The sequence below is a fragment of the Bubalus bubalis genome, chromosome 17, assembly GCF_019923935.1.
Source record: "Bubalus bubalis isolate 160015118507 breed Murrah chromosome 17, NDDB_SH_1, whole genome shotgun sequence".
In the NCBI taxonomy this organism is placed as follows: domain Eukaryota; kingdom Metazoa; phylum Chordata; class Mammalia; order Artiodactyla; family Bovidae; genus Bubalus; species Bubalus bubalis.
This window is the reverse complement of record NC_059173.1, coordinates 2,529,136-2,731,768: the sequence shown is the minus strand read 5'-3', so window position 1 is coordinate 2,731,768 and position 202,633 is coordinate 2,529,136. Positions and strand designations below refer to the sequence as shown.

Sequence of the window (202,633 nt, the reverse complement as noted above, 5' to 3'; positions counted from 1 at the left end):
AATCTTAGCCACTGGACCACCAGGGAAGTCCCTTTCCCATGTACTTATTAATCAATCATTTCCACCGATATGGACTCATGAACATTTATTATTTATCCTTTGGGTATATGTGGTGTTCCTGCAAATCCCAGTCAGTAAAGAACCTGCCTGCAATGCTGGAGACCTGGGTTCAATTCCTGGGTCGGGAAGATCCCCTGGAGAAGGAAGTGGCAACCCACTTCAGTATTCTTGCTTGGAAAATCCCATGGACAGAAGAGCCTGGCGGGCTACAGTTTATAGGTTGCAAGAGTCGGACACGACTTAGCACTATCTTTTCTTTCTTTCTTTTTGTGTATGTACTTCTTTATTTATCTTATTGCTCAAATTGTTCTAGTTTTGGCCATTGGGAGCTTGTATCTATAGGATTTGACGTGAGTTTTTTTTGTTTTGGTTTTGTTTTCATAAAAATTAGGTAAACTGCATGTGTGTGTACATGCTAAGTTGCTTCAGTCGTGTCGGACTCTTTGCAACCCAGAGAATGGTAGCCTGCCAGGCTCCTCTGTCCATGGGATTCTCCAGGCAAGAATACTGGAGTGAGTTTCCATGCCCTCCTCCAGGGGATCTTCCTGACCCAGGGATCAAACCCACATCCTTTATGTCTCCTGCACTGGCAGGAGGATTCTTTACCACTAGCGTCACCTGGGAAGCCCTCCCTTTTAGTATCTATGCCTAATTCTGTATTGTTCATATACAGAATGGATTCTGCTGTTCCGCTACTGATGGACGTTGGATTGTTGCAGGTTTTTTTTTTTTTTTTTTTCAATGACAAACAATACTGCCATAAACATTATTGTACTTATTCAGAAATTATAAGAGGTTCCCCAAAGTGGAATGCAGGGTCAAAAGGCATGTATGTTTTAAATTTTGGTAAATACTGTCATTTTATTTCCCAAAAGGATTATCACAATTCACCTTTCAAGTAACAAGGAATGAGGGTGCTCCTTTTTTCCACATTCTTACTAGTCCTGGATGCCTTTTCTCTATTTTTATCAATAATGGGGAAAAAATGCTATCTCCTTATTTCTTTAGTTAGAATTCCTGTGGTCAGTAGACCCATAAACTGTTTTTCATATATTTACTGATTCTTAAGACATTCCTTTCTTCCATTAACAAACTGCTAGAGAAGGCAATGGCACCCCACTCCAGCACTCTTGCCTGGAAAATCCCATGGATGGAGGAGCCTGGTAGGCTGCAGTCCATGGGGTCCCTAGGAGTCGGACACGACTGAGCGACTTCACTTTCACTTTCATGCATTGGAGAAGGAAATGGCAACCCTCTCCAGTGTTCTTGCCTGGAGAATCCCAGGGACAGGGGAGCCTGGTGGGCTGCCGCCTATGGGGTCGCACAGAGTTGGACACGACTGAAGCGACTTAGCAGCAGCAGCAGCAGCAGCATAGTATCAATAAGAATGATAAAGCTTTGTTTTTCATATGTGTTGTAAATATTTTTTTTATCAGTTGGTTACTTATATTTGGCTTTGTTGTGGGTGTCTCCTGCAGTCCAAAAATATGTTGTTTTGTAGTTAAATTTGCCAGTCATTTCCTTTAAGGCCCTCGGGTTTGTCTTATTTTAGGAGGCTCCACTCACCCAAGTTTTTATAAATGCTTTCTTCACGTTCTCTTGATTGTGGTCATTTTTAAAAGATTTAATATCGTACCATTTCATGTAAAACATGACACTCTTACAATAATATAATTCCATTTACACCCCCAATATTGTCCTTTGTGCTATGATGGTCATATTCCATGTGTCTGTACACAACTCACAATACAATACTACTGATTTTGCTTTAAAAGTTGTCTTTTTAAGAAAATATAAAACCAAAATTTTCCAGTTTTACCGAGACGCAGTTAATGTGTAATTTAAAAGACAAATTAAAAACTATTTATCTACATCTTTGTCATTTCTAGCGCTCTTCGTCCTTTTGCTCATCAGAGTTCCATCTGGAGAATCTCCTTGAGCATTTCTTGTGGCTGGCAGTGAACTTCCCTTAACTTTCAATTATCTGAGCCCCTTTATTTCACTCTTTCTTTTTTTCCTAAACTTTAAACTTTTTATTTTGTAATCAGATACAGCTGATTAACAATGTTGCGGTAGTTTCAGGTGAACAGTGAAGGGACTCAGCCATGCATATGCGCGTATCCACTCTCCCCCAAGCCCCGCTCTCCTTTAGGCTGCCGCATGACACTGACACCCTGGCTTTCTTAGAATATTTTTACTGGATGGGATTCTGTTCTCTGTTGCAGAGAACAGGCTCTCTGTTTCAGCGCGTAAAGGGCCTCGCGCTGGTGTCCTCTCTCATCTGTTTCTGATGAGACAGGACTTGTCATTTGCACTGATTTCCTCCATATGTCTTTTTTCCTCTGGCTGCTGCTTGATTTTCTCTTTAGCCACGGTTTTCAGCACTTTGGATATGGTGTTCCTAGGTGTGTGTTTGTATTTATCCTACTTGAGGTTTGTTGAGCTTCTTGGATCCACGGGATTATGTTTTCTGCCAAACTTGGGAGATTTTGGCCCTTGTTTCCCTGCATGGTTTTTCTACCCTATTATCTCGCTGCTCCTTCTGGGCTACTGATGCACCGTTTGATGCACCGTTCGTGTTGTCTGGCAACCCACTCCCGTGTTCTTGTCTGGAGAATCCCAGGGACGGCGGAGCCTGGTGGGCTGCCGTCTATGGGGTCGCCCAGAGTTGGACACGACTGAAGTGACTTAGCAGCATGGAACACTAAGACTCTGTTCATTTTTCCCCCCTATTTATTTATCTTCGTTTCTCAATTTAGATAATTTTTGTTGATTTTTCAAGTTTGGTTTAGCTTTTCTTTGCACTTTAAAAATCTTTTGTTGACTTCATAAGGTGAGATTTTCATTTCAGATGTGGTGCTTACCTGTTCTATAAATCCCATTTGAAAAAATATCTCCCATGTCTCTGCTAAGATGTTTCCTCGTATGTCTGCTGCTTCCTTTAAATCCTTGAATATGTTTACAGTAGTCCTGTTAAATCCCTTCATGCTCATTCCAACGTCTAGGTCCTCTCCTGTAGATTTCTCTCTCCAGGGTATCTATCTCACTTTCCTTTGTCCTTGCGTGCAGGTTGTGTAGTGTGGTAGATATGAGTGATACGTTGTAGGGAGTCTGGATTTCGTTGCATTCAAGGGTTTTGAGTTTGGGTCGGGTAGGTAGTTAAATAACCAGGGTTCCCTGACCTGGGGTTGAACCTGTGTTCCCTGTATCGCAAGGCGGATTCTTAACCACTGGACCAATAATGGAAGTCCCACCAGATTTGGTTTTCAGTTGTGTTTGGGAGAGTCTTTTTTGGTTTTGTCTTTAGTCCTTGGGCATGACCTTTACTCTAGGGCTTAGTTCTTACTCCTAAAGCATGGCCTTTGGGGAGTCTCAACTGAATAACTCAGATATTGAGGATGTACATTCTGATTGGGTTTGAACTGCATGTTCCAATATTGAACAAACTTTGCTACCTCTATTCAGCTCTCAGCCCCAAGAAGTTGTCTCTGCTGAGCCTCACGGGGTCTCATTCTGTATACACACAGCCTGTAGGCCAGCTTTCCTCAGCAGAAGAATCAAGAGGAATTCCCACATAGACTGTTGCCTCCTTCCACCCCCTGCTGTGCTGCTCCCGTACCCTGGCCTGCAAATTCTTGCTGCATCAGTGGCCCCAAATACTGCCTTCTGACTTTTCAGCTCAGGAAAAGTCATTCCTTTGCTTGGGATCCCCTGCAGTTGGGAAATTGTCACCAGGTAAGAACCAGCAAACATGGGACTCATCTTGTCTACTTCCCTTTTCTCAAGGATCACAGTCTGCCTTGCCTGTTTCCAAAGCATGAAACCGATTGCCTCTGATTTTGTCCAGTCTGATACAGTTGTTGTTGAGGATCAAAGGATTAGTTCATCATCATTGGAAGTGGAAGTCCTACTTTCTCTGTCTTTTTGTAAACATCTTTTTAGAGGTATAATTGACATAATATGTTGTACCTAAGTGAAGTGTACAATTTTTAAATTATTTATTTATTCGTCTACCTTGGGTCTTTAGTTGCTGCATGTGGGATCTTAGTTCCCTGACCAGGGGTCGAATTTGCATCCCCTGAATTTTAAGGTGGATTCTTAGCCTCTGGACCATCAGGGGAGAACCTAGAATGTAAAACTATTGAGCTTTTATTTATGTATATTCCCATGGAACCATCACCACGATAAAGAAATAAAGATAATGAACATATCTATAACCCCCAAGTTTCCTCTTGTTCTTTAGAATTGAAGACATCTCAGCTTAAAACCATCTGAACCTGGTGCCTCCTAAAAATGATTGATACTTACTTTTACAAACTCGAAGCAGTTAATATACTAATCTATTTAGGTCTAGTCTTCTCTCCTGGGGAAATTGTAGTAATTTATTTTTTTTTGCAAGGAATGATGGTATTTCCCATAGATTTTCTAACTATTTGATGTGGAGTTATACAGAATAGCTTTTTGTAATCATTTTTAATTGCTTTTATTAGTGGTTATATGTCATTTCTGATTCACAGTTACTGTTTATTTATTATTTTTCTATCTTTTACCCATGTGTCAGACTTGCCAGGATATTTTTCCTTTCTATTTTATTGGGCCTTTCAGATCCTTTCAACTATTTTGACAAATTGTTATTTTGTTCATTTTCTATTTAAATTATTTTTAGAATTTTCTTTCTACTTTACGTGATTCTTGTACTAATTTTTAAAATTGAATATTTAACTCATTTATCTTTTTAAAAACAATTACAACCTTTAAAACTACACAATTTCCTGAGTACAGTTTTTGTAGTATTACCATGGTTTTGTATGACATGTTTTATTCATAAAGTTATACATAATTTGACATTTCACTATTTATTTAAGTATAGTTGATTTACAATATTATATTGGTTTCAGCTGTACAACATAGTGGTTCAATGTTTTAATAGAGTATATACTATATTTCTTTATTTTATTTAAAATTTTTAGTTTTGGTTACACTGTGTGGCTTGCAGAATCTTAGTTTCCCTATCTGGGACTGAACGCTGCCCCTGGCAGTGAAATCTCAGAGTCCTAACCATTGATCTTCCAGGGAATTCCCAATACTCCATTTAAATTTATTACAAAATAATGGCTCGGTTTTCCTGTGCTGTACAATATATTCTTGTTGCATACTTATTTTATACATAGTAGTTTATATCTCTTGATCCTGCACCTCTATCTTGTCCCTGAAATTTCACTTTTCAAAATTTATTTAGAAGTGTTTCTTAATTTCTAAGTGGTTACATTTCCCTCATATCTTTGTTGCTGATATTTAGTTTAATTAGATTCTGTTCAGAGAACACAACCTATGTAATCTCTACTACTTGGTTATTTAGAAGATTAAAAAATCCAGTTCAGTGGTTTTTAGTATATTCACAATGTTGTGCTGATATATCCACAGTCAAATTTGTTACATTTTCATTGCCTCAAAAAGAACCCCCTACTCATTGGCAGTCATCAATCCACCATTCCCATCCCACCCCCACGTCCTAGGCAGCCACTAATCTACTTTCTGTCTCCATAGATTTTCCTGTTCTGTATTTTTCAAATAAAATAAATCTTATAATAAATGGCCTTTTGTGACTGGCTTCTTTCACTCACTATAATGTTTTGAAGGCTTTGCCTATTGTAGCATGAATCAATACCTCATTCCTTATTAGCTGAATAATATTCCATTGGTCTTCCCTGGTGGCTCAGATGGTGAAGAATCCACCTGCAATGCAGGAGACTTGGGTTCAATCCTCAGGTCGGGAAGATCCCCTGGAGAAGGGAATGGCTACCCACTCCTGTATTCTGGCCTGGAGAATTCCATGGACAGAGGAGCCTGGTGGGCTACATACAGTCCATGGGGTCGCTAAGAGTTGGACATGACTGAGTGACTTTAACTCAATATTCCATTTTATGGATATACCACATTTTATTCATCCATCATCGGTTGATAGATATGTGGGTTATTTCCACTTTTTATTTTTAGTTCTACCAGTGTATTGCTACCAACTCATCTCCCTCCACCCTCATGCATGCAAGCTCAGTCATGTAACCCCATGGACTGCAGCCCATCAGGCTCCTCTGTCAATGGACTTTTCCAGGCAGGAATACTGGAGTGGGTTACCATTTCCTTCTCCAGACTATTTACCTATTATGAATAATGCTCTTTTCTTCTTACTTATCTGGCACATCTTTAACCATCTACATGTCTGTCTATTTTCATTATTTTATTTTTAACCTTTCTTTGTCAATTGTTAAAGTGTTTTTTTTTTAATAATAAGATCCAGTGAGATTTTTTTTTTTTAAGATCCAGCTAGATTTTTAAAAAAATCCAAATTTCTGCTTTTGAGAGGAGAATTCAGTCTTTTTATTGTATGAATAGATGTATTGGATGTTATTCCTTTCATTCTATTTTATGTTTATTATTTATGCTACTTTATTATTTCTTCTTTCTCTTTTTCATTACTTTGCTGCCTAATCATATTCTTTATCCTTCCTGTTATTTTAGAAGCTCTCCTATAATTTTTGATTCTACATTCTTACCTTCCCATTGCTGACATCATAATCAAATGTACATTTCTTTATTAACATACTACAGTTAAATATGACTAAGGCTTTGGAGGTACATGTATTTCTCCAACCTACCTCCATTTTGCTAAACTAGATTGACATTTATAGTCTAGGGTTTTAATAAGATTTCTCCTCAGTTCATTTCTTCTGTTTTGAGCATACTTACTTAGAACAAATAATACAAGTTTTTGGATATTTTTACAATTTTCTCAGAAGAAAACTAAGGGAGGAAAGTGAGTGTTCTTTTAGCAAGGTACTGTTTGCTCTTTTCCCCCAAATGACTGCCCGCCCTGACCATATTCACCGTCTCAGATGAGCAGGATGTATGCTGGTGTTCAGGAATAATTTCCTTTCTTGAGACACCCTTAGCCCATACACTTAATGGCACTTTCGAAGCCACAGTGCTTCCCCTGCCCTGCCTTTGCTCATCTGCCTGGAATGTTCCCTTTCTTTCATCTCCATCTCCATTTCCCTGGGCACGTCTCTTTCAAAGCCATTTTCTGACCCAAACCAGATGTAAGCACTTCCTTCTTTGAACCCCACAAGGTAGCTTGTTTATACCTCTTCTGACACTTGGCATTGCTCACTGGGTCTTGTATTAATGAGTTTGGGGTATTTTCATACTTTTACCCCTCTCCTGGGGGATAAAAGATATCGTATCTTTGCATCCCCAGTGCCTACCACAGTCCCTGGCTCATAATTCATACTGAACAGAAATGACTAGACTGTATTGTGCAAAATCAAGGAATCACCCACTTGAATGGCAGAAGAGGCAGACTTTTAGTGAAAACTTTTGTGTATTTTCTTGTTTTTTCTTTTTGCATTTAAGAGAGAACGTGTTTGTAGAGAAGAATTGTCTCCATCACGCTCTGTTGTTTTATTCAGTTGCTCAGTTGTGTCCAACTGTGACCCATGGACTGCAGCGCGCCAGGCTTCCCTGTCCTTCACTATCTCCTGGAGTTTGCTCAGACTGCCCTAGAGGCGCACATTCCCTTCTAAATGTAAGACACGCCACTCACTAGTGATACTAATACCCATCCTTCACGGAGGGCTTCCCATCCTCTGCTGTCACCGTATCTGGGAATTTTTTTAATTTTTTCTTTCTGTATCTGGGAATTTTGAAGCCAATTAAAAAAATGGTAACATGGATTTTTCATGTATCATTATCTTGTTATTTCTCCTGCCATCAACCAGACATAGATGTTTAGCTTACCTTACTATTGTGTCTGTAGATGAAGTATAAATGGTCATTTAGGGGAAAAGTTACATATCTTTTAAGCTTCTTCTTAAAAAATTTTCCCCCCTGTCTTGTTTTTATTTCCATTTTATTTTCCTGGTGTACAACCTGTATCCTTTGACTGTTAGAATTATTTACATTTGTTTAATAAATATGTTTCAAGTACTGCCTGTAGCTGTCCCCATGCTGGTGTTGCAGATTTATATCCTCACAGGCTCAGGGGTTGGTGGGGAGTCAGAGGAGTAAACAAGTAGAGTGATTGTTGCTCTGATGCGGTGAAAACCTGGGGCAGCCACTGGCGGCTGTCCACCCAGAGTCTTAAGCTTCAAGGAAAGCTTTTCAGAGACTGTAGGGCCTGGAAGACCATGAGGTTGAAGAAGAGTTATCCAGATGCAGGCGGTGCAAGGAAAGGGTGGGAGCAAAGTATACTGAGCAGAAACACAGTGCAGAGAACACCTGCACATTTGAAGAACTGCAGTTATTTCAAAATGCTTGGGGTGTCCTGTCAAGAGACAAAGCTTGTTCTGTCTTTCCTCTGTTTTATTCCTTTCTTTTTTTTTTTTAAGAAACACAGTGCCAAGGCACTAGTAGTTTAGCCCTAGGGCAAGAAGGCCTTCTGTTGTGATTGGTACCCAGCAGACCTCGGCTCACTATGGCTCTTAGAAGCTGAGCTTTAAGACCTGGCCGTGGCCTCCCCAGGGCTTCCCTCATAGCTCAGTCGGTAAAGAATCGGCCTGCAGTGCAGGTGACCCGGGTTCGATTCCTAGGTTGGGAAAATCCCATGGAGAAGGAAATGGCAATCCACTCCAGTATTCTTGCCTGGAGAATGGATAGAAAAGCCTGGCAGGCTACAGTCCATGGAGTCGCAAGAGTTGGACACGACTCAGCGACTAAAACACACACACACACACACACACACACACTTGGCCTCCCACCCTTGATACTTAAGCACAGGGACAGTGCCTTAGTCACTCTGCTCTGTCCTCAGACCTGGTACAGTGCCAAAAAGCAATAGGAGCTCAGTTACTATTTGTTGGATGAAGAAGACGGCCACCCAGGACCTGGGAGTGCTTCCCTGGTAGCTCAGTCGGTAAAGAAGCTGCCTGCAGCTCGGGAGACATGGGTTCGATTCCAGGGTTGGGAAGATCCCCTGGAGAAGGAAATTTCAACCCACTCCAGTATTCTTGCCTGGAAAATCCTATGGTCAGAGGAGCCTGGTGGGCTGCAGTGCATGGGATCACAAGAGTAGGACATGACTTAGTGACCAAACCACCACAGGACCTGACAGAGATCAATATTACCCTTCAGCACAATCCTGACAGTTGGGGCCCCCAAGGTGGGTCCTGGGGTGTCTTTGGTCAATGAAGTGGTTAACTTAGCTGCAGGCTTCCTATGACAGATTTGCTAAGGAGAACCTCTTCACAGAGCATCATGCCCTTGATATTGTCAGCCAATTAATTCCTTAAGTACTCTAAGTTAGCAAAGGCATGCTGATTTGATTTTATCTGTCTTTTAAGACTGATCTTTGATCATATCCCATTCCAGCTGGACTTCCTCTCCTCTCCTTCCCTCCTCCATTAGACGGTGCATGATCTAATTACCTCATCACCCCTTAATTTATTTATGAAAAGACTGAGGTTAAAGAAAAAAAAGAAAGAAACTTCTGAGTCCTTCGGGACTTTCTATAAAAGCTTTCCTTTCCCCATTCCTTCCCTTACACGGGATAAAACCTCCTTTTGCAACTCTGGCAAGTTGGAATTGTTCTTACTTAAAAATTTAGATAAATAAACTTCCCTCCCAGGGCTGAGTGGAGGCCAGCCTGCAGGTTAAGCCTGGCCTGCGGACTCCCAATGGATCAATCAATCTATCAACAAGAATTCCTTGATCTTGCAGGAAGCAGCTTTCAAAATCAGCACACAGCTTCTGGGCGTCCTGGCTTCCTCTGCACAAGACACTGGGGAAGAGGAGCCTTTTGAAATTTTAAATTTTATTATTATTACACAAATAATGCATGGATTCATTAATCTTTTTTAAAAAAATTGAACAACAGTAAGAGAAGGCAATGGCACTCCACTCCAGTACTCTTGCCTGGAAAATCCCATGGATGGAGGAGCCTGGTAGGCTGCAGTCCATGAGGTTGCTAAGAGTTGGACACGACTGAGCGACTTCACTTTCACTTTTCACTTTCATGCATTGGAGAAGGAAATGGCAACCCACTCCAGTGTTCTTGCCTGGAGAATCCCAGGGACGGGGGAGCTTGATGGGCTGCCGTCTCTGGGGTCGCACAGAGTCGGACACGACTGAAGTGACTTAGCAGCAGCAGCAGCAATGCAGAGTAAGAAGTGAAAGTCTTTCTCCACTTTTCCTTGCATCCATCCCGCTGTTTGAGATTGTATCCTTTAATTCAGACCATTTAACCATGTACAACTATATAAACATATGGAAGTGAGAGAAAGCTGTGCACCGAAGAATTGATGCTTTTGAACTGTGGTGGTGGAGAAGATTCCTGAGAGTCCCTTGGACTGCAAGGGGATCCAACCAGTCCATTCTAAAGGAGATCAGTCCTGGGTATTCTTTGGAAGGAATGATGCTAAAGCTGAAACTCCAATACTTTGGCCACCTCATGCGAAGAGTTCATTGGATAAGACTCTGACGCTGGGAGGGATTGGGGGCAGGAGGAGAAGGGGATGACAAGAGGATGAGATAGCTGGATGGCATCACTGGCTCGATGTTTGTGTTTGAGTGAACTCTAGGAGTTGGTGATGGACAGGGAGGCCTGGCGTGCTGCAATTCATGGGGTCGCAAAGAGTCGGACATGACTGAGTGACTGAACTGAACTGAAATTTAACATCTTTCCGTGTCCTATTTGTCTTTTCATCCTGTTCATGGGGTTCTCAAGGCAAGAATACTGAAGTGGTTTGCCATTCCCTTCTCCAGTGGACCACGTTTTGTCAGAACTCTCCACCATGACCTGTCCATCTTGGGTAGCCCTACATGGCATGGTCCTACAAGGCATGGCTCACAGTTTCATTGAGTTAGACAAGGCTGTGGTCCATGTGATAGATTGGTTAGTTTTTTGTGACTGTGGTTTTTTCAGTCTGTCTGCCCTCTGATGGAGAAAGATAAGAGGCTTATGGAAGCTTCCTGATGGGAGAGACTGACTGAGGGGGAAATTGGGTCTTGTTCTGATGGATGAAATGAGATGTGATGGTTGGATGGCATCACCTACTCAATGGACATGAGTTTAAATAAACTCCAGGAGTTGGTAGACAGGGAGGCCTGGCGTGCTTGCAGCCCAGGGGGTCACAAAGGGTGGGACACGACTGAGCAACTGAACTGAACTGAACTTTAACATAATTGGGATCACAACGTAGGTGCAGTCTTGCTACCATTTTTTTCTTGAAACACTATGTCCTGGACATCCTTTCAGTTAAGACCACACAGATCTACGTTTTAATGCCTGAAATAGTATTTCACAGCATGGAGGTACCGCTATTTAATTATCCTTAACACAGTTTAGAGTTTTTCAGTATTACAAGCAATGTTCCAAGGACCGGTTCTTTGGGAATTATCCAAGCATGCATTTACTGCAGGCTCACCATGTGCCACGCACTTTACTCGGGGTTGGGGGTTAAACAAAACAGACAGCTAAAAATAGTTTTGAGTGATGGAAAGGGGGTATTTTCTTTTTCCAAGAGGACAAGACAGGCCGAAGATCGGTCTCCACATCAACCCAGGAGGCCAAGCAGTCCCCCGGGTGTCTCCCCAGCAGTGAAAGGGGCCCCAGCACACGTCGGTGCTGGCGAGGAAGATGTGGGTGCCCTTTTCAGGAAAAAGGGTCTGATTGTTGCGGGTCAGCAGCGAGGAGTCGCTCCACATACACCACGCGCCGGGCGCTGGGCGCGGAGCCCTACGCGGAGCGCACGTCCGGCGGGGCGGGGCCGAGCGGCGCGCGACCCTCAGCGCGCTCGGGGAGGTAAGGACCGGGGCGGCCTCTCTGGCCCCCACTCCCGCGGGCTCTATGACACCGCACTGGCTCGCGGGACGGGGCGGGGCGGGCTGAGGAGGAGGAGGAAACCAATTCACGTTGTAAATCTCGCGGTGAGCCCCGCGCGGAACTCTCGTGAGAAACAGGAAATACCGCGCTTGCGCACTGCTGTAGCTCCTGGTGGTTGTGGCCGGTCTGCCGGCGACTGTGAGGCGGGGAACTGCTCCTGCGGAGGCCGTTGAGTCCCCCGCAACTCGCCACCATGAGCAGCACCCTAGCTAAGATCGCGGAGATCGAAGCCGAGGTAACGGACGCTCGAACGCTGCGTCCTAGCCTTCCTCTGAAGCGGCGTTGCTCCCGCCTGAGCTCCCGTCAGACGTGCCAGGCCCGGGGCCGCGTTGCCGGCCTCCCCTCAGCCTCGGCTCGCTCTTCTTGACTCCCCTCAGCCCGGGCCCGCGCTCCGTACTTTTGCACCTTACTTGGCGCCCCCTCCCAGCATTCGGCTTCTGTCTGAACTTTCAGTTTTCTCTTTTCTTTTCTGTGAGCAGCACGGAATCCTATCTCCTCACTTTAGCCCTGTCTTGCTCACAAACCTCAGTATCTCTCTTCGCACCCCTTCTTCCCTAGTCTCTGCTTTGGTGACCCCCTTTCCCAGAGTGTTGCTCCCGGGAATAGGATCTGGAAGTAAATTGTCACCTGTGGTAGGTTTGATTCCACCTGGATTGGTGTGTGGTTCTTCTGTCTGAAGGGCTCAGAGTTCTTTAAAATCGATTGGGGTACACGGGGTACAAGCCGCTGTAAAGGGTTCAGCAGTTGAGTTGTAGTCTAATCTGTGAACGCTGATTGTAATGATTTTGGTCGCATTTCTTCTCTGGGCCTCAGTTGTTTGCTCTGTAATGGGGCGAATTGACTGGGTGATGGAGAGAATGAATTTTTACTCTTTCAAAGTCTGACTTAAAATGGGTATAGTGACGTTAGTAGGACTTAGAAGAAAACATCCTTCTCAGAGCTGGGGGAGCATTCATTCTGGATGTTTTACCTTGTAGGAACTGCTTCTGATTTATGGCTGTGATTCCTCCCTAATAGATGGCTCGGACTCAGAAGAACAAGGCCACAGCACACCACCTAGGGTTGCTTAAGGCTCGTCTTGCTAAGCTTCGCAGGGAGCTCATTACTCCAAAAGGTGGTGGTGGTGGAGGACCAGGAGAAGGTTTGTGTTGCGGTTTCTCTTTTCCTTTTGTGTGTGTGTAATTTCTATGAAAGTAGTAAAGGCATATGGTAAAAACTAGTTTAGAAATGTCTATCAAAGTAGATTTATGTTTTCTAAGCTTAAATTCTTGAATTGTGTTTATTTTTATTCTATTGATTTCTGGGTTTGTGTGGGGTTTTTTTTTTTTTTGGCCATACAATGTTGCTTGTGGGATTTTAGTTCCCCTATCAGGGATTGACCTGGGCCTTGGCAGCGAAAGTGCAGAGTTGTAACCACTGGGCTGCCAGGGAATTCCCAATTCTGCTGATTTCAAAGGTTAATGAATGTTCTCTCTAAGTGAACTAGGGTTTTGTTTCTGTATATCCTGTCCTGATCCAAAATAGATTTATGTTGGCTCAGTGAAATATATAAATAAAGAGTCGACAAGATAAAGGAAGTTACTGCAAAGGGAAGTGAAGGTAGGAAGAATAAGTTGAAGCCAAGAGAAAGTTGGTATGAAAAGTAATGTCACAAGGTCTGTGCACTTCTAGAGAAGGGCCACAGATTTGGCTTTGAATTTGTTTGCAACTAATTGTAAGAAAAGAAAACTCTTGCTAGTCACACAGTTCCCAGGGTTTGTAGGGAAAAAAAAAAGTTTTTTAGATCAATTATTGTATAATATTTGGGCCCTAAATACTGTGTATAGGTATATAACAACAGTTAGAGGTATAAAGTTTTTCCATCAAACAATCCATTAAATACTGTGAATTGCCATGGGGGAATTTTGTGTGCTTGAGTTCTACCCTAGAGATAAAACTGTTAAAAGTTGGAGAAATAGGTTTTAGAGGGGTAGGCGACCAGAATGTAAAAGGAATTGCTTGAGTCTCAATGCTCCCAGGATAACATTCTTCTTTTTATGTTTATTGGTATTTTAGGATTTGATGTTGCCAAGACGGGTGATGCTCGAATTGGGTTTGTGGGTTTTCCGTCTGTGGGGAAGTCAACGCTGCTCAGTAACCTGGCAGGGGTATATTCCGAGGTGGCAGCCTACGAGTTCACCACCCTGACCACTGTGCCTGGTGTCATCAGATACAAAGGTGCTAAGATCCAGGTAAGTTAGGCCTGCAGGCCAAGAACTGGAAGAAGTCAGTTCTTCCATTCATTAAAAAAGAACTTATTTGGAACTTTCTGTATGCCAAGCCTCGTATTTGATCTACCAGAACCTCTTTGGCTAGCAGGGGAGACAGAGAAGACCAGTGCATACAAATAAAAATATCGTTTGTAAAAACACAGAGAAAGGAAGGACTCCTTTTTCTACCTGAGGATGGGGTGAGGGAAGGTCTGCTAAGACAGAAAAAGCTTTACATAGAAAGTGACAGTAAGATGGGTTTTGATGTTTATTAGAATTTTATCAGCTGGAGAATATAAAGGGCAATTTCAGACAGCTGTAATGGGAAACAGCCTGCATTTTGAGCTTAGCTGTGGATAGGAAGTAGTAGAAACTGAATTTGTAAAGGTAGATTGGAGCTGAATTATGAAGGATCTTATGTGCCTGTCAAGGAAGTTGAATTTTATCTTGTACATAGCTGGGAGCCATTAGAAACTTCTTAATAAAGAATAACATGATCAGACCCTTTTTAGAAGGTAATTCTTATCTGTGAGGCTTAATGAAGTTGTTGTCTTCAAAAGTTCTCAGATAGATGATAGATTTAGGGCTCCCTAATGAGGAGTCCACTTGGGTATGAAAGATATGCGTAAAATATGATGTAACACTTTCTTTTTGGCTCTGCAGCTAAGAAGGTAAGGTGCTGAATTTCATGACATTTGAATATAGGCTAGAGGGTCCCAAACCCTTAGTGTCTCAGTAGGTTCATACCCTCAGTGTCTTAGTAATTATTTCCTGACAACTTTTCTGTTTCTAGTAATTTTTTGTGGTGCTCCAGGCCAAGAGAAGTAACCTGTTCCTTTAATAGTTAGAGCCAAACAATTATTTATGATCTTATAGCTACATTTACTGTAGCTGTAAGTAAATAACAATGTTATTTACTAATGGGATATGGACACTGTTAGGTACCATGTAACTTCTCAGACTTTGGAGTCAGATTAAATACTGCCAGATTTGTTTCTTTTTCCACCCTTATTTTTGTGTGTTGCTTAATTTTTGCCATAGTAATATCTGAAAAATCCAACTTTCCAAAGATTTGGATCTGTTATTGTTGAAATCAGTGTAGTAGAATCTAATGGTGAAATTGTGAGCTTCTTGGATCTAGTAGGTTGATAGATACTGAGAATTGCTGTTTGTCTTGAAAATCAGAATGCCCCCAGTGCCTTGGCAGAACATTTAAAAACTCTTTAGTGTAGGCATTTGTTTTCCCTCTAAACAGTGAGTTACAGAGTGAGTTGTGAAGTGCATTTGTATTTCCTTATTACAGAGTCTGAAGTAAGGAGGGACCAGTGTCCTGGTGGTATTTTCAGTGACTTTTTCTTTCTGGTTAGGTTCCATTAGAACACATGCCTTTCTAGGACTCCATGCCAATGTATATAATAAGAATGAGGACACTTGGGCATATCTGGACCACTGCTTAATTTCATCGGGTTTCCAAATCTTATTGATAGTCAGTTTTGTCAGTTCAGAGAGTAACCTCTTTCCTGAAGAGATGTTATGGCACCTCTTGGTATAACCCCTCTCTTTTCTTGTCTTTTCTTCAAAACCTTTATTTATTTCAGTCTCTTTTGACCTTTTCAGGTTTTTTTCTTCCTTTTTTTCATGGTGCTTTCTTTTCCATCTGTGCCCTCTGCCTGTTTTTCCTTCCCTTTCAACTTTCTCCAGAAACCAAGTTAAGTAGGCATACTAGTAGGTGTGTTTAACTGGATTAAAATGATTGCCCTCAAAATGCTTTTTTAAAGGCTCTTTTGTGGCAGAGGATTCATTATCTGTGATTCTCTGGGGAATGGTATACAAAATTAGAACCATCTAATAATTATAAGGAGATTGATTTCTGGTTTTTGTTGTTGTTGCTGTTGTTAGGAAGATCTTTTTTAACAATAAAGGTGCCTAGAAATGGAATAGTACCTCGAGGTAATTAGTTACTGTGTCTGGAGATGTTCAAGTAGTAGCTGAACCACCAACTAACCAATTAACCAGTGATGTTAGAAGAAAACTGATGTTTCACATAGTCAGAGATTGGCCTGCAAAGTGGATGTACAGTGCTTTAAAAATTATGGGGCTTATGTTTCACCTTGCCAGAGTCCCTAGGACTCTTGTTGTCATATATATGTGTGTGTGTGTGTGTTGTGTATGTATATATATGAACATGCACATATATCTGCTTTAACTTCTAAGGGCATTCGAATTTAAAGTAGGTTAGCATACAGTTCTTAAAATCTACATTTATGTGATTTGAAGATATATTTTTTTCTTTTCTCAATTCTTAGTTGTAATCTGAAATTCATATATGTAAAGGATGGCCTGTTTTTATTGGGTGAAATTTAGTTGCCTCATTTTAATAGTTCAGTGTAATTTAAAATATTTAAATAGTTTAATGTAATTTTAAATATTTCCCTCTCAAGAAAAGCTTAAGTTAACTTGCTTTTATGTGTGTTGGGGCCTCAATAAATTTCTCTACCATGTTCACCTGCCACAGTTAGAAAGCTCTTGCTCTTTTTTTCTCAGTTTAATATTAAAGGAAATATTATTTTATTTATTGCACTGTGCCAGGTCTTAGTTGCAGAAGGCAGAATCTAGTTCCCTGACCAGGGATTGAACCTAGGCCCCCTGAATTATTGGGAGTGTAGTCTTTGCCCCTGGATCACCAGGGAGGTCCCCAGGCTTATCTTATATTTTTCCTGCCCCAGCCCTGCAATGAACCACTTCTGAAGGAGCTGTTCCTCCCTTTTGTTGGAGACAGGTACTTAGAAATCAAGATCTGGTATGCTCACTAGTCCCAGTTTTAGAGGAGGTGATGTTATTTATTATGTAGTGAGGAATAGGGAGGAGCTTTTGAGCAGGTTCTTGAATGGAAAAGTTGAACTCTAAACACCTCCCGAGTTTGTTCTTTTTCCTTGTGGTTTATTTAATGTGAAGTATATTTCTGTAATATCAGATATGCTGATATATAATATCAAAGGATAGTTGTTTTTTTTCCCTTTGGCCATGCTGCACAGCTTGTAGGATCTTAGTTTCTAGACCTGGGATGAAACCCAGGCCCTCGGCATTCAAAGTGGAGAGTCTTAACCACTAGACTGCAAGGGAATTCCCCAGCAAAGACTAGTTTTAAATGATGTTTTGATAAGCTGCAACTATATCCCTGTCTGTTCATGTAGATAATTCAGTATTGGCCATTCAGTACCATGGCCCTTGGTATTTTCAGGTTTTACATATGCTCGTAACAGACTCTTAAGAGCTTGTAACTGTAGTTTATGAATTTGAATCATGAGTGCTACAGATTTGGTTTTGATGTTCTTATCATTAGGTACATACACTGTGACTTATGTGAAGTTTTACTTTATTGCATTTCCCGGGCAATTGAGTGGTTATTTTCAACTGAAGACACATATCAGAGTCACCCTTGGAGCCTTTTGAAATACAGATCAGTATCTGAATCCTACTTTGGCTCTTGCAAAGTAGAATTTGCAGGGATAGGGCTTAAATATCTGCATTCTGAATTGTTTTATAGGCGATTCTTATGTGCTTGCTTAAGAATGGCTGCAGAAATTTTTGTGAATTGGAGGATTTGCAAAGGTCTCAGGATTTATCACTTGTGAATATCGTGATCCAGTTATTATCTATAGTAAAGAATTTGTGTGGAGGCTCAACTTTCTGGAAAGTGGGAAAATATTGAAAGATACTAAGGTAGAATTATGGATTTGTGTCCCCAAGATGTGGATTAAAATCTGATTTATTTGGACTGTGACTTTGGGCAAACCACTTAACCTCTCTGAACCTCAACTAATATCCTTATTCACAGACTTGCTAGGTATTTTGAGTGAGATAAAGTATGTAAGAAGCTTGCAGCTGGTATTTAGTAAAAGTAAGATTTACACATTCACTTACAAGGAAGGTTGGATTTAGATCTCCTGAATTTTGAATACTTAAATCATTCTGTTTAATCTGTTGAGATTTATAACCAACTTTTCCTTTTCTCTCCTTAATCTTGCAGCTTCTGGATCTCCCAGGTATCATTGAGGGTGCCAAGGATGGGAAAGGTAGAGGCCGTCAAGTCATTGCAGGTGAGTGTTCTGGGGCCACCGTCCTGGTATATCATCTCTTCACTGAGTGCTGTTCCTTTAGGGACTGTGGAGCTTGGAGTTGGCACCACAGTGAAGGGAGTAGTTTTACCTGACTTCTCACTGGAGCAAAATGTTGGAACTTGAAGGTATTCAGAGAACAGCCCAGACCCCCATTTGAAGGGAAAGGAAGGACAGGAGAAGTGAAGCGCTTTGATACAATGTTGCCCTGTTGTGACAGATTCAGAGCTAGACCTCAGGTTTCCTGACTCCCACTCATGCCTTTTCTTCTTTTTTTTTTTCATTTAAAGTAAAATTTTATACAAATTAAAAAAAAAATAAAGTAAAATGTTATAAAAGGCTAATCATAGGGGAATTCTTTGGTGGCCCAGTGGTTAGAGCTCCATGCTTTCACTGCTTAGGGAGTGGATTCAATCCTTGGTCAAGGACCACAAGCCACATGATGCAACCTTTAAAAAAAAAAAAAAAGACTAATCATAAATCGCACTAATCTGCTACTCCATCTGTTTTCATCTCTACTGTCATTCCCCATTGGCAAGTACTGTCAAGTCTTCAACTGTTTCTTCTACTTCATATTTTAAAATGTTATGCTTATATTACTGTTTCATGGTTAATTAATTTTAAATACCATCTATTGGTTTCATGTTATGGTAGGAAATTAGCTCTCTCGTACTCCATATCTCTTCTATTTTTTCAAATATATTTTCAAATATATTTTTTCAGGTTATAATTTTTAGTTAACTCATCAGTCATGGTTTATGTTATTATGTAATGACTGTGTAACTTATTCAGTGCTGAGATAAGTACTGTATTATGACTTGATTTCTTTAATCTTGAAATCTGCTTTTTAAATTTGTTTTTCATTGAGTTAATAATTGGTTCTTATTTTGTTTACTTTTCTGTTTGCTAATAGTTTTCAAATGCTCCAGTAGATCAAATGCCTATCAATCAGTATTTTTCTAGATATTTGAATACAGTGGCTATTGAGGACTTTGTGTGCCTGGTGCAATTGAGTTATGGAATTTTAAATTTTATCATTTTAATTTAAATTTGAATAGCCCCAGGTGGCTAGTGGAGTCTGTGTTGGACAGTGTAGCTCCAGATTTTTTATTTTTATAGATACATTTATTTATTTCTTGAAAGTGAAAGTGAAGTTGCTCAGTTGTGTCCGACTCTTTGCGACCCCATGGACTGTAGCCCACCAGGTTCCTCTGTCCATGGGATTTCCCAGGCAAAAATACTGGAGTGGGTTGCCATTTCCTTCTCCAGCTCCAGATTTTTTGCATGGCTGAGATTGTGTATGGGATCCCCTATTTCTTAGAGTTGTTGTCTTACCTTTTTTGGGTTATTTTCAGGTTTTGCTGAAGTACATTATTTAGAAACTTAACGAAAAAGAGTGAATGATAGGTAAATTGTTCTTGTTTTTTCATGTTTGAAAGTATTTTTATTCCACCCTTACATTAAAGTAATAATTTAGCTATTTATAGAATTATAGGTTTGAAGTCATTCATGGATGACTATTAGGAACTTGCTAAATGAAAAGAGTCGGGCACAAAAGACTACATTTTGTATGATTCCATTTATAGAAAATTCTTAAAAATGCAACTTAACCTATGGTGACAGAGCAGTGGGTGACTGGGAATTGAAAGGGAGAGATTGCAAAGGGGTACAAGGGAACTTTTGGAGATGATGGAAATGTTCTGAATCTCAGTTGCTATGGTGGTTACATAGGTGTATACATTTGTCATCAAATTGTATGCTTAACATGGGTACTATTTATTTTTTATAAATTATAGCTCAAGAAAGTTGACAAAAAAATAAGCGAACTGGATAACTTTATTCTTTTAAATCTTTCTTAACTTTTTCAGGGATTCAGGTTATTACCTGGTTTGTATCTTCATTCCAAATTATTTTTCTGCTAGTGTATCTAGAATGCTAGTATATCTAGATCTAGACACATCTCTCGATGCACTAACAGAAAACAAAGCATACATTGCAGAGTGACTCTGGCATAAATCTTTGGAAACCTTAACTTCATGTGTGTGTGTATATGTATGCGTGCTAAGTCACTTCAGTTGTGTCCGACTCTTTGTGACGCTATGGACTGTAGCCCGCTAGGCTCTTCTGTCCATAGGATTTTTCAGGCAAGAATACTGGAGTGGGTTGCCATTTCCTCCTTCAGGGGACCTTCCCTACCCAGGGATCGAACTTGGTCTCTTACATCTCCTGCATTTGCAGGTCTTTAATGATCTTTGAAAAAGATTTTTTTATTTTCAATTCTTCAGTGGCCAGAACGTGTAACTTGATCTTGATTGTTCTGGATGTCCTGAAACCCTTGGGACATAAGAAGATAATTGAAAATGAGCTGGAAGGCTTTGGCATTCGCTTGAACAGCAAACCCCCCAACATTGGCTTTAAGAAGAAGGATAAAGGAGGCATTAATCTCACAGCCACTGTAAGTGAAGAAAGTATATGGGGTAGGTTGTTGAAGGGACTGGGGTGGAGAGTGGATTGTGGTATGTGGACACTGACATTTGGAAATTGCTTGGCTTCTCCAGAGCTAATTGAAGTCCTACAATGACATTGTAATGACTGACAGAGTAGGACAAGAGTCCATCTCAGACTACTTTTGTGGCTTTATTTCCTCTTTGGGGTGGTATGGAACTAAAGCTTATGCTTGCATGAAGTAGATGGCTGCTTATATCATCTATTTTCATTTACTCAACACAGATTTATAGAGCACCTCCCATGGGCCACCATTGTTTAGGCTTTCAGTGGAAATGGAAGTTCAGTCAGTTCAGTCGCTCAGTCGTGTCCAACTCTTTGCGACCCCATGAATCACAGCATGCCAGGCCTCCCTGTCCATCACCAACTCCCGGAATCCACCCAAACCCATGTCCATTGAGTCGGTGATGCCATCCAGCCATCTCATCCTCTGTCGTCCCCTTCTCCTCCTGCCCTCAATCTTTCCCAGCATCAGGGTCTTCAAATGAGTCAGTTCTTCACATCAGGTCTCCAAAGTATTGGAGTTTCAGCTTGAGCATCAGTCCTTCCAATGAACACCCGGGACTGATCTCCTTTAGGATGGACTGGTTGGATCTCCTTGCAGTCCAAGGGACTCTCATGAGTCTTCACTAGACAGACCTTTGTTGGCAAAGTAATGTCTCTGCTTTTTAATATGTTGTCTAGGTTGGTCATAACTTTCCTTCCAAGGAGTAAGCGTCTTTTAATTTCATGGCTGCAATCACCATCTGCAGTGATTTTGGAGCCCAGAGAAATAAAGTCAGCCACTGTTTCCCATCCATTTGCCATGAAGTGATGGGACCGGATGTCATGATCTTCGTTTTCTGAATGTTGAGCTTTAAGCCAACTTTTTTACTCTCCTCTTTCACTTTCATCTAGAAGTTCTTTAGTTCTTCACTTTCTGCCATGAGGGTGGTGGTATCTGCATACCTGAGGTTATTGATATTTCTCCCGGCAATCTTGATTCCAGCTTGTGCTTCCTCCAGCCCAGCGTTTCTCATAATGTACTCTGCATATAAGTTAAATAAGCAGGGTGACAATATACAGCCTTGACGTACTCCTTTTCCTATTTGGAAATGGAAGAGGGGGCAAAAATTCCTGGCTTTATATTCGAATGGGTAAGTAGCAAACAAAATTAATGAGTGATTATAGTATATTATGAGTCTGAGTGCTACCTGCTGCACTATTACAGTATATTATGTTAGGGTAAACTAAGGACAGAAGTTAACTAGGGAAAGAGGATGGAGAGTGTTGGTGGAAGGGTTGTGGTTCTAAGTAGGTTGATCAGAGAAATCTTCACTGAGGTGACAAGAAGGAGTGAACCAAATGAATATCTTGAGGAAGGGCATTTCATGTAGAGGGAACATCCAAGTGCCAGACAGGTAGGGCTTGCCTTTGCTTGTTTGAAGACCAGCAGGATGAGCAAGTAGAAGAGTAGTAAGAAACGAAGTCATGGCATAGGGTCATACATACATTTACTTTGCAGAAGATGGTTGGGTTCCAGCCTGTGGAATAAAATTGATTCAGGTTTTAATGGAATCAGTCTGGCTGTTTGTTGAAAACAGACTGAAATGGGTTAAGAACAGACACACAGAACCCATTTAAGAGGTTATTACAATAATCTAGGCAAGAGGTGATTGTTTCTTAGATCAGAGTTGTAATAGTGGAGGAGATGTGGAGTAGTTATTGTGGAAAGATCTTGGAAATAGTTGGTGGGAATTACAGCTAAACTGGATGTGGGTTGTGAGAGAAAGAGGTGATGGTGAGTTTTTGTTATGAGCTAGAAAACGGACTCTCGTGACTAAAATGGTAGGGTTTAAGTGCAGAATAGATTTGGAAGGGAGGGGAAGATCAGATATTGAGTTTAAGATGCCAGTAACACTCAAGTTAGGTATCCAAATATTACTGTCAAATAGGCATTTGATCGGAGAAGGCAATGGCACCCCACTCCAGTACTCCTGCCTAGAAGATCCCATGGACGGAGGAGCCTGGTGGGCTGCAGTCCATGGGGTCGCTGAGGGTCAGTCATGACTGAGCGACTTGACTTGCACTTTTCACTTTCATGCATTGGAGAAGGAAATGGCAACCCACTCCAGCGTTCTTGCCTGGAGAATCCCAGGGACGGGGGAGCCTGGTGGGCTGCCGTCTATGGGGTCACACAGAGTCGGAAACGACTGAAGTGACTTAGCAGTAGCAGTAGGCATTTGATGAAAGATCTTGCTGCAGGTATAAATTTATTGGTTATCAATTTTAAAGCCATGAGCTTAGCTGAGATCACTTAGCTGAGGAAGGGAGTATAAATAGAAAAGAGTTCCAAGGATTGAGCTTTGTGATACCTTCTTCCACCCTCTCACAATGATTAGAGGCCAGGAGATGGGAAGAATCAGCAAATGAAACTTCTCAGTCAAGAAAGAAAATCAGAAAAGTTTAGAATCCTGAAAGCCAATTAAAGTGTTTCAGATTAGTTCCACCAAATGCTCCTTCTAAGTCATATAATTGAGGATTGAGAATTTCCTATAACATCTAATATTCTAGAGGTCCAAATTATTTGACTGGCATAGACTTAAGCTGTCCTGCCCCAAAGATCTTTCCTATTATCTTCTCATAATGTTTGAGTTGGAGCCTTCTTTCTGTATTTTTGCTATGGCTGCTGTAGTAAAGTACTATAGAGTGGGTGGTGTAAACAGCAGAAATATAATTCTCTTAATTCTGGAGCCTGGATATTTGACATCAAGATGTGAGCCGTACTGGTTTCTTCTGAGGCCTCTGTCTTTGGCTTATAAATGGCTGTCTTTTCCTGTGTTTTCATATGATCCTCCCTCTGTGTGTCTGTGTTCCAGTCTTGTAAGGGGGGACATGAGTCATATTGGATTAGGGCCCACCCATATGACATTTTAATTACCTCTTTAGATTTTAAGTATTTCCTACCCAAAGCCTGTCTTATCTAGGATAACGGTCTTTAGAAATAAATTTGCACTTTATCTAGAATTATCTGGGTATGTCAACAGATACTTTTAGGAGATTTTTTTTTTTTTTGCTCTCTGACCAGTTGTTGTCTTCTGTGCCCATTCAGTGCCCTCAGAGTGAGCTGGATGCTGAAACTGTGAAGAGCATTCTGGCTGAGTACAAAATCCATAATGCTGATGTGACTCTGCGTAGTGATGCCACAGCAGATGACCTCATTGATGTGGTGGAAGGAAACAGGTACTGACCAAATGGTGCCTGAGTTTGAATTTGAAGCCTTGTAAATGGAAGCAGCTTTGGATTGTGAATCTGGCAGACAGCAGTTCTAACTCCACTTGTGCTCTTATTAGTAATAGTGGGCCTTGCTTTCTTGATAAAATGAAGGGTTGTTCTTGATTGCTAACATCCTTCTTTGCTCTGAAGTTTGATGATTATCAAATTGCTTGTTTCAGTTACTTGCTATAAACTAGACTATCCCCTAAGCTCTGTGTTGTATGATGGTTCAAGAGAGTAGGTTCTCAGTCTGCTCGCACAGAATTAATCCATCTGAGAAATTCTATAGGCTGTTCTGCAGAACTTAGAGCAGACTGGGATGTATCTGTTCTCTAAGAGTACATAACTGAGATCTTACATAACATGAGACATTACTATTTGAAATTAAGTAATAATTGAAACTACTGTTAAGTTATTTCTGGCATTCTGAAGACAGACAAAAACTGGTGCTTTGAGTTACATGTTTTATAAGTGAGGCAACTGAAGCCTGCGAAGTTGTAGCTGGCCTAATTATTAGTAACCTTAGCTGCCCTATTGATTGGACACTTAGGATTGTGACATTGCTAGATGTTGTGTTTAAATTTTTTTTTTTAATTCTTGAAGTTATTATAGTATTAGAAGTGTTTTACATTCTTACAGTTCATAAAACAACTGGGAAATTAACTCTGAGATCGCCTAGGGACACATGTCTAGAAAGTGACAGAGCTGGGAATACATTCTGTGTGACTCTAAAGCTTATATTATTTACACTGCAGCATGCTTTCTCAGTAGTTAGTTGCATGACTAGGGACTGTGGCTTGAGTTCCGTTACTTCTTAACTGATAATTCACTTTTTGCATGTTCTACCTTATTTTGGTAGGAAACATTTTGTTTTTTTTGGCTGACTTTCTCATGATTCCAGTTTAGAGTCTCTGATTTTGAGTCCTGGGTGAGGGGCTGTTGAATCAGACTGACAGTCTTGTCCACAGCTCCAGACTAACATACTGTTTTTCTATTTCTGTAGAGTCTATATCCCCTGTATCTATGTGTTAAATAAGATTGATCAGATTTCCATTGAGGAGTTGGATATTATCTATAAGGTGCCTCACTGTGTACCCATCTCTGCCCATCACCGCTGGAATTTTGATGACCTGTTGGAAAAGATCTGGGACTATCTGAAACTAGTGAGGATGTAAGTCTTAGTGGAGAGGGTGTTATTACTGTAGGACTTACAGCAGACTGTCCAAAAATAATACCTGCTAGAGCTCATTAACATAATCTGTTTTTGGAGATAAAAATAAATTAATTCCTATCATCTGCAAGGCCATATTGAGGGCACCTTCTCCCTCAAGATAGAGGTTATCCATGTCTGGTCTCTGGGTTGATGGAGGGTTGAGTTGTGTTCACACATGAAGCATTCTAAGAAGTAAGCAGCCTCTGCTCCCTCTGTGTTCTAGTTACACCAAACCCAAGGGCCAGTTGCCCGATTATACGTCCCCAGTGGTGTTGCCTTACTCCAGGACCACAGTGGAGGATTTCTGCATGAAGATTCACAAAAATCTTATCAAAGAATTTAAATAGTAAGTATGATGGCATGTGGTGCCTTCTTTTCCCTGTGAGCTACTGATTCTTCTAATGAGTAATTCTTAGGATAGTGTTATAGAAATTCATTCAGTTCAGTCGCTCAGTTGTGTCTGACTCTTTGCGACCCCATGAATCGCAGCATGCCAGGCCTCCCTGTTATAGAAATTAGGCATCAGGAAATGCTTGCTTGGTTAGAACCTTGCAATGTCTTCTTAAATGCTAAATCAAAACAGAAAGTGACACCATGCCAACTTGGAGCAGGAAGAGCCCTAAACACCTTTTCAAGTTGGGAGGACTGACAATACAAATTGCTCTGAGGTTCTCTTGTTAATTCATTTTCCTCTTGGCAAACACAAAATGTTAATTCTTCCTGCCAGCATCATATTGGGCTTCACTGGGTACTGAGCCCCACCTAAACCTTTTGGATAAGCAAATACTCTCTTGATAGAGTTTTCCTAGTATGGCTAAGGAAGGATATCCTACGTTTCTTACCAGTAACCACTGATGGTTCATAGGCCCAATGAAAACTAGTATTCTGTAACTGACATTGCATTTGTAGGAATCAATTTCCAATCAGTTATTTCAGGGTATTTCTCTGTAACAAGTCTGTGCTTTCTCCTTTTATTTTTAAATTAGTCTTGTCATACTTCTCATTTGTATTTTTTTCCTTGACTTTCATAAATTGGCTCTGGAGCATGGGGAACCACATAACTTTCAAGTCTTCCATGTTTTATGTGAAGGCTCCAGTGTGCCACACTTCAGGGGAAGCTAAAGCCTTTGGGCTTTGACTGGGGATTGGGAACCTTGTCTGTTGCAGGCCTTTGACTCTTAAGAACTGGAATGCTAACTCTAAACAGAAAGTGACACCTAGGTAGCTAGAAGCTAGGTGATTATTTACACTGAATGTTCTTTTTTTCCTTCCATACAGTGCTCTGGTGTGGGGTCTGTCTGTGAAACACAATCCTCAAAAAGTGGGTAAAGACCATACGTTGGAGGACGAGGATGTCATTCAGATTGTGAAGAAGTGATGCCATCCCCTTCCCCATCTGCTGGGCCAACCCTAGCAGCTTTCTCCACGATCAAACACCTGACTCCAAGCCCCTCCTGGGTTTGACAGGCACTGGATCAGGATACAGGGAGGGAGATGGAAGTACCCTAATTGGAACTTCACTTGTCTTAACTTGGTGTCACCTTGTATGTTGAGCTGCATAAAGGACCTGGTAGGCCAGCTGCTATGTACAGTTCGTGTGTCATTGTCAGAATTTGTTTTGAGATGGATTGAATGAGGATGGTTATGTACAGTGAGGCAGCTGCAGAAGAGGTCCTTGGGAGCTTGGTCTTGAATGTGAAATGGATAAAAATATGACCGCAGCATTTCACCTGGTGGTTAGTCATGAGAATGCTTCCAACTGGATGTGGTCCTTTCAGTCCTTTCAAGGGGTCTTTCTCTAATGATACTGGAGAAAGGAAGGACTTGATGTAAGTTAAGTGATTATTCCCTGCAAGTCTAGCCCACTTGGGAGATGGTGGTTCAGTAAAATACTCCGGCCAGACACATCGGGCTTTGAGTGGCAAGCCCACCTTTAATTAGCTGTGGAACTCTGCATGAATTACTTGATCTCTGTGTCAGTTTTCTCATGTAACATGGAGATGGTAATAACACCTTCTAGAATGGAGATTCTTAGTATTAAGAGATGGTACTTGTAAAATGCTTATTAGCACAGTGTCTGATATGTAAGTACTTGGTGAATGTTGGCTGTTGTTTTCACTGGTTCCTCTCCTTTAGTTAGAGCACAGCTGTGTATCGGTGTTGGGCTGAGTATTGAGCTGAACTGTGCTGCCAGCTGCATGCCACTGTCTCCTTTGCCATAACCCAGCCCTTCTTGACTTCAGGACTTCCCATGGCAGTCCTGGCCCCAACCACATAACCTGGATGAAAGCATGGAGGTAGCCCAGTGCAAGTGAGGCAACCAGTCTGATCAGAGCAGGTTTGTGGGTACACCTGTGTGTTTGTATGGAGGTGGGAGGGAGGGTAGGTTATAAGAAGTAATGGGGTCAGGATTGCTAGAGAGGGTACTAAGGACATCATTAAAGGTTAATAAGGGAATTTAAAGGGGTTTTCTTGATAGTGGAAAATTGACTGGCAAAAATCTGTGTGTTGGAGTGATTAGTGAGAATTTGGGAGACAGAGGGTGTGGGCATACAGGAGGAGAGACCTAAACCTGGCAACTGGCCTGCTCTTTGCAGAGAGGAGTCAAAGATTATATAATTATGGATTGCATGGATGATAGAGAAGGGTGGTCCATGAGAAAGTCAGCAAGGGAAACAGATTTACAGGAAGACAGAGTTTGATTTTAGATGAGGTGAACTAGAGCTTCTAGCAGGTTGTGAGCAGTGAGGATGTGGGAGTATCCACATATTCAGCCTTTTCCAGGAGTTGTTTCTCTTGTTATCTTAGTGACAGTTGTTTCCCTCTCATATCTTCCTAGAGCTTGGGCTTAACACTGTCCCCACACCCAGGAGATAAGCCTCTCAGGCCTGGTATCCTAGTCACTTTGGAGGGTGTAGATCTTGATATCACTGGTACATTCATGATAGAGGTCTACTCTGGCTTTTCAGAGAGACACTGGCTTTCTGAGATATGGGATTTCCAGCAAGGTTTACTTTCCAGGCAGAGCTTATATTGGGTTTTGAGGAATCCTCAAATTCACTTTCATTGGGCAATGAAATGCCAGAATGTTGAGAAAGATGTTGAAATCTAGGTTCATTTCAAGGCTTCAGGATATGCTTTGAATGGGCTTTGCTTCCATCCTTCCACACCTTCCCCTTCCCCCATCAGTGGCCCCCTGGTGTTTGAGGAGAGCATTACCCTACCTCCTTTCTGAGCTCAGACTTGGGAGTTCTGGGAGAGGTACAGTTTTGTGTTTGGAATGCTGCCTGGGGTAGGGCCACCAAGGAGGGTTATTCCTACAGGGCAAAGCTTTCTCTTCCTGAACTCCATGACTAGGGTTGTCTGACTGTCACAACATGGCTTGAATTTCCATTTTTCTTTCTGAATGCCTTTAGCTGTGTTTCAGTTCAGTTCAGCTCATTTGTGTCTGACTCCTTGCAACCCCATGGACTGTAGCACGCCAGGCTTCCTTGTCCATCACCAACTCCTGCAGCCTACTCAAACTCAAGTCCATTGCGTTGGTGATGCCATCCAACCATCTCATCCTCTGTCATCCCCTTCTCCTCCCACCTTCAATCTTCCCCAGCATCAGGGTCTTTTCCAGTGAGTCGGTTCTTGTCATCAGGTGGCCAAAAGTATTAAGCTGTGTTTAATAGCAGACAATAACTTAACTGGCTGAAATGGAAGAAAACTTGGTCTCTCACATAAGTTGTCTGGAGCTCAGATGGGCTAGCTGGTGGGTCACTGAAGATCCAAATTCTTTCCATGATGCCATCCTGTTCACTGCTTTGCTGGGTAAATGGCTCCCTTCACAGTCGAAGAATATCTTTATAGCCTTGAGCTTTATACCAGTATCTAGAGGATGCTAAAGAGGGCTGAGTCTTAATTTTTGGTGAAGCCATTTCCCAGAAGCTGCATAGCCAATTCCTCTTTGTGTCTCATACCCATTCTTGAACCAGCTGTTAGTAAAGGGAGTAGAATATTGAAGAGCCTGTTTACTCCAGTATGTTATCTTCATTCCTGGAGTTTATCCCTTTCATTTATAGGCCAGTGGACCTGACTTTCTTTCTACCTTATAACAGGCTGTCTTAAAATCTCCTATAAGAAGACCTGGCTGTACTTTCCCATAAAAAAAAAAAATTTAGCTTTTTTTTTTTTCATTGTGCCTCATAGCACACAGGATCTTAGTTGCCTGACAAGGAATTGAACCCAGGGCCCCTGCACTGGGAGTGTAGAGTTTTAACCACTGGACCACCATGGAAGTTCCTGTCCTTTCCCATTTTCCCCCTTACTTCTCACTATTACTAATTTTCAAAGTACTGGTTGCTCAACTGCTTTCTTAGGGGTGGAGGCAATGTTCTTTCCTACCTGACCCCTCAACTTCCACGAAATTCTCTGTGGCCCTCTGCTGTTTTACTTTGAGGAGGCTTTGCACATCCTTCCAGCTTTGATTGCTTCTAAGCTTGTCTCATGCCTGCTAGACTCCCCAGAGTTGCTCCCTGTAAGAGGGCTTATTAGCTGAGACATCATGTCATCATGCTCTCCTTACTCCATAGCTGGCTCTTAGTTTCTGAAGACTGTATTCACTTCCTTTTTTGCCTCTACTTCCATTCACCAAAATAGCTTTAAGATCTATGCATTTAGCTTCTGCTGTGCTATTCTTAGCAACATTCCTTTATTTTCTTCTGATTCCATCTCACCAGCTACTGGCTTTGCCCTTTGCTTGGTGCCTACATTTGTTCATGTCTGTCGTATTCGCTTCTAGCCTAAAAAGGAATTTCTCACTAGCAGCTTCAAACCAACCCTCCCCACTTTACACCTAGGACTGTTGGTTCAATATGAAAGGAAGTGAAAGGACACACAAGATGGAATTGGATCCAGGTTTCTGTTCTGCCACTGTTGCTTGAGACTGTTTTCCAGATTTTTTGTTTATGAAACAAAGCATTTGTGAGAATTCTAAACAGGGCTTATTTCTGAAGTTGATTCACTCAGGTCCCACTGCAGGGAGGGAGGGGTGAAGCTGAAGTACTATGAAGAGGCAGACCTCATACTCAATCCATAAAGCCAGGTTTTGTTGAAAAGCGACTTGCTATTTGTTCTTGGAAGTATAGGGCAGGGTGGGCAGCTCCAGGTTTATAGGCTGCACCCCTAACTCTTAGGCTGTTTTTTTAACCTTTCAGTCAAAATCCAGTCATCTTGCTAACTTCACTTGTGCCGAATCAGAATGGTCTCATTATTTGAGCCTCTACTATGAAGTCAAACTAGAGTTGAGGGCCCTAAATGGATAAGAACTGAGAAATCGGCTGAGTTAAGTCGAGGAGCGTGAGATTTGTCACCTCAGATTGAGAGGAATAAAAAACCTTCAGTCAGGAAAGGGGACTCAAAGCCATCGTTATTCTGGTAGAATCCTTTTCCCCAGTGTTGTGCATGTAGTTACGGTACACAGAATAACGGAACGGAGGAGTAAGAACACAGAAGAAGTTAACACAGGCACCAGAGTCTTGAGGGAAGTTCTATATGGAAAAAATTCTGGAATGAATCAGAATACTAAGGCTCCATTTTTCCCTATTGGGGACTCTGACTTGGAGAACAGGAAGCCAACCGTTGACTTTTGCCCCAGTAAACGTGACAAAGGACCATATACCTGATTACCCAATAAATTATTTTCTCTAGTTGGGTTTTATAAATTACACATTATCACCTGATATTAGCCATAAGACTACCTATAGGGTCAGCTCAGTCTAAACTTGTCCATTGGGGTCATTAGGCTCAAGAAAGAGGGCCATGGCTTCCTCCTCCCAGTCAGAGTTCAGGTCCATGTCTTACAGAAAAAACTCAAGGTAATTTTCCTCAAGAACCTACTGAAGAGGCAGGGATTCAGGAAGAAGAAAACACAACAGTGGCATTCACTTCATTCACACACTTAGCATATGCAACTTTAATCAACCAAAAGAAAAAGCCCCAACTGTACAAGTGAAAAAAAAATCCAAAATGTTGACACAGGCTTACCTAATACCAGCTACTTTTATGTACAGCTGTATAATTTCAAAAAAGCTATCCTATATGTATGTACAAAAGTTGTTTATACACAGGTCTGTACATAAGGGTCTATACATTTATTTCCTTAGAACCCTTAAGGTGCCACCTCTTGGTGAAGACACCAACACTTCATTCACATATCTTACAAAAAAAGACTTTCTAGGACTGACACTACTTCATCCTGTATTCAAACCATGTAGACTCCACTGACTGGTTAAGTTCCTTCCATCATAACGCAGACGACACCAGATGCCTGGGTGCCCCTAAACAGCTTCACACAAGAATGCTACAAAGTAAAAGCCGTAAACCAACGTGAGATGAGGAAGCCGAGTCCTGACCAGGGTGCCGCCACAGGTCCAGGCTCTGGTGAGCGGGTGAGCCCCGCCTGCCCTGCTCACTGGCGGTACTCCAGTTCATCTACACTGATGACTTTGGTGGGCATGGAGGGCAGGGGCTGCTGTAGCACATCTGAGCCAAACCATTTGGCGAGGCCCACAGGGGAGCTGCTCCTCTGGCTGGGGCGGTGCTCGAGCTGGGAGTGCACATGCGGCAGGCCTGACCGGCTGGGCACATTCTGAGGAGTCGTCTGAACGCTGACAGCAGCTGCCTGGGAACCAGAGCCTGGAGGATGAAGAACTGTGGAGATACGAAGGAAGGTTCTCATTCAGAGCACAAGGAGGGGAAGTAGTTCTCCACTAGGCCGTGCTTCACTGTGCACGAAACTACGAATAGTTCTTAACAAGGTGATTAATTCTAGGCTTCTTTTGGAAACTCCTTTCCAAAATGCCAGAACAGTACCTTGGAAAGCTGAACTATTCAGAAGCCATTTGTACTGACAGTCCATCTTAGGTGACACACCCCCTACTCCCCATGACAAGCAGAAGCAACGACCCAAGCCAGGGAGAGTATCTACTCTCGGCACTCCCTATGCTGAATCTGTCAGAAGGATTCTCAGCCTCTTCTCCAAAGAGGCAAACATACCCCCCCCCCCCCAAAAAAAGCCAGGGTACACCTGGCTTTCCAACTGTCTTCACACGAATTCCCAATCCAATCTTGCTAGGATGTATTAGTAAATAGTGTCATTTTATCCCCTTCACTGGAAATTGGTTCAAAAACTCCTAATCCTTAGCTCATCTGGTCCTCTCCTGAACCTACCTGAGCGCTGCAGCTGCTGCTGCATCATTGCCAGATGCAGAGGTGTCCCAGGACGAGGGTTTAGGAGAGGGTGACTAGTGGCAGGTAAAGGGTAAAAGGGTTGACTCAGGATTGGGCCAGACAGTCCCTGTAAATGGGTCAGGTCCATCCCAGGGGGAAGCACACCTATTGGGCAGAAAGAAGAAACATCAGAAATAATGTACCTGAAAATTTTCAAGCTTGACTATACAGTTTTGCTGATCTGAAAGTTCCTTAAGAATGAAGACTGCTCAAGCTAGGTTCCTAATCTTTCAGTGGACTAAGGAATAGATCAGATTGGACCCAATGGAATCTTTCTAGGGATAAGACCCTCCAATGGTACAGCACTTCATCAGTTCTAGCAACTCATGCTAGAGTTAGAAACTCACCAGCTTGGAGCAAACTTGGAAGATGCTGTGGATGTACTCCCTGGGCCAGCATCCTTTGGACCAACCCCGGGTGAAGCTGGTGAGCGGGCCGAACGATGGGGACGTGGGGGACCAGGGGGACTTGGTGGACAGGGCGGAGAAAAGGTGTTCCTGGAACGGGGGATGCCAGGGTGGGTGTCTTCCTCCCCGTTGCTTTAGGTCGATAATCTTGTTCTTTGGTGTAACGGGTGGTCTGGGACAGTGGGGTGGAACAGGAAAACCGCTGCAGGGTTGACAATTTGGGATTTGTGGTGGGAGAAGAGTCCCGATCAGCACTGGGCACAGAGCTGGATGACAGGAGGTTCTCTGTAAGGATCCAGACAGAATGTTTTGGTATTCACAAACCTTTTTGTCCTCCTGATGAACCAGTAACTCATTTGTTAGAAAGCTCACAATCCTTATTTGATCCCCTCAACATATTTAGAGGACTGCATTGTGGGGCCCACTGTTTTGTCTTATGAACTGGCCTAGTCAAGGTCATGGGTAGTTAGGGACAGACCCTGGAGTAGATCCCAGGTTTTCCAGTCTTCCAACACCTTGCTGGAAGAGTTTATTTTTGCTACACTCTCAAAATCCAAAGACTCTGAAGTTGTAAATGAGATAACTTTAAAAAAATAAAAAGGATCCATCTTTGTTCTTCCCAATCCAAGAACAGCTATGGGCAAGCAAGCCTGGCATGTCAGGTCTGGTGGCCTGACTTGGTCGGGCACTTGGCTCCGTCCATAGTTAGGGCTGTGCTCTGGCTCTGTGTGGGAGCTGCTCCTGTCCTAGTCGGGTGCTTGGGATTAACTTGCTTTTCAGCCTAAGGGTAAAAGTGAGTAAACTTACGCAAATTCATCACAACAGAAAGCCTACAGAGCAATTATTGTCTGGGTGAAGGACTCTGAACTGCCTTTTAATAGGACCAACAGGATTTCCTTCCTTTCCCCAGAAGCTTTCTCAGAGGCAGAAAGCTCTTAGACCAATACCTAGACCTATGTAAACCTCACTTATTAGAATCTGTTTCACTATGTCCTTAATCTGAGCTGTGCAGCCCCTAAAAACCTCTTACATTTTCCACATATTTCTGAAAGCCTCACACACCTCCTATATGCGTCACTCACTGCACAGATCTTACTGGGTAATTAGTCTCCAGACTGGAGAGAACCTTTCAGAAATAAAACTGGTTGAACTTTTATTAATTTGCCAAATAAATGTACTCATAATTCAAGCCTAAATAAGGATCCTGAATGCTTGTTCTTCCTAATGCCAGCACTCAAGGCACTATTAGACTGGTCAGAATTTCAAGTGGCTAAGTGACTATGAGCTGGTCCACTCCTCCTGTTAGACCCAGAACTGAGGTCCGGAGCAGCAGGGGCCTTGCCCAAGGCTTTGCGCGCTGGCGCACACATTGCTGGTGCTCTACCACACACTCAACGGCTCTGAAGTACCTTCACTGGGCTTCTGGGTGTCCTCTTTACCGTCACCAAGAGCTGCTTTTCCAGAGGCTGGCTCCTCCTTGCTTTTCTCTTTGCTCTCATACATCTTACGAATCACTGAGGTAGGAGTGAAGGAAGGAGAAAGCTGTAGAGGAAAACAGTAGTCACACATTCTTTAATTGCCTCTCCCTAATCAAGTGGCCAAACTACTGAAGCTGAAGAGTCCCCTTTCACAGCACGTGGCAGAGGCCAACTCCAACGTTCTGGCCTCTAGCTGCTGGAAGAAGAGCATCAGGATGGGCTGAACAGGCAGCGTCCCCAATGTGCCATCCCTTACTCGCAGTTCACTTTAGTCAAAACCAAGACGCAGCTAGCACACAGCTAGTTAAAGCACAGAAAGTTCTACCTGCCTCTGCAGCCTCTGCTCCAGCCATTCCCCAGGTCAGAGTTAGGCTGGGAAGGGGGAAAAACATGGCCCGGAGAAAACCCTGCAAGAGCAGGCCCCCTCTCCTAAGCTGGGAAAGGACATTTCGGATGCAACCACAGAACCTAGACTTCTCTGTCCTCTTAATGTTTCCCACCCTAACTTGGCTACCAGAAAACTCAAGTAGCTTCCTGACGGTCTCCTCCGCACCAGCACTCACCATTTGGGGTCACTTGTTCCCACCTCTTTACCGCCCGTTTTTACACTGACGTTTTTACTGTGCATGCAACTTTTCTCATTAAACAACCCTGTATCCTTGATGACAGGAGACAGGGCATGAGTTAAGCACAGAAAAGCTCCTAGATCCTGCCTTCAAGGTGCTTGGTGCAAAGACCACTTGGGGTACAGAATAATAGTCTTTTACCCTCATCTTATCAGCCCTGAATAGGTGATAAAGGTCTGTGGGGTGAGTGAAACCTAAAAAAATAAATAATGCTGGTTCATGAGTCAGTTGTAAAGCTTGACTTGTCACTGCAAATGAGCAAGCCACTCTGTCCCAGCCTTAACTCTGAGACCTGAATCTAAATTTGTGGACTCACACCATGGTTTACTGGACTCCCCATGCTCTAGCTCCCATCACCCATCTTCCTCACCTCCCATCCTTCACGTTCATCCCTCTTCTGCTCCCCACTCCAGTGATCATTCATCGGAACATACCACACCACCCTGTATGCCCTGGCCCTGACTCTTCTGTCTGCTGGAACACACTTTCCCCAACATGGGGACTTCACTAGAACGTAGAATCCTAAGAGACTACATCCTGAAAGGGGAGGCCCTAATCAACAGGCAGGTGTAAACGTCTATTACATCACTGACTCCTGTGGAAGGCGCTCAAGGAGAATTTGGGGTACCTAGTGACGCAGGAGCAACCAAGCAGGGAGAAGCCTAGGAGTCATTCATAAGGGCAGAGGTCACTGACCATGCTTGTGATGGAGGCGGCTGGGGCAGGGGAAGAGGAATTCCCTCGGTGCACGGGTGCTGGTGACTTGGTCACTCGCTGTTGCCTGTAAACAAAAACCAGTTATCCGTGTGAGTCCCTAGCTGCTCAAACTCCAAGTTTAAACTGCATAAAACTCAAGGCCAGCCCAGGAAACATCCCATTTCCTTTCTTCAATTTCCCAAGCATTTAATAAGTGTCTAACATGCGCAAAACTATATGCCAAGTTCTGAGGAGAGACAAAAGCTTAATGACACATAGTCCTGGGTCTTGTAAGAGCTGTCATCTAATGAGGGAGATACTAATCTAGGGCAAACATGGCACGTCAAGGGTACCAGCAGAGTACAATGGGAAAGCGAGGGGCAGAGGGGACAGGTACAGGGATGTGGGAAGGTCTTGGGAATGTAGGGTTATCCAGGGCAGATGTGTAGTTTGTTGCTGACTATGCCAGTGAGGCAGGCTGGAGAGGGCCTGCATTCTGTAGGGCAGGCTGTGTTCTGGAGGGCAGGGAGCAGCACCAAGTACTACAGTCCCTGGCACAGAACTGAGGCTCTGAGAGACACCAGGTCAAGTCAGACAGGGCACCAAGACTGAGCTCCTTTCAGGACCCAGTCACCCGGAGCATTCCCTGCCACTCTGGGTCTGCACACAGGGCTGGCCCCGGGCCTCCCAAATAAAGTTTAAAAGAGCAGACTTCCTTCTCTCCCCAGACTTTCTACTTATTCTCTCTTGGAAGAAAACAGGAAAGAGTTGATGACCACATAGGCTGAGAGAAGAATGAATTACATGAGCTCACTGGCTAATCAAAGCTTCACTGCATTTCAGTGATGTCAGACCTTGTACTGCAAAGGCCAAAGCCTCAGGACAGTCAATGATTCTGAAGTTCACTGATCCATAAGCAGAAGGCAACCCTAAACTCCTGGCTGCCTTCCAGTCTGTATCAGGTAAGCCCCAGTGCTGCCACACTGAGAGCAAGTAAGACAGCGAGGGGAGAGAGTATTCTGAGTGACTAAGAGGTAAAAAAAAAAGGCAAGACAAGGAGAAACCGTGTCTGTTGGGGGCCACAACTGTACACAGAGTGTACAGGCAGGGAGGGCCTACCATCTGATCCAAAAATTGACACTGTCTTGGATCTACCTGCTGGTTTCAAGTAAGTCACATTTGAAAAACCTGTTTCTGTATCTGTCAAATGCAGTTCTTTACCCCATCTACCTCACAAGAGTTGTTGCCAAGAGCAAATTAAGTTGTGGATATCTAAAGTGCTTTGAAGGTCAACAAACTGCTATGCTGTAGAGAGAGGTCCAGTGAAGGGGCTCAGCAGAGCAGCTGTGAGCTCTCTGTACAGGCTGGAGGGCTCTCACAGGGCGGGCACATTTATGCAAGAGGACAGGGTGCTTACTAGTTCCAGTGCTTTCTGAAAGTGCCAACATATGACCAGATGAAGTAAGACACTGAGGCAGCATTTTTAATAATCACATCAAAACAAGTAAATTTCAAGTACCAAATACTATATGCGGTGGGAGTACTGTGTTTAAGGATGCCCACTTTGGTGATAAAACTAAAAATATGAAAGTGGTGACTACTTTTCTTTTAGAGACTGGACAGTGGTCACTTCTGGAGAAAGGGGTATTGGGACAAGGCACAGGGATGGCTTCTGGGGAGCTGACAAGGGAGTCTGCCTTACAATAAGCTATACATTTGCTTCATGCAGTTTTCTGCCTGTTTTATTTTACAATTAAAAAAAGGACAATATTGCTACTCTTTCTTCCCCAACTTATGGTTCATTTCATTTCACTGCCTGTTGAAACTGCTGGGGAGGTTGGGAGGAGAGTGAAGTCAGGAACTATTTGATCAACAAACCTGACTCAAGGGACAGTTTGATACTCAACAAGGAGCCTGAGGGTGAGGAAGCAAGGTGGAGTTTTACGTTCCATCATTTCGTAAGTATAACTGCAAATAAGTAGCTATGCCAGCTACATCTGTAAAAACGAATCCTTTAAATGAAGAGTATAAATTAAATTATATAGGATGAAAAGCCTATGCCCCTGCAACAGAATTCAAGTATACAATTTCCTCTACTGAACACTCGGTAGGTAAGACTTGTCACCATATGTTGTACAGTGTATCAGTGTGTACAACAGAAATAATACTGTGGATAACTCATTTGCAAATCTCAAGGGTAGGATTTGAAATTTACCTGTTTCTGAATCCATCTCTGGTTCTGTCCACCTGCGGTTTGCCAAAACCAGGCTGGTAGAAGTTTGCTGCCTGCACCGCGAGGTCATGTGGCACGGCCAGCCCCTCCAAAGCTGCCTGTTGCAATTCTAGCTGGCTCATCTGCTGGACAGATGTGGCAGAATGGGAGTTAGCAGAATGACAGCCAGTGCACCTTCTACAAAGGTCTCTCTTTGATCTTTCAGAAGAGGTATGTTTTAAGCAGCAGCCAAGAGAAACTAAGATACTGCAAACCTGCCTAAACTGTGCTGCCACCTACTGAACTGGATGTTAGTGATTTATGACTTTATATGATGCTATAACTTCACCAGTTTTCTAGCCTTCACTGAGCCTGAGTTACAGTTCAAAACCACTTCCAAGCATTACAGCCATTTAATTCTGTATCCCACAAGCAACAACAAGGGTGGAAAGCAAACAAGTCTGAGAAAAACTCAGCCAGACCTGTGCCGTGACTGGGCTCATGGGCTTGCGCATGCCTTGGAATGGATCTCCGAGAAGCTGCTGTGGTCCTGACGTGAAACCTGTTGGGAAGGTTACAGATTCAGGGCGTGTCAAGAGAGCACCTGTCCCTCAGAGGCATTATCTCTACTACATGATGTGCCTCGCTGAGCATCATCTCTTTCATGAAGGACTGATTTCCTGGGCTGATGATGTCACTCTTCTTCTGTGCCCCTACAGTGGGGACCTCACAGACCTCTATCCGAGCACTTAATGATTCAAGCTGCTGGGGTATCCATCGCCCACTAAGCTGTCTCTTCAGAGCCGAGACCTCTATCTGGGAGAGAAGAGCTTTTCTAGCCAGTGATCTGGCTCTCTGTAACCACACCAGCTGGTACCAAAGCAGACACCAGTGTTCTGAGATTCACACTGTTTCCATTAGATCTCCCTAACTGTGGAAAGATTACAAAAACTTTCTCTCACAATATAATTGGCAGGGGTCAGAACAGCCAGCAGCATAGAGTGGTCGAGGGTACAGGAACACAGATTCTGCACAACACTTTTGCTAACACAGCTTTCTGGAAGTGCTTCTCCCATTCATGTTCTGAATCAGCCGTAATACCTCACAGTTGGTTGTGTATAGCTTCATCAGGTTGGCAGAGAGCCACTAGTCTGACTTCTCCATGAAGGAAAAACCTAAGGAGCCAAATTAATTTTTTTCAGTTGAATTTCCCAAATAAGGAAGATGACTAAAGAGCTGGATCCAATTTAGTTCTCCAGAGAAAAAAATACAAAACTGTAACATAAACCTATTTATCCAGAAGGGCAGCTGGATAATTATCTTCCACTTGTGTCCTTACCACCCCCTGAAAAAAGCATAACAAATCAGCACGTTTCTTTTTAAACTCTTCAAGGGTACCAATGAAAAAGACTTTGCCAGTTTTAGGAGATGGGTATACCCTAGGGGAAGGAGAAGGGAAATGACAGATGGACACCTATGCACAAAAGCATTTACCAATCGGTGATGGTATTCTGGGACGAAGATAGTCTGCTGAGGCTGCTCTCGTCTGAAACGCCTGTGACAATGGAGGAGAGGGTGCTCTCTGGCCCAGTAATGACGTCGTAGGCTCCAAGCTCCCCATAAGGCCACTCAGGAGATTGGAAGAAGCAGGTCTCTGAACAGGTGGGCCCAGAAGTTCCTAAAGGCAGAAAAGTCAAATCCTTGTGAACAAACCTAGTTCTTTCTTCCTCCTAGTCAGAGGCTGTGGACTATGAATTTGGAAGCCAATGATGAATCTCCCTCCTGCTTCACTGAAGGACTTGGTACATGGACATGCAACGAATTTCTCTGAACGTTCAGCTACCAAGATTTCCTTTAAGTTAGTGCTATAAATATAGGTTAGATACTTTAAATTTCCACAGAAATTGCAAACCTGCAAACGGGAAACCAAGGCTTTACTCGATCATCTTTTTTACCCACCAACCCACCCCACATTTGTAGCTACAGAGAACTATGTCAGGCAGCAAAACCGTATCCTTCATTGCCAGGCAACACAGATCATTCTCTACGGCCCAAAGCTGGCCCACTACACAAAACCAGTTTGGAGGACTACTGTTCAGGACGCCAAGGCCTCGGTATAAGATTGTTAAGTACCTGCAAGATGTTCTTAGGGACAGGCTGGCCTGGAATCTCAGCAGGGGACATCAAATGGCTTTCAAGGGTTCGCTAAAAAAGTCAAAGGAAAACTGGTTTTAACCTTCTCACATACTTAACTTATAGATTAATTGGGGACCACAAGAAAACATTAAAAACTCCCCAGGGAGTTGGCACTTAGCAGCAGAATGATATCCAAATCACAGAAAACTTAGATCAACTTGTCCCACTTGTCGCACAGGTCCCAAAGATCTCGGAACAGGAAGAATTTTCACATGTACATGCAAAGTCCACTCAGAGACCCTAAGACAAGGTCTTTTCCTCTCTGGTAACCCTAAGTCCATTTCACTGTTTCTAACGTTGCGTCCAAAAGAAGGGAAAAAGAAAATGGCGAAGTGGGGGAATGCTTTAGTTTAGTAAGAAGCCACAAGTAGGAAATTTTGATAATTTACAGATTTTAATGTTCACGGCAACCTTTGCTATTATCTTTAACAAGATTTATAGATCATAGATGGTATCAAAAAAATGCGAGTTTGGCCAAAATCATCATATTTCAGAGTTTCATATTTTAGGAAATTTAAACTTTATTATTTTTAAGCAGCTATTCCAAAGTGGGTCTCCTATTCAGGGCGAAATTAAAATCTTCCACTTTCAATTCTTTTAATGCAGTAGCAGTTATATATACTTTGCATCCAACTTATATTACCTCTGGTGCTTCAGAAAACCCTTGTGTGTCCATTTAGCTCTGCTTGAAGTGCTTTCTCTGTCAAGTTTCCCTTCTACCAGCTGGAACTGTGAAGGTCCACAGCAGTGTCCTCAGGCATGACAAATAGCCCCAAATATGCAAGTGTTTCATTGTTGGTTTTGGAATTGGAATGGACTGTAAATGATTTTAATAAGATCTCCTCAAGAGTCATTTAATTCCAACTAACAAAAACAAACGCACAACTTTATACTAGATGGCTTGCTATATCTGGAGGATAGAGTCTACAACTTAATTTGGAATAGAGTTTAGACTGAACCGATATGTCCTCTTTTGGGGATAAACAATATGACTGAACCAAAATGGCTGGAGGCAGATCAGAAATAGTATACGCAACACACACAGCTGTAGTAACTAAAGGCTTGGAAGCAGTCCTTGACAAACAGCAACAGGCAAATTAAGCAGTATTTTGGGATAATGCCTGGTGCACTTCATAGATTATTTCCTTGTTGTTATTTTTCTAGATTGAGTTTGTGTTCCCCTTTGCCTAGCACCTTAAATTATATCATCCACTCCTTTATGCATCTGTTTGAGGCTCATTCCCTCAGCTGAAGCCAGATATATTTCAGAGCACTGAACCCCCAACATCAAGCAAGTTATCTTCACAGCTCAGGGTCAACTGTGTTAATATCAAACCCTAGAATCATATCTAAAACAAAATGTTCAAAAGCATCATCGGGTAAACAGTTGAACCCACCCCCACTCCCGCTCCCATTTCTTTACTAAAAGAAGCTATTTACAAGATTTGACCCACCCTGCTGTAGTCAGCACCTAATCACCAAGACAGAAGGTAACAAGAAAGCAGAGCAGCACTGTTTACAGCCAAGTGATCTGGTCCTCATTTGAGAGCATTTACATCTAATAGTTCCTTGCATGGAAATTATTTAAAGCAGCTTACAAGGAACATTCCCCTGTAACTGGCATGGTGTGGTCAGATACACAGGAATAACTCTACCTATCTGCGATGTCCCCTTCTGGAGGTAGAGAGTCAGGCAGGTAGGCCAGGAACAATGGTATCTCTGTTAGGATTTATCACTAACAGCTAGTCAGATTCAAAATATCAAAAATCAGCTGTTCTCCCTTGGTACCAGGCACAATGAAACACATGCTTCCCCCATGGTTAACCAGTAGTTCCCAGACAAGAAGGTGTCAAGAAAAACAGGCAAAACTCAATTTGGTAAATTTGCGATAACTTAGCAACTAGAATAAGTCTATTTTTTTTTAATTAATATTATTTGATTTACTGTTTCCCTTTCACTCTGTAATCATCAAGGGTTAGAATAGTAACACACAGACTGTGGCTGAGAGGCACCCTCTAAATGTGTTATGCGGAAGCTCAGTATGGGCTACACACCTGTATTTACTGACATACAATCACCTTGTAACCCAACTTCATGCCTAAAGGTGTTTTATAAGTTTGGAGTCACAGCTTTTTCTATTAGTAAATAAACAGAATGCAATTGTCTTGAAAAATCCATCTTAGATACTTTACAAATGCCATGTATATCTGTCAATTACCTAATCAAGAAAGCAAATAATCCCAGGTATCTGGGAGCAATTAGAAGTAGTGAAAAGATTTTACTATAAAAATATGGTAAAATTATTTTAACTTAAGTAGCTGAATAAGGGCTTCCCTGGTGGCTCAATGGTAAAGAATCCTCCAATGCAGGAGATGCAGGTTCCATCCCTGGGTAGGGAAGATCCCCGGGAGAAGGAATGGCAACCCACTGCAGTATTCTCGCTGGGAGATCCCATGGACAAAGGAGCCTGGCAGACTATAGTTCACGGGGTTGCAGAAAAGTCAGACACGACTTAGCGACTAAACAACAGCAAACAGCTGAAGAAACAGAAAACTCTCTCTAGAGTTCATCCCTAAAGGTATTTTTACACCGTTTTTTTTTAAGCACTAAGTTAAGATAAGCAAGTCATATCTGAATCTATCAGTCTCTCTACTGTCATGCACAATACATACAGATAAACCTGCTTTTTCAAGTAACAAACAGTACAGTGGTAATTGGAGAACACACAAAAGCATCGAGGATCAAGTGACTACTAAAGAATTTCCAACTTACTCAGAGTACCTTTTAAAAAATCCATTTATTGGATGGGAAGTGGAATAGAAAGAAAAGGAGAAAAGGCTGGGGTCTGTGCCAAATACTTACACTGACTTTAGGCTGAGAAGGCAAAGTCCCACTTGCCTTCATGGTGCTCACTAGCTTGTTGAACGCAGTCATATCTCCGTCTTTTTTGAGCTGTCGATTGCTGGCCACAGTACTCAGGGTCTCCTCTAAATGTTCTGCCATAAAGGGAGTCGAATTCTTCACTTGCTGGTCAACCTTCAAGCCCTTGAGCCCTGCTTCCACCTCCTCCACGGAAAGCACAACCCCTGAATGTGCTGAAAGGTTGAGAAAGTCTAGGTTCAGCCAAGCAAAGGAATATGTGGTAGGAACTCTCTTTGTACTCTGTGGTGGATAAGGTGAAAATGATTTATTTCACAGTTGAACTGAAGTCGTCAGGAAAGACTGATACCAAAAACAGACAAACTGAAGGCACCGAGATCCTGCAGGAGGATGTCTATTATAAAGAGTCTTCTGGAGACTCGTTATGAGGGACAGGAATCCCAGACAGCCCAACAAGAACAAGAGTGCTGCCTGCACGATGGTTATTCTAGCATCAAGGCTGCATGTTCAGGGCTTATAACCTAAGCAAGAACATGGCAAACCAGGGCAGAGGTGTGAGCAGCTGCCAAGTTATGCTCAGGAGGACTAAATATTCACTGGAGGGTTCTATTCAGGCTCCAGGTGAGCAGGACTTAGAAGAAAAGTTCTTGCCACAGAGTTCAGTAACCTGCTGATCTGGTAGATTCTCAAAAGAGGTGGTACTGTTTGATAAGTGTTTTTGAAGAACATTAAACAAAACCCACCATCTATTTGACTTTTGATGAAATAGCAGTCTGTTAGAACTGATTCTGCCTTAATTAAGACTGAACATCCAAATGTTTTAAATACCTAAAACAGACTCTAACAGACACTTACAGCTCTCTTTAAGCTTTTCTTTATTTGCAGAAAGGCTGGAAAGGAGAGGCTTTAAATCCACTTTGGCTTTCTGTAGCATTTCTAGAATATCCACTTTAGTTTCAGCATGGTCTTCTAATGGTATAGGAGCAAAATAATTCCCCGAGTTCTGTCCAGGAGAGAGGATGGCTTGTTCCAGACCTAACATGGCAAGTTAATGTATGTATAATTAATTGGTCCTCAAAAAAGCACAGAAACACATCTTCAACAATATAAAAATGACACAAATTGAAGGATATTTTTCAGTATCCAGAAACCCATGAATGCTAATGGACCCCTGACTAATAAGGATGAAATGAACCATATTAAGGAACGCTCAAGTCTATGTCCAGGACAGAATCTGAAGCAACTGTACCTGCAAGTCTCTCCAGTTCTTCATGAGGTGTTGACCCAAGGCTGCTGGATCGGCTTCCTGATCGGCTCGGGTTAGAGAACCACCTACTGAACCGACTGGCGGAGACTGAACCTTCTCCCAAAACATCTTCTATCATCTAAAGGGAGAAATGAAAGAAGCTAAGATAACAGTTTCCAGGTGAAAAGGACAAGAAGGTTCAAAATTTAAGGAAGGGTCACTTACTTTGAAACTTCCTTTGATGCTGCTGACCTGAAGGTAAACACCCTCAGAACTTAGGATTTTGAACATCTTTAACTTCTCTTCCCCTCCTGGATCGTTTCTGAGTAACCCAAACTTGGGCATAACCATGTATTCTCTAACCATATAAAGCAAAACCTCTTTGCCACAGAAAGTGTTCTGATTTTCTATCATTTGCCTCATTAGAAAATCCATGAATGTTCTAAGAGGGCACAGTTTCAAAATCAAAATCAGCACCAAAGTAAAGCATTCCGCTGCCAAGCTTGAGTGGCCTTTAACTAAGCATCAGGTGTGGAGAGCTGATGAAAGAAAACCCTTGCTTCAAACTTCAACACCCTCAAGGTTGAAATAAACACCGTGAAATCCAATGCTGCTAATTTCAGAACCCAAAAGCTAAAAAAGCAGAGCTCATATTTCCAAGTCAAAGTTTAAGAAGTGTCAAAATGTGAAAGACAGACTTTTAAATGATCTCTAAAATCTGTTTGAACTTCATGGAAAGTTTTAGGTGTTTGTTTTCTTTTAAATCTGACCCCCATAGTTTTTGGTTTAATAAGAGCAATTAAATGATGCATTATGATCAGAAATAATTTTTCAACAGTGTTTCGTAACAGTAATTTCTGTTACCAGTCCTTCTTGAAAACTAGATTTAAGCATTTTTTGGAAATAAATTTTCAGTTATACCCTATTATAAATCTAATTAAATACCCAAATTGATCTTTATGCAGTGTTCTGATCAATACTTAGAAAAGACAAGATAAAGCAAATATCAATCCAAAAATGAGGCCCATCCTTGACAATAAGGCATAAAAAGCAAACAGGTTTTTCCCCAAGACTTGTACATATATGTCAGAGTTAGGGACTTTGTTTTATCTGAAATCTAGAACTCGTACTTCTGTCTTCGCAGGTATTGTTCAGCAGATTCAATCACATTCCACTTGTAAACTCTCACACCTTGAATAATGCCGACTTTCAAGTGCACTAATTTGCAATCATTAAATTTTAAGATAAACATTATAAAGTGATGTTTCACTGTGAAAAATTGGGAACTGTACCCAAAACACAACCGCCTTGGTGAAAAATGGTTATTTTTAAAAGAAAAAGCTACAGCTATTTAAAATATTTTAATTTTGGAAAGAGTTTGAAATTTTACAAATAGGAAAAATAGCTTAGCACTGTACTTTGTTTTTATTTCCTCTGATCATACTGTATAGGAGAAAAGCCAGAAGATACACAGGAGGAACGTGAAAAAGTAAAGAAAGTGAATATAAAGTATCTGGATATTTTCTAAGGATTTGACAGTAAGTGTTGAGAAATTCATTTCCATACTTTGATCAGTGACCAACTTTGTTAGAGAAGCTTAGTTTTATTATAGCTAAAACATACGCAGAAACAAAGTCGCTTTTACTCATGTTTACTGGAAATGCCAATTTCAAGAACTAGAGCATTTTGAAGCCAAAAAGAATCCTAAGAGTCAATCTGGTCAGTCATTTTTACCATAGAGCCAGCTGGGATGCTCCAATGCTCAGCTGAATGCTGCTACATCCCACAGCCTCCTCTAATCAAGTCTTTGAGGAGGCTGTGAACTGCAGTCTGGTATGTTTCAACTGCTCCTTCTAGACATTTTTAAGGTAACCCATACGACTGCTAGTTTGGTCTGTCAGAGGTTGTTTAGACTGCTCATATCCTAGGATTCATATTATGCTGATACAGATACTGTGAAATATTTTTGCTGTTTGACAATTACTAGCTTTTACTGATCAATGCTTTTCTTACTTTCCACTTTCATTGAAACGTCTATATTTTTGTATTTGCTTCATTCTAGTTTGATTTTTCTTTGGATTTCTAATGAATGCATTTAAGGCTACCTGTTTTCTTCTTAGCATACTTTTGATTATACCACCAAGGTTTTTCTTTGTCTCATTCCTGTTCATCACTAAGTGATTTAGGATTTCTGTTTTGATTTCCTTTTCCTTCATTTGACATAGTTCTATGTACTTGTTGTGTGTCAGGCTCTGTGGTAAGAGGTGCAGATCTAAAATCAAATTATTTTTCATTATTCATTTGACTGAAATTATTTGCACATGTGATCCAAATTTTCATTTTGTACAGATTTTTGTGGCTGTCAGCTTCTAATGTATTGTAATGCTAGTAGATATAACTTACAAATATAGGTGCAATTCTGTTTATGCCAATTACTACCCAACATTTATGGGGCCTAAGTGCCAGGTACTATCTCAAACATTTTATATAATTTGTCTGTTGATATTCAAACATTATATTGCCCTTATTTTCTCCAACTGGTCATTTTCTGAGAATTATGAGTCTAGTTGTTTATACAGCACAAACAGAGCATCTCTTTTTACTGATCCCAGCTTTGCTTTTAAGCGAACCTATTGTAGAATATATACCTTAGTGAGTAAGTACCTCCATGAAAAACCTGGAGAGAATTCCTAGCCTAGGTTCCTATTCAGAATTAACCAAGTTTTGGTTGAGGGTGAGGCTAAAGGATAAGACGGTGCTCAGTTCCCATTCCTCCTGTTTATATTTTATAGGCAGTACAGTTGTGGGGAATTTGGAGTAAAGAACTCTTAACTCAAAGTACAAAAACTAGAATTCAGTTTCCACTACTTACTAGCTATGTGACTTCAGGCAAGTGATTTAAATCTCTCTGTGCCTGCTTCCTCATCTATGAAATGGGAACAGTTGTAATCTAACTTACAAGGTTTTTCTGGGGATTAAATGACCTATCAAATGTAGAGCCTAAAACAGCACAGCATGCAGGGTTACCTATCATTACAAGTTCAGCTTTGAATTCTCTGTCAAGGCACACAGGTAAGTTTCATGGATGCTCACAGTGGGAGCCAAGTACAGGCCTCTAAATTTTGACCTTTAGCTGTGAAAACTTTTTACAATAAGATTTCCATTGTCTTCTAAGAGAATGTAAAAAAAAAAAAAAAAAAGTCACTAAACACAGTTGGTGTAAAAATAAAAAATTACTGTCCCCTAAGAATTTGAAAAGACCACTCGGTTTTACATCAGGTAAATTAAACTCACATCTGGATGCAACCCTTCTGCTCACAGTGAGCCAGAGGACTACCAGTCAGCTCACTGTAAGCGAGGTATCAGACTAGGAGACTAACAGTTAAAACTGTGCTAGAACTTAAGAAGCAAAGCCAGGCAGCTGCCAGTTGGTTTACAGCCACCCTCCACCTGCTCCTGACCAGCACCGTGGACAAGTGTGGTCTTGGGCCAGGCTGGTCCACAATAAGTAAGTTCAGAGAGTTGCAGTAAATGCTTAGAAACTTTTGTAGCAATCTGGCATTGCTGTGATACTAAAGTATTGGTCCTCAGTGGATTGGAAACAAAATCTGGTCCTCACCATAGAGAATTTAAGCTCTACTGCCCTAGCACTCACCTGTGGCCCTATACCTGTGAGTGCTATGCAGTGTCTGCTCACCTGTTCTGGGTGGTCATCTTTTAGGCTTTGGGCAGCAGACAGATGACAAAGGAGACAGGACAGCGCTGCCTGCTTGGTCATGCCCAGTTTTGTCCACTCATGTAATAATCGACCAGGAAGCAGTTATAGTTGAGGAGTCGAGTAAGTTAAAGTCTGTGAACCAATAATTCTAAAGGACTGGCCAAACTTACTAGCTGTATTTCATGTCCTATAAACAATGTCTAAGATGTACAGATGCTCTTGGTCAAATGGCCTTAAAAATTCTATCTCATCAGTCCTATGCACTGTTTCAACAACTACAGAGTTCTGAGGGCATAGGTCACAATTTGTATTTTCTCTGAAAATTTGATGAGGCATTGCTAATCCCTAAGTGGTCAAAGGGGACGGGGCAAGGGCAGGGACGAAGTGCAGATTTGGGATATCTTATTATTTCTGTTTTAAAAGTCGAGTAAGATTAGACCTCAGCAGTTTAACAGCAACAGTGATGGTGTCCCACGTTCCTTTCCACAAAAGGTTTTCAGAACATCACATCACACAGGTACCAAACCAGCTATACCCGAGGAATGCAGATCCGTGTGGTACTGACCACCAGTTATAAAAATCCACCTCCACAGTAACTTTTTACAACAAACACTTAACTATTTAAAAATAGAAGCGATGTTCTTAAACATCTGAAGAATTCTTAGTCCAATGTTAACAGCCTGGAGAGTTAACTGGTACAGAATCCGCACTCAATCATTTCTACTTAGCCTCTCAAAACAAAGCCAACAAAAATTCAAATAATATGTAAGAATAAAAGTCAAAAAAACCTCCCAATCATCTAGCAAAACTTTTAAATAGAATCTTAAAGATTCAGGTCAAATTTAATCCCAATTGGCTTATCCAATTGTGATTAATTATAAGCATGCTGCTACACTCACCGAAGCCAAGCATGGCACCTTATCAAGGTTAAAGAATTCATTAAAGTCAAATTCTCCTGGGGACTGCTCGGGCAAGACGGCCTCCCTTGGCACTTCCTGATCAGCAGCAGGCTCCTGTTGGAGGATGACCTCCACCTCATCCTCTTCAGCCACTCCTCCATTGCACTCGACTATGCCTGAAAGCAAAACCAGACAAAGACAGTCTGATCAAGCACGCTGCTCCAGAGGTATTTGGTGGCCTCAGCACGATCACGAATGCAAAAGAGCCGCGGGTGACTTTAAAAGCAGACTTCCTGTACCGGTGCAGCGCTTGAAACGTATGGCTCCTACAGGAGCCAGGGCAGGAGAAAACCTGAGTACCAAGCCACAACACCAACTTGACTCAGCAAGGGCTATGGTCCCTCCTCTGCCCCGTCTTCAAATTGTCCATAATGCAGTAGATCTTCTTCTAATTTTTTTTTAAAAAGGGCAATCTTTGAGCATATCTTATAAGAATGGAACCAAGTTGACTTGGCTCTGCTTTCACCCATGCACCTGCATTAACACTTTAAGTCCGAGTAGCTACGTGAAACCTAGTCCAAGGGCAATTTTCACTTGCCTACTGACTGTAGTTCATCCTTCAAGGCAAAGTTCAAATGTCACCTTCACTGGGAAGTATGCCCTGCCTACCCAGTTTTACCCTACCACAAAATTAATCACTGCCTTCTCTGTAATGTTTGTGTTATCCCTCAGAGTACATATCACACTATATTAACAGTCTGATGAGACTCATCAGCTTTGCCTTACTGTGCAGTGCCTGGTACATGTAAAACACAGTTACGTCCAGATGTGAGGATGGGAAGATAAGGGAAGCTAACATCTTAGTTTTAGCCAGAGGATGGGGCATAAAGCAAAATCCTTCACATAAAAACAAACCCTTTTTTTTCTTTTAAAATAAGTGCACTGAGAGATACAGGAAACTCAACCTTTTAATCTGAAGGACAGAGCTCCCAAAGCCCTTCCCTACAAAAGCACCTGTGGAAGAGCTGCTTATGGTTTCAAGATCACAGCAGACACGAAGTCCTCCTAGGGGGAAAAAGAAGAGTGCCCATCCCCTCTCGAAAGGCCCCCACAGGCCTGCAGTCTTGTTATCACTCAGCCAGGATATTCTAGACTGAGAGAGGCTACATGTTAGCATCTGCTTTGGTTCCAACAACACTTCAGAAAGCTAGACAGCAAGGCAGGGGCTACAGCGACTGAAAGGCGGGGGGACCCGCTCACCCAGGTCTGATGCTGTCAGGCGGGGCGGCAGCAGTGGTCCTGCACGTGGCGCTCTGTGCTATGCTCGGGCGGCAGCACTGGCCTCTGCAGAGCTGCCCGCCCCCTCAGGGCCTGGGCCTTCTGAGGGCCTGGGCCTTCTGAGGGCGTAAGGCCCCAGTGAGGCGGCGTTTATGTGCCTCGGACAAGGCAGTGGGTCAGCACGCACTTACTGCCAGACAGCAGAGGCCGACTGACATTTAACTAAAACTACTACTTCAGTGGAGGTAGTGTCCTCATTTTATAGACAAAGAAACCAAACCCTAGAAAAGGCAAACAAGAGCCTAGTCAGTGCCAAGTCTGTGTTCTTTTCCACTACAGCAGTGCTTCTAACTCATCGGACCCACCGGAACCTGTGTGCCTACTTCACGATGAGAGCCAGCAGAGTCTGAAATTAGTTCAAATGCTCACAGAAAAGCTTTAATGATTCTCCTGTTCTCCTGTGTGGAGATGAGAACATCTCTTAACAGATGAATGGCTTTTGCAAGCTGCAAAAGTTCCCTGTGTGTAATCTTATGCCAGCTTGAGAGCAAACTGGGTCTAACAACTGAGAGTGGGTAGGAATATGCTCTAGCAGACAAACACAACTGGCCATTTATTATGATGGTCTTCAAAGCCAGGGACCCAGGAAAGATAATTAAAGGTTAAGTTTTATCATATTTTAGAAGGAACATATGCTTTTCTTTTTTTGGCCTTGCAGTGCAGCATGTGGGATTATCTTAGTTCCCTGACCAGGGATCAAACCCATGCCCCCTGCAGTGGAAGTGTGGAGGAGTCTTAACCACTGGGCAGCCAGGGAAGTACAGAATGAATACAGATTTTTCATTAGAGAGAACACAAATTAAAATTTTCTATCAATGGAGGGCTTTAACCATTTCCTCCTTCCAGATAATTTTTTTTCTGTTTATAAGTGCAATATATATTCAAACTTTCATTCATCACCATATATACAGTACCTAGCACTGGGCCCTCTATGCTAGGTGCTCCACACACACCGTGTTAAAACCACGCAGGCAAAGAACACACCTGTTTTGTTGACGGCTGTACGAGCACTGTGATGTGCCCGCAAGGAACTCGGCACACCGAGCTCAATGGAAAGCTAACACACACGTAAACGGGCTCAAAGGCACTCATCGGCCCTCCCTGCCTCTTCATTCTTGCAGCCAAGAGCCAACTACAGGACGTGTTCGTCTTAAAGACAGTCGGTGGGGCAATTAACCACTGCGGGTGACAGAGCCAGGAACCCTGGATTCTGCCTGAGGCTCTGCCATTAAACCCACGGGGCCGGGCCCCGCTGCGGCCTCTTTCCAGGCCTGCCTCTTTTTGCATCTGTGAGCTGAGGAGGTGACACTACTGATATATTTCGCTCCTTTTGGTTCCTTCCTTGTTGATACAGCAATGGCTGAAATTCATATTTCATCTTAGTTCAGAAAAAGACTGGCTTTTTCTCACCAGAAGCCTGATCTTTACAATTAGGTGAACAGATCACACTTGGTGGCGTTGCCTTCACCTAAATGAGACAAGACAAAAGCATCTCTCAAAGGCAGTTTAACCACCAAGTCTCTCAAGTTGCCCACTTGCCTCTTCACTGCTTCCTCCCAAGACCACCAGCCTGGTCACTGCCCTGAACACGACTATGAGCCCCACCCTGCAGCAGGCATTCCCTCATACTTCAGCCCTGGCTTCTTTAGTTTAGCCAGGGAGGTGCCTGAAAAAGTGAGTCTGGGAGAAGCCAAGTGACAGCTGACTAGGAAGGCCTATCACCACGGTGAGGGAGGTGTGCTCAGAAGCACAAGCATCTTGCTCAACTTCACTACTCACTTCCTCAATGTCCACCTATGGAGCCACCTATGTCTCCATTTGCTCTAAGATGGGTACAACAGTCTCTACCTCACAGGGTTGTTAGAAGTAGGATTATATAGACAAAATGCTTATCGCATGTCCAGTATACGTGGGCTCAATAAATGAGACCCCTATTATTTCTATCACATACTCTTACCTCTGGGGGGCCCTTTCGTGTACACAGTACTCTTACGGGGTGGGAAGACTGTTCTGTTTAGCCCTGCAGGCAGGACACAAGTTGAGGAGCCGTACGGCCTACACAGTGAACTCACGCACAGGAAGCAGCTTCACTGTTCAAAGCGTGCCACTTCTAACACTGCAGCCTACCTCTAAGTGTACAGTTAAGCCAACTATAAACATGTCTCATTTCACAACAGTGAGCTTTCCCTCCCAGAGGTCTTGCTGACCTTCCTTCACAGAGGCTGTTCGTCGCCGTGTTCTTTTTCTCCCCTTATGGTCTTCTTCCAGTATCTTATCATCAAAGCCAGTCAGCTCAATGGTTTCGGACTGACTCGTGGGTCCAGCTGAGAACCATTCTGGTTCTTCTTCTGTGTAGGAATCGTTTCTTCTACGCTCACCAAAGACACGCTTACTATCCACAAACTCCCTCTGGAAAAGTACACAATGCAAAATAAAAAGTAAGATTCTAGTCAAGGCATTTCTACCTCAGTCCAAGTCTTGATGAGTTAAGCGATGCTCGGTAGTGCGATGAAGATGCTCTGTGGTGGCCTGACGCTGCTCCCCACCCCAGCTCTTGGCTCGTCCCTCTGTACTAGGATGGGCCATGTTCACCCAGCATCACACAGTAAACTGGTATAAATGAAGTGCACACACAAGGTGCCAGAAGATCAAGGAGACAAACCCTGAAACGCTTGTCCTTGTAGTCCCTCTCGCGGTCTCTGTCTCTCAAGTCTCGCAGGTCCTTCTCGCTAAGACGGTGATCCTTCTCAAAGGTCCGAGCAGAGATGATCCTCCCGCTGCCAATCCTGCGTCCGCCAAGCAGGCGGAGCCCGTCGCCGTCTTTCTCCAGTGGGCTTCCTGAGCGCCGGGAGCTGACGGCCGCCGTCACGTGGCAGCCCCCTCCAAAGCTGCGTCTCTGTGGGCTGAGAACAACATCTAAGTCATCTTCCTTCACACGCTCTCGTGGATCTGCAAAGATGCCAGAAAGAGAGAGTCAGGTGAACCAGCAAGGGTAGTTCTCCTCCCTGGGAGGGGTGTGTGTCCGTGACTGGTGGCCACTGGGGTCCAGGGAAAGAGTCACCACTGGAACAGCCAGAGAGTTCACATATTTTTAACAAAGGGTGGGCCTTTTGCTTCATCTCTGGAGGGAGAAATGTACTTCATAATCAGTAACTTTCCATGATTAATCTCCACAGTCCTTTTAACTAAATTCTTTCATTTTTTTGGGTTGTACAGCATGGTATGCAGGATCTTAGTCCTGGTGTGTGTGTTCAGTTGCTCAGTGGTGGCCAACTCTTTGTGACCCCCTGGACCATAGCCTGCCAGGCTTCTCTTCCATGGGATTTCCCGGACCAGGGATCAAACATGCACCCCCTGCAGGGGAAACGCAGAGTGTTAACCACTGGACTGCCAGGGAAGTCCCTTGACTAAATTCTTATCTGTATAATTATTAGCAAATGTTTTGTCAATTAATAAACTATAGTAGGTGTCAGTATTTGAAACAGTAACTACTTTAAAAGTTAAAGTCTCTCTTCAACAAATAGTATTGAACAGCTGACTATCCATATGCCAAGAAAGCCTTATCTTCACATTGCTATCACATACAAAAATTAACTCAAAGTGGATCACAGATATAAATGTGACCCTTAAAACTACAAAGCTTCTAGAAGAAAATATGAAGGAAATCTATGACAGTGGCTTTGCACAATTTTCTTAGGCTTTGACACCAAGAGCACGATCTACTTTAATAAATGATAAACTGAGTTTGATCAAAATCGAGAACTTCTGCTCTTTTAAGGTTACTGTTCAGAGAAGACAAAAGCAAATCTACTCACCATGGCCACACAGGAGGGCTATGATTTTACTTGCCAGGTAATCATAAATGAACTGTTAAGTCAGTTTTCTGATAATGGTACTTTCTCCCAACGCCTAAAACTCTCACAGCTACGAATGAAGCCAGAAGCGAAGGGCACTGCCTCTGAAATCGCAGCTCCCACCTCTTGGAGACTGCTTACCTACTATCCTGCGCACCAGGGAAGGCCGGTCCGTGTCCAGCTCTTTCTTCAGGCTTTCCACCGGTGAGCTCCGCCCTGAAGCTGGGTAGAGGGAGGCGTGCCACTTCTCAGGGTCCCAGACACCATCACTGCAAGTCAAAGGGCACCATGGTTCAGCTCCTGTGCCACAAACTACGCAGGCAGTCTACCTTCTACTACTGCAGGTGACAGGTTAGGGAAACCCCTTTGCACTATAAAATTTCATGGTGGCCATCAGAATGGTTCCCTCTTTCAAAATAAAAACAACTAAAAAATTCTGCAGTACTTTGCTATTGTTCATGTAACAGCAACAGACTTGAAAAGCAGTGGTCTGAGAGTAAGTGTATCTACCCCTGTCCTATACAAACAAATGCTCCGTAAATATTGATTACTCAGTTTATTGAAGATTAGTACAGGGAGGAAAAAGCCCCTTAATCCTCTCACTAGAAGCAGATCCTGGAATGCTTGGTGTATATTCTTCCAGAATTTCTATGGACAGTCTTGGGTTTTCCCTTGAAGGTGCATCGTCTAGGTCTGACATTGTTACTCCCATGCTAATGATGGAGTGGCAGGTGGTGCCGTGTGCCGAGCAGAAGCTCTGGAGCCTAATGATCTGGTATGAAACTCAGCTCTGCCACCACTGACTGGGACCTCTGGACCCCTTACTGAGCTATGTCCTTTAGCCTTGTGCAAAAAGGACTTCCGCGCCCCCGGGTCAGACCAGGCTGTGCTGCACACTAGCACCACACCCTGCACTTGCCCTCCACAACCTGTGATGGTGGGCACGACAGGCTCTCAGGAGCATCTGTGCCTGGCGCAGGCCCACAGGCCAGGATGATGGCACGGTGTCTGACAGCACCTGACACACACGCTCGCCACACGGCAGGCAGCAGTGCAACGGCTCTTGAGTGAGTCAGTGACCTTCTGGGCCTCAAACTCCTTTAACAAAGGAGGTATTACCTCTCAAGGATCACCTGGAGTGTAAGAACCCAATAAATCTTAATTCTCTGAGAGAAAAGAAATAGCAGAATGAGAAGCCCTTCCTCTGTCTCTCCTTTTCATCATTATCAATATTATTAGGCACAATGTCTCCACTTCAGGATTAAAGTGAGTACGTGTGCCCGTGGTAACTTTATTTTATGCCAAGGAATAGCTGTAACAAGAAAATTCAACTTGAGGCATAAAAAACCCATTACAGCTTTAATGAAGGAAAAAAACACCAAAAACCAAAACTCAAGCTCATCTGAGACTCAGCAAAAAATACTAACCAGTTGGAAAAGCCATTATTCAAGGATCACCCTTACCAGGGGGTAAGAGGCGTGGAGTTCAGATTCAGCACCCCTATGAACGGTCCATATACAAAATTTAAAAAAAAGCATGTCCTATTTTACCAAACAATTAAACACTTTATATTCTTTAAAAAATGTGGGCCAATATGAAGTATTTACCTTGATATTTAAGTGACCGTAGAGTCTTAAGATAACCATAAGAAATGCAATGTAGGGTTATTGTAAGAGACTTTCAGACCATTGTAGCTATGGCCTTCTCAAACCAAAGCTTTCTACTTCTTTGCAGGGAGCCCAAGATGCAAAAGGGCTAATCTGATTGGCCTAATGGTTCTCCTGTTTGGTGGGGAGGGGGCTGATAAAAGGCTCAGAGTTCTGCTGATCATCCTACCCAAGGCCCTTGAAGAAGGACCCTCAAAAGCATGTGCAAAACATTGCTGGTAGAGAGAAAAGACCCTGGCTGGGACTCCTGTGCTCAAGTCAACCCTGCTTTGTGACCGTGTGCCTTGGACCAAGGCATATTCTAGTTTTAGTTTCAACACCAGTTAGTTGAAAGGGAACTGGTTCAGTTGTCCCTGGAGTTCCCTGCAGCTTCTATCTCTGAATTTTAGCTAATCAATCATGAAGCTGATGAAGAAGACAGTGCAGTGAGGTGCCACTTTTGTTCAGGCTTACTTGCAATGTATTCGTGTGGAAACCCAATGTCATTACCCCTGAAATCTCCCCACTTGTTAATTCTAGCTAAACAATACAACTCTTAATTTACCAAGTTTGGTATAACTTAGTAAATTATACCAGAAGAAGCTGACCCCCATAAATACCTGTCATATTTCTCAGAGAGGCACGAAGGCCTCTGTTTGGAATGAGGGCGTTCTTTAATATCCAAGAGCTCCTCCTAGAAAGAGAAATCATATGGTGATTTTGAACAATATTTCTTGGGTCACATACTTTCAACTTACTTTTGTTATCAGTAACTCAGTGTCTACGTTAAGCAGTTCACACAGTTCTTATTTATTTACACCCTGGCTTACTCCTGAAAGGACAAAGTCGGCTCAAGCTCCTCAATAGCCACTCAAGCGTAATTGGCAAATGATGTAAGTGATCAGTTTATTGCTAAAACACACTCTCTCATAAACTTCCATCCAATAATATACTCCACACACTGAACGCTGATAAGGCATGGTAGCTTCAGGCTTATATAAAACGTTCAGCTAACCTGACTAGTCTTAAATGCATCAGAATCCAACTTACAAGGGGACAGATTTTCTTTTTATTGAATAGTGAAATTGCAAGGGGAAAAAAGCATCCTAAACACCCATATACCATTTATCTGGTGTACATGTCCTTAACATTCACAATGCCTCTCCTTAACTATTTTGGTGCTCAAACTGAGAGCCTCTTCAAACTGGCTCCTGTATCCTTTTGACACACCCCATCATTTTAAATTTTTATTTATTTAAGCCGTGATGCCTGCCAAGCAGGATCTTAATTCCCCAACCAGGGATCAATCTGCAACCCGGGATCGATCTGCAACCCCTGCAGAAGCAGAGAGTCTTAACAACTGGACCACCACACAAGTCCCCCATTATTTTTTAAAAAGCACATTTTTACTTTCTGCATTACATGTACCCATCCTGTCCTAGAGTCAGCCATTTCTCTGAGAAATCCAAGTTCCTTTAAGTGAGAATGGTGTAAGAATTTGAGGTTTGGTAACTCGGTATCCTCACTTGCTTCCAGGTATGTTATATACCTGGAAAATGAGAAGAGAGAAGCTAAAGGCAAAGGAGAAGAGGAAAGATATACCCATCTGAATGCAGACTTCCAAAGAATAGCAAGGAGAGATAAGAAAACCTTCCTCAGTGGTCAATGCAAAGAAATAGAGAAAAACAATAGAATGGGAAAGACTAGAGATCTCTTCAAGAAAATTAGAGATACCAAGGGAACATTTCATGCAAAGATGGGCTCAATAAAGGACAGAAATGGTATGGACCTAACAGAAACAGAAGATATTAAGAAAAGGTGGCATGAATACACAGAAGAACTATACAAAAAAGATCTTCATGACCAAGATAACCACGATGGTGTGATCCCTCAGCAGAGCCAGACATCCTGGAGTCCAAAGTCAAGTGGGCCTTAGGAAGCATCACTATGAACAAAGCTAGGAGGTGATGGAATTCCAGAGTTATGGAATTCCTATGGAATAACTGAGTTATTTCAAGTCCTAAAGGATGATGCTGTTGAAGTGCTGCACTCAAATATGCCAGCAAATTTGGAAAATTCAGCAGTGGCCACGGGACTGGAAAAGATCAGTTTTCATTCTAATCCCAAAGAAAGGCAATGCCAAAGAATGTTCAAACTACTGCACAATTGCACTCATCTCATACTCTAACCAAGTAATGCTCAAAATTCTCCAAGCCAGGCTTCAATAGTATGTGAACCAAGAACTTCCAGATGTTCAAGCTGCATTTAGAAAAGGCAGAGGAATGAGAGATCAAATTGCCAACATCTGCTGGATCATAGAAAAAGCAAGGGAGTTCCAGAAAAACATCTACTTCTGCTTCACTGACCACGCCAAAGCCTTTGACTGTGTGGATCACAACAAAATTTGGAAAATTCTTAAAGAGATGGGAATATGAGACCACATTACTTGCCTCCTGAGAAATCTGTATGCAGGTCAAGAAGCAACAGTTAGAACTGGACAGGAACAACAGATTGGTTCCAAATTGGAAAAGAAGTACATCAAGGCTGTATACTGTCACCCTGCTTATTTAACTTATATGCAGGGTACATCATGTGAAATGCCAGGCTGGATGAAGCACAAGCTGGAATCAAGATTGCTGGAAGAAATATCAATAACCTGAGATATGCAGATGACACCACTCTTATGGCAGAAAGTGAAGAGGAACTGAAGAGCTTCTTGATGAAGGTGAAAAAGGGGAGTGAAAAAGCTTGCTTAAAATTCAACATTCAATAAAGTAAAATTATGGCATGTGGTCCCATCACTTCATGGCAAATAGATGAGGAAACAATGGAAACAGTGACAGACTTTATTTTCTTGGGCTTCAAAATCACTGCAGATGGTGATTGCAGTCATGAAATTAAAAGACGCTTGCTCCTTGGAAGAAAAGCTATGACCAACCTAGACAGCATATTAAAAAGCAGAGACATCAGTTTGCCAACAAAGGTCCATCCAGTCAAAGTTATGGTTTTTGCAGTAGTCATGTATGGATGTGAGAGATGGACCATAAATAAAGCTGAGTGCCAAAGAACTGATGCACTGTGGTGTTGAAGACTCTTGAGAGTCCCTTGGATGGCAAGAAGATCCAACCAGTCCATCCTAAAGGAAATCAGTCCTGAATATTCAGTGGAAGGACTGATGCGGAAGCTGAAGCTCCAGTACTTTGGCCATCTGATGCGAAGAACTGGCTCATTTGAAAAGACCCTGATGCTGGGAAAGATTGAAAGCTGGAGGAGAAGGGGACGACAAAGGATGCGATGGTTGGATGGCATCACCGACTTTATTGACATGAGTTTGAGTGAGCTCTGGGAGTTGATGATGGACAGGGAAGCCTGGTGTGCTACAGTCCACGAGGTTGCAAAGAGTCGGACATGACTGAGCAACTGAACTGATGTTATACACACACACGCACCTGCTCATATAGATGCATATACACAAAACCATTGCCGCCTTTTTATATAAACATTTTCAAGTAAACTAAAAATAGCAATTCCCAAACCTTCAGTACCAGTAAAATGTGACAACTGCTTGCAAAAAAGCACATACCACTGTGCCAGGGCCTCTCCAACACCCTTGTCACAGGCCTCACAACAGAACACTTGCTGCTTGTCTGATCAGCGCTTGCCCTGTCTTGGGGAGAACATGAAGGGGCAGAGTTACTCTCTTAGCCTTTAGGCACCACTGCATAGAAGCATGCCGTGAAATCACTCAGTGTCGTCACCACCTGAGGCACCTAGGTGTTTTCTCCATGATAGCAAAATGCCTGAGAATAAGAAGACATTTTACTTTTAATACCATGATATCATTCGGGCATTTACACTTATGATTCACTTATGAATTGTGTCTTATTAATTGGGTAGAAATACCTAGAAAAATTGGGAATGTTGAGATAAACAGAATCCCAAATATAAGAAAATGTCTAGAGGCTACTAAAAATTCTGAAAAAAACCGTCCAAGCACTGACATACCACCTGCAAACTGGCAGGAGCAATGGAGTCCAGTGGAGTCTGCGTGGTGAACGACGCCAGAAAGGCAGGAGTGACAGAACTTGGCGGTGAGGGAGGGGCAGGGTGGATGACCAACAGTAGTTATGATGACAGAAGATATAACAACACTGAATCCTAAGAACAGGAGGGCTTAAAACATTTTCCAGGAAGGACCTTGCAATATAGGAAATACTTATACATACACCGCAGGAAAAAAACACTGCAATTTTCTGCTATTTGAAGCAGCCCAAAGATGAGTACACACCCCTCACTTCACCATTCACAAATCCAATATTAAACTAAGAACCCCAGGATACTATTAAACCAAGGGCAATGTACTTCATCCTTAAATAGGTATATTCTCAATTCACAAAGTTTCTAAACAGTGTGGCTCTGAAATGTTTTAACTCCAAACAACAGGGAGCCCAAGTGATAGGTGTTCTCTATTATTACTATCGCTGTTTGCTGAAATGAGATACCATTTCATGTCTACCAGGACGACTGTTTAAAAGAAAAAAGAAAAGAAAATAGTATTGACAAGGATGTAGAGAAACTGGAAACTTCTATCATTGCTGATGGGAATGGAAAATTGTGCAGCTATTGTGGAAAATGGTGGCAGTTCCTCAAAAAGCTAAACACATGACCTAGCAATTCCCCCACTAGTTACATACCAAAGAGAACTGAAAAATTATAAACCTATACAACCCAATAGTGAGCAATAATACAGAATACGTTCTGATACAATATGAGCCTTGAAAACACTATGTTAAGTGAAAGAAGTCAGACACAAGAGGCCACATACTGTGGGATTCTCTCTACGCGCAACATTCAAACTGGGCATATCCATAGAGTGGGAAAGTAGGTTGATGGTTGCCAGGTGCTGGGGGAAGGGAACTTTGTGGGGTGACTGCTAGTGGGTAGAGTTTGTGTTTGTGGAGACAAAAACAATCTCAAATTAGATAGTAGTGATGGCTGTACACCTTTTTGAATTTACTAAAAACCACTAAATGGTACTTTTTTTTTTTTAATGTTTATTGGACACACCACATGTGGGATCTTAGTTCCCCAAACAGGGATCGAACCCATGCTCCCTCCATCGGGAGCTCAGTCTTAACCACTGGACCACCAGGAAAGTCCCTAAATGGTACATTTTAAAAGGGGTAATTTTATGTATGTGAATTCGGTCTCAAGAACAAAAAAAAATTTTTTTTTTTTTTAAGAACAAAAAAATTTTAAGCAAACTAAGAGGTTCAGTTACCAAAGGTTAATGTTTTACTCTCTGTTTTTACAGATTTATCACTCTAATTACAGATTAATAAACACAAACGACTCTCAGATACAGAAAAGAGGCTCAGATTGGTAAAAATGTTTTATGTTTCTCTCCCGTATTAGTCCAGTTTTCTCTGTTGACTATATGCTTGGCATGTACTAGGTGTGAACGCTCAAGGGACTGTACAAACTTGACAGGCATGTAAGAGCACGAACAGGAGTTACATGCACGAAGTTACGGGCACGAAGGTTGGTGCACGTGGGCACCAACCATGCCAGCAGCACCATCCGTGCCAGGGTATGCCTCTGACCAAATGCAATGGCCAAAACACAGTCCACCTGTCTACAGAGCATGAAGAGTCTTTTACTTTATTAATAGGCCAAGAACTGGGAAAACAAAACAATTCTTGGATTGTAATAATTGCTGGAAATAACATCTTTAAACATCTAGGTCAAACTATACACTGTTCTTGAGAGTAGGCCTTCTAAAACCAGTTTCACAGCAGCAAGGAAACCGCATATAAACAAATTTGTACAATTTCTGCAATAAGTGTTCATCTCCAATGGCGATCCAAAGACCTCCACTGGACCCTAAGAGGTTAAGAAGTAGAACTTTAAACCAATCACGTTTCTCAAAATGTGGCCCAAGGTCTACCCCAACATTTGGGGAAAAATGAGATCCTCCTCATGGAGTTTAGAGAGTTAAACCTGTTAACCTTCAGCAATGTCTCAGGTTGCTTAAGATGGTTTTCCATCCTAAGAGGATCCCCACGTAAGTGGGGAGGAGAGAAGCCATTAGCTAAGTCAACACAAAGTCTGCTCTTTCATAACTGTCCACAGAACACTTCCTGTGTGCCGAGCTTAGTGGCTAGCACAGGCAGATGACTGTTGTCCCTGGCCCAACTGCTCTCCAATCTCTCAAGAGACGTCTTCTTGAACTCGCCATTTCAGGAGTTCTTAACAGCAATTATTCCTGGAAAGGAATCTCTTTGGGATACTTTCAAAGAAAACCTTCAAGTTTGGCGAAAAGCAGACTACTTCAGAGTGCTCATTTTGAACTAAGTATGTTCCTTCGCTATGAGTACTTCAGGAGGGGATGGGAGATTACCCTTTTGTAGAGTTCTGATAACCTACAGAAACTTGCATCGTGGACAGATTTACTGAAACAACCATCTGGTCAAGAGAAGAGTTATTATCTGAGACCTTGCTTTTTTGCATAAGTGATTAAAACCTGACTGGGCAAGAATACGCTGCTAATTCCCTAAGAGTCCCACGCCCACAGAAGTGTAAACGTATTTTTTTAGGTTTAGCAGCCTTCCTTAAAGAAAACGTGTCAGGTTTTCCCAAACAATCTATTTGGGAACTACTAACATGGACACCCGCTTTCAGTGATCAGAATTAAAGTAGAAATCAAATGATAGAAGCCCAAAGCAATAGTTAAAGCCTTACACAGTTTCTGCAGAAATCCTATGCATTCTGTTGACCATCTGACATAGAATTTCACACAAGTCACTTAGAGAGGTGTTCTTTACTTCTGTGAGCTGAGTTTAATTCCTACGAGTAAGATGGCCAGGTTTTTTTTTGGGGGGGGGGCGGGGGCGGGGGCTGTGCATCAGGGATCCTAGTTTCCTAACCAGGGCTCAAATCCGTGCCCTTGGTTTTGGGATGAGGGGTTTCAACCTCTGGACTGCTAGGGAAGTCCCCAAAGCCCGATTTTTTTATGATTACTGTTTACATTTCTATTTCACTGTTAGTTGTCCAAGCACCCTGGAAATGACCCAGTACCTCACCTGTGTGCCTGCTCTTCCTGAAGAGGGCAGATGTCTCTGGAACAGCATTTGGGCTGGGTCCCCCTTTGACCTCCTCTCCTGGTCCCCACCCTCCACACGCCCATTAACTTTGGGCTTGGCCCATGAGGCTCTCAGATGGTTGCTGACTGACCTGATATCTCAATCTAGGAGTCACATGACTTTTCTGAAAGGCTTAGAAAGCTTTTAAAAATAGCAATGGGGTACTGGCATCCAGAGATGACAGCCAGGCAATGGTAAATGACCGACAGGGTGCGTGGGATGCACTTCCCCATCCCCCAATCATGAAGTTTGCTGAAGGGGCACCATTCAGAGCAGGTCAGGGTTCAAACTAGATCCTGTAGCATCCTGCAGGATGCAGCACTTGGATTCAACCCAAGCCTCTAATGGTGGCTGATTTGATGCACACACTTTCTTCTATTGAAAGAATTCATGTGAAGATAAGAAAATGGAAATAGGGAAAAAAATAGGAGAGCCTGCTTTTTCTGTTGATCTGGCCAATACAATAAAAATAAAACTTGGCTTTTAAACATGTTTATATAACTGATAAAAGCAATGTAAAACATGAAGTAAGCTGGTAAATAAGTACAGAAAGAAACTTACAAAAATCATTTTCAGGGTAGAAGCACTATATCTGCAATACTGCTTTATGGTTTCATATTAAAATGGAGATGGTTACTGTGACGTACAGAAAGCAAGCATGTGGATCTGAAGTTGGAATCTGAAGAAGCTACCGTTCAGTGCTTCCCCCTACCCTTATTATATCAGAAGCTGTTTCTAACACTTATTATGTGTCAGGCACTTTTCTAAGAACTTGACATGCATTTTCTCATTTATTCTCCACAAAATCCTATGGGGTAGACACTGTTCTATCTGCATTTCACAGAGGACAAGGATGAGAGTCAGAGAGCTGAGAATATGGCTGAAGGCAACACAGGTTAAGTGAGTGGCAGAGTGGGGATACCAAACCAGGCAGCGGGTTTTGGCGGCTCCCTGTTCTCTCCACTGATTCTCCCGGAGGATGAAGGAAGACACCCAAGCCCTCCCAGCAGCTCTGTCATCAGTGCTGGGTTTGTCTCCGTCCACTGAGACCACGAGGAGCCCTGAACAAACTGCCAGCTCCCTGCACAGGCTTCCCCTGGGCCAGCTCCTCTCAGAGAACCTTTCCTGAATCAAAGGCCCTGCCCACAGATGTCTATGTCCCAAGTTCCCATTGTGAAATGACTGGCTCCTTATCTAGCCAGAAGTTCCCACCACGAGCAAGGAGAGGATACCCAAGGGGGCAGGGGACTGTGAATCCTGACTTTTTCCAGATGATTCAGAATTGGAACAGGTAGGAAAGAGCACTACAAGACAGTGTCTGCGGTGGTATCAGTCAGCCCCCTCTAAGAACTTCCAGTTAGGTTTTCTGGACAGCAGAAACTTTAACATGGTATTGTGATTTTTTTGTACCATAAATCTGCCTTCCCCAATATAAACAAGCACCCCTATTTTTATGCTAGCTTAAAAGTTTGTAGCTTAGCGCCTCACTGAAATGCCACCTATTAACTCAATTTATGAGGCACCCATGAAGTTGTCGAACGAGATCTCAGTATAGTAAAGACTTGACTATCTGACTACTGATTTCAACCTAGACTTTAAATCAAACGGTATTCTCAAAGGCTTGACTTCAAGTCTCGCAACTGATTCTAAGATGGCCAGAATGATTACTCAAAGCAGTCCACTTCAGTTGCTTGTCTGTTTTCTTAATGATTTTCCCTGGCAGTCAGCACTTTCACTGCTGGGGCCCAGGTTCAATCCCTGGTTGGGAAACTAATATCCTGCAAGCCATGCAGCATGGCAAAACAAACATGCATATGCACACAGAAACAAACAGAACAAAACGCAAAACAAAGACATCAACGTGGCTGTAGCACCGTAACCAACTGCCCCTCAGCCACAGATCAGCATGGTTCCCTTTAAAGATCCTTACCCTGACAAAAGGGTGCCAGTTTATAACTAGTCAAGGCAATGAAGAGCACACAGGTAACTCAGATAATCCAACACTTATTTTTCAGGTGGTAGATTTAACATGCAGGCTTAACATTGGTCAGTATCAAGCTGAATATTCTAAGTGTCCTCTGCTTTTATTCCCTGTCCAACTGGCAGGTGACAGCATTCATTAAGGAGCCTGTGGCAAGCTACAGGAGCAAAAGAGGAATAGTACAAAGCGTGTAATACTCCGATCTAAGAGAATCAGTTTATTCACCTGAAGAAAAAAAAAAACCAAGGATCTGAACAGTGAGATAGTCCCAAGCATTTCTATTCTGTGTTTCAGGCAAAAGATGCTACCACTAACTGAAGAGCAGGTACTACATCTCAAGAACTGGTAAAAGAGGGCCTCTGAAGGAGGTAAGCAGCAGCTCAACGAGTCCCCATCTTTTTCCACTTGTAAGCCTCACTACCTCCTGTTTTCTAAACGAATGGTTCTCAAGCCTGAATCTGAGTCAGAATTCTCTGAATTGCTTGTTATTCAGCCAGACATGGCTGGCCCTACCTCTAGAGTTTGATTCAATGCCTATGAGATGGGGCCCGAGATTTTGTATTTCTAACAGTTTACCAGATGATACTAAACCATGGCTTCCCTGGTGGCTCAGATGGCAGAGAATCTGCCTATAATGCAGGAGACCTAGGTTCAACCCTTGGGTTGGGAAGATTCCCTGGAGAAGGAAATGGCTACCCACTCCATTATTCTTGCCTGGAGAATTCCATAGAGGAGCCTGACAGGCTAAAGTCCATGGGGTGGTAAAGAGTCAGACATGACTGAGCAGCTAACACTTTTGGTTTTCACTAAACGTTACTTCAAGCAACACACTTTGAGAACCATTGTCTAAAGCACTTTTAATCCATGACTTTTGATATGGGATCCCACTCTGTAACTTCCCAAAATCCTTAAACGTAATGCACTCACTAAAAAAAAAAAAAAAAAAGGCACCATTTAAATACTACCAAATCATAGCTTTTGATCTTAGGAAAATGCCAATCTAGCAAAATGGACCTCAGTAGGTTTACACATTAAGGGCTCAAAACCCTCAAAATAGCAAGTGATATAATAAGTCTACTTATAACCACCCAAATTAATAATCACTGAGGCTTAGGAGGAGGCCTGAAAATTCCCAGTGTGACTCTTACATGAGCTCCTGAGACATTCATGGAGGCACAGCAGACACTAACTGAACCCTGAGGAGTAACTATGCACCTGAGTCCCCTGACAACATCAACACATTTCAAGTTCCCCACGGAAGACGAGAGCCTTGTTACTCAAAGCATGGTCAGTGGGCCAGCAGAATGGGCCCCACCTGAGAGTTGGTTAAAAAGTCTCATTAAAAGAGTTGGTTAAAGAGAGGCAGAAACATCACTAAATGCTTTATTTATTCCAACAATTTGGTCCCAATAAGTAGATAGGGAGGAGGATGGCCAGGAGTAGAATCAACAGACCATTTACTATAGTGCTAAGAACACGGAACTGTTTTAAACTTCCTTCAAAAGAAAAAAGGCTTAGTTTGCCTCAAATCCCACATGAAATTACCAGAGTGTTGAGAAACATGTATATGGAAGCACTAACCTAACACCCCGACAATACCCAGTCGCGACCCTAAAACTGTGTGTGTGTGTGTGTGCTCAGTCCTGCCCGCCTCTCTGCAGCCCCATGGACCGCAAAGCCTGCCAGGCTCCTCTGCGCATGGAATTTTCCAGGTAAGAATACTGGACTGGGGTGCCATTTCCTACTCCAGGGATCAAACACGTGTCTCTTGTGTCTTCTGCAATGGCAGGCAGATGCTTTACCACCAGCGCCACCTGGAAGCCCCTGTAATTGTCATTAACTAAAAACCCTTAAATGAGCCATAAAGTACAACTATTTCTAACTAACCTGTGTAGAGACCGTTGAATCTAAATGGTCATGAACCGAAAAAATTTCTTTAAGGCACATTTATTTAACTGAGGCAGAAGTCTGAGGCTAGACTGCCAAATACAGGCAATACTGAGTTTCTTAATCTTTACTGTAGACACTGTAGGCATTCATAAGTTCTACACTAACAGAGATTAATAATATCTTCCTAAAAAACGACTTATTCATAAAGATGGATATGCATTAAAAAATGAAATAAACACCTTACCCTCTAATCAGGGTGTGAAAGTAATTCAACAGCCTCTATGCCTGGATTCTACAACATAATGTACCAGTCAGAACTTTTACTCAAAAAGAACTGGGAGACATGAATTCACATGAGTTTAAAAAAGCATTTTCCTTTCTTTTAATAAGCCTTTCTCCATTCAGATTTCACTTGTCAACATTTTAGGTAACAAGTTTAAGTTGTGAAATACTACTCAAGCACTCTCAGGTTTGAGACAAACTATATTTGGGAAAACCAAATCTGAATGAAGAAGTCACGTGCTTTCTATCGCTGCATATTCCTTTATGCCAAAACAGACTGGGTTAAGATAGAAACTGACCAAACACCTTTAACAAGTGAAAACACTCTTGTCCTCAAGTTTTTTTTTTTTTAATGCTAAAAATGAATGTTACTCCAATAACATTGGGTATTTTATCAAGTAGTTAAAGTGCCCAGTGTTATTGGAGTAATATTCATTTTTAGAGATAGCTAGTTAAAAGTAGCAGCATCACTGCACACACAAGCTGGTTAAAAGCAGCAGAATCAGTGCACACAGAAGGCCCAAGTTTAAAACACGAACCAGCCAGCATCCTGGGAAGCCTGGGACAACAACCACATTAGAGTCCTCGATTGGGCTCATACAAGGGAAGTAACAGATATAAGGCCCAACTGGGGCATAACCCTTCCCACCAACAGTCCCAAGCACATTTCAGGGAACTAGGAAAGAATTCAATGCTCTTGTCAACTGCTTCAGAAATGGTCAGTAGCCCACAAGACAGTGAAGCAATAGCTTCAATAAACACATGACCTTGAGGTGATTCCTCCGCCAACAACCTCAGGAAAAGCAGGTATCTAAAGCAGTTGAAATCACCTCAAGTCTTCAGCTAAGGGAAATATGATTAAAGTCTTACTGTCTTGAGTCCATATCCATTTTATAACAGCACGTAAAAAGAATTTAAAAATCTGGTTACCCTAGGCAAGCACACCAAAGAGTACTCCTGTGAGTTCACCTCTCAATGAAACATCAACAGAGGACACTGATGTCTGTGAGGCATCGCAGAGCTGCAATCCGTACTCTATGGCCTGTAAGTCAGTAGTAACGCACCAGTCGCACAGCTGTTACACAAAGTGTGCGCCAACACATTTGTTGCTCTTGTTTAGTTGCTAAGTCCTGTCCAACTCTTCGAGAGCCCATGGATGGTAGCCGGCCAGGCTCCTCTGTCCATGGGATTATCCAGGCAAGATTACTGGAGTGGGTTGCCATTTCCTTCTCCAGGGGATCTTTCCGACTCAGGGATCGAAACCTGGTCTCCTGTGTTGGCAGGCAGATTCTGTACCACTGAGTCACCAGGGAAGTGTCAACATATTCCGATCCACAAATTCACACAGGGAGGATCTGAGCCTTCAGTGGAAGCCTGCTGCTGCTGCTAAGTCACTTCAGTCATGTCCGACTCTGTGCGACCCCATAGACGGCAGCCCACTAGGCTCCCCGGTCCCTGGGATTCTCCAGGCAAGAACACTGGAGTGGGTTGCCATTTCCTTCTCCAATGCATGAAAGTGAAAAGTGAAAGTGAAGCCACTCAGTCGTGTCAGACCCTCAGCGACCCCATGGACTGCAGCCTTCCAAGCTCCTCCATCCATGGGATTTTCCAGGCAAGAGTACTGGAGTGGGGTGCCATTGCCATTCTCCTCAGTGGAAGCCTACTTAGGGGCAAATTTTAAAGTCTGGGTGTTTGTACTTTCAGAAAAAAAGTTCAAATTAATGTTTTACTAAATCTAGTTAATATTTAGTCCACATAGTCAGAATGAGACTACCTCTTTAAACAATACTAATGAAGTTTCTGCACAATGTTACTAATCTCCTCACCTATAAAGAAACACTATTTCATTAGTAACAAAGCCTACTTTTGTATAGCGATGGGGGGATCTGGAAGCGGGTTGCTTCTTCAGGTCGAGAAAAGCATCTCCATTTTCTGTTTCACCCACACTTCTATCCATGGCTCCTTGGTTGACAGTTTTTTGCACCTGGAAGAAATCAGCACAAAACTGTCACTGAGAACAATAAATTTTAAAGAGTCCTCACTGTTTAAGAAACTGAAATGATCTCGGACTCCCTTTAAAAAACCCTTTCTGTAAACCAGAACCCACTGGAAACAAAACCACTGGTACCTGGATATCTCTTATAGTAAAGAGCTCTAAGCATCAACAGGGTAAGGAAAGCAGAAGTGGAACGTGCCCAGATCAGGGGACAGCCTCTAAGCAGCTTTAATATAAAAAGAAACCAAGCCTGGTCGCTGCCACTCGTGAGGGCCGTCCGGCGGTAGTGGGGAAGTTTCCCGAAGTGGGGGCAGGTAGGAGACGGGCTGGGATCGGGGAAGTGGAGCAGTGGTAAAGTGCCTGTCACTTGCCAATGGACGGCGCCAGCTGCCCCTTGTTACCGGAGGCAGGGGACTGGGGACCGGGCCACAGCTCCCCTCGCCCGGCCCGCCGCACCTGTGGACATGTCAGGGGCGCCCGTGCCAAGGAAGGGGCGAGCGCCGGCTTCAGATACAAAACTCGGCTTCCCGGGGCCGCGACCCCAACCCCCGGCCTCTCGCGCAGGCCCTGGCCCAGCAGCCGCCTTCGGAGGAAGGGCGGGGACAGTACTCACTGAGGGGAGGCGGGCCAGAGGGAGCGGGAGGGCCGAATCCCCCAGCCCCGGTGCTCCGAGCTGGAGCCGGCGCAGGCCCGCCGCCGTCCGCCCCGGCCCGGCGGCTCGGGCCCGGCCAGCCGCCCCGCGGGCCTCCGGTCCCTGCCCGCCCCCCGCGCGCGCCTCGGCGCTCGCGCTCACGCACGCGACCCTGGGGCTCAGCGCGCCCGCGCCCCTTCTCTTCCCGCGGGCCCAGGCGCGCGGAGCCCCGGACCCCGCCGCTGCCGCCCGGCCCTTACTGGTTGCCTCGGCCGCCGCTCCCCTCCCCGCCGCCCGCGCCGGCCCGAGAGCTGCTCCGCGCGGCCTTCGCTCTCGCCCCCCCACCCGCCCGGGCTGTCTCCCTTCAGCCGCCGTAACCGCGGCCCAGCCCTCCGCCCCTCCTCCCCGGCCCCCTCCCCCTTAATAACTCCCTCCACGCACCCGGGCCCCAGCACCGCCTTCGCCGCCGCGCGCCCGGATGTGAGGTGTCCGCGGCGGTGCCGGCCGGAAAAGGGAAACACGGCGCCGCGCTCCCTGGGCGCCAGCCCCTGCGTGCGCCCGGCGGCGGGGAGGCGGAGGCCGGGAGGCGATGGCGGCGGCGGGTGGAGACCGGGCCCGGGGCCGGGAGAGCCCTCCCGGATGCGCGCAGGCAGTCGTCGCGGGCAGCCCCAGGGAGGACGCCGCGTTCCCACGCGCGCTTCGGGGCGGGGCGGCCGGGGAGGACGGGACGGGCGGAGCTTGGAGCCCACCGTCACCGCCCGGCGGCCGTCCGAGGAACGCAACTGGGGCCGGGAACTGGATCGGGGGGCCGCAACCTGGGAACGCGGCGGCTGCTGCGTTTGCACCATCCGTTCTCGGCGGAGAACCCTGGGGCTTCGGCAGCTGGATTCTGTGTTAGGCGAACCTGGGGGCTTGGAGCCTTCCGGAGTGTGTTCGAACCTCGACTTTTTTTTTTTTTTAACTGGTGGTGTGATGTTGGGCAAAGCTCTGACTGAGTTCCGCTCTTCTTACTGTAAATGATGTATGTGTATGAGGAATAAGAGAGATTACGCGTTGCTGTGTTAAAACTGCCACGGTTGCTTCTGAATGAGCTACGGGCGACTGACACATTCATTGAAATGTTCTTTCCCGCCCCGTAACCTTAATCTTTCCTTAGTCTGCACGGGAAGGGGAAGTGCAAGTGCTTTTGGCTGAAAATGAGATTGCAGATGTCAAGGGCTTAGTACGTAGTGCTGGAACCGGCAGACAGGGCCACAGAGAGGCAAAAATATCACTATGATTCCCCTCATCTGTGAGCAATGAGAGTAACTGCCGTGCTGGGAGGAAAGGTTTAACGGAGATCGCGTGTGAGCCTGGTCTGCAGGAATTTCACGAGCCCGTTTCTGCCTCGTGGGACCGTGAAATGATACGTGACTGTGGAGGGAAACGTAATTTTTCTCGTGGAAGGATAGCGAAATCTACTTATCTTTCAATGAACCTGCTTTCTTTAAGCTTCAGTTGCGAAATCAGCCCATTGGGCAGTGAGTGAGCTCTTGAGTTCCCGTCCTGAATCTTAGCAGAGAAAACAATTATGAAAACTTTTTATTTTTGTCTGTTATATTGGGTAAAATGTGTTTTTTTACAGTCTTCTATCCGCAAGCCACTATGGAGAAGTGGAGCAGGCCTTTTTTTTGAAGCTCTTAAATCCTGACCCTGACAGTGTGAAACCATAGTTACTTTACCTTTGGAACCTGTTTACTCATCTATCAAAAAGAAATAGCAGTACCTACTTTTCAGGCTTGTAGTGGGAATTAGAGATAACATTAAAAACACTCTTCTGGTTATCTTTTGCTGTTTAACAAACAATCCCAGAATTCAGTGGCTTAAACCAACATTTACTTTACACCAAATCTGCAATTTGGGGTGGTTCTAGCTGGGACAGCTGGTCTCTGCTCCCTTCGGCTTCAGCTGTAAGGTTGGGCACTGCTACTGCTGCTGCTAAGTCGCTTCAGTCGTATCCGACTCTCTGCGACCCCATAGACGGGAGCCCACCAGGCTCCCCGTCCCTGGGATTCTCCAGGCAAGAACACTGGAGTGGGTTGCCATTTCCTTCTCCAATGCATGCAAGTGAAAAGTGAAAGTGAAGTCGCTCAGTCGTATCAGACTCTTAGCGACCCCATGGACTGCAGCCTACCAGGCCCCTCCATCCATGGGATTTTCCAGGCAAGAGTACTGGAGTGGGTTGCCATTGCCTTCTCCGAGGTTGGGCACTAGGAACATCAAATGGCTCACTAACGTGGTTGACGGTTGGTGGTGGCTGTCAGCTGGAACCAATGAAGCTATTGGCTGTAACACTTAACACCTGGTCTCTTGCGTGGCATGAGCTCCCTCACACTGGTGGCTAGATTCCCAGAGCAAGTGTCCAGGTAGGAGAGAGCCAGACAGTTGTAAACTGTCTACCCTAGCTTCCAAGTCACTCATTGTATGTTCTGCCACATGCCAGTCTTTTTTTTTTTAAGATTTTTTGATGTGGACCATTTTTAAAGGCTTCATTGACTTTGTTACAGTATTGCTTCCCTTATATATATATGTGGTTTTTTTTTTTTTGTTTTGTTTTTGTTTTTTAGCCAAGAGGCATGTGAGATCTTAGCTCCACAACCAGGGATTGAACCACTAACCTCTGCACTGGAAGGCAAAGTAGTAACCACTGGACAACCAGAGACATCCCCACATCCCACATTCTAGTCTTTAGATAGGAGTCACTAAGCCAGGCCTGTATTTAAGGAAGAGGACTTAGACTACACCTTTATATAGGAAGAGTGTCACAGAATTTGCAGGCATATTACAAGTCATATATGAAATGTGCTCCAGGCATGGTAGCTATTATGCTAGAGGCCTGGTCCTCTGATCTATCCTAGCGAGAATGTACTCTTCCTCTGGGCTCTTCTTTAATGTATTGTAGAATCTTGTTCAATTTACTTTTTACTTCTCAGAGCCTTAATTTATCCTTATTAAAGGAGACAATTATTACCAAGGAATAAAGGCAATCATTTACTAAAGGAGAGCCATCTGTGAGCTCCTTTCACCTATCATGTAAAGCTGCTGCTGCTGCTGCTAAGTCGCTTTAGTCAGACTCTGTGAGACCCCATAGATGGCAGCCCACCAGGCTCCGCCATCCCTGGGATTCTCCAGGCAAGAACCCTGGAGGGGGTTGCCATTTCCTTCTCCAATGTGTGAAAGTGAAAAGTGAAAGTGAAGTCGCTCAGTTGTGTCCAACTAGTACCGACCCCATGGACTGCAGCCTACCAAGCTCGCCCTCCGTCCATGAGATTTTCTAGGCAAGAATACTGGAGTGGCTTGCCATTGCCTTCTCATGTAAAGCTGCTGCTGCTAAGTCGCTTCAGTCATGTCTGACTCTGTGCGACCCCATAGACCGAAGTCCACTAGGCTCCCCCGTCCCTGGGATTCTCCAGGCAAGAACACTGGAGTGGGTTGCCATTTCCTTCTCCAATGCATGAAAGTGAAAAGTCAAAGTGAAGTCGCTCAGACATGTCTGACTCCTAGCGACCCCATGGACTGCAGCCTACCAGGCCCCTCCATCCATGGGATTTTCCAGGCAAGAGTACTGGAGTGGGGTGCCATTGCCTTCTCCGCATGTAAAGCTAGATGCTTGCAAATCTTTGTTTCATTGTAGCTTTTGAATGTTATTCTCTTTGGCAGAAATGATAATTTGTAATTCCAAATGCCTCCTTTGCAACTAAAATGAATTTTCAAGTATCAGTATGGGAAATCCCTTTGAGAGAGTAAGAAAGAGATAAGTGATTTATTCTACTTATAGATTATTTGTAAAATCTTGGTTTAGGTTCAAATTCTTGTTTTATAGTCCGTTGGGGAAATGAGCAGTTCAAGAACAGCACAGAAGCAAATGGAAATTAGAAACCTAGAAATTTTGAGAGCAGCCTCAACTCATAAAGTTGGGATTACATCTCCACTGCTCTCCACCTTTCTAAATGGGCTTTTTCCTAATCAGCTTTTGTCTCCAAGGGTACTCCCTAGTTCCAAGAAAATAGGATTTGAACAGTTTCACAGCTGTGGCATCATGTACTCAAGGATTCAGTCCAGTTGCTCAGTCATGTCCGACTCTTTGCAACCCATGGGCACCCCACTCCAGTACTCTTGCCTGGAAAATCCCATGGACGGAGGAGCCTGGTAGGCTGCAGTCCATGGGGTCGCTAGGAGTCGGACACGACTGAGCGACTTCACTTTCACTTTTCACTTCATGCATTGGAGAAGGAAATGGCAACCCACTCCAGTGTTCTTGCCTGGAGAATCCCAGGGACGGGGGAGCCTGGTGGGCTTCCGTCTATGGGGTCGCACAGAGTCGGACATGACTGAAGTGACTTGCCTCCCTGTCAATCACCAACTCCTGGAGCCTACTCAAACTCATGTCCATTGAGTCGGTGATGCCATCCAACCATCTCATCCTCTGTCGTCCCCTTCTCCTCTCACCCTCAATCTTTTCCAGCATCAGGGTCTCTTCAAATGAGTCAGCTCTCTGCATCAGGTGGCCAAAGTATTGGAGTTTCAGCTTCAACATCAGTCCTTCCAATGAACATTCAGGACTGATTTCCTTTAGGATGGACTGGTTGGATCTCCTTGCAGGCCAAGGGACTCTCAAGAGTCTTCTCCAACACCACAGTTCAAAAGCATCAATTCTTCGGCGCTCAGCTTTCTTCACAGTCCAACTCTCACATCCATACATGACCGCTGGAAAAACCATAGCCTTGACTAGACGGACCTTTGTTGGCAAAGTAATGTCTCTGCTTTTGAATATGCTGTCTAGGTTGGTCATAGCTTTTCTTCCAAGGAGTAAGCGTCTTTTTATTTCATGGCTGCAGTTACCATTTGCAGTGATTTTGTAGTACTCGGGGACTACAAAGGCATTATTAAGGGACTTCTGTAAGACCATACAGCAAGTTATTTGCAGAGCCTAAACCCTTCCTGGAGAAGGCAGTGGCACCCCACTCCAGTATTCTTGCCTGGAAAATCCCATGGACAGAGGAGCCTGGTAGGCTGCAGTCCATGGGGTCACTAGGAGTCGGACACGACTGAGCGACTTCACTTTCACTTTTCACTTTCATGCATTAGAGAAGGAAATGGCAACCCACTCCTGTGTTCTTGCCTGGAGAATCCCAGGGACGGGGGAGGCTGGTGGGCTGCCATCCACTGGGTCGCACAGAGTTCGACATGACTGAAGCGACTTAGCAGCAGCAGCAGCAACAAACCCTTCCTGGCACCTTACATCTTTGACTTTATATATGCAAAGTACTTAAAGGAGTCTGACACCACCAAGTGCTGTTGCACTATCTCTTGTTATTCTGATTAATCCTTCCCAAGAGGACTAATTATTTTATTATAATTCAAATAGAAATGGCTTTAATTCCTTCATAAACCAGTCAAAACCAACGGTGGTAAATGCACATGAAAAAATATTAATAAATCATTTAAAAAGCATACTTACTGATTTATCTTCCTGGATGGTTGTAATTTGCATAAACATTTACATAAATATTAATACTTATAAAAGTACAGTAAGTAAATACTAGTTACCATGTTAATTAAGATTTTTGAACGTCACTAAATTATTTTAAAAAATACTTGGCTACATCAGATAAAAAGATTGTCCCGTGTCCCCCTAAAGTGGACCTTCTCCTTTTAAACACTTTTAATTACAAAAACTGACATAAGTAGAAACTAGAGCAAAAATGCAAATTACCTGTGATTCTAATCCCAAAGCACTCAACTTATTTTTCCTCATGTTTTTAACGTAAAATGTCTCGAGCATTTATATTCATAATGCTAGCCTTTGTTTTCCGCTCTCCACCAGGAATCTCAGGTGCTTTAAATGTTTTACAAAACACAGAAGGAAAGGATTCAAAAATGCCCTACCTTAATGACCTATAATGAAAAAGAATCTGAAAATATATACCTGAATCATTTCTCTGTACACCTGACACTATTAACACTGTACATAAACTATTCTTCAATTAAAAAATAATGCCCTACCTAACGTCTCCCATCCCCATGTTAAAAAGATAATGAGTGGGCCGAAATTTTAAAATTAACGGCTGTTTATGCGATACTAATAATTAATGCTTGTTAGTTACGTTTTAAAAGTAATGGTTAAGAGACGATATCAACCTGGGATAATCTCAATTCCCCGGCTGGGCAACCATGTGCCCTCACCCACGCAGTCCTCGCTGACAATCTCCCCACTGCACGCACGCGCGCTTCGGTACCGGCTCACTGTTCCCCGGGAACCGTGGAACAGTGCCGCCCATCACGCGCGAGGCCGGAGGTGGCTGAAGGACGACCTCGGTCCCCTCCCGCCGGCCTCCACGCAGGAGCCTCGCTCGTCTCTAGTGCCTGCCCCGCGAAGTGTAACTCGGGAATCCACTCAAAACAGGTTCAAACCAACATCGATATCGTAAAACAAGTGAAACAGCTTCCACCGCTCCTGTCCAAAAGCGGTAGAAAGCTGAGCTCTGAGAGAAGAAGCGAGCAAGCCACAGAAGCACCGAGGCCTCCGTGGGGCCGCCCAAAGCAGGTGCGTCTCTCCACGCAACTCATGGCTAACTCGCGTTTCGGATACAGAGAGGCGGCGTTGGCTGGTGGGGGTGGGCGCGTCCTCTGCCGCACTGAGGCTGCGCGAACTCCGGGTCCCGGGCGGGGCGTCCCTCACGCACGCAGTGTTGTCGTGGAGACGGGGGGCGGGGCCGGCGCGAGACTTGCGTCCTGAGGCGCGGGAAGCGAGGGGGTGGCGGGCACGGGCCGCGACGGCCCGAGGGTTTGGGGCCGTGTCTCCCGAGACTTCTCTGAGGCGGGAGGGCTCGGCCTCTGCGGCCGGAGCCCAGAGGCGAGGGCACGTCCCTCCGAGCCCGGTCGGTGACTACTCTGTGGGCGCGTCCGCTTCCTCCTCCTCTGGAAGTGCAGGTGATGCTGCCTCCCCGCAGGGCTGAAGTGGGAGAGGGTAGGTGAGTGGAAAGGGTGCGCAGGACGGCGCCCGGCGTCGTCGCTTCTCGCCCCGCGTCCTCCCCGCGCGTCAGGTGAACCCGGGCGGGTGCGTGTGCCGCGTCGGTGCCGGATTCATTGGCGCGCGCGAATTCGAATTCCCTGCTGTGTGGCCGAGCGAGCAGGGAGGGTTTGCAGAACTTAGGGGCCACACCAGAGCCCCGAGGGCCAATTGGGCGAACACCCGCAAGTGGGAGATTAGTGCTTGCTTTTTTTTTTTTTAGTTAAAATTAATTTACTTGTTTATTTTTGTTTGCACTGAGTCTTCGTTGCGGCGCTCGAGCTTTCTATGGTTGCCTGGTGGCATGCGGTATCTTAGTTCCCTGGCCAGGGATGGAACCCAGGCCCTCTGCATTGGGACGCCGATTCTTAACCACTGGACCACCAGGGAAGCCTCGTGGTGCTGTTTTTATTTGATGGGAGGCAGTTCAGGTTTATTGTTAACCTCTGGATTATAGTAAATATTTGTTGAGCGAATGGTGTTAGGTCCCTGTGTACCAGCCCCAGCTGTACCACTTAGTGATGATGTGGGCCCTTCATCTATAAAATGAAGATGGTTACCATCTGTTGAGGTGGTTGTGTTAAAGCAACTAGTTGATGAAAAGTGCTCAGTATTGATACTGTGCCTGGCACAGAGTACCCGCTCCATGAATGCTATTTTGACTCTAATCTAGACTTTCTAGGTGGCATGGTACCCACCTAAGTGCCATAGAAGCACAAGGCTTGGAGGTGTCATGGAAGGCTTCCTGGAAGAAGTAGTTGAAATTTATTCTGCAACTTGACATATAAATTTAGGTATTTCCTTGCTTTTCTTTAGCAAGATCGCTCATTTCTCAGTTATTGTTAGAAGCTGCAGAATACTGTAGAAACTTCTTTAAGTTACTCTTGGATTTGCATTTTTCAAATTAACATGTGTATTAAAAAATTAGTATTGGGACTTTCCTGGCAGTCCAGTGGTTAAGATTCTGAGTTTCCAATTTCCGGGGTGCAGGTTCCATCCTCCCTGGCCCAGGAACTAAGATCCCATATGCCGCCTGGCAGGGCCAAAAGAAAATTAATATTGAAAGCTTATATTAGAAAATAGTCTCCAGGCTGCAGTTCCAGTTTCCATTCTTGTGTTCATCCTCATGTTACTTGTAAATTGGAAGTAAATGACCTTATAGGTGATATTTTTTGATTTGTTAAATTTACACCTTGTGTCAACCATTATTCATGGGAAGTAAGTACTTAGCTCAGTTTTTCTTTCCTCATCCCATTAACGTGGTTATGTGGTAATTTGTTGTTAATAGTGTTTACGTTAAATAACAAATATTCACTGTTGAACCAAATGTATGTGCCTGCGCACGCCCTCAGTTGCTCAGTTGTATCTGACTCTTTGCAACTCCGTAGACTGGAGCTTGACAGGCTCCTCTGTCCGTGGAATTTTCCAGGCCAGAATACTGGAGTGAGTTGCCATTTCCTTCTCCAGGGGATCTTCCCAACTTAGGGATGCGACCCAAGTCTCCTGCGTTGGCAGGCGGGTTCTTTACCACTGGGCCATCTGGGAAGGCGCATGCTGAACCAAGTAGACTGCTGCAGCTCTTCCTCTCTTGTATATCCCATCATTTTTTCTGAGAATTAATGCTTGTCTTATTTTCTAATTTTCCTAGTATTCCATGCACAGATCACTAATTTTTGATTCATGAAGAATCTGCTTACTGAAAAGTGTGCATCAAGCCACTGGTTGAATTTTCAGCAAAAAAAGATTAAGCAGAGAATGGAGAGGAAGGTTGACTCCAGGTGAGTGATGAGACTTGACAAAAAAGATAACTGAAATTATGGCTTATTTAAAAGCTTGTAAATATTTTTTGTGTGAAAATAATAAATTCTTAAAATGTAGTTTTTTCCTAAAATCAGGAGTAGTGAGTAACAGTTTTTTGTTGATATTTTGGGTTTCTCATCTAGGCTATAGAGTATAATGCACATTTTGTACTTTATGTTACAGTCAGAATCCATTTTGGGTGTGTGGAGATATCCATCATTAAAATTCTTACTTTGAGCAGAAATAAGGATGATATTCCTGAGAAGTTATATTGAGGCTAGCTTTCTCCTTCTCCTCCTTTGGATCGTGGCTGCTTTCAGCCTGCACTAAGGTTCTTTTGATTGAAAATAAGAGACTTCAGTTCTGGCTAGCCAAGGAAAAAGGGAATTTACAAGAAAGAGACTACAATTTACTAACAAACCTCGGATTCACAGTGGTGACTTGCACCTGGCCCTTCATGAGTATCCTGCCCCTTAAGACAGAGGGATTGGTTCAGGGCTGGGCATGTGACTGCATGGGGCCAATCAGAGGTTTTCCTCTAAAGCTGGGACAGGCTTTGAAGAGTGAGACCCACCTGGTGCTGAGGTTATAGTGGCAGCTGCTGCAGTCTGCACGCTGCAAAGGCTGGGACCCTGTACGCAGGTCAGCACGCTGAGAGAAGCAGGAAGAGTTGGCAATTTGAGCTGCCAGTTCTAGTCTTAAGGCTCATGTTCAGACTTCGGAAGTATGTGAGCTAGGGACTTACCTCTTTGTGCTGGCTATCTTCAGTATAACCCAGGGCTTTCCACTGAATTTGACCAGTGAGGTCCTGGTAGAAGATAGTGAGGAGAGAGAGAGGAAAGTGAGGCCAGACTGTTTATCCCCTTGGCTCCCTCCCTGCAAGATGCCTTTTGGCTTCAGTCTTTCCTAGCATCATAGTCTTTACCAATGAGTTGGCTCTTTGCATGAGGTGGCCAAACTATTGGAGCTTCAGCATCAATTCTTCCAATGACTATTCAGGGTTGATTTCCTTTAAGATTGATTGGTTTGATTTCCTTGCAGTGCAAGGGATTCTTAAGAGTCTTTTCCAGCACCACAATTCAAAAGCATCAATTCGTTGGCACTCAGCCTTCTTTATGGTCCAGTACTCACATGCATACGTGACTGCTGGAAAAACCATAGCTTTGACTATACGGACCTTGGTTGGCAAAGTGATGTCTCTGCTTTTTAATACGCTGTCTGGGCTCGTCATAGCTTTCCTTCCAAGGAGCAAGCAACCTTGCATCCTAACTAACATACAGAAGGTTTTTGTTTATTTATTTGGCTATGCTGGGTCTTAGTTGCAGTATGTAGGATCCAAGTCCCTTACCAGGGATTGAACTCGGGCCCCCTGCATTGGTAGCACGGAGTCTTAGCCACTGAACCACCAGGGAAATCCCCATACAGAAGTTTCTTTCTTTCTTTCTTTTTTTTTTTTAAATAGAATCTACTAGGTCTTGGGCAAGGTGGAAGCCAGCGTAGCTGGAGAGACCTATTCAGTAGTGTTTGGTCCCTTCCTCCTGAGTAGTGCCATCTTTGTACTTCAGCCCCCATGTCCTGTACAGACTGTGTCTCAGCTCAAAATTCAGTTCTAGGAGAATGAATCTGGTTGGTCCAATGTAAGTCAAATTTCTCTCCCTGCTCTAATCAAGTTTTTCTTAGAGTAGGGTCATGGAGCTCCCAGCACAGCTGCTGAGGTCTTACCCCTGCTGATCCCACAGCTTTTGAGGATCCATCCTCAAAAGCTGAATCCATGCCCTGACAGTGTTTAGCAGTGATCGGTAGAGAGCTTGTCAGGCCTGCCTGCCTTTAGCTTCTGAAACAAATTAACCATGGCCTTAAATTGAAACTCTGTTTCCTCAAACACTCTGCAGCTTTAGGATGGGAAGCATTGATAGGAGAATGGATTCCCTAGGTATTCTGCCGTAAAGCAGTCTGAGATCCACCGTGTGAGTCCTGCAGGACTCCTTGACGTTCCTTTACTCTCCTTGAATGTCTACACTGCTCATACCTAGTATTCACACCAGCTCTTTCCAGTTCCCAACTCCCGACTAGTTTCTACTCATATTTCCAAACTCAGGTCCAGTATCATCTCGAGGAAGCCTCTTCCCATCCTGTTCCCCCTCCCCCCCAGTGTGGATTAGGCACCCAGTGTGGATGTTCCCATAACACACTAAGTTTACCTTTTTCGTGGCATTTAATGATTGGTATTCTCATTGTCCTCTTGATACACCATTAACTCTTGAGAAACTCTTAAGTGTCCAGTAAACTCTCTCTGAGTGAATAAAAAGTGTATGTGTATGTATGTGAATATACATGTATAGCATACACAGATATACATCTCTTTAGTATCTGAAGCCTTTGTGGATCTGTTGTTTCTGTTACCTTACGCGGAGTCGAGCTTCTTTGCATGCTGGACCCGGTACACACTACAGGACTGTCTCTAGGTTTATGAAGGTGCCTTCCTTCCTAAAGGGTTTGCATTTCCCTTTGTTATTCTCTTTGGTGCATTACTATTCCACAGTCGCCTTAAACCAGTTGTAAGGCTTATGATTCCCTGACCCTCTTAGAACCCAGAGTGTAAATTCTCATAAGGCTGTAGAACTTCTGATTCACCCACACCCTCAATTTAGAGAATGGTCCCTGAGTCTTTTGGAGATGGGCTTGTGCTTTCTAAACTGATGTACCTGTCAGCATGCCAATTACTTCCATTCATTTCAGTGCATGAAGTACCAGTTTATTTGTTTACAATGAGAAATAACTAGGGAAACCAGCAGTGTATGCCTACCTGCAGCCGGAAGCCATATTATATTCTGAAGTTTTCTTAGGAAGTTTGAAATCACAGTGTGGGAACATAGTTGATACATCACCTCCAGGATGAGTGCAGAGTATTCAATTCTGACTGTGTCACCCCTCCCTACTTAGAACTTTCCTGTGACTCTTGTTGCCTTTGGGCTCCAGTCCATGCTCATTTGCTTTGCCTTCAAGGCGTCTCCACAGACCATTTTCTAGCCTCATTTCTCACCACTCTATGCCTCATACTCTGTTTGCAGCTGTCCAGCTCTGTTAGTTTGGGTCAGGTTCAGGAAATCCAGAGTTGTTGTTATTGTTTAGTTGCTGAGTTGTGTCCAACTCTTTGCAACCCCATGGACTGTTGCCCACCAGGTTTCTCTGTCCATGGGATTCTCCAGGGAAGAATACTGGATCGGGTTGCCATTTCCTTCTCCAGGAGATCTTCCTGACCCAGGGATTGAACCTATGTCTCCTGCATTGGCAGGTTGATTCTTTACCCTGAGCCACCTGGGAAGCCCGAAATCCAAAGTAATGGATGCTAAATGAGATGGAAGTGATTTTCCTTTCACACATAGGAAGTCTGGAGGCAGGTGGTTACGATGATTATGTTCAGTAAGGTTGTTATGGACCCAGGACCTTCCCCCTGTCCGCACCGCCATCTCTGAGAGGTCCTCATCCTCCCGGTTCAAGCGCGCAGCCATTCCGAGCAGCAGGTAGGAGGAAGATAGGAAGACAGAGTGTGCATTGGCTGGCCCTTAAGGCAGATCGCAGGAACCTGTCACCTGATGAGCCCCTATACATCCTCTTAGAACTTAATTTTAGAAGGTAGAAGTAGGGGAGCCTCAGAAATGTAGCCCTTATACTGGGCAGCCATGTGTGCAGCCAAGTAGAGGATAAATACTGGGAGCGTGTCAGTGTCCTATGCTTGCTGTAAGCTGTCGATATTCTTGTTTTCTCATTGTAAGACATGAGAAACACACTGAATACACATTTGTCTTTGTAGCATATTAAAAAACTGAGAAATTACTTTGCTGACAAAGGTCCGCATAGTCAAAGCTATGGTTTTTCCAGTAGTCATGTATGGATTTGAGGGTTGGACCATAAAGAAGGCTGAGCATCGAAGAATTGCTGCTTTTGGTGATGTTGGAGAAGACTCTTGAGAGTCCCTTGGACTGCAAGGAGATCAAACCAGTCATTCCTAAAGGAAATCAACCCTGAATAGTCATTGGAAGGACTGATTCTGAAGCTCCAATACTTTGACCACTTGATGCGAAGAGCTGGCTCATTAGAAAAGACCCTGATGCTGGGAAAGACTGAAGGCAGGAGGAGAAAGGGGCCACAGAGGATGAGATGGTTGCATGGCATCACTGACTCAATGCACATGAGTTTGAGCAGCTCCAGGAGATATTGAAGGACAGGGAAGCCTGGCGTGCTGCAGTCCATGGGGTTGAAGAGTGTTGGACCTGACTGAGTGACTGAACAACAGCAATGACAGCAAGCCCCAGGCTGTACTGTGTTGCTGAGCGTGTTACAGTAGGTCCTTGATGCTGAGAGAATAAACGAACACTGCAGGGCGCACCTGCCAAGTAAATAGTTAAATGAATTGGTCAGGGCATGCCTTCCCCTGGGCACTGTTTTGTTTTTTAAATTTTTCTTAATTTTAAAAAAGTCGAAAAAAAAAAGTCAAAGTATAGTTGATTTGCAGTGTGTGTGTTTCAGGTGTACAGCAAAGTGATTAAGTTACACATATGTATATGTTCTTTTTCATATTCTTTTCCATTGGAGGTTATTACAAGATATTGAATATAGTTCCCTGTGCTATATACAGTTTGTCCTTGTTTATTTTATAGTAGTGTGTATCTGTTACTCCCAAACTCGCAATTTATCCATTTCACTTCTGGTAACACCAAGTTTTCTGTATTTGTGAATCTATTTCTGTTTTGTAAATAAGTTCATTTATATCATATTTTAGATTCCCCATGTGAGTGATATTGTATGATAATTTATCTGCCTCACTTCACTTAGTTTGAGAATCTCCAGGTTCATCCATGTTGCTGCAAATGGCATTATTTCATTTGATTTTATGACTAATTTTCCATTGTATATATATGTACCACATCTTGTCTATCTATTCATCTGTCGATCGCCATTTAGGCTTCTTTCATGTCTTGGCTATTGTAAATATTGCTGCTTTGACCATTGGGGTACATGTATCTTTTTGAATTAGAGTTTTTGTCTTTTCTCCTTGTCCCTTTTGAATGAACATTTTCAGATTCTGTCTCCTCACTTCTATTTTTCTGTGTTTCTTGGCTAATCATCATCCTCCCATTGACATTTTTTTAAAAAAAGCAATTGTATTCCTGTGTTCTGAATTAAACCAGGCTCCTCCCTGTTCCTCATGATTGTTGGGTTTCTGGTATTGTTTTTGAAGTGCCTTCTGTTTCATCTTTCTTTCCTTCTGCCTTTCCTTTGTTCCATAAGTGAACACATTTTATATGTCTACCTACTGTGAGTGCCTGGCAGTGTGTTAGGGGCTGAGTATATATTAGCAGATAAAAGTGGTTCCTTTCATCATGAGGCCTTGTGATAGGAAACAGGCATATATGTACGGAGACAAATCTGTGGCTTCAGTTTGTGATCTCTTCCTTTCAGTGTTAGAATAGCTTAGATTTCTGGGGCTACTTCACTTACCCCAGAGTTGGTATCCTTACGATCTTTAAACTTACAGAGCTGCAAATAGTTCATTGCTGCTTGACTCACTAGCTGGTGAGGGGGAGCCCAGAGTCTGATGAAAGGAGAGAACAGTGGGCAGGGATGACTTCAGGCGTGGGCCTCCCCGTCTGATGACCTGTTTGATGACGTAACAGGACTTCAAAAGCGCAGTGACCTAGCCCTTTTTCCATCAGTTTGCTGTTTCATAGGCTCTTAACATTTTTAGAGCATCTTTTATTTTTATAGTAAAAGGAGTGGGATGAAAGCCTCCTTTTAAAATTTTTTGTTAATGTTTTATTTTGAAATAATTTCAAATTTAGAGAAACATTGCAAGATTGGGACAAAGAACTATATATCTTTCTCATCCCAGGTTTTCCTGTTGACATTTTTACCACATTCATCTGCTCCTGTTTCTCTCCTCCCCCCATCTCTGTCGTCTGTCTGTCTCCTCTCAGTGTTTTCATGTCATTTGTAGACACGTGCAGAGGGGCAAAGCATTTTAGTCCCTGATGCACATGCTTCTGGCTGAACCCAAACACGGCCACGCTCTGCCTTCTTGTTTCAGCTCATCCTGTAGGTGAGGACCCTTTTCCAGTCTGTGTACTGCCATCTTTTCACAGTTTGTGCTTTCTGTTGACGGTTTTGCTGTTTGAAGTGGCCCCTAATCAGAGCACTGAAGTTCTGTCTAGTGTTCCTTGGTGCAGGAAGACTGTGATGTACCTTAGGAAGAAAATGTAGGGGACTTCTTTGGCGGTTCAGAGGTTAAGACTCCACCCTCTCAGTGCTGGGGGTGCGGGTTCAATCCCTGGTTGGGAAACTAAGATCCTGCATGCCTTGTTTGTTGTTGTCCATTTGCTCAGTCGTGTCTGACTCTTCGCGACCCTATGGACAGCAGCACGCCAGGCTTCCCTGTCTTTCACCATTTCCTTGAGTTTGCTCAAACTCATGTCCGTTGAATCGGTGATGCCATCCATCCATCTCATCCTCTTGTCGTCCCCTTCTCCTCCTGCCTTCAGTCTTTGCCAGGATCAGGGTCTTTGAGATGTGGCCTTGAGATCAGGCCTTGAGACGAGGCCAAAAATAAAAAAGAAAGTGTAGGCCTTCCTGGTGGCCCAGTGGTTAAGAATCTGCCTGCCAGTGCAGGGACGATGGATTCGATCCTAGTCTGGGAAGATTCCACGTGTCACGGGACGACTAAGCCCGTGCGCCCCAGCTACTGAGTCCACGCTCTAGAGCCTGTGCTCCATAACAAGAGAAACCCCTGCTAGGAGAAGCCTGTGCACTGCAATGAAGAGGAGCCACTGCTGGCTGCCACTAGAGAAAGCCCATGCACAGCAGTGAAGACCCAGCACAGCCGGAAATAACTTTTTTAAAAAGTGTATGTTAGATACACTTTGTCCAAGCATGACTTACAGGGCTGTTGGCTGTGAGTTCAATGTTAAAGACTCTCCATATGTATTAAGTATGGTGTCTTTAAACACAGGCACACAGAAAATAAGGCTCCGTATTGATTAGTTGATGATAATTTTTTGGCATGCAGGATCTTAGTTCCATTACCAGGGATCAAACCTATGCCCCCTGCAGTGGCAACATGGAGCCTTGAACACTAGACTGCCAGGGAAGTCCCGATGAGGATGCTTTTAAAGACTGGCAGGAAGCTAGCTATGTGTTCTCCTGTAGGGACAGTGGTTCAGTATATTCACTAGCTCAGTGCTTATGGTGGCTTTATAGAACTTACCACAAACAGTGAGAATCAAACTATGTGTTTCCTCCCTCCCCTGGGCCCTTTGTGAGTAAACTGAAGTCAGTTGTCCCAAAAATGATATTTACAGCAGAAAGAAAACAACAAAATGTAAGAAAAACTTCCGTTTTCATTTTGTCTTTTTAATATTTATTCATTTATTTGGCTCTGCTGGGTCTTAGTTGCAGCATGTGGAATCTAACTCCCTGACCAGGGTTTGAACCTGGGCCCCCTGCATTAGGAGCACAGTCTTAGCCACTGGACCACCAGGGAAGTCCCTCATTTTGTCTTTTTAGTCCCCTTTAATTTGGAAATATTTCTCAGTATTTCCTTATCTTCCATGACCTAACATTTTTGAAGAGTTTAGCTTACCTTTTATGCATATATTTGAATTTGTTCAGTGTTTCTTCATGATGAATTCAAGTTATGTATTTTTGGCAAGAATTTCACAGAAATGATGCTGTGTTCTCAGTACATCAATATCAGGAGATTTGGTCCTATTACCATTGATGTTAACTTTTATCACTTGGTATAGATGATATCTGTCAGGTTTCTCCACTATAAAGAAGTGAATAAGTGTTTTGTGGGGAGATATGTGGTGTTGGAGAAGACTCTTGAGAGTCCCTTGGACTGCAAGGAGATCCAACCAGTCCATTCTGAAGGAGATCAGCCCTGGGATTTCTTTGGGAGGACTGATGCTAAAGCTGAAACTCCAGTACTTTGGCCACCTGATGCGAAGAGTTGACTCATTGGAAAAGACTCTGATGCTGGGAGGGATTGGGGGCAGGAGGAGAAGGGGACGACAGAGGATGAGATGGCTGGATGGCATCACTGACTCGATGGACCTGAGTCTGAGTGAACTCCGGGAGTTGGTGATGGACAGGGAGGCCTGGCGTGCTGCGATTCATGGGGTCACAAAGAGTTGGACACGACTGAGCGACTGATCTGATCTGATGTTGAAACTACATTAATAGCCTATTTCTCATCAGCACCCACTTGTTTTTACATCCATTGATGATTCTTAGCTGAGTCAGTTATTCCTGTGATGGTTCTTAAGAGTTTATTAGTTGTATTCTACTGCAGAGTAGAGCTTCCCATTTTTTTTTCATCTATTTATTTACTCATTTACTTACTTCACTATGGATTTGTGGATTCCTGTTTTATTCAGTGGGTTTTAGTCTGTTACTGTCAAAATTGTCCCAGATTTGGCCAGTGGGAGCCCTTTTCGGCTGGTTCCTGTGTCCTTTCGACATTCTCCTGTCATTCTTTGAACATTTCTTTACTGATCCAGTAAGATAGTGCAGTTTGTCTTGTATTTTTCTTGTCTCAGGTCTGAAAGTCAGCCGTATTTCCAGGCACTGCTGCTTCCTCTTAGTAGGCAGTGACATTTTAGAAACAGTATTTGAGCTTTACGTTTGCTCATTGCTGGTGGGATGTTGTTGCCACCAGGTATTTCCTGCAGGCGGATCTCTGACATGTGTTTTTAAACATCATGCTGCTGCTGCTGCTGCTAAGTCGCTTCAGTCATGTCCGACTCTTGTGTGACCCCATAGACGGCAGCCCGCCAGGCTCCCCCATCCCTGGGATTCTCCAGGCAAGAACACTGGAGTGGGTTGCCATTTCGTTCTCCAATGCATGAAAGTGAAAAGTGAAAGTGAAGTCGCTCAGTCATGTCTGACTGTTTGCGACCCCATGGACTGCAGCCTTCCAGGCTCCTCCGTCCATGGGATTTTCCAGAATCATGAGTTCATACCAATAAGAAAATCTCCTAATGTTCCTAAAATGGGATTAAAAGTCATAAATTTAGTGTTTCGTCAAGGTGTGTAGTTTCACATTGATGTAAAAGTTGCATAACCTGGAAATCATTCCTAGTTGTTTCTGCATGAAGAAACCTGTTTCTAACTTGAAAATGATTCCCCTTGAATGACACGTTTAAAGAAGTATGTGTTAGGACTGAGGTCTCCAAGGTGCCCTGCAGCTCTGTAGCTTCTGCCTAGAGCTGATCTAGCAGTACCCACCTCCAGATGGGGTGGGCATTTCTTTTTTTTGTTTATTTTAATAATTTTTATTTATTTTTTGGCTGCACTGGGTCTTTGTTGATGCACACGAGCTTTTCTCTAGTTGCTGTGAGCGAGGGCTATTCTGTAATTGCGGTGCAAAGCCTTCTCATTGCAGTGGCCTCTCTTGTCGTGAAGCACGGGCTCTAGGGTGCTTGGGCTTCAGTAGTTGTGGCTCCTGGGCTTTAGAGCACAACAGACTTAGTTGCTCTGCAGCATGTGAGATCTTCCCGGACCAGGGACCGAACCCATGTCTCCTGCATTGGCAGGCGGATTCTTTACCACTGAGGCACCAGGGAAGCCTGGAGGGTGGGTGTTTTTGTCAGAGATTGGGCAGTTTATTGTCTTTGAAGTAGAGTTATTACCTTTCTGTCTCGATGAGCTTATCTTTTTAATTTCACTTGTATGTTTAAAGATATTTGCATCACGTGCAGAGATAATTTGGTTCTCTCCTTTTCTCCTCAAATTTGAGGTCTTTTAGGGACAGTGCAGTAAAGAAACCTTATTCTCCAAAGATACTGTCCACAAAGAAGCCCTCTGCATTCTCTGGGAGCCGGAGTGAGGTATCTAGGGCCAGTCACCCAGTGAAATACCATCCCTCGCAGGCCCGGACCCGAAGGGGCCGGCTAAGAGAACTGCGTGTCAGGTGAGCTTGCCAGGGGTTCCCTGCCTCAGGGACTTGGCCATTGTTCCCCCTTTTTGGTTAAAACAAGGGGGTGATTCTTATTCTCTTATCTCAGTTAATTGGAGACCGCAATGCCTGTTCGCCAGGACAGAATGTTCAGAATATTTAGGAATCTGCAAATGTAAAAGCCATCATTGAGTGTTTTCATTCATGGTCTCCACTTGTGCCCCACAATGTGTAAGCTATAAAGAGTCTTCCCAGAAAAAGTCTAAACGTGATCCAAGAAAATGATCATTTTCTGCTATTCTTGATTAGGTCTTTGAAAGGCCTCCTTTTGTTTATTCAGCAAAGAGTTATCAGGTGCCTGCCTGGCCAGGTGTGGTGTTAGATGCTGAGCGTATAAGGTGAATATGACGTTCCTAGTGTAAGAGCTCACGGAAGTGTAAAGTCAAGTGGGCTTGGCAGACAAGCCACAACAGTGAAGTGTGGTAAGTGCTGTGAGGAGGGCGGATGTGGTCCCCAGGCCCATGGGGCGAGAACAGTGCACCAGCCCGGCATTGCCAGCGATGACTTCCTGGAGAGGTGGAGTTTAGCTGAGTCCTGAAGGATAAGTAAGATTAAGGCAGATAAAGGGCAGGAGGAAGGAGAGTGTTCCAGGCTAAACCTGGAGGTTAACTGGCCAAGACACGCTCACTTTCCTGTGTGCTCCAGGTAGCGTGCTAGGGATACTATGAGCCGCGGTCCCTGCTCTCAGGCTCAGAGTGCAGAGGGAATGACGGGCACCCTGCGAGCGGTTTCCTGGGATTCTGCATTATAACATTACTCTGGGGGCTGGAGCAGGGCTGAGAGTACCAAGCTCCTTGCTCTGTTTGGTTGGGGAGAGCCCAGGAAAGCTTCACATAGGAGTGAGCATTGAAGATGAACCTTGTTGGGTAAGTGGGCATTTGCCAGGCCTTTGCCAGGTGTTTTGGGCAGGAAGAATGTGAACAAAAGCACTAGCGTATACTTCCTGTTCCTCAATTCTGAAGTCTTTATGGACAGATATATTAATAGTATTTTTTAAAAATAATCTGCTCAATTTTAGCTTTTAAAATCTGTCCCATCTTGTGCTATTTTTTTAAAATTTATATTAATGCAGAATAATTGGCTTTACAATATTGTGTTGGTTTCTGCCATATATCAACATGAATCAGCCACAGGTGTCCATATATCACCTCCCTCTTGAACTTCCCTACCGCCTCCCACCCCATCCCATCCCACCCCTCTAGGTTGTCACAGAGCCCCAGGCTGAGCTCCCTGCACCATACAGCAAATTCCCCTTTTTTCTGTCTGATGCAGGATTATCTATGATTCACCTTCGACTCACGCTAGCATCCCACCCCCGAGACCATTAAGTTTCCGTCTCCTTTCCAGAAATTTAATGATACAAACCAGATGGAGTTCTTAAATGTGTATGTCCTTTCTCTCCTTCTTTCAGATGCGTGGCCAGAAAGTACTTTCATTTGTGGATTCGAATGACTTTTGGAAGAGTGTTTCCCTCTAAAGCCAGGTAGTATTAGCTCAGAACACCAGACTTCCCCTGAGTTTCATCCTGGGTTTCTGTTTTGCACGAAGCCTGTGTATAACCTTCATCCTGGCGTGTGTTGCATTCCCTCTCTGCTCCTCCCTGGCCGCCAGGAGGGGAGGATGATAATGGTAGCCTAACACTTACTAGTCTGACTGAATGAATATTATAAAGGAATCACAAATAAACTAGGACAGCTAAGACCCTCTCGGGGAAGAAGTATTTGCCCTGGAGAAGCAAATGAGCTCTTTCAGGTCCCTGTTGAGACTAACAGATTGACTTGGTCTGGGGCAGAGCCTAGGGAAAAGTTGACGCTGTCAAGGGGCGTGAAATATAGTCAAGTGTAAGTCCCACAGCTTCAGTTTGTCTAGGCTGCCGCCTACTGCTGTGGGTGTTGGTCAAGATCACTGTGGCTGCAGTGCCCAGAGTGGACCACACGGGGGAGACACTGGGGTCAGGACACTGCAGGAGGGGCCAGTGTAGGGAATGTTTCACAGAACTGAGAACTAATGAGGATGTTGTTGTTGTTATTCTGTCGCTAAATCATGTCCAACTCTTTTCGACCTCGTGGACTGCAGCATACCAGGCTTCCCTGTCCTTCACTATCTCCCAGAGCTTGCTCAAACTCATGCCTGTTGTGTCGGTGATGCCATCCTTTGCATCTTGTCCTCTGTCGCCCCTCTCTCCTCCCACCTTCAATCTTTCCCAGTATCAGGGTCTTTTCTAACAAGTCAGCTCTTTGCTTCAGGTGGCCAAAGTATTGGAGCTTCAGCTTCCGCATGACTCCTTCCAGTGAACATTCAGGGTTGATTTCCTTTAGGATTGACTGGTTTGATCTCCTTGCTGTTCAAGGGACTCTCAAAAGTCTTCTCCAGCACCACAGTTCAAAAGCATCAATTCTTTGGCACTCAGTCTTCTTTATGGTCTGATTCTCACATCCATACATGACTACTGGAAAAACCATAGCTTTGACAAGACAGACCTTTTTGGCAAAGTGATGTCTCTGCTTTTTAATATGCTGTCTAGGTTTGTCATAGCTTTTTTCCCAAGGAGCAAGCGTCTTTTAATTTCATGGCTGCAGTCATCATCCACAGTGATTTTGGAGCCCAAGAAAATGAAGTCTGCCACTGTTTCCATTTTTTTCTCCATCTGTTTGCCTTGAAGTGATGGGACCGGATGCTCTAATCTTTTTTTGTTGTTGTTGAATTTTAAGTCAGCTTTTTCACTCTCCTTTTTCGCTTTCATCAAGAGGCTCTTTAGTTCCTCTTTGATTTCTGCCATTAGGGTGGGATCATCTGCATATCTGAGGTTCTTGATATTTCTCCCAGCCATCTTGATTTCAGCTTGTGATTCATCAGAGTACATCTATTTCACATGATGTACTCTGCATATAAATTAAATAAGCAGGGTGACAGTATACAGCCTTGTTGTATTCCTTTCCCAATTTTTTTTTTAGATTAAAAAAATTTATTTATTTTAATTGGAGGCTAATTGCTTTACAGTGTTGTGGTGGTTTTTGCCGTCGATTGACGTGAATCAGCCACGGGTGTACATGTGTCCCCCTGTCCTGAACCCTTCTCCCACCTCCCTCACTATTCCATCCCTCTGGGTTGTCCCAGCACACCAGCTTTGAGTGCCCTGCTTCCTGCATTGAACTTGGACTGGTCATCTATTTCACATATGATAATATACATATTTCAGTGCTATTCTCTCAAATCATCCCACCCTCGCCTTCTCCCACAGAGTCCAAATGTCTGTTCTTTACATCTGTGTCTCTTGGTGTCCTTCATATAGGGTTGTTGTTACCATCTTTCTAAATTCCATATATATGTGTTAATATACTATATTGGTGTTTTCCTTTCTGACTTACTTCACTTTGTATAATAGGCTCCAATTTCATCCACCTCATTAGAACTGACTCAAATGCATTCTTTTTTGTAGTTGAGTAATAGTCCATTGTGTATATGTACCACAGCTTTCTTATCCATTCGTCTGCTGATGGACATCTAGGTTGCTTCCATGTCCTGGCTATTGTAAACAGTGCTGCGATGAACATTGGGGTACACTGTCTCTTTCAATTCTGGTTTCCTCGGGTTGTATGCCCAGCAATGGGATTGCTGGGTCATAAGGCAGTGGCAACCCACTCCATTGTTCTTGCCTGGAGAATCCCAGGGACGGGGAGCCTGGTGGGCTGCCGTCTGTGGGGTCACACAGAGTCGGACACGACTGAAGCGACTGAGCAGCAGCAAGGCAGTTCTATTTCCAGTTTTTTAAGGAATCTCCACGCTGTTCTCCATAGTGGCTGTACTAGTTTGCAGTCCCACCAACAGTGTAAGAGGGTTCCTTTTTCTCCACACCCTCTCCAGCATTTACTGTTTGTAAACTTTTTGATGGCAGCCCTTCTGACTGGCGTGAGATGGTACCGCATTGTGGCTTTGATTTGCATTTGATAAGCAGTCAGTTGTTCCATGTAGGGTTCTAAATGTTACTTCTTGACCCACATTCAGGTTTCTCAGGAGGGAGGTAAGGTGGTCTGGTATTCCCATCTCTTTAAGAATGTTCAATAGTTTGTTGTGATCCACATAGTCAAAGGCTTTAGTATAGGCAATGAAGTAGGTGTTTTTCTGGTATTCTCTTGCTTTTTCTATGACCCATCGGATGTTGGCAGTTTGATCTCTGATTCTTCTGCCTTTCTAAATCCAGCTTGTACATCTAGAAGTTCTTGGTTCACTGTTGAAGTGAACTAGTGTTTACTTCAGTGAAATGAAGTGTACTGTTGAAGCCTAGCTTGAAGGATTTTGAGCATTACTTTGGTAACGTGTGAAATTAGTGCAATTGTACAGTAGTTAGAACATTCTTTGGCATTTGGGATTGGAATAAAAACTGACCTTTTCCAGTCCTATGGCCATTGCTGAGTTTTCCAAATTTGCTGGCATATTGAGTGCAGCACTTTCACAGCATCATCTTTTAGGATTTAAAATAGCTTAACTGGAATTCCATCACCTCCACTAGCTTTGTTCCTAGTAATGCTTCCTAAGACCCACTTGACTTCACACTCCAGGGTGTCTGGCTTAAGGTGAGTGATGGCACCATTCTGGTTATCCACGTCATTAAGACCTTTTTTGTAGAGTTCTTCTGTGTATTCTTGCCACCTCTTCTTAATATCCTCTGTTTCCGTTAGGTCCATGATGTTTCCTGTCCTTTATTGTGCCCATCTTTGCATGAAATGTTTCCTTGGTATCTCTAGTTTTCTTGAAGAGATCGCTAGTCTTTCCTGTTCTATAATGTGTTTTTAAAAGCTGGAATGTTACAGGTTCTCACCCCTTCCCCCTCTCCTTGCTATGCCTTCTCCTTTTTCTGACAGAGTAGCTTTCCTGATCTGGAAAACCAAGGTCTCTTGATTCAGAGTCTCTCAAACAAATTCAGCTTTTGTCTGTGTTCTCTGAAATCTTTTCCCTATATACCTGGTGGGAGGGCCTTGCTGTTCCCATCTTCTCCCCGGGTCTTTACCAGTGACGCTCCCAGGGTGGCCCCAGCTCCTCCCAGCCCTGGGGATAAGGCATAGTCCACCTCTTCTCCTCCTCCTTCCCTTGGACCTTGCCCTGCCCTTTACTGCCTGGGGAGCTCTTCAGCCTTCAAGGAAATCTTTTTTGTGTGTCTGTCTTTCTTGTTGCCACTGGGAGAACTAATCAGGCTTACACAGGAAGTCTTTTGTTTTTCTTTCTTTTTTTTTTAAACTCGGTTGAATATTTTATTTATCTTCCCTGTGTTAGCTTGGAATTTATGTACTCTTTCATTCTTCTTTTCCTGACTGCCCTAACAGATTTGTTTAACTTTTTCAGGTCTAATGTTAATTGGTTTTTTTACCCTCTCCCCAAACAAGGTTCCTTTGATCACTTTAATTCTGCCTGTCGGTGTCCCCATTTATGTGCCCTACTGTAAGGTATTTTAATTCAGTTTACATTTTAAAATCTTCAGAACAATATTTTTTTTCTTTTGGCCGCATCATGCAGCATGTGGGATTTTAGTTCCCCCAAACCAGGGATCAAAAAGTAGGTCTGCTTGTGATGAATCCTCTCACATTTTGTCTAAAAATGTTTTTACTTTGCTTTCATTTTTGAAAGATATCTCACTGGTTATAGGAAGTCTACGTTACCAGTTTTCTCCCCAGTTCTTTGAAGATACTCCATTGTCTCATGACTTGCATTTCCATGCTGTTGATCTTTTGAAGATTCAGTGTTTGTCTTATTTCTTGAAGATTTAATATGATATACCTGGGTGTGGATTTATTTTTTTTTTAAGTCTTTTAGCTCATTTTGAGATAGGTTATAGGTTTGGTTGGTGGTTTTCTTGTTTGTTTCCCTCCCCCCCTGTTTTGTGGCATGTCTTTCTGGAATAATTTTTTTGTCTGTTGTTGTTGTTCAGTTGCTCTGTCATGTCAGACCTGTGACACCATGGCCCACATAACTCCAGGCTTCCCTGTCCATCACCATCTCCTGGAGTTTGCTCAAACTCACGTCCATTGAGTCAATAATACCATCCAACCATCTCATCCTCTGTCCTCCCGCCTTCAATCTTTCCCATCATCAGGGTCTCTTCTAGTAAGTCATCTCTTCGCATCAGGTGGCCAAAGTACTGGAGCTTCCGCTTCAGTATCAGTCCTTTCAATGAAGATTCAGGGTTGATTTCCTTTAGGATTAACTGGTTTCATCTCCTTTCTTTCCAAGAGACTGTCAAGAATCTTTTGACCATAGGCCTGTTACTCTCCTTTTCTCCTACAGTAACTTTGTATAGAATTTGACCTCAGTTACTTTTCTGTTGCTCTTTTTTATGTGAAATTAATTTTTGTGGACTTTTACAGTGAAGTGAGCTTTAGTTAAGCTTCCTAATTGCACTCATCTCACACGCTAGTAAAGTAATGCTCAAAATTCTCCAAGCCAGGCTTCAGCAATGTGTGAACCGTGAACTTCCTGGTGTTCAAGCTGGTTTTAGAAAAGGCAGAGGAACCAGAGATCAAATTGCCAACATCCGCTGGATCATAGAAAAAGCAAGGGAGTTCCAGAAAAACATCTATTTCTGCTTTATTGACTATGCCAAAGCCTTTGACTGTGTGGATCACAATAAACTGTGGAAAATTCTGAAAGAGATGGGAATACCAGACCACCTGACCTGCCTCTTGAGAAATCTGTATGCAGGTCAGGAAGCAACAGTTAGAACTGGACATGGAACAACAGACTGGTTCCAAATAGGAAAAGGAGTTCCTCAAGGCTGTATATTGTCACCCTGTTTATTTAACTTATATGCAGAGTACATCATGAGAAACGCCAGACTGGAAGAAACACAAGCTAGAATCAAGATTGCCGGGAGAAATATCAATAACTTCAGATATGCAGATGACACCACCCTTATGGCAGAAAGTGAAGAGGAACTCAAAAGCCTCTTGATGAAAGTGAAAGTGGAGAGTGAAAAATTTGGCTTAAAGCTCAACATTCAGAAAACAAAGATCATGGCATCCGGTCCCACCACTTCATGGGAAATAGATGGGGAAACAGTGGAAACAGTGTCAGACTTTATTTTTTGGGGCTCCAAAATCACTACAGATGGTGACTGCAGCCATGAAATTAGAAGAGGCTTACTCCTTGGAAGGAAAGTTATGACCAACCTAGATAGCGTATTCAAAAGCAGAGACATTACTTTGCCAACAAAGGTTCGTCTAGTCAAGGCTATGGTTTTTCCTGTGGTCATGTATGGATGTGAGAGATGGACTGTGAAGAAGGCTGAGTGCCGAAGAATTGATGCTTTTGAACTGTGGTGTTGGAGAAGACTCTTGAGAGTCCCTTGGACTGCAAGGAGATCCAACCAGTCCATTCTGAAGGAGATCAGCCCTGGGATTTCTTTGGAGGCAATGATGCTGAAGCTGAAACTCCAGTACTTTGGCCACCTGATGCGAAGAGTTGACTCATTGGAAAAGACTCTGATGCTGGGAGGGATTGGGGGCATGAGGAGAAGGGAACGACAGAGGATGAGATGGCTGGATGGCATCACTGACTCGGTGGACATGAGTCTGAGTGAACTCCGGGAGTTGGTGATGGACAGGGAGGCCTGGTGTGCTGCGATTCATGGGGTCACAAAGAGTCGGACACGACTGAGCGACTGATCTGATCTGATCTGAATATCACAGAGCTCCCTCTTCTGTCCCTTTCGTGGTGTCCACAGGTGTAGAGGCTTGCTCCTCTTAACCACGCCTGATCTGATCCTCTGTTTCCTTGTCTCCTTGTCCTTTTTCTGCTCAGTATCTACTCTGCTCCCAGCAGTTCCTCCTCGGCACGAATCCCTGTCTGATTTTGAGGTCAGCTTGGTTTCGTACTGTAGGATCTGAGGTCAGCACCTTCAGCTCTCACGTGAGCCGTGATTTTGGAGAGCACAAAACTCCTCCGTGTTTCAGCTGCTGGTCACAAATTGTGCCTCCACATTTTGCAGTGACTACTCACTGGCTGATTTAGGTTCTCCTGTCCTCAGGCTCCTTAGATACCACCTTCATTGCTGCTTTCAATGATGAAAGCTCAGCTTCTTTGTACTCTGGTGCTGGATCAAATCTTGGACACAGAATTCCGGTGAAGCAGAAAAGGTTAGCTCTATTGCTTTGCCAGGCAGAGGGGAACACAGTGGGCTAATCCCACAAAACCAAGTGTCCCAACTTGGGGAAGACAGTGACAGGTTTTATAATAATTGTTCAAGGAGGGTGTGATCAGCTCGTGGACATTCTTCTGATGGCTTGGTGGTGCGGCAAGTAGGAGTCCACATCCTCAACCTTCAGGTCCAGCTGGTCTGGGGTCTGCATGCTGTGTATTAGTCATTAATTTCTTCCGCCTGAAGTGGGTTTTAATATCCACAGAGCAGCTCAGAGATGTGGGTCCTTTGATGGGGTAACAGGACCCTGCCGCAAGGCTGCTCTTTTCTCCTTGGTCTCCTATCCTCTCCCTTCCCTGATTAACGACTGCTTGAATCTGCCCATTGGAACCTGGGAAGATCATGGAGCTGAATGAAGGCTGTTTCCTGCGATCAAAGAAATGAAGGACACAAAGGCCTTGTGGCCAGGACCCCACTTTTCTTCTCTATGAATGGTGGTCCTTTGACTTGGGTGATTTGTCCTCACCTGCTTGCATTTTGGGTTTTTAGAGTTACCTTGTCACCTGGTTTTGTTGTAAGTTGATACATGAGTTTTTGGTTTTTCTGCATGGTTTCTATCTGTTTTATAAGGGTTCAGAGATTGAAAAACTATGTGGCTGCCTTCACGCTCTTCCCCAAATCCTTTTCCTGCTTAATTTTTTTATAACTTAAATTTGACTCATTTAACTAGAAACCTCTTCAAATAATATCTATTTATATACCAAGTATTGGGAGATGCTAATTGTGTTAGAAATGCATTTGACTCCAAGTTAGAGAAAGTCAGAAGATGGCTTATGCAAATCAGGATTTGGTTTTTCTCACAGCCTGGTTGGAAAAGATGCTGATGCTGAGAAAGATTGAAGGCTAAAGGAGAAGGGGGTGCAGAGGATGAGAGGGCTTGATGGCATCACCAACTCAATGGACGTGAATTTAAGCAAACTTCAGGAGACAGTGAAGGACAAGGAATCCTGGTGTGCTGCAGTCCATGGGGTTGCATAGAGTTGGACATGACTTAGTGACTGAACAACAGCTGTTGGGGATGTCATCAGAGACTCAGACTTTTAGATACTTTGCAGTTCACCATCCTGAGCATATTGGCCCTTTATCCTCAGAGATGACTGTTCTGGCTTTGCACAGAAAGAGCAAGGAAGGGTGGTATCAGCTAGACCTGTCTCTTTATCAGGAAGGCAAAACTTGCCTAAAACCCCCAGCTGCATTCTGCTTTTGTCTCATTGGCTAGAGCTCTGTCACGGGACTCTTTAGCTACAGAAGAGGCTGGAACAAAAACCTTCCCAGCCTTTCTAGTGGATGCTAGTGAGGAAGTAGAGGCTGGGCAGGGGGTATGGGGTATCTGCGACCCACATCTGCCTCTCTGCATCAGAGCATTCATGTTGCACTCTTGTTCCTTTCTTTGCACTTGAGTGGTGGCAGGGATTGAGGAAAGAATACTGGGCTGGGTTTTAGCAGACCCGAGTTTCGGTTCTTAACCAGACCCTAGATAATCACTTGATCTGGGATTAAGTTACAACTCTGGGCCTCTGTTTCTCAAATTGTAAAACTGAGAAAGTTTGTTCTCTAAGCATCTACCAGAATTATAATTCTGATACTGTGTTTTCATTGACTTTGAAATTTGTGATGGAGTGGGTATTTTCAACTTGCAAACTCTTTTTTAATCAAGTGGGTTATAACTTTGGGCAAGGTTGGGCGTATTGATCCCCCCCCTCCTTTTTTTGGTCTTTTCCCATATTGAATTATTTATTTCTCACTTTCAGGAACATTAGGAGAGAATGATATCACACCAGAAGTTTGAGAATAATGCCTTTATGTGCTTGGAGAATGTTTTGACTTCTATAAACCATAGTTGTTTTATGTTTTACTTGGCACCCCACTCCAGTACTCTTGCCTGGAAAATCCCATGGATGGAGGAGCCTGGTAGGCTGCAGTCCATGGGGTCGCAAAGAGTCGGACACGACTGAGCGACTTCCCTTTCACTTTTCACTTTCATGCATTGGAGAAGGAAATGGCAACCCACTCCAGTGTTCTTGCCTGGAGAATCCCAGGGACGGGGGAGCCTGGTGGGCTGCCGTTTATGGGGTCGCACAGAGTTGGACACGACTGAAGTGACTTAGCCACATTAATATATGGAACCAGAGTAACCACTGAATTAGTAAGGGCAAAAATAATATTGTATGGGTCCTTAGGTAAGGCCATCTTAGGTAGGAAGTAGTCACTTCTCTTTCTGAAGAGAAGATCTGAACAAAATTACTCAGCTAATTTGGGAAGTAGATAAAAACATCACTTCCATTTAGAGTATTTAGTTTATCAATATTTATTCCTCATTCTTAACTGAGGCCTTACATCCTATTTTCTTGAGAAAATAGAAGTAACAGAGGAGACCATCACTGCGTCTCCCCACGGCCAGCGTCTGTCGCCACGTGGCTTGCTTTCCCTACCATGAGGCAGATGAACTGTCCAGGTTCTCGTCTCTGGCAAGATCTTCTGGCGCTGCACTTTCCGGTGCTTACACCAGGCCACCACACTAGCAGTCCCCCCCCCCCTTTTCTGTATTAATTTTTCCCTCTTTACTGGATCATTTGCACCAGCATATAATGCTATTATTTTCCTATCCTGGAAAAAAAAAAATCTCTTTGATGCTGCTTCCTCCTGCAGCCAGTTCTCTGTCTCTTTGCTGCCCTTCAGCTCTCATCTCCTGAACATCTCCAGGCTCTATAGCACCTCTTTTGTAGGCTCAAATTTACCTCATGAGGCTTTTTGGTTTTCCACCTTGCCACCAAAACTGTTTTTACTTTTGTGAGGTCACTTTGTTGTTGTTCAGTCACTAAGTTGTGTCTGACTCTTTGCGACTGCAGCACGCCAGGCTCCCCTGTCCTCCCGGAGTTTGCTCAAACTCATGTCCATTGAGTTGGTGATGCTGCCTAACCATCTCATCCTCTGCTGTCTCTTCCTCCTGCCCTCAGTCTTTCTCTACATCAAGGTCTTTACCAATGAGTTGGCTCTTTGCGTCAGATGGCTAGAGTATTGGAGCTTCAGCATCTGTCCTTCCAATGACTATTCAAGGTTGATTTCCTTTAGGATTGATGGGTTTGATCTCCTTACAGTCCAAGGGACTCTCAAGAGTCTTCTCCAGCACCACAGTTAGAAAGCATTAATTCTTTGGCGTTCAGCCTCCTTTATGATCCAACTCACATCTGTACATGATGACTGGAAAAACCATAGCTTTGACTATATGGGCCTTGGTCGGCAAAGTTACATCTCTGCTTTTTAATACCCTGTCTATGTTTGTTATAGCTTTTCTTCCAGGAAGCAAGTGTCTTTTAATTTCATGGCTGCAGTCACTATCCACAGTGATTTTTTTAGCCCAAAAAAATAAAATCTGCCACTGCTTCCACTTTTTCTCCTTGTACTTACTATGAAGAAATGGGACTGGATGCCATGATTTTAGTTTTTTGAATGTTGAGTTTTAAGCCAGCTTTTTTACTGTCCTCTTTCACTTTCATCAAAGGCTCTTTAGTTCCTCTTGGCTTTCTGCCATAGGGATGGTGTCATCTGCATATCTGAGGTTATTGATATTTCTCCTGGCAATCTTGATTCCAGCTTGTGCTTCATCTAGGCTACTATTTTGCACGATGTGCTCTGCATATGTTAAATAGGCAGGGTGACAATATACAGCCTTGTTGTACTCCTTTCCCAGTTTTGAACCAGTCATTTTTTTCATGTCTGGTTCTACCTGTTGCTTCTTGACCTGAATACAGATTTCTCAGGAGGCATGTAAGGTGTTCTGGTATCCCATGTCTTTAAGACTTTTCCATAGTTTATTATGATGCACATAGTCATAGGCTTTAGTGTAGTTAGTAAAGTGGAAGTAGATGTTTTTCTGGAACTCTCTTGCTTTCTCCACGATCTGACGAATCTTGGCCATTTGACCTCTGCTTCCTCTGCTTCTTCAAAGCCCATCTGTACATTTGGAAGTTCTTGATTCGCACGTTGCTGAAACCTAGCTTGAAGGGTTTTGAGCGTAAACTTACTAGCATATGAAATGAGCACAATTTCATGGTAGTTTGAACATTTGTTGGCCTTGCCCTTCTTTGGAATTGGAATGGAAACTGACCTTTTTGAGTCCTGTGGCCACTGCTGAGTTTTCCAAATTTGCTGACATTTTGAGTACAGATTTTTAACAGCATCATCTTTTAGGATTTGAAATAGCTCAGCTGGAATTTCATCACCTCCACTAGCGTTGTTTGTAGTAATGCTTCCTAAGGCCCACCTCACACTCCAGGATGTCTGGCTCTAGGTGAGTGACCACACCATTGTGTTTATGTGGGTCATTAAGACCTTTTTTGTACAGTCCTTTTGTGTATTCTTGCCACCTCTTCTTAATCTCTTCTGCTTCTGTTAGATCCTTACTGATTATGTCCTTTATCATGCCCATCCTTGCATGAAATGTTCCCTTGATATCTCCAGTTTCTGTGAGGCTATCTCTAGTCTTTCCCATTCTATTATTTTCCTCTATTTCTTTGTCTCGTTCATTTCAGAAGAATTCACCATTGATTTTAGTAAGTTCACTACTTCTGCTAAAGTCAGTTGTGAATTTCCTCTCACTTGCCTCACCAGGGAGCTTTGGCCAGCCCACCATTCTCTCCTCTGAGAAGCCCGTTCTTCTGCCAGCTCCCACGTGGCCACCCTCTCACTCCTCCGCCTCTGCTCCTCCCACTCTCTTCTGCTGGTCCCTCCTCACCCAAGTCCCCCACCCCCAGTCCTTGCACTGCCTCTGTGTCTGCATCCCGCTCATGGCAGCCTCATCAAATCCCAGGTGATCCCCAGAGGTACGCACTCGCCCAGACCTCTCCCTTGAACTCTGGACTGCTGCCCGCGTGACACTGCTGCCTGCACCAGCTAGACGTCACGGCTCAGCGTGTCCATAGCCAGAGTCTGCATGTTTCTCACAGACCTCCCTGCTGAGTCTTCCCCTTTCCAGTAAAGGAAACACCCATCCTTCCAGAGACTCGGGTCAGAAACCTGGGAGTCCTCCCTGCTAGCTCTTACTCCCTCATACCCCAACTGTGGTACCAAATGCCAAAATTACGTTGATTCAGCCTTCAGAGTAGATGCAGACTCAAGCTCTTTTCAGCACCCCCAGTTGCCACCACGGTGGTTCAGGCCATCATCGTGTCTCCCTTGAATGACTCCAGGAGCCTCATCCCTGGTCTCCTGCTTCCAGTCTTGTCCTTAGTCAGTCTCTTTACACAGGCCAAGGGCTGTTTCCCATCCTATGGACAGTAAAAACCAGAGTCCTTACTGTGACTTACAGGCCAGTCACCTTTTTTTGTTTTAACTATTTGTGGATCTTTTCTTTTTTTCATTTCTGCCATCATAGTTTTAATTTCTAAGAGTTCTTTTTTTTGTTGTTGTTCTATGAATGTTCCTTCCACTGGAGAAGGGAATGGTAAATCACTTCAGTATTCTTGCCTTGAGAACCCCATGAACAGTATGAAAAGGCAAAATGGTAGGATACTGAAAGAGGAACTCCCCAGGTCAGTAGGTGCCCAATATGCTACTGGAGATCAGTGGAGAAATAACTCCAGAAAGAATGAAGGGATGGAGCCAAAACAAAAACAATACCCAGCTGTGGATGTAACTGGTGATAGAACCAAGGTCGGATGCTGTAAAGAACAGTATTGCATAGGAACCTGGAATGTCAGGTCCATGAATCAAGCAAATTGGAAGTGGTCAAACAAGAGATGGCAAGAGTGAATATAGACATTCTAGGAATCAGCAAACTAAAATGGACTGGAATGGGTGAATTTAACTCAGATGACCATTATATCTACTACTGCGGGCAGGAATCCCTCAGAAGAAATGGAGTAGCCATCATGGTCAACAAAAGAGTCTGAAATGCAGTGCTTGGATGCAATCTCAAAAACGACAGAATGATCTCTGTTCATTTCCAAGGCAAACCATTCAATATCACAGTAATCCAAGTCTATGCCCCGACCAGTAACGCTGAAGAAGCTGAAGTTGAATGGTTCTATGAAGACCTACAAGACCTTTTAGAACTAACACCCAAAAAAGATGTCCTTTTCATTATAGGGGACTGGAATGCAAAAGTAGGAAGTCAAGAAACACCTGGAGTAACAGGCAAATTTGGCCTTGCAATACGGAATGAAGCAGGGCAAAGACTAGTAGAGTTTTGCCAAGAAAATGCACTGGTCATAGCAAACACCCTCTTCCAACAACACAAGAGAAGACTCTACAAATGGACATCACCAGATGGTCAACACTGAAATCAGATTGATTATATTCTTTGCAGCCAAAGATGGAGAAGCTCTATATAGTCAACAAAAACAAGACCAGGAGCTGACTGTGGCTCAGATCATGAACTCCTTATTGCCAAATTCAGACTTAAATTGAAGAAAGTGGGGAAAACCACTAGACCATTCAGGTATGACCTAAATCAAATCCCTTATGATTAGACAGTGGAAGTGAGAAACAGATTTAAGGGCCTAGATCTGATAGATAGAGTGCCTGATGAACTATGGACTGAGGTTCGTGACATTGTACAGGAGACAGGGATCAAGACCTTCCTCATGGAAAAGAAATGCAAAAAAGCAAAATGGCTGTCTGGGGAGGCCTTACAAAGAGCTGTGAAAAGAAGAGAAGCGAAAAGCAAAGGAGAAAAGGAAAGATATAAGCATCTGAATGCAGAGTTCCAAAGAATAGCAAGAAGAGATAAGAAAGCCTTCCTCAGCGATCAGTGCAAAGAAATAGAGGAAAACAACAGAATGGGAAAGACGAGAGATCTCTTCAAGAAAATTAGAGATACCAAGGGAACATTTCATGCAAAGATGGGCTCAATAAAGGACAGAAATGATATGGACCTAACAGAAGCAGAAGATATTAAGAAGAGGTGGTAAGAATACACAGAAGAACTGTACAAAAAAGATCTTCATGACCCAGATAATCAAGATGGTGTGATCACTCATCTAGAGCCAGACATCCTGGAATGTGAAGTCAAGTGGGCCTTAGAAAGCATCACTACAAACAAAGCTAGTGGAGGTGATGGAATTCCAGTTGAGCTATTCCAAATCCTGAAAGATGATGCTGTGAAAGTGCTGCACTCAATATGCCAGCAAATTTGGAAAACTCAGCAGTGGCCACAGGACTGGAAAAGGTCAGTTTTCATTCCAATCCCAAAGAAAGGCAGTGCCAAAGAATGCTCAGACTACCGCACAATTGCACTCATCTCACATGCTAGTAAAGTAATGCTCAAAATTCTCTAAGCCAGGCTTCAGCAATACATGAACCATGAACTTCCTGATGTTCAAGCTGGTTTTAGAAAAGGCAGAGGAACCAGAGATCAAATTTCCATCATTTGCTGGATCATGGAAAAAGCAAGAGAGTTCCAGAAAAAACATCTATTTCTGCTTTATTGACTATGCCAAAGCCTTTGTGTGGATCACAATAAATTGTGGACAATTCTGAAAGAGATGGGCATACCAGACCACCTGACTTGCCCCTTGAGAAATATGTCTGCAGGTCAGGAAGCAACAGTTAGAACTGGACATGGAACAACAGACTGGTTCCAAATAGGAAAAGGAGTACGTCAAGGCTGTATATTGTCACCCTGCTTATTTAACTTACATGCAGAGTATATCATGAGAAACGCTGGACTGGAAGAAACACAAGCCGGCATCAAGATTGCCGGGAGAAATTCAATAACCTCAGATATGCAGATGACACCACCCTTATGGCAGAAAGTTAAGAGGAGCTAAAAAGCCTCTTGATGAAGGTGAAAGTGGAGAGTGAAAAAGTTGGCTTAAAGCTCAGCATTCAGAAAACGAAGATCATGGCATCTGGTCCCATCACTTCATGGCAAATAGATCGGGAAACAGTGTCAGACTTTATTTTTTGGGGCTCCAAAATCACTGCAGATGGTGACTGCAGCCATGAAATTAAAAGACGCTTACTCCTTGGAAGGAAAATTATGAGCAACCTAGATAGCATATTCAAAAGCAGAGACATTACTTTGCCAACAAAGGTCCATCTAGTCAAGGCTATGGTTTATCCTGTGGTCATGTATGGATGTGAGAGATGGACTGTGAAGAAGGCTGAGTGCCGAAGAATGGATGCTTTTGAACTGTGGTGTTGGAGAAGACTCTTGAGAGTCCCTTGGACTGCAAGGAGATCCAGCCAGTCCATTCTGGAGATCAGCCCTGGGATTTCTTTGGAGGCAATGATGCTGAAGCTGAAACTCCAGTACTTTGGCCACCTGATGCGAAGAGTTGACTCATTGGAAAAGACTGATGCTGGGAGGGATTGGGGGCATGAGGAGAAGGGGACGACAGACGATGAGATGGCTGGATGGCATCATTGACTCTATGGACTTGAGTCTGAGTGAACTCCAGGAGTTGGTGATGGACAGGGAGGCCTGGCATGCTGCAATTCATGGGGTCGCAAAGAGTCGGACACGGCTGAGCAATGTTTGTTCCTTTGAAAAGAAAAGGACTTCCTTGGTGGTCCACTGGTTAAGACTTCACCTTCCAATGTAGGAAATGTGGGTTTGATCCCTGGTCGGAGAGCTAAGATTCCACATGCCTTGCAGCCAAAAACCCAAAACATGAAATAGAAGCGATATGGTAGCAAATTCAAAAAATTCAAAAAATAATAATAATGACATCCTCGAGGCTTGTAACTTTTTGAGGTTAATATAGTGATTCGTTTTTAAGATTTTTTGCTCTCTCTTCTAAGCTGCTTTTTTGTGTGTGCCTTTGTTCACTGTCGCATGTGAGAGCCTTTCCTCAAACGTCGAGAGATCCTTTTATTGTCAGCCCACGTTTAAGAGTTAGGCGCTAAAACTCAAATTTAGAAGATAGATACATCTATTATATTTGTATGCATAGGGACTTGTAAACTGAGGGTTTCCCTTGAGGCTTTTGACAGTTTCACTGGGAGACCTCCATCTTTCAGTATCGGAAGGCTTTTTCCCTTAGGCTGATCAGCTTTCCCCAGAGGAGAGAATCCTCCAAACTCCTTCTGGGTTGAGGTGGAGTGGAGTGGAGGCGGCAGTTACAGACTTGGCGGCAGGCAGAGGAGGGGGAATGTGGGTCTCATTGTTCGGTATGTAGACTCTTGGTTTAGGACCATCTCTTGAGCTCTGCCTGGTTTTGGAGAGTCCAGTGCCACTCAGGTTCATTCTCTCCAGAGATGAGCTTGAGTCTCTGCCCGTGTGAATAATGGGGTCCAGGGGGATCCAGCCTCTTCTTACAGGCTTGCAGAACAATCCTGTGTTTTCATCCCAACCCAGGACTCTGCACTTCCTGATGCCGCTCATTCCCACCCCTTTCTTGGGTCTGTGCCACCATGCACTTGCCTCTTGCCCCCCCTGAAACTGAGTTCTCTCTCTCTGACCTGTTGATTCAGTTGCCACCCTCCTGCCTGCTTTCTGTCCTCTAAGATTTGTTGGCGTCTCTTGTTTAACATCGTTGTCTCTTTTCTCTTTCTTTGTGGGCTTACACCTTTTTAAAGTATTTGCTGTTATTTTAGTGAGGTTTTTGGAAAGAAAGGAAATAGATGGAGAGTCAATGGTAGAAGGAAGTACTTGTACAGAGGGGTGTGTTTCTTTTCCATTAAAAGTTATGGACAAAGCTGTTCAAAATTTTTTCAAACAAAAGAAATCTGTAATACAGGAAACACCAATCTCTTGTAATGCCTCCCTGAGAGAGAACTGCTAGTGACAGTTTGGTATTCTGGAGGTCTTTTCAGGATTTTAATATATATAATACAATAATTTATGTACACATATATACCTGCATATGGACATGTTTTTATGTATACATACATTCTGTACATATTTATTTGGTATGTATTATATTCTAACATGGGTACTGGAAATACAAAAATTACTAATAACTTTTTTTTTTAAGTTACACATATCATATTTTACCTACCATGAGGTGGTGGTGGTGGTTGTTCAGTCGCTCAGTCGTGTCCACCTCTTTGAGACCCCGTGGGCTGCTGCATGCCAGGCCAGGCTTCCCCGTCCTTCGGCATCTCCCAGGTTTGCTCAAACTCTTGTCCGTTGAGTTGATGATGCCATCCAACCATCTCATCCTTTGTTGCCCCCTTCTCTTCCTAGCCTCAAGCTTTGTTTTTTCATCCAGCAGGTTTTCTGGAGTACCTTCCATTTCAGTATCTTTAGTTCTATTTATAAAAAAATGACTATGCATCGTTGATTGAATTTGACATTGATTAGAATTTAAGATGTTGTCTTTTGATAGGTATTTGTGGTGATTTTCTCTTATTTATTATTATGAAAATAGTGAGGTGAATTTCTTTATTTTCTTTTTTTTCCATTCTTTTTCCATTTATGCTATTGCAGAATATTGAGCAGAGTTCCCTGTGCTGTACAATAGGTCATTGCTGATTATCTGCTTTAAATATAGCAGTGTGTACATGTCCACCCCAAACTCCCAGTCTATCCCTCCACCCCCTCCTTCCCTCCCTCCTGGTGACCTAAAGTTCATTCTCTAAGTTTGTGAGTCTTATTTCCGTTTTGTAGATAAATTCATTTGTATCATTTTTCAAAAGATTTTGCATATAAGTGATACCATAGGACATTTGTCTTTCTCTCTCTCTTCACTTAGTATGATGATCTCCAGGTCCATCCACATTGCCGCAAATGGCATTATATCATTTTTTTTTTATGGGCAAATAGTATTCCATTGTATGTGTGTACAGTATCTTCTTTATCAGTTTATCTGTTGATGGACTTTTAGGTTGCTTCCATGTTCTGGCTCTTGTTAATAGTGCTGCAGCGAACATTGGGAGTTTAATTTCTCTATGTATATTTTTGCCAGCCAGTTTTTTAAAACCTATAACTGAGTGAGGTAACCTGCAGAACCAGGGAAAGATTTGGAGTGACTGACAGGTCAGAGTTCCCGAGCAACCGGTCTTCTTGGGCGCGCTGTTAACATCAGCATGCTGTCACGGGCCCGCTGTTTTCTTAGCGGGTTTTCCCTTCTTCTTTTATCTTGCTTCTGTTTTGCTCTTGTCATAAAGCCCCTGGCCAGATTTCAGTTCAACTAATGCACTCTGTTCTGTTAAGTCCTAGGACTGCCCTTAGGCATTTGCTTATTTTACAACTTTTAATCTCCTGGGTATGTAAATGAGAAGTAGAGCTGCTCTCTTTTACTAATCAAATATTTTTCAGTCCTGTGAATGAAGAAAAATTGAGAATGTTAATTCTCAACTCACTGTATTTGAAAAGTCAGAGTTTTTTATTTTCACCTCTTGAATTGATAAGAACTAGAGTATAAAATTTTTTAGCTTTATTTCTAGTTTAAGTAGATCTAAGATTTTGACCTGAAAAAGTTAAATGTGTGTATTTCTAATCTATATTTTGGTGTTATCGAATAATGAGCCACAGTTTTCTGTGAGAAAGCAATGACCATAGGAAACAGTAATTTGGGAATAGATGTCAGCTCCAGCATCATCAGGTGTGTCTCTCTGATTTTTTATTTTTCACTGCTGTAGGCTTTACTATAAACAAAAAATTCTGCGAAAGGTCTTTGAAGAGTGGAAAGAAGAGTGGTGGGTTTCCCATCGAGAGTGGAAACTCCGTGTTCGAGCTGACTGTCACTACAGGTCAGATTTCATGTTATATTACTTTAATTTTACTGGTGAAGTGAAGTGAAAGTTCCTCAGTCGTGTCCAGCTCTTTGCGACCCCATGGACTATACAGTCCATGGAATTCTCCAGGCCAGAATACCGGAGTGGGTAGCCTTTCCCTTCTCCAGGGGATCTTCCCAACCCAGGGATCGAACCCAGGTCTCCCGCATTGCAGGCGGATTCTTTATCAGCTGAGCCACCCGGGAATTTTACTGGTACACATTATCAAATAATTACTTGTTGACATGATCCTAGATCAAAGGAAGATAAGTCTTTTTTTTTTTCTAGTTTTGTTGAAATATAATTGACATATATGAATTACTGTATGACTTTTAGGTGTACAGAATAGATATTTGACTTACATATTGTAAAATGATTGCCACAATAAATTTAGTTAACATTCATCATCTCATATAACTGCAATAAAAAACAATGAGGAAAAAATTTTCTCCTTGTGATGAGAACTTTCAGGATTTATTTTCTTAACAATTATCATATATTCTCTTAACAACTGTCATATCATAGCACAGCGGTGAGTGCGGTCGTCATGTTGTACCTTGTACCCCCAGAACTTATTAGTGTTATACCTGGAAGTTTGTACCTTTTGACCACTCCCCGAACCCCCATGCCTCTGGTAAACCACAAATCTGATCTTTTTCTCAGTTTTTTTTTTTTAAAGAATGCACATGTGAGATCAGTGTTTGTCTTTCTGTGACATACTTCTCTTAGCTTAATGCCTTCAAATTCCATCCATGTTGTCAAAAATGACAGGATTTCTTCTTTTATATATGTATGTGTGTGTGTGTGTGTGTGTGTGTATAGTTTTTGTGGAATTTCCTCATTTTTAAATGGCTGAATAGATTCCACTTTATGTATTTGGGTTGGCCAAAAAGCTCGTTCTGTTTTTTCTGTAATGAGCTTTTTGACCAGCCTAATGGATACAACTTCACCCATTCATCCATCTGTGGACTCTTAGTTTGTTGCCCTGTCTTGGCTTTTGTAAATAATGCTGCTATGAACATGGTCGTGCAGATATATTTTCAAGTTAGTGTTTTTGTTTGCTTTGGATATATTCCCAAAAGTGGGATTTCTGGATTGTCTGGTAGTTCTATTTTTAATTTTTTGAAGAGCCTGCATACTGTTTTCCTTAGTGGCTATTACCAATTTACAAATCGTACCAGCACACCGCAAGGTTCCCTTTTCCCTATATCTTCATAATCATTTATCTTTCTTTTTTAATCTCTTATTTTAGGGAGACCTAATTTCCTACTTTTTTTAAAATTAAGGTAAAATTGGTTTATAGCATGATATAAATTTCAGATGCACAGCATTATTATCCTATCTTGTCCTTTTGGTAATGGCCTAGAGGTGTGAGGTGATATCTCATTGTGATTTTGATTTGTATTTTCCTCATGATTAGTTATCTTTAAGTATCTTTTCATGTACCTGTTGGCTGTTTGTGTATCTACTTTGAGAAAATGTCTGTTTGAGTCATTTGCCCACTTTTATTTATTTTTGTTGAGAATTAGTATATTAAATGGAGAAGGCAATGGCACCCCACTCCAGTACTCTTGTCTGGAAAATCCCATGGATGGAGGAGCCTGGTAGGCTGCAGTCCATGGGGTTGCTAGGAGTTGGACACGACCCTTTCACTTTTCACTTTCACGCATTGGAGAAGGAAATGGCAACCCACTCCAGTGTTCTTGCCTGGAGAATCCCAGGGATGGGGGAGCCTGGTGGGCTTCCGTCTATGGGGTCACACAGAGTCGGACACGACTGAAGCGACTTAGCAGCAGCAGTATATTAAACACATGCGTTGCATTAATGCTCATTTAGAAAAAGAATGGTTAAAGGAAGTTGTATAATTTTTAGATTGGATAAAGATGAAAACATTGGGGATTCTGGAACAGTATTTACTTTCATTTAATACATATTCTTATTTTTCCTACCATAGGACTTTTGAGCACCCCAAGAGCTTAATTGTTGTTATCTATTTAAAAAAGTAACCTCACTTTTCAGTCTTTTATCTTTTACCTTTGACCACTTTTAAATTGGATTATTTGATTTTTTGCTATTGAGTTTATATATTTGGATATATATATTTATATATTTGGATATTAATCCCTTATCAGATATATGGGTTACAAATATTTTTTCCCATTTTGTAGGTTGTCTTTTTCACTTTATTGACTGTATTTTGCTGTGCATAAGCCTTTTGGTTTACTGTAGTCCTACTTGTTTATTTTTTATGTTGTTGCTTGTGCTTTAGGTATCATATCCAAAGAATCATTGCTAAGACCTATGTGAAGGAGCTTTTTTCTTGTGTTATGTTTTCTCCTGGGAATTCCTTGGTCTTGCATTTAAGTCTTTAATCCATTTCTATTTAATTTTTGTGAGTGGTGTTAGATAGGGGTCTAGTTTCATTCTTTTACATGTGACTATCCAATTTTCTCAGCACCCTTTATTGAAGAGACTGTGTTTTCCCCCATTGATTCTTGGCTCTGTTGTCAAGTATTAGTTGACTGTATGTATTTGAGTTGATCTGGGGGCCCTGGATTCTGTTCCATTGGTCTCTGTGTTTTTTATGCTATGACACTGTATGTGCTGTGCTTAGTTGCTCAGTTGTGTCTGACTCTTTGCAACCTCATGGGCTGTAGCCTGCCAGGATCCTCTGTCCAGGGGGATTCTCCAGGCAAGAATTCTGGAGTGAATTGCCATGGCCTCTTCCAGGGGATCTTCCCAACCCAGGGATCGAACCCGAATCTCCTGCATTGCAGATGGATTCTTTACTGTCTGAGCCACCAGGGAAGCCTATGACATTGTATACTACCGCTTTATGGTATAGCTTGAAAACAGAAGTGTGATGTCTCCTGCTTTGTTCTTCCTGAGGATAGCTTTGACTATTTGAGGTCTTTTGTAGTTCCACATAACTTTTAGGATTTTTTTTTCTACTTCTGTAAAAATGAGATTGAAATCTTGGTCGGGGTTGCATTGAATCTATAGATGACTTTTGGTAGTATTGACATTTTAACAATATTTTCCCAGTTCATGAACATGGACGACCTTTCTATTTATCTGTATCTGCTTTGATTTCTTTCATTAGTGTCTTGTAGCTTTCAGAGTAGAGACCTTTCACTTCCTTGGTTAAATTTATTTTTAAATATTTTGGTTTTTTTGATGCGATTATAAATGGGATTGATTTAGTTCTTTCTTTTTCAGATAATTTGTTGTTACTGTAGAGAAATGCTACTTATATTTTACATTAATTTTATATCCTATGGCTTTGCTGAGTTCATTGATTAGATCTAAAAGTTTTTTGGTTGAGTCTTTAGGAGTTTCCATATATAAAATCATGGCATCTGCAAATAGAGACAGTTTTACTTCTTCCTTTCCAATTCTGATGCCTTTTATTTCTTTTTCTGGCCCACTTCCTCTGGCTGGGACTTCCAGTACTATGTTGAGTAGGAGTGGTGAGAGTGGGGACCCTTGTCTTGTTCCTGATCTCAGAGGAAAAGCTTTCCACCTTTCTCCATTGAGTATGTGCTAGATGTGGGCTCATGATATGTGGCATTTATTATATTGAGATACTGATGATCTTATGGTTTTCTTTTTTCATTCTATTAATGTGGTGTGTCATATCGATTGAGTTTGTGGTGGTTGGACCATCCTTGTAAGGAGAAGAGTTTTGTATTGTTTTCTGTTTTTCTTCAAATTCTTTTTAGAGTAAGCAAGATCAGAGTCCAAAATTAAACCCAAGGTACAGTACTGTATGCATGTGAACTTATACACACAGAGGTAACCCTCTAATTCAGGTAACCATTATGTACTGATCATGTTAATGATTAGAATAGATTTTTCCTCACCAGCTCCCACTGCTGTGTAATTTCTAATTCTGTTTTCTAAACCAGTAGAGTTGCTTTAATTTATATTGCTTGGGAGGAAGTATATACCCAATATAGAACTTTAAGAAAACAGAAAAGAGGGACTCCCTGACAGTCCAGTGGTTAAGACTCCGTATTCCCAATTGCAAGGGTCATGGGTTTGGTCCCTGGTCAGGGAACTAAGATCCTCCATGCTGCACAACACAGCCAAATAAAATAAAGTTTAAATTTAAAAAAAAGAAAAGAGAAAAAACTATTTTTTAGTGATAGAAGAAACCCTTAATCCGTGACATTTGTATTCCCAGGGATGTGAAAAAGTAAAAATTGGAAATTCTATCACATACATATTTTCTATACCTTTTTTAAAAGTAAAAACTTAATATGTCTCACATACTGTATCTTTGGTATTTGTATTTGGTATTTGTATCAAATGGTATTCACTCGTAATCACGTCTTTAGGCTCTCTGGGGTAGGGTTTCTGATTTATGGATATTTCAGATAAAGTATAGATAATGTTTTTATTAGGGGTTTCCCTGGTGGTTCAGTTGGTGAAGAATCTGACTGCATTGTAGGAGACCCCAGTTCGATTCCTGTATCGGGAGGATCTGCTGGAGAAGGGATAGGCTACCCACTCCAGTATTCTTGGGCTTCCCTTGCGGCTTCAGCTGCTAAAGAATCTGCCTGCAATGCGGGAGAGCTGGGTTCCCCTGGAGAAGGGAAAGGCTACCCACTCCAGTATTCTGGCCAGGAGAATTCCATGGACTATATAGTCCATGGGGTCGCAAAAAGTCAGACACAACTGAGTGATTTTCACTTTCACTTTCACATAGACAATGTTGAATCATTCTAATAAGCTGGCAGAGTATGAAATCAAGTCTTAGGAAATGGGATAGTGAAGAGATGGAGGGACTGACAGTTCTGTGGATAATGTATGTGTTGAGGAGGAAAAGACAAAGGAGGACTCTGACCATGTTTTAAGTGCAAAGGAGAGCTGGTGTTTTCCGTGGTGTGGGTGAGTAAGAAATGACTGTCATTCCAAATCCTGCAGCTCTGTGGATGCTGAAGATGAAGTCACCCTCAGGTAATTCATGCCTTTTCCCCCTTAGTGATAACATGAGGTGCGGAGAACAACTCTCCGTCAAGGAGGACACATTTCACTGTGATTGTAGGAAATGAAGCTTTAGCTTAGGATATGTTGCTGTTTAGTTGTTCTTTATGACCCCATGGACTGTAGCCCTCCAGGCTCCTGTGTCCAAGGCATTTTCCAGGCAAGAATGTCGGAGTGGGTTGACATTCCCTTCTCTAGGGGGTCATCCCAACCCAGGGATTGAACCCACGTCTCCTGCTTGGCAGGTGGGTTCTTTACCTCTGAGCCACCAGGGAAGCCCAGCTTAGGATATGGATTGGTTTTTCTGTGTCAGAAGTGTTCTGTTAATTTTTCCTGTGTTCAGAATGGACTGGGTATGTCAGATTAAGAGTTGTTTTGTTTTAAAGAAACACTGCTTGCTTTTGTGGCTCCTCAGATATTACTTGTACAGCCTGATGTTCCAGACCTGGAAGACCTACGTGTATCAGCAACGGGAGATGAGGAGCAAGTACCTGAGAGCCGAGAATCATGGTGAGAAGAGGAAGTACATGCTAAAGAAAATGCCTCCATTTACTTGTTTTTGCCTTTTCCCCCCGCTGTATTAAGACTTTATTGGGAGTTCCCTGGTGTCTCATGATTAGGATTTGACATTTTGTCTGCTGTGGTCTGGGTTCAGTCCCTTGGTTGGGAAACTTGGGATGTTGAGTAGAGGTGGTGAGAGGAGTCATCCTTGCTGTATACTTGGTTAGTGGAAAAGCTTTTGAGTTCCTCACCATTAAGTATGGTATAGTCTTATTGTAGATATTCGTTATCAAGTTGAGGAAAACCCCTCCCTTTTCCTAGTTTACTGAGAGCCCAGATTTACTTTCAGAGAAGTTCTGTGAAGGACAAGTACGTTATCTTTGAGAGAGAATAACTCTGAGTCAAAGGGAAGAGTTGATTGACTCTCCTTCCTGTTTTCCCAGATGTGTGATTTCTCAGCAGGAGCTCCTGTGATCATATCCCCATGGTTTATCTCCATGCGGCATGGTTTGGGCACCTACAACTCACGTCAGCATGGTTTGTGTGAACAAATCATCAGGTTCCCACCCTGCTGGTGCAGCGTGCTGGCCGTGTGTCTCCCACAGCACATGGGGCTGCTGTCTGTCTTGCCACTGTGTGTCAGATCACACTGCTGGCTTCTTATCTTCTTGGTCCAGGTTGACCCTTAGTGATCTTGTGACAGTTCAGCTCTGGTTGGTATCTGGTTCCTCTGTGAGTTGAACTCAGAAACCCGTATGGGTAAATCTAAGGGAAAAACGCATATTGAATGATCATGTAACCTCCTGCTATTTCTTATAACCATGAACACCCTGTAGGCCCCTCAAACTCAGCAGGTCCCTTGGACGCCTTGTCCACTGCACCCTGTGTAGACCTGCTCTTCCTATAGCTAAGAGAGAAACCTCATTTAGGAATGGCTTCCCCATGCCCACAGCATTCAGCTATCTTCTCTTAGAGCACGGCTCCCTGAGCTGTTGCTTGCATTCTTCTTTGTCACTGCCTGATAGTAAATGTTATAAGGCCCTCTTCTTTCATCTTTTTTCATTTGTTTTCTCCTTTTCATAGATAATCTCATTTCAGTTCAGTTCAGTCGCTCAGTCATGTCCGACTCTTTGCGACCCCATGAACCGCAGCACACCAGGCCTCCCTGTTTGCAAATGTACCTCTAAAGGAGGCACCATTTTGCAGGTGAGGAACTTGTGTGGGGTTACTTAGCTAAGTGACAAGGACAGTACTCAGGCCCAGCTTGTCTTACTTAGCAGCCTATACTCTAAAACCGCAGTGCCATGCTGGTCCTTCTTGCCTGAGATGTGCTGATTCCGGAGGTCTGGGGTGAGCCCACGGAAAACTGTGAAGTGAAAGTCGCTCAGTTGTGTCTGCCTCTTTGCAACACCATGGACCTGTTGCCCACCAGGCTCACCTAGTCCATGGAATTCTCCGGGCAAGAATACTAGAGTGGTTTGCCATTCCCATCTCCAGGGGATCTTCCCGACCCAGGGATCGAACCTGGGTCTTCTGCTTTGCAGGCAGATTCTTTATCTTCTGAGCCACCAGGGAAGCCCAAGGAAGCTACATATTAAATTCTTTTTCATCTTTTGATGTGATTTGTCAGCAACTATGAAATACAAAGTAAAGCTATAGTCCTCCTGTCCACATTTTAGAGAATGTGCTGAAAATGTTTTACATATTTTTATTTTCTCCTTTATGTTCTTAAAAAACAAACTTCACCAGTAATGACTCTCACAGTGAAAATGGAATTTACTATAAAGGGAGGCCCGTGGACCTTTGCACTTCCTGTATGTAGTAAATTCTCTTTGCTCTGGGATCATTACTGGCCCTTTTTATTTTGTCTCACAAATAAATACAGATAGTATCCTTTCCTTTTTATCTTGCCTATTCTACTTTACAAATATTGTTTCAAAGAGCAAAAATTATAATATGACTTCTTTTTTAACCTTATATTGCTAAGTAGTTTCAGTTGTGTCTGACTCTTTGCGACCCCATGGACTGTAGCCCACCAGGCTCCTCTATCCATGGGGATACTCTAGGCAAGAATACCGGAGTGGGGTGCCATTTCCTACTCCATTAACCTTATATTAATGGAAATTTAAAAAATCCACAAAATGGAAAGATAGAATAATGAACTTCTGTGTACCCATCACCCAACTTCCAGTTGTTATCAACTCACTAGTCTTGTTACATCTGTATCCCCATTCACTTCCCTGCTTCCTTTGTTATTTCATGTGTAGATATTGAAGAGTATATAACTCTATAAAAAATAAGGACTTTTAGAGAGATCTGAACAGTGCAGTGCATTGGTTTTCCTTTAAATGTTTTGTAAATGTCATCACTTACATAACTGTTCTTTGCATCTTGCATCTTTATTAAGTTTGTAGAGCTTCACAACTTTTCCAGCAGAGGGCACTGGAAGACCGGAGGAATTTAGATACTCAGCGGAGGGACCCGTCTGAGGGCCTCTGAGCTTTTTTGTCTTAAGCCGGAGTAATCCACCTCTCCTAACCCCTTCTTGGAAATCTTTTTGGTGCATCTAGATGCAAAGCAAAATATGCGACGGGCCTGGAAGTCCTGGTTGGTCTACGTGGTTTTCCGTAGGACCAAACTTGAGATGCAGACCACTGCCCTGGAGTTCAGGCAGCGGAGTATCCTGTGGTGAGTGTGCTGCACGGCCCTACAGATCAGCAACATTCGTTTTTACCTCATCATTGCTTTATGCTGCTGGAAAGCCAGCATAAAAACCCACCTTAAAACAACATTTTGAATATAATTGATACGTAGTAAATATTTATTGGTACCTTGTTCAGCATTAAGATCAGGTTTTCACAAAATCATAAGTAACACTAATTGAGTATTTACTGTTAAGCCTTGTGTTAAGTTTCTGAGTATGTTAATTTTTTAACATACTCAGTAAAAGTAAAGTAAAAAAAAGTAAAGTGTCCCATTTACTCCTTACCATAAACTGTAAGATAAATACTGTTATTGCACAGATTAAGATACATGAGCTCAGGCAAATTACTCAACATTTCTACTGTGTGTGAGTCGTAATTAGCGAAACTAGGGCTCACCCACCCATCTTTCTGATGCCACAGCTCACACTTTTACCTGCTGCCCTGCACTACATCTCAGCAGCACCGTCCTCCATTGGAGAGACCACCTGAGTCAGTTCACTTTGAAAGCCAGAAGTGTGTAGCAGTGAGCTGCTTTATAAAGGTACTGATGCCTCTGTGCGCTGTTCCCAGCGGTTCTCTGGTGTCCCGAACGGCAGTGCACTGAAAGCTCAGTTCCTGGCCAAGAGAGCGGGGCCCTGTGTGTAGCGTGGGTAAGAGCAGAAGCCTTGCAGCTAGACTGACGTGGGTTCAAACCCCTCTTCTCACAAGTACGGGGTCATTTCACTTCTCCAGGCCTCACTTTCCTCACACCGTGAGGTGTCTTTTTCAGGTTGTCATGGGAAATACATAAGGTAGTATTTGTGAAGTATTAGCCTAGTGTCCAGACCATCAGTGGACCTAAAGAAGTAAATTAAAATGTTTCTTATTTAAACTTTATTCAGCAGATATTTGTAAATGCTTAGTAAGTACGTAGTTTCTCTAGAGTCTATGGAGGATATTTCTACATAATTTTATTTATTCAGTATCTGTTACAGGCTTAAAATGTTTCTGATTGAGTCCAGAGGTTACATTCAGGGAATTTATAATTTCTCTAAGTGCTTAAAAAGATAAGTAGTAATGCCTGATAGGTTGAGATTTTGAAGAGATACAGCTAAGCATGGCTTAAGTTAGGAGGAAGGAGATATTGGTGAGTTAGAGTGACCAGGGTAAAAACAGAAGTTGCAAATGCTCTTTTCCACATTACTGCTTTTCTGCAACAAATCAGAGAATAAGTAGGAAGGAACCCAAGGCTAGAATGAAACTTGGCAAGGACAGGAGGACGGGAAGGGATCCATCAAGACTGGAAATCTAAAAGCCATTATTGGGTGACTTCCCTGGGGGTCCAGTTGTTAAAACTGTGCTCTTCCACTGCTTAGGGGTGTGGGTTCAATCCCTGGTCAGGGAACCAAGATCCCACATGCTGCGTGGAGTGGCTATAAATAAATACTAGTAGTTTAGCAGTTTATCCTGTGGGATCTCCTGAAGTAGTTGGCAGTGATTTTTTTTTAAACCCACATTGGCCAAACAGAGCGTATCTAAATTGTTTAAGGCTGGGTCTGACCTTGTGTGCTATGTCACCTTGGTTGTGTCTGACTCTGTGTGACTCCATGGACTGTAGCCCTCCAGGCTCCTCTGTCCATGGGATTCTCCAGGCAAGAATACTGGAATGGGTCACCGTGCCCTCCCCCAGGGGGTCTGACCTTAGGGACCATCAGTTTCCAACCCTTAGCTGGCAGCTCTAGAACTGTTCCATGATTGCTTTTTCTGGCAGCAGATCTAATGGTGTTGGTCTTAGGGAGAGGGACCTGAGCTGGGGGTCTGAGGCCTAGCCCTCACTTCCCTGCTCTTTTGCTGACCGTGCTCTTGACTGGTCCCATCTTTGATTTGCTCTCTGGCAGGGTGTGGTGGAGTGCGTGGAGACGGCGACTGGGCCAGGTCCGCCTAGGCCGAGCCCTCCAGGCCACAGCCGTGAAGCACCGGGCCCAGAGCCTCCAGCTACAGGTGAGTCTGCAGACTCAGGCTTTGGGGTCTTCTGTGCATGTCGTCAGGTCCCCACCCACAGAGGACGCACCCACCTTCTGGCGTCGTGCTGCTGCCTCTGCTGGGCCCTTCATGTAGCTCCAGGGGCGGGAGGCACAAGCAGCGTGGAAGGCTGGACTCTTCAACAGAGAGGCTGCTGGAAGGAATACAGTAGATGTGATTTTTTTGTTGTTAATTTGTTTTTGGCTGCTCTGGGTCTTCGTTGCTCTGTGCGGGCTTTCTCTAGTTGTGGTGAGCGAAGGCTACTCTCTAGTTTCGGTGTGGTAGCTTCCATTGTTGCAGAGCACAGCTCTAGAGTGTGGGGGCTTCAGTATTTGTGGTGCATAAGTTTAGTCTCCCTGCGGCATGTGGAATCTTCCCAGACCACAGATCAAACCTGTGTCCCCGGCATTGGCAGGATTCTCTACCATTGAACCACCAGGGAAGCATGCCCCGCCCCAGTAACTTTTTATTAGACAACATTTTGCATCATCTCTGCAAGTATATGCAATATATGGAGATCGTGTGCAAACAGCGTAGGTCAGGGGTCAGCACACTCGGCCACAGATCAGGTTTGGCCAGCTGCTTGTTATAAAATTTTACTGGGATGCAGTTACACCTGTCCATTTATGTCTAAGCTGCTGTCAGGCTACAACGGCAGAATTGAGTAGTTGCAACAGAGACCACATGGTCTGCAAAGCCTAAAATAGTTACTATGTCACCCTTTAAAAGAAAAATTTGTTGACCTCTGAATTCACAAGGTCTTCTGAAGCAATAGGAAGGAAGTAGACTTAGTTGTTACCAATGATAATGTGGTAACAAGAACAGTAGGAGCAGTAATGGTGTTTTTGTGGTCTTACTGTCCTAAATGCTGGACTAAGGCCCTTACATGTGTTACCAGAATTTTCAAAATTATTTTTAAAAGCCCATATTATTACTTTGCCAACAAAGGTCCATCTACTCAAAGCTATGGTTTTTCCAGTAGTCATGTATGCATGTGAGTGTTGGACTATAAAGAAAGCTGTGCGCTGAAGAATTGATGCTTTTGAACTGTGGTGTTGGAGAAGACTCTTGAGAGTCCCTTGGACTGCAAGGAGATCAAGCCAGTCCTAAAGGAAATCAGTCCGAATATTCATTGGAAGAACTGATGCTAAACCTCCAATACTTTGCCACCTAATGTGAAGAACTGACTCCTTGGTAAAGACCTTGTTGCTAGGAAAGATTGAGGGCAGGAGGAGAAGGGGACGACAGAGGATGGGATGGTGGGATGGCATCACCAACTCGATGGACATGAGTTTGAGCAAACTCCAGGAGTTGGTGATGGACAGGGAAACCTGGCGTGCTGCAGCCCATGGGGTCGCAAAGAGTCGGACACGACTGAGCGACTGAACTGAACTGATTATTACAGGTTAAATAACTCCGATACCTGGCTCTGACCTTTGTCGTGCAGCTGGCAAAGGTCAGGGGCAGCATTTGAACCCAAGCAGCCTGAAAAATGCAGAGTCGTCCCTTGACCATCATGCTGCCTTATCCTCGTGGACTGGCGCTCTCAGGAGGGAGAGGGATCCAGGTGAAAAAGCTGAAGCACAGGAACGGAACGAGGCTGGTTTTCGTCACTGGGGGACTCGGGCTATGTGCGTGCTTGTCCCTCTCAGCCAGTCACTTTGAGAGCCTGCAGACTCATTCTGCTGGTGTCACTGTTGCTCAGCACGCTTTTAGAATTCCTTTTTGACTTTTGCCCTCGGAGCTTGCAACAGCGGCTTTGAATGACTATCTTCAGTGATAGGTTTTCATGATTTGAGGTTGGATTTAACTTATAAGACAAAAGTCATTCAGAATCCAATCCAGTGAAAAACATGAGCAATAAGAAAACACTGATATGGACCAAAAGCTTTGTGAGACTCTTAAGACAAATTTTATGCTGCGGATTATAAATAAAATCCTTGTGTCTGGTAAGTACTGTATGATTTACCAAGAACCTTAAGTCATTCCTCTCAATCCTCACATCTCTGAACTAGTCAGGACAGACATCATGACATATGTGAAATTATAAAAAATGAGGTTTAAGCATAAAAACATGAAATATGAAACACTTGTTAAAAATATTAACAGGAGTCTTCCCTGACTGTCTAATGGTTAAGATTTCACTTTTCAGTTCAGGTCCAATCCCTGGTCCAGGAGATAAGATCCCTCAGGCCTCCCAGCCAAAAATCCAAAACATAAAACTGAAGCAATATTATAACAAGTTCAATGAAGACTTTAAAAATGGCCCACAACAGAAAAATTAAAAAAAAAAAATTTAACATATCCATATCTCCAACATACAAATTTAAAAGCTGTTAGCATTTTTCCATCCTTGCCCCAGAATTTGATGTAATTTTAATGTAGTTAAATTCACATTTCAAGCCCTATCCATCCTTCCTTCTGCCACCTTTCCTTCTTAGAGATAACTCCACCCTGATGTTGAAATCCTTATTCTGTTATTTTCTTTTTCACTTGTAAAAGTGTATGTATACATGTACATAGAGAATAAATGTTCTGGCTTTGTGTTGTTAGGAAATTTATGAATGGCATCATACTTTACTTTGCAGCTTGCTGCTTTTTGTTTTTAATGCAGCAGTGTATTTTTGAGGTTTATTCAGGTTGATACAGAGATCTATTAACTGCATACATTCAGCCATTTTGCTGAGTAAGACTCAGTTTATCTGCTCACTGCTGCTAAACTGTTATTTCTTCCTGATTACTTTTTTTTTTTTTTTTTTTACAAAGTGTTGCAGAAAGCGTTCTTTTTTAAATGAGTTTACTTTTGGTTGAGCTGGGTCTTGGTTGCTGCTCGCAGGCCTCTCTAGTTGTGATGGGGGGCTACTCTTTCTGAGTTTCCACGCGTGTGCTTCTGACTGCAGTGGTTTTCTTGCTGTGGGCCCCGGGCTCCAGGGCGTGCGGGCTTCAGTAATCGCAGCATGTGGGGTCAGCAGTTGTAGCTTGCGGGTTTAGTTGCTATGTGGCATGTGGGATCTTCCCAGACCAAGGATCGAACCCGTATCTCCTGCGTTAGCAGGCAAATTCTTTACCATTGAGCCACCAGGGAAGCCGCCTCGGAGAGCATTCTTAAACACACATCCCTGTGTGAGAGTCTGAGAGTTTCTCGTTCCTGGAAGTGAAGCTGTTGGGTCTTTGGGTATCATCTCGTCATCCTTATCCAACATCACCCGTTTGCTCTCCACCGCTGTGCCAGTTTACATGCTAAAATTGTTGTTCTGGTTCCTTTGGGACTCATCAGCACTTTGCATTGCCAGACTGGGTCATTTTCACCAATGTGATATGTGTGAGGTAGTTCTTCATTGTTGCTTTAATTTACGTTTCACTGATGCCTAGTGAAGCCCAGTATCTTTTCTGATGCCTGATTGTCGTTGGGTTTCTGGTTTTGAGCTTGTTACCATCCCTCACTCCTTTTTTCTGTTGGGTTATTTAGCTTTTTCTGCTCTGTGCACATTGTCATAGATTCTGCTTACTAATCTTTTGAACTATTAGGTACACTAACTATTATGTATTTTCCTCTAGCCTATAGCTTGTTTACTTATATATTTTTTTGCTTTATTTATGGTGCCTTTTTTCATCCAAGTGTTTTCTTAAACTATGTATTTATTTTACTGTGATGCGGGTTCGTTGCTGCGTGGATTTTTCTCTAGTTGTGCTGAGTAGGGGCTCTTCTCCAGTTATGGTGCAAGGGCTTCTCATTGTGGCTTCTGTTGTTACAGAGCATGGGCTCTCGGGAGCATGGCCTTCAGCGGTTGTGGCTCCCAGGCTCGAGAGCACAGGCTTGGCAGTCATGGTGCACGGGCTTAGTTGCTCCATGGCACAGGGATCCTCCTGGATCCGGGATGAAACCTGCGTCTCCTGCACTGGCAGGTGGATTCTTTACCACGGAGCCACTAGGGAAGACCCCCATACAGGTGCTGGTAATTTCATTGTAGCCTACCTTATATTTTTATAAGTTGTGTGAGACAGGGTCTTAGTTTGTCATTTTCCTTATGGGTAATTAATTTCCGCAACACTCTTTACTGAGTAGTTCATCTTTTATCTTTTTTATACTGATCTTATTTGGAGAAGGAAATGGCAACCCACTCCAATATTCTTGCCTGGAGAATCCCAGGGACGGAGGAGCCTGGTGGGCTGCCGTCTATGGGGTCGCACAGAGTCGGACACGACTGAAGTGACTTAGCAGCATACTGATCTTATTAGTCCACTTCCATTTGGGGCAAGGTCCCATTTGTTCAAGGGTCTGTTCTGGGCTCTCTGGTCCATTGGTGTAGCTGTCTATCTCTAAGCCAGTATCACACTATTTTAATTATGATTTAATGAAGCAGGTAAGAAAGAACAAAGGTTCTCTCATCAGAATACCTGGGTGGAAATTCTGCTGCCATCACCTGTTAGCTTCCTGCCCTTTTTAAATGAGTTATCTAATCTCCTTATACCTTACCTTACTTATTTGTAAGTAAATAATAGTGTTGGCTTCCCAGCCCGGTGGTAAAGAATCAGCCTGCCAGTGCAGGAGATATAGGTTCAATCCCTGTGTCAGGAAGATCCCCTGGAGAGGAAATGGCAACCCACTCCAGTATCCTTGCCTGGAGAATCCCATGGACAGAGGAGCCTGGTGGGCTACAGTCCATGGCGTCGAAAAGAGTTGGACATGACTGAGCGACTGATCATGCATGCAAATAATAATGGTACGACCTCACAGGGCTGTTGAGGATTAAGTGTGATGAGGCATGTAGTATGGTTAGAATGATGCTTGGACTATGGAATCCTCAGTAAATGCTAACTGTTTATTACTACTACTGATCTTACTGTATAGCTCTTAAGTCTTCATATGTGGAAAGAGATCTTATTTACTCTTGTTCTTTTTCAAAATTGCCATGGCAGTTCTTCCTTACTCTTTTAGTATCAACTCATCAAGTTCCACAACAAAGCCTACTTGGATTTTTATTGCAATACACTGACTTTTCACACTAGATTGGAGAAAGTTGTTTATGATAGTCTCCCCACCTGTGAACTTGAGGTAGCTCATGATATATTGATAAGTGTGAGAGGGAGAGTAGGAAAGGTTAGGCTGTGGTGTAACGAGGCGGGCCGAGTAAGGCTGTGCCCGCAAAGGCTTTGCAGGCTCTTTTTCCAGGGGGAGGGGCAAGCTCCTGGCTTTGTGTCGAGAAGAGCTATGATCACACTTCCCTCGTAACAGGCTCCCTCTGGTTCATTGAGTGCTGCCTTTTGGGGAAGAAAGGGAAGAGAGAGTGTGTGTTTTCTTATATTTTCAAGAAGAAATAATGGAAATATAAACCAAAAAGGGAAGAGTTGTTACCTATGAGGGAAGGGAGGGAACATATAGGAACAAAATTTCAATGAATTTGCTCTGTTACACAGTTTTAAGTTTGGAACCATGTAAATATTTTATATAATTAAAAAAGAAAAGTAAATCAAGAAAAGAACCAAGCCCTAGGATTGTAGAACACACTGAAAACAAATATATCAAGTTTGTAGCAATGACTACAAAGAGAAAAGAATTACTTTAAAATACGATACTTTGACTGCTCATTCCTAGCTGGGAGTATTCTAAGGACACAGAGAACTAGGAGATCTAAAGTTGCATTCAGTGGTCTTATTGTTAGAAGCAGGTTTGGATTGTTGCCTTGAACTATTATAGCTACTTTGTAAGATAAAGCAAATAACCATGGCAGTGTCATTAAGAAGCAGATTTTCAGTATAAAAGGAAAGATTACAGGTATAAAATCAAAGAAACAAAAGCCCTATAATCTGAAATTAGAAATGCCAGTGTCAATATGGACCCATGATTTTTTTTTTTTTAACCTGAATTAGTGAAATTCTAACTATTGACTGAAAAGACTTAGAGGCAGTGGCAGTAATACAGCAGTTAGCATCCCCAGTGCCTAAGCTATTGTCTCGTATTTCCTTTTATTTGCCACTAAAAGGAACTGAGGTGTTTTTCGGGGAAATGACTGATTCCAGGAATAGAGCAGGAACTAGACATCAAGGCAATGGCACTCCACTCCAGTACTCTTGCCTGGAAAATCCCATGGATGGAGGAGCCTGGTAGGCTGCAGTCCATGGGGTCGCTAAGGGTCGAACATGACTAAGCGACTTCACTTTCACTTTTCACTTTCATTCATTGGAGAAGGAAATGGCAACCCACTCCAGTGTTCTTGCCTGGAGAATCCCAGGGACGGGGGAGCCTGGTGGGCTGCCATCTATGAGGTCGCACAGAGTTGGACACAGCTGAATCGACTTAGCAGCAGACATCGTAAGCCTAAGTCCTAGGAGATGGTGTGAAGGACTGTGAAGAAATAAAGAGCTTGATGGGCTTGTGTCCGCAGGCCTCCTTCAGGCTTAAGAACAATTTGAGCATCAAAAAGCGTAATGACTATAGTGGGTTGAAAATATACAAAGCATATAAAAATTCATGCATTCATTAGAGGAAAAAAGAGCTGATTGGTCACAATTTTGGGTTGTTAGAGCTTTAATTCTATTCTTTGGAAATTAATGAAGACCAAAGTCAAGCATTTATCCTGCCTTTCCTGTACAGACTAATCTCTGAGAAATGAGAGGGTTAATGAGAGAATAAGGCTTTTTTTGTTTTTTAATAGAATTCCAGTTAATAAACAAATGCAGGAGTATTAGAATTAGAAAATTGTTGTTTTTCCTCCCAGTGAGAAAATGGATCTGGGCAGTAGTCACCCAATGGAAAGACAACAGAGAAATATAAGGGAGGGGTCAGACTGATGCCATCTGAAACCACTGAACAGTCTTGGCACTGAACAGTCGCTAAAGCTACGGCAGCCTTCCATGCTGCCGTAACAGGAAGGAATCCGCAGCACTTGACACATGTCCCTGACTAAAATTTGAACACGACTCCAGTCAAGCCTAACGTGAATCTTATTATCAGTTCATGGGAAACACAGGAATCGGAGAGACAGTTTAAAGACACCAGGAGGAGACAGTTGGCCAAATCTAAGACGTGGAACAGTTTATAAGGTACGTGACCTGGTTTCTCCTTAACAGGTTAGCAGCATGAAGAGAAAAAAGGCAGAGAGGGAAATTGTCATAAGAATGGAGAGATTTAGGTACTTCCCTGGTGATCCAGTGGCTAAGACTCCAGGCTCCCAATGCAGGGACTCGATACCTGGTCAGGGAACTAGATCCTGCATGCTGCAATAAAGATTTTAAGGTTGGTGCAGCAGTAATTGTGGTTTTGGACCCTGAATTTTAAATCATTATACCTGGGCTCGTATACCTCTTTATTAATTAAAACAGGAACCATTACAGTCAACACATTTTTGCCAACAAGAAATTAGTTTGTTTTATAGCATAAAAATCCATGCCTCAGGATTTGATGAACTCTTGGAAAGCATTTTCTGTGTCCTCCTGGTTATGGAAGCATTTTCCCTGCAAAAGGTTGAGATGCTTGAAGAAGTGGTAGTTGATTGGCAAGAGGTCAGGTGAGTCTGGCGGATGAGGCAGAACTTAGGACCCGATTTGTTCAACTTTTGAAGCCTTGATCGTGTGGCGTGCTGAGAAGACCTGGACCCTTGCTGTTGACCAATGCCGGCTGCAGGCGGTGCAGTTTTCGGTGCATCTCGATTTGCTGAGTGTATTTCTCAGATGTGATGGTTTCACTGCGATTCAGAAAGCTTTAGTGGATCAGATAGGCAGCAGACCACCAAACAGTGACCATGACCCCTTTTCTGATGCAGGTTTGGCTTTGGGAAGTCCTGTGGAGCTGCTTCTCAGTCTAGGCACTGAGCTGGTCATCACCCGTTGTCATATAAAATCCATTTTTTGTCGCACATCACAATCCCTTTGAGAAGCGGTTCAATGTTGTTGCGTGGAATAAGAGAAGACAGCACTTCAAAATGACGAGTTTTTTGATTTTGGGTCAGCTCATGAGGCACCCACTTAATCGAGCCTTTTCACCTTTCCAGTTTGCTTCAAATGCCAAATAACTGATTTAGAATGGTTGATGTTGAGTTCTTTGCCAGCTTCTTGTATAGTGGTAAGAGATCAGCTTCGATGATCCTCTCACCTGCTGCTGCTAAGTTGCTTCAGTCGTGTCCAACTCTGTGCAACCCCATAGATGGCAGCCCACCAGGCTCCGCCATCCCTGGGATTCTCCAGGAAAGAGTACTGGAGTGGGTTGCCATTGCCTTCTCTGGATCCTCTCAGCTGGTTGTTGTCAGCTTCCAATGGCCAGCCACTGTGTTCCTCATGTTCAAGGCTCTTGGCACCTTTGCAAAACTTCTTGAACCACCACTTCTCTACATTCCTTAGCAGCTCCTGACCCAAATGCGTTGTTGATGTTGCAAGTTGTCTCCACTGCTTTGAGACCCATTTTGAACTTGAATAAGAAAACTGCTTGAATTTGTCTTTTGTCTAACAGCATTTCCATAGTCCAAAGTAAATATAAACAGCAAGTAATAGGTCATTAGGAAAAAAATAAAGCAAGAAATGCACATTAAAATGATATATAGCATAATCACATTTAAGAATGTATTCCAGTATCAAGTGGCAAAGTTCAACAATGGAAAACCACAATCACTTTGCACCAACCTAATAGAAGATCCTGAGTGCCACAGCTAAGACTTGGTGCAGCCAAATAAAAAATAGTTATTTAAAAATAAGTAGCAAAATGGAGAGATTTAACTTACAAAGCAGTCATAACTAATGAAAAAGGACCACTGGCTGCTGTGCTAAGAACAGACCACGGAAAATCAAGAGTAAAAGCAGGGAGGACAGTTAGGAAACGATTACAAAGTTCCAGGCGAGACTCTGGGCCAAGATGAGAGCAAGATGGTGTTGGATTCTGGATATGTTTTGAAGGAATTGCAAACAGGGTTTGCTGCTGGACAGTAAGGTGTGAACCCTCAGAGAAAAAGTCTGAGAGGACTCCCAGGTGCTTCGGCCTGAGTCACTGGACCAGTGGAGTTGCTGTTTACTGAGATAGGGAAGGTGAGGGGAGAGGCAGGTTTGTGGGGAGACGGGGAGGAGCTGCATCCTGGGCTCCGTAACTTTAGCTTGATGGGCCTTTCATGTGACCTTGAGGGACTGTCAGGGAGGAGCAGGGTGGGTATGTGTGGAGTGTTGAGTCCATACCAGAGGGAGTCCTCAGCACACAGGTTTCATTTGGAGCCACAAGATGGTGAAGGCACAGAGGGAGTGGGTGTAGCCAGTGGCACTGAGCCTGCCCAGTGAAGACACGGAAATCGGTGGTGGGAGAGGAGAGGCGGAGGCAAGGAGGCCCGGTGGGGACGGTGAGCTGTGTCAGACGCTTCTGGCAGGCAAGGACTGTGGTTTGGCCTTTGGATTGAACAACGTGGAGGTCATCGATGCCCTTGATAAGAGCAGTTTCAGTGAACCCAAGGAGGAGAGGATCTCCCTGCTTATTGGGGGAAGAGAAGTGAGAAAGTAGACAGCCCTTCTGAAGAGTTTGGAAAGGAAAGGAGAGCACTTGGGTGTTGGTGGGTGGCCGAGTGGTCTAGAGAGGGGTGTTGGGTGGTTGGTTTGAGGATCACTGATCTATTCGCTTCTGGAAGTATTTGTGTGACCATAAACTTTTAAAACTTTATTTATTTATGGACAAGTCTTCATTGCTGTACCCGAGCTCTCTCGTTGCCGTGCATGGGCTTCCCGCTGTGGTGGCTTCTCTTGTTGCAGAGCATGAGCCCTAGGCATGCGGGCCCAGGAACGGGCTTAGTTGCCCCGAGGCTTGTGGTAGCTCCTGAACCAGGGATCAAACCTTTGTCCCCTGCACTGGCAGGCAGATTCTTAATTACTGGACCAAGAGTGAAGTCTCGTGTCACACTAGTCTGCAGCTTTTTCCCTTAACTTTTTAATTTTGACAAGTACCAGATCACATAAAAGCTGGATACTGGCTTCTCTTCACCAGGTTAACCCATCCTTAGCATCTTCCCACGTTTGCTTTCTCAAGTGTATCAGTGTATTTCTTGTATTTGCTGAGTCGCTTTAAAGTTGCAGACATCAAGTTTAAGCCTGAGTGAAAGTGAAAGTCACTCAGTCGTGTCCAAGTCTTTGTGACCCCATGGACTCATACAGTTTATGGAATTCTGTAGGCCAGAATACTGGAGTGGGTAGCCTATCCCTTCTCCAGAGGATCTTCCTGACCCAGGAATAGAACCAGGGTCTCCTGCATTGCAGGTGAATTCTTTACCAACTGAGCTATCAGGGAAGCCCCCACCCTGAATACTTCAGCTCATATCTCCTAAAACAAGGATGTTTTCTTACGTAACCACATCCTCACTGTGTAATGTTGATATGATAATATCGAGACCACAGTTTGTATTGCAGCTGTATATTGTTGCTCTTTTAGTGTCAGATCCAGGGCCCAATCAAAGGTCACCCATTGCTTTTGGTTGTCACATCCCCAAAGGGAGAAATAACAGCACGTTTGAATGCTGATTTTAAAAATCTAGCAGAGAGTTAAAGTTGATGACACAGGAAGGGAATGGGGGTAATTGCCAGAGTGATAAACTTGAGAAGGTGAGAGAAGATGGAAGGTAGGGGTGACCTTTGTTGGGAGTGTGGAGAGAAGGCAGAGCCCCTGGGGGATGTGTGGGAGCTTGAGAAAATTATCTTTTGATTGCTTTTATTTTCTTGGCGAAATAGAAAAAATGGTATTCAGATGAGAGGAAGGAAGGGAGAAGGGATGTCACAGGTTTACAGAGGTATGAAGGTATAAAAGAAGATATCAAGTCATCTATGACAGTTTCCTTCAGAGTAGGGCAGGCGTATTGCTGGGTGTGCATGAAGACCTTCCCAAGGGTACCTGTAGATGGATAATCTTAAGGGAATCCATCCGCAGACCCTCGGTTTCTGTAGGTCCATGTCCTGGGGACTCACATGCTGAGAAAGGGCCTCGACCATAGGCTTCCTCCCCCTTTGGAAGAAAAGACAGAGCCTCACCTGTCCCAGATCTGAATTAATTATACCACCCCTTGGATTGTCCCAGCTTATTATTCCTCTTCTTGTTTTCCCCCCTCTTAATCGAGGAAAGAAGGGCTTTCTCTAGTTGTGCTGAGCAGGGGCCACTCCGCAGTTACAGCGCGTGGACTCGGTTCGGTGACTTCTCCTGTTGCAGAGCCTGGGCGCTCGGGCCTGTGGGCCTCTGGAGTTGCTGCACGCAGCCTTCAGCCCTTGGGGCTCCCGGGCTCGAGAGGACAGGGTCAGTGTTGGTGGTGCACAGGCTTGGTTGCCCTGAGGCGTGTGGAATCTTCCCCAGCCAGGGATCGAACTGTGTCTCCCGCATTGGCAGGTGGATTCTTTACCCCCGGACCTCCAGGGAAGTCCCAGAATGCCCTTCTCAAAGATCCTCTCACCCCACATCCCCATCACTTACGATCCTGCTTTGGAATCGCCACTTCCTCGTTCTCTGACTTCACCCTCTCCAGTGTGTGGGTTTCTCTTTTCCCTCACCTGTATTTCACCTCTGGTTTCCTGCCTCCCTTAATGGTTGTCTTTTTTCTGGTTTTCAGGCTTGGTCACGGTGGCAGGAGCAGCTCCTCTTTGTCCGGAGGGAGAGACGGAAGACGGTCTCCGCAGTGACACACCTTCAGCGTCGGCAGCAGTGGAGAGCCCTCAGGGCCTGGCTTGAGTACCTGCAGCTGCGCAGAGAGAAGAGGCTGCGGAACCGTGAGTCCTGGGCGCCAGGGGTAGAGGGAGGGTCACATGCCCACTCCGCCAGGGCTGGCCATGTATTTACTGGGGTGGTAACAGTTACAGCACAGATTTTGAAAGAAGAGATCGAGGAGGACAATAAAGCATCCTGAATTCACGCTTAAGTTATTTCCTTCTGTGTTTTTTTTTCAATATTTTATTCAATTTTTTTTTACTTTATTATTGTATTTTATTGAATGAAAGATTCTTTACATTCTGTAGAGCTTTACAGTTTTCAGAAGCTGCGCACACGTAATTTTGTATAATCCCATAACAAGCCCCCTCCCCGCTGGCAACCATTAGTTTGTTCTCCACACAGCCGAGTCTGCTTCTCTTTTTTCTTGATTCGCTAGTCTGTTGTGTTTTTAGATCCCACGCATAAGTGGCTTCGTACACTATTTGTTGTGTCTGACTTGTTTTTAAAGTGGCGTTTTGTGTCCTCTTCCCCTCAAGGGACCGGCGTTCTCCGGAAGGGGCTCCTTTTCAATGCATTTAATTCAGTAGGATTTTAATTATGCTATAAGCGCTGCAATTATTATGATTAGTATGATATGCACAGTTTTGTATCTTGCTTTTTTCCATACAACTAATCGATGCTTTCCTGTGTCTTTAAGTTACTTTTTATAAGATTTTTTCTTGTGTGTGTGTGTACCATTTTTAAAGTGGTTGAATTTGTTATGGTATTGCTTCTGTTTTAAGTTTTGGTTTTTTGGTCATGAGGCATGTGAGATCTTAGTTTCCTGACCAGGGATTGAACCTACATCCCCTGATTTGGAAAGGTGAAGTCTGTTTTTTTCTTTTTAACTTTTTATTTTATTATGGGGTATAGCCTAATGAACAACATTATGATAGTTTCAGATGGGAACTCAGCCATACATACACATGTGTCCATTCTCGGCCAAACTCGCCTCCCATCCAGGCTGCCATGTAACATTGAGCAGAGTTCCTTGTGTTATACAGTTATCCACTTAAAATGCAGTGGTGTGTACATATCCATCCCAGACTTCCTAACTATCCAGAAGACGAACTCGGAACCACTGGACCGCCAGGGAAATCCCGTAAAATTTTTTTTTTTTTTTTAATGACTGTGTTTTACAGGGGGCGCTTACCTTAATATACTTAGTCATTCTTCTATTAATAGATATTTGGGGGAATCTGTGGCAGTCCAGTGTTAGGACTCCATGCTGTCACTGCTGAGGGCGAGGACTTGATCCCTGGTTGGGGAACTAAAATCCCATAAGCTGTGTGGTGTGGCCAAAAAAAGAGAGAGAAAACAGATATTTGGGTTGTTTGTCCCTAGTTATGCAGACGCATGATTTATGATGTTGAGTTTTCTGAGCACTATCCTGAAGGTTTAGTTTTCCAACAGTAGGTCAGAAGTAACGACAAATTGGCCATGAAGGCCAGTACTTTTTGTCCTTCAGTTTCTCGAGCCCACACAGAAGTCCTGGCCGCAGGATTAGGCTCCCCTGCTTTCCCCAGGCCTCCCTGCAGGATTCCTAGCCTACCAGCACTGTCTCTTGGGAGAGCTGATGTGCCCACTTGAAAATAGTGATGAGGGACCCACTGTCTGGATGCCCAAGCCTGGAAGTTCAATGAAGGCATGAAGCTATTTAATGATGAGTTGCAGACTAATACATGCCTCCACCTAAGGCATTCTCATCCCAGGACCAGTGCCCTTCCCCTCTCTGGCCTTAAGCTCATCAGGCCATTAGCTAATTAGTCTTAAAAGGAGATGGAGCTGGCGGCCTGTATCAGCCTGGCTGACGGCTCACAGAAGCCTCTGCCAGCGTGTCGACCAAGTCGTGTGTCACTGACTTGTTCCTGAAGTCCCGAAATGCTGGTAAAGAGGCAGGAGTAAAATGGGGTTTTCTCTACAAACAGCCGTCCCCGTTCCTGCTCCTCGGTCACTAACCAGGAGCTTCAGTCCTTTGACAGAATCCTTTTCTCTTTCCTTGGAGAGCAGAACTGTAGCTAAGGAATCCATAGTAACCCTCCCCTATTCAAAACCCTTTTTTCCAACGTTCTCTGTGGAGCAGCAGCCTTAAATCCCAGCTGTGTGCCAGTGATGGGTTTCAGCCCATCCTAGAGATGCCTCAAGCTCGTGGCCCAGCCTTGACGGGGAAGCACTGAAGCTCCTTTCTCTGTTGCAGAGATGGCCGAGCAAGTCCAGCGTGCCACCCTGCTCCAGATGCACTTCTCTGCCTGGCGGCAGGCCTGGGCATGGAGGGAGAGCCTGCACGCCCACCACGCGCGGGTGGAGGGCCTGGCCAGGAGGACGCTGCTGCGGAGGGCCTTGACGCGCTGGAAACGCTGTATCCTTTGCATTCCTCAGGCCTGTCCTCTGGCCCAGCCAAGACAGGGAGAGCCCGGCAGCCTGTAAGACAGTCAGGAGACACGTGGGAAACGGTTACCCAGCAGTTTCGGACAGTCCTGAACTCTGGTCGGCTTGTTAAAAAAAAAATTTTTGTTCCATTCTGGGAATACTCACACAAAAGAGTGTGTATAACAAACATTTGTAGTTTAAAGAATAATAGTAAAATGAGCACAACTCAGTAGAACATCGCACACACCCCAGTCCGCTCCTCCCTGACTGTATTCCCTTTCCTCCCTCTCAGAAGCATTCCCACTGCCCTGATTTTGTTATCATTTCATCCTTTTCTTCCTGCCCATTAGATGGTGGAAGTAGCCATGCCGTTTCTGCTTCAGAAATTTGTTTCATTTCACTTCTGTTTCAGAAAGCCTTCTGTCCTTGGCGGCCATGTTGTTAGGATCCCAGCTTCCGTTCCTTGAGCTGCTGCTATGTGCAGACGTTGTGATTATCTCCTTAATCCTCATAGCAACCCGGTGGAGTGGGTGTCGCCATCTCCATCTCACAGATAAGGAAGCGGAGTCGGGGGTGCTAAGTGATTTTCAGTCTCATTGGCAGAGCCAGGCTTCTGACTCCAGTGCACTTTCTTAATCCCTCCCCGTGCTGCAGTCTGTGCCCAGGTTTGGGGTTTGGACTGCCCTGGATATTCACCCATGTTTGCGTTTGTTCACTGAACTCTTGTTTTAAACTCCTGCCCAAGTTCTTGAATACAGGGGAACCTAGAAACTTAACAGTAGCTCATTGTCAACTGGGGGGAAGTAGACATGAAAACCAGTCTGTGTAAATGTGGCCTGATAAGTACTATCATAAAGGTTTGTATTAAGTCCTGCTGGAGCTGCTGTGGAGACCTAGCTGAGGAGGTAATTGATGTTTGAGCTGAATTTAAGCCTTGCGGGTTGACACATTCTCCCGACAGGGGAATCGGGAGAGGCGGTTCAGGTGTAAGGAGTGGCATTTATGCAGGTGTGGATGAGGAAGGGCACCAGGGGTGGTGACCGGGGTCTGCACTGCATTGTGGGGTGTTAGGGGCAGGCAGATACAGGCTGGGGACTGGCTCGTGGGGCCCTTGTGTGGGTGGTCAGGAATCTGGGCTTCATCCCGGGATGCTGAGGATCCCCTGCAGGTTTTTGAGAAGCGATGCAGCAGATCTGTACTTTGGGAAGGACGAGGCTCAATGGTGGGAGTGAAGCTGGCACAGGGGACCCAGTCTGGTGCACGGCCCAGTGCTGGGGGTGGGGACAGAACACAGAGACAAGGAGGGGAGCAGATGGACTCGGCAGCTGAGAGATGGAGGGGTAGGAGGAGAAAAGGACTGAAAATAACTCCAAGGGTTTTAGCTTAGACATCTGACCGGATTGTGCTGCCAAAACAGAGAGTGCGGGAGTCTCAGGTTCTGCCGAGATTTTTAAATGTTTACTCTGACTGGTAGCAGTTTATCTCGACTATTTTTGCCCCTCATGAAGCAGGCATCAGAGGGGAGAAAGGCAGATAAATAACTCACATCGTGGTTCCCCTCAATCCTCTCTTCCCTGGGTCATCAGGTGAGATGAGGCAGACACCAGCCCTCCTGGCTCACCTGTCGTCACCTGCAGCTGGGACCCTTGGGACGGGTCACTGGGGTCGCACCAGGCTGGGGTGGGGCCTTGTCGAGACGAGAAGCCTTGACTCGGGCAGACATGCTGCTGTGCGCAGAGGAAGTTGAGTGGTGGAAGGCGGCGGGAGAACACTACAGGCGCGGCCTGCTGGTAAGGTCGCCGCGGCCGTGCTCGGGCATCCCTCCTTGGGGGGCCCGACCCTCGTCATGCTCTTTAAGTGCATCTGGTTGTGTGGTTGCCATTCGTCATGGAAGCCCCCTTCATTGTCTTGTCCTGATTTAATTTTGGATCCGAGATGGCGATGGTGTGGGGTCAGAAGGGTTGGGAGCTGCAGAGGAGCCTTAGAAGCGATCTAGTCCTGGGGTATCAACACTTCAGGCCCCCTCTTTAAATGGTGGAGGCCTAGTCTTGAAAATCAATCCAAGTTGAGGTGCGTGGATGAAGCCAGGTCTTAGAATAGTGTCCATTTTGCCGGCTGCTGTCCCCCACCCTCACCTCACGAGGTGGCCTCCAGACACTGTCAGGAGCCTCTGGGGGCCCACAGATCACTCTGTGAAAACCCCTAGGTGCTTCTTCTCTGTCTCAGAAAACTGAAAGCAAGCCTGTGGAGCATGGGCTCTGCTTAGTCACCCATGAAGCATTTTGGATGGAGCTGGAGCCAGGCCAGCATGTCTTGCCCCTGTCCCCCCACCTCAGTCACCAAAGATTACTTCTTTTCCTTCTGTTCTACTCTGCAAATATTTGCGGTTGTGTAAATATACAAGATTGCCAAGAGGAATAGCAACAACTGCAGATATACAGGTGATACCACCCTAATGACAGAAAGCAAAGAGTAACTGAAGAGCCTTTTGATGAAGGTGAGAGAAGAGGGTGAAAAAGCTGGCTTAAAACTCAACATTCAAAAAACGAATATCGTGGCATCTGATCCCATCACTTCATGGCAAATAGATGGGGAAACAATGGAAACAGTGACAGACTTTATTTGGGGGAGCTCCAAAATTGCTGTGGCTGGTGACTGCAGCCATGAAATTAAAAGTCACTTACTCCTTAAAAAAAAATCTTCAACTGAGATAACGTATTAAAGAAAAGAAATAACATATTAAGAAAAGCTGACAATCCGAGATAGCATATTAAAAAATAGAGACATCAATTTGCCAGCAAAGGTCCAGCTAGTCAAACCTATGGTTTTTCCAGTAGTCATGTACAGATATGACAGTTGGACCGTAAAGAAGGCTGAGTACCGAAGAATTGATACTTTCGAACTGTGGTGCTGGAGAAGACTCTTGAGAGTTCCTTGGACTGCAGGGAGCTCAAACCAGTCTATCCTAAAGGAAATCAGCCCTCAGTATTCATTGGAAGGACTAATGCTGAAGCTCGAATACTTTAGCCACATGATGCGAAGAACTGACTCATTGGAAAGACCCTGATGCTGAGAAAGATTGAAGGCAGGAGGAGAAGCTGGTGACAGAGGATGAGATGGTTGGATGGCATCAGTGACTCAGTGGACATGAGTTTGAGCAAACTGGGGGAGATAGTGAAGGGCAGGGAAGCCTGGTGTGCTGCAGTCATGGGGTCACAAAGAGTCGAACATGACTAAGCAACTGAATCAAGTATACACATTGACTCCACATGGTAAAAAAAAAAAAATAAACCCACCATAATCTGAAAGTCTGTCTCTTTTCTGAGAGGCAGTGGTGATATTTTGACCTTTGGTGTTTCTGTGTGGGTCACAGGGACTTCTCCTGATCAGAGGTGAGGGTGATTTGTTTTTGTGTGTGCAGTACCTATGGGCAACAGGGAGTGTTTATTAAGTGCCTACTGTGTGGGCTGCTTGCATCAGACTCCCAGTTGAATCTCAAAGCAGAGAAACACTGTCTGGGACCCGGGAGCGTCTGTGAACAGCCATGGCTGAGCTTCTCACCACCTTCTCCGGCATCGAGCTTACTGTTACAGGCTCACTGTTGACTGTGTCTGTTCTTTTCACAGCATCTTTGCTTTAAAGCCCTGAAAGACAACGTGACCCACGCCCGTCTCCAACGGATAAGAAGGAATCTTGCTCACCAACAGCATGATGTCATGGTGAGGCCCTCTTCTGTACCAAGGCACTTCTTCTGATGGCCCTTCTTTCTCTCTTTCTTTAACCTTTGTGCTTAGAGGTTTGTTCAGATCTTGAGACTCCAAAACCTTCAGGTCCATATTCTTCAGTGATCCATACCACAGGATAGAGAAACTTTTTTCTCTTATGTAATGCCGTTTTTTATCTGTTTGCTTAAGAAAAAAAATTGGTGGTTGAATCAGAGGTCAAGCACTGTGGATTCAGCCTTGACCTGGGGAATATAGTCTTAAGTCGTGCATTCCAGGGACTTTGGTACTGTTTGCACTGTGTGTCTGTCATCTTCAGTGGTTAATTTTCCTGAGGGTAACCAACATTCTACCTTGATTTGTCAATTGTGCTTCTGGGCATAGAAGGGGGTTTTCTAATTGTGAAAGTGTTCAAATGTACAGAAAAAATATAAAAAATAGTATAATAAACCTCAGTTTACTTTACCATTTAAGTTCAAAAGTTGTTAACAATTGCTTTTTTTTCCTGAGTCATTTCAAAGTAAATTACAGATGTTATGACACTTTACATGTAAACGCTTCAGTGCATCGCCCCCAGATGAGAGCATTTCGCTCTATATTATCATCCCGAACAAAACGAATAGTAATGCTCGAATATTAACCAGTGTGTGCTCACGCAGTCATGTCCAACTCTTTGCAACCCCTTGGACTATAGCCTGCCAGGCTCCTCTGTCCATGGGATTTTCCAGGCAAGAATACTGGAGTGGGTTGCCATTTCTATTCCAGGGGATCTTCCCGACCCAGGGGTGGAACCTGTACCTCTTGCATCGGCAGGATTCTTTACCACTAGTGCCACCTGAGAAGCCCAATATTAACCAATACCGAGCACATGTTGAAATTTCCATATTCAAATTCAGTTGCCCCAGACCCAAATGTGTTTATAGTTGTTTTTTACAAGCCAGGATTCAATTAAAAATTTATGACTTATTACATTGGGTTATGTCTCTTAAGACTCTAGTAAATCAATAAGCTTCCCCCACCCCCCATTTCTTTTGTTTAACATGTTTGTTTTTTAATTATGGTAAAACACACAAAACTTATCATCTTACCCATTAAGTGTACAGTTCAGTGGCATTAAGTACATTAACATCGCTGTGCAGCCACCATCCATCTCCAGAATCCTTTCATCTTGCGGAACCAAAACAGTAAATCCCAGTCTCCTCCACCTCCCCCAGCCCCTGGCAACCACTGCTCTCCTTCCTGTCTCTGTGGATTTGACTGTTCCAGGTACCTCATATTTATAGAACTTTGCCCTTTTGTGACTGGATCATTTCACTTAGCATAACGTATATATGTATTTTTAATGACATTGACTTTTTGAAAAGGAAGACCAGTTTTTTGTACAGTCTTCCTATTCTCCATTTTTCTGTTTACTTTTGATGTCATTTGATTTCCCTTTTTCCTATGTAGCTCTTGTGAACTGGAAATTAGATCTAAGGGCTTGACTAGACTGAAGTTAAATGTTCTTTGGCAAGACTACTTCGTAGACAGTGAGCTTCCTTCACCAAGGTAAAGAATCTACCTGCCAATGCAGGAGATGCAAGAGATCCAGGTTCAGTCCCTGCGTTGGGAAGATCTCCTGGAGTAAGAAATGGCAACCCACTCCAGTATTCTTCCCTGGGAAATCCCATGGACAGAGGAGCATGGTGGGCTAGGGTCCATGGGGTCACAAAAGATTCATAAGTAGTAATATGTAATAAGATCAGTTTTAATTTCTAAAATGGTGTTGGCCTCCTTGAGGCCCCGATTAGGAACAGCTTCTTCATTTTGATTTCCACAGATCTGATAGATTCAGCAGTTTGTTTTTTATGTTGGCCCAGAATAGTTCCATATAGTTTGACCATAATTATTTTTTAAGTCTGTTACATGTCAGGTGTTCCAAATTGAGGTAATTCCTGCATCTTTTGGAGTTACAGATTCACTACCTAATGGGTCAGGAGAGATCGTTTTGCATTAATGCACTTCCATTTCCTTCTTGTTTCACTTCAGCTGCTGCACAGGGTCTGGAACCTCTGGCAGTCGCGGCTCGAGCAGAGGGAGGAAAGAGAGCAGCTGCCCTTCCTGCGTGCTGCCTGGGACCACAGCAGGTAGGGACGTGGCCTGCAGGCTCCCCAGGGGCCCTCTGTGACTTGCTGCTGGTCTCTAGGAGTCATCACTCGCCCTTCCCCACGTTACTGTGCAGATTCGGAAAGGCCCTGCCATGGACCTGTGGTTCCTGCGCCTGCCTCTTCCGTTCGGTTGACGAGGTGGGAGGTGGGATGAGGAGCGCTTGTGCCGGTGCTCGGCCAGCAGCGCCTCAGGTCTCAGGCGTCGGTGACGTTCTGTCTTGGGATTCAGGCATCAGTAGTGTTACAGAGACGTCCCAGGCAGGTGCGTGTTTGTGGCTTGGTCTTGGAGGTTGTGAAGCATGTCCTCAGTTAAACATTCAGTTAGAGTAAGTAAATAAAAGCATCACATGTCTACAGGGAAAACTCAGAATGTATAGAAAAGAAGTAGAAAGTAAAAAGTAAAGGCTGCCTGGACGCCTTCCTTCAACGGCTTAGTCTTATTCTTCAGAGGGAACCACTGTTCACTTTTTTTTTTTTTTTGACTGCCCCTCGTGGCTTGTGGGATTTTTAATTCCCCCACCAGGGATTGAACCAGGGTCCTCAGCAGTGAGTGTGGAACCCTAACCACTGGATTGCCAGGGAATCCACTTTTCTAAAAAATTTTTTTATTACTTTTTATTCACTTTCTTGCTGCAAGACATGTTCAATAAACCTTCCCCCAAGAGTATAACTTAATTTGCATAGCTATGGGTCCAATTTTGGAGCACTTTTTGATGAGTCAGTGAGAATCCCAGTATTTAGCCGACTCATATCGGAGCTGCCAGGGTATATCACTATTATAAGTCCTGTTTTACAAAGCTGAGTGTGGTTCTCAATCTCAGAATTACTGTGAAGGCATGTCACAGACCAACATGGTCCTAAAAGACCCCAGAGTTTGGCCATAAAACCAGAAAGTTCAGCATATTGGGGGGATTTCATACATATTACCTAATTCCAAGTCCACTGTCCTTGGTGGTCCAATTTGGTTTACAAGAAAGCTGTTAAATTTTGGGGATCGGGCCACAGTCCAAAATTAGGGGTTGGTGGATTTCATGTCAGAAATCTGAAGTACCTGCACCCAGATTCACCTTCCTTAAAGTCAAAACAAAAGTTTAGAAGCCTGGAAGTGGGAGGGTGACTCCCTTGGTGTTGTGTTTCATTTCAGAATAACATTGCTTCGCAAGTGTTTCCAGCTGTGGTCACGGTCCACCCAGAAGAGGCGATCCCAGCAGGTACAGAGTTCCTCAGCTCATCGGGCTCCGCTGGCTCACGTTCTTGGATCTGCTGGTGTTGGAGAGATTCTTAGGGAAGGCCTGTGTCAGGAGGCCTGGTGTTCTGGTTTGGAGGCAAGGGCACTGTGAAAAGCTCAAGGTTCTGCCCCAGGACCCTCCAGGGGTGTCAAGGTCTGCATGACTCCCATCCCTGCCTCCATGTGCTTTGACAGCACAGCTGCTCTCTGAAGGCGATGAGCGTATAAGCCATTCTGTTCACATCTTGACTGTCCTCAGCCAGCCCTTCATCCTGTGGGACCTTCGGGAGATGCCAGGGAAAGTGGAGAGCCTGAGTCCCATATCCCAGAGCTAAACCACGTGAGACACAGGTGCCCGCGGTGGTGGGAGGAGGCAGGTGGAGAAAGACTTACCGAGCAACTGCTATGCCTGAGACCAAGCCAGGCCCTGAGAATGCAGCTATGATACAAAGCTATGGTACAGAGGGTTCCTGCTCTCACAGGGCTTGTAGTTCAGCCCCAGTGGGCCTCTAATGATGGCTGATCGCTGAACTGAGAAAGGTCGGTTTCCAGGCCACATCAGGCTCAGGGGAGTGTGTGTTCAATTGGTGATGTCTGCAGGGCCTCGCAGTAGGACATGGGCTGCTCAGCTCTTTGCTTGGCCTTCCCCCGGTGAAAATGGGCGGGACACAAACCAGGCTTCTCCTGGTTATTTTGCTGCTGCCCTCTCCACCTCCTCATCTATCTGCTGCTCGAGTCTGACACGTGGATCTAAGGAGTTTGGCTGGTTCCTTGGTTTGAACATCATACTGACTCCCTTGGGAGCTGGTCCTGTCTGCTCTTCTCCCTGTTCCTATTTCCACTCTGCCCTTCACAGCTGTGCACAGTCCAGCTGCCAGTCCTTCCTGGGTGTTCTCTGCCTGTTCCTTGTTTCCCAGTCTACCCACCGCCCTTTCAGCTCAGGTGTCAGCCCTGGTCCCTGCCCCCGTCCCACATGCAGCCTTCTCATCACCCGGCATTGGCGGCCCCCACCCCGTCCACCCCACCAGGCTCTAGGCTCCTTGAGCACAGAGCCTGCCCTGCCCCATTCATCTCCTGAACTGTTGGCCAAGGGCAGGCCCTGACTGTGTTTGGACGAGTGAGGGACACAGGTGAACAGACAGATGAGCTGCTGGTGACTGCTTCAGACTTTACCCCAAAGACCACCCCAGTGCTTGATGTTTGGGACTGATCAGGGCCTGGGTCGATTCTGCGTTACCTTTGCCTTCCACACCTGGAAAAGGCTTAGAATTGGTGCATTCTTTGACGTCCCTTTGGATTATTTGGCTGTTTTGGAAAGGACATTGCCACCTGGTCTCTCAAGGTCATTTAATGCAAGCACAACAGAATATGAAGAAAGAGCCCTTTTAGAAAAAGAACATGAGTCCCCAAGTTGAAAGGTTATGTTTATTCAAGGTGGAAAAGAAACAAAGGGTCTCATTGAATTTCTCCCTGAAAAAAGGGATCCCTCGACCCTGGGGCCCAGCACTGGAAGAAGGTCAAGGGTTGAGTCCTTATCTCTACAGGCCTCCAGCGCAGCCCACACAGTGGACGGTCTGAAAAATAGTAAGAGCCCTGCTCAGCTGTTGTGTTTTAAAAAACCTGTAGCTAACAATCTGAGTATTATTGCTTGGTTCAGATATCCAGGAACACATCAGTGCCTTTTATTTTAAGAAAAGATAAACATGTTATTTATTATGCGTTTCCTTCTATTTAAGAAGTGATATTACAAAGAATGGCGAGAATGTTTGCTTGTTGTTGAAGCTGGGTGAGAAGTCTGTGGGGATTTGTTTTATTATTGCTTCTACTCTTGTTTATACTTGAAAATGCCCATAAGCAATAGGTAGACATCACAGAAAATTTGAGAAGTGTACAAAGACATAAAAAAAGAGAAAAAACACCCATAATCCTGCCTCTAAGATGACATTTGGTGAGTAAACCTGATATTTTTTTTCCTCTGTGTGCGTAGGAGTGTGTGTACCCATATATTCACAAACACACACGTAGGCATGCTGTAAAATTTTCTATTGCTCTGTAAAAAAAAAAAATCACCCCAAACTCAGTGGATTAAAACAACCACCGCTTTATTATGTTTTAAGGATTCTGTGTGTCAAAAATAGAGAGGACATAGCAAGGATGACTGGTCTCTGCTCCGTGTTGCTGGGGCCTCTGCTGGTATGATTCTAGTGCAGGGGGTTGGAGTCATTTAGCTTAGTTTCCTCACTCACTTACCTGGTTCTGGAGCTGGAATGACTCAAAGACAGGGCTCCACTGGGACTGTTAACTAGAGAGCCTACGCACGGCCTTCCCCAGAGGCTCGGGCTTCCTTTCAGCATGGCGGCCCCTGGGTAGCAGACTTCCTGTGTTGCAGCTCAGGGCTCCCAGAGTGTTCCCACGAACAGGACAGGAGCTATGTGGCTCTTTATGACCCAGCCTTCAAGGTCACTTAGTGTCACTTTCACCATTGGTCAAAGTAGTCACTGTCCATCCAGATTCAAGGAAAGGAAGATCAAAGAGTTTGCAGTCTTGTTTTTTGGTTTTGTTTTATTTGTTGTTACTGTTTTTGGCTGAGGCATGGGGGTTTTAGTTCCCCAACCAGGGATGGAACCCGTGCCCCTCCCAGTGGTGGAAGCCCTAGCCACTGGACTGACAGGGAATTCCCTGCAGCCAGCCCTATCTTAAAAACTGCCACACATGTGTATGCTTCCCCACCGCCCCAAGATTTTGTATCATGGAGGCATATGTATCATTCTGTCAGTGGTACATCTTCCTACTGATATAGCCATAGAATAGCCATAGAATAGTAGTTGTTTTTGTCAATTGTTCAGCCGTGTCCAACTCTTTGTGACCCCATAGGCTGCAGCATACCAGGCTTCCTTGTCCTTCATTACCTCCTGGAGTTTGCCCAACCTCATGTCCATTGAGTCAGTGATGCCATCCAACCATCTCACCCTCTTGTCACACTCTTCTCCTGCCCTCAGTCTTTCCCAGCATCAGGGTCTTTTCCAATGAGTCAGCTCTTTGCAACAGGTGGCCCAAATATTGAAGCTTCAGCATCAGTCCTTCCAGTGAATATTGAGGGTTGATTTCCGTTAGGATTGACTGGTTTGATCTCTTTGCTGTCTAAGGGACTCACAAGAGTCTTCTCTAGCACCACAATTCAAAAGCATCAGTTCTTCGGCGCTCAGCCTTCTTTATGGTTCAACTCTCAGATCTGTACATGACTACTGGAAAAACCATAGCTTTGACTAGATGGACCTTCGTCAGCAAAGTGATGTTTCTGCTTTTTAATACTCTGTCTAGGTTTATCAAAAGTTTTCTTCCAAGGAGCAAGTATCTTTTAATTCCATGGCTGCTGTCACCATCCTCAGTGATTTTGGAGCCCAGGAGAATAAAGTCTGTCACTCTTCCCATTTTTTTCTCCATTTATTTGCCATGGAGTGTTGGGATCAGATGCCATGATCTTAGTTTTCTGAATGTTCTGAAGTTTAAGCCAGCTTAAAACTGGACAGAACAGTAGTTGCCTTTTTTTCTTCCTATTTTTTATTTAAATATACATGTTTTTAATTTTAATTTGTGTTGGCTTCTGCCATACAACAGTGCAAATCAGCCATAATCATACATACATCCCCCCTCCCCCTCCCCGATCACATCCCTCTAGGTCATCTCAGAGGGCCAGACAGGGCTCCCGTGCTACACAGCAGCTTCTCACCAGCTTTCCGTCTGACACCCGATAGTGTCCATATGCGGAAGCTACTTCTTCATTCTCCCACTTGCTCCCTCCCACACTGTGTCTACAAGCCCATTCTCCACATCTGTATCTCCAGTCCTTCCCTGCAGATAGTATCATTTTTTTAGAGTCCATATATATGCATACATATGTTTGTTTTTCTGATTCACTGCACTCTGTAACAGGCTCTGGGTTCATCCACCTCACTAGAACTGACTCATTCATTCTTTTTTATGGCTGAGTGATATTCTGATACATGTACCACAACCTCTTTTTCCATTCACCTGTTGATGGCCATTTAGGTTGTTTCCGTGTCCTGGCTGTTGTAAACTGTGCTGCTGTGAACATTGGTACATGTGTCCTTTTTGATTATAGTTTTCTCAGGGTATATGCCCAGTACTGGGGTTTCTGGGTCACATGGTAGATTTTACTGGTCCTGTAGTAGATTAAGTAGCCTTTTATAATTACATAAAAATTTAAAGACTCTGTATTTCAAAAAAGTATTATAAAATCAAAAGATACAGGGTGAAAACTAAAATTGATAACACACACGACAGAGGACTAATAAATTTAAGGTTCAAAAAACCCGTATATGTCACTGAGTTAAATGCTGACAGTCAGTAAACTGGGCAATGAGGATGAACACTTGGGCCATAGGAAAAAACGTTAGATAGATATACATACACACATATATGGGGTCAAATGTAGGGAGAGATGCTTAATTCACTTTTAATGAAAGGCAAAGTTTTCCACCTATTATTTCATTTTTCACCTGTCATGTTGGCAGAAATTGGAAGTCATGCTTTTCATTTTAAAAGGTGTTTGTATCGGAAGCAGTCCTCCCTTGAGAATGTGACCTGGAAAGACTTTTTTCGTTTTTAATGTAAAGTGCAAATGGTCATTCACAGTCTTCCCCTCAGCTGTTGCAGGCCAGAGCAGACGGCCACTTCCAGCAGAGAGCCCTGCCTGCAGCCTTCCAGACGTGGAGGAGACTCTGGCGGTGGCGTCAGCAGCAGCGAGCCCTCGAGGCCCAGGCAGCGTGCTTTCACAGGTACCCCGCGCGGCTCCTCTCCGGCCACGTGTCTCGGGTCCAGGTCTGCTGCTGCCCATGCAGCCCTTTGTTTCCTTTCTCAGCCTGTTGGCGCCGTTGGCCCGGGTTCTTCCTGGATTTTCAACAGTGTGGGCTCACTGAGCTCGTCTGCCCGGAAGAGACAGCCCGTGTTTCCCCTGGGGAAACATTTGCCCATCTGTGTACAAGTGCTTCGAGAACTGCCCTGGTTTTACATCCCTTCCCGCATCACGAGCCGCAGTGAGCTGCTTTAAAGCTGCCCATCAGCTTCCCAGATCAGGGTGTGGCTGGACGTCGCATCACCTTGGCCGGCTTTCTTGAGCATGATTTCCCTGAAATGCTTGGCTCCTCTTCTGCTAGACCATTCTTTTCCCTCTTGATGGATGGGGTCTTCATTGGGGTGCTTCTTTAGTTGTTGTAAGTGTGAGCTTAGTTTCCCCATGGCATGTGGGATCTTAGTTCCCCAACCAGGGATCAACCTGGGACCTTTGTCAACCCCAACCGGGGACCTGTGTCCCTCACATTGGAAGGCGGTCTCCTAGGCCACCAGGGAAGTCCCTCAACCTGACTTTTTGAAGCCTTGAAAATATTGTCAACCAAGTTAGGATGGACAGAACTCCATCCTTTTAGCTCCCGTGGGGGGCAGACTTGCCGAGAGCAGGTTTGCGCCACCCATTAGTGGAGTACCGTGAAGAGGTCATGAATGACTAACTGTCGGCCACAGAGGTGTAGGTGTGGTGCGAGGGGAGAACGGAACATACAGAAGCCCATTTGCCCATGACGACATCATCTCCACTAATAATTTCCTTCTCACAGCAGCCCGGAGAGAACAGGTTCAAAGTGGTGAATGACTCACCATGTAACAACAGCCAGTGTTTACATTCAGGTCTTCCTGATGCCAAAGTCCAGGTATTTGCTGCTGGATCAGGAGGAAGGTCTTTTTATGACTTGGTTCAGTCTAGTCACTCAGTTGTGTCCGACTCTGCAACCCCATGGACTGCAGCACGCCAGGCCTCCATGTCCATCAACAACTCCCGGAGTTCACCCAAACCCATGTCCATCGAGTTGGTGATGCCATCCAACCATTTCATCCTCTCTTGTCCCCTTCGCCTCCTGCCCTCAATCTTTCCCAGCATCAGGGTCTTTTCAAATGAATCAGCTCTTCGCATCAGGTAGCCAAAGTATTGGAGTTTCAGCTTCAACATCAGATCTTCCAGTGAATACCCAGGACTGGTCTCCTTTAGGATGGACTGGATGGATCTCCTTGCAGTCCAAGGGACTCTCAAGAGTCTTCTCCAACACCACAGTTCAAAAGCATCAATTCTTCGGCACTCAGCTTTCTTCACAGTCCAACTCTCACATCCATACATGACCACTGGAAAAACCGTAGCCTTGACTAGACGGACCTTTGTTGGCAAAGTAATGTCTCTGCTTTTTAGTATGCTGTCTAGGTTGGTCGTAACTGTCCAAGGAGTAAGCATCTTTTAATTTGATGGCTGCAGTCACCATCTGCGGTGGTTTTGGAGCCCTATGACCTGGTTGGAGAACAGTCCTAAAGAACAGGCCATCTGTGTCCTCAGAGTGTCAACACAGGTTCTTCCAGGGCTCAGAGCTGGTGCTGAGGGGTGTGCCCTGGGGAGGCTTGCTTTGCGGGTGGGGGAGAGTGGATGGTGGGATGAGGAGGGCTAGGCTGGGGGGCCGCCTGATCCTGCAGGTAGATCGCGGACAGGTGTTTGAGCAGGTGCGTGGAAGTAGTGACACTTTTGGATATTGCCCTGAGCACAGTGCGCATCACTTAGGGCAGACATGGGGAGGGACCAGCACTGGGAGAAGTTGGCATGCACTTGGCTTTGGAGGACATCGAACGCTGGTGTGAGAGGGTCAGCCAGAATCCTGGACTCCGTACACTAAGGTCAAGGAGGTGCTTTTAGTGGGTGGCCACGAAGCAAAGAGGCTGGCATGGGCTGGCACTTTTCTTTGCCCCCTCTGCTGCAGAGAGGGGCTTTGCCTTAGTTTCTGTACTGAGGTCTAATGTAAGAGGCATTCAACAAATGACTTCACTACCTACAACACAGGTTTCCTTTACAAATGAGCTGGTTCTGTTGCTTGCATGTTTGTATTTTGGGATGTCATGGGGACCAGAAATCGAGGGCACCTTCAAAGCAGCCCAGAGGAGCTCCTAAAAGGGATGTGGTTGGCGTCAGCCTTGGGCGAGTTGAGAACCATCACTTGAGACAAAAGTGTGGAGGGTGAATCAAGGTAGGGAGTCAGATGGAGGCTTGAAGGCTGGCGAAAAAGATCTAGACTTTACTTCTTTGGGTTTAGTTGGATCTTTTTAGAAAACTTAGTTTTTCAGGTTCCTGCCTTCCTAGTTCACGAGAAGGCAGAGTGATTGGGGAACCTGGCTTAGACGCCGACAGGCCTGACTGAGTGCAGACCCCACATTTCACGCTTGGCAGCTCTGTGACTCTGGGCAAGTCACTCAGTCTCTCTGAGCCCCAGTTTCCTCAAATGTAAAATGGAGATGAATTGATAATATCCCACAGGGTTGCCATGACCATTGAGTAGGATAATCCATCCCCTGGAACTGATTTGTGGCTCTTAAGGTAAATTGATGTCCATGGGTTTGGTTTCGAGTTTAGCAAATCAAAGTTCCAAAAAAAGAAAAAAAGCGTATGTTCTATCTTTCCATAATTCTTGGGGTACTTAAAATATTTCAGGAATATAAACTGAATTCGTGGTGGAATCTCATGAATTATGACTAAAAAGTTTATTAACCAGCCAGTGAAATATTATACTGAGAATGAGGCGACACCATTTGCCTTTTTTTTTTAATTGAGCTAAAATTTACATACAGTAAAAGGTATAGATGTTAAGCAAGTAGATTGAATTTTTACACATTGTGTCGCAGGATAACTAGCACCCCAGCTGAGATACAGAATGCTTCCATCATTCCGGAGAGTTCCTTCTTGCCGTTTTCCAGTCAGTTCCTACCCCAATGAGTAATCCCTGATCTTCGTTCTGCCCTTCTAGGTTCGTTTTTGTGTGCTTTTGAACTTTGCACAGTGGGATCATATAGTACCTGCTCTGTTGTGTCTTCGAGTCTTTTAAAGTTCAGCCTAATGTTTTTGAGATTGAGCCAGGTTATTGCATGTATCTATATCTGTTTTTAACTTGCTGAGTAGTATTCAATTGTATGTGTCTAAGACACTGTTTCAATCTGTTTTAACATGGGAGTTGTTTTCCAGTTTGAGGCCGTCGTACCCAAGGCTGCTGTGGACATTGTGTTTTAGTGGAGCACATTTTCACTTCTCTTGGGTCGATACCTTGAAGTACACTTCTGGGTCAGAGGGTGGGCATCTGCTTAATCTTGTAGGTGGCTATAGCATTTTCTGCTCACACCAGAAAACCTGAGGATTCTGGTTGCTCCAGCATCCTCACCAACATTAAAATGTTTTTTTTTTATTTATTTTTGGTTGTGCTAGGTCTTCGTTGCTTCGTGGGCTTTTCTCTACTTGTGGCGAGTGGAGACTGCTCTCTAGTTCCAGTGTGTGGGCTTCTTATTGCGGTGGCTTCTCGCTGCTGAACGCAGGCTCGAGGGCATGTGGGCTTCAGTAGCTGGGACTGAAGGGCTCTAAAGCACAGGCTCATTAGTTGCGGCGCATGGGCTTAGGTGCTCCACAGCATGTGGGATCTTCCCAAGTCAGGGCTCGAACTTGTGTCCCTTGCATTGCAAGGCAGATTCTCAACCACTGGACTACCAGGGAATCCCTAACATTTGCTCTCGAAGTCTTTTCAGCTTTGCCATTTCAGTGGGTATGTGGAGAGCTATTTCATTTTCCTGATGACTAATGATGTACAGCATTTCTTTAAAGCCTTATTGTTGTTGTTCATTTGCTAAGGCATGTCTGACTCTTTGTGACCCTGTGGACTGCAGCACGTCAGGCTTTACTGTCCTTCACTATCTCCTGGAGTTTGCTCAAACTCATGTCCATTGAGTTGGTGATGCACTCAGCCTTCTTTGTGGTCAAACTCTCACAACCTTAATGGCTGCTGGAAAAACCATGAAAGTCGCTCGGCCGTGTCCAACTATTTATGACCCCGTGGACTGACAGTCCATGGAATTCTCCAGACCAGAATACTGGAGTGGGTAGCCTTTCCTTTCTCCGGGGGATCTTCCCAACCCAGAGAGTGAACCCAGGTCTCCCACATTGGAGGCGGATTCTTTACCAGCTGAGCCACCAGGGAAGCCCAAGAATACTGGAGTGAGTAGCCTACCTTCTCCAGTGGATCTTCCCAACCCAGGAATTAAACCAGGGTCTTTACCAACTGAGCTGTCGGGGAAGCCCACAGCCTTGACTGATCAGACCTTTGTCGGCAAAGTGACGTCTCTTCCTTAAAGCTAATGAGCCAGAAACAGGACATGTGTAATGTGACCAAGTCAGATTGACTGCCAGGAAGGAGGGAGCTCTGGAGTGCTGCTCTCTGTACATGAGGGAAGGGAATTTGTAACCGAGGAGGCTCTAAGAGAAAGAGGGTTCCTTTTTGGATGGATTGCTGTTTCTGAGGCCAGATTGGGGCAGGTTGAGAGGTAGGGACTCACTTGGGAGCATTGCATCGTGAGTGTCCTCGGGAGTGAGTAGTCACAGCAGAGCTTGTCTGGGCATCACTGCTGAGGACAAGGGGGTCCTCGTGGTGTCTGACAGCTGCCGCTTCTCACCGAGGGAGAAGCAGGCTTGGCTTGTGGTTGGCTTCATCAAGTGTGGGAGTCCTCCAGACCTGATGCATGGTCGGGCTGCATTTACGCTTTTCAGTCTGAGCTGATTTTCATCCTTGGAATACCAGACAGGTTTTGATCTTTTGGCCTTTATCACATGCTCACTGACCACTTTATACCTTTTGGGAGGTGTCCGTTCAAGTCTTCCTCCTAGTTTTTAAGAGAATTGAATTGTGTGTCTTGTAAAAACTCTTACTGATTTGTAGAAGATTTTAAAAATATTTTCTGGATACCAGCTCTTTGTTGGACTACGGTATTGAAAATAACTCTCTTCCAGGATGTGGCTGGCTTTTTCATTTTCTATTTATTTTAACTGAGAGCAAAGTAGGTGATTATATATGTACTGACATGAATTAACAGTGTGTTTTGTTTTCATTTTTTTGTGAGCGGAAGTGTTTAATTTCAGTACGGTCCAATTCCTTGATTTTTTTTCCTTTGAAAATTTGTGATTTGGGGATTCCCAGAAATAATTTCCGGTCTCTGCCTCAGCTCAGTGAGATTGTCGTGCTCTCCTCAGCCTCCCTCCCCTGTCCCCAGTGTCCAGAAGGAGCCCCCCAGGCGAAATGGGGCTCACCTTGCACGTCCCCTGTCCCTCGAGGATCACACCTGCGGTGCCTGGAAACAGTAACTTCGTGCATCTTGTCCCAGTTTGTACCACGTGGATGGACTGGTTGCTGTGTCCTGGCAGGAAGTGGAGCTCTTTGTTCTGAGTGGTGTATCTGACAGGTTAAACGCCAGGGTCGCTGTCTCCCGTGCCCCAGCATCAGTCCTAATGGCTTTGCCAAGGCACAGCCCCTGCAGGCTGTTGACCAGTTGTCCCAGTGCTGCTTTTGCAGGTTTTGATGTCGGCTTCCCTGGTGGCTCAGACAGTAAAGCATCTGCCTACAATACGGGAGACCCGGGTTCGATCCCTGGGTTGGGAAGATCCTCTGGATCTGGCAACCCACTCCAGTACTCTTGCCTGGAAAATCCCACGAACTGAGGAGCCTGGTAGGCTCCAGTCTATGGGGTCGCAAAGAGTCGGACACGACTGGGCGACTTCACTCACTCACTCACTCACTCATGGTGTGCAGGTAGACCTGGGCAGAGGTGCAGACCATCTCTCTGTCCACTTCACCTGAAATACTTGTTTGAACTTCTTTTTCTTGGGGCCCAGCTCAGCTTTGGGTTTTCTAGCTTCTGTTTTTAACTGCTTGCCCTAAGGATGTGGGTAGCAGCAGCCTGGCTGCTCAGCAGGGACTGGAAGGGCTTTCTCTGAGCCCGTCGAGCGCTGTGGGTAATTCAGCATGGGGCACAGGAAGAAACAGGGTCTTCAGGCCTGAGTCGTCTTCACGCCGTGTGGGTGAGGCCGGAAACTGCGTGGAATGTGTGGGGTCATTTGGGGGGTTTGGCTTTTGTCTGCTTTCCTTGCTCCCCACCTGGGCTTATTTGGCTTTTAATATAAGAGAAAAAACCCAGTCATTTGGAACTTCTCATTCTTGTGGAGTTAAGTGCTCTCCTGTTATTCACTTGGGTTCTTTCAGGGAGATGTTAGAGAAGCAGGTGTTTGCCATCTGGTGTCAGAAGATGTCTCAGCATCGAGAACACCGCTTGGCAGAGAGGATGGTGAGTGGCTTCCCCGGGGCCCCCCAGGGAGGTGCTGGGACGCTCAGGGCCTGCTTCAGGTCTCCACCTGGCGCCTTGCCCCTGAGGACGCTGCTGGACACAGACCCATGCTGCAGGGCGACCCGCCTGCAGCCAGGCTTCACGAGGCCAGGGCAGGGCCTGGCATCTGTTTCCTTGTCTGTCAGTGGACTCTGCAGATGGTTTCTGGGCCCGCCCAGCTCTTGCATGTCCAGCTCTTCCGCCTTGGTCATCGTTCGTGGCCTGGACTTTTCCTGGCTTCTGTACCACCGCCTCTGTGACCCTTCCAATCTCTCCTGCTGCAGGCCGTGCTCCACGCAGAGCTGCACCTTCTGCAGAAGTCGTGGTCTATGTGGCGCCAGCAGGCAGCGGCACACTGCCTGGAGCAGCAGCAGCATGCACTGGCCTGTGCCCACCACCACCTCGGGCGGCTCAGGAAGGCCTTCTGTGTCTGGAGGGAGGGCGCCCGAGGGCTCAGAACAGAGTGAGTGGCCACTCGTGCCTTGGAAGCCCTTCCCTGCTCGGGGCAGCTTTGACTATAGTGGCAGACTGTTAGCTCTGAGCGTCTGCTGGTGGGGGTGGGGAGGTGGTCGTGTCAGCCTGGATTCTGGTCTTAAGTCCCGGAAATTCAACCTGAAACAGTCTAAGCAAAACCGGGGCTGCAGTGGGAGGCTCCAGGGGCGCTCATGGATCTTTGGGCTCAGGACCTTGGCTGGTCAGCAGGGCCTATGAACCTGAGGTCCTGCCCGTCAGCTCCATCCTGCTCACTGTTTGGGGCCACTTGAAGCGCCCATGGCCGGGGCAGGCTATGGCAGTTTCACCACACCCCGTAGTCAGGGACCAGGGCGGACAACCCCGTGTGCCCGGCAGGCGTCGTCCTGCCCTGGGTTCTCTCTTGATCTGCTTTGTGCTCCGAGGGTCTCTCACCTCTGGAACTCTGGCCACGTTGAATCTCCTCCTCAGTTACCCGTTCCCACATGAACACAGAGCCCTGTGAATTTGTCCACAAAAATTGGGCTGCATGAGTGCTGTTCTGGGTGGAACGCCCAAATCCTTTGGCAGCTGTTCCCAAAGGGTCTTGATTCCCCTGCATGTTTAAGACCCCCTGGGCAGGGTCCCGGCTGCAGTGGGGTGCCCCTCGAGAGGGCCTTCACAGGGTCTGGGCTGAGTGCCAGCTGTCTCCCTGCAGGAGGACGGGCACCATGCGGGCTGCACGGTTCCACGCGGCGTGGCTTCTGCGCCGGGCCTGGACCAGGTGGCGGGAGGTGAGGCCTTGGCACGGGCACTGCCCGCCTGGGGCTGTGGGTGGGTGGAGCCTCGTCAGGGTGACTCAGGGCGGACACACGGTCTCCTCCACGGCCCGCGGAAACCACCTTCCCCTGAGTGTGTGCGGGAGGCCAGGCGGCAGCTGGGGTGAGTGCCCAGCTGGTTTCATGAGATGACTGGGCATAGGTCCCCGCTGCAGCAGGTGCCAGGCTGTCCCTCCTGGACTCTCTGAGTCTAAAGTTCCTGGTCTGATGGTTCACAGACGTCCTCTTCAGGGCGAAAAATGTTCACACTGCTGCTGGTTCGCACTGACCCGCAGGAGGCGTTTGCCCCGTGTCATCCTCACAGCCCTCTAAGAGCTGCGTGTTTACAGAGGAGGATGCTGGGCTTGGGGTTAATAACCACTTTACCCGAGCTCCCCCAAACCAAGAGTGAGACCGAGGCCTGGCCGAGCCCCCCTCAGCGCTGGGCCCGCGGCGGCCGGCTCTCTCCTCCCCGCAGCGCCGGGCCCTGCGCGGTGCCGAGTGGCGGAAGCTGGCGCGCGCCGACCTGCACCACCAGCACAGCTTGCTGCACAGGGCGCTGCAGACCTGGGGGGTACGCGACGCCGCGGTCCCCCAGACCTCCTCGGCTGGCAGGGAGGGGCATTCGGAAGACTTTGTTCCCCTTCCTTGTTCCTCCCGCCTCTCCCGAGGTAGTAATTCCACAAGACTCAGAGCAAGTGCCCTGGCCAGTGGGTCTTACACCCCTGAGCTAGTTCCCTGTCCTTCCCCGGGGGCCAGGGGCCTGGGGGCTGGACTCACCAAGTGAGGGCATAGCTGGTCCTCTCCCTGTTGCCGGGTGGGCTCCTGGCCTCCCCCCACCCCCTGTGCTGCCTGCTCTGGGCATCACAGGCCCTGTACCCTTGCGGCTGCCCTAGAGTGACGAGCGCTGCGGCCCGGATCCTCCAGTCCTTCTGGTCATCTGCAGGTGTATCAGAGCCGGGTGCGGAGCGTGCTGCAGGAGGCGGCTGCCAGGGAGAGCCGGCACAAGAGGCGGCTGCTGCGGTGAGTCCGCACGTCCCTGGCACAGCCCAGGGACTGGGGAGCAGGCTGCAGACCCCGGCAGGTTGGGGGGACCCTGACCAGGGTCTGGCAGTCACGCCTGGCTGCCTCCTGCTGCTGAGAGCAAGGCTTCGGTGTTTCCAATGCTGGTGCTGTTCACTGGGGCCTCACGTGTCTTGAACCCACACTGTGTGCTGAGCGGGGCCTCTGGGAGGCACCTGCGCCATCTCCCGCATGTCTTGTTCATCTGAGTATCTTTCCCTGCCCCGTTCAGACCTGCGGGAAGTACCTTGTCACCTCTGCTCCCTCCCAGGCCCACCTCCTGCCCTCCCCCCACCCCCTGCTCTAGGCCTCTCCAGCCTCTGGGACCATCTGCATCGCACACGTGGGCTCACTCAGGCCCCTTGGCCCCGCTGTGTTCTTCCCCTGCCTCGGTCTGTTCAGCACCTGCTGTTCCAGGCTGTGCTGCCCTTCCTCAGTCTTCCGTCTGCACCTCTCTTACCGTGGATGCAGCACCTCTGTCGTTGTCACTGGGTCGCAGCCCTGTGTTCCCCGTGGCGCCTGAATGCACGAGGCCGTGGTGCCCGTGGTGCTCCCACAGCACCGCTCAGCCGCGTGCGGGGTGTGCAGTCAACGTAAATCATCCGCGCGACAGACACGCTCGGGTGTGGGGAGACCTCGATTCACGACCAAGCAGAAGAGCCTCACACTGTCCACCCCAGGTCACCCTGTCCCCCCGTGTGCCCGCAGGCGTGTGTTTCGTTGCTGGAGAGAGAACGCTATGGCCCAAGTGGACGAAGCAAAGAAGATGTCCCAGGCGGCAGCTCACTACAGGAGGACTCTGTGCTCCAAGGTGAGCCCTGTGGGCCAGCTGGCTGCCGGGGGGCTGGGGCCGCGTTCCTGCGAGGGGGCAGCCTGGAAGTGCCTCCAGAGGCATGAACTGAACGAGGAGCCCGGAACAAGAGACAGCGCCCTTCTGCACATACACAGCAGGGCCAGCTGGCAGGCTTGTGTACTCACTCTTTTTACTGAATTCTGAACCAACATCCGTAAAACAAAGGCAGGGCATATACTGACTGTGAACCAGCTCTCCCCAGAACCAGGGTTGCCCACACGCGTGGAACCTTCCCTTGGGACGCCACGCCTCTGTCTCCTTGTATCAGCACGGGATGTACAGCGGGGAGGCCTCCCTGACCCCTGCTGCTCTTTGGCCTTGCGGGATTCATGGCCTCGGGGGCTTCCTGGAAAGTGAGGTCACTGGTCACGGTTGGCAGGAATTGGTGCCCTGGCTCCACGTGCTGGGGGTGCATGGGAACAAGTCACGTCATGTGACAGGACGCACATGCCGTGGTGGAGGTGGTCCTCGACTCCGGGGCGTTTCAGAAGAAGGCAGTTTGCTGGGAGCCCAAGGCTGTCCTGGCAGCTCTGGGGCCTCCGTGGACAAACAGCAGTTCCACATGGTCAGGGTCCAGTCTGCTCTCGGGGAAGTTCACAGGCCGGCGTGAGCGCCCTGCTCTGGAAGGACGGTCGGGGCTCGGAGGGGAGGCGGCCTCTGGGGAGTGGAGTTCGTGACTGTGTGGCGAGCAGGCGGCAGGCACCCTCTGTCCTGTTACTGTGGTTTCACGTGTGCCTCACGTATGTCGCACGTGACATGAAGCTTCCACTTAACACATAGGATGGGAGCCAGAGTGAGCCTTGATGTCTGCACAGCACTGTGTGAAGTTCAGCTCCTCTGGGCCCATCGCCTGGGACACAGGGCTTCCTGCGAGGGGCCTGGGCAAGGTGGCCTGGGTCTGTGTGGACGGCGGGCACTTCCTGGAGCCCACATGAATGCTGTTCACTCCATGAGGAGCCACCCGCAGAGCCGGGTTGACCCCAGGAAATGGGGACGTGCCATGACCACACTCTTCTGCTTCTGCCCCTCAGGTCCTGCTTGAGTGGCGAGAGGCAGCATCTGTGCAGGTGTATTACCGAGAGCAGGCGGACGGGGCTGTCAGGGAGGCCCAGCTGGTGCTGAGTAGAGGTAAGTGGGGCCCGGAAGCTAGATGGTGATGGTTCAGTCATGTCTGACTCTTTGCGACCCCATGGACTGCAGCACGCCAGGCTTCCCTGTCCTTCACTGTCTCCCAGAGCTTGCTCAAACTCATGGTCATTGAGGCCATCCAACCATCTCATTCTCTGTCGTCCCCTTCTCCTGCCTGCAGTCTTTCCCAGCCTTTTCTGATAAGCTGGCTCTTCTCAACAGGTGACCAAAGTATTAAAGGTTTAGTTTCAGCATCAGTCCTTCCAATGAACATTCAGGGTTGATTTCCTTTAGGATTGACTGGTTTGATCTCTTTGTGTTCCAAGGGACTCTCAAGAGTCTTTTCCAACACAATTCAAAAGCATCAATTCTTTGGCACTCAGCCTTCTTTGTGGTCAAACTCTTCACATCCATACATGACTACTGGAAAAACCATAGCTTTGACTAGACGGACCTTTGTTGGCAAAGTGATGTCTCTACTTTTTAATACACTGTCTAGGTTTGTCATAGCTTTTCTTCCAAGGAGCAAGCATCTTTTAATTTCATGGCTGCAGTCACCATCCGCAGTGACTTTGGAGCCCAAGTAAATAAAGTGTGTCACTGTTTCTACTATTTGCCCATCTATTTGCCATGAAATGATGGTCCTGGATACCATAATCTTCTTTTTTTGAATGTTGAGTTTTAAGCCAGTTTTTTCACTCTCTTCTTTCACCTTCATCAAGAGTCTCTTTAGTTCGTCTTCACTTTCTGCCATAAGAGTGGTGTCATCTGCGTATCTGAAGTTATTGGCATTTCTCCTGGCAATCTTGATTCCAGCTTGTGCTTCATCCAGCCCAGCATTTCTCATGATGTACTCTGCATATAAGTTAAAAAGTAGGTGACAATATACAGCCTTAATGTACTCCTTTCCCAATTTTGAACCAGTCCATTGTTCCATGTCTGGTTCTAACTGTTGCTTCTTGACCTGCAAACAGGTTTCACAGGAGGCAGGTAAGGTTATCTGGTATTCCTATCTCTTTAAGGGTTTTCCACAGTTTGTTGTGATCCACACAATAAAAGGTTTTAGCATAGTCAGTGAAGCAGAAGTAGGTGTTTTTCTGGAACTCTCTTGCTTTTTCTATGATCCAGCAGATGTTGGCAATTTGATCTCTCCTTTCTCTGCCTTTTCTAAATCCAGCTTGAACATCTGGAAGTTCTCAGTTCACGTACTGTTGAAGCCTGACTTGGAGAATTTTGAGCATTACTTTGCTAGCGTGTGAAATGAGTGCAATTGTGCAGTAGTTTGAACATTCTTTGGCATTGTCCTTCTTTGGGATTGAAATGAAAACTGACCTTTTCCAGTCCTGTGGCCACTGCTGAGTTTTCTAAATTTGCTGGCATATTGAGTGCAGCACTTCAACAGCATCATCTTTTAGGATTTGAAATCGCTCAGCTGGAATTCTGTCACCTCCACTAGCTTTGTTCATAGTGATGCTTCCCAAGGCCCACGACTTCACATTCCAGGATGTCTGGCTCTAGATGAGTGATCACGCCATCATGGTTATCTGGGTCATTTTTTTTGGTATAGTTCTTCTGTGTATTCTTGCCACCTTTTCTTAATATCTTCTGCTTCTGTTAGGTCCATGCCATTTCTGTCCTTTATTGAGCCCATCTTTGCATGAAATGTTCCCTTGATATCTCTAATTTTCTTGAAGAGATCTGTAGTCTTTCCCATTCTGTTATTTTCCTCTATTTCTTTGCCTTGATCACTTTCTTATCTCTCCTTGCTATTCTTTGGAACTCTCCATTCAGATGGGTATATCTTTCCTTTTCTCCTTTGCCTTTTGTTTCCCTTCTTTTCTCAGCTATTTGTAAGGCCTCCTCGGACCATTTTGCCTTTTGCATTTCTTTTTCTTGGGGATGGTTTTGATTACTGTCTCCTGTACAGTGTTACGAACCTCTCTCCATAGTTCTTCAGGCACTCTGTCTGTCAGATCTGATCCCCTGAATCTATTGGTCACTTGCACTGTATAGTCGTAAGGGATTTAGTTTAGGTCATACCTAAATGGTCTAATGCTTTTCCCTACTTTTCTTCAATTTAAGTCTGAATTTGGCAATAAGGAGTTAGTTCATGATCTGAGCTACAGTCAGCTCCCGGTCTGTTCTTGCTGACTGTATAGAGCTTCTCAATCTTTGGCTGCAAAGAATATAATCAGTCTGATTTTGGTGTTGACTATCTGGTGAGGTCCATGTGGAGTCGTCTCTTATGTTGTTGGAAGCGGGTGTTTGTTGTGACCAGTACGTTCTCTTGGCAAAAGTCTGGAAGCTGAAGAGCGGCCTGTGAAGATTAAACTCAATGTGCTGGCAGGGCCGTGCTCCCTCCGAAGGCTTTGCAGTGATGGGGAGGTGGTCTCCTCCCCTGCCTCAGTTGGCTTCTGGTGGCTCCCGGCCACCCTTGCTGCACCTCAGGCTGTAGACATGTTGTCACTCCGGCCTTATCATTCCTCATGTCATCATACGTGTCTGTGTCTCTTCTTAAGAGACCAGTCATAACTGGGTTAAGGGCACACCTCACTCCAGACGTCAGTTGCTCCACACACCATTAGCTCAGGTTCTGGGGTGGATGTGACCTTGGGAGGAGTAAACTGTACATTCCAGTCCATCTTCACATCCTTTTCCCAGCTAATTGCCATTAATGAAAAGGCCCAGGCTTGAGATCTACAGAGAAGTAAAGACCTGGAGCTGGAATGGAGTCTTGGAGGCAGTTTGATGGGGACGTTCTGCTCGTGACAGTTGCTTGTCAGGTCGGGCCCTCCCTGTCAGGGTCCTGCTTCCTTGTCTGCTTGGGAAGCAGGGACTGTCCAGCTGGCCCCAGGCAGTCCCATGACCTGCCGTTCCAATGGCCTGGGGGGACCGCTGCTGGAGAGAGATGTGAAAACAGGGACCCTTGGGTCTGCAGGGGCACATCTGACACTCTGAGGAGACAGCTGCTGGTTAGAATGAAAGAGAAATGGTTTAAATCGGACCATAGAGAAAATGGATCAAGCTGTTAAATTGGCTTAATAGCATTTGCTCCGAGACAAAAGCTAATCCACCCAGGTTTGGTTCTGACTGGTTCTTGTGTTAATGAACACAGTTCCATGCTCTCCTGGATGGAATCTCAGGGTCCAGCACACTCCTCTGTGACCTCAGACTGCCCCTCACCCTAGAAACCAAGGCTAAATGTTTCTAGTCATTCCCAGGAAAGATACCATGTGCTCAGCCTGCCCCCAGTCTCTGCTGGGACGGAGCTTTGGCACCGGTGCTGCATGGCACCCAGTTTGGGTCAGGCGACCGCGGTGGGGAGGTGACTGGCACAGCTGAAGCTGCTTCCCTTGCGGGCCTGCCGGCAGCATCTTTCCTCAGATGGCTGGTGGCACATGGCTGGCCCTCGGCTTCTGTGTCCATGAGGGCTGGTGTGGGGTGCTGGGGCCTGTTGACGACATGCCGTGTTCTCAGCACGCAGCACGTGTGCAGGCCATACCCATGGGGCTGTTTCTTGGCATAAGTGAGCCTCTGAGTCTCAGGCACACCTTGGTGGTCCAGGGCTCGGCTGGGGCTGCAGGAGGACGGAGCAGGGGTCAGGGGTCGTGGGCACTCATGCCCATCAATGGCTGCGTGACTCAGGCAGGGCCTCCTCTCAGCCTCCGTGTGCCGGCTGAGTGTGGGAACGGTAGTACCTGCCCTGGAGGTAGTCGTGGGGGTCCAGTGAGGCTCACACATCCGTGTGTAAAGCAGGATCTGGGGAACAGCAGCACTTAGTGTGACACCTCCAGGCTAAAGGAAAAACTCCAAAAGGGAAAGCAGCACCAGAACAGAGTGCTTGGTCCCTCGAGAGAGTCTGGTGACAGACACGCATGGCGCAGCCCCGACCCACATGCTTGCAGAGCCCGGCTGTCAGAGGATGCGCTCAGCAGAGCCAGGCTTCGCCGTGCCTGGCTCGGGCTGCCTGGGCCGCTGAGCCTCGGTTTCCTCCCATTGCCTCAAGCCCAGCAGCTGCTTGCAGGCGGCTCTGCGGGGGTCTTGGCACACCTGCGGCTGCTGTGCACAGGCTTATGGCTCGGGTGGGGTGGGGGGGTTCCCGTCAGGGTGTGCACAGCCTCTGAAGGTGGCCAGAGCTGTCCTCACAGAGGACATGTCCACACGCAGTGGTCTCACCCAGGTTCTCCACCCTCTAAATTTCACTGTTGCCTACTGGTCCGTGAGGGCTTCCCAGGTGGGGCTAGTGGTAAAGAACCTGCCGGTGCTGGGACATAAGAGGCACAGGTTTGATCCCTGGGTTGGGAAGAACTGGAGGAGGCCTTGGAAACCCACTCCAGTGTTCTTGCCTGGAGAATCCCATGGACAGAGGAGCCTGGTGGGCTACAGTCCATGGGGTCGCAGAGTCAGACACGATGAAGCGAGTTAGCACGCACAGCACTAGGGGTCCACGTGTGTCCTCCACAAGAGCTGACTGACTCCAATGTGTCTCAGGCCGTCTCAGGACCTGGTTTCGGCTCTGGCGGGACCGAAGCCGGAGGGCTGCCCAGCAGAGGGTGCAGATGGAGCGGGCACTGCGGCATTGCTGCCGGAAGCTGCTGCAGGAGGCCCTGGCCCGGTGGAAGGCACACCATCAGGGCTGCGTCAGGAAGAGGGTGAGGCGGGGGGCAGCTCCACAAGCTTCTCAACGCGGCTGGGCTGTCTGGGCCAGGAAACCGCGTCCTGGCGAGGAAAGGTCTTTCCTGAAGCGCTCCCAGCAGCCAGTGTGGATGGTGGTGACCGGGGTCCTGTGGGTGCAAGGCTGCCTTTCTGGTTGGTGAGTGAAGGCTGGGGAAGCAACCTCAGGAGCCTGTTCCCCGGGTGGACAGTGGCTTTGCAGAGAACCCATTCAATCTGAACCACGCCTGTCAGCACTGGGTGAACTGCAGAGCTATCTGGACACCCCATCTGTGCAGGAGGCCCTTGGCTTCATCCAGGATGACTCCTGCTGGTGGGAGGAGATGCTGGTGGGCCTGGAGCCCACGACGCCCTTGGGGGCTCTGGGTGTGGGCACCTGCCGGCCCCAGGCACACGGCCCACAGCCCACTACGTGCTTTCTCCCCAGCTGTGGCAGAGGCAGGCCGCCCGACTCCGGGCCCAGACGCTCAGCCGGGCCTGCTTCCACCAGTGGAGACGACAGGTGGGCGCCCTGCAGAAGCCCCTCCCCGTCCTGCTCCCTCCCGGGCCTGCCTCCAGCTCGTGCTGGTGTCACCCTCCTCCCGGGGCTTCCCCATCCCCGCCAACCACTGCCCAGCACTGCCAGCTTCCTTCCCTGGGAACCTGTCTAAGGCCAAGTCCCTTCCTGCAGTTTCCTGTTGAAAACATGTCAGGGTACCATGTAGAAATTGATAGGAAACCCACTTTAGGTCTTCACTGAAGCTTTGCGGAGACACTGGGCAGACTGCGTCCTGTGTCCCACCTGGCGGCCCTTCAGGGGTCCGGTCCCTTTCCTCCCCGGAGCCTGGAGTCCTGCCCCTGGAGCTCCTGGACATTCTTTCCTGAGCAGCTTTCTCAATCCCCAGCCTCAGGGCAGGCAGGGCGGGACCCAGCTGGAGAGGGATCTGAGGGTGACTGGGGCTGTGCAGGGGGGCTCCCTGAAGGGGACACTGCCTTTGTGGCCCACAGCTGCTGGACAGGAGGCACGAGCGGCAGCGCACGGCACGGGCCCTGTGGTTCTGGGCCTTCTCCCTGCAGGCGAAGGTAACGGGCTCCCCGTCCCAGCAGAGGCCACAGCCAGCGGGAGGGGGCTCTTATGTCTCAGCAGGACGGCTGGGCCTTACTGCTCCTCTCCCTGGAGGCCTGGGCCGCCTGGCGGGGCTTCGTGCAGGAGGCGAGGAGGAAGAAGGAGCGGGAGGAGCAGGCGGTGCAGGTCTACCACCTGCAGCTCCTCAGGGAGGGCGTTGAGCGCCTCCTGCGCTTTGCAGCCGGCATGAAGGCCTTCCGGCAGCAGCTGCACGCCCAGCAGCAGGTGCAGGTGGGTCTGGGGTGTCCCCATCCCCCCAGCCCCGTGGGGCATGGGCGGCACAGCGCCGCCCTGACCGCAGGCCGTTTGCAGGCGGCCCACAGTCTCCACCGCGCAGTGCATCGCTGTGCCACGCTCTGGAAACAGAAGGCGCTGGGCCGGGGCAGGGAGCTGCAGTCCCCTGCGTCCACTGAGCCCAGCAGAAGAGTGACGTTTGAGCGTCCCCTTCTTAGCCACGTTGCCGCCGGGGCTGGCGATGCCCCCCTGGAGCCCAAAAGGCCACCAGCTCCTCGTGGGCTCTGGGGAGCTTTGGACGGCCTGGCATCAGCCCCTGGGGACCCCCAGCTCCTGGAGCTGTGAGTAGTCCGTCCCTCACCTCCTCCTCCTTGCTTCCTCCTGGGGCAGAGCTTGGACAGTATGGGAAGGATACTGGGCTCCGGGGTCACGGCCGAGCCACTGGGAGCCCCCTGTGCAGCAGAATCTTGCCCCCGCTCCTGTGGGGCCCTAACCGGGGGCTCAGCTGCTACTCCTCCCAGAAGGGCCCCCTGGCAGCCCCTCCTCACCAAGCCTGGTAGTCTCCCCACTTCTCCCGTCACAGCCAGGAGCGGGTGCCCTCTGGGACACGCTGGCCCTGCATGCTGTTCTGCTGCAGCCTGTGCCTGGCTCCCGTGAGATGTGTGGGTGGGGCGCCCACAGGCAGCAGGCTCCTGGAGTTGCTCGTCCAGGAAGGCAGCTGGGGCGAGGGCCTTCCTCACCCGGCCTCCAGTCTCCCCGAGAGATTTCAGGGGTCGGGCTGGATGACTGCACCCACAAGGTCCCAGGCCCTGGGCAGCCTGGAGAAACAGCCCGTTTCTTCCCAGCAATGCTGCCCGCTGGGCACGGAAGCAGCCACGACGCCCAAGCTTCCTGGTGGAGCCCTTGCAGAGCCAGGCGCCCCTGGGGTGTGGCCCCCTCAGCAGGCAGGGGTAGGTGCTGCAGTCCTGGGGCCTTGGGGCCTGGCTGCCTTCCTTCCCGCTCCTCTGGGGGCACTGCCTGACCAGCTCCCGCCGCTCTCCCACTTAGGTCCCAGGCCCTGTGGGAGTGCGGCCCACATCAGGTCCGGCCAGTGGGCCCCGCCTGGTCAGTGCTGGACCCAAGCAGCCCCCTGCCACGCGCCCCTGGCCTGAAGCTACCGCCCACAGCGCACCCCAGCCCAGAGCTGCTGCCCCCGTCCTCTTTTGCGCCACGTGGGGCCCAAGTACCTGTTTGGGTAAGACCCCTGGGGCGTGTTCTGGTCTGGCCTTTACTCCTGCTTTCTCGCATACTCGGTGCCATAGCCAAAGCTGTGCCCGCTGCCTTGGGAGACGTACCCAGTGTAGGGGCCACTGTCCTGGGGACACAGCAGGGAATGGCCCCCAAGGCCCATGCTCGTGACGCTTACACAGAGGTGGAGACCAAAGGAAACCCCACATGCAGACAGAGGTAGAGGCTGTGGACCCGGGAGGGCCATGCAGGCCCCAGGGAGAAGCTGCACTTTGGGTGAACGAGAGGCTGTGGACGCGGGTCCAGCAGAAGGTGCTGTGGCTGGGACACGGTGCGTGGACGCCATGGGAGGCAGAGCAGGCAGGGCTCGCTCTGATGGGTTTGGCGAGAGGAAGGGAAGGAATCCAGGATGGCTCCTGGGTTTCCAACCTGAACAACTAGGGGAATAATGAGTTCTTTTACTGTGAGAGGGAAGATGTGGCTGGGGACCCAGGTGACACATGAAGAGTGAGTCCTGAACCTGTCAGGTTTGAGATAAAGCAACAGATGGAGCCTGGCCTCCAGGAATGAGGTCAGGGCTGCAGATCAAAGTTGACAGTTCACAGCACAGGTTGGAGGTAACCCCCTGAGAACCGAAGGGGTGACAGGGAGGAGGGATTGTGACTCTGGGGCCTGTGACGTGAGAGTCAACGAGTTGGGACGGGTAAGTGAGGAGGCACGAGTGTGCCCTGGGCTGGCCCCGCAGGAGCTTGTGCCCGAAGGGCTGCAACCTGAGGGGGTGGGGAGAGGGTGGGAGCATTGCGTCCCTCCAGGGGCTGGTGTCACCAGGAGGAGGGAAGGAGGGCTGGAGCACCTTTCTCAGGGAAACGGTCGGTCGGTCGGTTGGTCTTTGCTGGAAGGGGTAAAAGCTTGGGCCAGCTGGCAGTGGCTGCTCCAGTGGTGGGGGCCCTCGGGCGGGGTTGGGTGCGGAAGTAAGAGGGCAAGGCCAGAGCAGGTGTGGGGAACCCTGGCTCCCCACCTTCCTCCCGCTTCCCTGGTCAGTGTTCATCTTTCCTTTACAGCTGCCAGCCCAGCCGGTGACGCGTGGGCTTCCATCCCAGGTCCGTTCGTCCCTGGCCGGTGTCCCCAGCTCCTGTCTGCTCCTTCCTGGGGACTTCAGGGGCACCAGGCCTGGGCCTGGCTCTGACCCTGCAGGTGTGTACCAGGGGCCTGTCAGTGCCTCGAGAGGGGGCACCCCTCCTGGCAGCTCGGCTCATCCTGGACTGAGCCAGGAGGCTGGCCGAAATCAAGCACATTCTCCTGTGGGCACTGGCCACAGCGACCTGGAGGCTGAGCTTGAGGGCATCCGGCAGCAGCTGCAGGACTACCAGACCACGAGGCAGAACCTCAGGTGAGACCACGGCACTCGTGTCACCCCAGCAAGGGGACCGACCGGGGCGCTGTGTCCCCGGGGACAGCCCCGCAGACAGGCAGAGCAGCTCCCCGCTCAGGTCCAGGGTGGTCTCACCTTCAGGGACCTGAGGGTGTAATGCTCAGGAAAAGCTGAGCAGAACTTTACACCCAGCTGTGCCCCTGGAAGCCGGTGATCTGCCTGGTACGTTGTCACTCATGCGGGATGGTGCCCTGTGTGTGCTCTGGTCCACAGCTAGCCTCCCCCATGCCCAGGCACCTCCACACGGGCAGCAGCCTTGATTGGAGGGAAGGGCTTGGGTCCCCCCAAGGCCTGCTCTGCACAGGCTGAGGATGGTGGGGGAGCCTCTCTGCCTCCGCCCATGGCAGCAGAAGCGGGTGTGCTTGTCTCCAGGCTGCAGGCTCTGCCTGGGTAAAGCCAGGCAGCAGTTGCCTTACGCCCTCAGGTCCTGCCAACGGCAAGCACACAGCCTGAGGCGGTGGCTAGAGCTGAGCAGGGAGGAGCCCCGGGCTGAGGACCAGGAAGCTGAGCAGCAGGTTGAGGAGGAGCTGCAGAAGGTGAGGCGCGGACGGCTGGGACGGCTCCTGGGCTGGGCTTCCTCTCAGCTGGTCCCCCGTCCCCCCAGGTGGAGGTGCAGATCCAGCAGCTGGCCCACGAGCTGCAGGCCCGGCGCCAGCCCGTCCACACCTGCATCGCTCGGGTCCAGGCCCTGCGGCGGGCTCTGTGCTAGTCACCACGTCCAGGAACAGAATGCAGAGCAGCAATGTTTTTTAGTTTATTTCAAAATGTTGCAATTAAATGAATCACTGTTCAGAAGTCTCCCACTTTTCATACAAAAATACTGTGCTACTGATACAGTTGAAAAAGTTCAAGTGGCTTCTCCTGCAGGAGAAATTCACAGCATCCCCAGGAAACATGAAACTTGGCCCCCCCCACGCCCCCCATCAGTGGCTCCCTCAGGATTTCGTACCTGTTAGTATCTGTTACTTGGGGACAGGTTTTCTAGGCACTGATACCCCCCTCCGTCACACACCAAAGACATCAACAAGGCTCCTTTGTTTCCAGTGTAAGCCCCTGATCAATAGCAGCAACTTCTGCGTATTTACACAGGCCTGGATGTAGGGAGGGGACACAAGCTCACCCCTGGTCTCAGCTGGGCCACCACTAGGGGGGTCGATAATAGATCCTACCAGCTCCGGAAGGTCACTCGCCAGGGCCTGCAAAGCACCGAGCCACCAAAGGCCACCCTTGGAAGCTGCTGACAGCGTCTCAGCAGGTGATGTGTTCAGCCACATGTGCAAAGAGAGAAGACAGCCTTTCCCAACAAGCAAGGTGGAGCAAACTCGGGGACAGAAAGCAGCTGTGTTACCGGCCCCGCTGTGGGGCCCACAGTCAGTGCCAGGAGGCACCTCACCCTGTGCAGGGGAAGCAGAGGCGGAGGCCAGAAAGCAGTGACAGGACGAGCAGCAAGAAGGTACCTTAACTACCGCGTATCTCAGAACGGAAATCGGGACCAACCGAATGCTCGGCCGGGAGGTCACAGAGCCAGTTTTTACGAGACGTTAAAAAGTCTCCAAGAGGGACTCCATCATCCTGGCCCATACTTTCTCTTCAGGTGGGAGAGGGGGTAACGGCGGTCTACGGCACGATGGGCTGACGACCTTGTCTGCACCCCAGAAGTAGGGACAGAAGTCACCCAGGTCCTGCCTGGTAAGACCCTACAGTCCCCTCCCTACACAGCCTCAGAGGTCCCCTTGAAAGGACCCTCAGCAGCTGCGGCCATGCAGGAGGCTCAGAGGGAGCCCAGAGCCTCCCCAAATCGGATCTTCTGTCCTGCCTGCAGCCTGAAGTTGAAGTCCTTGGGGGCCTCAAAGATGAGCACGATGGTGGAGCCCAAGTTGAACTCGCCCAGGTGCTCGCCTTTGCGCATGGGGATGCCCTCCTTGTTGGCATGCGTCACGAAGCTGAAGTCGTTGTAGGAGCCTTTGCTGTACCGGGGGCTGTTTGTGTGCAGGTCCTGGGAGGCGGGGACAGAGCATGTGGGCCGTGGACACACCCTGCCCCCCACCCTGCTCGGGAGGGGAAGTGGGGACAGCAGCTCAGGCCAGGGGCCAGGTCTGAGCTGAGAGCCCCTGACCTGCTGTGACCTGGGGCTGGAAGGAATGGAGGAGGCATGACCTGCCTGTTCACCTGTGCCCATCACACACAAGGGCTCCCCTTGGGTTTCCAGCAGAAGCAAGTGCCAAGCAGGGAGGTTAATTCCCTCCCCCTGCAGCCACCTCTAGACCGGGGTTGGGGACCCGCCTTCCTAGAAATCGCAGCCCCAGCAGCTCTAGCCGCACAGGAGACAGTGCGGGGAGCCCAGTATGGTCATGGGACCTGCTTACCCGGTCGAAGTAGATGCGGATGGAGCCCACGTTGGTGGCCCCCACGGCCGTCAGCGAGAAGAAGCCGTGTTTCCAGTCCCCAGTCAGGACCACCCGCTCGTTGTGGCAGAAGAGCTCCTTGATCCAGCGGGCCATGCCAGGGTTCACAGACATCAGGGAGCCTGTGGGACAGACATGTGTACTCCCAGCCCGGCCTGTCATTCCAGATGCAGAGCAGGCTGGACCCCAACCTGCACCCCCACACCCAGCTTTGCCCCCAACTCTGGAGCCCACAGCCTCTGACAGGAAGAAGCCGAGGCGCTCGTCCGAGGCCCCTGGGGGCAGCTGGGCCCGGCCTACCTGGGAAGTGGCGCCTGTGGGAGACGGTCCAGTCAGTAGGGGAGTGGAAGCAGTGGTAGTCCCCGGGGGCCAGGTAGATGACACAGTGGTAGAGCTCGTTCCCTTCGCGTGTGACCAGCTGGCTCCTGAAGGAGCTGTGGGGCGCAGCTGCGGGCAGACGTGGGGCAGCTGCTCAGAGCCCTCTGTGCCGCCTGGACGCCGGCTCCAGGGAGGCCTGAGCTGCAGGCAGAGGGTCTCCCGTCCACAGGCCTCCCTGCCCCTCCACCTGCTGGCGCCCAACACCGCGGGGCCAGGACCCACCTGGGGGGAAGGGCAGGTCCTCTGAGGGCGTGCGGGGGCCCAGGAACGACTCCAGCGAGTAGGTGACCCCCTTCACCTGCTCCACCTCACAGTTCTTCACCTGTCCGAAGTTGAGGATCTTCCCATCCGAGGGGCTGATCTGGAAGGGTCAGGAGAGGCTCGCTGCAGGGGAGGGTGTGGAGGACAGGGCCACGGCCCCCCTGGGGGTCCAGCCTGGAAGCAGTGCCCACCAGGCCCACTGTGCCCAAAGGCGCCGAGGCAGGAGGGGGGTCGGGCCTCACCACGCTGTGCAGGCCGCACACGGGCCGGGCCTGCGGCTTCAGCTTGCGCCGGAAGAACTCGCTGAGGTTGCGGTAGTGGTGCAGGTCCTCCACGGCGGCCTCCTTCATGTTCACCCCGAAAGTCCAGATGTACAGGCTGTAGACGGGCCTGCGCAGCCAGTGCGGCAGCTCCACTTGGTTGAGGCGGCCCCAGGCCCGCGACAGCAAGCGTGTTGGCACCGATTTGTACAAGGCCACCTGCAGGCCCCAAGGGCAGGTGAGTGTGCCACGCCGTGCACACAGCCCCAGGACCCCCCCACAAGGACCAGCTCTGAGTCTGAGGCCTGAGCAGCTGGGACCCTCGAGGGCTTTGTGACATGGTGGTTTCTCACCAGGAACCAGACTGAGCTTCCAAGTCTTTACACAGTACTGGCTGGGCCTCTGCACAGTGACGCACAAAGCTCAGGTATCACCTGTTTCCTGCAGCATTCCCACCCCGTTTCTTGGATGGGGACGGGCATACGAGGATCGGATGTGGTCACACACAGGCTGTGGTGGGCAGTGCTGCGAGCGTCCCAGACCAGCATGGGAGCAATTGGCTCTCGGTGCTCAGGCAAGTCCACACCCCAAAGTGCACGTGCTCAGCCTGCCCTGAGCATAGGGGCTTTTGGGCAGAAGTACTGGGCACTGACACCTATACTCCAAGGGCCTCGCAGTCCACACAGCCATCCCCACCCAAAGCTCCTCTAGGAGAGGGGACTCTGCACCTCAGTCAGACCCTCCAGCCCAAGCTCTTAAATCTCAGGTGCCACTGCCACTGTGGGACCTGCTTTAATTGGTGGCTGCTGCTTGCTGAACACTGCCAAGACACCAAGTCCCCAGGGTGCAAAAGCAATTCCACTCCCAACTTTAAACACCTCTAAAGAGGCACTGAGTTCGCAGCTCTTAGCACTCCCAGCCGATACCCACATGTGGGGGTGGCCCAGGGCTGCCCTATGACCCTAGGCCTAATGCCCAGTGCCCCATAGGTACCCTCAGCTTCCAAGCCTGGTGACACCCACTGGGCTGCCCAGGGCCCTCACCTGGCCCTGCTGGGGGCTCCTGGGTCCTCAAAGGCATCCCTACCCAAAGAGGCCACACAGGCTCTAGCGTGTATGAACTGCCCTCTGGCGTCCAGAAATTTGATTCTTCTCAAAATCACCTCTAAGCTTTTTTCTGCCTGAACACAGGAGATGGAACAGACACCATTTTCTGAATGCCCAATGTGGGTTCTTTCCAGAAACAGAGCACTTAAATGGCAGGAATGCAGGCAGAGAGAGCAGCCCGTGGATGATGGGCCTTTGCAGTCACCTGTCCACAGCCCACATGGCCACCGACCAGCCCAGCCCTCCACCAACTTGCCTTCCAACAACATCTGTTGAAGGGCTCAGGCCCCACAGCACCACCTCTGCCCAGATAACTGGGCACCCCCCTCCAGCCTGCGGCGGGGAGGCAGGGCCGGCAGCCCCTGCACACTTACCCTGCTCACAGGCCTCCATCCCACCCGGCTGAGGGGCCTGAGGGCGCCGAGGGGCAGGAGGTAGTAGAGGACCGTCAGGGGCCAGGAGCGCAGTTTCAGGGCAGGTTTGGACATGCAGCTCAGCTGTCCCAGCCTCCGCCTCAGGGCCAGCTGAGGGAAGTGCAACCTGCAGGGCACATGTCCACACATGGCCGAGGTCAGCAGAGGACCAGGGGGCCCACCCTTCCCATCCACCGCACCCTCGGCAAGCTTGCCTGCCTCTCCATGGATTTGGTGATGCTGGCCAGACCCCCTCACACCAACCGCACTCTGAGTCAGGGGCTGGGCTGCCTCTGTCAGCGCTCACCTCCCAGTCTCTCTACCTGCATGTCAGCTGAGACTGCTCAGAATAGCTTCTGAACCTGGCAAGGGCCCTGTCTTGGACCTTGGGGCCGAGCACCAAGGAGGCAGTGTAGACAGAGCCCACTGGGCGGTCCCCGCCTGCCTGAGGCCAGCTCTGTTCACATGGGCTTCAAGGAGAGCTAGGCTGAGCCCCCAAGCCTCTGGCAGCACAGGATCTGGGTAACTCTCTCCATGGACGAAGCCTCTTACTTCCTCATCTGATAAGAGATCAGGCCTGGTAAGATCACACATACACACGCAGGTGCTGAAGCACGCAGGTGCACACACATAAACCCCTCACGGCTACTGCTCCATCCCCGCTGTGGTCTTTCTACGTCAGCTCAGGTTCTCCACAACAATCCAGAGGGTGGTGGCGCAAGCTCCCTGCCAACCCTCAGGCCTGCTGGGGCCACACACACCTGACCCAGGCCCCCCCTTCCAATAAAGGTAGGTGGGCCTTCCCCTGACCCCACCAGCCCCAATTCGGTACAGTCAGCAAAGACTCAGCTTCAGGGGAGCCAGAGACCAGGGTAAGTTCTATCCTGAGTCATGACACTGAGGCCCAGGTCGCCGTGCCACAGACCCAGGACCTAGATGCTCTCAAGGCCCCAGTGTGGGCTTTAGACCACACTACCACCCGCGACGAGAATGTCCTGGAGTCTCGGTTTCGTCAAAAACACTACACTCAGCTGGAGCAGCAGGCTCCATCTGCGCCTGTGTGCTCTCAGAGCAGCTCGGTCCTCTGCCCCCAGCTGCTCAACAAACCAAGGAACAAAGGCAGCACAGCTGATAACGAAAGCAGAGAAGATGGAGAACAGCCGAAGGCCGGGCCCTGCAGCTCAGCGGTGGCCCTGAAGGTGCTGACTCTGCACTGCTCACCCGACCCTCTGCGATCATTCTCTCCCATCCCTTTAAAAAGGTCCACGAAATGGGCAGGGGCCAAGCCAAGCCAGACACATCACTCCTCTACCCCAGGTTCCTCCCGCCCACCCTGCTCTCTGCAGGAGTGAGGGGACCAATCCCAGAGAAGCTGCGCCCAAGCGGGGCGGGGGCGCAGCGTGGACACTGGACCACCAGCCCGCTGGCCCCCAGCAATACCTGAAGCGGGCTCTCCGACTCAGGCCCCCCGGAGTGGGCCCCTCTAGCCGCGGGAGCTGGTCCCCTAGCCCCCTGCTGCCGCCACCACCTCCACCGCGGAGCCGCTGGACGTGAACTCGGACCTTCCGGAGGTCGCGGCGGGGTACGGCGGGGTTAGGACGCGGCCGTGGGCATCTCACCATTTCGCCGCGCGGAGCTCGGGTCCTCGCCGCGCCTCTGACTGACACATGGTGGGCGGCGCGAGGAGGCGGGGCCGGCGCGCCTTTGTCTCTCCTCCTTCCTCCCTTCCCCCCGGGTCGGCGCTGTCACCACTCCTCGGCCCCAGAGGTGGCGGCTGGGGGGACTGCTCCCCGGCTCGGTCCGGTCTGAAGGCTCGGGGGCGCAGGTGAGAAGTCGGGGCTGTTGCAGAGACAGGCGCGGGTCACGGACCTGCTCGGCCCGCTGTGTTCCTGGCCACCTGCCCACTCCCAGCAGGGAGGGGACTCGGCGCCGCCGGGCCCAAGCGGGAATCTGAGCCCTGCGCTCCGGGCAGGCACCCAGCGTTGGCCCTGCCGCCCCTCCCTCACCAGGACCTGACCCATTTTTCCTTTCAGGTGACAAAGTAGCATCTGAGGGATGAGGGCGCGGCGCTGGGACCCGGCGTCTGGCCTGCTGTGGCTCTCCTCGCCGCCTCCACCCCTTCCTCATTAGAGGGGCAGCCGGGCGCCCTCGAGGAAGCCCGTCGCCCCGCCTTCCCCTCTCTCCGGGGAGGAGCGGCAGTGTGGAGCGAGGGCACCCGCCTGGCAGCTAGCGGGCAGGGGAGCAACATTCCCCAGCCCCGAGTCCATCTGCCCAGCACACTGCCGACCCGCGAGCCTGGCGGCATCTTTACAGGAAGACACACGGGGGCCTAGGGCTGCTCCCGCCCGGGCTACCGAGCAGGGCAGAGCAAGAGGCCCCAACTCGGACCAGCTGGACATCTGCCGCCCAGGGCAAACCCACCTCGCTGAAGGTGAAAGTCCAGCAACTGCCGGCTCCCTGGCTGTACGCGGCCATGGGGCTGGACCAGGCCGACTAAGGTTTGGATGTTCAACTGGATTTCTGCCCTATCTCAAACCAGGACGCCTGTCTCCCCAGGCCACCCTCCTGAGTGGCCAGAGGGTGCCCACCCAGACTTCCTCTGCCTGAGGGCCAGGCCCGAGCTGACATCCTGCCCACCTATGAGCAAGCCCGCTCAACCTGAGGCCCCAAACTTGCCTGCTGGCTCCCAAGAGAAGCAGGCCCAGTGGGGAGATGAGCAGTTGGGATTGAGCATGGAGCTAGGCTTCAGGACCAGGTTCACCAGCCGTGCCCCACCCCCCTCTAGAAAACTGGATTCATGGTGGCGGCTGGTGAAGTCTTGTGGGCCTGGATAGAAGCCAGACTTCCTTGGGGCAGATTTCCTCACTGTCCTCCTGGCGGGACCATGACCGATTCTGCATGTTGTCAGGCACATTCAGGAGCCCACAAACAAACCCAGCTCATTCCAAAACGTCAGGCCCTCAAAGCAGATCCCCGCGTGTGCCTTTGCACTGCATCCTCTCCCAGAGCCTCCAGCCCAGGGGCTCTGGGGGGACCAGCCCAAGGAGCTGCTATCCTGGAGTCACTCCAGAACTGCCCTGAGGAGCCCGAAGTCTGCATGCCTCAGTCCTGTCTCGTCCACTACTCTGCCGCCTCCTCTAAAATGGGACACTGAGACCAGGGTCAGATTTCTTCTAAATCACCATCGGTGCACCCCCAAAGGCCCCCAGGAAGCAGGCATGAGTTCAGCTGTCCCCCAAGAAATGGGCCAGCACCCTCAAGCACCAACCAGCTCGGAGCTGCACACTGGCGGGAATGGGTCCCTAGAGGTCCGCCCTTCTCACTCAGGGCGTTCCCACTTCGCAGTGCCCCTGCCCTCTGTGCCTACAGTGGCCTTTGGAGGCCAAGCCAGAGCCTTCTCTCCCTCTCTAGTTCCCTGAGTGCAACTTGGGGCACTCAGGCCTGAATGCGGACTCTGCAAGGAGGGCACCCTGAAGCAGAGAAGTACAGACAGCTTCCCTCTCTCCCTAGAGTCCCAAGGACACTCCGTGGGATGAGATGGGGCTGGGACCAGTAGGAGTTCAAAGTCATTGCGCAGCCTAAGAGCCAGCCATGCGGAACATGAGTACACAGAGTGGCTCTGGTGGGAGACAGGGACCATCTGGTGGCTATGAGCCTGGATGCCCCCGCCACCCTCACCCTGCAAGCTGGGAAAGGCAAGCCGCAGGTGCTGTCTGGGTCTCAGTCCCCTCATCTGAAAGGGGAAGGACCGTTCCTCCTGGTCACCTGTCTGGAGGCTCAGAAACCCCACGCCTCCATTCCCCCCAAAAGCTTAGCGCCGCCTCATCCCGCAGTCCTGGCTCCTGAGGCCCCCCTCCCTTTCAGACCCGCGCTCTGGGAGGACAAAAGTTTGCTCTCACAGGGAAGACGGAAGGAACAGGGCGGAGGAGGCAGTTGGGACAGAGGAGCCCCAACCCCAGGGCAGCAATGATGTGAGCAGGAAGGGCGGGCTCAAGAAGACCAAGTTGGAGGAGCTCACCTTTGTCAGGACGAGCTCTTCTGGGGTTCACAGAACCCTAGCAGTGCCGCAACATCCTCGCTCACCCCTCACATCCTGCACATGTCAGCCCAGGGCGGAGGGGGCGGAGGGTGTTCCGTGTGGAAAGCTCACTGGGTGCCAGACACCCGGCCTGAAGCCTCGGCAGGTGACCCCCAGTGCCCCCAAACCACGTGTCCCTGGCCTGACTTGCGGTGCACACACCTGCTCTGTGGGGTAGTCACAGGGCAGCTGTGTCCAGGTGGGGCCACTAACCATTCCTCCGCGAGTGCCAGGGCTAGAGGTGACAAAATGTCAGAAGTAGGGAACCAAGAAAATGGATTCTCCCTGAGAAATGGGTAAGCCATCTTGGGGAAGCCTCCGGTGAAAGAAGAGGAAGCAAAAAGAAAGGTCCAGATGCGCCTCTTTCAGGGGAGGTGCAGGGAGGAGGCAGGAGTCGTTCTTAGCTCCTCTCAAGGAAAGGAACCTTCTCCAGGGCAGTCCTTGGCACCAGCCGGGAGTGGGGTTCTGGGAAGGGTGGGTTTCACCCCCTCCGGCCCCGTGGTCCCGCTTCCCTCCCCCCAAATCCCAGCCCCCGGCAGCACTGAGGAAACTGGGCGCAGGGAAGACCCCAAGCAGCCTGGGTTTCCCTTTTCCCGGCTGTGGGGCGAAGAGATGCTACAAGACGCGGAGGAAGTGACCTCATCCGCCGGGCCCCGTGACCCACCGCGTGGGGCCAGGGAAGCCACAGCTCGGTGAGGACCGGGGAAGGGAGCGGGGTGCTCCTCAGATCCCCGGCGGGAAGGGGCGACCCACAGCCCAGGAGGCAAGGGCCTCCGCGCTCACTCACCCGCAGGTGGTCGGCCAGCTCGAGTCCGCGCCGCCCGCGCGACTGAACTCCCGGGAGGCGCCGCTCCACGGAAGCAGGGGGCGGGCGGGCGGGGGCCCGGCTGCAGCCACTCAGGCCGCCGGGGCGGGGGCAGGGGCCGGACACCAGGCTCGGCCGCGCCCGCCTCGGCCGGGGTCCCTTTAAGGGGCGGGGCAGAGGAGCGGCAGGAAGAGGAGACCGCGGCCCCCGCACGGTGCCTCCTCGCGGCCCCACACACGCCCCTCCCCGCCGCCGGGCCTCCTCGAGGTGCGGGCCTCAGCCTCCAGCCACCTTTTCTAGCCAGCCCTCAGAGCTGACAGAAGGCAGCGAAGCCCTCGCTCCTTCTCACACCCAACCCTGAGGACAAAGGCTGCTTCCCCCCCCTCCCAACCCCTCTTCAGGCAGATACACCCTGACACATAAACCCCCAGTGCAGACCAGCACAGGAGGCCCAGTGGGCAAGGTCCGCCCAGCCCTGCACGCAGGCTTCCTCGCAGGGATCAAGACCTGTGGGGTGATTCTCCTCCTATCTTCCTGCCCCACTGGATGGTGGGGCCCCAGCCTGCAGGCTTCAGCACCCTACCCACCATGCCCACCAAAAACACTTGGTCAACATGGATGGAATGAGCCAGTTTTCAGGGGCACACCACCACCACGACTCAGTCACAGAAAGCACGCAGTACCACCCCAGCATCTTCTGACCATGGGGAATTCACTTTCCAGAGCATTTAGAAGAAGAGCCTCTTCCTCTTCAGGAAGCCTTAGGGCTTGTGAGGAGATAGGCAGGGGAGCCAAGGCCGCCTGGAAGAAGGCGCAGTGGCACACACAGCCCACACACCTGCCGGCATCTGGATCCACCAACAAACCACAGCCTGGGGCATCTCAGCCGGGAGGAGGGAGAAGATGAAGGCTCCTCCCTCAGGGACGGCCCCCAACACCGACAGGGCGGAGCTGGGAGGCAGAAGGGGCGCATGGGCGTTCTCATTGAGTCTCCAGGCCCCTCTGAGCTTAGAGCGCCAACCAAACACCATTCACGATGGGATGACAAGGAGTTAAAGCACAGAAGATGCTGATACACAATCCTAACAAGAAAATTACAGACCCAGAAACCTGGGGAGACCATCCCAGCTTCCCCAAAGCCTGCAGTGCACCCAGACCCGACGGGGCGGGGCAGGGGGCGGGTGACAAACATGGCCCAAGAGCCCAGCTTTTCATCCTCCAAGGGCCCCGGAGCACTGTTGCTCTCCACCATGAAAGGACCAACTGGGCTGCTCCACGTGGACCTGAGCTCCTCTGGAATCATTCGCAACTCTCAGGCTGGTCGGTGCTTAGAAAACTCATAAACTAGCCCTGAGACCGGCCCTCCGGCCTTCTAACCTGCCCTCCACCACGCGCACCTCAGGAGGGAAATGCCTTCTGGACCATATTCCAGACAAAACTCAACATGGTTTCTGGGACTAACAAAACCCCTCGGCAGGTGCACTTTCCCCGAGTGAGGCCTCTCTGGGCAGCCACACTTGGGCCTTTATTTCCACCTTGCCTGGACTCCCCTGGGCGGGAGTGCCACCTAGCGCCACCGCAAGGTTCTGCAGGCCCCCAGCCACTCGGCCAGAGCACTGAGGACGGCGCCGGCCCCTCCCCACACCCTGAGCACTGTGCCCTGCTGGGCCAGGGGGCCAGGGAGTGGCAGGGAAGGGAGTGGTGGGGAAGGGAGTGGCAGGTGTCCTCCATTAGTTCTCACTGCCCGGGGCTAGTGGAGGCCCCTGAGGAAGAACAGTGATGGCCGGCGTCCCAAGGTTAGCACAGGGAGCCAGCGGCAGGTCATCAGCCTGGCAGGAGCCGGGACAAGCACGGAGCGCCCTCGGGTGACTTCTTGATCCAACGGCTTCTCACAGCCCTGCCAAATTCTCCCGTGGGGCTCTCCAGTGTTTCCCAGCAGTCCCACCAGCCCGATGACTTCTCTGCTGCCTGGAGAGCAAACAGGATGCAGAAGGTAAGGAAGCCCAGCAGAAAGCTCCCTCCTGGCCGGAGCCCAGCCTCATCCATTCCCTGCCCCCTCAGGGCTCCAGGCACAGGTGCCCCCCAGGCTAGGGGAGAGGAAGGGCTGGAGGCGCTGCCACAGCTCTGCTTCCCACCAACTGGACTGTCTGCCCATCTTAACATCCAGAGTTGTCTTCTCACCACCTATGAGGTAAGAAGCAGAATAGCACTTACTGAATACCCACCCCCTGCCGGCATGGGACCAGGTATTTATACCTGTGTCATTCTCATTTAAAAGCAGCTTGTTCACAGAGAGGAACAATAAAGAAGCTACAACAATTACTGGAAGTTTAAAAACATGTAAAACAAGCTCCACTCTGTCCAGGCTCATGGAGAGAAGGAGACGCCAAGAGCAGGTGGTGGGTGGGGGCGGGCCACGTGGGAGACCGACAGGCTGATCCGGCTTTCTTTCTTTTCACAGCTGGAATGCCGCACCTTCCTTTTAAAAATACTAAACTGAGCCGGAAACAAGGAAGCGACGTTAACACAGGGACCGCTCCCTGAACACCCCATGGCTAAGCTGAGACAACAAACTGCATCCTATGCTCAGATGTGGACTGAAGTGTCGAGGGATGAAGTTGCATTTCACAACGTCTGCAATGTTCTTTCACTGGCTTTGAGGGGAGTCCACAAATGCACGCAGAAATGAAGCAGATACAGCGAAACATTAATGTCCATCAATTCAGTGGTCTGTGTGGGTAACTCTTCTCTCAACTTTTCTGCCTTATTCAAATGCTCACAATAAAAAAACTGGAAGACTCTGTTTAAGCCACAGAAAAACTCTAAATTCTACTACTGGGGAGAAAAGCCCCAGACCAGGCTGGCACACGGTGCCTCTCCTGAGAACCCCTCTCTGTCCACACAGCAGCTCCTCGCCTGGTGGGAGAGGCAACTGCCAACCACCACCTTGCACCTCGGGCCCCATCTCCATGGAGTCAGCTCCTTGGTGCAGGAGGAGGACACGTGCCAGCTTCTGCCCCAAAGGCCACCCTTTCCACCCCGCCCACATGACCACACCTGTCCTCAGGCCCGGTCAGAAAGGGACACCTCAGAAGTGCCAGAACCTGGGGGTGGAGGCTTCTGCCACTAGATGCCACCCTGCGTGGGACAGGAGATCCTGGAGTGGGCACACCTATGTGCTCCCACCACACACCTGCCACCCATGTCACCTGCTGGCACACCTTTCAGCCTCTCGGTAAGAAGTACTTACGAAGGTCTGTTTCCCCTTTTGCACTTACGGAGACACAAGCAGGGCATATGTGAAATCACAGCCGCCACACAGACACAGACCGCATGACACTCTGGGCACGGGGCGGGGCGCCTTCCAGCCCCGGGCAGATCTGTCCCCTCAAAGCCACCTCTCCACAGAGGCCCGGGGTGACCGCCCTCCCCCTGGAGGCCAAACACCAGGCCTGAGCAGCCCAAAATGATCAGGCTCTTTGACCCTGAACCCAAAGCTTTCCCAGGAAGGACATCATGAGTTCCTGAAAAGGCACTTGGGGAAGAGTCTTCGCCTTGCCCAGCCACAGCTCTGGCTCTGAGGGCAGGTGTCTTGATCCAACTGGGGCCGCAGGAGGGTGGGCTCCTTAGTCCATGCCAACCAGACTGAAATGTTAAGCTGACAAGTACACTGAGCCAATACAGGCAGAGAATAAACACATTAGAAATGTCGATGGGGACTCACGCTCAGAGAAAAGCCAACGACAGAGCGTAATACAGCGCGAGTCTGGAGGCTCTTCATTCCCTCCCCTCCACCTGCTCAAGTCAGAACTCACCAGGCGTTTTCCACTCCCACCCCACATCCAACCCAGCAGTGCATCCTGTGCACTCTCCCCTCAAAACATACCCAGAATCGAATGTGCAGTCTACAAAATCCAATGACCTGGCGCAGCTAACAAGAAGCAAAGCAGACAGGTACCAGCAGAGCAGTCGCCAGGGGCGGAGGGAGGGACCCTGGGCTGGGGGTAGGAGGGGCAAGCTATTAGGCACAAAAGAAGCCACAGGAATATACTGTATGACGCGGAAATACAGTCAGCAGTTTATACTAACTGTAAATGGAGCATGACCTTAAAACTCGTGAATCACTGGACTGTACACCTGTAACTTACATTCTACGTTAATTACACTTTGATAAAAAAAAAACAGCATAGAGTGCCTTTCCCCTCCTCACTGCTCCCACTCTGATCCAGGCCCCACCTCTCCTGCTGGGATCCAGTCAGCGCCTCCCAACAGATCCCCTAACCTGTCCCCATGGCAGCCAGGACAGTTGGATCAGAACCCACATCACTCAGGGTGCGCTCAAAAGACAGGCATAGCTGGCGCCCTGGGTCCTCCCGCCCTCTGGTCCTCCAGCCACAGGGGCTCTTGTTCCCCATCAACAGCGACAAGCGCGCTCTGTCCAATCTGCCTGGACGGCTCTCCCCGCCTCTCAGATGCCCCGGGAGCCCACACGGCTCTGAGCGGGCCTGCCTTCCTTCCTTCCCTGGTCTTGCCCAGCCCAAGACACTGTGCCCTGTACCTGTCTGTGCTTCCTCTGCGGCGTTTCAACACCTCGACATGCCCATGTGTCCCTGTTTCTTGTCTGTCTTAGCCCCTAATAAGGGCAGCTCTCTGAGGATGGGAACTCCGGTTCTCTTCACTAGTGAACCCCCGTAGCTCAACAAGGCCTGGCACGTGAAGGAGCGCAAAGATTTGCTGTATGGAGTTAACACGAGAGGAATGATGTTTGTCTGCGATAACAGTTCCGCTAACATCCACTGTGGTTCACGTACGATGAGCCTATGCCTAATGGACAATGCCTACCACAGACGGCTACAAGAGGCTTAGATGCCAAACACAGCACAAACTCTGCAGGTGCCCAGACCCTTTCAGACAGCAACTCTACACCCAGTGCTCAGCCCGAGGACAGGCCTATGTGCAAAGACTTGCTCAACATTAATCACTGGTAAAAACCACCAGTGCACCAGAATCCACCACGGGAGCAGAGTCACTTAAAGTTCGTACTTACGTGCAGCCTGCAAAGTCATCATACTAGGTTGGTGCAAATGCAATTTCAGTTTTTGCATTGTTGAAATTTGCTGTTTGATACTGGAATACATTCTTAAATGAGGTTGTGTTACACAACATCTTAACGTGCATTTCTCGCTTTATGTTTTTTGTGCTAATGACTTATTGCCGTTTAGTTTACATTTATTTTGGACTATGGAAATGATGTTAGACAAAACGTAAATTTGAGCGATTTTCTTATTTGAGTTCAAAATGGATCTTAAAGCAGTGGAGAACACTCGCCGCAACAAAACGCATTTGGCCCAGAAACTGCTAACATACATACAGTGCAGTGGTGATTCAAAAAGTTTTGCAAAGGAGACGACAGCCTTGAAGATTAGGACTGTAATGGCCAGACACTGGAAGTTGACAACGACCAAGTGAGAGGATCATCGAAGCTGATCCCCTTATAACTACACGAGAAGTTGCCAAAGAACTCAACGTTGACCATTCTACAGTCGTTCGGCATTTGAAGCAAACTGGAAAGGTGAGAAAGCTGGATAAGTGGGTGCCTCATGAGCTGATCGAAAATTTAAAAAATTATTTTGAAGTGTCATCTTCTCTTATTCTAAGCAGCAACAACAAACCATTTCTCGATAGGATTGTGACATGCAACGAAAAGTGGATTTTATACGACAACCAGTGATAAGCAGCTCAGTGGTTGGACCAGGAAGCTCCAAAGCACCTTCCAAAGCCAAACTTGCACCGAAAAGAGTTATGGTCACTATTTGGTGGTCTGCTGCCCATCTGATCGACTACAGCTTTCTGACTCTCAGTGCTGAGAAATACGCTCAGCAAATCGATGAGATGCACCCAAACTGTAACGCCCACAGCTGGCACTGGTCAACAGAAAGGGCCCAATTCTTCTCCATGACAACGCCCGACCACATTTCGCACAACCAACGTTTCAAAAGTTGAATGAATTTGGCTAAAGTTTTGCCTCGTCTGCAATATTTACTGACCTCTTGAACATTCACTGACCTCTCACCAAACGCCACTTCTTCAATCATCTCAACAACTTTTTGCAAGGAAAACGTTCCCATAACCCGCAGGACGCAGAAAATGCTCTCCAAGAATTTATCAAATCCTGAAGCACAGATTTTTACACTACAGGAATAAATCAATTTATTTCTCATTGGCAAAATTGTGTTGATTGTAATGGTTCCTATTTTGATTAATAAAGATTGTGTTTGAATCTAATTATAATGATTTAAAATTCATGATCTGAAACCGCACTTACTTTTGCACCAACCTAAAGACACGAAATAGGAGCAGCTGCCCCTGGACGGCACAGGTACGAACTGCACAGGTGCACTTATAAGCAGTGTTCTCAATAAATACGCACTGCAGAACTATGCAAATGGAGAATACGGAGCCATGCACCCCAAGGGTGGCCTGTAAAGTTACATGCACATTTCTGACTGCTGCAGGGACAGAGGTTGGTGCCTCCAATTTCTACATTGTTCAAGGGTCAACTGTATATCTGTTTAAAAACAGAGATAGAAAGTGAATACACGAAAACTAAAGCCCACGATTACGCAACAAGTCATCTAGTGAGAAGGAGGGGGAATCAAAGAGTGTCCTCCCTGTTTTCCAACATTCTGTCAGAGCATTAACATCATCTCTGTCATTTACGAGAGAATGAGACTGGCTGACAGGCGGGGGCCGACACCACTCCACTGGGAAAGGACAGCCTTTTTTCAACCAGCAGTGCTGGGCACACCAGACATCCACGTGAATGAAGTCAGACACTTGCTTACACGACACAAAAGACAACTCCAAACGGATCAGAGACCTAAACATCAGACCTAAAGCCGTAAAATTCTTAGAAGAGAGACTTCCCTTGTGGTCCAACGGTTAAGACTCCATGCTCCCAATGCAGGGGGCTGGGGTTCGATGACACACGCGATGGGGCAACTCAGCCGTGCACACCCAGAGCCGGTGCTCCTCCACAAGACAGACCAGGATGAGCAGCCTGAGCGCCGCCCCACTCACCGCAATGGAGAGCCCGCACAGCCAACGACAGATTTACAGAGGAAGAGAGCTCCAGCAGGAGTGACTGCAGCCCAGCTCTTCCAGGCCTCTCGCTGCACCGGGCCGCTCTGCCCCCATGTCCCGTCACTGTCCAGAGCCCAGAGCTTATGAGCTAATTCAACCCTGTCCTCTTTACAGACAATCGTCTTTCAGGTACTGACTCACAGATGGCAGGAATTCCAGTTATACAAACAATGGATGCTAAAAAAAACCACTGACGTTGGTCTTTTGTGAATGAGGAAGCAGATTTCTTCCACACGCAGATTCTCTTGGGATTCCTTGAAAATGAGTGGGGATTTCCTGAAAGCAGGTGAGCAGGTCACAGGGTGGCTCAGCCTGACAGATGCTCAGGGTCAGAGGGAAGAAAGCATGAGTCTAACACTCCAGTGGGGTCATGGGTCACAGTCTCACAAGTACTTCACTAGTTGGAAGGAGAAGGATATGTTTATATAGGAAACCACCAACGACAAATACGCAGCGTTCAGCACACTTAAAAAGTGTTGACTAACATACTATACAATGACCCCTCACCAAAAGGAGTCTGGAGTATGTGACCCCAAAACAGAAAACTTGGAAAGCGATCTGTCTGAATCCACACAGCTACTAAGGCGCGCAGACAGAACCAGCCTTCAGGACTGGGACCCTGGCTGCCGGGGGCGGCCGGGCTGCATTAAAGATACGGGGAGGCTCACAGGGAAACCCACACACATCGCTCCAAATATCATCAAGTCTCTGCTTTCACAGGTCAGGGTCTACTGACAATGCAGGTATTTCATTTGTTAAATTAAGGGTGAAAAGAAACCAATTTTTAAACTCACACCTTTATACTCAATTTCAGCGTCGACGGAACGTCCACTAGGAGTCAGGAGTGATGCTGTGCTGCGGGAAGCCCAGGTGCGTTGAGTTCGTCAGGCGTCCCTTGACCGCAGCCGTCACTCTGTGACACCCAACTGCACCCCCACTTCCCGGCCCAAGAGCTTTTTGAGCAGTAATGGTAAAGAGACTGGACAGTTGCAGTCTGGCTCCTGGTGAGAACGTATCCACATCACACAAGTCCAACCCTTCTGGCCCGCCCTCAGACTGAGGAAGCATAACGGCCAGGACGCCAGCCCCAGGGGAAGGCATGAGCTCCCAAGATTTCAAGAGGCCTTGGGGAGACCAGGGCTGCGTCTGAAGACAGAGGGAAGCCTGACATGACTTCTACATCGCCCCAAACCCATTGGAGACATGAGCTCCAAGAAAGCACATTCCGCTTTCTCAGACGGCTTAACTTCGGGGTGATTTACAGAGGGACAGGAACTATGCTCCGGGAGGACGCAAGGCGGCTCCCCCGGTTCCTACCTCCCAGTGACCAGCAAGCTTGGGCGGGACGTCAAAGCCCAGCTTCTCCAGCTCTCGCTCCCGGTACTTCTCGTACTGCCGGTACCCTGCATACCCGCCACCCGTGGCGACCAGAATGGGCAGGGGGCGCAGCAGGGACAAGGTGCGGGCAGGGGCCGTGTGGACTTTCCTGGCATCTGTAAAAAAACAGGAAAACGTTGAGCCAGGAGAAGGGACAGCACTGAGTCATGCAAACCCAGCACCAACAGGAAGGCTGGGACAAGCCCTCAGGAAAGCTGACAGGACCCCAGAGATCTGACGAGCAGAAGCAGCCCTGAGTCACTGTGGAGACGCTGCTGCCTCCAGAGTCTACCTAGTCGGGGACTCACGCGTCTTCCCCGTGAAACAACGATGTACCTCGACTGCCGCCACAGCTACAGAGTTTAAGATGAAAACGTCAAAGGCAAAGAGATCAAGAAAGTATCCCAGGTTGCCCTGCTGGCTACCCACAGGGCCAGATGGGGACAGGCTCTCTGATCTCACTTTTATGACCCAGACCCAGTTCTGACTGAACACCAGTATTCTTTCAAAGGCAAAATCTCATAAGCTCTTACGATTCAACAATAAAAGACAAATAGCCCAATTTAAAAACATACTAAGGGCTTTCTTCATGGCTCAGTGGTAAAGAATCTGCTTGCCAATGCAGGAGACACAGGTTCTCCCCTGGTCTGGGAAGATCCCACATGCCAGGGAGCAACTAAGCATGTCCGTCACAACTGCTGAGCCTCTGCTCTAGAGCCTGAGAACCAAAACTCAAGCCTGCCAGCCCAGAGCCCGTGCTCCACAATGGAAGACGCCACCGCAGCGAGAAGCCCGTGCTCACCACAGCCAGAGAAAAGCTCACGCAGCAACAGACACCCGGCACAGCCAAAAATGAGTAAACCAAAAAATAAAATAAAAACATACTAAGGATATGAACAGATGTTTCTTCAATAGGAATGGCCAGTAAGTACGTGTAAAGATGCTCAACATGCATTATGGGTTGAATCATGTCCCCCCAAACCAGGTGGCTCCATGGTAAAGAATCCACCTGCCAATGTAGGAGCCACAAGAGACTTCAGTTCAATCCCTGGGTCGGGAAGATCCCCTAAAGTTGGAAGTGGCGACCCACTGCAGTGTTCTTGCCTGGGAAACCCCATGGACAGAGGAGCCTGTGGGCTACAGTCCAGGGGCCACAAAGTCGGAGACGACTTGGTGACTGAGCATGCACACACACAAAATTTATATGCTGAAGTCCCAACCCCAGCACCTCTGTCACCTTTCTCGGATAGGAGGTCTCTACAGAGGGAATCAGGTTAAAATAAGGTCCCCACAGTGGGCTCTAATAATATGACTCGTCCGCTTACATTAAGAGAAAACCTGGAGACAGACACGCATATGGGGAGAAGGCCATCTGAAGACAAGGGCAGCGAGGTGAAGGCAGCAAGTGAAGGAGACTGTGGCACAGTGAGAAGAGGGGTTTGGATTTTTTTGTTTTTCTTTTTTTCTGGCCATGCCGAGAGGTTCGTGGGGTTTTAGTTCCCAGAGAAGGGACTGAACCTGGGCCCTTAGCAGTGACAGCTTCAAGTCCTAACCATTGGACCGCCAGGGAATTCCCTGCTGTTTCTTTTTTTAATGAGCAAGTATGGATGCCATTAATCTCTTCCATCTTCTGATTATTCCTAAAGAACCCTTACTACTTAACAACTAGATAGTCTACCTCTGACCAGAAAAACTTGTCAGAAAGCAAGAAACAGTTTTTTTCCTCTTTCTGGATTGTCTGGTGAGGAGAGACCTGCTGTACGCAGCCTCGCGGCACTTAGCCAGCGGCGCAGGCTGGCGGGTCACACCCTCCTCGGCGCTTTGGCTACACCGGTCCTTGCTTCAGTTAAGGTCTCTTTCTCTACAGGCTTTCTTTACTCCTCTAACAGGAGGCAGTAAGCAGAGGGTGCCCTTCACTCCTGATGCCTCCCCGCTGTGTTTGTCACGTTATAAAAGCACAGTTTTTCTGCAGATCTGCGACATTCTGACTTCATTTCTGAGGCTCACCTCCATCCTTCAAGTGAGTCTTACATGTTCCCACACGCAAGTTCTACTTAAGTAACACCCAGATGTGCCCCTATTTAACTACCTTAATATTAAGCTTTTTGTTTTTATTCTCATTAACCATCTCATTTTATTCCCTAGGTATGATTACTCGGCAGTCAAAAACAGCTTTTGGTACAACAAAATAAAAAGGGTATCTAGATAATAAAAACAACACACATTTTTGTACAGATTTAAACAGCTGCTTAAAAGATCCAAAAAGTTCATAACCCAGTGCTGAGGTGGGTGTGGGGAACCGATGTACTCATGAGGCTTTTCTGCTCAGGAGTGTAAACTGGGACAACCCTCTCTGAAGAGCAATTTGGTCTAAATACCAAGTTATAAAATACACAAACCTTTTTAGTCAGCAATTCTAAGTCACCAAATTTATCCTGAGGATGCATAAAGATATGTTACTACAGAACTATCTATAATAGAAAAAGAGTTCAGTTCAGTTGCTCAGTCGTGTACAACTCTTTGCGACCCCATGAACCGCAGCACGCCAGAACTCCCTGTCCATCACCAACTCCCGGAGCTTACTCAAACTCATGTCCATTGAGTCGGTGATGCCATCTAACCATCTCATCCTCTATCGTCCCCTTCCCCTCCCGCCTTCAATCTTTCCCAGCATCAGGGTCTTTTCCAATGAGTCAGTTCTTCACATCAGGTGGCCAAAGTATTGGAATTTCAGCTTCAACATCAGTCCTTCCAATGAGTATTCAGGGTTGATTTCCTTTAGGATGGACTGGTTGGATCTCCTTGCATCCGAGGGACTCTCAAGAGTCTTCTCCAACACCACAGCTCAAAAGACTAGAAGCAACTTCAATGTCCAACACCAAACAGTACAGTCAAGCGACGGAACACCACACATGCACCCAGTAAAAATAATTGGATAACAGCAGCTAAAGCTTCAGTGGTACCTATGTGCCAGGTACTCGAAGCACCTCACAGGCACAATTCCATCTGATCCTAACGACAGCCCTGTGAAATAGGCACTGTGTTTGTGTGAATTTACTGATGAGTGAACTGAAGCCGAGAGGCCGGCGCCATCTCTAAGTGCTACTTGTGCTGTGCTTAGTCGCTCAGTCGTGTCCGACTCTTTGCAGCCCCACAGACTGCAGCCCGCCAGGCTCCTCTGTCCATGGAACTTTTCAGGCAAAAATACTGGAGTGAGTGCCATTTCCTTCTCCAGAGGGTCTTCCCCACCCAGGGATCTAACTCACATCTCTTGAGCCTCCTGAATTGGTAGGCAGATTCTTTACCACTGTGTCACCTGCGAAGTCCAATCTTTTGTAAGTAGTAAATTGCTACTTACTTGTGGAAAAGGTTCTCAGAGGTGGCTTCCTCAAGGACTGAAGGAAGTGGCTCAAGACAGCATCTTCACAGTAAGGATGCCTATAATCAAGCAAAAAGGAGTCGTTAAACATTTTTTTAATTAAAAAAAATTAGAGGATCAACTGCCAAAATTTGAATACAATCTATAGAGTCAATAATACTATTGCATCCGTTTAATCTACCCGTTTTGGCCACTGCACAGTACTGTCGTTTTGTAAGAAAATGTCCTTGTAGGAAAAGGGCTCAAATAGTTAAAGGAAAAGGGGCACCAAGTGTTTCAGAGAAAATATATACATATACACACTCACAAAAAGAGAAAAAGGAAGAGAAGGGAGAATGATAAAGCAGATACAGCTGAATAGGGGAATCAGAGCACAGGGTATTTGGAAATCCTCGGTACTATTTTCATATCTTTTCTGAAGTCTAAAACTTTTTCACAAAAGAATTACTCGTAAGACCATAATAAGCAGTCAAGCTGCACTTACACAAAAAGCATATGTTTCTTCACCACAAAAGAACAGCTGCACACAGCCTTGCAGCCTCTAACTCCTATTAATTAAAGAACCTAAGAAAGTGGCTGGAGCTTTAAATGCTTCCTTTCGGGCTGGGCCACGAGGCCTGCGGCTGACCCTGTGCCCAGCGGTGCAGGCACAGCGCTCCAGCCACAGCACCACCAGGCAATACCCTGAATTTTAAACTTTAAATGTTTACCCTGGGCAAAGAATGACGCACACAAACCAGGCTGAGCTACTCTAATCCACTTTGAGTCTGGAAGGCTCAACTTGTTTGGAATTTTTAAATTATTATTTGTGGCTATCTTGCCACAAAAGCTACTTTCACAGGGTAAAAGGGTTTTCAAGCATTCTGAGAAAAAAATATGACCATTTTCATGGCTTCAAGCTGTAAGGAAATGGTATTTTATTCTTTGTCGCTCTTCATTTCCTCTTTACCTAGGCAAATAGGACACATCCCCAGTGCAGTAAGTGACTGTGCGAGCAAGGAAAGCATTGATGAATTTTTAGTAAACAACCAGCTCTCTCCTTCAACAAAGAGCAAACAACCCACCTTCAATTCAGATAGCACTTCAGTTCTCCCAAATACTGACCTGAAATCTAAAGTAAAGAAACTACGTCCTTGTTAGTAAGGGTTTCTTTTTTTCCTTCGGAGTCTTTTATGAAAGTATAAATTTACTCTATTATAAATGTCTAAACTGCTATTTTTGTGGAAAATAGAATGGCATTTATGACTTTCATACAGTAATATTTACATTCATGGATTCTTAGTAGTTATGTCTTACATAAATATCCTGTGAACATTATCAGATTTAAACACCTTCATTTACTCCTGTGAAATTTCCTTAATGACACTCTCGCAGCATGGTGCTAACAGGGTGACTCTGATTCTCCTACAGGCCAGCAAGATCTGCATGCAGAACAAGTCTGGGACCTTGACCATCACCACCCCCTCAGAGGCCAGATGGACGGACAGCTACTGACACAAAGGAGGGAGTGTTGCAGTAGGTGAATGTCCTTTCAGAGTGCACAATGCTCATCTCTCAGACTGGACACTCCCACTGCAAAAGCAAGCGCCTGAGACTCTGCTTTCCCAGTGGAACTGGAGCCAGCGCTGTCCGTCCTGCCTGAAGGCTGCATTGTTGCGTGGCGCACACTGCTGCACTGTGCATTCCAGAACTGCTGCTGAGCCCCCAACTCAAAGAATGCTTGCAGGCTGTTGAATAAGGCTTTTTCTTCCCTCCCCTGGGGGCGGGGGGGCGTTGGTTAGGGGCTGTACAAGTGGGAGATCGTGGTTTATCCACTGTAACCCAATGCACAGCACCCAGGTAGCTGGTTTGCATTCAGATCTTCCCAAGAACAAAGTCAAGGTCTCGCCATCCACTGCTGCAGCCCTAGCTCCTGGAACAAGTGCCTGGATCATTCTTATTCTCATATAAACACCACACTTTTTCTGATCTTACAACACTGCCCACACCACTGCGGGCGCGCAGAAAGAGCAATGTTCGCTGCCATCACTTCCTCGCCTTCCTGTCTCTCTTAATCCCACTCAGCCAGGCTTTCGTCCCCAGCACATCGTCTCCTGCCAAGGTCACCTCTTCCACGCTGCCAACCCCTACTCACATTCCTTGGACCTCGTGTTATTTGACCTCTCAGCAGCGTTTGTCACAGGTGATCCCCTCCTTTTTTTTTTTCCTCCAACTGAGGTATAACTGAAATGTAACATTATATTAGTTTCAGGTGGAGGATATTATTCCCTATTTGTATATATTGAGGAAGGATCGCCACAATAAAACTAGTTAAACATCCCTCACATACGTATTTGCACATTTTTCTTGTGATGAGAAGCACTCTCTTAGCAACGTTCAAATACACAAGACAGTGCGAAGAGCTACAGCCCCCACACCGTGCCGTGCGTGCCTGGGACTCAGGCGGTTTTTAACTGGGAGTCTGTCTCTTTCAATGCCTGCCTTCACACCTTGCCCTTCTTGAAACACATAGAGCCTTTGGAACTCTGATTTTCCTCCTGTCTGGTCTCCCTAACTTCAAACAGCTGCCGTGCCCAAGGCTCAGACACCTGCTTTGTCTAGGCTGTCGCCCTAGAGATGTTCAGCCAGTCTAGTTTTAAACAGCCAGATGCAGAGGACTCTCCTCACTGCTACTTCAGAGACCTCCAGACCATATTTCAACCTGGCTACCCAACATCCTCACTTTGAATCACCTCAAACTGAGTTTGTCCAAAACAGAATTCCCAACCCTCCCTCACTCCCCTTCAACGGCTCCATCCCCCAGAGCTGTCCATCTGTGGCAGAGACTAGCCAGCCGGTTATTAAGCCCACTTCCTCTACCCAACAGATGAGATTTCCTGGAAGTGAGTTCTAACCACTGTGAGAACCATTCAGACTTCCCAGGTCCCCTCCTGGCCTGTTAGATGGAGACAAACATGCAGATCCTGGGCAGCCATGTGTTACGATGGCAAGAGACGGGCCCTCAAATCACGGTGCCCTCCCAATGAAAAGCAGCCTGGGCTTATATGATAGAGACAAAAACTTTCACTGTGTTAGTCACCAAGATGCTAGAATTTACCTGTTACCACAGCAACACTGCTATAATTAATACACCATCCCAGAAAAAAGGCACCACAACTCCCCCAGTGCACAGGCTGAAACCCCAGAACTCCTATGCAAATCCTTTCTTTCTCACTGTCCACATTCAATCCACTGACAAGGCGCAAAGCCCCCACTTTCAAAGTACACCCTCATCTGCCTACTTCTCTTCTGGCCTGAGGCGCTGGGTCTCTGCTGAAGAGCTGCACTAGCCTGGTCTCCCTGCTTGGCCTCCGTGTCCCATTCATCACAGAACATCCAGACTGACCTTTCCAAAACAGACCCTACATAAGTGGCCCTCTGAACCCCAGACCTCCTGCTACTTCCCCTCTCCTCACGCATCCACCCCCTTGCACACCCACGCCTCTGCATGTGCTGTCTGCTCCGGGGGGCACACCCCTCCAGCTCAGTCCCTCCTCACTCAATTCTCTGCTCAAATGCTTCCTCCTGACCACAAGCCCAAGAGTTCTCTCCCTGGAGCACTAACTCCTTAATTAACTTCCTTTATTTTTCTTCTCACTACCTGAAATGAACTGATTTTATATATATTCACGTATTTCTGTCTGTACTTGTCGACAAATACAGGGGTTTGTCTGTTTTCCCCCTGGACCTCAATCTCAACAGCGAGATTAAGCATCAGAGAAATGAACGGCTAGGTTCAATCACATGTACCTTCTGTATGGTGAACCCACGTGTACCTCCTGCAAGCAGGCAATTAAAGCCCACCATTAAGCACTTAAGTCTGACCCTGGGGCTCAGATCTCCATCCCGCCACTTGTTAACTAATTCTAAGCTTCAGTTTCTCCACCTCTAAAAACAGGATCCACCTCATTAGGAGTAAATGAGACAATCACATAAAACCTGAATCCCAGGCCCTGGTACCTAGCTACATATCACTCTTATCAAAAGTAACGCAAGTGAGGTTCAGCTGGCACACTGGGGTGGCCGCACCAACTGTGACCACTGTTCACCCTAACTGGTCTGTGTCCACACTGTCAGAGTTTTAAACTATTTTATGATATACTTATTATATTATTTTTGGCTGTGCTGGGTCTTTGCTGCTGCGAAGTTCTCCAGCTGTGGGGAGCGACAGCCACTCTCTGGCTGTGGTGCTCAAGCTTCCAGTTGCAGTGGCCCTCTCGCTGCAGAGCACAGGCTCTAAGACTCAGTAGTTTCGGCTCTCCGGGCTCCAGAGCACAAGCTCAACAGCAATGGCACGTGAGCTTAATTGCTCCACGGCATGTGGGATCTTCCCAGAACAGGGATCGAACCCTTGTCTCCTGCATTGGCAGGCAGATTCTTTACCACTGAGGCACCAGGGAAGCCCAGTTTGAAAATATTTTTAACATCACCTCTGGTGGTGACACGAACTATAGTCCTATGTCCCTCCTGCGTTTTAGAGCTGTGAAAGGCTCTCCTGAAAACGAACGGGCAGGTTTCTTAAGGCCTTATTCCATGTTCTATCTCATATTATTTAGCCGTATTCCCTCTCTCTTCTACTAAACTGTAAAGTTCTTTCAACGCAAGGCCTGTATCTTTTAATTCCTCTCTTTTCTCCTGCCCTCCCCCCTCCCCCCGATCCCTGGCACCGTAGTTGACAGTGGCAGGAATGCCATAAATACTCCTGAAGGAAGGTCTTGCACAACCACGCACCCCCTAGGCACTAGGTTCGTATGTGCCTGAACCAAAGAATCGTCCAGAGCACCCATAAAAAATACAGTGGCCACGGCCCCAACCTACACCTACTGAGCCTGAATTTGGCAGCATTGTGGGGATATACCTGGGAACCTCTTTTACTAATAAACACCCACTCCATTCTTTTATCAAATTTAGGAAACATGGCCCTAAATTATCACTTATAATTACTTTCTCTATTCTCTCACCTGTCACATATCACTCAGTTACTGGAAAACTCTGCAGTATGAGGCTTTCAAATATATGTCTCTCAAACAGACACTGCTTTACTTAAAAATCATGGAAATGTTATTTTTTAGGGTTTTTTTGCATCTCAATAGTTTCCATCTGGATATGTAACAGCTTTGAAAACTGAATTACTGTACCCAAATCCTCACCCCTCCTACCCAGTGGACCTAAATCCAGTTGTATCTACCTATACTGGTACTAAAGTTTCTACTTTTTTTCCTTTTTAAAAGATAGTGGGTGAAGTCATCTTCCTCACCATCGTTTCAAAAAAAAAACATGAGGGTCATTTTTTTAGTCTTTCCAACTTATGACACATTTTACTACTGACTCGTAAACAGCACACCTGGTAACAACATTAAAACCACAGAGACCCTCTTCTTTAAATCCTAACAGTTATCACCACACTGTGGAGCCCTCTCCTGAGAAGTTACACCACTTCTGAGTAGTTAATAATAGAAGAGGGAAGCTCTCCTAGCCAGGGCAATGGCATTTTCTGTTCCCTCTCTGCCCGAAACCAGTGTCTCTACTTCCCAAAATCACAGCGCAAGCCCTGGTCCACGCTGACAAAATGAAGCCAGTCCGAAACACAAAAGTTGCGGGTCTCGCAAATCTTAGCTCTTCGAAATGACACCGAGCGACACATTCTGAGTTACAGCAACCAACATTTTAATCCATTTCCCGAGAGTCCAAATGCTCCCATGCTAGCTCTTACATAAGCTACTTAGAATAATGAACGTCCTTACGGTGGGCAGCAGGGCAGCCTGAAGGAAAGGTCCCTGCGTGAGACACAGAGGTACCTGGGAAGGAGTCTCAGCTCTGCTGCTACCTGGCTGGGTGGAACTGAGCAAGTCCCTCCGTCTATCAGGGCCTCGACCTCGCCAAAAAGAAAGGGCTGGATTTATGACCCCTCTAACAATCTAAGAGTTGACAGTCACCAGGGTAACCGAGACCCTATTTCCATCATGGACTATTTTGAGATTACGGAATCCTACCCTCTCACTTCAGAGTCCAAGAATCCAAAGTGAAAGCCGCCCAACTCCAGCTCCAGTGCTCTTCCCACATCTCGGCACCCCTCCCAGCAATACAACTCCCAGAGAAAGAAGCGTCCAGCCCTGCCTCGGCTCTAGAGGCGGACACGCAGACCATTTCACCTGGTTTAGTGGGTGCTTTTTGTTTATATTTTTGGCTTTTTTTTTGTCCCTTGTGGAGTGAAAAGGACAAAGAGAGAGGTTTAGGCCAGATTCGGACTGTCCTAGGCGGAGGCAGTCGCACCTGCGCCCGAGCTCTAGGTGAAGGTGAGTGGCTCCGTCTCCACTCGAGCACTCCTCAGGGCGAGCCCGCGGCAGAGAAACGACTCCTCTCTCTAGACCCCTGTTTGGCTCGGGCCGTCCCTCGCCCCGAGGCAGGCTCCCCAAACAGTTGTACCTGTTCCGCCACGCGACCCCGGGCAGCCACCTCAGACACCCCTGCCCCACGGACGCCGCCATCTTGTCTCCTCCTTCTCGGCGGGACACGCCCCCCTGTTTTATACGCGGGTCGCACGCATGTGACGTAACGAGTCTCGAACTCTCGGGCCCAATGAAGAACGCAGAGCGTGTGGGGGGCGGGGCTATGTGTCTAAGCTCCTTCGCCCGCCCCTTTAGGCACCTGCAGAGCCGGGTCGGGTAGGTGAGCAAGGTGGCTGCGCCTACTGTGCTAAACCTGGACCTGGGCGCCGGGTTACCAGTTCTCCTTCCTCCCTCTGACGTGCGTTTCCGCATGTGCCCGGAAAATCTGACTCACCCAAGGTCTGAGAATGGATCAGTTGAGCTAAATTGCTCATTTTACGGGTGGGGAATCTGAAAGCGTCCACAGCTCAGCTGCCGTTGAGTAAGCGCTTCTTAAGTGCCAAGCTCTGTGCTAATGACTTAGCGTGCACGATGTCTCATTCTTCACTTCCCATCGCTGTACTATCAGGGAGTCCAGAGACCAGAGGTCTTGGATCACCTAGAAATGCAATTAGTCGTCGCACGAGGTAACTGATGTGACAGCGAGTGCTCCTGCAGTTTCTTGACCTTCAGGTTTAAGTGAAAATAGACTTAATAGCATCTGCCTTCGGCAGCTAGCTCTGAGAATTATTCTTATTTTAAAGATAGAGAAATCGGAGCTCAGGAAAGCTAACCACTAGAATGCTAAAGGGCATACTGCTATAAAAGAGAAAAGCTAGAATTTGAACATACATCTCCAGTTCCAAAACTCATGAACTAAACATTCTTCTTTTTAAGCCCTTTGCCTAGAATCTGGCTGAATATGGGTCCCCAAACTAAAGGAATATAGCTCCGCTTTTTCCTCCCTAAGCTGCTAATTGTACTTGTCTTCATCAGGCACTTGATATTTGCCTGGTACCTGCAATTATTGACATTTCTATATGATTGGTTATGCTCAATTAGGACATAACCAGGCCCTAAAGGTAGCCTAACAGGCATCGGATTTCCTATTGAAGAGGAGACATTTCCCTTTATGGTTTTCAAAAGTCTGAAGTAGGTGGGGAGTATAGAATGGATTTTACTATTCATTGAGAGTAGTAACTCAAAACCAGGGTGAAAAAAGAAGTGGGAGAGGGAGATTATTTCAAAATGAAGTGCATTTGTGGAAACTGAATATTCACATGGTGGCTCAGGTGGTAAAGAATCTGCCTGCAGTGCTGGAGACCTGGGTTCAATCCCTGGGTCAGGAAGATACCCTGGAGAAAGGAAATGGCTACCCACTCCAGTATTCTTGCCTGGAGAATTCCATGGAAAGAGGAGCCTGACGGGCTACAATCCATGGGGTTGCAAAGGGTCAGACACTACTGAGCGACTAACACTTACACCATATACAAAAATTAACTCAGAATGGATCAAAGACCTAAAGCTAAGAACTACATCTGTACAAAACTCTTAAAACAAGGGAAATTTTCATGACATTGAATTCAACAGTGATTTCTTAGATATTACACCAAAAGCATAGGCAACAACAAAATAACAAAAGTTGGATTTCATCAAAATTTAAGTTTTGTGCATCAAAGGACACTGTCAATAAATTGAAAAGACAACCCTGAGAATGGGAGAAAATATTTGCAAACAAACATATCTGATAAGGGTATGGTCTCCAGAATATATACAGAATTACTAAAACTCAACAACAACAACAACAAATAATCCAATTCAAAAATAGGCAAAGGACTTCAACAGACATTTCTCCAATGATAATATACCAAAGGCCAATAAAAGATGCTCAATGTTACTGATCATCAGGGAAATGCACATCACAAGCACAGTGAGATATCAACTTCACACCCATTAGAATGGCTATAATCAAAGAGAAAGGAAAATAACAAGTGTTGGCTAGGATTTTGAAAAATCAGAACACTTACGCATTGCTGGTAACAATGTAAAATGGTACAGCTGCTATGCAAAATGACTTGGTGGTTTCTCAAAAAGTTAAACACAGAATTATCATATGATCCAGCACCTGTGTGTGTGCTCACTCTGACTCTTTGCAACCCTATGGACTGTAGCCCACCAGGCTTCTCTGTCCATGGGGTTCTCCAGGCAAGAATACTGGAGTGGGTTGCCATTTCCTCCTCCAGGAGATCTTCCTGAGTTCTTTACCACTAGCACACCTGGGAAGCCCCAATCAAGCACCCAGGTATAATCGAAAAGAATGGAAGCAGAGACTCAGAAATTTGTACACCAATGTTCATAGTAACATTATTCACAATAGCCAAAAAAATGGTTCAATAGATGAATAAATAAAAATATGATATGTCTGTATAATAGAATATTATTCAGCTATAAAAACATGTATGAAGGGACTTCCCTAGTGGTCCAGTGGTTAAAAATCTTCCTTCCAACCCAGGGGTCATGGGTTCAATCCCTGGTTGGGGAACAAGGATCCCACATGCTATTGGGCAACTATTAATAAATCCACAGTCTGGAACCCCTGAACCCCCAAGCCACAACTAGAGAGAGAATCCCAGACACCGCTCGAAAGACCTCCTATGCTGGAAAAAAGATCTGTGAGCAGCAACTAAGACCCAATACAGCAAAATAAGTAAATATTAAAAAAAAAAAGTATGAAGTACTGATATATGCTACAACAGGAATAAACTTTGAAAACATTATGGTAAGTAAAATTAGCCAGTCACGAAAGGACACATATTGTTTAATTCCACTTATATGAAGTGCTTGCTGCTGTTTAGTTGCTCAGTTGTGTCCAACTGGTTTGCAACCCCATGGACTGCAGCCCACCAGACTCCTCTATCTGTGGGATGTTCCAGGCAAGAATACTAGAGTGGGTTGCCATTTCTTGAATGGGGGCTTCCAAGGTGGCGCTAGTGGTAAAGAATCCGCCTGCCAATTCAAGAGACCCCGGTTTGATCCTGGGTTGGGAAGATCGCTGGAAGAGGAAATGGAACCCACTCCAGTATCCTTGCCTGAAAAGTTCCATGGAAAGAGGAGCCTGGTGGGTTACAGTGCATGGGGTGGCAAAGAGTCAGACATCACTGAAGTGACTGAGCATGCAAGCAATAAATGATCTCCTTTTTGTCTGTATAGATTTCCCTATTTGGCATTTTCATATGAATGAAATCATATAATATATGTATTTGCATAACTGGTTTCTCTCACTTAGCATATTTTCATGGTTTGTCCATTTTATAACATGTACCAGTACCTCATTTTAATGATTGAATAGTATTCCATTATATAGATAGATTGCATTTCTTTATCCAATCATAGTTAATCATTTCTACCTTTTAGCAATTATGAAAAATACTGCTATAAACATTCATATATGGTTTACTGTATAGGCATATATTTTCATTTCTCTTCTGTATATACCTAGGAGTGGAACTGCTGAGTTGTATAGTTTAATTGGGCTTCCCCAGTGACTCAGCCGGGGCTCAGAAACAATATGGACCTCACAGAAGCAGAAGATATTAAGAAGAGGTGGCAAGAATACACAGAACTACACACACACAAAAGATCTTAATGACCCAGATAACCATGATGGTATGGTCACTCACTTAGAGACAGACATCTTGGAGTGCAAAGTCAAGTGGGCCTTAGAAAGCATTACTATGAACAAAGCTAGTGAAGGTGATGGAATTTCAGCTGAGCTAGTTCAAATCCTAACAGATGATGCTGTTGAAGTGCTGCACTCAATATGCCAGCAAATTTGGAAAACTCAGCAGTGGCCACAGGACTCAAAAAGCTCAGTTTTCATTCCAATCCCAAAGAACGGCAATGCCAAAGAATGTTCAAACTACCACACATTGCACTTATTTCACACGCTAGCAAAGTAATGCTCAAAATTCTCCAAGCCAGGCCTCAACAGTATGTGAACCGAGAACTTCCAGATGTTCAAGCTGCATTTAGAAAAGGCAGAGGAACCAGAGATCAAATTGCCAACATCTGTTGGATCACAGAAAAAGCAAGAGAATTCCAGACAAACATCTACTTCTGTTTCACTGACTATGCTAAAACCTTTGACTGTGTAGACCAAAACAAACTGGATAATTCTTAAAAAGATGGGAATACCAGACCACCTTACCTGCCTCCTGTGAAACCTGTATGCTGGTCAAAAAGCAGCAGTTAGAATCAGACATGGAACGACAGACTGGTTCAAAATTGTGAAAGAAGTACGTCAAGGCTGTATATTGTCACCCTGCTTATTTAACTTATATGCAGAGTACCTCATGCAAAAAGCCAGGCTGGACGAAGCACAAGCTGGAATCAAGATTTTTGGAGCATATCAATAACCTCAGATACGCAGATGACACCACCCTTAGGGCAGAAAGTGAAGAAGAACTAAAGAGCCTCTTGATGGTGAAAGAGGAGAGTGAAAAGCTGGCTTAAAACTGAACATTCAAAAAACGAAGATCATGGCATCTGGTCCCATCATTTCATGATAAATAGATGGGGAAATGATGGAAACAGTGACAGACTTTATTTTCTTGGGCTCCAAAATTACTGCAGATGGTGACTGCAGCCATGAAATTAAAAGACACTCCTTGGAGAAAAGCTATGACAAACATAGACAGCATATTAAAAAGCAGAGACATTACTTTGTCGACAGAAGTCCATCTAGTCAAAGCTATGGTTTTTCTAGTAGTCATGTATGGATGTGAGAATTGGACCATACAGAAGGCTGAATGCTGAAGAATTGATGCTTTTGCATTGTGGTGTGGAGAAGACTCTTGAGAGTCCCTTGGACTGCAAGGAGATCAAACCAGTCCATCCTAAAGGAAATCAATCCTGAATATTCATTAGAAGGACCGATGCTGAAGATGAAGCTTCAATACTTTGGCCACCTGATGCGAACAGCCAACTCATTAGAAAAGACCCTGATGCTGGGAAAGATTGAAGGCAGGAGAAGGGGGCGACAGAGGATAAGATGTTTGGATGGCATCACTGACTCAGTGGACATGAGTTTGACCAAGCTCCTGGAGATGGTGAAGGACAGGGAAGCCTGGTGTGTTGCAGTCCATGGGGTCGCAAAGAGTTGGACACGATTGTCAGAGAGTGTTCTGCCTATGTTTTCCTCTAGGAGTTTTACAGTTTCTGGTTTTACATTTAGATCTTTAATCCATTTTGAGTTTATTTTTGTGTATGGTGTTAGAAAGTGTTCTAATTTCATTCTTTTACATGTGGTTGACCAGTTTTCCCAGCACCACTTGTTAAAGAGTTTGTCTTTTCTCCATTGTATATTTTTGCCTCCTTTGTCAAAGATAAGGTGTCCAAAGGTACATGGATTCATCTCTAGCTCCATTAAAAAAAGGCATTTGGCTGCATCAGGTCTTAGTTGCAGTACACAGGATCTCCCGTCTTCATTGTGGCCTGCCCAGGCCCCATGTACAGTAAAAGACACGACCCTTCTCCTAGGACCCCACCTACTGTCACACCAGGTCCTGGTGGCAGTAAAAGGAGGAAAAAACACTGTAGTTGCTTGGGACAGACTTGAGGACCTTTACCATGGTCAGATGGAACCCTCTGCTCCAGATCCCCCTGGCTACTTCCCAGCAACCCTTTGACATGCACTGGACTAGAAGCTTCCAAATACTGTGTTGACAACGGTTTCCTCTGGTCAGGACAATTATACCGATTTCATGTGTTGTCAGATTTTGTTTCATCTCATTTTTCCTTTAAGTCGTCTCTGTAGAAACACATTGTATTGGTGAGTCCCTGGGTAAAATCCGAGGGGGGAGGAGTTTCCTGAGTCCAGGTAGAGATGCTTATCCTCCAGAATGAAGGCTGGCAAATGAGGTGTCACTTCCTGTTCTGTTAATCGAGTTTTATTGGAATACAGTCACCCCTATTTGTTCACATAGCATCTACAGCGGCTTTCCTGCTACAACCATAGAGCTGAGTAGCTGCAGTAAAGGCCATATGGCTTGCAAAGCCTGAGATAGCTACTGTCTGACCCTTCACAGAAAAAGTTGTCTAAAATCTTGTCTACAGCACCCTGCGTGGGGGGCCCTGTCCTGGCATCATCAGAGATGGGAGCTAGCCACAGCCTCCCAAAGAAAAATGTAAGAAGGGATTTGGATATAGTTCACCAAAAGGGAAAATTATTTCCATGGGATGGTCTATGCTCTCTGACATTCAGTGACTATCAAGAATTCAGATTGGAATCAAAGGAATATTGATCAGGTTAATTGTCCTGGGATTGGTGGGGAAAGACACAGAGGACTTGCTGGAGAGCTGGAAATACTTGTAGAAAAGGCCAGGGAAGGCTTGCTGACAAGTTCAGAGGGGCAAAGGGACAAGCACATACCCGGCCAGTCCAGAGGAGTGGAAGTCGTGGCTTTCAGCACCTCATCTCACATCTGAGGATCCATGTTGGTTGTCAGCATAGAAACTTGCTATAGAAATTCTTTAGGAAGGACAGAGCGTGAGATGGTTGAATGGTATCACTGACTCAATGGACATGAGTCTGAGCAAACTCTGAGAGATAGTGAAGGACAGGGACGCCTGGCATGTTGCAGTTCATGGGGGTCACAAAAAGTTGGACACAACCGAGCGACTGAACAGCAACAATAGTTTAATTGTTTAAGGAACTGACACAAGGTTTTCCAAAGTGGCTGTACCATTTTGCATTCCCATCAGTAGTGATGAAGGTTCCAGTTTCCCTGGAAATTGCACTGTAGTTGAAGGGGTCTCAAAGAGTCGGACATGACTTAGCAACTGAACAACAACATGGAAATTCTAGCACAGTTCTACAGGGGAAGGTGATCAGCACTTTTCAGGAGTAAACAACAACAAAGTAAAAGACTCATATACAACCTCTGACATCTTCAGTATGTGTGTATCTATGTTTGTGTGTATACATATACATACATGTGTGTATATATATATATATGTATGTGTGTGTGTGTGTTAGTTGCTCAGTCGTATCCGACTCTTTTGCAACCCTATGGACTACAGCCCACCAGGCTCCTCTGTGCGTGGAATTCTTCAGGCAAGAAAACTGGAGTGGATTGCCATTCCCCTCTCCATATATATGTGTATATGTATATATATATGAACATGTTCCAACCCCCTTAAAATTTAAGAATATATATGTGTCTGTGTGTGGATGTAAAATCTTTACATATCAGAGCTTCAAGGCCTCCTTCCAGCTATGAAGTTCTACGATTTTAAGGCAGCATGTGCCTAATTTTGGATTCTGTTCAATTATATATATATATATATATATATATATATATATATATATTTTTTTTTTTTTTTTTTGCAGCCATGCAGCATATGGAATCTTAGTTTTCCAACCAGGGACCCAGTCTGTGCCCCCTGCATTGGAAGTGTGGAGTCTTAACCACTGGACTGCCAAGGATGTCCCCATAAATTTTTAAGATGATAAATCAGTTCTAGATTGTGTCTATATAATGAGGAGAAGAGAGGGGTACTTACTGGACAAAGAGAGAGGGAGGGAAAGGAGTTGACAGAAGAGGCAGTGACGGAAACAAACACACACATAAGGAGCTGCTGACGTGAGTAGGAGGCTGTAAGGAGGGCGGCAGGTTCACCGGGCCTCACCTCCAGCACCTGGCCTCTTAGAGAACATCATGAAAGTTCTTCCGAAGGTGTGTTGCGGACCTAAATGTGGTGCACGACCTGTAGGCAGATAAATGTACTCGGTGGGGCTCCTCTGAAGCTCACAGGGTGGAGAGGGCTGTGGATCGCAGTGCAGGTAGTTGAGCGCATGGGGGAGTGTGTGGGTTGAGGAAGCAGCTGAGAGGTGCCTAACAGGGAAGGGAGCCGGAAGCAAAAACCTCCAGAGACCCGAAGACGTGGAGGCAGTCAAGTGTAGGGGTGGGAGAAAGAATATGTGCACCCGACGGTACAGCTTTTTGTGCAAAAGCATCAAGGCCAGAGGCAGCAAGGAGGGTTTGAAGAACCAGAGGGCGGAGCGCCTGGGGGCGGGTCTGGAGAGGCAGGTGTGGGCCGAGGGGTGGGGTTTGCTAGCAGAGGTGGATTGCGCCGGGTGGTGTAGGAAGAGACCTCGGCGCTAGCACTTACCACACAGGCGCCGTCAATCAATCTGTCTTTAAGGCTCAGCTTCCTCATCCACAAAGGGGGATTAAAAACATCTACCTCATCAGGTTGTTGTGAGGATTCAAGAAGGTAATGAACACAATGCTTGGCACTGGGGGTCAGTAAACGCTACTGTGGGAGAGAGGAACACTGGGGAAGGATTTCAAGGGAGTGAATGGTTCTGACAACGGCGAAATTAGATCACTTCGGGCTGGTGGCAGTAGGGGGAAACCCATCAACCGCTGCAGTACCTGGGGATATTTGCCCCGTGTTTGTACTCTTCCAAGGACCATTTTACCCTCTCCCAAAGTCTGAAATTAAAATGCAAAAGGGAGAAAAATTCTCAAGACGATTCTTGCCTGCAGGAGCCTCCACCCTCGGCATCCCGGCGTGTCCGTGCCCAGGGCCAGGGATGCAGGCTCCAGTTTGGGCTGCGGGGAGGTACGTGGAAGGTAGGCAACCCCACAGGAGGTGAGAACATCTCGCTGGCCCCGCCCCACCTGTGAGCTACAGCCAATCAGACGTCGCGAGATCAGCAGTGGGTGTGGCCGCGCCGGGGAAGGGCCCAGTTCACTTGCTGCGCAGCCACCTACCAGGTCCCTAGAAGGGTAATCAAAGGGAGCAGAGTCATGAGGTCTTTAAATACTCAGAATCGGCAGGATGGAGAGGACCTCAGCCGGCCTGTCAAACAATAGGGTCTGTTAGTGAAGGCGACCTTTCATTCACAATCAAGTGTTTACGGAAGCCCCTATAATATATACCAGGCATCACCGACTCAGAGGGCATGAGCTTGAGCAAACTCGGGGAGTGAAGGACAGACAGGGCAAGCTGGTGTGCTACAGTCCATGGGGTCACAAAGGGTCGGACACCACTTGGCTACTGAACAACAAGGCAGTGTTTTAGGTGCCTGAGGGGGTCTCAAGAGGGACCAGAGAGGAGCCTACCTTACAGGGACGAACAGATACAGGGAGGAAATGATAAATGCTAGACACATAAAGCATCGGAAAGAGGATGTACCAGGAGCTGGGGTTGGGGGGAGGGTACACTTTTAAGAGTGATCTGGGAAGGCAGAGAGCTGAAGTGTCTGTGGGCACCACGTGGGAGAAAACCCTTCTGGGCACCAGGATGCTGGGTGAATACATCATAGGGAGGACCATGCCTGCACCGGCCAAGGGTCTGCGTGCAAGTCCTGGTCAAACTGCTCCCATCCCAGGGAAATGCCCAAGCAGAAGTGCTGGCTAACAGCGAGGAGGGAGAGGACGGAGTAAGCCTGAAAAAGCTGTTAGGAAAGACTCACCTGTGACCCTGGAAGTTACCTGAAGAACTGGGGATTTTCTAAAACCCTCCTCAAGAGAAGTTCCAGAAGGAATCGCAGAAATTAGGTCTCCATCACACGCAGGGGGCAGGACACAGTAGAGGATTCTTCCGTCAGTTTGGACCTCTTGCTCTCAAGAGGCCCTATCAAGGCATGCTTCTGTGGTGGGGATGCTAAAGCAGTAACACGGGGATTTCCCTGGTGGTCCAGTGGTTAGGAAACCTCCTGCCAATGCAGGGCACATGGGTTTGAGCTCTGGTCCAGGGAAGATTCCACATGCCACAGGGCAATTAAGCCCGTGTGCCTAGAGCCTGTTCTCCATAAGAAGAAAAGCCACTGCAATGAGAAGCCCATGCAACTAGAGTAGACCCTGCTCGCCACTAGAGAAAGCCCGCGCAGCAACAAAGACCCAGCACAGCCAAACATAAAGGACGAAACTAGTAACACAGCCTTAGGTGATGACGGGCCTCTTCCTTCTAAAGGAAGAAAAGGTGTGGGGAGGACTCTGCTCCAAGTAACCGTGAAACCTAACCAGCACAAGCACATCCGCCAGGCAGGATGCTCCCCGAAGGTGACAGACCACACGGACAGAGATCTTGGCTGCAGAAATCCAGGAATTGGAAAAAGGCCAGGAAGAGAGACTTGGGCGCTGCCTTTCCTCTGGACAAAGAATATCCTCAGGAATTTTGCTTCTTTCTGGAACATGTCAGCATGATGGTAAATAGCCTTGTATTCAGGTATTCTCTTGAATTTCCACTGATTAAACACAGAGCTGAGAATCAGAAGACTCGCAGCCTAACCTCACGTACAGTTGGGAAGGATATGTGATAGAAGGCAAGACCTTTTTTTCATTTTATTGTTTCAAGGTCTTTTTAAAAGTAAGTGAATGTACTCCACCATATTTATACTCTCCCAGGTAGCCTCCCCAGCAGGCTAAGCTCTTCTTCCAGACATCTTGCTAATATTTGATGTTTATTTTGACCTGAACTTGTTACTGCTTTTTTGATTTCCTAGCCATGTGACAAAACCAGCACTATTCAAAAACCACACCTAAAACACTGTGGTCAGCTTCCCTACCCAACCTAGCAGGGTGTGACACGAATCTCGAGGAGTCTTAGCTGTTTCCAGATCCTGAAGCCCCTCAAAACGATCCACCGCCT

At 46.5% G+C, this 202,633-nt stretch overlaps 4 protein-coding genes and 2 long non-coding RNA genes across 36 annotated transcripts; 3 read left to right on the top strand and 3 right to left on the bottom strand.

The window, feature by feature from the left end:
• Window positions 1–12,002: 12,002 nt before the first annotated feature.
• On the top strand, window positions 12,003–26,866 carry DRG1 (developmentally regulated GTP binding protein 1). Its single transcript, XM_006051016.3, has 9 exons — window positions 12,003–12,170; window positions 12,953–13,076; window positions 13,991–14,166; window positions 18,215–18,284; window positions 20,588–20,757; window positions 23,899–24,029; window positions 25,066–25,233; window positions 25,499–25,621; window positions 26,554–26,866. The coding sequence occupies exons 1-9, from the start codon at window positions 12,129–12,131 to the stop codon at window positions 26,651–26,653; spliced, it is 1,104 nt and encodes a 367-aa protein (XP_006051078.1). The 5' UTR covers window positions 12,003–12,128; the 3' UTR covers window positions 26,654–26,866.
• A 4,340-nt stretch (window positions 26,867–31,206) lies between these two features.
• Window positions 31,207–70,223, bottom strand: EIF4ENIF1 (eukaryotic translation initiation factor 4E nuclear import factor 1). 6 transcript variants are annotated; one of them, XM_025267310.2, is made up of 19 exons: window positions 70,110–70,223; window positions 68,906–69,025; window positions 56,367–56,440; window positions 54,242–54,369; window positions 52,909–53,195; window positions 52,454–52,655; window positions 48,909–49,084; window positions 44,295–44,430; window positions 43,901–44,080; window positions 43,028–43,260; window positions 40,103–40,174; window positions 39,464–39,647; window positions 38,452–38,531; window positions 37,973–38,115; window positions 35,758–35,842; window positions 34,367–34,499; window positions 32,898–33,242; window positions 32,491–32,655; window positions 31,207–31,971 (listed from the first exon to the last, which is right to left on the bottom strand). In XM_025267310.2, exons 2-19 carry the CDS (start codon window positions 68,996–68,998, stop codon window positions 31,730–31,732), a joined length of 2,958 nt encoding a protein of 985 aa, XP_025123095.2. In that variant the 5' UTR covers window positions 68,999–69,025; window positions 70,110–70,223; the 3' UTR covers window positions 31,207–31,729. The 6 variants fall into 6 exon arrangements, with proteins under 6 accessions (XP_025123095.2, XP_025123093.2, XP_025123097.2 ...); XM_025267308.2 differs by lacking the exon at window positions 70,110–70,223 and adding an exon at window positions 69,929–70,061; XM_025267312.2 differs by lacking the exon at window positions 70,110–70,223 and adding an exon at window positions 69,929–70,061 and having other exon boundaries at window positions 37,973–38,112.
• On the top strand, window positions 69,332–164,915 carry SFI1 (SFI1 centrin binding protein). Of its 21 annotated transcripts, XM_025267307.2 has the most exons (32): window positions 76,416–76,681; window positions 78,368–78,497; window positions 88,313–88,486; window positions 89,943–90,014; window positions 108,249–108,359; window positions 113,788–113,882; window positions 116,444–116,561; window positions 118,456–118,558; window positions 130,135–130,291; window positions 132,469–132,630; window positions 134,361–134,431; window positions 136,268–136,360; window positions 138,392–138,489; window positions 139,655–139,721; window positions 144,407–144,537; window positions 150,856–150,937; window positions 151,261–151,439; window positions 152,145–152,220; window positions 152,723–152,818; window positions 153,191–153,267; window positions 154,015–154,117; window positions 155,191–155,287; window positions 159,779–159,939; window positions 160,389–160,463; window positions 160,949–161,023; window positions 161,121–161,297; window positions 161,379–161,641; window positions 162,146–162,250; window positions 162,348–162,534; window positions 163,589–163,917; window positions 164,384–164,495; window positions 164,564–164,754. In XM_025267307.2, exons 2-32 carry the CDS (start codon window positions 78,400–78,402, stop codon window positions 164,666–164,668), a joined length of 3,849 nt encoding a protein of 1,282 aa, XP_025123092.2. In that variant the 5' UTR covers window positions 76,416–76,681; window positions 78,368–78,399; the 3' UTR covers window positions 164,669–164,754. The 21 variants fall into 21 exon arrangements, with proteins under 21 accessions (XP_044785833.1, XP_044785832.1, XP_044785840.1 ...); XM_044929898.1 differs by lacking the exon at window positions 76,416–76,681 and adding an exon at window positions 69,332–69,351 and having other exon boundaries at window positions 164,384–164,915; XM_044929897.1 differs by lacking the exon at window positions 76,416–76,681 and adding an exon at window positions 75,687–76,254 and having other exon boundaries at window positions 164,384–164,915.
• Window positions 164,690–192,405, bottom strand: PISD (phosphatidylserine decarboxylase). Of its 6 annotated transcripts, none has more exons than XM_044929918.1 (9): window positions 192,387–192,405; window positions 185,544–185,623; window positions 182,126–182,301; window positions 168,744–168,909; window positions 167,246–167,482; window positions 166,965–167,103; window positions 166,665–166,811; window positions 166,326–166,486; window positions 164,690–165,955 (listed from the first exon to the last, which is right to left on the bottom strand). In XM_044929918.1, the coding sequence occupies exons 3-9, from the start codon at window positions 182,299–182,301 to the stop codon at window positions 165,731–165,733; spliced, it is 1,251 nt and encodes a 416-aa protein (XP_044785853.1). In that variant the 5' UTR covers window positions 185,544–185,623; window positions 192,387–192,405; the 3' UTR covers window positions 164,690–165,730. The 6 variants fall into 6 exon arrangements, with proteins under 6 accessions (XP_044785853.1, XP_006051076.3, XP_025123099.2 ...); XM_006051014.3 differs by lacking the exon at window positions 192,387–192,405 and adding an exon at window positions 192,030–192,092; XM_025267314.2 differs by lacking the exons at window positions 168,744–168,909; window positions 192,387–192,405 and adding an exon at window positions 192,030–192,171.
• LOC123329896 lies at window positions 175,715–176,468 on the top strand. The gene is made up of 2 exons (XR_006545461.1): window positions 175,715–175,856; window positions 176,127–176,468. It is a non-coding gene; the product is annotated as an uncharacterized LOC123329896 (long non-coding RNA).
• LOC123329895 lies at window positions 176,900–180,738 on the bottom strand. The gene is made up of 2 exons (XR_006545460.1): window positions 177,552–180,738; window positions 176,900–177,335 (listed from the first exon to the last, which is right to left on the bottom strand). It is a non-coding gene; the product is annotated as an uncharacterized LOC123329895 (long non-coding RNA).
• Window positions 192,406–202,633: the final 10,228 nt, after the last annotated feature.

Excerpts from the sequence above, each read along its gene's own strand:
- SFI1 (XM_044929898.1), top strand. The coding sequence starts at position 78,400 with ATGAAGAATCTGCTTACTGAAAAGTGTGCATCAAGCCACTGGTTGAAT. Across the intron at positions 130,292-132,468 it reads AGAGAAGAGGCTGCGGAACC|AGATGGCCGAGCAAGTCCAG; the intron begins GTGAGTCCTGGG and ends TCTCTGTTGCAG. Across the intron at positions 144,538-150,855 it reads CAGGCAGCGTGCTTTCACAG|GGAGATGTTAGAGAAGCAGG; the intron begins GTACCCCGCGCG and ends GGGTTCTTTCAG.
- DRG1 (XM_006051016.3), top strand. The coding sequence starts at position 12,129 with ATGAGCAGCACCCTAGCTAAGATCGCGGAGATCGAAGCCGAG. Across the intron at positions 13,077-13,990 it reads TGGTGGAGGACCAGGAGAAG|GATTTGATGTTGCCAAGACG; the intron begins GTTTGTGTTGCG and ends TTGGTATTTTAG. Across the intron at positions 24,030-25,065 it reads GATGTGGTGGAAGGAAACAG|AGTCTATATCCCCTGTATCT; the intron begins GTACTGACCAAA and ends CTATTTCTGTAG.
- EIF4ENIF1 (XM_025267310.2), bottom strand. The coding sequence starts at position 68,998 with ATGGATAGAAGTGTGGGTGAAACAGAAAATGGAGATGCTTTTCTCGAC. Across the intron at positions 43,261-43,900 it reads AGAAAAGCTTAAAGAGAGCT|CACATTCAGGGGTTGTGCTT; the intron begins GTAAGTGTCTGT and ends TCAACCTTTCAG. Across the intron at positions 35,843-37,972 it reads AGAGATGGATTCAGAAACAG|GCAACAGCGAGTGACCAAGT; the intron begins GTAAATTTCAAA and ends TTTTGTTTACAG.
- PISD (XM_006051013.3), bottom strand. Across the intron at positions 168,910-170,401 it reads GAGCTCCGCGCGGCGAAATG|GTTGCACTTCCCTCAGCTGG; the intron begins GTGAGATGCCCA and ends TGTGCCCTGCAG. Across the intron at positions 166,812-166,964 it reads GGACCTGCCCTTCCCCCCAG|CTGCGCCCCACAGCTCCTTC; the intron begins GTGGGTCCTGGC and ends GTCTGCCCGCAG.